This window comes from Pseudophryne corroboree, chromosome 1, assembly GCF_028390025.1.
Source record: "Pseudophryne corroboree isolate aPseCor3 chromosome 1, aPseCor3.hap2, whole genome shotgun sequence".
NCBI classification, from domain to species: Eukaryota; Metazoa; Chordata; class Amphibia; order Anura; family Myobatrachidae; genus Pseudophryne; species Pseudophryne corroboree.
In genome coordinates, this window is record NC_086444.1 from 968869408 (window position 1) to 969157765 (window position 288358).

Consider the following 288358-nt stretch of genomic DNA (forward strand, 5'->3'; position numbering starts at 1 on the left):
ACGGGTGACTTGGAGGATTCCAAGTCCCTTGATGTAGTCAGGGCCTTAAAAATGTATGTAGCCAGGACGGCTCGAGTCAGGAAAACAGAGGCACTGTTTGTCCTGTATGTGGCCAACAAGGTTGGCGCTCCTGCTTCTAAGCAGACTATTGCTCGCTGGATCTGTAACACGATTCAGCAGGCTCATTCTACGGCTGGATTGCCGTTACCTAATTCGGTAAAGGCCCATTCCACTAGGAAGGTGGGCTCTTCTTGGGCGGCTGCCTGAGGCGTCTCGGCATTGCAGCTTTGCCGGGCAGCTACTTGGTCGGGTTCAAACACTTTTGCAAAATTCTACAAGTTTGATACCCTGGCTGATGAGGACCTCATGTTTGCTCAATCGGTGCTGCAGAGTCATCCGCACTCTCCCGCCCGGTCTGGAGCTTTGGTATAATCCCCATGGTCCTTACGGAGTCCCCAGCATCCTCTAGGACGTAAGAGAAAATAAGATTTTAAACCTACCGGTAAATCTTTTTCTCCTAGTCCGTAGAGGATGCTGGGCGCCCGTCCCAGTGCGGACTATTTCTGCAAGGCTTGTATATAGTTGTTGCTTACATAAGGGTTATGTTACAGTTTTGATCAGTCTCTGGCTGATGCTGTTTTGTTCATGCTGTTAACTGGTTTGGTATCTACCATGTTGTACGGTGTGTATGGCGTGGGCTGGTATGTATCTCGCCCTTAGATGAACAAAATTCCTTTCCTCGTACTGTCCGTCTCCTATGGGCACAGTTCTTTAACTGAGGTCTGGAGGAGGGGCATAGAGGGAGGAGCCAGTTCACACCCATCTAAGGTCTTGGAGTGCCCATGTCTCCTGCGGAGCCCGTCTATACCCCATGGTCCTTACGGAGTCCCCAGCATCCTCTACGGACTAGGAGAAAAAGATTTACCAGTAGGTTTAAAATCTTATTTTTGTGTTCACAGACATTTTATTACTGGCACTGGGTTGTGAACTGGCAAATCCTATCTGTGTCCTCTGACAGATTTTATGGTGGGTCTGTCCCCTATAAGTCCCGGAGTGTCTGTGGTGTGGTTGTGCACGTGTGTGACATGTCTGAGGCAGGGAGCTCTTCCCCTGAGGGAGCCATTTTAGGGACACAGAGTTGCAATGTGGTGGCGCTGCTGGTACACCACGAGCCTGAATGGGTGAAAGAATTACGTGATAGTGTGAATCATATCAGTAAGAGATTAGATAAATCTGAGTCTCATGCAGAAAGCTGGAGAAAATAAGTAGAGGATGTGATTTTTCATAGTTCTGCCTTGTCATCCACAGGCGACCCTCTGGGTCACACAAGAGACCTTTTGCTCAAATTGTACAAACTGATACCGACACGGGCTCGGATCCCTGTGTCGACGATAGTGATTCCAGGGGAATAGATCCTAAATTGGCGAAAAGCATTCAATACATGATTGTTGCTATAAAGGCGGTCATGGAAGTTACGGAAGCCCCTCCTGTACCTCAGGTGAAGGCTTATTTTTATAAAGAAAAGAAAATTTATGTAACTTTCCCCCCTTCTCACGAGCTAAATACTATATTTGAGGGAGTTTGGGTAAACCCTGAAAAGAAATTTCAGATTCCCAAAAGGATTAAGGTTGCTTATCCTTTCCCGGCAGAGGACAGGAAAAGATGAGAGTCACCCCCCGTTCTGGACAGTGCCTTGTCACGGTTAACTAAAAAGGTGATTTTTCCTGCACCTGGGACGGCTTCACTAAAAGAGCCGGCGGACCGCAAGATGGAGACTACGTTAAAATCTATGTGGCCAATGGTACGCTGCTCAGGCCCACCATTGCTTGCACGTGGGTGAGTAGTGCTATCGAAAAATGGTCAGATAACTTGTCATCTGAAATTGACACGTTAGATAGAGACGAGGTACTCCTAACGTTAGGTCATATAAAAGACGCTGCTACATACATGCTAGAAGCCATGAAAGATATTGGACTCTTGGGTTCAAAAGCCGCTACCATGGCAGTCTCGGCTAGAAGGGCATTGTGGATTCGCCAGTGGAATGCTGACGCAGATTCCAAAAGAAATATGGAGGCTCTCCCGTACAAAGGTGAGGCCTTGTTTGGAGATGGGCTGGATGCGTTGGTCTCTGCGGCTACCGCAGGTAAGTCGACATTCTTGCCTTATGCTCCTGCGCCGGCAAAAAAGACACATCACTCTCAGATGCAGTCCTCTCGGCCCAACAAATATAAAAAGGCCAAAGGCTCACCTTTCTTTGCAGGAAGAGGAAGGGGAAGAGGAAATAAATCCGCAGGGTCTCCAGGATCACAGGAGCAGAAATCAACCTCTGCTTCTGCAAAATCTGCAGCATGATGCTGGGGCTCCCTCGCAGGAGTCCCCTCGGGTGGGAGCACATCTGAAACTTTTCAGTCAGATCTGGGTTCAATCTGGTCTGGACCCATGGGTCTTACAAATAGTGTCCCTGGGATACAAACTGGAGTTTCAAGATGTTCCCCCATGCCGATTTTTCAAATCACCCTTGCTAGCTTCTCTTCCAGAGAACTAGTAACAGCTGCAATTCCAAAATTATGACAGGATCAAGTCATTGTCCTGGTACCCTTGTCACAGCAAGGAGAAGGGTTTTATTCAAGCCTCTTCGTAGTTCCGAAGCCGGACGGCTCGTTCAGACCAAACCTGAAGAATCTAAATCTCTACATGAAAAGGTTCAAGTTCAAGATGGAATCTCTGAGAGCAGTGATTTCCTGTCTGGAGGAAGGGGACGTCATGGTGTCGGTAGACATAAAATATGCTTACTTGCATATTCCCATTTATCCTCCTCACCAAGCTTATCTGAGATTCGCAGTACAGGATTGCCATTACCAATTCCAGACGTTGCCGTTTGGACTCTCCACGGCACCCCAGGGTATTCACCAAGGTGATGGCAGAAAGGATGGTCCTCCTTCGACAGCAAGGAGTCAATATAATTCCTTACCTGGACGATCTCCTGATAAAAGCGAGATCCAGGGAAAAGTTGGTGCAGAACATTGCACTCTCCCTGTCAGTACTCCAACAACACGGTTGGATCGTAAATTTTCCAAAGTCGCAGTTGGAACCGACGACAAGATTGTCTTTTCTGGGGATGATACTGGATATAGAAGTACAGAGGTTATTTCTTCCAGTGGAAAAAGCTCTGGAAATCCAGAGAATGGTCAAACAAATTTTGAACCAACAAGAGTGTCGATACATCAATGTATTCGGTTGTTGGGAAAGATGGTAGCGGCCAACGAGGCCATACAGTTTGGCCGATTCCATGCCAGAGTATTCCAGTGGGACCTGTTGGACAAATGGTCCGGATCCCACCTACACATGCACCAGACGATAATTCTGTCCTCCAAAGCCAGAATTTCGCTCCTGTGGTGGCTACACAGTTCTCACCTCCTAGTGCACAGGTTCTCAAACTCGGTCCTCAGGACCCCACACAGTGCATGTTGTGCAGGTAACCCAGCAAGTGCACAGGTGTATTAATTACTAACTGACACATTTTAAAAGGTCCACAGGTGGAGCTTATTATTTCACTTGTGATTCTGTGAGGAGACCTGCAAAACATGCACCGTGTGGGGTCCTGAGGACCGAGTTTGAGAACCTGTGTCCTAGAGGGACGCAGGTTCGGGATTCAGGACTGGGTCCTAGTAACCACGGATGCGAGTCTCCGAGGCTGGGGAGCAGTCATGCAGGGAAAAAGCTTCCAAGGAAAATGGTCAAGTCAGGAAACCTGTCTTCACATAAATGTTCTGGAATTGAGAGCAATTCACAACGGCCTTCTACAAGCGGGACATCTTCTTCAAGATCAACCCGTACAGATCCAGTCAGACAATGTAACAGCAGTCACGTACATAAACCGTCAGGGCGGAACGAAAAGCAGAGCGGCAATAGCAAAGGTGACGAAGATCCTCCTCTGGGCAGAAAGATAGGCAAGAGCTCTGTCAGCAATTTTCATTCCGGGAGTGGACAACTGGGAAGTAGACTTCCTCAGCAGACACGATCTCCATCCAGGAGAGTGGGGCCTCCATCAAGAAGTCTTCGCAGAGGTGAAAAGACTTTGGGGAGTTCCTCAAGTAGACATGATGGCATCTCGTCTCAACAGGAAGCTTCACAGATATTGTTCCAGGTCGAGCGACCCTCAAGCAATAGCAGTGGATGCTCTAGTGACCCAGTGGGTGTTTCAGTCGGTGTATGTCTTCCCTCCACTTCCACTAACACCAAAAGTTCTCAAGATCATCAGAAGAACAAGGGTTCGAGCGATCCTAATTGTCCCAGACTGGCCAAGGAGGGCTTGGTATCCATATCTTCAGGAGTTACTAATAGAAGATCCTCGGCCTCTTCCTCTTCGCGAGGACCTGCTGCAGCAGGGACCGGGCGTGTATCAAGACTCACCGCGGCTACGTTTGACGGCATGGCTGTTGAGCGCCGGATCCTAGCCTGAAAGGTTATTCCCAAAGAAGTCATCCCCACTCTTATTCAGGCCAGGAAAGGAGTAACATCTAAACATTACCACCGTATTTGGAGGAAATATGTGTCTTGGTGTGAATCCAAGAAGGCTCCTACGGAAGAGTTTCAGTTGGGACGTTTTCTCCATTTTCTACAGGCAGGTGTGGATGCGGGCCTAAGATTGGGTTCAATCAAGGTCCAGATTTCTGCCTTATCAGTCTTCTTTCAAAAACAATTGGCCTCCCTTCCAGAAGTTCAGACGTTCGTGAAAGGGGTGCTGCACGTCCAACCTCCATTTGTGCCCCCAGTGGCACCATGGGACCTGTGGTGTTGCAGTTCCTTTAATCGAATTGGTTTGAACCTCTGCAGGAGATAGAATTGAAGTTTCTCACTTGGAAAATGGTGATGCTTTTAGCCTTGGCATCCGCACGGCGGGTGTCTGAGTTGGGGACCTTGTCTCACAAGAGCCCTTACCTGATCTTCCATGAAGATAGGGCAGAGTTGAGAACTCAGCAACAATTTTTTCCAAAGGTGGTTTCGTCTTTCTATATAAACCAACCTATTGTGGTGCCAGTGGCTACTGACACCTTCCCTGAGTCAAAGTCTCTTGATGTCGTTAGAGCTTTGAAAATTTATGTCGCAAGAACAGCTCGGATAAGGAAAACAGAAGCTCTGTTTGTCCTGTATGCTCCCAACAAGATTGGGTGTCCTGCTTCTAAGCAGACTATTGCGCGCTGGATCAGAGGGACGATTCAGCACGCTCATTCCACAGCAGGATTGCCGATACCGAAGTCGGTAAATGGCCATTCTACTAGAAAGGTGGGCTCATCCTGGGTGGCTGCCCGGGGGGTCTCTGCTATACAACTTTGCCGAGCAGCTACTTGATCAGGGGCAAACACGTTTGCAAAGTTTTACAAGTTTGACACCTTGGCCGATGAGGACCTCAAGTTTGGTCAGTCGGTGCTGCAGGGTCATCCGCACTCTCCCGCCCATATTGGAGCTTTGGTATAACCCCATGGTACTGAAGTGGACCGCAGCATCCTCTAGGACGTATGAGAAAACAGGATTTTAATACCTGCCGGTAAATCCTTTTCTCCTAGTCCGTAGAGGATGCTGGGCACCCGACCCAGTGCGTATTTACCTGCAGTTGTTAGTTTGTGTTACACAAGTATTGTGTTATGATTATTTTCAGCATGTTGCTGCAATTGTTCATGCCCGTTGACATGTGTTAAGTTGAATGCCATGTTGTGCCGCATGGTTGAGGTGTGAGCTGGTATGAATCTCACCTTTACTTTAAAAGTAAATCCTTTCCTCAAAATGTCCGTCTCCCTGGGCACAGTTCCTATACTGAAGTCTGGAGGAGGGGCATAGAGGGAGGAGCCAGTTCACACCCTTTAAAAGTCTTAAAGTGCCCATGGCTCCTGCGGAACCGTCTATACCCCATGGTACTGAAGTGGACCCCAGCATCCTCTACGGACTAGGAGAAAAGGATTTACCAGTAGGTATTAAAATCCTGTTATATACAGTATTAAAAGGGCGCTCAATGTGAATATTTACCAAACTTTTGACCAACAAAAGGCAAATCTTAAGAGCAAATTATTTAATAAATTTGTCATAAAACAGAATTCATTAAAACAGTTCCACAACAACCATCATACAGTTTAATCAATTTTTGGATGGTGACTTTCATATATATATTCATAATAAACAAGTAAAGGCAAAAAGAGCGGCACTCAGCGTCTTAAACAGCTATGAAAAAGTGTATTTACAACACCATTTACAAACCAACGTTTTGGGACACACAGGTCCCTTTGTCAAGGTGTACATAATACCTTTTTTTATCTATGGTCTTTTCTGACCCTCTGCTAGTGGGATGGTTTTTTTTCAGGTGCAGCCACAGTATAGAGCGGGATAAAGGTAAAACGTATTGTAGAGAGATATCTATCTATCTGTCTGTCTGTCTGTCTGTCTGTCTGTCTGTCTGTCTGTCTGTCTATCTATCTATCTATTTATCTAATGTGCTGTTGCTATCAGGAAAGCCGGTATCAGAAATGTTGCAGAATAGTAATGGGTGTTCCTGGGAGGTGGCTATAAATGCATGGAAAGAAGGTCCGTTCAGTGGCCGTATTATGGAAGTATTGCAGACATGTCGATGCAAGCGGCTGTGTTCCCAGATGCACAGGCATAAGAGGCTGTGGTCTGATGGAGTAACTGCAGCTGCAATAGGGCTGGTGCAAATTTCAATTGTGCAACCGATGGTGGCGTATAAGTGCACAGAGATGGTACTACAGTGTGCATGGATGCTAAACGTGGGCATCTCAGTCCTTGCACATTCAGATGAACGTTTCTGCACAAGGGAAGGACTTTGTAGCGACTTTTGTCTGTACCCGCAGGTGGGTTACTGCTGACAGAAGATGCGATGTGCGCGTTTTTAAATCAGACCCCATGAATCATCAGAGCCCTCCACGTGTCCATTATGTGTCATCAGCCCCCTCCATATGCCCCTTATGTGTTATTTTCTATAATTAATATTTTGACCCTAAAGCATATAGAGGACAAGTGGGGTAATTCAGACCTGATCGCTGCTGTGCGTTTTCGCACAGCGTGCAATCAGGTCCAAACTGCGTATGCACTGCGGGTACAAAGCGGATCGCCGCTCAGCGATGGGCTTGTGCAACGGATCCGTTCGCACGGGCGATCGCAAGGAGATTGACAGGAAGAAGGCGTTTGTCGGTGTCAACTGACCGTTTTCAGGGAGTGTCTGGAAAAATGCAGACATGTCCATGCGTTTGCAGGGAGGGTTCCTGATGTCAATTCTGGTCCCGGACAGGCCGATGTGATCGCAGTGGCTGAGTAAGTCCTGGGCTGCGCAGAGACTGCGCATGCGATCGCACACTTGCACAGCTAAAATACACTCCCCCTGTAGGCGGTGACTATCTGATTGCAGCAGTGCAAAAATTGCTTTCTAGCGATCAGGTCTGAATTAGGCCCAAGGAGTCATGAATTGTGGTGTAGAAGAAAGACAGTTTCACTGTGCGCATAGGAAGGGATTCTTGATTATATACAATAGATGGTTAAACTGCTATATCTGACCACAAGAGGTAACAATGGGAAATTTGAATAATATATTTTTAGAATGAATTTGAAGCATTCTAAACCTTGTGTTTATTACCAACCTTATTATGTAATGAACATAAATTTTTTGAAAAGATCTGCTATGAAGCTCTGCCTTTCCTCTTTATGGAAGTTCTTGCTATAATGCTGTACGCATTATTTAACTTAGTTGTTGATGTGGATGTCCAGTTCTTTGGCCCTAATCTTGTCATCAAAGACGGTCAGTAACAGTCTGTATTGTGGAAGTTGGTCGACAACTCCTACTAACAAGGTTTCTCAGGCGCTATGGGGTTGATTCTGCATTTTGCATGTAGTCTGCACGTACTGGACTGTGTGGGGCAGATGTATTAAGCCTGGTGAAGTGATAAAGTGGAAGGTGATAACACACCAGCCATTCAGCTCCTAACTTCCATGTTACAGGCTGGGTTTGAAAAATGACAGTTAGGAGCTGACTGGCTGGTGCGTTATCACTTTCCACTTTATCACTTCACCTGGCTTAATACATCTGCCCCGTGTTAATTTTAAGTTGGGCATACACTATACAATTATCTGCCAGATCTGGCTAGTTGGAATGAAAATCTGGTAATGGATGAGTGCAAATGACAACCAATCGTTTGCTTCCAAACACTGGAAAGTGATCAAAACCTGTTGTTAAGACAATTTGGTTAAATCACGGATTTATCCAGTTTGTATGAACAACAGTACTCTCTGTTTTCCAGTGTTTGGGAGCAATTGGGCGATTGTCATTTGCTCTCATCCATTACCAGATTTTCATTCCAACCAACCAGATCTGGCAGATGATCTGCTAGATAATTCTATACTTTATGCCCAGCTCATAATTGCCTACCCTCCCTCATTCTGCAGGAGACTCCCTGAAATAGCAGCTAACTCCCTGAACTATCCAGAAATCTCCCTGATTGCACTTTACCCCCATTATATAGCTATTACATTCTTGGGGAAGAAAAAGAATCGGCAATATATACAGTACATTCAAATTGGGTCACCAGTGTCATTTCCCTGTATTGGTTATAAGGCACAATGATCATTATGGCTACATGCATTTTAAATAAGGTTCCTCGTGACCACTTACAGTATATGGAACCTCTTGTAAAACACAATACACAAACAAATCCTGCAAAATATCAGTGTCTATTCTTCAACAAGTAGATCTTACTAACTTTGGGCTCATTTACATATGTCATTTTTATAACACGCCTCTCAGTTGTAGCAGTACGTGTCTGCGCTGATAGGTGTTACTTTCACAATCTCCCTGAAATGATTTTTTAAAAGTAGGCAAGTATGGCCCAGCTTCACATTGCAATTTAGATCCCCATTTGGACACATACCTCTCACATTTAAATCTCTCTGCACATTTTACTTCTCCCCCACCCGTGCTTGGTTTTACCAAGATGCACAGTTACTTGCTGTTTTTTGCTTTGCTCCTGAATCAGAATCTGCCTCTATATGGGATGTTCACTCTCACAATACTCAAGAATACTGTATGTGAATATTTGACGAAAATATAATCATGTAGCAAGATGCACTCGGAAGAAACAACAGTATATGTTTTTCAGAAGGCTAGCAAGCTACAGTAGCAGCAGCAGGTAGTATAGATAGGAAGCCTTCCAATGCTCCGTTGCCGACAGGAGATGTGACCGTTTTAAACAACTTCCATGCTGACACAAATAGGCTTGGTTGTGCACATGTCATGTGCACACTAGCAGGTGGGCATGGCTGCTATTCACTGGGGGAGATGTATCAAACATTGGCTGGTACTTTATCTGTCTCTAATCAACTTCTGACATTTTTGTGTTTGAAAATTGACAGGAGCTGATTGGTTGGTACTTTCTCTCTGCCCAATGTTTGATACCTCTCACCCTGAATGAGATATCTCTTCAGTGCAGGAGATGGAGGGTGCTAGTTGCTGTGACTGACTCCCTGCGTCTCTCTCTGGTTAAGATGACAGTGGACATTAAAAACACTCTAAAAAGGTGAGTGAAAGTATCCTTGTCTTCCTCCTCCACTAAGAAATTCATAATTAAAAGGAAAAAAAAAAATTTCTGTAGCTCAAAGGCAAATTTTAACCCCTGGTTATGAGAAGGAATTTAACTCAGATAATTTTGGTAGGGAGATTAAGTTTTGGGATTTCTTCTCGTGAAATCAAACCTAAAAGTAAAAATTCCCTTCATACGCATGCTGTCTCTCACAGTGAAGCGGGTTTCAGACAAACTACCACATTTCTCTGGTAATGCATGAAGCAGGCAGGCTTTTAAGGCCAGTAGAGGCCGGTTCACTGTATAAAGGGACCTCCAAGCAGATATTACAGGGTCCATCCCATGTGAGGTTGACTTCTCCTGACAGACATATGCAAGTAGTTGACTGGGAGTCTTAGGAGGAGATAGTCTGTTGAGCTTCCTCCTCCAAAAGGGGAGAATGGAGCGATATTCAGATGGCAAAAACAGGTGAAATGCTACCTGATCTGTACATCCCACGCTGGGACTTGTCAGTAAGTATAAGGTGTTTTAATACACTTTGCCTTTCGTTATGCTCTAATAAAAGAAGGACAAGTGGGTTCTCTGCTGTCACACAGCGTTACCTGATATTCCTTTATTTGCTTTATTCCTTCCCCGAATGACTTACTGGGAGATAAGGTCACTCCTGACATGAATGATAAGACATTACAAAAAATCCACTAAAGAATTGCAGATGCCTCTGGTCCTTTATTATACTGGACAAGGCTGGAAGAGAAGGTGAGTTCATCTCACCCATTGAGTCACTAGTAGCTTCTAAATTTGCTTTGCTTTGCTATAGAAGATCAATTCTCATTATACTTTATAGCAAATCTTTAATTACATTACTAATTTCTACAGGGGTTGCTGGACTTACTTGTCCCTGAGTTTATAAGGTCCATTCTCAGTATAAAGCTAAAAAGCCTTTTGCTGACTTCACGCCAAAAATGTATGAAGTCGGAAAGAAGCGTTTTCTCCATGTAGGTCACCCAGCCCCAACCCAAAACTTCTGCGGTTACAGCAGATCACAGGAGCCCTGTACACAAAAGAATTGCAGTTTGCAATCGATGCCGCATTGCATGCGACCTTGCTGCAAGTAAAGAACTCGCCGACCATGCTAAAAACAGCTGGACAAAAGTCTTGTTTTCCCGATCTTAAAACAGGATGGCTCAGTTTGTCCAGTGTTAAATGTAAAGTCTCTGAACAGTTTTGTCAAACACAAAGTCCCATATGAAAGTGTTGCAGGATCTTCCTTTTTCTCTTTCCAGAGATTGTTACTGCATAGAAAGCTCAAGCATGCTTTCCAGTCTTTTCCCAATCACAGACTCCTGTTACAGTTCATGTGCAGAGACCAGCTGTACTAGTGGACGGTGATGGTGTTTGGCTAAACGAACGCCCCATTTTCCTTATCCAGAGTAATGAAGGTGGCCGTTTGCCATTTTGTTAGTAAGGCATATTTTGCATAGACTATTTAGATGATATTCTTTTAGTAAGCTCTGACATAGATAGTCAAAAAGCACACAAGAACATTGCTGTGTCTCTTCTGGAAGAATTAAGGGTTACTATCAACTACCCAAAGTCTACAGTATTCTTACCCCATCCGTAACCATCGGAACCATGAGAAATCCATGATAAGAAACAAGTTAGACTAGAGGTAGAGTGAGTCTATGGCCAGAGATCCATAAGATACATAAGCCATGATCCGAGCAGGGCATAAGACAAATGATTCTACCAATCTAACGACAGTGTCTGTACATCACTAACTTGTGTCTTGAAATGTTCACTGTATTTTTTTTCACTGTTGTATTTTATCAGAAACTACAAATCTGATATACGTTGTTACCCACCATCAGGCTTGATTCTGAACATCAATATTTACTAGTAAAACCCTCTTATGTTACGTTGTGTGATTATAAACACAAACTGCAAATTCAGTGGTTTTACCCAATAAAGTTTAGGATTTTTACTGAGAAGCTTTAAAACCGGTCTACAAAGTTCATGTTTTCTTTCTGTCAAATATTTATTCCATGTCATGGGATTGCATCATGCAATAAGTGTCATTGACCTCATTCCTCCCACCAGTATTGATCAGTGATTGGTGGGCTGAGTACCCATTACATCCAGACTTTTTCCCTAGAGATGGTCTCACTAAACTGTTTCTTCACCACATGTTTAAAACACAAATATTTAAGTAAACTATAGTTCTCTATAGCTCTCTATATATGGTTGTATAATGTGTGCAAACAGAAGGGTTGACTTTGGTTTCATGTACGAGAATACTGTATACATTTACAAAGTAAATAGATACTGATGTTAGCTAAAGTTACAGAGTGAGAGATACTTGCAGAAAAATAGATATTAGATGTAGATACTATCATCTAGTCACTTATATAATATAGATTCTTTAGAAAAGTGGTTTTCAACCTTAATCCTCAAGTATTATCAACAGATCATGCTTTGAGGATTTCTTTAATCATGCACAGGTGAGTTAATCTGTTTTGCTGGGTCACTAATTGTCCCACCGGCTTCCATAAACAGAAACCCACAACACATCTGTTAAGGCCCATACACACTTGACGATGCACACATCGTTAACGACCGTCGTTAACGACTTCCCTTGAACAGCTGAGCAAACGACATGAGCATACACACTACCAACGACCAAAGACGAAAGACCAAAGACCAAAGACCATAGACCATTCATCGTTGAAGCATCCAAGCTGAACAGTTTATTAAAATAATGAGCTGGGAACAGGGCTGATGAACAGTGGCTTGGTCGTTGGTCGTTGGTCTTTCACACCATACACATTCAACGACGTCTCTGGTCGGTAACGACCATAGTGGAAATTGAGCATACATGCTCCACAGATAAGCGAGGGTCGTTAACGTCCCGCGGGGCCGCGCATCGGTGGTCGTCGGATGCATACACACTTGACGATATAATAAGCGACGTCGTTGATGAGGGCTGAAATGAACGACGTCGTTCATTTTATCGTCAAGTGTGTATGGGCCTTTAGAGGTGCCTGAGTGACTGAGAACCCTACTTTAGAGCAGTGGTTCTCAACTTTGGTCCTCAAGTACCCCCAACAGTTCATGTTTTCCAGGTCTCCTCACAGGATTGCAAGTGAAATAATTGGCTCCACCTGTGGGTCTTTTATAATGTGTCAGTGAGTAATGAATGCACCTGTTCAACTGCTAGGTGACCTGGAAAACATGAACTGTTGGGGGTACTTGAGGACCAAAGTTGAGAACCACTGCTTTAGAGGATCATGACATCCGGCATAGGACTTGCTTTATATCTGAAGTCTGTATACTATGGTACATAGGGCCTAATTCAGACCTGATCGTAGCAGCAAATTTGTTAGCAGATGGGCAAAACCATGTGCACTGCAGGTGTGGCAGATATAACATGTGCAGAGAGAGTTAGATTTGGGTGGGTTATATTGTTTCTGTGCAGGGTAAATACTGGCTGCTTTATTTTTACACTGCAATTTAAATTTCAGTTTGAACACACCCCACCCAAATCTAAATTTCTCTGCACATGTTATATCTGCCCCACCTGCAGTGCACATGATTTTGCCCATCTGCTAACAAAATTGCTGCTACGATCAGGTCTGAATTACCCCCATAGACTATTAAATAGCCATGGTGTAGAATCTTGGTGCTTTGGTGCAATTGTTTCCAAACCTTGCTCCCAAGGCACCCTAACAGTGCAGGGCTTGAGGAAACCTGGATTGTTAGGGCAGGGCCGTCACGCAGTGTGGGTTCCCTGGGGGCGGAACTTGCCATGTACACCCACCGCCACTAAGAATGAAATCAATAGAGCGCAATTGAAGAACCAAATAAGAGATGTTCCAATAAAATAATTTAATAACTATAATAATGAAGGACTACTGTATGTGTTATTGGGCATGGGGCTCTGTTAATAACATACTATAAATTAATTCTACAAGAGAATTAATTTAGGTTTCATCAACAGAGAAGGATACTTATTATCTCATCTGCTTAAATGTATATGTCCAATTATTTTCTGGATTAATGACAGAGAATTTAAAGAAGATCTAGTATCTACTAATTCTTTCTGTTTATATTTGAACTAATCTTTATATCTCTCACTCACATTCTAGATTAGGATCTCTGCCCAGTCTTATAATTTAACATTGTCCGATTAAACACAGGCTAAACACGGACAAAATGTTATAACCATCTTTGTGGTGCATAATGATATTTGATCTCAAGGTTGAGTGAGACTACTATACTGTACCTGCATAACCAGTACACTAAAATTCACTCCATTTTTTTCTGATTTTTTTCTGTGATTCATGTTTGTAAGTAAAGAAAAAAAAAAAAAGCCTGTAACTCTGCGTCTGGAACAAACCATGTTGCCATGTGCAGGGTAAATACTAGAGATGAGCGGGTTCGGTTCCTCGGGATCCGAACCCCCCTGAACTTCACCCATTTTACACGGTTCCGAGGCAGCCTCGGATCTTCCCGCCTTGCTCGGTTAACCAGAACCCGCCCGAACGTCATCATCCCGCTGTCCGATTCGCGCGAGATTTGTAATTTATATAAGGAGCCGCGCGTCGCCGCCATTTTCACTCGTGCATTGGAGATTGAACGGAGAGGACGTGGCAGCGTTCTCTCCCTAAAAAGCTCCGTAATCTGTGCTCAGTGTGCTGCAAATATCTGTGCTCAGTGTGCTGCAAATAATCTGTGCTCAGTGTGCTGAAAATATCTACGTTCTCTGCCTGAAAACGCTCCATATCTGTGCTCAGTGTGCTGCAAATATCTGATCAGTGTGCTGCATTGTGGGGACTGGGGACCACCAATATAAGTATATACATGATGTGGCCATTCACTGGTACCTGGTGACAGAACGTATACTGGATTCCCCCACAATGTAACTTTATATCTGTCATCTATATACATGATGTGGTCATTCACTGGTACCTGGTGACAGAACGTATTCTGGATTCCCTCACAATGTAACTTTATATCTGTCACCTATATACATGATGTGGCCTTTCACTGGTGACAAAACGTATACTGGATTCCCCCACAATGTAACTTTATATCTGTCACCTATATACATGATGTGGTCATTCACTGGTACCTGGTGACAGAACGTATACTGGATTCACTCACAATGTAACTTTATCTGTCACCTATATACATGATGTGGTCATTCACTGGTACCTGGTGACAGAACGTATACTGGATTCCCTCACAATGTAACTTTATATCTGTCACCTATATACATGATGTGGTCATTCACTGGTACCTGGTGACAGAACGTATTCTGGATTCCCTCACAATGTAACTTTATATCTGTCACCTATATACATGATGTGGTCATTCACTGGTACCTGGTGACAGAACGTATACTGGATTCCCTCACAATGTAACTTTATATCTGTCACCTATATACATGATGTGGTCATTCACTGGTACCTGGTGACAGAACGTATTCTGGATTCCCTCACAATGTAACTTTATATCTGTCACCTATATACATGATGTGGCCATTCACTGGTACCTGGTGACAGAACGTATACTGGATTCCCCCACAATGTAACTTTATATCTGTCATCTATATACATGATGTGGTCATTCACTGGTACCTGGTGACAGAACGTATTCTGGATTCCCTCACAATGTAACTTTATATCTGTCACCTATATACATGATGTGGCCATTCACTGGTACCTGGTGACAGAACGTATACTGGATTCCCCCACAATGTAACTTTTTATATCTGTCATCTACATAATAATTATAGTAGTACAGTAGGCCATTGCTGTATCTTGCAGCTCTGTGTCACTGCAAGTATCCATTCCATATCTGTGCGGCATTTTTGTGAGCAGTATATATAGTATTACAGTGCAGCATATGGGTGACTAACAGTATATAGTTGTACAGTAGGCCATTGCTGTATCTTGCAGCTCTGTGTCACTGCAAGTATCCATTCCATATCTGTGCAGCATTTTTGTGAGCAGTATATATAGTATTACAGTGCAGCATTTTGGTGACCCAACAGTATATAGTTGTGTATAGTAGGCGATTGCTGTATCTTGCAGCTCTGTGTCACTGCAAGTATCCATCCATTCAATTTTCTTCCAGTGATTTGGAGCAATAATACCATTGATTAGAACGAATAATCCCAGTGATTTTGTCATTTTCTTCCAGTGATTTGGACCAATAATACCATTGATTAGAGCGAATAATTCCAGTGATTTTGTCATTTTCTTCCAGTGATTTGGACCAATAATACCATTGATTAGAACGAATAATTCCAGTGATTTTGTCATTTTCTTCCAGTGATTTGGACCAATAATACCATTGATTAGAACGAATAATTCCAGTGATTTTGTAATTTTCTTCCAGTGATTTGGACCAATAATACCATTGATTAGAACGAATAATTCCTGTGATATTGAGGTGTTTGTGTCGCTTAGCTTAGCCGTCCAGCGACCACAGTGCAACTCTTTTTCTCTTTTCTTTGCATCATGTGCTATTTGGGGCCAATTTTTTTTAAGTGCCATCCTGTCTGACACTGCAGTGCCACTCCTAGATGGGCCAGGTGTTTGTGCCGCCCTCTTGGGTCGCTTTGCTTAGTCATCCAGCGACCTCGGTGCAAACTTTAGGACTAAAAATAGTGGTGTGAGGTGTTCAGAATAGACTGGAAATGAGTGGAAATTGTGGTTATTGAGGTTAATAATACTATAGGATCAAAATGACCCCCAAATTCTATGATTTAAGCTGTTTTTGAGGGGGTTTTGAAAAAAAACACCGGAATCCAAAACACACCCGAATCCGACAAAAAATTTTCAGGGAGGTTTTGCCAAAACGCGTCCAAATCCAAAACACGGCCGTGGAACCGAATCCAAAACCAAAACACAAAACCCGAAAAATTTCCGGTGCACATCTCTAGTAAATACTGGCTGCTTTTGCATGTGGCCCACAACTGTTAGACAGCTTTGTTTTACACTGCAATTTAGATTTCAGTTTGGACACATCCAACTCAAATCTGAATCTCTGCACTTGTTATATCTGCCCCACCTGCAGTGCAGCATAGTTTTGCACAGTTGCTTGCGTTTTTGCTTTACGTACAAACATGAATTAGGCCCCTTGTCCACAGATTAATACAGATATAATTTTGATAACTATTTATAATGTGCATAATACAAGTCCAATAACAAGTTTCTGCCAGTGCTCACACCTCTTGCCTCCAAAGCTGTATTGTGTATTGGGAACTGTAGTGTTTCCTGTTATCTGTTTGTACGGTCTACTGCACTGTACTGTTTTACCCTGTGCTGTATGATTCTTTGCCCTATGCACGGCGCTGCAGAGCATTTGTGGCACGCTACACACGGGTGCACGCATCGCGACAGTGCTATGTTGTGCTAAGCTGCTTACGCTCGCACCTGCGGTGTACAATGCAAAGCATATGGATTGTGGGTGCGAGCGTACGCACACACCTGATTTGCCGTGATACGCATGGCACAATGGGGGTCATTCCGACCTGATCGCTTGCTGCAGTTTGTCGCAGCGATCGGGTCGGAACTGCGCATATGCTGACGCCACAGTGCACCGGCGCATGGCAGCCTTCGTTACTTAGCGATCGCCTCTGAGACAGAGGCGGACGCTGGGCCGGAGGGGGCTGGACGGCGTCGTCAAGCCGCCGTTTAGGAGGAGCAGGCCGCGGCGGCTGTGTGACGTCTCACGTAACCGCTGCGGCCAGCGAAGACCAACTCCCGGCCAGCCCCAGGAGCTGCGCTGGGCCGGGAGTAACTCCTGAAACACAAAAGCATCGACGCTGTGCGATGCTTTTGTATTTGTGCAGTGGGGGGGGGGTCGGCACTGACATGCGGAGTGGACTAGCCCTGTGCTGGGTGTCCGCCCGCATGTCAGCTACGATCAACTCGGAATGACCCCCAATGTGTATATATTTTAAAAGGACAGATCTGTAATAATTGACCTGTAATAAATATCCTAAAATAGAAACAGAATATCATATTTCCTCTTGATATGTCACATGATATGTCAGGATGACTATCATAAGAACACTAATTGGTTTAACTTCATGATTAAATATTTGTGATATTCGTACATCACATACATACTGTACATTCGTATAAAACTCGATGAATATAAAGTAATAATACTAAAATTATATATTTCTGACCTATAAACAAACATACAGCGGGACTTATTTTTGTTTTAAAGCACATTTCACTTTTGGATGCATCTGTTTTGGTTTTTAATATTTTGCTGGCTTTATGCTGTTATGTGATATTATACATGTATACAATAAAAGTTCTGTTTATATATAGTGCACCATTCCAAAGACAACCCCTGTCTGTTCTTTGGTTTTCTACTAGTCCTGTTTGGTTGTCATCAGGCTGCATAACCAAACAAAAAAATAAGAAACATAATAAAAATTCATACTGGGTTCAAAATAAAAATATAATTAAATTTTTTTCAAAATTTACACTTGTGCAGAAGTTACTTACCATCCTTTTTATACATGAAGGTAAGCAGCCGTTGAGCTCCCTATTCATTATGATGCCACTTGTTTGTGGTACCCACAGGCCAGGCAGAAAGACGCCTCCCGCAATGTGTGTTTGTGTCAGCTTGCGTCCTTTCCCTCATCAGCTATTGCTACTTACATATCCAGTTCAATAAGAGCCTGTATTTCATTCTGTACAGGTACACTATATACAGTAGGTGTCTACTAACAGTCCTGCACACCAGCAGTAAGTGTACACCCACTGTATGTAGTATGTGCTGATGGCTAGCTGACACACTTTTATGCCATGTCACTTTGTTTTTCTCAGCTATAAAATATTCTTATTGGCTTATTTTGGTATACATTAAGGTGGTGTGTGCAGTGAGGCCACACCCCTCCTCCATGAGACCATGCACCTTTTTCATTACATCCCAGTTTAAAAAATGGGGGTGGGGGCATAATCTTTCTGGCACAGGACACCACATTGTCTACTTGTGGCTCTAGAGGACAGAGTTTGGGAAACCATGCTTTAGCAGAAGAGTCAAGCAGCCTTCATGGATTCACTGAATCTAGTCCTTCAGTGGGCCTCAGAGATATTCTTGTGTGGGTGCCAGGTCCAACTAAGCTCAAATTTAGAGGTGGTCTAAAACAAGGCCAAGGTATAACAAGTGAATTACAAAAGCATGTAACAGAACATTTTAAAAGCTGTTCTCAAAACATACAGTATAACAGTTTGCAAAACATATTGCTTTGAACTTTGTGGGAAACAAGATGTTAAATCATCCCAAATGATTCACGGGGAGTGAACTTATACGTGGATTGTTGCAATGTTTGGTTTAGAAATTCAAACTTGGATGAAAGTACAAGTACTGAAGGAAGTATTCAGTTATATTCAGTTAAGAGTGAACCATGTAATACAAGCTCTCTTCATTGAAGTCACTGTGCAAACATAACCATGTTATGTGTTTTTATGTCACACAGCCACTAATACGCAATAAAATTTTTGGCACATCTCATGCTTGCATTTGGTAGAATAAATGTGATTGTACCACTATATAAATGGAAATAATGCGCTTTCCAGTCTTAAGTTACAGTATAAACCAGGGGTGGGGAACCTTTTTTCTACTAAGGGCCATTTGGATATTTATAAAATCCTTCGGGGGCCAGACAAAAATTATCAACTGAAAAATTACCCTGTCCTCCAGTAGTTATGCCTCTTAGAGGTACTAAGTGTGAGCGCCAAAGGAGCACACGTGCCAAAAAATGGGTGTGGCCAATTATAATGGGACGTGATACACATATGCACCCAATAGTGCAGTGCCAGATACGCATATGCCAGTGCAGTGCCAGATACACAAATGCCCCCACAGGGCCAGATATACAAATGCCCCCCCCCCCACCCCACTGTGTTGCTTACCGCTGCTGCTCCTCCATTCGGCGGTGGCGTGTCTCAGCTGTCAGGGGGTCAGTGCAGGGAGGAGAGCGCAGCTATGTCGGGCGGTGACAGCGTGGTGGATCTCAAACCAGCCGCCGGTTCGTGAGCCAATCAGAGCTCGCGGACCGGCAGCGTCGGCTCCTGAGGGGCTGCCAGTCCATGAGCTCCGATTGGCTCATGAACCAGAGGCTGGTTTAAGATCCTACCCACCGCTGCCACCGGACATAGCTGCGCTCTCCTCCCTGCCCTTACAGCTGAGACACTCTGCCGCCGGACTGAGCTGCGGTGTGTCTCGCTGACACACAAGCGGGTGGGCCGGAACAAACATCTTTGTGGGCCTTATTCGGCTTGCTGGCCGGAGGTTATCCCCCCTGGTATAAACCAAATAGTTTATTTTGTTGAAAATGTTAAGGGGATAATGGAGTACTTTGTCAGTACTATGCCAGTTGGTGTAGCATATTGTGTGCAGAGGGGTAGCATGAGGCAATAGCGAATGAAACATACCTATGTTACAGCACCTCCTCCCATAGTGTCATAGATACATACAGTTCACAAGTTCCACAAGCAAGATAGGAACTGTCTGAGAGAGATATGGTTTACAGTAGAGATGTGCACCGGACATTTTTTGAGTTTTGGTTTTGGATCTCCTTTTGTGTTTTGGATCTAGTTTGATTTTGCCAAAACCACCCTTTCAGGTTTTGGTTTTGGATCTGGATTTTATTTATTTTTTTAGAAAAAAAAAAAAACACATAAAAACAGCTATAATCACAAAATTGTTTTTTTATTTGTTCCTACAGTATCAGTAACCTCAATAACATTCATTTCCACTAATTTTGAGTCTATTCTGAATACCTCACACTATTGTTTTTAGGCTAAAAGGTTGCACCGAGGTATCTAAGTGACACAAGTGGGTGGCACAAACACGTGGCCCATCTAGGAGTGGCACTGCAGGGGCAGACAGGATGGCAGTTTTAAAAATTAGGCCCCAAAGAGCACATAATGCAAAGAAGAAAAAAAAAAGAGGTGCAAGATGGAATTGTCTTGCGACCTCCCACTCACCCTTATGTTGTTTCAACAGGACATGCACAGTTTAATAAACCCATCATTTCAGCGACAGGTGGTCCCCCTGTAAAAAGCTTGCAAAGTTCTCTGAGTCATAGCTAGCTACAAACATACCACCTCCATATTTGATGACTTTTCACATTATGAGAAGAGGCAAGAGGAAGAGGACAGTGTCAAGAAGGTGATAAAAAATTAGAGAGGCACGGGGGGCATGGCTTGACGACAGTTCCAGGCAGACGTACTGCACTTAGGCTCCTGCTTTGGGCCATTACATCGGGTCTTTCCGTTGCCCCTTGGAGTTCGTGGGGTCTCACACCTGCCTGCCAAGGTCCCCCTGCACCTGGTGAAGAGGTCCGCGGAGCCGGTGGATGCCCTCTGTGTCCGTGCGGGTTGCGGCCTACCACCTTAGAAGAAGCCGGGACCTCGATTTCACAGCGGAGCCCGAGGAAGCGCCCCCCCCCCCCCCCCCCCTGTGGCGGAGATTCAGTGCTAGCGGCGGCCCTCCCTCCCGTCCCTTGGATACCCTCACATGCTTCTCTACCCTGCTGTGGATGCCTGGAGGTGAGTGCCACCCACAGGACTAGCCCAGCGCGGACTCCCGCCGGTCACCGCGGGTCCCGCTGTAGGGAACCGAAGACGGGCGGCCTCCGCCGCAGCCCCTCTCTGCCGCTGCTTCACTCACTGATCGGAGCCAGGACCGGAGACCACGGGCCGCGCTCGCCGCCCGCTGCTGTGCTCACCCTTGCTGGCCCTGCATACGATCTCCAGGAGTCTGAGCTACTAGACCACATCCTGGCGGCGCCATCTTGGATACTGGCGGCGTGCCCACAACCAGTTGCTGCAGTGCTGTGGTAGTAGTTGAACCCCCGCAGCCACTTTACTGCAAATCCTCAGGTGCCCACACCTTATTTTTTTTTATTATTATTTTTTCTATTCCTTTTTTTTATTTTTAGTCATTTATTTTATTATTAATTTTTTTAATTTTTTTTATTATTATTATTTTATTTATTTATTTTTTCCCCCTCAACTCTACCCCCAAAGTTACCTCAGCTTCTGTTGCAGACAGCAACACTTTTGTAAGGGGCCCCGCACCCACTCTTATCACAAATACTCAGTTCAGACGTCAGCGAGGCAACTTATCCGGTGACCAGGGTACCTCCTCATATAACAACGCTGAAAGCCCTCATGTTTCAATGATCACGCCTCACCCCTGCCCTCCAGTGTTTCTTTCTCTGGTCATTTTACCTGATCACTAATATATATTATCTCTCTAACCTGTGTATCCCATTATATTTTGATCTACTTACTGAGGCGCTACCATGTCCAAATCCTCTGCAACCGCCACGAAGCGTGGTGGTACTGACATCTCTCATCATTTCACCAGAGCTGGTAAAAACGACAAACCACCCTCCGTCTCGGGTCCCCCCTCGCCTAGTCTCTCATCATCAGACAGGGAAGACCCATCTTCCTCACCAGCACTATCAACCAAGGAGGATATTCTGGCCTTGAAATCGCTCATTATGGATTTTAAAGAATCGCTTGAATCCAAACTGGATAAAGCGGTCACCTCAATTAGGTCCGAAGTATCGTCCTTGTCCTCTAGAAACTCCAAATTGGAGTCCAGACAAGACACTCTACAACAAAAAACACCATGAGACAAACTGAAAAACTAGGGGCCAAAACCTCTAAATTTGTACCCCCTTCTCCATTTTCAGAGATCACGATAATCTCGGATTTAATGCTAGGATGCAAATAAACTGGTTTATACCACAGGATCAAGATCGGATATTTTCCCCTCCACGGAGTCTGGAGACTTATTTTGTGAAAATCTCGTGGGTTTCTTTTTTTCCATTTTTTAATTGCATTTTTATTTACATATTTTGTGGCAGATGCCTTATTTTTGTTTTTCACAGCTCCCAGTTACATGCATGTGAGCATACCTGTGTGTCCCAGTTACATGCATGTGAGCATACCTGTGTCTTGTTTATTTTATTCATATTTTATTTTTAAATAAAGCAGCACCTTAGATATGTTAGCAGCCCCTCGTGAGCACCCACAGCAGCCCTGGATTGGGCAAGTTGAGTTCGGGTGGGTTCAATACAGGACTATGCAGTGAATTATTTGTTATTGAGCCCCTATTGAGCTTACCATTCTACAGTTCAAACTCATTTCATACTACAAGTAGGACTGTGGGAGGAAGCAATGCTAACCTCTGTGCCACCAGCATGCCTCATCTTGGCAAGCCAGACAGCTTCCTTGCTGTAAGCCACCATGAGACTCCATACTGGGCCCTTATTCATTAACTGTGCCTCACAGGAGCTCCTAGCCCATCTAGTGCTGCAGTGCAATGGAAAGCTGATATTTCATTTTGCAATGCAAGATCACTGAAACTCTGTTCTTCTAACACTTGAGATAACCCTACGCAGCCCTTACATTGCTTACATTGTACAATTATTAAGAAGAAAACATTTTAAAAATAAAGGAAAAGAACCCTGTACAACACAAGCGCATCTTGTAAATAATCCCAAAATGTGGAACATTAATAAATCAAAATTAAGGTGGACTAATTGGAGCCATTCATTTGAGTCCCTAACATGAAATAATTGAGAAGAACCTATCTCTAGTGCTGGGTACACAGTGCACACTAGAAGATACAGTATATCTACTAGAGATGAGCGGGTTCAGACAGGCACCCCTGGAATTATATGGCAGACATGTAGACATAGGTGTGTTTGGAAAATCTAGTTTTCTCCGGCAGTTGCCAGAGAAAATGAAGTAGGAGATGTTGCCATGTCACGTTCCACTGGATTATGATTCTGTCTCTTCTGAGTCTGACTGACTTTGGCCACAAATGTGGTCTCTCCCCACTTTATTGAAAAACACAGTCAAAATTGCAATTTCCATTTCCACCTTTGCGGCTATATGTTTTCATAAATCTGGTTGTGATGTTGAAGCTTGTTTCATAGTCTGCTCTAGGCTTTAATTTAAATCTAGGACCAAGTACAGCAGCACCCCTGGAAGTATATTGCAGTGCCTCTGGACTTATACAGCAGATAGGCAGCACCCCTGGACTTATACAGCAGATAGGCAACACCCCTGGACTTATACAGCAGATAGGGCAACACCCCTGGAGAATTACACAGCACAGTAGATAGGCAACACTGAGAGGGCAGACGGGCAGCACTCCATATCGGGCAGCACCCCTGAAATTATATGGCAGACAAAGAAAAGACGTGCAAGATGGAATTGTCCTTGGGGCCTCCCCCCACCCTTATGTTGTATAAACAGGACATGCACACTTTAACAAACCAATCATTTCAGCGACAGGGTCTGCTACATGACTGTTGCTGAAATTATTGGTTTGTTTGGGCCCCTGACAAAAAAAGAAGCAATTAATCTCTCCTAGCATAAACTGGCTCTACAGAGGCAAGATGTCATCCTCAACCTCCGATTCCTCACCCCCTTCAGTGTTTACATCCTCATCCTCCCAGAGAAATAGTTCCACACCGAAGAGGTGGATTTTGGGGTATTTTGCCTAGGCATGACAATGGGCTTTTTTTTATCCCATGGCCAACAACTGTCTCCACTGGTGCCTTATTCAAACAAACCACATCACTATCAGAATCCTCATCGTCAACTTCCTCCTCAGCGCCAGCTACACCAATATCCTCCTCATCCTGGTGTACCTCTACAGTGACATCCTCAATATCAGTAACTGGACTGGCGGTGCACCTCCCAGCACTTGCAGAGGGTGTACAAATGGTGGTAGGAATCTCCTCTTCCTATACAGTGTTGTGAAGGTCAGGCCTAGACATCGCAACCGTGAACACACTTGGACTCCCCTTGGGGATCTGTGATATCTCTGAATGCACAGCTGTTTTTTCCTGTTCCTTAACAAACTTTATTTTTTTAATTTCTTGAGAGAGGAGGGCTTCCATCTTCATGAGAAGCTGAACCACCAGTCATGAACATAGGCCAAGGCCTTATCCTTTCCTTGCCACTTTGTGTTGTGAATGGCATATTGCCAATTTTACGTTTCTCATCAGATAATTTCTTTTCTTTTTTTTGGTTATTAATTTTCGATTCTCGGATTTTATATGCCCTCTATGACATTGGGCATCGGCCTTAGCAGACGACGTTGATGGAATTGCTTTGTCAATGTCATGACTGGTGGCAGCAGCCAAGCCCAGCGCTTACCGCTCAGCGAAGGGATGTAGTGAAGGTAGGCGCAAGGCTGGAGAGGTGCTCTAACTGCTCTGCATCCCCGCTGTTTTGTCCCTGCTGCTGCCGGCTACCGCTGCGCATGTTGAACTGTCTGACAGGCAGCAGCCTGCTTGCTGCAGGTCACAGTGTCTTCCCAGTGGCCCTCACTCATCCCTCTTACCAGGCTGGCTGGGCTGCCGCGATCGGATGTCAGCTCTGATCCGCAGTGTCCAGGGAGCCACACAGCAGGGAGAGGAGCACAACAGCAGGAAGCGTGAACTAGAAAGAGTGCTGAGTGACTTCAACTGCCAGCCAGGCTACATCATGGTTGGATGCATGCTGTGGGTGAGGGGGATGTCAGAAGGTGGCTTCTGTACGTGTAGTAGATCTAGGGAGAGGAGTGGCAGATGATGGCTGCTGTTGGGGGGGGTGGATGCTGGATCAGTATGGGGGGTCTCTCTGGCCACAGATATACTGGTTCTCTGGCTACTGTTATTCACCAGAGGGAGGACAGACTGGGAAGCCGGCCACTGCCTGTTGTGCACTGGGGATGGGAGGGTGTCTTGTGTTTGTCAGCTGCGGGCCACTGCTAAGGGGAGGGAAGGTCGGCCACTGCTGTGTGCTTGGGGGGAGGATAGAGTGTAGGACGGCTGCTGTGTTTGGTGGAGGAGGTGCTCACTGCTAGTGTGGGGTATGCAGATATGTGCTCCCTATATTGTCCTCTTAATAAATATAAATTATGTGTGTGTGTGTATATGTATATATATATATATATATATATGTGTGTGTGTGTGTGTGTATATATATATATATATATATATATATATTTATTATAAAGTATGTCGAGGGAGGGGGTGGTGCAGGGTTCCAGGGTGAGGTTGTGGGTCGAGGGTGTAGGGTTGAGGTGGGCAAACAGAGATATCAGTGTATAAGGCCCAAAGATTTCTGTTGCTGGCCCTGGGAGCAGGAACACCATTCGTGCAACAGGGTTCCCACATATCCCATCCAGAGAGCAGCAGCAGGTTCCACCAGTGAGTCCGTACTTGGAGGAGCTGAATGCAGGTGAGCTGTGGTGCGGGGCTTTGTCTTCGCATGGTCCTGTGTGCACATGTGCCCAGTCCCACCCCTTTATTACACAGTAACCCTCCCACTCATCTTCCCTGTGAGCATTATGCGTATAAGCGGCACTAATAACTGGACATTATGTGTATAAGGGGCACTACTACCTCTGGGCATTATATGTTTAAAGGGCGCTACTACCTGTGGGCATTATGTGTATAAAGGGCACTACTACCTGTGGGCATCATGTGTACAAGCGGCACTACTAACTGTGGATATTATGTGTATGAAGAGCACTACTACCTTTGGGCATTATGTGTTTAATGGGCACTACTACCTGTGGGCATTATGTGTATAAAGGAAACTACTACCTGTGGGCATGTGTATAAAGGGCACTACTACATGTGGGCATTATGCGTATAAGTGGCACTACTACCTGTGGACATTGTGTATAAGCGGCACTACTACTTGTGGGCAGTATGTGTATAAGCGGCACTACTACCTGTGGGCATTATTTGTATAATCAGCACTACCTGTGGGCAAGTATAATTGGCACTGCTGTGTGGCATAACATGTACAAGGGGCACTATTATGTGGTGTAATGTCAGTAAGATTGTACCACTGTGTGGCGTAATTTGAAAAAGTTGGTACCACTTTGTGGCCACACCCCTTTTTTGCGAAACAAGCTTTCGGTGCACAATATCCCTTTGTAACGTATAGGAGGGAAGGCGCAAATTTATAGTTTGCAGGGGGGCTTCGAACACCCTCGCACCGGCCCTGGCCGCAGCTTCAGCACTAGTACTAGGAAGTGGTTTCTGATCTTTCACTATATTTTCCTCCAAATTTTTGTTCTCCATTACACAGGACAGTGCCCATTTATTTTTACAGCACACAGAACAGTGCCCCTTTATTTTTACTGCACCCCTTTATTTTTACAGCACATAGAGCAGTGCCCCTTTATTTTTACAGCTCTCCTTTATTTATTCCAGCGCACAGGACAGAGACCCTTTTATTTTTAAAGCACACAGGACAGGGTCACAGCACCCATTTATTTTTACAGCACACAGAACAGTGCCCCTTTATTTTTACAGCACACAGAACAGTGCCCCTTTATTTTTACAGCACACAGAACAGTGCCCCTTTATTTTTACAGCATACAGGAAAGGGCTACTTTATTTTTACAGCACACAGAACAGTGCCCCTTTATTTTTACAGCATACAGAACAGTGCACCTTTATTTTTACAGACAAAGAACAGGGCCACAGCACCTTTTTTTACAGCACACAGAACAGTGCCCCTTTATTTTTACAGCACACAGAACAGTGTCCCTTTATTTTTACAACACACAGGACAGGGCCACAGCACTGCTTTATTTTTACAGCACACAGAACAGTGCCCATTTATTTTTACAGCACACAGGACAGTGCCACACCATCCCTTTTTTTACAGCACACAGAACAGTGCCCCTTTATTTTTACGGTGCCCCTTTATTTTTACGGTGCCCCTTTATTTTTACAGCACACAGAACATGGCCACAGCACCACTTTATTTTTACAGCACACAGAACAGTGCCCCTTTATTTTTGCAGCACACAGAACTGTGCCCCTTTATTTTTACAGTGCCCCTTTATTTTTACAGCACACAGAACAGTGTCCCTTTATTTTTACAGCACACAGAACAGTGTCCCTTTATTTTTACAGCACACAGAACAGTGCCCCTTTATTTTTGCAGCACACAGAACAGTGCCCCTTTATTTTTACAGTGCCCCTTTATTTTTACAGCACACAGAACAGTGTCCCTATATTTTTACAGCACACAGAACAGTGCCCCTTTATTTTTACAGTGCCCCTTTATTTTTACAGTACACAGAACAGTGCCCCTTTATTTTTGCAGTGCCCCTTTATTTTTACAGCACACAGAACAGTGCCCCTTTATTTTTACAGCACACAGAACAGTGCCCCTTTATTTTGCAGCATACAGGACAGGGCCCCTATACAGCACAGGACTGCAGCACCCCTGTACAGCACCACAAACAGCACAGGACACCACCCCAGAACAGCACCCCTGTACAGGACAGCATCACCCCTAACAGCACAGGACACCGCACAACAGCACCCCAGAAGAGCAGCCCTGTACAGCACAGGACTGCAGCACCCCTAACAACACAGGACACCACCCCAGAACAGCACATGACAGCAGCACCCCTGTATGCCACCACCCACAGAGATACAGAGGTCTGTCTCCCTCACTCTCCAAGTCCAGAGTGAAAATAGCGGTGACACATGGCTCCTTATATAGAATCCAAAACCCGCAAGATCTGACAGCGGGATGATGACGTTTTGCATCGATTATTATTATTATTATCCTTTATTTATATGGCGCCACAAGGGTTCCGCAGCGCCCAATTACAGAGTACATAAATAATCAAACAGGAAAACAGCAACTTACAGTTGATGACAGTATAGGACAAGTACAGGGTAAATAAACATAGTTACATCAGCAGATGACACTGGAATAAGTATCAGGTGGCAGAAGACTGCTGGATGTGTTACAGTTGAAGATTATTAAAGTAAGACAAAGGATAAGCACATGAGGGAAGAGGGCCCTGCTCGTGAGAGCTTACAATCTAAAGGGATCTGAGTCTGGCGGGAAGTCCCGAGCTGGACTTGGATCCTGAAGTCTGGGGGGTCCGGATCTCTGAGATCCGAACCTGCTCATCCCTAGTTTACAGATTATTATTATTATTATTATTATTATTATCATTTATGTTATTATACAGATAACATAAATGTGCGTTAAAATGTTGCTACACATTCTTTAACAATTTTAACAATGTATGCCAATCATTTGGAGGGTGAGGAGAGTGCATCCCTACAGCATCCTACCTTCCTCTGCATAGACTGGTAGCAGTAGTGGTACCTGTAGGAAGCTGCTCCCCAGCTGCATGGAAATCACAGTGACGGGTGGCTAGGATGCAGTTTTGTGCCAGAGAGGGAAGCAGCAGCAGCACCAGCGTCATGACTCGGTTATTAGTCCGTATATAAGTACCTGTTGCCGGATTTTCCTGCTGCTGCTGTCTAGGTGCTGCTCTGTCACAATAATAGTCCTTCCCTGTATGCATAATTTCTGCCTGTGACTGTGCATAAGGAAGGGGCGGGAGCTGCAGAGCACTGACTGACAGGGCTGCCATCTGAAATTGACACCCCTGCCCACTGTTGAGTGGCAGTAGGAACCCCCACTCCCCCCATTGATGGCTGTCCTGTGCATGCCTTCCTGCTTATCCTGATGGTTGTATAGGGTGTAATGGGGTGTTCTAGACGTGGCATTTCTATAATGGGCACAAGGTGTGCGGTGCAGTGGGGACCACACCACACACCCTGCACCCATTTCTTGATACTTACCAATTCGGATTCCGTCATCAGCGGCAGCAGCACTGCGCAAGTCACTCATTTCTGGCACAGCACTAGGGTCTCCTAGTGCCGCTAGTGCTCAGAAATGACTGCGCTGCCAGCTAGAGAGGAGGGGGTCCAGATGGAGATTGCACACAGGCCCCCTACTCTCTTAATATGGCCCTTTGTTCTAGCATAGGTCTAGTATAGTAAGGGCATGTTACAGACTACAGACTGGGACACAAATGCATATATGCTTGAATAAGCTTATTATTTGCAGCTGATATAGGACAAGTGCAAATACAGGATGATGATCTCTGTCAGCCCAAGACCTTGTGACTGGCTGTCTGTGAATACATAACTGATGCTGTTAGTGCTCTCTTTGTTGCTCAGGCATATATTATACCTTTGTGTGTTTTTAGTAACTTTTTTTTCACGAGACTAGAGAGTTATTTCTGCTGTACTAGAGAAGGTTTTCGAAGTCTTATTGATGTCTAATAGTGAACAGTGGCGTAACTGTAGAGGGTGCCACTGCTATAGGGCCCGGACAAACCCACTGCACCGTTTTGTTTTTTCATTTTTATTTTTTTGGCTGTGTGCCCCTGGGTTCCGGGCCCGGCTGTTTACCTTCTGGTAGGAAAAAGGGAGGGGTCTCACCGGGACTGTGCAGAGCCCCCGTGTACCCAAAGCCGCCTATTGTAGAGAGACTTGCAAGATGTGGAGGTAGCTCTGCAGCGGCAGGGCTAATGGATGGATTGGGGTCTTCGGAGCAGTGCCACTCAGCAGTCCTCTGATGGTTGTGTCTATTTCCTAGTGGGCTAAGGGACATTTGACCCTCGTGACACGGAAGAGAAGGGGAGGAGCAAGTTCGGCAAAGGGTCCAGAAATGGACCCTCACAGGCTCGCTTCACTCGCCACACTTCGGGCACGGTGGCTCGCAATTACTAAAGGTAATAGTTGGTGGTGTGGATACTGAAAGTAGCATCCTGCCATCCTTGCTCTGCCCCCTGACGTCACAGGTACCTTAGCCCACTAGGATTTAGCATCTACCGTCCTCTGACGGTGACCTCCCTCAAACCTCTGAGTGGGGTTGGCAGCAGCAGATCGAAAGTTCCGGTGAGTCAGCCACACAGTTTCTACACCTCTGCAGCTGTGGGGATGCAGAAGTCCATGTTCCCACCTCCATCTCCCCCTCCCCGAGTCATATCCACATAGCACGTTATCGCATTTATTAACACTTTGCGTGGGTTCCGGGGGGCTTTACAACTCCATATGCATAAGCGGCAACAGGCACGGACCAGGGATGCCTGTCTCTGTCCCTGCTGTCTCTCTATGCCCCTGCTGCCACTATTTCTGTATACGTCACTGCTGTCTCTCTGTCCCTGATGTCCCTGCTGTCTCTCTCTCTGTCCCTGTCTATGCCCCTGCTTTCTCTCTCTGTCCCTGCTGTCACTATCTCTGTCTACGTATCTGCTGTCTCTCTGTCCCTGCTGTCCTTTCATATATGTCCCTGCTGTCTCTCTGTCCCTCTGTCTATGCCCCTGCTGTCTCTCTCTGTCCCTGCTGCTACTATCTCTGTCTACGTATATGCTGTCTCTCTGTCCCTGCTATCTCTCTATATATGTCTGCTGTCTCTGTCTGTCCCTGCTGTCCCTCTATGTCCCTGTGGTCTCTCTGTCCTTCCATGTCCCTACTGTCCCTCTGTCTATGTCCCCTCTCTTTATGACCCTTCTGTCTCTCTCTCTGTACCTGCTGTCCTTCTATCTACTGTGTATGTCTCTGCTGTTTCTGTCCCTGCAGCCACTATCTCTGTCTACGTTCCTGCTGTCTCTCTCTGTCCCTCTATCTAGGTCCCTGCTGTCTCTCTGTTCCTACTGTACCTCTATCTATGTCCTTGCTGTGTCTCCCTGCCCCTGCTACCACTCTATGCCCCTGCTGTCTCTCTCTGTCCCTGCTGTCATTCTCTCTATGTCCCTGCTGCCACTCTCTGTCTCTATGTCCCTGCTGCCACTCTCGCTGTCTCTATGTCCCTGCTGCCCATGTCTCTATGTCCCTGCTGTATTTCTCTGTATGTCCCTGCTGCCTCTCTCTCTAACAACATTTATCATGCCTCTTGTGTGACACTAGCTATACCAGTGATGGGCATTGAGGTGAGGCAGGGAAGGCACGGTCTCTCCTGTCATACTCCAGAGTTATAACTATAAAAATTATAAGAAAAATACTAAGAATATTTTATAAATATCTTCTTTGTATTATTTTGATCATTTTTATGGTCTAAACTGTGGAGTATACTGATGTATGACAGGTGGGGCAGTGCCTCCCCTACCTTGCTTTTCTGCACATCACTGATCAAAACTTATCAAATTTCCAGCAGTATATAATGCTGCACCTGCGTATAATGCCCACATGAACCCTCGAGTTCATATATATATTTGTGTAAATCTGGCCCTGATACTAGCCAGGGCCTCCCCAGCCGTTTACCTCACCGCACGTCACTGCGCCATAGCCTAGTAGAGACATGAGTTGTGGGGCCCACAAAGTTCTAGTTACGCCCCTGATAGTGAATGTGTATTTTGGGGGTTACTCAGGTTTATTAGCAAACCCAAAAAGCACCCTAATGGGCAAAACCATGTTGCACTGTAGGTGGGGCAGATATAACATGCAGAGAGATTTAGATTTGGGTGGGTTATATTGTTTCTGTGCAGGGCAAATACTGGCTGCTTTATAGTTACACTGCAATTTAGATTTCAGTTTGAACACACCCCACCCAAATCTAACTCTCTCTGCACATGTTACATCTGCCCCACCTGCAGTGCACATGGTTTTGCCCATTAGTGTGCTTTTTTGGTTTGCTAACAAACCTAAATAAGGCCCTACAGTATGTCACTTTAAAGACTTGCCAAACCATACTTGTGTACTTGGTAATATTGTACTGCTACAAATGGTAAAGATGCTCCCTCTTGTGTTGCTCATAGGCATCACTTGCACTATAACAAAGTGGCAAAATAGTAAAAATCCCTCAAAACCAGAGTGCAAATACATCTCCACTGATCGTTATCAATTACTGAAAAAAGTAGTTATGATAAATTTAGCTGGGAATTTCTTATACAGTATAAATATAGGATAGGCCAATTGCTACTTTATTTATACATTACAGGTATATGCCACAAGATTGGTTTGTGTATATGCATGTGTGTGCACTTACTATATTTCTGAAGACATTGGCCTGTTAACACACCAGTACTGATGGTACCTCTGTCAAAGTGCGGACCTGAAATATGGTTGGGTACCCATGAATTGGACTGTCTATTTAGAAGGCATGCATCAGAGTACTGCGTATAAATGAAAGTCAGTTTTTCCGGATCCAAATGCTGATGATAGTGAGTGTGTATGTGTGTGCCACCACAAGCTTTAACACACTCCAGGCTTCCTGGAGCGCTCCACAGATATTATCGACTGTGCAGACAGAGCGTGATGTGACCTTCTAGTGACAGAGAGCACCTCTGTAAGTCCCGATAAGAGATCTGTGGAAAAAAGTCATCTGCCAACCTGAACCCCATAAGCTTCAGGCCGGACATGTCCAAAGTAAGCCCACTGGGGTGTGCTGTATGTGGTGTAACCTCTGGAGACTGAGGCTACTGAACCCCAGTTACTGTTTAGGATTTAGGATAGCTTTTTTATGGTAATCTTGTCCCTCATGGGTGTCATGATCCGGGCTTGGTTCCTCTTGTGTTAGTAGCTTATCATGACGCACCTCTGCCAATAGTCTGCAGTCCAGTCTTCCTGCTTACTGGGGTTAGCCCAGTTTACCAGTTCTAACATATTCTGTATGTCTGTATTCTTTGTCTGGGAGGTTTGCTTAGCATACAAGCTGCAGTCTGTGTTGCTAGCTGCTGATTAGCCACCTGTGTGAGTTTTTCTGTTAAATAATCTGCAGATTTCTAAATCAGCAGTGAAGAGTGCTTATACCTTTCTCGCACAGTGATCCCAGCATGACATGCTGTTTCTGGTTCCAGCTCTCTAGTGTTCTGCTCATTCTCCTTTCCCTATATTCAGGCCTTCTTCCTCCACACAAGAGTTCCCTCCAAAACCCAGGCATGAGCACCGCCATGTTATTTACACTCATGTCATCAGTTCTCAGCCAGTCTGAGCCTGCCAGCTGTTCAGCTGATCGCAGCAACCAATCTCTAACCTCCTTGGGGTATAAAAGGGGTTGAAGTAGAGTCACAAGCTGCCAGTACAATGATGTCCACAGCCTAGCTGCATGTCTCTTGTGAAGCTACTGTGGAATCTCCTCCTTCTCAGTGACTCCAGTGCAGATCTCTATCCTGCTGCACCACCTGGCTCCAATTGGTTCCAGTTCGATACTCTCTGCCATCAGTCCCAGGTTGAAATTCTATGCCATCGGTTCCAGTCCGATACTCTCAAAGTCCTCTAGTGCTAGTACTGGGTGACTCAGGCATGGGGCTGCGACCTGCATTTTGGGAGCAGCAAATGCCAAACCAATGGCGTCTTTAGAGTCCGCGCCCCTGCTCTGGGTCTCTGCCAATTGCCCAGTACTAGTTAAAGTTTACCCATAGCTTATGAGCAGGAGTTATATTAAACCAGCTATCTTAAAGATTTAGGGCCTAATTCAGACCTGTTCACTGTTGTGCGACTTCGCAAGGCGGCCAATTATCGAATGACTTGTGCATGTGTACGGATCATAATGCACACACACGAGGCCAAACTGCGAAAGAAATACAAAAAAATTTGCTCACTAGGCAAATGCAGGTTGATTGACAGGAAGTGGACGTTTTGGGGGTGGTAACTGGCCATTTTCTGGGAGTGTCAGGAAAAATGCAGATGTTCCCACACGTTTTCAGGGAGGGTATGTGACATCAGCTCCGGTCCTGATCAGCCTGTTTCTTTTACACTGTAGTAGTAGGTCCTGAGCTATGCACGGACTGGAAAAAACATTCGATGGTGAGTTAGTGGCGAACGGATTTGCAGCTGACCAGCATTTGCAAAGATTTTTGCACGGCGTACGCAGACTTGCATGTTGCGGATTTTCACTTTGTCTTGGCGATGACTATCCAATCGCAAACCTCTGCAAATTCGCAGAGGAGCAATCAGGTCTGAATTAGGCCCTTGGGGTCTAATTCAACTTTGTTTGCAAAACAACATTTTCCTCTAATGGGCAAAACCATGTGCACTGCAGGTAGGGCAGATATAACATGTGTAAAGATTTAGATTTGCGTGGGATGTGCTCAAACTGAAATCTAAATTGCAGTGTAAAAATAAAGCAGCTGGGGTGTGTGGCTTGGACGCACACTGGAGCAGACGTGTCTGCATAGAGCTCCTCAGCTGGTCATCTATTAGAGGGGCTCTCTCCCTACCTCCCGGCTCCCTACAGTGCTGTACTATGGTCCGCTGCTCCCTACACCTGCCACCGTGCATCAGACGGCGCGGGCAGGCCCCCAGTAAACTATTCGCCGGTAAGGCCTACCTGCGCCTCCGGAGCAGCGGCCTCAATTAGGTGGCTGAAGCTGTGCCGGAAGCTCCGTCACTTGCGGCACCCGTGAAATGGCTCCCGCGGTGGCTACATAACACGGAGAGTCTCCCACTCTCTTACAGACCACCTACTGTTGGCGCTGAACCTCCCTGCTGGGGGACCACACAGGAATACCCTTCAGGACTGGCTGGCTGTAACTCTGCTGCAGCCCCAGTCTCACTGCTTCAGCTGAGATGGTCATTTTATGTGATATCCTGCCTGCATCAGCACACTGCTTTGTGCCCAACAGCCCACTTGTATTCTTTGTGCCCAATAGCACACTTGTATTCTTTTATACTGCTTTACATGTACCCTATATGGACAGGTGAATGGGGAACTTTACGTTTTATATGACTTTCCCTCCAGTTATACTCTAGTGTATCAGGCTGCCTATGCTCCATTGTACTCCTGTTGAACAACTGTGCTACATGTTTTACCATCACCTGCCCCCGGCCCGAGGATAAAGTCTATATTACATCACTGCTAGCACTGTATAATAACCCACTGGGGCCATCTACTCTGTTGTTAATACCTGATGGGTGTCTGCGGGTCAGGTCCTGCCTTGTACTGCAGCTCCTGAATGGAATAATCCTAATTCAGGTTCTGTATATTGCTATTGGTGATGATCAGAAATATACCTCCTCTATAGGACCTACACCATCTTCGTTGTCCTATGAGGAAATTGTGCGAACTATTAGGAAAAATGTTAAGCCCCTCCTACAAAATCAAGCGGACAAATTTATGGGAGCTTTTGCTGATCTCAACTCACGTTTGTCCTCGGTCTCACGCCAAGTCTCTGAAAATGAAAATAAAATTGGCTCTAATTTTCACGAAATCTCCAACTTAAAGCAACAAGTGGCCAACCTCTCATCTACTCAAGCAGCCTTAGTAACTAAAGATGATGACCTTGAAAACGGGTCCAGGTAGAATAACTTGCGCATCATCAGTCTCAAAGAATCTATTATGGGCCTGGATCTTACTAAATTCCTTGATTCCGATCTCCCGGAATTATTGGGTATAATCTCGGAATTGTCTGCTTTAGAGATTGGGAGAGCCCATCGCTTGGGGCCTTATCTGGACTCTCACAACTCTAGACCTAGGGCTGTTATATTCAAATGTTTGAACTTCCGTCATAAAGAACTTATCTGGTCTACTGTGAAGAAAAAGGGTCCTTTACACTGGGATGGTCAACGCCTTCATATCTTCCAAGACTATTCAGTGGAAGTTTCCAAAGCACGCAGGAATATGTCTCCTATCTGTACACAGCAGGTGAAGAGGAGCATTAAGTTCATGCTCCTCTATCAGGCGAGGCTACGCGTCTTCACTCGGCAGGGAGTCTTCACAAATGTGTCAGGCGCTCAATCGTTTCTACAGGATTCCTAACAAGACATGAACTCTTCTGAATCGGTCTGACCGACCCCACTGTCCATGTTCCGGATCTCTCTGATTGCACTCTCAGGTCGTTTTGCAATACTTTCATGATAACTATCTCCTCAGACTGTTGATATTTCCATTTTATTTGTTATATATGGTATTTTGTTATTTTACTTCTTGAGTATTACTTCGACTACAAGGCTTTGGGTTAGTTTGATTTTCGCTGATACTGGGGGTTGATTTATCAAGGTATTATAATAGCTGAGGTTTGTTCTCATTTATGCATTTCCTTCAGTCCAGTTGACTACAATTTTCTTTTTTTTCCTATATTTGGCGGTGACTGCCATACGGCATTTCTGCTTACTTGTAATTAAATATCACTCACATGTTTTCGTATTTTATATTTTATGTATTCTACTGCTATTGACTTTACTTTCAGAGTTTTATTATTTTTATTGCGGTGTTTATTCTGTATTTTTAATTGCCTGACACCACATGCCGCATCTGGATCTATAGTTCTCACATACCCTCCTTTCTTGATGTTACTAAGGTCAAGACAGCGAATGTCTGTAGCTTATTGTGCTCTGTAACTTATGGCCTCCCAACTTCGATTTTGTACTTGGAACAGTAGGGGTATACACTCCCCGATTAAAAGATGGCGAATCTTGACATACAGTATTTAAACAAAATAAAAGCTGATATCACTTTCTTCAGGAAACCCACTTATCTCCTCTTGAACATGATAAATTAAATATGTTGCACCAGCGAGTACTGGCCTCCTGCTCCTATTCCTCTAAAGCCAGGAGCATAGCTATATTAATTTGCAAAGGTATTTCATACACTGTTCATTCATTGGTTACTGATCCACACCGCCGCTATATTATTGCAGATCTCACCTTAGATGGGATGAGGTATACCTTATGTAATGTTTATAGTCCTAATCACTACAATAAAATGTTCCTTTTAAGATTGATTACCAAATTGTTCCCTTTTATCGACACTCAACTAGTGCTAGGGAGAGATTTTAACTTGGTAGCCTCTAACACTCTAGACAGAAAATCCCTTTCTCATAATACCCCTAAGCAACCTACAATTGGGCTGGATTATCTGGCAGCTCAACTGAATTTAATGGATGTTTGGGGGGTGCGGCATCCGGTTTAGATTATTCTTAATACTCCGCTACTCATGACGCATTTTCTAGATTACACTATTTTTATTAATCTAATTCATTATCTCCCATGGTTTTAGACACAAGTATTGAGCCCATTTCTATTTCAAATCATGCCCCGGTATGGTGTTTCCCAGCCAAATTAGCCTCGTCTATCAAATTTAAATCTATGCTGGAGGCTGCCTGGGTTGAATTTGAACATAATAATCTATCTCATAAGGATAATCCATGCCTTTTCTGGAAAACTGCTAAGGCTGTAATTAGAGGTAACATTATCTCTTTTATGAAGAAATTTAGATTGGAGCAGGATGCACTGTATAGACGGCTCAAACCTCATTGACTAATGCTTTTCAAGCTCTAAAAACCACTCCCTCTTCTGCTGATAAGGCTGCTTATCGAGAAAGTAAAATCACTTTTGATCAAGTTCTTACACAATTAGACGGGTGTAATCTCAGGTTAGGCCAAGCTGACTTTCTCCGTTATGGTAACAAATCCAGTCAACTCCTTTCTAATATGTTATGGGGGGCCAGGAGTCACTCAAATACAGCGGCTCTTAAAGATCACAGGTCTGTTGTTCGTTTTAAGGGTGATGAAATAGCAGACATTTTTTATCGTTATTACAAAGATTTGTATTCCCAGGAATTGATCTCAGTTGAACAGAAACATTATTTTTAGGAGGGATCTCCTTGCCTCAGATTTTCTCACTGCACGCTGCTAGTTTGGTTGGGAAATTCACTGTGACTGAAGTTAGCCAGATTATCAAATCTCTTAAACCGCTGAAAGCCCCAGGTCCCGATGGTTATAGAGGCAAGTGTTATAAACTTAACCGACCTCATATTGAGGAATCTCTTACAAGCCTCTTTAACTCCATTATAGATGGCCATACATCCCCACTGCACTATAACTCAGCCATAGTCAAGGTTTTACTAAAGCCCGGTAGGGACCCTTTATCGCCATCATCCTATAGGCCTATTTCCTTACTTAATACTGACTATGAGATATTTACTTAATTACTTGCAGAGAGAGTTAAAGTTATTCTCCCATCTATTGTCCACACCGACCAAACAGGATTTATCTGGGGCTGGAGTTCGGTTACTAACATCAGAAAATATATTTTGGTTATTCAATCCACTGCTGACTCTCATTCAGATGATCCCAGGTTCCTTTTATCTTTAGATGCTGAGAAAGCCTTTGATTTGGTGACCTGGGATCATCAATTCGAGATACTACACCGCTTTGGCCTTCCTTCCCATTTTATTAATCTTTTATCCTCTTTGTATACCGCTCCCTCTACTCAAATCCTGACTAATAGATATTTGTACCCATCCTTTAATATTCAAAGGGGAACGAGACAGGGATGTCCTCTTTCCCCACTCCTATTTGCGGCTGCACTTGAACCTCTGGCAATAGCCCTAAGACAAGATTCTTTATTCTTTGACACGGTGATACAGATCGCAACTGAAAGATATCACTTTTCGCAGATGATATGCTATTATAAATATATTGGACCCCCTTCGTTCTATTCCTAGAATTCTAAAAGTTATTCAATCTTTTGGCTCTTTTGCAGGGTATCGTATTAATCTAGAAAAATCTGAATTGCTCACTATTAATTCCTCTTCTTTTCTCTCGTCTCATCCTGTTATAGATGGAGCCTCCCTCATCGCTGCTGTTTCTCTGCCTAAATAGAGGATTAGTCACGCCTAAGCAATAGTTCAGTTTATTCAGTTGTTGCACAGAAAGGCACGCTGTGGTATGACTACATACACAGCATGCACTACACATCTTCACCACTAGGTGGCTAATGCTCCACTAATCCAGTACTGTAGAACGAATAGCGGCGGATTGATATACAAGCTCTGGCAAATGGTCAGTGACAACTGTAATGTTACTGTAAACTGTACACACAGACCAATGGTCAGACGGAGAAAGTCAATTTAAAAAAAGAAACCAATAAATCAATCAATAAAATAAGTATATACAGATGCAAGCGAATGTGTTAACGCAATGGTCCATTGACGGGCTATGTGAGCGTCCAAGTCCCATAGATTAATCAATAAATACAAATAGTATTTACAGATGCAAATGACCGTGTTAAAGCAATGGTCCATTGACGTTAGGCATACAGTACTGTATGTGAGCATCTAAGTCTCGTAGCTAATACAGCAAAACCCATGGGAAGGGATCACTGCTTACATTTACACATGAGCTTGTGTCTCTATCACCAGGCGTCGTGGACAAGCGGTGAAGTGTTCCGCACCCCATGCTCAGAGTCCCGGGTTCAATTCCCAAAGTGCAAATGCTTTTGTTTTGTTTGTTTTTTCTTGACACTTTATTAATTATTTTTTTATAAGATTCATATATTTAAGAACCTTACATTCAATAGAATTATGCACACAGGAAAAGACCTGTTTCCATAACTAACTGTTGGGGCATCTGATACGCAAATCCATAGCACAGTACTGTACTGTTTAATGTACATTCACTCTGGCCCTCTCTAGTCCTTTTCACCAACCAAAACAACTGTAGTATCAGCCCTTCATTTACATACTGTGATGGCCTCTTTGTCTGAAGAAGATCAGTCTCTGAGGGAAGGGTGAGGGGGAGGTGGTGAGTTCAGAGACGCTGTTGAAAATATTAATTCTCTGTCGGGACTCAAAAGAAAAAAAGAAACCAATAAATCAATAAATAAAAAGAGTGTATACAGACACAAATGAATATGTTAAAGCAATGGTCCATTGACGTTCGGTTTATATGAGCTATTAAATTAAATAAAAATGGGCTTAAAGCTTAATATCTCAAGTTTTGGGGGGTCAAATTGGCTCAGAACCAGGTTGGTATGGAAGGGAAGATGATTAGCTACCAGAGGATACTGACCCCAAGAAAGCCAAGTTTATCCTCTTTCGTATGGTACCAGTCTCGAGTCTCTGGGACACTTATAACCAGAGATATTGGGGCGCAAAGTGGACCCATTTTTCCCAAAGACTATAACGGGCCCGTTAATTCAGACCCACCATGGGTTCTGACACTTGCCATTAGCCTTGTGGGGGCCACAGAAACTTGGGGTTGGTACTTTCTAGCAGCTAATCATCTCCACTTTCATACCAACCCGGTGCTGAGCCGATTTGACCCCCTGAACCAGAGATATTAAGCTTTAAGCCCATTTTACATTAATTTCATTTAATTGCTCACATAAACCTAACGTCAATGGACCATTGCTTTAACACGTTCGTTTGCATCTGTATACACTATTTTTATTTATTGATTTATTGGTTTCTTTTTTTCTTTTGAGTCCCGACAGAGAATGAATATTTTCAACAGCATCTCTGAACTCACCACCTCCCCCTCACCCTTCCCTGAGAGACTGATCTTTTCAGACAAAGAGGCCATCACAGTATGTAAATGAAGGGCTGATACTACAGTTGTTTTCGTTGGTGAAAAGGACTAGAGAGGGCAAGAGTGAATGTACATTAAACAGTACAGTACTGTGCTATTGGTTTGTCTACGGGACCTCATTGCTGCAGTGTATTTTAAAAAGCGTAATGATTCGTGCATACAGCATTGCCCATACAGTGTACAGTAAAGTAGTTCTTGCGCTATAGTGTACTGTATTTCAATGGAGACCACACACATGCGCAATGGTGATTTTAACAAGTGACATCTGGTGGATGATTGCAGGTATTACAATCACTGGTGATGCAAAACGCCATGATAAACTCTGTGAGCCTCCCTACAACTAGCCACGCCGCCTTGCACCCAGGCACGATGTAACTCCGTGATCGGGACTAACGCCATAGACAGCATAGATGAGTGAGGCTCCATCTGCATATCTTCTTTATTTAAGGTCACACCCGTCAAAATCAAATATCTGGGCATATATGTTACCTCTACACTTACTCAACTATATGGCACCAACTTCACACCAATCATTACTAAATTGAAAACGCAACTTCTCTGTTTGAAAGATCTTAAACTATCTCTACTTGGTCGAGTTGTAGTAATTAAAAATATAATATTCCCCAAGCTAGCGTATCTCCTGCAAGTGTTACCAATGACACTATCCAAGGCAGATGTGCTCCATTGCACCCAAATTTTCTCACAATTTATCTGGCACTATGGTAAACCTAGAATGAATCGAGCTCGTAGTTTCCTTCCAAAAATTAAAGGTGGCCTAGGCATCCCTCACTTATCAGCCTTTACAAAATCAGCCCTGTTCAGATATGCGGCAGACTGGTTATTTCATACTGACCATTACACTGACCCCGCGCCAGAAGAAGCCCTCTTCCACCCATTCTCCCCAGTGGCCTTATTGCATGCCTCTAACTCACATTTTCCACCCACATTCGTTCTAACATTCTTTTTTGGGGCACTTACAAAGAATGGATTAATATTCATTCCCATTTTAGCCGTAATCCTCACTCTTCCCCTTATATATCATTATGGGGTAGTCCAACCTTTGCTCCATTACTAGACAACTCCAATTACAAAATTTGGTATTAGAAAGGTATTTTATCTATCAAAAATGTTTTTGAGCCTGGTGGCCATCTTTTATCTTTCCAGGATTGTCTGATAAGTATGACCTTCCCTGATCACATTTCTATATGTTTCTACAGGTACGTCATCACGTCCAGTTTTTAGATGGCCCTCTCTCACCTAGGCAGCCTCTGGATGCTTTAAATGGCATCTTTTTTCCATGTGTCAGTCATTGAAATTTAGGATATTTATACCCTCATTTAATTGAGTCAACCCCTCATACCTGGTCCTCTGTATCATGAGCTTGGAGTTTAGAACTCCCAGACTTACCTGATTTCCAATCAAACTCCTTAGTCAAGATTTTTCCATGCCTCAAATCGGCTAGTTTACTAGAAGTCCATTTGAGAATATTGACTCGTACTTACATGTCCCCTGCTCAAAGGAAACATTTTGTGCCTACTGATGAGGGTAATTGCATTAAGTGTGGTCAGAGGGATGCATCCCTTACTCATAATCTCTGGCAGTGCGGCAAGATCAGTAAATTTTGGTAAAGAGATTCTGAATTATATGAAGTATACACTCCACCTTGACGTATATCTAAAACTGCTGCACCTTTCCTTTTTGCAGATTTTACAACATGGGGATTGAATATGTCTATCACTCCTTGGAAATCGGCACTAACTGTTAGGGTTACAGTTGCCAAACATCTCATATTCAAACATTGGATCTCACGTTCAATGGAAAGCGGTGGTTTTGGATATAATTTACCATGAACGGCGCATGGCCATATATGATATAGATCAGGGGTGGGGAACCTCCGGCCCTCCAGCTGTTGTTGAACTACACATACCAGCATGCCTTGCTACAGTTTTGCTATTTGGTCATGCTAAAACTGTTGCAGGGCATGCTGGGATGTGTAGTTCAACAACAGCTGGAGGGCCGAAGGTTCCCCATGCCTGATATAGATAAAGGGATCTTGTTTTTCTCGAAGAAATGGGAGGCTTATATTAGCTGCCTACCTGTTCGCACGCAAACTAATATATGGAGGGTGTTTGAACATAGTCAACATACAGAGTGGTTTTTACTCTTACTTACTGCATTCACCCTCGTCAGAAGGCACAAAATGTTTTCTTTGAGCAGGGGACATGTAAGTACAAGTCAGTATTCTCAAATGGACTTCCTGTAAACGAGCCAATTTGAGACAGGATAAAATCTTGGCTAAAGAATTTATAAATGATTGGAAATCAGGTAATTCTGGAAGTTCTGAACTGCAAGCTTGTGATACAGAGAGCCAGGTTTGAGGGGTTGACTCAATTAAATGAGGATATAAATACCGGATCCTAAATTTGAATGACTGACACACAGAGAAGATTCTAGTCAAAGTATCCGGAGGTTGCTTAGGTAAAAGAGGGCCATCTAAAGACTGGACATAATGGTGTACCTGTAGAAACATATAGAAACGTGATCAGGGAAGGTCATACTTATCAGTCAAATCCTGGAAAGATAAAAGATGGCCACCAGGATCAGAAAAAATTTGATAGATAAAATACCTTTCTGATACCAAATATCGTAATTGAAATTGTCCAGTGACGGAGCAAAGGTTGGATTACCCCATAATGGTATATAAGGGGAAGAGTAAGGATTACGGCTGAAATGGGAATGTACATTAATCCATGATTTGTAAGTGTCCCAAAAAAGAATGTTAGAGCGAATGTGGGGTGGAAGATGGGAGTTAGGGGTATGCAAGAGGGCCGCTGGGGAGAAGAGGGCTTCCTCTGTTGCGGGGTTAGCATAATAGTCAGTATGAAACAACAAAGCTGCCGCATATCTAAACAGGGCTGATTTTGCAAAAGCTGCAATGTGAGGGACACCTAGGCCACCTTTAATTTTTGGAAGAAAAGTGCGAGCTCGATTCATTCTAGGATTTCCGTAGTGCCAGATAAATTGCGAGAAAATTTAGATACAATAAAGCATATATGCCTTAGATAGTGTCCTTGGTAACATTATCAAGAGGTACGCTAGCTTGGGGAATACTATATTTTTAATTACTACAACTCGACCAAGTAGAGATAATTTAAGATCCTTCCAACAGAAGAGTTGCGTTTTCAATCTAGTAATGATTGGTGTGAAGTTGGAGCTATAAAATTGAGTAAGTTTAGAGGTAATATGTACGCCCAAAAATTTGATTTTGACGGGTGTGACCTTAAATAAAGAAGATATAGCAGGATGAGATGAGAGAAAGGGAAAGGAAGTAATAGGGAGCAATTCAGATTTTTCTAAATTAATACAATACCCTGCGAAAGAGCCAAAATATTGAATAACTTTTAGAATTTCAGGGATAGAACTAAGGGGGTCTGATATAAACAATAGCATATCATCCGCGAAAAGTGATATCTTGCATTTGCGATCTCTGATATGTATCCCCCATTTTATTTCTTTTTACACTTTTTAATCTGTTATATAGAGAGCAAATAGAACATACTGAGGTAAATGTTGTTGGAAATATGTGTGTACAATGGTGGCTTAACTGAGTAATGTACACACCAGCAGAATTTGTAGTTATCCCAATCACAAGTCCAGTAGCTTAACCAGGGCTAGCAACATAAATAAAAGGTCTGGTACACCCATTTTTTAGGGGCCCCCACCCTCGGTTCTCTGGCTGGTACAGGCCATTTGGATTAGGAGTCTGCCTTACCTGTATGTGGTCTCTCTGCAATAGAGAACCTCTGAAGAAATTGTTCCTCCCTGGGCAGTGTCAGAACTTTTGTTTTTTAGTGAATTCAAGCTAGACTGGTGCTGTTTCAGTAAAGGGCGCTCTGTGCAGGAAGTTAAGTGAGCGGAGGTAACTCTTGAACATGAGGTATTCAATGCTTGGATTAGTTAAATTAACTCAGGGAGAGTCTCTGTACAATATAGGTATGATAGGATTGAGACTGGAACTGGATTTCTCAACCCGGACTTGAACCGGTTGACACTGGAACAGGAGTCAGTGTGGGAACTGACTTGTACTGGATTACTAGAACCAGACTGGAACCGGTGGGCTGGAGTCAGTCTGGAAACTGACCAGGAAGCAAGTTGTCGGCAGAATACACAATTAGCACACTGGATGGAGAAAGCTGGATGCTGAAAATACTGTCGGAATGCTTGTAGAGATCTTTGGAGTATAACTGGAGAGAGAGCAGAACTATTGGAACTGATATAGAACACAAGAGTCTAGACACAGCTAAGATAGCAACATTGTTCTGGTCCGCTTGCTGGAGCTCCCAGCAGTCCTTTTATCCCCCTTGCCACTTAGTAATTGGTGAATGGAGTCAGCTGACCCAACTGATGCTTATGGTTGGTAGAGCAGTGGTCAGCTGACCAGTGGCAATATGGCGATGCCCAGTACCCGGAGAAGGTGGGAAAGATAGCAGGGTATCTGAGTAGCTTCTTGGGGTGCTTGAGTAACCACAGTGGAGAGCAGAATGATTGCTGAAATGCTGCCCATGGGAGACTTGGAGCTGGACTAGGTTGCACACTGGTAAGAAGCAGGATGCAGATTTCTGGTACCTGTCATGCAGATGGTATTCTCTATTCACGTAGGAAATCATGGTTTGGAAGACATCTGTTTGCTAAGGAATATAACCAATGTAATAATCATACAGCCGAGGTTCTGCCCGATAATACACAATATCCCTGCAGCAATCCCCCACAATGACCCTGCAGCCAACCCTCTGTCTCCCTGTAGCCAGCTCTCAGTATCCCTGCAGCCCCTAATGAGTCCTGGCAGCCAGCTCCTAGTGTCACTCCATCCCCAGAGTATCCCAGCAGCCAACTCCCAGTGTTCCTCCATCCCATACAGTGTCCCAGCAGCCATCTTTCAGTGTCCCTCCATCCCCTATAGTGTCCCAGCAGCCAGCTCCCAGTGTCCCTTTATCCCATACAGTGTCCTGGCAGTCAGCTCCCAGTGTCCTTCCATGCCATGCAGTGTCCCTTCATGCCCCCACACTTACCTTGTCTTCGGGCTGCCCGCCACAGCTTCCAGTGTCCCTCCATCCCATACAGTGCCCCAGCAGAGATTTTTCAGTGTACCTCCATCCTCTACAGTATCTTGGCAGCCAGCTCCCAGTGTCCCTCTATCTCCTACTGAGTCTCGGCAGCCAGCTCCCTGTGTCCTTCCATCCCCTGCACTGTCCCTTCATGCCCCCACACTTACATTCTTGTCTTCCAGCTGCCTGCCACAGCTTCTCTGCAGTCCTTCAACTGTGGGGTGCGGTGGTTTGTGGCGCTGTGTGACGTCATGATGTCACGTGCTGCAATAAAGAAGAAAAACGTTAGTGCATTGGTCACTGCTGCCACTAGTGCAATACAGCTACCATACAGCAGCTCCCCGGACAGATCCTGTAGTTGCCTGCACCACTAATCATACTGCAGCGCATACAGCAGTCACAGCTAATGTTGTGGGCTATGCCGAGGCCCATTAAAATCTTGTGGCCTGGTTCAACAATACCTTTAGTCCTCCCCTGTCACTGGGCCTGGGCTTAAACAGGAGGTGTGATTTATTAATAAGTGATGGTAAAGTCGCACTCAGTGTTACATAGGTTGATATCATGAAGCGGAGTAGGGTTCAGGTAGTTCACCAGCTAGTGACTATCTCCTGTTTGTGGGCATCGGTGCAGGGTGCTGGAACAGAGGTATTGTGGGGTAATAGTCATAGTTCTCTTGGAGCTAAGTGGGAGACATCCATCTCCCACTATGTCACTCATACACAGTAACAAGATGGTCCAAGCATGTGCAATAAAAACACTAGTGGGCATCCTGGTAAGGGAATGAAGCATCATTCCCCGTGGAGCCATGTGGGAGACTTCACGGTAGACTCTCCTAACTCATCCCCTCGCTACAAGCTTCTCCATGTTACATAAGCTCATAAAGCTTTCTCATAGCATCCTGTAAGTAAGGTGAGGTTAGACACCTAAAAAAAACATCCAAATATCTGACAGCTTTGGTTTGGCCTTCTTCACAGCTGCATCAGCAAGACTCCTTTCACCACCAGCATAGACCTTGGCAACAGTCTCTTGACTCACAAACTTTGGGTTGCTGTCAATGTCACAATTATTGATGTCTTTTGTACTTTTGACTTCTAAATCTTACAAAGTCTATTTTCCTACGTTGGACTTCCACTCAAACCAAACAGTCTTTGACTTTGTCTCACAAATATCCTGAGGTACACTAAATGCAATGTTTGTAAATTCCTCATCATATCTCCTAAGTGTCTTGCCATGTTTGATCTAGCAAACAATCGTTTCTGTGGTTGAACTTCTACACTGGTAGTCTCTGGTTCAGATATATTTCCAGCTACTGGCAAGTCCAGTGAAGTCAAACTCTGGTGTTGGATTTTGAAGCATGGCTGTTGCTATTTCTTTGTCATCCACTTGTACAGAAACAGATGTAAACTGCTGTGAGAGAAAAACATATAGGGGGTCATTTTGAGTTGTTCGCTCGCTAGCAGTTTTTAACAGTCGTGCAAGCGCTATGCCGCCTCCCACTGGGAGTGTATTTTAGCTTAGCAGAAGTGCGAACAAAAGGATCGCAGAGCGGCGGCATAATTTTTTTGTGCAGTTTTAGAGTAGCCCAATACCTACTCAACGCTTGCGAGGACTTCAGACTGTTCAGTTCCTGTTTTGACGTCATGAACACGCCCTGCGTTCGCCCAGCCACGCCTGCATTTTTCCTGGCACACCTGCGTTTTTTGGACACTCCCTGAAAACGGTCAGTTGACACCCAGAAACGCCCACTTCATGTCAATCACTCTGCGTCCAGCAGTGCGACTGAAAAGCTTCGCTAGACCTTGTGTGAAACTACATCGGTCATTGTAAAATTACTTTGCACGTGCGCATTGCGCCGCATACGCATGCGCAGAAATGCCATTTTTTGCCTCAGCGCTGCACAGCGAACGAAAGCAGCTAGCGTTCAACTCGGAATAACCACCACAGTCAATCATACTACTGTATTCATGTAACTTTGTATTATACAATGCAAGTCTTAAATTTATCCTTATGAGACCTCCATCTTGATATGCTTCCTCCACTGCATTCCACATGCCTCTTAATTTTCCCATGAATTATAGAATATACATGTTGCTCCACACTCAAGCCTACAATATGGTACCTATGGCTCTTTATACATCAATTGGACTTGGACTGTCACCAGAATCTACTGTTACTTTCCATAATCTTTCCCACTTTAGTTGCATTACCATAGCAAACTTCTATCTAGTATAATTTTCTGCATATTTTAATTTAATGAACCCCATTATATGTGTGCTCCTTACAGACATTGTCTTGCAGCTTTTGTACTTTAAAATGTGTTTATTGAGACACTCTAGTTTAAACACACTCCCGCTGGAGCTGTCTGTATCTTTCGATGCATCCAAGATGGCGCTTAATCGCAACTCCAATGTCTGTAACAAACTCCACAAGTGTCTTGGGCACTTCGGTATATACTCTGTCCTTTGGGTGCTTTTTTCCCATTATTGCCCTGGGTAACTTACTGTTACACTTGTTGATGATATTAAGTGGAGTTTGTTGCCAAATGCCACATGGTGCGTGGCCAAGGAAAATGGAGGCGTGATACACATATGGGGGGCCAGATACACATATGACCCCAATAGTGCCAGATACACATATGCCCCCACCGTGCCAGATACAGTATGCTCCTACAGTGCGTGATATGCCCCCACAGTGCCAGATACACAAATGCCCCTCAGTGGCAGATACACAAATGCCCCAGCAGTGCCATATATGCCCCCACAGTGCCAGATACACATACTCCTCCACTGTGCCAGATATGCCCCCACAGTGCCAGATATGCTCCACAGTGCCAGATACACTGTGCCCCACAGTGCCAGATACACTGTGTCCCACAGTGCCAGGTACACTGTGCCCCACAGTGCCAGATACACAAATGCCCCCAGCAGTGCCATATATGCCCCCACAGTGCCAGATACACCCCCACAGTGCCAGATACACAAATGCCCCACAGTGGCAGATAAACAAATGCCCCCAGCAGTCCCATATATGCCCCCAGAGTGTCAGATACACGAATGCCCCACAGTGCCAGATACACAAATGCCCCCAGCAGTGCCAGATATGCCCCACGGTGCCAGATACACAGTACCCTACAGTGCCAGATACACATTGCCCCACAGTGCCAGATACACTGCCTTACACAGACACACACACACACACACACACACACACACACACACATATTGTAGATACACACACACAGATACACACACACTTTCTCACTCACACTCCTACAACATACCATCTAACTGGCTGGATTTGTAGCAGTTTCAGTTCTCTTCAGCCTGGTCCCGTGTAGCTCAGCCCCATGGTACCATGTAGCTCCGCCCCCTTTTCGGCCAGAGCCCAGGACACTGACGGACACTGCAGGGGGCTAGGGGGAAGCTTCAAGCTGCCGGTGCCGCTGCCTGTCAAATGGTGTGACAGGCACAGCAGCCAGCAGCATGGGGCCCAGGCGCAGCAGCTGGGATACAGATCAGGGATAGCGCCTCTCCACCCTGGCGCCTACCTGCACTGCATCCCTTTGTTGAGCGGGTAGCGTCAGGCCTGAGTAACACTGTCCTATTCTAACAAATATAATACAAGTTTCTGTTTTGTGGCATTTAATATATTTCTTACAAGTCCATTACATTAGCTAAATGTACAATCGCCTCAGGCACTCAAGTATAGTGATATCAAATGTTTGGTTTTTTTTTAACTGGTCAATTTGATTATTCTCTGCTTCTAGCTGCAAACCAGAGACTGGCATATCTATAATGGGTGCAAGGTGTATGGTGCACACGGGCCCCTGGATCCAGGATGCCCACCCCCTGCACCCATTTAATTATACTTACAGCTCCATCAGCCCAGCACTGTCTGCAGAGCTGCAGAAATCACTGGGAGAAAGGTCACCATGGCCATTTTCCAGTGATTCACGCATTCGCAATTGAGATGTCTATGAGCATGCGGTGCGGGTACCTTGTTCCTGGAAACCTGCGCATGCACAGTAGACTCTGGCCAGAGTCTTTTGCATCCCCAGGGAGAAGGAGCCCAATCAGAGCCTGCACACAAGTCCCCTCCTTGCTTAACCTCTTCAGTGGTTTCCCCCGAATCTTCCGGGCTAGCCAGCGCTGACAGCGCCATCCCCGAAAGATTTCCAGGCATACTACCTGATGATTCCCCAGGGACAGCTGTGCAGCGTGCACGGCGGCCGGGAATCAGTATACTTCATTATGGACTTTTAGCCCGCCCCCGGACTCCTATTGCCCGGGGGCCGGGTTTAGTTGTAAAACCCCAGAGTGTGTTTTTAAATTAAAAACCTGCCACTAAAGGGGTTAAAGCACCTTTGAAACTACATTTACTATCATTAGATGAAATAGGCTAATTGAAATGGTTTCTGGTCCCTCTGTATTCTTGGGTACCTGGAGAGTAGTGCCACCATTTACTCCCCATGGGGGGAGATTTAGCAAAACTTGAAGAGAGCTGAAGTAGAGAGAGATAAATTATCAACCAATTAACTGTGTGTTATTTTCTTATACTATGGGCTGTATTCAATTAAAGTCAGAAGTTCCGACAGGATAGAAAGCTGGCACTCTCCGTCGATGATCGGAACTTTCACTGAAGTGCCGGTTTTCCGCCCTGTCAGAAATTCATACAAGTTAAAAAACGTGGAAGAGGGAGGGGGAAACTTTACTTAAGTTGTAACCCAGAAGACTTTATTGTTCCATCCAACATTTAGATTCAATCCATGAGTCACCTGTGCATAACCCCAGTACAAGGGTGGATAAATTCTGGGGACAATTGATTTTAAACTATGTTTATCAACGATTGAACAAGTAGACATTTCTTACCTACTGACATTATGGAAAGTTGAATAAATAAAAATGTCTCCTCTGTACACAAAATACTATTATGGTGTTTATCTAATCCATGTTTTTAAACGAGCATGTTTTATGGACTTTACATTATTGTAGTGTCATTATTGGCTTGGAAGTGCATTTTAGCAACAAAGGCAGGCTAACAACTGAGTTATGCATTGGGAGTAATTATTCCTCCCACACCAGGCTTTCCATAAAATGTACATGTGAGGATACAAAGTGCAGTGATTTCTTTTACCTTTCCAGCACAATGGACCAACTTGAGAAGACCCCTGCATCTGGGAATAGTGGTATGTATATTTTCTCAATTAGAGATGTACTCTGATAAATGGGGAAAAAAGCATTTAATAGTACCACAAGTGATAAATGACACAGTGTATACACTTGGTACATAAATGACATACAACAGAAAAAAATGCAATAAATTCTTTAAAAACATCATCAAAAAACATATCAGTGCTGAATGCTGTACACCCGGGCTCCTGTGGACTCAGACACCGACTTTTCTGCAAAAATCTTGTGGTGTGTTGCACCACCCACATACAGTATGAGCCAGGAGTACCCTCAATAATCATAGAACATCCACAGTGATACAAATTCACACAGCATTTATGTCTTTATGGTCTTGTTCTTTCAATGTGTGTATATATATAATTTTTTTAAAACATTTTTTAATGATATTTTTAAGGAATTTATTGCATTTTTTCTGTTGTATGTCATTTATGTACCAAGTGTGTCATTTATCACTTGTGGTACTATTAAATGCTTTTTTCCCATTTATCAGAGTACATCTCTAATTGGGTTTAAATTAATCAATAGAGTTCAGCACACTGACAACCAATCACCCCTCTTTCTTCACCAATAGTTATTTTAAGTAATTAGTGCTTTTTACTTTCTGATTGATTAACTGTGCTGCAAGTTCTTCTTTGTGCAAAAACCCACAACCAATGTATATTTTCTCAGCCACACACTTGTTTTACAATTGTACTAGTATACTCTTAATTCATACTGTTACGTGGTTTTAGTGTTTCAGTAGTCTCAGGCATTCACAGATCCAAGCAACTGTATACAAAGATGCAGCATTGGTCACAGATCATTTGAATTTAGAAGTCCTGATCAACTCTATGAACGCATAGCATTGCTGCGGGACCCTGGCGACATGTTTTCTGCATAGGGTGTTACTGTCGCAGGCTGAGGCACACCCTTCGTTTTTTTGCTGCCTCTCTCCGTTACCTCCCACAAATGGTCCCAGACTGTCAATCACTTTGCAAATAATTCCTCTCTGTCACTGACGTAGCTAGTGAATAACCACTTGTGCGCAATGCAACCCTGATGCATGAGCAGTCAGGCGATAATTGCTCAAATCTATAAATATCAGTATTGTGAGCAATTAATCTGAATCAGGCCAATAGCTCATACAATTTGGGTTGGATGTAATGACGCCTGAGCTTCGGTGGCCGTATGGAATGTGGACCAAACTCTGGAATTTTTTTAAACAGGCAATCACTTACAAGGCATGATTTTGCCTTGTATGTGATTGCCCCTTTAAAAAAAAAAAAGTCTGAGTTTGGCCGGCATCCTGCACAGCCGCCGAAGCTCCGGCATCAGTACATCCAGCCCAAATTGTCTTGTTGCACTAAAATAAATGGGTGATCTGTCACATATTTTCTTAACAATAACTTTGTTATTACAATTAAACTATTAATGCTTCTATGAAAAGTCAGTGAGAATGTAAAGTCAGTGAGAATGTAAAGTCTGTGAGCTGTGAGAAAGTAAAGTCAGTGAGAATGTAAAGTCTGTGAGCTGTGAGAATGTAAAGTCAGTGAGAATGTAAAGTCTGTGAGCTGTGAGAATGTAAAGTCTGAGCCGTGAGAATGTAAAGTCAGTGAGAATGTAAAGTCTGTGAGCTGTGAGAATGTAAAGTCTGAGCTGTGAGAATGTATAGTCTGTGAGCTGTGAGAATGTAAAGTCAGTGAGAATGTAAAGTCAGTGAGAATGTAAAGTCTGTGAGCTGTGAGAATGTAAAGTCAGTGAGAATGTAAAGTCAGTGAGAATGTAAAGTCTGTGAGCTGTGAGAATGTAAAGTCAGTGAGAATGTAAAGTCTGTGAGCTGTGAGAATGTAAAGTCAGTGAGAATGTAAAGTCTGTGAGCTGTGAGAATGTAAAGTCAGTGAGAATGTAAAGTCTGTGAGCTGTGAGAATGTAGTCAGTGAGAATGTAGTCAGTGAGAATGTAAAGTCTGTGAGCTGTGAGAATGTAAAGTCTGAGCTGTGAGAATGTAAAGTCAGTGAGAATGTAAAGTCAGTGAGAATGTAAAGTCAGTGAGAATGTAAAGTCTGTGAGCTGTGAGAATGTAAAGTCAGTGAGAATGTAAAGTCTGTGAGCTGTGAGAATGTAAAGTCAGTGAGAATGTAAAGTCTGTGAGCTGTGAGAATGTAAAGTCAGTGAGAATGTAAAGTCTGTGAGCTGTGAGAATGTAGTCAGTGAGAATGTAGTCAGTGAGAATGTAAAGTCTGTGAGCTGTGAGAATGTAAAGTCTGAGCTGTGAGAATGTAAAGTCAGTGAGAATGTAAAGTCTGTGAGCTGTGAGAATGTAAAGTCAGTGAGAATGTAAAGTCAGTGAGAATGTAAAGTCAGTGAGAATGTAAAGTCAGTGAGAATGTAAAGTCAGTGAGAATGTAAAGTCTGTGAGCTGTGAGAATGTAAAGTCAGTGAGAATGTAAAGTCAGTGAGAATGTAAAGTCTGTGAGCTATGAGAATGTAAAGTCTGTGAGAATGTAAAGTCAGTGAGAATGTAAAGTCTGTGAGCTGTGAGAATGTAAAGTCTGTGAGAATGTAGGTATTTTCGCTCTTTTATACATCAGCATAGAGAAAAGTAATTGTAAAGCTCTCTCTCATTCCAGAATTTTGGTTTAAAATCCGTTCCTTTGCTAAAAAGCATTGTGCTCCATCTGTAGAAGAACGGAAGAAGTATAACCAAGAGTTTGTAGTTTCCACCTCATTCCATGGATTACATAACCTCATAGACCGCAGAAACACCGGGATACGAGGACAGATCCGTAGAGTTTTGTGGATGACTGTTGTATTGGTGTCTGTCATTGCAGCCTCTTCGCAGGTTTTCACCCGTTGTGCTAATTATTTCAACTGGCCGACCACTACTTCAGTCACTATCCAATATGTTGATAACATTGAATTCCCTTCTGTGACATTCTGTAACTTAAACAGGTAAATGTATTTATCCTTTTTTTTTTTTTTGTCATCAAACATTTCTTATGAAAAATAATTTCAAGCATTAATCATTTAAATTTGGTCACATTTCTTTTATTATCCTTTTGCCATGTTCCAAGAACATAACCAGGAAAACTTTTTAAGTTTAATATGCATTTGAATAGAATTTTTTTATCATTGCTCATCAGCTGTTTTCAAGTGAAGGTAACAGCCAATCAGATACTTGGAATCGTTCCAGCAGCACAGTGCATTTCAGGAGAGAAGTATACAGTGCCCTGTATTATATCTGACCATGATTGAGGGAAATTTGGTTACATGATTCCTATAATTGGACTTTTTTTGCATTTAAACCGCCATGTTTTACACATAAAATTAGTTTCACTTTAAATATGAATAAACCCCTGATAGTCATTGGCTTGCAAACGCTGCTGCTTAAAGCTAGCTTAATGTGATATAATGTGCAATTGTCATCCAGCTGGATTTAGCGGAGCTCCACGTAATCCAGTCACTTTGCCTTACCACAGAGCTGTCCATTTTGGTCACTCACTGACATTCTGTTGGTATCAAAGGATCTGCCTGTTAGTGGACAGTTTTAGATCGTAAATTAATTTCTCATACGTCCTAGAGGATGCTGGGGTCACCATTAGAACCATGGGGGTATAGACGGGATCTGCAGGAGACATGGGCACTTTAAGACTTTGAAAGGGTGTGAACTGGCTCCTCCCTCTATGCCCCTCCTCCAGACTCCAGTTTTAGAATTGTGCCCAGGCAGACTGGATGCACTCTGAGGAGCTCTACTGAGTTTCTCTGAAAAAGACTTATGTTAGGTTTTTTATTTTCAGGGAGGCTGCTGGCAACAGTCTCCCTGCTTCGTGGGACTAAGGGGAGAGAAGTTATGACCTACTTCCAGTGAGTTCAAAGGCTCTACTTCTGACTACAGGACACCATTAGCTCCTGAGGGTTTGATCGCTAGGTACGCATAGATGCTCGTACCCAGAGCCGGCCATCACCCCCCTTACAGAGCCAGAAGTCAGAAGACTGGTGAGTATAAGAAGATCAAGAAGACTTCAGTGACGGCATTATGAGGTACCGCACAGTGATCGCACGCTGCGCGCCATGCTCCCACACAACACAGCAGCACTACAGGGTGCAGGGCGCGGGGGGGGGGGCGACCTGGGCAGCAAATAAAGCCTCAAAATGACTGGCAAGAGGGGACGTTAGTGCCTAGGCACTGTCCTAACCAACCTCAGTATAAATATATATGTAAAAAAAGCGGGACTGAAGCGCGCCATTAAGGGGGCAGAGCTTCGTCCTCACAGCTCACACAGCTCAGCGCCATTTTCCTCTACACAAGCTGCAGAGACGCTGGTCCTTCCTCACACTTCTGCATAAGTATTAGGGTGCAAAACGGAGGGGGGCACAGAAATATTGGTGCAATATATGTATATATATATTTAATATAAAGCGCTACAGGTCTGGGGCATTCTTTAGTGTTCCAGAATCGGTGATTAGGCGCTGGGTTGTGAGCTGGCAAACTCCCTCTGTGTCTCTCTGACAGACTTTACTCTGGGTCTGTACCCTATATGCCCGGTGTGTCTGTGGCAGAGGCGTAACTAGGGTTTTTGGAGCCCAGGGCAAGATCAATAATGGCGCCCCCCCCCCCCCCCCCCCCCGCGCCCCTCCCCCCCAAAAAAATAAAATAAAAATTTTTTAATAAAAATAATAAATGAATAAAATGATAATAAAAAAAAAAATACAAAAGGAAAGTATGTGCAGACGCCACTGGTGTCACTGCATATAAAGATGTCAGGGTGTGTATGTATGTGTATGTAGGTGCAGTGGTCGAAGTTGAATTTTTGAAGGTGGAATGAAAGAGTGCAGATAGCAATTCTGCGCGCGCCGAAGGTGCGCGCGCTCCGGAAAAGGGGCGTGGTCACTCAAAAGGGGCGTGTCCTTCAGTGTAGTAGGACCCCTTATACTATCTAGTACTGGTGCCCCTTTGACATTATAGCACACGGTATGAGCCGAAATTCACATTATAGCACACAGTATGAGCCGAAATTCACATTGCCCCACACGGCATGAGCCGAAATTCACATTATAGCACACAGTATAAGCGGAAATTCACATTACCCCACATGGTATGAGCCGAAATTCACATTATAGCACACGGTATGAGCCGAAATTCACATTAGAGCACACGGTATGAGCCAAAATTCACATTACCCCACATGGTATGAGCCGAAATTCACATTACCCCACACGGTATGAGCCGAAATTCACATTACAGCACACGGTATGAGCCGAAATTCACATTACAGCACACGGAATGAGCCGAAATTCACATTACAGCACACGGAATGAGCCAAAATTCACATTACCCCACATAGTATGAGCCGAAATTCACATTATAGTACACGGTATGAGCCAAAATTCACGTTACAGCACATGATATGAGCCAAAATTCCCATTATAGAGTTAGGGGATCCTACCCCCAGAATTAACATGGCCTGTGGGGCACTATGATGAGGGGAGCCCACCCCCTTAATAGACTAATTGCAGAGTTTAGCATCAGGAGGGCTGCAGCGGTTTCTCACCCCAAGCTGCGGCGCTTCTGCCACCTCCGACACTCCACATCTTCGGCACCACCCGTGATGCAGAGCACCGCACCGGGTATGCACCCTTTTCAGTGTGGTCTGCTGCGCTCCGAAGGGGTTCTTGTTTCATGCTGCAGGATCCCGATGTGCGCCTTCCTCCCCGCTGTTACTGTCATGGTAAGCATTAGTATCGTTTACCGCAGAGGCCATTTTCTGAGGCATATGTGTTAAACCTCAGGAACTGAGATGCCCTTCTCACCATATAGCTGTGTGGCCGAGCCGGGCGGGGGGACAGCCAGCAGCAGCATGCCGGATATCAGCAGCAGAGGGTGCGGGCTGTACATACTTGAGGCAGCTGGATATTCAACAGTGCTGAAAGCCTCCGGAGCCCGCACCCCCGGAGCTGCAGTACACCGGCAGAGGACACCCATCCACCGAACCCTGCGTAGCCCAAAGCCGGAGATCAGCAGCATGTTGAACGCGGAAGCAGAAGCTGCTTATTGCCGGTCAGCATGCTGCTGATCTCCGGCTTTGGGCTCCGCACGTGCATTACAGCCCCCACCCTCGGCTGCTGATATCCGGCATGCTGCCCCTGCTGCTGGCTTTCCACCCGCCTGGCTCGCCCACCCAGCTGGATGGTGAGTGAGAAGGGCATCTCAGTGCCCGTGGTTTAATACATATCTGTCTTCGGTAAATGGCCATTAGTACATCCCACACACACTGATTACACACACACAGACTTGCCACCCCCAAATCCTACACACACCCACTCAGACTACACACACACATTCTCATACTTTCCTCTCCCCACACACACACTGGACTGCAAAAATTTACACACACTGACACTGTTCCACACACAATTAACACACACTCACACTGTCCCACACACACAATTAACACACACGCACACTGTCCCACACACCAGTGGCATGCGGTGAGGTCAGTGGCGTGCAGTGAGGCACTACAGCCATAATGTCTGCCGAATCCTGCCGATGACCCCTACCGCCACCGAGCCAATGCCCGCCACTGCCTCTGAGCCGATGCCCGCTGCCACCACCAATGGCTTACAAACTCGCCCACCATCAACTGACCCAGCCCTCCGCCACTAATTTGCAACTCAGTCCAAAGCCGCCAATGCCCGCTGCATGCCTGCTCATCATACTTGTGATATATTGTACATTTTTATAGAAAAAATTAATAATTAGTGTTTGGGACTGGGAAGGGAGTGGGAGGAGGACATGAATGCAATTTTGTTGTCCAGGGTTTCCATTAACTTAATGGAGAAGGGTCTGAATGGGTTAAAAATGTAAAAAAAAAAACTGCGTGAGGTCCCCCTCCTAAGTATAACCAGCCTCGGGCTCTTTGAGCCGGTCCTGGTTGTTTAAATACTGGGAAAAAATTGGACAGGGGTTCCCCGTATTTAGACAACCAGCATCGGGCTCTTAGTCCGGTCCTGGTTCCAAAAATAAGGGGGACAAAAGATGTAGGGGTCCCCCCGTATTTTTAAAACCAGCACCGGGCTCCACTAGCCAGGGACATAATGCCACAGCCGGGGGACACATTTATGTAGGTCCCTGCGGCCGTGGCATTACCCCCCCAACTAGTCACCACTGGCCGGGGTTCCCTGGAGGAGTGGGGACCCCTTAAATCAAGGGGTCACCCCCCCTCCAGGCACCCAAGGGCCAGGAGTGAAGCCCGAGGCTGTCCCCCCCCATCCGTGGGCTGTGGATGGGAGGCTGATAACCATGTAAGTAAAAAAATAATATTGTTTTTTGTTGTGGAACTACAAGGCCCAGAAAGCCTCCCCCGCTTGCTGGTACTTGGAGAACCTCAAGTACCAACATGCAGGGAAATAACGGGCCTGCCGGTACCTGTAGTTCTACAACAGAAAAAATACCCAAATAAAAACACAACTCACACACCGTGACAGTAAAAATTTATTAAAGCACACTGACACACTCACACATACTTACCTATATCCCACGCCGGTCACGTCCACTTGTCCAGTAGAATCCAATAGGGGTAGCTGTAAAAATGAGAGACAGATTACTTACCTACATCCCACGCTAGTCACGTCCACTTGTCCAGTAGAATCCAGTAGGGGAATCTGTAAAAATGAGAGACAGATTACTTACCTACATCCCACGCCGGTCACGTCCACTTGTCCAGTAGAATCCAGTAGGGGAATGTGTAAAAATGAGAGACAGATTACTTACCTACATCCCACGCCGGTCACGTCCACTTGTCCAGTAGAATCCAATAGGGGTACCTGTAAAAATGAGAGACAGATTACTTACCTACATCCCACACCGATCACGTCCACTTGTCAGTAGAATTCAGTAGGGGAATCTGTAAAAATGAGAGACAGATTACTTACCTACATCCCACGCCGGTCACGTCCACTTGTCAGTAGAATTCAGTAGGGGAATCTGTAAAAATGAGAGACAGATTACTTACCTACATCCCACGCCGGTCACGTCCACTTGTCAGTACAATTCAGTAGGGTAATCTGTAAAAATGAGAGACAGATTACTTACCTACATCCCACGCCGATCACGTCCACTTGTCCAGTAGAATCCTGTAGGGGAATGTGTAAAAATGAGAGACAGATTACTTACCTACATCCCACGCCGGTCACGTCCACTTGTCCAGTAGAATCCAATAGGGGTACCTGTAAAAATGAGAGACAGATTACTTACCTACATCCCACGCCGATCACGTCCACTTGTCAGTAGAATTCAGTAGGGGAATCTGTAAAAATGAGAGACAGATTACTTACCTACATCCCACGCCGGTCACGTCCACTTGTCAGTAGAATTCAGTAGGGGAATCTGTAAAAATGAGAGACAGATTACTTACCTACATCCCACGCCGGTCACGTCCACTTGTCAGTAGAATTCAGTAGGGGAATCTGTAAAAATGAGAGACAGATTACTTACCTACATCCCACGCTAGTCACGTCCACTTGTCCAGTAGAATCCAGTAGGGGAATGTGTAAAAATGAGAGACAGATTACTTACCTACATCCCACGCCGGTCACGTCCACTTGTCCAGTAGAATCCAGTAGGGGAATCTGTAAAAATGAGAGACAAATTACTTACCTATATCCCACGCCGGTCACGTCCACTTGTCCAGTAGAATCCAGTAGGGGAATCTGTAAAAATGAGAGACAGATTACTTACCTACATCCCACGCTAGTCACGTCCACTTGTCCAGTAGAATCCAGTAGGGGAATCTGTAAAAATGAGAGACAGATTACTTACCTACATCCCATGCCGGTCACGTCCACTTGTCCAGTAGAATCCAATAGGGGTACCTGTAAAATAGAGAGACAGATTACTTACCTACATCCCACGCTGGTCACGTCCACTTGTCCAGTAGAATTCAATAGGGGTACCTGTAAAAATGAGAGACAGATTACTTACCTACATCCCACGCCGGTCACGTCCACTTGTCCAGTAGAATCCAATAGGGGTACCTGTAAAAATGAGAGATTACTTACCAACATCCCACGCCAATCACGTCCACTTGTCAGTAGAATCCAGTAGGGGAATCTGTAAAAATGAGAGACAGATTACTTACCTACATCCCACGCTGGTCACGTCCACTTGTCCAGTAGAATTCAATAGGGGTACCTGTAAAAATGAGAGACAGATTACTTACCAACATCCCACGCCGATCACGTCCACTTGTCAGTAGAATCCAGTAGGGGAATCTGTAAAAATGAGAGACAGATTACTTACCTACATCCCACGCTGGTCACGTCCACTTGTCCAGTAGAATCCAATAGGGGTACCTGTAAAAATGAGAGACAGATTACTTACCTACATCCCACGCCGGTCACGTCCACTTGTCCAGTAGAATCCAATAGGGGTACCTGTAAAAATTAAAATGATACTTACAAACTTCAATCCACAGGAGGAGAGAGAGAGAGAGAAAGAGAGGGGGGGGGGGAGAGAGACTAACCTGCTGCTGGGGAGACCGGCACACACTGCAGGGCCACGACGGGAGGACGGAGCCGGCGGAGGAGGGGGAGAGCCGCACACCGCCGCTCCTGTCAGCGGCAGCGGAGGAGGACGGGGCGCACACTATAGACGCCAATAACCGCCGGGACAATTAACACACACACACACACACACAATTAACACACGCACACTGTCCCACACACGCACGCACACTGTCCCACACACACAAATACCACACACGCACACTGTCCCACACACACAATTAACAAACACGCACTGTCCCACACACACAATTAACACACTCACACTGTCCCACACACACACACACAATTAACACACGCACACTGTCCCACACACACACAATTAACACACACGCACACTGTCCCACACACACACAATTAATACACACGCACACTGTCCCACACACACACAATTAACACACACTCAAACTGTCCCACACACACACAATTAACACACACTCAAACTGTCCCACACACACACACACACACACACACACACAATTAACACACTCACACTGTCCCACACACACACAATTAACACACACGCACAATTAACACGCACTCAAAACTGTCCCACACACACAATTAACACACTCACACTGTCCCACACACACACACACACAATTGACAAACACGCAAAACTGTCCCACACACACAATTAACACACTCACACTGTCCCACACACACACTGTCCCACACACACACAATTAACACACGCACACTGTCCCACACACACACACACACACACACACACACACACACACAATTAATACACACTCACACTGTCCCACACACACACACACAATTTACACACACTCAAACTGTCACACACACACAATTAACACACTCACACTGTCCCACACACACACACACACACAATTAACACACACGCACTGTCCCACACACAACACACACGCACACTGTCCGACACACACACAGTTAACACACACACACTGTCCCACAAGAACACTGTCCCACACACACACAACACACACACACAAAATGTCCCGCACCCCCTGTCCCGACTGGGAAGTATAAAGAAGATTACCCCGCTCACCCACCTGCACTCACTGCTGTTCAGGGGCCGCGCGCCCCCCGAGGTCGCGCACGCGCATGCGCGCACCTCCGCGGTCGCGATCGCGCACGCGATCGCGTACACTTTGCAGGGGGGAGTAGGGGGAGGCTCCTGGCTGCCGCTGCCTGTCTATTGTGACAGGCACAGCAGCCGGGGAGACAGGGAAACCGCCGCGGGTAGCGCCGGCGGAATCCCTGACGCATGGGGCGAGTGGGCCATGCCGGTGGCGCCCCCCTCTGTTGGGGCTGCCATGGCGCCCAGGGCACGTGCCCTGCTCGCCCCGTGCTAGATACGCCTCTGGTCTGTGGGTGTTTGGTGCACGAGTGTCGACATGTCTGAGGCTGAAGGCTCTTCCCAGGAGGAGACTGTATTAGGGACGCAGATGGCTGCGGGGTGACCCTGTCGGCACCGCCGACACCTGATTGGCTAAATGTGTTGCACGCCTTGAATGCTAATGTGGCTCTTATTAGTAAGAGGTTAGATAAGTCTGAGTCACAGACCCAGGCATGGAAAAAATCTGTGTAAGATATGTTATTCCAAAGTCAGGTCCCCTCAGGGTCACAAAAACGTACGTTGGCCCAATTGGCAGACACTGACACCGACATATCACTGAGGACCCAGCCGTCCCGGACAAAAGGGTCTGTATGTATAAAGAAAGGAAACCTGAGATAACGTTTCCTCCCTCTCATGAACTGAACAAGCTATTTGAAAAAGTTTGGGAAGGTCCTGACAGAAAGTTTCAGATTCCCAAAAGAGTTATGGCAGCTTATCCGTTTCCCTCGACGGATAGGGAAAAATGGGAGTCACTCCCCACTGTGGACAAGGCCTTGTCTCGTTTGTCTAAGAAGGTGGCTCTCCCGTCACCTGACACGGCGGCCCTGAAGGATCCTGCGAATCGTAAACAAGAAACTACATTGAAGTCCATTTATGTGACCACAGATACACTACTCCAACCTGTCATTGCGTCTGTGTGGGTAAGTACTAGTAGTGCTATCGAAAAGTGGGCAGATAACTTGTCATCTGATATAGATACCCTAGACAGGGATAGCGTCCTATTGACATTGGGTTATATCAAGGACGCTGCAGCATACCTTAAGGAAGCTGCGAGAGATATTGGTATTTCTCTGACGTCCTAGTGGATGCTGGGAACTCCGTAAGGACCATGGGGAATAGCGGGCTCCGAAGGAGGCTGGGCACTCTAGAAAGATTTATGACTACCTGGTGTGCACTGGCTCCTCCCACTATGACCCTCCTCCAAGCCTCAGTTAGATTTTGTGCCCGGCCGAGGTTGGATGCACACTAGGGGCTCTCCTGAGCCTTTAGAAAGAAAGTATAGAAATTAGGTTTTTTTATTTTCAGTGAGACCTGCTGGCAACAGGCTCACTGCAGCGAGGGACTAAGGGGAGAAGAAGCGAACCTGCCTGCTTGCAGCCAGCTTGGGCTTCTTAGGCTACTGGACACCATTAGCTCCAGAGGGATCGACCGCAGGCCCAGCCTTGGTGTTCGGTCCCGGAGCCGCGCCGCCGTCCCCCTTACAGAGCCAGAAGCAAGAAGAGGTCCGGAAAATCGGCGGCAGAAGACATCAGTCTTCACCAAGGTAGCGCACAGCACTGCAGCTGTGCGCCATTGCTCCTCACACACACTTCACACTCCGGTCACTGAGGGTGCAGGGCGCTGGGGGAGGCGCCCTGAGAAGCAATAATAACACCTTGGCTGGCAAAAATACCACAATATATAGCCCCAGAGGCTATATATGTGGAAAATACCCCTGCCAGAATATAGGAAAAAGCGGGAGAATAGTCCGCGGAAAAGGGGCGGAGCTATCTCCTGCAGCACACTGGCGCCATTTTTCCCTCACAGCTCCGCTGGAAGGAAGCTCCCTGGCTCTCCCCTGCAGTCTACACTACAGAAAAGGGTAAAAAAGAGAGGGGGGGGCACTAAATTTAGGCGCAGTATACATTTATATAGAAAAAGCAGCTATAGGGGACATAACTCAGTTAGTCCCTGCATTATATAGCGCTCTGGTGTGTGCTGGCATACTCTCACTCTGTCCCCCCAAAGGGCTTTTGTGGGTCCTGTCCTCTGTTGTAGCATTCCCTGTGTGTGTGCGGTGTGTCGGTACGGCTGTGTCGACATGTTTGATGAGGATAATGATGTGGAGACGGAGCAGATGCCTTTAGAAGGGATGTCACCCCCTGCGGGGCAGACACCTGAGTGGATGAGCTTATGGAAAGAAATGAGTGCACGTATAGACTCCTTACATAAGAAATTTGACGACATGCCAAATGTGGGACAGCCGACTTCTCAGCTCGTGCCTGTCCAGGTGTCTCAAAGGTCATCAGGGGCTCTGAAACGCCCGCTACCTCAGACCGCAGACCCAGATGTCGACACTGATACTGACACCAGTGTCGACGACGATGAGTCTAACCTGATGCCCACTAAGGCCATTCACTGCATGATTGAGGCAATGAAAGAGGTGTTACACATTTCTGATATAACTACAGGTACCACTAAAAAGGGTATTATGTTTGGGGAGAAAAAACTACCCGTAGTTTTTCCCCCATCAGATGAATTAAATGAAGTGTGTGAAGAAGCGTGGGCTTTCCCTGATAAAAAATTGGTAATTCCTAAGTAGGTACTAATGGCGTTCCCTTTCCCGCCAGAGGATAGGTCACGTTGGGAAACACCTCCTAGGGTGGATAAAGCGCTCACACGTTTGTCTAAAAAGGTGGCACTACCGTCTCCGGATACGGCCGCCCTCAAGGAACCTGCTGATAGAAAGCAGGAGGCGATCCTGAAGTCTGTATATACACACTCAGGCATTATACTTAGGCCAGCTATTGCGTCAGCATGGATGTGCAGTGCTGCCGCCGCGTGGTCAGATAAACTGTCAGAAAATATTGACACACTAGACAGAGACACGATCCTGCTAACCATAGACCATATCAAAGACTCAGTCTTATATATGAGAGATGCACAGAGGGAAATCTGCCGGCTGGCATCTAAAGTAAGTGCATTGTCCATTTCTGCTAGGAGAGGCTTATGGACTCGCCAGTGGACAGGAGATGCAGATTCTAAAAGGCACATGGAAGTTTTGCCTTATAAGGGTGAGGAATTATTTGGGGATGGTCTCTCGGACCTAGTTTCCACAGCAACGTCTGAGAAGTCAACATTTTTACCCCATGTCCCCTCACAGCCTAAGAAGGCGCCGTTTTATCAGGTTCAGTCCTTTCGGACCCAGAAAAACAAGCGTGGAAAAGGCGGGTCTTTTCTGTCCAGAGGCAGAGGTAGGGGAAAAAGGCTGCAACAAACAGCAGGTTCCCAGGAGCAAAAGTCCTCCCCCGCTTCTTCTTCCAAGTCCGCCGCATGACGGTGGGGCTCCACAGGCGGAGCCAGGTACGGTGGGGGGCCGCCTCAAGAATTTCAGCGATCAGTGGGCTCGCTCAAAGGTGGATCCCTGGATCCTTCAAATAGTATCTCAGGGGTACAAACTGGAATTCGAGGCGTCTCCACCCCACCGGTTCCTAAAATCTGCCTTGCCGATTGCTACCTCAGACAGGGAGGCGGTGCTAGCGGCAATTCACAAGCTGTATTCCCAGCAGGTGATAATCAAGGTACCCCTACTTCAACAAGGCCGGGGTTACTATTCCACACTATTTGTGGTGCCGAAACCGGACGGTTCGGTGAGACCCATTTTAAATTTGAAATCCTTGAACACATACATAAAAAAATTCAAGTTCAAGATGGAATCGCTCAGGGCGGTTATTGCAAGCCTGGACGAGGGGGATTACATGGTATCCCTGGACATCAAGGATGCTTACTTGCATGTCCCCATTTACCATCCTCACCAGGAGTACCTCAGATTTGTGGTACAGGATTGCCATTACCAATTCCAGACGCTGCCGTTTGGACTGTCCACGGCACCGAGGGTATTTACCAAGGTTATGGCGGAAATGATGATACTCCTTCGAAAAAAGGGAGTTTTAATTATCCCGTACTTGGACGATCTCCTAATAAAGGCGAGATCCAAGGAACAGTTGTTGGTGGGAGTAGCACTATCTCAGGAAGTGCTGCACCAGCACGGCTGGATTCTGAATATCCCAAAGTCACAGCTGGTTCCGACGACACGGCTACTGTTCCTGGGTATGATTCTGGATACAGTCCAGAAAAAAGTGTTTCTCCCGGAGGAGAAAGCCAGGGAGTTGTCATCTCTAGTCAGAGACCTCCTGAAACCAAAACAGGTATCGGTGCATCACTGCACGCAAGTCCTGGGAAAGATGGTAGCTTCTTACGAAGCAATTCCCTTCGGCAGGTTCCATGCCAGAATCTTTCAGTGGGACCTATTGGACAAATGGTCCGGATCGCATCTTCAGATGCATCGCTTAATAACCCTGTCTCCAAGAACCAGGGTGTCTCTACTGTGGTGGCTGCAGAGTGCCCATCTTCTAGAGGGCCGCAGGTTCGGCATACAGGACTGGGTCCTGGTGACCACGGATGCCAGCCTTCGAGGCTGGGGGGCAGTCACACGGGGAAGAAACTTCCAAGGACTATGGTCGAGTCAGGAGACTTCCCTTCACATACATATTCTGGAACTAAGGGCCATTTACAATGCCCTAAGTCAAGCAAAATCCCTGCTCCTACACCAGCCGGTGCTGATCCAGTCAGACAACATCACGGCAGTCGCCCATGTAAATCGACAGGGAGGCACAAGAAGCAGGATGGCAATGGCAGAAGCCACAAGAATTCTCAGATGGGCGGAGAATCATGTACTAGCACTGTCAGCAGTGTTCATTCCGGGAGTGGACAACTGGGAAGCAGACTTCCTCAGCAGACACGACCTCCACCCGGGAGAGTGGGGACTTCATCCAGAAGTCTTCCAGATGCTGGTAAACCGTTGGGAAAAACCACAGGTGGACATGATGGCGTCCCGCCTCAACAAAAAGTTAAAAAGATATTGCGCAAGGTCAAGGGACCCTCAGGCGATAGCTGTGGACGCTCTAGTGACACCGTGGGTGTACCAGTCGGTTTATGTGTTCCCTCCTCTGCCTCTCATACCAAAGGTATTGAGAATAATAAGAAAGCGAGGAGTAAACACAATTCTCGTGGTTCCGGATTGGCCAAGACGAGCGTGGTACCCGGAACTTCAAGAGATGATCTCAGAGGACCCGTGGCCTCTGCCGCTCAGACAGGACCTGCTACAGCAGGGGCCCTGTCTGTTCCAAGACTTACCGCGGCTGCGTTTGACGGCATGGCGGTTGAACGCCGGATCCTGAAGGAAAAGGGTATTCCGGAAGAAGTCATTCCTACGCTTATTAAAGCCAGGAAAGATGTTACGGCAAATCATTATCACCGCATATGGCGAAAATATGTTGCATGGTGCGAGGCCACAAAGGCCCCAACAGAGGAATTTCAACTAGGTCGATTTCTGCATTTCCTGCAAGCAGGAGTGAATATGGGCCTAAAACTAGGCTCCATTAAAGTACAGATCTCGGCTCTGTCGATTTTCTTTCAAAAAGAACTAGCTTCAGTACCTGAAGTTCAGACATTTGTGAAAGGAGTGCTGCATATTCAGCCCCCGTTTGTGCCTCCTGTGGCACCTTGGGATCTCAACGTGGTGTTGAGTTTCTTAAAATCACATTGGTTTGAGCCACTAAAAACCGTGGATCTAAAATATCTCACGTGGAAAGTGGTCATGTTATTGGCCTTGGCTTCAGCCAGGCGAGTGTCAGAATTGGCGGCTTTATCATGTAAAAGCCCTTATTTGATTTTCCATATGGATAGGGCAGAATTGAGGACTCGTCCCCAGTTTCTCCCTAAGGTGGTGTCAGCGTTTCACCTGAACCAGCCTATTGTGGTGCCTGCGGCTACTAGGGATTTGGAGGACTCCAAGTTGCTAGACGTTGTCAGGGCCCTGAAAATATATGTTTCCAGGACGGCTGGAGTCAGAAAATCTGACTCGCTGTTTATCCTGTATGCACCCAACAAGCTGGGTGCTCCTGCTTCTAAGCAGACTATTGCTCGCTGGATTTGTAGTACAATTCAGCTTGCACATTCTGTGGCAGGCCTGCCACAGCCAAAATCTGTAAATGCCCATTCCACAAGGAAGGTGGGCTCATCTTGGGCGGCTGCCCGAGGGGTCTCGGCTTTACAACTTTGCCGAGCAGCTACTTGGTCAGGGGCAAACACGTTTGCAAAATTCTACAAATTTGATACCCTGGCTGAGGAGGACCTGGAGTTCTCTCATTCGGTGCTGCAGAGTCATCCGCACTCTCCCGCCCGTTTGGGAGCTTTGGTATAATCCCCATGGTCCTTACGGAGTTCCCAGCATCCACTAGGACGTCAGAGAAAATAAGAATTTACTCACCGGTAATTCTATTTCTCGTAGTCCGTAGTGGATGCTGGGCGCCCATCCCAAGTGCGGATTGTCTGCAATACTTGTAAATAGTTATTGCTAACTAAAGGGTTATTGTTGAGCCATCTGTTGAGAGGCTCAGTTGTTTTCATACTGTCAAACTGGATATAGTATCACGAGTTGTACGGTGTGATTGTGTGGCTGGTATGAGTCTTACCCGGGATTCAAAATCCTTCCTTATTATGTCAGCTCGTCCGGGCACAGTGTCCTAACTGAGGCTTGGAGGAGGGTCATAGTGGGAGGAGCCAGTGCACACCAGGTAGTCATAAATCTTTCTAGAGTGCCCAGCCTCCTTCGGAGCCTGCTATTCCCCATGGTCCTTACGGAGTTCCCAGCATCCACTACGGACTACGAGAAATAGAATTACCGGTGAGTAAATTCTTATTTTTGGGATCAAAGGCCAATGCCATGGCTGTCTCAGCTAGGCGTGCATTGTGGATTCACCAATGGAATGCTGATGCTGACTTCAAGAAAAGTATGGAAGCTCTACCATATAAAGGTAAGGCCTTATTTGGAGATGGCCTTGATGATTTGGTGTCTACAGCTACCGCAGGTAAGTCATCCTTTCTACCCTATGTTCCTCCACAACAAAAGAAAATGCACCATTATCAGATGCAGTCCTTTCGGTTCAATAAATACAGAAAGGGCCGGGGTTCTTCCTTCCTTGCTACTAGAGGAAGGGGAAGAGGTAAACGATCTCCAGCCTTGTCAGGCTCCCAGGAGCAGAAGTCCTCCCAGGCTTCTGCCACCTCCACCGCATGACATTGGGACTCCTATGCGGGAGACCGCACTGGTGGGGGCCCGTCTGAAACTCTTCAGTCAGTTTTGGGTTCGTTCGAACCTAGATCCTTGGATCTTACAAATAGTATCCCAAGGGTACAAGCTGGAGTTTCAAGACGTCCCCCCTCGCCGTTTTTTCAAATCGGCCTTACCAGCTTCTCTTCCTGACAGGGAGGAAGTTTGCGACGCAATACAAAAATTGTGTTTAAATCAGGTTATCGTCAAGGTTCCCCAGTCACAACAGGGAGAAGGTTTTTATTCGAGCCTGTTTGTCCCGAAGCCGGACGGCTCGGTTAGACCAATCCTACACCTGAAATCCCTGAACTTTTACCTAAAGAGATTCAAATTCAATATGGAGTCTCTCCGAGCAGTGATCTCCAGTCTGGAGGAAAGGGATTATATGGTGTCGGTGGACATAAAAGATGCCTACGTACATGTTCCCATTTACCCATCGCATCAGGCTTACCTGAGATTTGCAATTCAGGATTGTCATTACGAATTTCAAACGTTGCCGTTTGGTCTTTCCACGGCTCCGAGGATTTTCACCAAAGTCATGGTGGAGATGATGGTTCTCCTTCGCAAACAAGGAGTCACAATTATCCCATACTTGGACGATCTCCTGATAAAAGCGAGATCCAGAGACCAGTTGGTCCAAAACGTTGCACTCTCCATGACATGGTTGGCTCCTAAACTTGCCAAAATCACAGTTGATTCCGACGACGCGGTTGTCATTTTTGGGAATGATATTGGACACAGAACTACAGAGAGTCTTTCTTCCTGTGGAAAAGGTGCTGGAACTTCAGAGTCTGGTCAAACAAATTCTGAAACCAGCCAGAGTGTCAATCCATCAATGCATTCGGTTGCTGGGGAAGATGGTTGCGGCCTACAAGGCCATTCAGTTTGGCAGGTTCCATGCCAGCGTGTTCCAGTGGGACCTGTTGGACAAATGGTCCGGGTCCCATCTACACATGCACCAGAGGATAATCCTGTCGTCCAAGGCCAGGATATCGCTCCTGGGGTGGCTGCACAGCTCTCACCTCCTAGAGGGGCGCAGGTTCGGGATACAGGATTGGATACTGGTGACCACGGATGCAAGCCTACGAGGCTGGGGGCAGTAACAATGGGAAAAAGCTTCCAAGGAAGATGGTCAAGTCAGGAAACTTGTCTCCACATAAATGTTCTGGAGTTAAGGGCCATTTACAATGGCCTCCTACAAGCGGAACATCTTCTTCGAGATCTGCTGGTACTGATCCAGTCGGACAATGTAACAGCAGTAGCGTACATAAACCGTCAGGGCGGAACGAAGAGCAGAGTGGCAATGGCAGAAACCACAAGGATTTTCCGCTGGGCGGAAAAACATACAAGCGCTCTGTCAGCAATATTCATTCCAGGAGTGGACAACTGGGAAGCAGACTTCCTCAGCAGACACGATCTCCATCCAGGTGAGTGGGGCCTCCACCAAGAAGTCTTCACAGAGATAACAAGTCGTTGGGGAGTTCCTCAAATAGACATGATGGCATCTCGTCTCAACAAGAAGCTTCAGAGATATTGTTCCACGTCAAGGGACCCTCAAGCAATAGCAGTGGATGCACTGGTGACACCGTGGGTGTTTCAGTCGGTGTATGTCTTCCCTCCACTTCCTCTAATTCCGAAAGTTCTAAAGATCATAAGAAGAACAAAGATCCGGGCAATCGTCATTGTCCCAGACTGGCCAAGGAGGGCCTGGTATCCAGTTCAGGAATTACTCATAGGAGATCCCTGGCCTCTTCCTCTGCGCGAGGACCTGTTACAACAGGGGCCGTGCGTGTATCAGGACTTACCGCGGCTACGTTTGATGGCGTGGCTGTTGAACGCAAAATCCTAGCTCATAAGGGTATTCCCAGTGAAGTCATTCCCACACTTTTTCAGGCCAGAAAAGGGGTAACGTCTATACATTACCATCGTATTTGGAGAAAATATGTTTCTTGGTGTGACTCCAAGAAGGCTTCTACGGAAGAGTTTCAGCTAGGACAGTTTCTCCATTTTCTACAAGCAGGTGTGGATGCGGGCCTAAAATTGGGCTCAATTAAGGTTCAGATTTCAGCCTTACCGGTTTTCTTTCAGAAACAATTGGCCTCCCTTCCAGAAGTTCAAACTTTCGTGAAAGGTGTGTTGCACCTCCAACCTCCATTTGTGCCTCCGGTGGCACCATGGGACCTTAATGTGGTGTTGCAGTTCCTTCAATCACATTGGTTTGAACCATTGCGGAAGGTGGAGTTGAAACTCCTCACTTGGAAAGTGGTCATCCTGTTGGCCTTGGCATCTGCAAGGCGGGTGTCCGAGTTAGCGGCCTTGTCTCACAAGAGCCCTTATTTGATCTTCCATGAAGATAGAGCTGAATTGAGGACACGTCAGCAATTTTTACCGAAGGTGGTTTCCTCTTTCCACATAAACCAACCTATTGTGGTTCCTGTGGCTACTGACGCCTTCATTAAATCAAAATCTCTGGATGTGGTCAGAGCTTTGAAGATTTATGTCGCCAGAATGGCTCAGATTAGGAAAACAGAGGCTCTGCTTGTCCTGTATGCTCCCAACAAGGTTGGGTGTCCTGCTTCCAAGCAGACCATTGTGCGCTGGATCTGTAACACGATTCAGCAGGCCCATTCCACGGCTGAATTGCTGTTACCGGAATCAGTGAAGGCCCATTCCACTAGGAAGGTGTGTTCATCCTGGGCAGCTGCCCGGGGTGTCTCGGCATTGCAACTTTGCCGAGCAGCTACTTGGTCCGGGTCAAACACTTTTGCAAAGTTCTACAAGTTTGACACCTTGGCCGATGAAGACCTTAAGTTCGGTCAATCGGTGCTGCAGAGTCGTCCTTAACTCTCCCGCCCGTTCTAGAGCTTTGGTATAACCCCATGGTTCTAATGGTGACCCCAGCATCCTCTAGGACGTATGAGAAAATAGGATTTTAATACCTACCGGTAAATCCTTTTCTCTTAGTCTGTAGAGGATGCTTGGCGCCCGTCCCAGTGTGTACTGTATCTGCAGTTAATAGTTCTGGTTACACACATGTTGTGTTACGTTTATTGTCAGCCTGTTGCTGCAATTGTTCATGCCGTTGGCCTGCGTTCTGTTGAATGCCAAGTTGTGCGGCATGGTTGAGGTGTGAGCTGGTATGAATCTCACCTTAGTTTAACAATAAATCCTTTCCTCGAAATGTCCGTCTCCCTGGGCACAGTTCCTATAACTGGAGTCTGGAGGAGGGGCATAGAGGGAGGAGCCAGTTCACAAACTTTCAAAGTCTTAAAGTGTCAGAAAAGGTTTGTACATCAATAGTAGCGCTCCCCCAGAACCATGTTTACACTAAAAACACCTCTGTGGAGAAAAGACAAATAATTGATTCACCAGAGAAAAATCAGAATATCCTCTGTTCGCCTTTATATAGAGTCTGATCATGAGATCACATGGGCATTCTTCCTTCTTTATTACACCAGACGGTAGCTATAGACAATGTTACCAATGATGGACCTGAAAGAAATGTGTCTCCTATTACTTTTTGCATAGGAATTAATAGGATACACTTGAAGAAATGACAATCATAGTGTAGTAGTCCCTGAAAATAGGCACATGTGTTTTCTCACAGATTGCACTTACACGAACATAGTCAGAGACCAGCGTATCAAAATCTCCATGGGGTATGACACCATCATAGAAGTTTTCCTTAAGGAAGACAGTCGGCACCGAATGTTTAGATGAGAGACCTATGATATAATCAGAATCAGAATCAGCTTTATTGGCCAGGTGTACTCACGTACACTAGGAATTCTTTGTGGTACAATGCATCGCCAAGCAGCAACATGGAGGAAAAAACGTAGCATACATTACAAACATTACACATATGAGTTCATACTGCACATATGCAACTGTACAGTAGACATATTATACATTTAAGACTAAAAACTAAGGCTGCTTGGCAGAGCAGCACCGAGGCAGCCATCCGCGGCGCCAACTAGAACTCACACAATGCACATAATACTGAAGATTTAAGTATTACATCAAAAGATAAACCACACAGACAAAGACACAGAAAGAATAATGCATGATTGGTGTAGGCATTTTGAGTAATAACCTCCAGGGGTTGTGTATTCCACCATCACAAGGCACCAGGTGCGGCAGCCATCTTAGGCGCACTGCGTAGGATTACCCAGGGTGGAATAGTCCACCCCTAGAAGAGAACACAAAATGGGGAGATTGCAGAGTCCTTAAGTTCAGAGTAGTGTTCCAATAAAAACATCAGGTCCACGCATTTTTCATCCCATCCACAAGCGCACCAGATAAGGCAGCCATGTTGGGCGCACTACAAGGTTACACAGTGGGAGATGAGCCATACAGGGGCCAAATGCATGTATGGGAGAACTGACACGTGTGTAGGAGTATGCTATACCCTGCATGGAAAGATCCAAATGAAGCACACCCCGCCCACAGGGGAACCATCCGAGGCAGCCATGTTGGGCGCACTGCATAGGTTACTGCTGGCAGGGTGTGCAACCAATGGAGGTACACATTACGGGAATAGCACACAGTGGGGTGGAAGTACCGTGTAAGAAGAAAGAGAAGAGAAAGACACATTTTCAGGAAAACTGTACTAACATTATTTTGTGAAAAAGATAAATGTCCTGGTCTCATGAGAGCAGTGCGGGTGGGTGTGAGAATGTGGGGTGCACACTAATGTCCAATGGAACTGACCCAGCAAAGTCTGGTCTCCTATTCCTCTTGGCATAGGAATTAATGGGAGACACTTAAAGAGAAACCAATCATAGTGTAGCAGTACTTAAAATCAAGCACATTTATTTTAAACAGATTTGCACTAACAACAACACAGATAGAAACAGCATAAAACAATCTCCATGGGGCATATCACCATCACTGGGATTTTCTTAAGGGGAATATGGCACCACCAGATGTTAGGTGAAACGATAAATGAGCTCCGGATGCTCACAATCAATACCAGCACCCCTTCCAGCAGTCAGATACGTCCCGGAGTCCAAACAAGAATTGCCACGCTTAACGCGTTTCGGACGGGATCCGTCCTTCGTCAGAAGCATGGCTATCACATCCTGAGGTAGGGTATTTAAACCCTCTTAACAAGCGGTATCAGCTGGATTCAATCAGCGCTCGGTGGCGTTGCCATGGGACTGGGCCTGCGTACAGACTCTCCCCGCCGGAAGCGGAAGTTGCAAGTGCGGTTCACGTGCAGCAGGAAGTTCATGTGTTTTGCGTTCCACAGGCGATTTCCGAGCAGCCCAAAGTTCCTATGTGTGCATTCCACCAGCATTCTTAGTCTTCGTTTTTAAAAGGATAGTGTTCATAAAACATTTGTAAATCCATATGAAAAGATAATAATGACATAGTTCCAATTCATTCAGTCCATGTAATATCCATGGTAAAACATAAAAGGAAAAAATAGAAAAAACACAATCAGCAGAATTACCATAATACAATACCATATTAAAAATACTGATTCTTTAAAAATAATCTCATCAGTAATCCAGTGGATACAATACAGATAGCAGCAAAAAGAGAAAGAAAATGGAGAACAGACACAAAGAAAAGGAATTACGTCAGGAAACATTTAAGTTCAAATTCACCGTTTAGCCCCCTTGGTGTAAGGGTACCCAAACGGTGAATCCAGCGCATCTCTGTCTGTGACAGCCTTTTCTCAACGTCTCTTGTTCTCCATTTAGGAAGAATTACCTGAATTCCACAGAAAGATTTTAAAAAACATTCTTTTGAATCGTGCAGTTTCTTAAAATGGGCTGAGGCCATATGCGTATCAAGACGCTTACGGATGTTATAAATATGCTCAGCCCATCTCACTTTGACACATCTGCTCGTCTTCCCAACAGAGAAGAGTCCACATGCACACTCCAAAATGTATATAACATTTTTGGAGTGACATGTGATGAACTCTCTTATTGGGTAGGAGTGACCATTGACCGTGAATTCTATCAATTTGCGTTAAGGCGACTTCACAGTCTGACACATCAGGCAATCACCACAACGGTGAAAGCCCTTAGTTCTGATGCTTTGTCTAGGATTATTTTTAAAAGATCTATTATATTGGCTGGATGGGATTCCTTTCAGCCAGTTTGCAAGGGTAAAAAGAAACTGTACGGACACACAGATATGTGATCAACAGTTGAATGAAATGTCTGATTTGTTTTTAAAGAAGGGTTATTCCGCCAATCTTTTGGACAAGGCACGATTGAAAGTGTCTACTATAGAAAGGGAAACTTTATTACAGACCAATAAAAATTCAAAATCTTCAGAGGAGCGATTCAAATGGGCCTTTATAAGCCAATATAATAGATCTTTTAAAAGCATAGAGAGAGTCTTCAAAGATAATTGGAATATTCTGAAGCAAGATCCAGTGTTGGGATCCATGCTACCTGAGAAACCTATTTTTATCTACAGGAGAGCACCGTCATTAAAAAATCAATTGGTTAGAAGTAGTATGGAAAATAATCCTAGACAAAGCATCAGAACTAAGGGCTTTCACCGTTGTGGTGATTGCCTGATGTGTCGGACTGTAAAGTCGCCTTCACGCATATTGATAGAATTCACGGTCAATGGTCGCTCCTACCCAATAAGAGAGTTCATCACATGTCACTCCAAAAATGTTATATACATTTTGGAGTGTGCATGTGGACTCTTCTATGTTGGGAAGACGAGCAGATGTGTCAAAGTGAGATGGGCTGAGCATATTTATAACATCCGTAAGCGTCTTGATACGCATATGGTCTCAGCCCATTTTAAGAAACTGCACGATTCAAAAGAATGTTTTTTAAAATCTTTCTGTGGAATTCAGGTAATTCTTCCTAAATGGAGAACGAGAGACGTTGAGAAAAGGCTGTCACAGACAGAGATGCGCTGGATTCACCGTTTGGGTACCCTTACACCAAGGGGGCTAAACGGTGAATTTGAACTTAAATGTTTCCTGGCGTAATTCCTTTTCTTTGTGTCTGTTCTCCATTTTCTTTCTCTTTTTGCTGCTATCTGTATTGTATCCACTGGATTACTGATGAGATTATTTTTAAAGAATCAGTATTTTTAATATGGTATTGTATTATGGTAATTCTGCTGATTGTGTTTTTTCTATTTTTTCCTTTTATGTTTTACCATGGATATTACATGGACTGAATGAATTGGAACTATGTCATTATTATCTTTTCATATGGATTTACAAATGTTTTATGAACACTATCCTTTTAAAAACGAAGACTAAGAATGCTGGTGGAACGCACACATAGGAACTTTGGGCTGCTCGGAAATCGCCTGTGGAACGCAAAACACATGAACTTCCTGCTGCACGTGAACCGCACTTGCAACTTCCGCTTCCGGCGGGGAGAGTCTGTACGCAGGCCCAGTCCCATGGCAACGCCACCGAGCGCTGATTGAATCCAGCTGATACCGCTTGTTAAGAGGGTTTAAATACCCTACCTCAGGATGTGATAGCCATGCTTCTGACGAAGGACGGATCCCGTCCAAAACGCGTTAAGCGTGGCAATTCTTGTTTGGACTCCGGGACGTATCTGATTGCTGTAAGGGGTGCTGGTATCGATTGTGAGCATCCGGAGCTCATTTATCGTTTCACCTAACATCTGGTGGTGCCATATTCCCCTTAAGAAAATCCCAGTGATGGTGATATGCCCCATGGAGATTGTTTTATGCTGTTTCTATCTGTGTTGTTGTAAGTGCAAATCTATTTAAAATAAATGTGCTTGATTTTAAGTACTGCTACACTATGATTGGTTTCTCTTTAAGTGTCTCCCATTAATTCATATGCCAAGAGGAATAGGAGACACTTATATCATAGGTCTCTCATCTAAACATTCGGAGCCGACTGTCTTCCTTAAGGAAAACTTCTATGATGGTGTCATACCCCATGGAGATTTTGATACGCTGGTCTCTGACTATGTTCACGTAAGTGCAATCTGTGAGAAAACACATGTGCCTATTTTCAGGGACTACTACACTATGATTGTCATTTCTTCAAGTGTATCCTATTAATTCCTATGCAAAAAGGAATAGGAGACACATTTCTTTCAGGTCCATCATTGGTAACATTGTCTATAACTACCGTCTGGTGTAATAAAGAAGGAAGAATGCCCATGTGATCTCATGATCAGTCTCTATATAAAGGCGAACAGAGGATATTCTGATTTTTCTCTGGTGAATCAATTATTTGTCTTTTCTCCACAGAGGTGTTTTTAGTGTAAACATGGTTCTGGGGGAGCGCTACTATTGATGTACAAACCTTTTCTCACATATTGTCTTTGAAGTGTGTTGTTGGATGCACACTGTTGTACATTGTGTAGCTGCACTCTTGGATTAATTGCGCACTGTATTCTGAAATATCTTTGCTCCAAAGTCTTAAAGTGTCCTTGTCTCCTGCGGATCCCATCTATAACCCCATGGTTCTAATGGTGACCCCAGCATCCTCTACTGACTAAGAGAAAAGGATTTACCGGTAGGTATTAAAATCCTATTTTCTGATCATATATTGCTGCTAAGACATGATATTATTTTTGTTAAGAAGATGGGAGGCTTGGTATCCTGGGTTAAGAAGAGAGGGAGATACACAATGTGTATTCTATGGGGGGAATACAATTAGCTGTGGGGTGTTGCCTGCTGCACAGGGTATAGCTCTGGATTTCATGGCCAGAGCAATTCAATAAAACAGCCTCTTACTTGTGCATCAAACCCCAGATGGTGCATTTTATTGTAGACTTTTCCTCACAGCTCCTGAAGCTAAGAAAAGAGTTCACCTTTGTGGCTTAATACACACGGTAATCCCCGCTAATTGAATTTGTAGGCTTGGGTAGTTAGCTGTGGAGTAACTCTGCGGCTATTTGCATTAAACCCGATGTGTGATTCATAAGGGACATGTAATTCTGCTTTGAAATATGGCAGTTACAAAGTGTATAATTTCCATTTGCTCAGCAGTGTGTGGAGATACATCACACACTGATTTCTGTTTGATACATTTTAATCAATAAACTGGTTTATTTCTTCAAATCAGATAAAAAAACAACAACATATAAATACAGTATATAAAATAAAGGTCCATTTTCATCAATTTTAAATAGATGAAACCCAAACTAAATTGATATTGAGTTTCAGGGGCTAAAACACATTTACTAACAGACATTTTTTGATTTGTGAATTGTGAATAAAAGTTAGAGGCCCTAAGATTGTATTTTGTTGAACACTCACATATTCACAGTTTTCAATATTTCACTCTATATTACATTGTTAGATTGTTATAATAAAAAAATGATAAGGATTGTGTGAATGTACATTACATACTCGAGCAGTAATTCTTTGATAATAAATATACAATTATAAGAATGGGCCATGTAATTATACAGTATACAGGTTGGGAATCCCATATCCAAATATTCAGAAATACGGAATCTTTTGAGTGAGAGTGAGATAGTGAAACCTTTGTTTTTTGATGGCTCAATGTACACACAAACTTTGTTTAATACACAAAGTTATTAAAGATATTGTATTACATGACCTTCAGGCTGTGTGTGTGAGGTGTATATGAAACATAAATGAATTGTGTGAATGTACACAACTTTATTTAATGCACAAAGTTATTAAATATATAGGCTAAAATGACCTTCAAGCTGTGTGTATAAGGTGTATATGTAACATAAATGCATTCTGTGCTTAGACTTAGGTCCCATCACCATGATATCTCATTATGGGATGCAATTATTCCAAAATACGGTCCGAAATACTTCTGGTCCCAAGCATTTTGGACAAGGGATACTCAACGTGTGTGTGTGTGTGTGGTGTGTGACTGTGTGTATATGTACATATATATATATATATATATATATATATATAATGTGTGTATGTAATATTGGCACTATAACAAATTTATTTTTTTTCTCATAAACACTATTCTAGGTTCCAGACAAGGGCAGTGAACAATCTGAGTGTTGCATTCTTTATGTGGAACATTGTATCTACAGTTCTCCATTTCTCCAACATGGAGAAAGACATACAACAGGAAGTGTTAGATTTCCTGCAGCTCCACCACAATTTCAGCATTAAAGACTTCACCAGAAACTATGGATTTTATCTCAATAACCGGACGCTATTAAAGTGTGATTTCTACGGTTACACATGTTACCCAGAAGTAAGAGTTTGTTTTCTTGATTGTTTAAGTAATAGAAGGTTTTTCTGTGCCAATTATAGGGACATAAGAAAAGTATCAGGCTGGATTTTGAAGTGCATACATGGGCACCTAATTACTGTACCTAATTATTCTGCTGCTGAGGCAAAATGAATATATCATGTGATTGCTGCTGTTCGTAGTGATAATAGATGAATGAACGGGTCCATTTTCCACAATTTTCGATGAGATGACATTGCACCAATAAAGCCTTCTTCATACTGCAGCTTGCTCATCAAAGGTGTGACTTACAGTAGGTGATTATAATGTGTACCCACGGCAACTGAGACAGGTGCACATGATGTCAGCGAGAGATTCCTCTCCTAGAATGCTGGAGCCTGTAGTCTACAGTGACTAACACCATGAAGATGGCGTTAGCTACTGGGGGTAAAGTTCTCAAAAACAAACTTTGGCGCTTGATAAGCTGATACAGACTACAGTCATTATTGTGGCATCTCTCCTGCATTCAGCCTTTAATACATTCCCCTTACACTAAAACAGTGCCTTTGGGCATGAGATGTACTCAAACCCAGTGATGTACAGTATATACATCTCTGATGTGTGGTGAACTGTGCATGCGCAGGCCAGGTCCTGCATTGTTAGATGCAGCGCAGCTGTTGACGTCAGGTGAGTGGCAGTCTGCAGCCATTTGGTGGCAGAAAGGTTGTTGTGATGGGAACCTTTACAAAACAGAGGCGTATCAGTCCTGTTTTGTAGCTTACTGAGGTCAGGGTCTACTCCTTCCTCAGCTTCACCGGCCCTGGTAGTGTGAAAACAGTGACCATCCTGTGTAACCTTAGGCTTACTCATATGTCCAATGGTCACACAGATGATCCGATGCTGCATCCGAAGACGCAGCAGCAGATCACAGAAGGCAGCAACTAGAGACCTCCTGCGTCATTAGCATACTTTTACACAAAGACTTACAGTAGTTGCTGTGTCCTGCGTCAATCTCTAAATCAGACCTTTAAACATGTGGAAATATTGGCTTAATAAACATACAACATTACACAACTACATATTTCACTCTCACTTTTGGGAATTTACTGTAAAATAACATACAGTAGTAACTTTCAAAATGTTTTTTTTGTCACGCGCACTGTATAATTATCATTATTATACATTATCGTTGTTACTAACTTTGTCCTCCACGGCATTTGTAACCTATTCACTATAGTTTGTTATGAGAGCCTTTATTTCTTGCTTGGTTTGGGTCAGTACATAAAAAAGATCCACTTTGTTTGGCGATTGTTGCTGTATTAGCAATGCCTGGAAAGATGCCCATACAGTATGTAATACAGATAGAAAAAAAAGTTGATTAGTGTAACATAGCACCTAGAATTGCCAAATTTGGTAGAACATTCCCAAGTCTCAGACCAACAAGAGAGGTGTGGCTTTGTGAGAATGCGATTAGGTAAGAGTTGGGTTTGTTTTTGTTATTGTTTTTATTACCCCATTTGTGTTTTTTAAATGATAGTCAAAATGCAGAAAGACAAAATAATCCAGTGAATACTCATTAAAGAATATACAAACCGAAGGGCATTTTATAGTAGGATCCCACTTTTGGACCACCTGATAACTTCATTAAACAAATATAAGCTAAATGCTAAAAAGATTATATCAATTTCATTCCTTAGGAAGACTATAAAAAGATCATGGGGTAAATTTACTAAGGTGGGAGATTTTTAGAACTGGTGATGTTGCCCATAGCAACCAATCAGATTATATCTATTATCTGCTAGAAGCAGCTAGATAAATGGTAAGTAGAATCTGATTGGTTGCCATGGGCAACATCACCAGTTCTAAAAATCTCCCACCTTAGTAAATTTACCCCACGTCTTTCCTCAGGTTGTCTTCATTATAATTCTGCAATACTTTATTTTGTTAAGAGTCATAAACTATAGTAATGAAAAAGATGAAAACAAAAGCAGTTTGTTAGTACAAAGCAGTATTTGTTTTTTTATTCCATGTAAGAAGGCATGAAATAATGTAGCTATTATTAAATGTATCATTTCTTTTAAAAAAAATAAGATTATATCCAAATGATACTTAATTTGTGAAACATTTGACTGTGGTTTTTTTTTCCCTTAAACATTTTTTTTGTTTTGTTCTGCTTTTATACCTTTAGGACTTTGTGCATGTTTTCACGGAATATGGGAACTGTTATACTTTTAATCATAACAATTCCTTGTTAAATAAAAGGATCAGCAGTTCTGGAAGAGGACTAAGTGTAATGTTTGATATAAAACAGGTACTTATTTGACATTAAACATTAAAGATAAAAAAAAGTGTCTAAATGTAAAAATATGAATGCTTCCATTATGAATGTATTTTCAGGGGGGGACGTGAGAACTTCTATACCACAACAGGCATAATACTGTATGAACTTTGATAATTCACAGCATTGTAACAGTTCTGTATGTTATTACATTGAAATAAAAGTCCTAAAATACAGCTACTATTAAATTCAGCTGGAAAGTGGTACATTCCAATTTCCATCTGGGTTTAATCTTAGCTGTAATCATTCTAGCTGGATTGCATCTTAATTGTAACTGTACTTTTAATTGCCCCATTCCACTGCACTGAAGTGAAGGGCAAATTTAGAATGTGTGGACAGATTTAGAATTGGGTGTGGGATACATTCCTGCTCAACTCTATATTTCAGGGTAAAACTGCTGAATATAAGAGGGTGATTCAGACATGATCGCTGGGCTGCTAAATTTGATGTCCTGCGTTCAGATAGTCGCCATCCAAGGGGAGTGTATATTCGCCGTGCAAGTGTGCGATTGCATGTGTACACCGAGCTGCAAAAAATCCCTCAGTCAGCGGACAGCTGCAAATCTGTTCACACTACACTCACCATCGAATGATTTTTCCACTGTGTGCAGTCTGTGCGCAGCCCAGGACTTAATCCTACAGTGCAATGACAACTGGCTGATTGGGTCCGGAGCTGACGTCACACCCCCTCCCTTAAAACTGCGTTTTCCCTGACACTCCCAGAAAATGCGTATGAACAAAAATAGTGCACACTAAAAAAAGCGCTCACCAATGACCATATTATCCCATGTGTACCATGACAAACAAAATAGAAGTACAAATACATTCACCCTTTTTAGGATGATGGTCCTCAAAGGTGGACCGAGGATTTTTCGGAACAGTCCTTTCCTTCACATATAGGACCCAGGTTCGGCTAATTAATCCTTTAATTGACCTGAAACAATAAGTACCTCTATTCCCGATGTATTGAGAATAATGCAAGGTACTAAAAATGGCAAACCATAGTGTGATATTGTTTAAAAACACGCATAGGTTTATTTCCACAGATTGCACTTACAAAAAGATTAAAATATAACAGCATGTAAATATGACTCCATATATCAGCACACGGATATATCACCAAGAGGGATCCAACGCCACAGATGTAAGCAGTGTGGAATGCTGACAGGCTCTCCGGATGGCTTACAGCATGCAGGATCAATCTTAAGGCAGATGGTTAATTCCGTAGATACCAGGGTCAAAATCCAGAATAAAAACACGGGTCACGCTTGACGCGTATCGGACATTAAGTCCTTCCTCAGAAGCGTGACCCAATAGCTCCAGGAGGCAGTTTATATAGGCCATTTATTAGGGGTCTCAGCTGGTGTCCCTTCTAATTACCGTCCCACTCCCAGACGTGCGCTCGTGCTACCGCCGGCTCCCGCCGGAACCGGAAGTGACTCCCAGAAAATGGTCAGTTACCATCCACAAACGGCCTCTTCCTGTCAATCAGCATGCGAAATGCTGTCCGATTGAAATTTTCGCACCAGCCTGTCGCTGACCGGCGATGCCTGTTGTTGTTTGCCGATGCGTGTGCGCATTGCGGTGCATATACATGCCCAATCTATCGATAAATGCCCTCTGTGCGAAAACGCACAGCAGCGATCAGATCTGAATCGGGCCCTTTATGAGCTATATGCAAAGGCATAGAGTATTTTTGCTGCATCCAAACTAAAATGGATTTACATTACCTTTTATTCAGTTTGGTATTGCAGACTACAAGTTACATAGTTACATAGTTGTTGAGGTTGAAAAAAGACAAATGTCCATCGAATTCAACCTATATTACATTTTTTATATATATATACTTTTTATTTTAAGTTTTTTTTTTTTTTTTTTTATATTAAGTAAATGCTGTATCCCTGGATATTTTTTTCCACTTGGAATTTATCTAATCCATTTTTAAACTTATTGATTGAGTCCACCATTACTACCTTCTCTGGAAGAGAATTACAAATCCTTACTGCTCTTACTGTGAAGAACCCTTTTCTCCGTTGAGTATGGAATTTTTTCTCTTCTAACCTCAGGCGGTCTCCTCGTGCCCTATGTAGTGTTTTTTTTTATACAAATCATTTGATAAATCCTTGTATTGTCCCTTAATGTATTTATAAATATTAATAATGTCCCCTCTCAGTCGCCTCTTTTCCAGTGTGAACATATCAAGCCTTTTAAGTCTTTCCTCATAATCCAGTGCCTCTAACCCCTTAACCAGTTTAGTGGCTCGCTTCTGAACTCTATCTTTTTTATAGTATGGTGCCCAAAACTGTACACCATATTCCAGGTGTGGCCGCACCAATGATTTATAAAGAGGCAGGATTACACTGTCATCCTTTGTCTCCATACCCCGTTTTATGCATGATAACACCTTATTAGCCTTTGCTGCTGCATTTTGACATTGCGTACTGCTAGCAAGTTTACTATCGATGAGCACTCCCAAATCTTTTTCAACTACCGTTATCCCTACATTTTCCCCATTTAGTTTATAGGCTGCCTGATTGTTCTTAGTCCCAAAGTGCATAACTTTACATTTGTCTATATTGAACCTCATTCTCCATTTATCCGCCCAGTCCTCATGTCTAGATAAGTCATTCTGTAGAGACTCAACATCCTTATCTGAATTAATTATTCTACATACTGTAGTTTAGTATCATCTGCGAAAATTGACACTGTGCTTTCCAGTCCCTCTCCTAGGTCATTAATGAATATGTTAAACAGCAATGGCCCAAGTACTGAGCCCTGCGGTATTCCACTGAGTACTGAAGCCCATTCAGAGTACATCCCATTAATCCCCACTCACTGTTCCCTATTAAACAGCCAATTACTCACCCAAGTACAAATAGTGTTTCCTACCCCAAGCTCTCTTAGTTTGAGAATTAGTCTCCTGTGTGGAACTTTGTCAAAGGCCGTAGTGAAGTCTAAAAAGATCACATCCACTGCTTGACCCTGATCAATATTATCGCTCACTTTCTCGTAGAAGCTTATTAAGTTAGTTTGACATGACATATCCTTCACAAATCCATGCTGATTCCTAGTAATAACCTTGGAGGTATCCAAGTACTCTAGTATGCTATCCCTTAATATACCTTCTAGTATTTTCCCCACTATAGATGTCAAGCTTACCGGTCTATAGTTCCCGGGGAGCGTTTTAATACCCTTTTTAAATATTGGGACTACCTCTGCTGTACGCCAGTCCTTTGGTATCATTCCTGATCTAATTGACTCGCTGAAAGATCAAATATAGAGGTTTTTCGATATCTCTACGTTGAGTTCCATAAAAACCCTGGGGTGGAGTCCATCCAGCCCAGGAGATTTATTTATATTAATTTTACTTAGTCTCTCCCGGACTACTCCCTCATTTAACCAAGTACCAAGCAATGGGTCATTATTATTTTTTATGTTATGCTCTACTCTCGTCAACCTGTCCTCTTTCGTGAATACTGATGAAAAGAATTTATTAAATAAATCCGCTTTTTCCCTATCATCATTAATCAAGACATCCAACTTGACCTTTAAGGGCCCAATATTCTCCCTTTTCAACCTTTTACCATTTATATACTTAAAGAACTTTTTGGGGTTTGTTTTGCTCTTTTGCGATTTGTTTTTCGTTTTCTATTTTATCTGCTCTGATTGCTTTTTTGCATTTTTTGTTACATTCCTTGTAGAACTGGAATGATTCCACCATTCCATCAGACTTAAATGCTTTGAAAGCACGCCTCTTTTTATCCATTTGTTCCTTGACCTTCTTATTAAGCCACATCGGTTTGAATTTCCTACTGTACTTCTGTTTTTGTTGACTTTGGAAATATATAAATTAGTGTACTTATTGAGCGCAGTTGTAAAAACGTCCCACATTTCAGCAGTATTCTTACCATGAAATACAATTTCCCAATTGATCTCCTTCATTGCTTGTTTTAGCAATGTGAAATTAGCTTTCCTAAAGTTTAAAAATCTTGGTTAAACCCTTATATTGTTGTTTTTGAAAGCTGATACCGAATGTGATCATATTGTGATCGCTATTTCCTAGGGTCTCCCCTACTTTAGTATTTTTTATTATTTCCTCATTATTAGATAGTACTAGGTCCAGTATAGCCCCTTGCCTAGTTGGTTCCTCAATTACCTGGGACAAGTAATGATCTTTTAGCATGTTTAAGAACCTGTTACCCCTAGCTGTATTTACTGTTTTGGTGTTCCAGTTTATGTCAGGGTAATTAAAGTCCCCAAGAATAATGATGTCCCCCATTGATTTTCGATTTGCTACAAGAGTTGTAATTTGTCAACCACACGGATATCTGGCGGTTTATAGCATGTCCCTATTAAAAGTTTTTTTGTATCTTTACCCCCACTCGAAATCTCAACCCATAATGACTCTACATTATCTCCAGTCCCCTCGTAAATGACCTCCTTTAAATATGGTTTTAAGAATGGTTTAACATAGAGACAAATACCCCTTCCCTTTTTATTAGTCCTATTTTTCGAAGAGAGTGCATCCCTCAATGTTTGCCGCCCAGTTGTGAGAATCATCCCACCATGTCTCAGTAATGTCTATTATGTCATAATGGTCATTAAGTGCAATTGCCTCTAATTCCCCCATTTTACATGTTAGGCTTCTCGCATTTGCAATCATACACTTAAGTAATGTAGTGTGGAACCTTATTATACTGACTAAATCACCTGTGGATGGATGAGAAACAGCGCTAAACAGATGGTGATATGTTCAACCTAATTCAATTGTTATCCCCCCAATCTCCCATCTAAAGTGATGGGAGATCGCAGGAGGTGATATGTAATTGATGTCTCCTATCGCACTGATTGGGAAAAGTGCCGTTTGGGTTCCCAAACAAATCACTTTTCACATTTCAGCTTGCCACCCCTGGCAGGTGCAAGCTGAAATGTAGACACCGGCAGACGATCGCGCCTGAGCCAAGCTACTGTACATTTAAATAGCTCCGTTGGGTGGCATCTAGTGGCTGCTGGCCCAAATACATTTGAATCTCACCCTATAAGTGCAGGTTTTGCACTGCTGTGATTGACTATAAACAATACAATCAGGTGCACAGAAACAGAGGGCCTGATTCATTAAGGATTGCCAATGCAAAGCTGCTCGTAGCAGCTTTGTGTTTGCAGTCCTTAGCAATGCCAATGCAGAAGGAGGTGCATACCACATCCTCCCTGCATCTGCGATGCAATTTCATCTGTGATGAACATCGCTTACTCGGCCTTGCCATTGCAGTGCGTCGTGCAGGGCCAGGGAAACTACATCTAGTTATTAAATAAGGGGACTTGAGAAACATTGTTCTATAGGACGAATGTATACATTTGACTTTGATTAAAAACAAGTAGTGAGAAATGGGCCTATGGCTTTTTTCTCAAACTCCATTATTCTAGTTTGTAGTGTAGAATCAGGACAATGAGGGAGATGTACTAAGTCTTTGAGAGTGATAAAGTGGGGAGAGATAAAGTACCAGCCAATCAGCCCCTAATGGCCATGCTACAGGCAGTGTTTGAAAAAAATGACAGTTATGAGCTGATTGGGTGGTACTTTTTCTCTCTCCATTTTACCACTCTCCAAGGCTTGATACATCTGCCACTGTGTGTCCCCATCAGCTCAGGTAATGACCATCAGGTATTGGGATGCCAAATATCTTACATGTGTTGATCGCCTGGAATAAAGTCATAAAATTCATATCATTGGATTCATTAATTAAAACAAGAAAATAATCTCAAAAACTATTGCTAAGGTACTAGGTACCAGGAAGTCTGGTACTTATCTTGTTCCAATGGTATTTGGTTTCCATGCAATAGTGTCCACCAACCCACAGCTAAAGTGAAAGCACTGACTGAGCTTTATTTCCACCCTTTCAATTGTCCTGACCGACCATCTTGTGGCTTTCATTTGCTAAAAGAGAATAAGGTAAGAAATACAGGTTCAATGACAAAAGTGCAGTGGAAGAGTCAGGACATTGGCAACAGGTATGCTGGTCAGCAGAGCTATAACTAGACTTATTGGTGCCCTGTACCAGAAAGAGAATTGGCGCCCCCCCCCCCCACACCCCCCCTATTTTTATAATAGGGACAAAAGGCGCATGCTTTGCAGGGAAGGGGCATGACAAAACTAATCCCAGAGAAAGCCCATGCTATGATGCCCCTTCCCACATTTTGTTTATATATATATATATATATATATATATATCCTCTTTATACTACATTCATGCACTTAGTCTGAGAGCTCACTGCCATTTAGCCACAATATCCCTCATTAAATAACACATTTCAATATATTGCGCCACCCAGGACTCAAACGCACAACCTGCTGCATCCCAGCCAAACACCCCACCTACTTGATCGTGCATAAAAACAATGAGATTTCTAACTATATGACGCTACCTGTACCCCATAAAAAAAATAACCAGCACCATAATCGAGCAGATCCATGCAGTATGCAGCCTCACATCCAATCCCTTGCAGCCAAACACTACATAGATCTGCCCAATCATAACACTGATCACCCCTTCACAAAGTACAAAGTAAGTTTCAAATAGTTAACACTCTCCAGCTTGGAATTCTCTAGCTTTCTATGTAAGGGCATATAGCTCAATGAATAGAATGTCCGACTGCAATGCCATAGGCAAGAGGTTCGAATCCCGGACACACCAGCATCCCAAAATGTAATAAGAGACAGTGTGACTGAACAACAAAGAGCTATCAAGTCACGTCCACGAATGCTGTATAGGTATTAGCAACAGAAGGGGTGGGGGAAGGAGACAGGGACGGTCAGGAGATGCTGGGCTTCAAAAAGGGGAGAAACTGCAAGTGAAAAGTAATTAAAACAGACAATTGACAAGTGCTGAAAACAGCACCCCCTTACCCTGCTGCGCTATGTGCGGTGCCCCCTCCGCACACACCTAGTTACAGCCCTGCTGTCAGGGTCAGCAGTGGTCAACCAACACTACTATTGTCAATGTACATAATAATCTGATGATGAAACTTTGCATGTTTATACTGTATTAGTACAGTATTCCACTTCTTGTACACCTGTATGACTTTTTTGTGTTAGTTTATTGGTTGTACAATTTGCATGCTGTAGTAATATTTATGGTTATTTTAAACCAGGATGAATTCACGGATGAACCAATGCTGGGGTTTGTGGATGCTGGAATAATATTTGTGATACACTCACCAAAGGTTCCTCCCAGCTTTGATGGCCTGGGGTTACGCAGTCCTGTGGGGATGCATGCTCATGCTTCCATCACACTATTCAAGGTAATTACATATTGAATAGAAGAGGAACTAATGGCATAGAGGGAATATTTCCAATACAAATACATTATCCGGGCAGGTCATTTCAAAAGCAAGAGTGTTTCCTAACTACAGACGCAGATGACAACCTAGTTAAATATTCATACTTAATGCACTGTGTTTTTAAACACAAAATAGAGGACTTCATTGGAACTCAGCAGGTAATAAAGCCCATAAATGTCAACATCTACATATTAGCGTAGCTTTGAAGAGTGCCATAATGATGTCTGGGCATTCAGATACTTAAAGACAGTTCTTGCTTGGACGGTATATTGTACATTTTACTGAACAGTGCCAGTGCTCTCTGTTTTCACTAAAGTAACATTAAATGCAAATTATATACTGTAGATTATGTTTTGTGTCTATAGTTCTGTATGTGTTTGTGTTCTTGTGAAATGTGTTTACCTACTGTAGATACCAAAGATTGTTTTTGGTTATTTAATATACATTATTTATGTAGCACCTACAGTATATATTGCAAAGCTCTTTACAGTGAATACTGAATCGTTCACATCAGTTATGTATACAGTCGGGTGTAGTATGGTATGCCGGCGGCCGGGCTCCCGGCGATCAGCATACCGGCGCCGGGAGCCCGACCGCTGGCATACCGACAGCGTGGCGACAGCAAATGAGCCCCTTGCGAGCTCGCTGCGCTCGCCACGCTGCGGGCACGGTGGCGCGCTATGCGCGCCACACTATTTATTCTCCCTCCAGCGAGGTTGTGGACCCCCACGATGGAGAAAATCTGTTGGTATGCCAGAGCCGGGATCCCGACAGTCAGCAACCTGAAGACCACCCATACAGTCTATATAGTCCCTACTACACTGACACACACTTGGGTTCACTTTGTCAGAAGCCCAGAAGCCTATTTATTTAGCCTTCTCTCTATTTCACACATGACTGATGTTGACCTCACTGGTCTCTAGAGAGGTTGTCCAGTTGTGGTTAGCATCCCCTCATTTTTACCTGCCCACGCCCATGTAGCACACGGGGGATTCCCTCCCACCTGAGGACTTTTTTCCTTTCTGCATTAAGTTAACAATGTGGGCGTTCCCGATCGAACTGAACTACCAATAGTTTACATCATTCTGTGTGTATGCAAGAGAATGATGCGGATCGCTAGCGATCTTTTGAACTTTGAAGAGGATCTGAGGCTGTCACTAGCTATGCCATGCTGCCGAATTCAGCATGGCCCCCTTCTCTCCCCCCTCCCCCGCGCCATTGTTTGTTGCCACCGGCATCGGCAAGTGTGTATACACTTGCCTATGCTGACCCCGCACGCAGGGTCCCGTCACGGACGATGTTCAATCGTCACATGTGCACCCACCTTTAGTGTATTTTTGTATGTATTTTATTTATATTTGTGTTTTGACTTATTACCATCATTGGCCGATCTTTGTCTCTGAGCTTGATGATTTCAACCTGAATGTATTGTACATGTTCATGAAATAACTGTCTGTTGTCTGTTCCACTCTTTGCAGACAATTATCCAGGAACATCCTTGGGGTGATTGCAATCCTGATCTAATGTTGGCATACCATGATGTCTACAGCACGTATGGATGCTTACAAGAATGCAAGTCATCCTATGTACAACATAAATGTGGGTGTTTACCATTCCTCCTACCAGGTAATAAGGCCAAGTAAATAACTACAATGTTTTCTAGTACCAGTCCCTAATGATATCAAGTTAAAAGCCATTGATTTCTAATGTTATACAGTATTTAAGATAATATCAATAATACGAGATGCAATCATTAGGTCGACAATAATAATGTTGACATTCAAAATGTTGACACCGCAGTGTTGTCACCTGTGATGTTGACATTGTTAAAAAGTCCACAGACAATATGGGGACATTCATGTGAAAAGCTGATTATGTCAGAATGTGGACATTAGGGTTAGGCTGCGGGATGGGAGGGTTGGTGTTAGGCTGCTGGGGAGATGGGTGAGGGCTAGGCAGTAGAGGGAGGCTTAGGATAAGGAGAGAATACTCACCCGAACACCGCTCCATCAGATGACTACTCCAGAAGTGACACTCACATGACCACCATGAATGATGAATATGGACAGTCATCGACATAATGAATATCATACCACATCCACCACTACTACTATGACACGAAGTAATCAGATATGCAAATTGCAGCTACAACTTTAGTATTACAATATGTACTGTATATACTGCACATTGTCATTTTTATGTATTCATTTAATCACAGGTATTGGGAAAGAATGTGACATTCAAGAGTTTTACAACTGTGTATTACCTGCTCTCAGTAAGTATAGAAAACATACCTATTGTATCATCATCATCTTCATCTTCATAATAATAATAATAATAATAATAATAGTGTTGTCAAATTTATAATGGAGAGGTACTTAGGTTAAGTAGTCTACTAGTGAAATCTGTTATATTTGTGTGTGTGTGTGTGTTTGTACAGTGGCGTGGCGCTGAGAGGCAGGGGGATCAGGTACAAATTACCCGGGCCCAGGCACCTGGAGGGGCCCGGATCCACTAACCACGCCATAAGGATACCTGTATTTTGTATTTGAACCCAAAATTCCTGCTGCGATCAACTTGGAATTACCCCCAATGGGCCTAATTCAGAGTTGATTGCAGCAGCAAATTTGTTAGCAGTTGGGCAAAACCATGTGCAATGCAGGAGGAGCAGATATAACATGTGCAATGAGAGTTAGATTGGGTGGGGTGTGTTCAAACTGAAATCTAAATTGCAGTGTAAAAATAAAGCAGCCAGTATTTACCCTGCACAGAAACAAAATAACCCACCCAAATCTAACTCTCTCTGCAAATGTTATATCTTCTCCCCCTGCAGTACACATGGTTTTGCCCAACTGCTAACAAACTTGCTGCTGCGTTCAACTCAGAATTACCCCCAATGTACGCATCGCAGCACAACTCCCGGCATAGTGAGATATATGCTACGCCAGCTTTTGAATGGGAGCAGGCAGTTACGTACATATATACATTTCTGTGGGTTGGGTATGTGTAACCGCCGGTCACCATACCAACGCCAGGATCTCGGGATCTCGGGGGGGAGCGCAACAAAGTCCCTTGTCGGCTCGCTGCGCTCACCATGCTGCGGGCTCGTGGCGAGCTGCGCTTGCCACAGGTTCTATACCCACTTCATGAGTGGGAGTAGTCCCTGTTAGTCGGCATGCCGACTATTGGAATTGTTAGGGGGCGGGATCCCGGCGTTGGTATTGTGATCGGCTGTCTCCTGACTGCCATTCACACAACTACATCCTGTTTCCGTGAACCATTCATTCTGATGGGAGCTGGCTAGTGATGCACACAGCACTGTTTCTTTATGTCAAATGTCTTGTTTACTTATGTGCACTACTATATATCATGCATTTATCCAGTTTCATGTATTTCACATTGTAAGTTACCTCTGCCCTCTCCCCAAGTGTGTCTCTGCCCCCTCCCCAGGATTGCCTATTCCGCAGTCATCCACTAGTGTGGCTCTGCCTCTACCCCCCTAAAGTGTGCCTGACCCCATGTGTTACTATGTGCGCCTGACCATGTGCCTCCTCAAGTGTGCCTCTGCCTCCCTCCCCAAGTGTACCTCTGCCCCATCCCTCCCCAAGTGTGCCTCTGCCCCATCCCTCCATGTGTGACTGCCCCAGCCCTCCTCAAGTGTGCCTCTGCCTCACTCCCCAAGTGTGCGTCTGCTCCAGCCTTCACCAAGTACACCTCTAACCCTTCCCCAAGTGTACCTTTCCCCCAGCCTTCCCCAAGTATGGCTCTGCACCCATCCCTCCCCAAGTCTTTATCTCCCCTCAGCCTTCCCCAAGTGTGCCTCTGCCCCATCCATCCCCAAGTGGGACTCTGCCTAATCCCTCCCCAAATGTGCTTCTTTCCCAGCACTCATGTGTTCCTTCGCCATCTTGGCCAGGATGGCACTCGCCATGGCCAACAGCTGAGGAAGGTTTCGGCCTGCGGTTGTTACCTGTGGCCATAGTGTAGAATCACTCATATAGCAAAGGAAGTACCTGTGCTCCCCCTGTCCATTACCTGGCACCGGAGACATGCATCTGACAGCTCCTCTGCCCCCCACAGCCAGGGATAACCCCGCAGCACTCTGGATTAGGCATCAATGATGGTCTCCATGGTGCGGACGCTAGCACATCCCCCAATTACTGTACAGCATGGGGCCCTGGGCTCACTACGCCCTTATATGCGGAGAAAAAGGAGGAGATATGGTAGGATTGTAGGGGTAAGAGTGAGGGCGGAAGCTGGGTGCCAACTTGGGCTCGTGCCAGCTGCTGTCACCGCATGTCCATTCACACTTACTGATGGGGCCGACCTGCAGACTGTACTGTATAGTGTATTGTGCCCACCTGAAGACCATACTGTAAAGTGCCCACCTACAGACTGCAATAATGGTAGGGGGAAAAATTGGGAAGGGAGAATAAGGAAGGGGGGCACCAGTCCCTTACTTTACCAGAGGCGCTTGGTCCCCTAGATTCACCCCTGCTTCCCTTCTCTTACCCTGCCGTCATCCCCATTTTTAAATCTGCCTTTCCCCCTCCCCGTGGCTAGTGGCTTCGATCAGAAGTAGCGCCGATGAATGGAGGTAAGGCTGTGTACATTGCCAAATAAACCTTAAAACAGGCAAGCAGATTTTTTTCTTTTAGAAATTATGTGGACTTTCTCTTCCTTTAAAATGGTGTCTATAACCCTACTATGAGGTGCATGTCAGTACTGAGGTGCATGTACTCGCTCTGGGTGCCAGTGCTCCATTATACACCTCACAAGGTGAATGTGCTTACTCTGGATGCCAGCGCTCCATCATACACCTCACAAGGTGAATGTGCTTACTCTGGGTGTCAGCGCTCCATCATACACCTCACAAGGTGCATGTGCTTACTCTGGGTGCCAGCGCTCCATTATACACCTCACAAGGTGCATGTGCTTACTCTGGGTGCCAGCGCTCCATTATACACCTCACAAGGTGCATGTGCTTACTCTGGGTGTCAGCGTACATTATACACCTCACAAGGTGCATGTGCTTACTCTGGGTGCCAGCGCTCCATTATACACCTCACAAGGTGCATGTGCTTACTCTGGGTGTCAGCGCTCCATTATACACCTCACAAGGTGCATGTGCTTACTCTGGGTGTCAGCGCTCCATTATACACCTCACAAGCTGCATGTGCTTACTCTGGGTGTCAGCGCTCCATTATACACCTCACAAGGTGCATGTGCTTACTCTGGGTGTCAGCGCTCCATCATACACCTCACAAGGTGAATGTGCTTACTCTGGGAGTCAGCGCTCCATTATATACCTCACAAGGTGAATGTGCTTACTCTGGATGCCAGCGCTCCATTACATACCTCACAAGGTGCATGTGCTTACTCTGGGTGTCAGCGCTCCATTATACACCTCACAAGGTGCATGTACTTACTCTGGGTGTCAGCGCTCCATTATACACCTCACAAGGTGCATGTGCTTACTCTGGGTGTCAGCGCTCCATTATACACCTCACAAGGTGCATATACTTACTCTGGGTGTCAGCGCTCCATTATACACCTCACAAGGTGCATATACTTACTCTTGGTGTCAGCGCTCCATTATACACCTCACAAGGTGCATGTGCTTACTCTGGGTGCCAGCGCTCCATTATACACCTCACAAGGTGCATGTACTTACTCTTGGTGCCAGCGCTCCATTATACACCTCACAAGGTGCATGTGCTTACTCTGGGTGCCAGCGCTCCATTATACACCTCACAAGGTGCATGTGCTTACTCTGGGTGCCAGCGCTCCATTATACACCTCACAAGGTGCATGTGCTTACTCTGGGTGTCAGCGTTCCATTATACACCTCACAAGGTGCATGTGCTTACTCTGGGTGTCAGCGCTCCATTATACACCTCACAAGGTGCATGTACTTACTCTGGGTGTCAGCGCTCCATTATACACCTCACAAGGTGCATATACTTACTCTGGGTGTCAGCGCTCCATTATACACCTCACAAGGTGCATGTCCTTACTCTGGGTGCCAGCGCTCCATTATACACCTCACAAGGTGCATGTGCTTACTCTGGGTGCCAGCGCTCCATTATACACCTCACAAGGTGCATGTGCTTACTCTGGGTGTCAGCGCTCCATTATACACCTCACAAGGTGCATGTACTTACTCTGGGTGTCAGCGCTCCATTATACACCTCACAAGGTGCATATACTTACTCTGGGTGTCAGCGCTCCATTATACACCTCACAAGGTGAATGTGCTTACTCTGGATGCCAGCGCTCCATTATACACCTCACAAGGTGCATGTGCTTACTCTGGATGTCAGCGCTCCATTATACACCTCACAAGGTGCATGTGCTTACTCTGGGTGCCAGCGCTCCATTATACACCTCACAAGGTGCATGTGCTTACTCTGGGTGTCAGCGCTCCATTATACACCTTACAAAGTGCATGTGCTTACTCTGGGTGCCAGCGCTCCATTATACACCTCACAAGGTGCATGTGCTTACTAGAGATGAGCGGGTTCGGTTTCTCGGAAACCGAACCCCCCCGAACTTCAGCCTTTTTACACGGGTCCGAGGCAGACTCGGATCTTCCCGCCTTGCTCGGCTAACCCGAGCGCGCCCGAACGTCATCATCCCGCTGTCAGATTCTCGCGAGGCTCGTATTCTATCGCGAGACTCGGATTCTATATAAGGAGCCGCGCGTCGCCGCCATTTTCACACGTGCATTGAGATTGATAGGGAGAGGACGTGGCTGGCGTCCTCTCCGTTTAGAGTAGACTAGTGAGTAGAGAGTAGAGACACTTGATTTACTAATTTTGGGGAGCATATTAGGACGGAGTACTACTTGCTGATAGTGTGACCAGTGACCACCAGTTTAATTAATCCGTTCTCTGCCTGAAAAAAAACGATACACAGTGTGACACAGTCACATACCATATCTGTGCTCAGCCTCAGTGTGCCCTCAGTGTGCTGCATCATCTATGTAATACTGTATATCTGACTGTGCTGAGTGCTCACTGCTCACACAGCTTAATTGTGGGGGAGACTGGGGAGCAGTTATAGCAGGAGTACATATTTTAACAGTGCACACTTTTGCTGCCAGAGTGCCACTGTCAGTGCCAGTGTGACTGACCAGTGACCACTACTTGCTGATAGTGTGACCAGTGACCACCAGTTTAATTAATCCGTTCTCTGCCTGAAAAAAAACGATACACAGTGTGACACAGTCACATACCATATCTGTGCTCAGCCTCAGTGTGCCCTCAGTGTGCTGCATCATCTATGTAATACTGTATATCTGACTGTGCTGAGTGCTCACTGCTCACACAGCTTAATTGTGGTGGAGACTGGGGAGCAGTTATAGCAGGAGTACATATTTTAACAGTGCACACTTTTGCTGCCAGAGTGCCACTGCCAGTGCCAGTGTGACTGACCAGTGACCACTGACCACCAGTATATTGTGATTGTCTGCCTGAAAAAGTTAAACACTCGTAGTGTGGTGTTTTTATTCTATAAACGCATTCTGCTGACAGTGTCCAGCAGGTCCGTCATTATATAATATATACCTGTCCGGGAGCAGTAGTGATATATATATATTTTTTATATCATTATCATCCAGTCTATATTAGCAGCAGACGCAGTACGGTAGTCCACGGCTGTAGCTACCTCTGTGTCGGCAGTCGCTCGTCCATCCATAATTGTATACCACCTACCCGTGGTGTTTTTTTTTTCTATCTTCTTGATACTAGTAGCTTACTTTAGGAGTCTGCAGTGCTGAGCTGACAGTGTCCAGCAGGTCCGTCATTATATAATATATACCTGTCCGGCTGCAGTAGTGATATATATATATATTTTTAATATCATTATCATCCTATCTATATTAGCAGCAGACGCAGTACGGTAGTCCACGGCTGTAGCTACCTCTGTGTCGGCAGTCGCTAGTCCATCCATAATTGTATACCACCTACCTGTGGTGTTTTTTTTTTTTTTCTATCTTCTTGATACTACTAGTAGCTTACTTTAGGAGTCTGCAGTGCTAAATTGACAGTGTTCAGCAGGTCCGTCATTATATAATATATACCTGTCCTGCTGCAGTAGTGATATATATATATATTTTTTATATCATTATCATCCAGTCTATATTAGCAGCAGACGCAGTACGGTAGTCCACGGCTGTAGCTACCTCTGTGTCGGCAGTCGCTCGTCCATCCATAATTGTATACCACCTACCTGTGGTGTTTTTTTTCTTTTCTATCTTCTTGATACTAGTAGCTTACTTTAGGAGTCTGCAGTGCTGAGCTGACAGTGTCCAGCAGGTCCGTCATTATATAATATATACCTGTCCGGCTGCAGTAGTGATATATATATATATTTTTTATATCATTATCATCCAGTCTATATTAGCAGCAGACGCAGTACGGTAGTCCACGGCTGTAGCTACCTCTGTGTCGGCAGTCGCTCGTCCATCCATAATTGTATACCACCTACCCGTGGTGTTTTTTTTTTTTTCTATCTTCTTGATACTACTAGTAGCTTACTTTAGGAGTCTGCAGTGCTGAGCTGACAGTGTCCAGCAGGTCCGTCATTATATAATATATACCTGTCCGGCTGCAGTAGTGATATATATATATATTTTTTTTATATCATTATCATCCAGTCTATATTAGCAGCAGACGCAGTACGGTAGTCCACGGCTGTAGCTACCTCTGTGTCGGCAGTCGCTAGTCCATCCATAATTGTATACCACCTACCTGTGGTGTTTTTTTTTTTCTATCTTCTTGATACTACTAGTAGCTTACTTTAGGAGTCTGCAGTGCTGAGCTGACAGTGTCCAGCAGGTCCGTCATTATATAATATATACCTGTCCGGCTGCAGTAGTGATATATATATATATTTTTTATATCATTATCATCCAGTCTATATTAGCAGCAGACGCAGTACGGTAGTCCACGGCTGTAGCTACCTCTGTGTCGGCAGTCGCTCGTCAATCCATAAGTATACTAGTATCCATCCATCTCCATTGTTTACCTGAGGTGCCTTTTAGTTGTGCCTATTAAAATATGGAGAACAAAAATGTTGAGGTTCCAAAAATAGGGAAAGATCAAGATCCACTTCCACCTCGTGCTGAAGCTGCTGCCACTAGTCATGGCCGAGACGATGAAATGCCAGCAACGTCGTCTGCCAAGGCCGATGCCCAATGTCATAGTACAGAGCATGTAAAATCCAAAACACCAAATATCAGTAAAAAAAGAACTCAAAAATCTAAAATAAAATTGTCGGAGGAGAAGCGTAAACTTGCCAATATGCCATTTACCACACGGAGTGGCAAGGAACGGCTGAGGCCCTGGCCTATGTTCATGGCTAGTGGTTCAGCTTCACATGAGGATGGAAGCACTCAGCCTCTCGCTAGAAAAATGAAAAGACTCAAGCTGGCAAAAGCACAGCAAAGAACTGTGCGTTCTTCGAAATCACAAATCCACAAGGAGAGTCCAATTGTGTCGTTTGCGATGCCTGACCTTCCCAACACTGGACGTGAAGAGCATGTGCCTTCCACCATTTGCACGCCCCCTGCAAGTGCTGGAAGGAGCACCCGCAGTCCAGTTCCTGATAGTCAGATTGAAGATGTCAGTGTTGAAGTACACCAGGATGAGGAGGATATGGGTGTTGCTGGCGCTGGGGAGGAAATTGACCTGGAGGATTCTGATGGTGAGGTGGTTTGTTTAAGTCAGGCACCCGGGGAGACACCTGTTGTCCGTGCGAGGAATAGGGCCATTGACATGCCTGGTGAAAATACCAAAAAAATCAGCTCTTCGGTGTGGAAGTATTTCAACAGAAATGCGGACAACATTTGTCAAGCCGTGTGTTGCCTTTGTCAAGCTGTAATAAGTAGGGGTAAGGACGTTAACCACCTCGGAACATCCTCCCTTATACGTCACCTGCAGCGCATTCATCATAAGTCAGTGACAAGTTCAAAAACTTTGGGCGACAGCGGAAGCAGTCCACTGACCAGTAAATCCCTTCCTCTTGTAACCAAGCTCACGCAAATTACCCCACCAACTCCCTCAGTGTCAATTTCCTCCTTCCCCAGGAATGCCAATAGTCCTGCAGGCCATGTCACTGGCAATTATGACGAGTCCTCTCCTGCCTGGGATTCCTCCGATGCATCCTTGCGTATAACGCCTACTGCTGCTGGCGCTGCTGTTGTTGCTGCTGGGAGTCGATGGTCATCCCAGAGGGGAAGTCGTACTCGTAAGACCACTTTTACTACTTCCACCAAGCAATTGACTGTCCAACAGTCCTTTGCGAGGAAGATGAAATATCACAGCAGTCATCCTGCTGCAAAGCGGATAACTGAGGCCTTGGCATCCTGGGCGGTGAGAAACGTGGTTCCGGTATCCATCATTACTGCAGAGGCAACTAGAGACTTGTTGGAGGTACTGTGTCCCCGGTACCAAATACCATCTAGGTTCCATTTCTCTAGGCAGGCGATACCGAAAATGTACACAGACCTCAGAAAAAGACTCACCAGTGTCCTAAAAAATGCAGTTGTACCCAATGTCCACTTAACCACGGACATGTGGACAAGTGGAGCAGGGAAGGCTCAGGACTATATGACTGTGACAGCCCACTGGGTAGATGTATGGACTCCCGCCGCAAGAACAGCAGCGGCGGCACCAGTAGCAGCATCTCGCAAACGCCAACTCTTTCCTAGGCAGGCTACGCTTTGTATCACCGCTTTCCAGAATACGCACACAGCTAAAAACCTCTTACGGCAACTGAGGAAGATCATCCCAATTGGACTCTCCTGTGGATTTGTGGCATCGGACAACGCCAGCAATATTGTGTGTGCATTAAATATGGGCAAATTCCAGCACGTCCCATGTTTTGCACATACCTTGAATTTGGTGGTGCAGAATTATTTAAAAAACGAGAGGGGCGTGCAAGAGATGCTGTCGGTGGCCAGAAGAATTGCGGGACACTTTCGGCGTACAGGCACCACGTACAGAAGACTGGAGCACCACCAAAAACTACTGAACCTGCCCTGCCATCATCTGAAGCAAGAAGTGGTAACGAGGTGGAATTCAACCCTCTATATGCTTCAGAGGTTGGAGGAGCAGCAAAAGGCCATTCAAGCCTATACAACTGAGCACGATATAGGAGGTGGAATGCACCTGTCTCAAGCGCAGTGGAGAATGATTTCAACGTTGTGCAAGGTTCTGCAACCTTTTGAACTTGCCACACGTGAAGTCAGTTCAGACACTGCCAGCCTGAGTCAGGTCATTCCCCTCATCAGGCTTTTGCAGAAGAAGCTGGAGACATTGAAGGAGGAGCTAACACAGAGCGATTCCGCTAGGCATGTGGGACTTGTGGATGGAGCCCTTAATTCGCTTAACAAGGATTCACGGGTGGTCAATCTGTTGAAATCAGAGCACTACATTTTGGCCACCGTGCTCGATCCTAGATTTAAAACCTACCTTGGATCTCTCTTTCCGGCAGACACAAGTCTGCTGGGGTTCAAAGAACTGCTGGTGACAAAATTGTCAAGTCAAGCGGAACGCGACCTGTCAACATCTCCTCCTTCACATTCTCCCGCAACTGGGGGTGCGAGGAAAAGGCTCAGAATTCCGAGCCCACCCGCTGGCGGTGATGCAGGGCAGTCTGGAGCGACTGCTGATGCTGACATCTGGTCCGGACTGAAGGACCTGACAACGATTACGGACATGTCGTCTACTGTCACTGCATATGATTCTCTCCCCATTGAAAGAATGGTGGAGGATTATATGAGTGACCGCATCCAAGTAGGCACGTCACACAGTCCGTACTTATACTGGCAGGAAAAAGAGGCAATTTGGAGGCCCTTGCACAAACTGGCTTTATTCTACCTAAGTTGCCCTCCCACAAGTGTGTACTCCGAAAGAGTGTTTAGTGCCGCCGCTCACCTTGTCAGCAATCGGCGTACGAGGTTACATCCAGAAAATGTGGAGAAGATGATGTTCATTAAAATGAATTATAATCAATTCCTCCGTGGAGACATTGACCAGCAGCAATTGCCTCCACAAAGTACAAAGGGAGCTGAGATGGTGGATTCCAGTGGGGACGAATTGATAATCTGTGAGGAGGGGGATGTACACGGTGATATATCGGAGGATGATGATGAGGTGGACATCTTGCCTCTGTAGAGCCAGTTTGTGCAAGGAGAGATTAATTGCTTCTTTTTTGGTGGGGGTCCAAACCAACCCGTCATTTCAGTCACAGTCGTGTGGCAGACCCTGTCACTGAAATGATGGGTTGGTTAAAGTGTGCATGTCCTGTTTATACAACATAAGGGTGGGTGGGAGGGCCCAAGGACAATTCCATCTTGCACCTCTTTTTTCTTTCATTTTTCTTTGCGTCATGTGCTGTTTGGGGGGTGTTTTTTGGAAGGGCCATCCTGCGTGACACTGCAGTGACACTCCTAGATGGGCCAGGTGTTTGTGTCGGCCACTAGGGTCGCTTAGCTTACTCACACAGCTACCTCATTGCGCCTCTTTTTTTCTTTGCGTCATGTGCTGTTTGGGGAGTGTTTTTTGGAAGGGCCATCCTGCGTGACACTGCAGTGCCACTCCTAGATGGGCCAGGTGTTTGTGTCGGCCACTAGGGTCGCTTAGCTTACTCACACAGCTACCTCATTGCGCCTCTTTTTTTCTTTGCGTCATGTGCTGTTTGGGGAGTGTTTTTTGGAAGGGCCATCCTGCGTGACACTGCAGTGCCACTCCTAGATGGGCCAGGTGTTTGTGTCGGCCACTAGGGTCGCTTAGCTTACTCACACAGCTACCTCATTGCGCCTCTTTTTTTCTTTGCGTCATGTGCTGTTTGGGGAGTGTTTTTTGGAAGGGCCATCCTGCGTGACACTGCAGTGCCACTCCTAGATGGGCCAGGTGTTTGTGTCGGCCACTAGGGTCGCTTAGCTTACTCACACAGCTACCTCATTGCGCCTCTTTTTTTCTTTGCGTCATGTGCTGTTTGGGGAGTGTTTTTTGGAAGGGCCATCCTGCGTGACACTGCAGTGCCACTCCTAGATGGGCCAGGTGTTTGTGTCGGCCACTTGGGTCGCTTAGCTTAGCCATCCAGCGACCTCGGTGCAAATTTTAGGACTAAAAATAATATTGTGAGGTGTGAGGTGTTCAGAATAGACTGAAAATGAGTGGAAATTATGGTTATTGAGGTTAATAATACTTTGGGATCAAAATGACCCCCAAATTCTATGATTTAAGCTGTTTTTTAGGGCTTTTTGAAAAAAACACCCGAATCCAAAACACACCCGAATCCGACAAAAAAAATTCGGTGAGGTTTTGCCAAAACGCGTTCGAACCCAAAACACGGCCGCGGAACCAAACCCAAAACCAAAACACAAAACCCGAAAAATTTCCGGTGCTCATCACTAGTGCTTACTCTGGATGTCAGCGCTCCATTATACACCTCACAAGGTGCATGTGCTTACTCTGGGTGCCAGCGCTCCATTATACACCTCACAAGGTGAATGTGCTTACTCTGGGTGTCAGCGCTCCATTATACACCTCACAAGGTGCATGTGCTTACTCTGGGTGTCAGCGCTCCATTATACACCTCACAAGGTGCATGTGCTTACTCTGGGTGCCAGCGCTCCATTATACACCTCACAAGGTGCATGTGCTTACTCTGGGTGCCAGCGCTCCATTATATACCTCACAAGGTGCATGTGCTTACTCTGGGTGCCAGCGCTCCATTATACACCTCACAAGGTGCATGTGCTTACTCTGGGTGCCAGCGCTCCATTATACACCTCACAAGGTGCATGTACTTACTCTGGGTGTCAGCGCTCCATTATACACCTCACAAGGTGCATGTACTTACTCTGGGTGCCAGCGCTCCATTATACACCTCACAAGGTGCATGTGCTTACTCTGGGTGCCAGCGCTCCATTATACACCTCACAAGGTGCATGTACTTACTCTGGGTGTCAGCGCTCCATTATACACCTCACAAGGTGCATGTACTTACTCTGGGTGTCAGCGCTCCATTATACACCTCACAAGGTGCATGTACTTACTCTGGGTGCCAGCGCTCCATTATACACCTCACAAGGTGCATGTGCTTACTCTTTGTGCCAGCGCTCCATTATACACCTCACAAGGTGCATGTACTTACTCTGGGTGTCAGCGCTCCATTATACACCTCACAAGGTGCATGTACTTACTCTGGGTGTCAGCGCTCCATTATACACCTCACAAGGTGCATGTACTTACTCTGGGTGCCAGCGCTCCATTATACACCTCACAAGGTGCATGTGCTTACTCTTTGTGCCAGCGCTCCATTATACACCTCACAAGGTGCATGTGCTTACTCTGGGTGCCAGCGCTCCATAATACACTTCTGCATCCACCAGGTGGGAGTATGAGGGCCTGCCTGTTTAGTCTGTTCTTGGCCCTACAATTTCTGATGGCAGCCCTGAATGTACAGTAGGTACTGTATGCCCTTAACCACTTAACTGACGATTTATTTAGCAAAAAAACGCTCCGAAATTGTCTGTTTTTTTTTATGAGTGAATTAGGTGAAGAACATGAATTTAACTGCCATTGTCTGCAGCCGCTGGAGGGGACAGATCCTGCCGTGCTGACCGATCAGCAGTGATCGGCAGCACGGCAGGCACGGGGAGAGTGCAGGGAGGCAGAGGGACCTTCCGGTCCCTCTGACAGCAGCAGCGGAGGGAAGTTTCTCTTCCCTGCCGCAGCTAACACTCTCTATCTGACTGGTCGCATCCTGTGCAGCCAGGTCAGATAGAGCACTTGCAGGCATGGTCGCATCTGATGCGACCATGCCAGGCAAGTGGTTAAGCAACTCTTTTCGATTGAAATGGACATTCGGCCATTCTTGCCAACTTTTTTTCTGGAAGCAGGAGAGCTGTCTGCTCTTCCGGGGCTGTAAGGGACTACCCGAAAAATCGCGAGTCTCCCACTTCTTCCATGATGGTAAGCAAGTAAGCATTGGTCTCTTACCTATGCTGTACATTTTTAATAAATGTATAATTTTTTTCACCTTTATCTGCAAATGCTAATCCTTGCTGTCTGTTGTCAGTATCTTGCACCGAGTTGTCATACTCTTTTTTTTTTTTTTTCTCTCTACCGGTATCGATTGCTATCTCTTTTCTTACCCATATACTTATATACTTACAGTAGTTGCAATAGGGGGTGCACAGGTCCAGATAGGATTAACGTAAACACACTCACATCTTATCCAAGGTTAAAGTGAAAAACCAGCACTCGCCTTCATTTTCCAAAAGGCTTTATTTTAAAAGCTTGGCAAACATACAGACTGGCATGTTGGTAGGCAGCTGTTTCAACTGAGCCATTTCAGACCTGAGCCACTTACTAGTAGACTGGTAGCCTAACAGAAGTGACATCACCAAATACCCTAAATCATACTGTTCGATGCTTATATCAAATCAATATTCAAAAACATGCATCTCCACAATAATACAACATTTATAATATAAACAAACATATATATATATATATATATATATATATATATATATATATAACTAATATATATACAACTAATACAGGTTGAGTATCCCATATCCAAATATTCCGAAATACGGAATATTCCGAAATACGGACTTTTTTGAGTGAGAGTGAGATAGTGAAACCTTTGTTTTTTGATGACTCAATGTACACAAACTTTGTTAATACACAAAGTTATTAAAAATATTGTATTAAATGACCTTCAAGCTGTGTGTATAAGGTGTATATGAAACATAAATGAATTATGTGAATGTACACACACTTTGTTTAATGTACAAAGTTATAAAAAATATTGGCTAAAATGACCTTCAGGCTGTCTGTATAAGGTGTATATGAAACATAAGTGCATTCTGTGCTTAGATTTAGGTCCCATCACCATGATATCTCATTATGGCATGCTATTATTCCAAAATGCGGAAAAATCCGATATCCAAAATACCTCTGGTCCCAAGCATTTTGGATAAGGGATACTCAACCTGTATATATATATATATATATATATATATATATATATATGTGTGTGTGTAGCGTAGTGGCGGCACTCCCAGCCTTACTTTCAAACAAGGTGCTTTATTTCAACGTTTCGGGAACCCATCCCGTCGTCAGGAAAAACTGTTTTTCCTGACGATTGGACGGGTTCCCGAAACGTTGAAATAAAGCACCTTGTTTGAAAGAAAGTCTGGGAGTGCCGCCACTACGCTACACATATTAGAGAAACACTCTCATGAAGGGCACCCTGAGCAAGTAAAGAAGGCTTACACCAGCGAGTGCGGGGTGATTTGGATCATATATATATATATATATATATATATTTCTCTGGCTGGGTCCACAGGATTATCCACAGGATAACATTGGGATATGGTTGAGCGACAGCGGAAATGGCACCAACACGGTCACAAGCTTTCTGGCCTCCCAGGATGCATCGGGGCCTCACCATATAGTCCCGCCCACTGACTCAGTCAGATCAGTTTTTTGCTTGCTGCGGCAGGAAGCCGCATGGTCACAGGGCTGCTGTGAATAAAGCAGCCTCAAGCTTTTTGTTATTTTATTTTTATAGACTTACTTTTTTTGAGCAACTTTTCTTAATAGCATCTTAAATGCATACTGGAATAAATCGCTCCAACAACTCCCCACCGGGTCGCAACAACGCTTACCTTCGCGGTAATAGTGCTGTCTCGACGGGCGTCTGTGTCGGATGTTCTAGCAGGTCCAGCGAACGTAACCAGGCTGTGGCCGGAGCATGGGGGGACGGTAAGTCTATGGATTTCCTCTTACCAGGGGGGTCCGGACACAGTTACACTGATTTGGTGGAGACTACAAACAGTGTGTTGATGCGCCGAACATCTCGAGTGCGACAGCGCTACGCTCTAGGGATCATAGGCGACAGGACTAGGTAGAGGCCGCGATCGTCAGGGGGATTAAGACGCTCTCCTGGCCGCCCATCCTCCGAGTTCATGGCCAGTTTCCGCGCGTCTCTCATTTCATGAACGGAATGACCTCACTTCCGGCTCAGATGCTACCACGAGGGTACTCGGTCGCAGCTTAGACGCTGCGGTTGTGTACACTAGAGATACCGCCTAGACCGAGTCGCAGGCCTTAGCGTCTGCATACACGTGGAAGTCGCTGAGCGTCCGTGTCCGTCAGTGAGCGACTGTGTCCGTTATCAGTTATCAGGAGCGGTAGTGTACATCAGTTGCGTCTAAATCCACTCAGCGTCTTACGAGCGCATTTGCTTGGATATGGAAGTGTGGTGAGTCTCCCTGTATCCCGCTCTCCAGAAGAAGGGTATACAGTACTAAAAATTCTCTCTACTTGTTAGTATGAATAGTTAATTTTTAGTACATATTGCATATGAGATCTGTATATTACTGTGTTTTCTGCATGTAATGTTGAAAAAGAACCAGTTAAAAACAGAAGTACAATTTTCCTACTTATTTATAAGTTGTAATGGGGGTTGTTTTCTCATATGACAATGTCTAATGCTTTAACATGGGACTGACTGCTAGTATGAGTGCTGACTTTTTTGTGTAATGTCAGTCCTGTTCTGACCCTCAATTCAGGTGCACTGTGGTCAGATTGAATTCACTTCTATATACTCATATATAGGTGATTTTCAGTCACAAATTGTGTAGTCATTAACAGATTATTACCATGTCTGTGAGCGGCAAAAGTGACAAGGAGAATTTATCAAGCACTCCTACATCCCTAACATGCTTATCTTGTAAGACAGGGTTAATTGATGTGGATCAATTAGTCACTTATGAGGGCTTGTGTGCGAACTGTTTTGCTTTTCAGCAAAGTAAAAAACAGGAGTTGGTTCAGCCACCAACAGAGCCACCATGGAATATGTTCGCAAAGACTCTATCTTCAGTAGTGGACAGGTTAGCTCCGGTCGCACCACCTCAAGGGTTAGGTTACACTATTAACCCATACATGCAGCTCCCTACCTACGGCTTGGTTCCAGTAGCCTCTACAAGCAACCAAGGGACAGGTAAGACTAAGACAGATGATGATACAGTATATTCAGATACTCCGTATGATGATCAGTCGCAGAGTTTAGTTCAGAGGATGTAGCTGAACTTATTAATGCTGTGAAGGCTGTTCTCTCTTTGGAAGAGCCAGCTAAAACAGTGTTAAAATCTAAAGCACCTGTGTTTAAACGAACAAAATCAGTGAAAACTGAATTCCCAGCGTCAGATGAACTGACGGAAATGATGGATGAGTCTTGGGCGACGCCCAGTAAGAAATATAAGATTCCGAAAAGATGGAATTCTTATTATCCATTTCCTGCTGCGGATTGTTCGAAAAGAGAAGTTCCTCCAAAAGTAGATGCACATGTTCTGCGACTTGTGCATAAATCTGCTTTACCAGTGTCATCTACCTCACTGAATGATGTCACAGACAGATGGGTAGATAGCTTTTTGAAAAACTTATTTTCTCTAGTAGGAGCAGTGGTAAGACCTGCTATGGCTTCGGCCTGGATAGCAAAGGCAATGGGAGAATGGATAGAGGAACTAGAAAATGATATCTCTTCTCCTACTTCGTAGCAAGAGTACCTTTTAAGCCGTTTATGACAATCTGCCCAATACTTAGAAGAAGCAGCAATTGATATGGGTATAGTTGCTTCTAAAGCTTCAGCCTTGACAGTAGCCGCTCGCAGAGCAGTTTGGCTACATACCTGGAAAGCAGATGCGGAATCCAAAAAAGAATTGGAAGCATTGCCTAGGGGTAGGAAGCAGTGGGCTAGCAAAAAGTCAGCTTCCAAGCCTGAACAGAAACCATCAGCCTGAACAGATGGGCCTCCGCCTGGAGGATTCCAGGGTTGGGGGCCGACTCCTTCATTTTGCACACATATGGCAACAGTCAACAACAGATGCTTGGGTGCAGAAGGTGGTATCTCAGGGGTATGGGTTCCCATTCAGGAGGCAGCCTCCTCAAAGATTTTTTTGCACCAGCCCGTCTCGTATAGAGTCGAAGGCCAATGCCCTGCAAGAAGCAGTCCGAAAATTACTGCAGTCAGGTGTGATTGTCCCAGTACCTCCATCACAAAGGGGACAGGGGTTTTACTCCAATCTGTTTCTGATCCAGAAACCAAATGGGTCAAATCGACCAATTCTCAATCTAAAAATGTTGAACAAATACATTTGGATCCCGAAGTTCCACATGGAGACGTTACGCTCCATAATGTTGGCCATGGAACTGGGAGATTACATGGTATCTCTGGATGTACGGGATGCTTACCTACATGTGCCTATAGCACTGTCTCATCAGTGTTACCTCAGGTTTGCCATCCTTCAGGAACATTTTCAGTTCCAAGCTTTGCCCTTCGGGCTAGCAACAGCACCCAGGATGTTTACCAAGATCATGGTGGTTATGGCAGTTTGTCTGCGCAAATAGGGGATAATATTCCCATACCTCGACAACCTGTTAATCTTAGCACAATCGCAAGATTTACTCCTGAGCCATCTTCAACAGACAATAGTTTGTTTACAGAGACACAGGTGGCTCATAAATTGGGAAAAGTCGTCTCTGAATCCGTCACAGCGGATGGCTCATTTGGCGGCCATATTGGATTCAGACCTACAGAAAGTTCTCTTACCAGAGAAAAAGATAGCCAAGGTGCAGGTCATGGCTCAGGAAGCATTGTACACCCAGACAATGTCAGTCCATGCAGCAATGCGACTGTTTGGTCTGATGGTATCAACCTTCGACATAGTGGAATTTGCGCAATTCCACTCCAGACCATTGCAGCACCTTATTCTGACCAAATGGATAAAAAAATGATAAAAAAGCAGGTGATAAAGTTTCCAGTAAACGTAAAACGGTCTCTAGCGTGGTGGCTACAAACAGACCATTTAAGCAAGGGGAGACCCTTTTGGATAAAAGAATGGCAAGTCCTGACAACAGATGCCAGCCTGCAAGGCTGGGGTGCGGTACTCGGAAGCCTTTGGTTCCAGGGAAAATGGACCGCAAGGGAAAGTCACCTGCCGATAAATCTGTTGGAAATAAGGGCCATTTACTTGGCTCTAGTTCAGGCAAAGGACAGTCTGCAAGCAAGACCGGTCCAGATTCGCTCAGACAATGCGACAGCAGTAGCGTACCTCAATCATCAAGGAGGAACTCACAGCAGGAGACTAATGGAGGAGGTAACTCCCATTCTAAGATGGGCAGAACTCCATCTCCCAGCATTGGGGGTCATTCCGAGTTGTTCGCTCTGTAAATTTCTTCGCATCACAGCGATTTTCCGCTTAGTGCGCATGCGCAATGTCCGCACTGCGACTGCGCCAAGTAAATTTGCTATGCAGTTAGGAATTTTACTCACGGTTTTTTCTTCGTACTGGTGATCGTAATGTGATTGACAGGAAGTGGGTGTTTCTGGACGGAAACTGGCCGTTTTATGGGTGTGTGCGAAAAAACGCTACCGTTTCTGGAAAAAACGCGGGAGTGGCTGGAGAAACGGAGGAGTGTCTGGGCGAACGCTGGGTGTGTTTGTGACGTCAAAGCAGGAACGACAAGCACTGAACTGATCGCAGATGCCGAGTAAGTCTCGAGTTACTCAGAAACTGCACAGAGATGTCTTATCGCAATATTGCGAATCTTTCGTTCGCAATTTTGATAAGCTAAGATTCACTCCCAGTAGGCGGCGGCTTAGCGTGTGCAAAGCTGCTAAAAGCAGCTTGCGAGCGAACAACTCGGAATGACCCCCATTGTCAGCAGTATTTGTCCCAGGTGTTCTGAACTGGGAAGCGTATTTTCTCAGTCGACACACCATTCAGGAAACCGAATGGGCATTACACCCAGATGTGTTTCAGACACTAGTGAACAGATGGGGTCTACCAGAGATAGACCTCATGGCGTCTCGTCTAAACAACAAAGTTCCAAGGTACGGATCGAGAACAAGGGACCCGGGAGCGGTCCTGACAGATGCACTGTCAGTAGAATGGAAATTTCATCTGGCGTATCTGTTCCGTCCAATATCTCTGTTACCCAGAGTAGTGAGAAAAATAAAGCAAGCAAAGGGAGCAATAATTCTAATAGCTCCAGCTTGGCCAAGAAGGCATTGGTACACAGATCTGCTAAGAATGTCAGTGGAAGCACCGATACTGCTCCCTCAACGTCCAGATCTGCTAATGCAGGGTCCTTGTTGTCACAGCCATCTGGATTGGCTCTCTTTGATGGCGTGGCTGTTGAAACCTCTATCTTAGAAGCAAGAGGATTTTCGAAACAAGTAATCCAAACTATGCTTAGAGCAAGAAAGCCTTTTCCAGCGCGTGTGTATCATAGAATATGGAAAGCCTATATTCATTGGTGTACTGGAAAAAATTTGAATCCAAGATCTTTTAAAGTATCCAGGATTTTGGATTTCCTTCAAGCAGGATTGGATAAAGGTTTGCAAGTTGCTTCCTTGAGAGTTCAAGTATCAGCATTAACTGTATGGTTTCAGCGAAAGATTGCTGATTTACAGGATGTACGTACTTTCTTTCAGGGAGTTGTACACATTCAACCTCCATTTGTTCCTCCTGCAGCTCCCTGGGATTTGAATTTAGTTCTTAAATTTCTCCAGGGTCCTCCGTTTGAGCCCCTTAAGAGAGCAGATCTTAAATGGTTAACGGCTAAAGTGCTTTTTCTACTGGCAATGGCATCAGCCAGAAGAGTGTCAGATTTAGGAGCATTATCGTGTAAGTCTCCTTTCCTAAGTTTTTTTCCAGACAGAGCAGTTCTCAGAACGAGATCTGGTTATCTTCCAAAGGTGGTTTCAAAGTTTCACCTGAATGAAGAGATTATAGTCCCAGTTTTTCAGGTACTGGGACTATCAGCAGGAGAAGCGTCGCTGGACGTAGTCCGAGCCTTAAGAATCTACGTAGATCGTACTTGTGCCATCAGAAAAACAGATTCTCTCTTCATCCTCTACGGATTCCATAGAATAGGATGGCCTGCTAGTAAACAGACGCTGGCGAGATGGCTCCGAATGGTAATATAAGAAGCTTATTCTCATGCAGATCTCCCTACTCCGGCTAATGTCTCTGCACACTCTACACGTAGGGTAGGTCCTTCATGGGCAGCACAACAGGGTGCTTCAGCAGAACAGATATGTAAGGCATCCACATGGTTTTCCATAAACACATACATCAGACATTATGCCTTGGATACTTTTGCCTCTCATGACGCAGACTTCGGGCGAAAGGTCCTCCTGTGAAATCAGGAGCGTCCCCACCACTAAAATTGGCTTTGGGAATCCCAATGTTATCCTGTGGATAATCCTGTGGACCCAGCCAGAGAAATAGACGTTATGGTAAGAACTTACCGTTGATAACGTGATTTCTCTTATGTCCACAGGTATCCACAGGGATCCCACCCTGACGCACCTGATTTGAGGATTTAGACAATCACTAAACCTCTTCCTTCTTGTATGGAAGGGTGTGCATGTGTGTTCTTATCGCCTAAACAGGTCTCTACCTGATGCTCCTGCCTAAATCGCTGTGGAAAGAACTGATCTGACTGAGTCAGTGGGCGGGACTATATGGTGAGGCCCCAATGCATCCTGGGAGGCCAGAAAGCTCTTGACCGTGTTGGTGCCATTTCCGCTGTCGCTCAACCATATCCCAATGTTATCCTGTGGATACCTGTGGACATAAGAGAAATCACGTTATCAACGGTAAGTTCTTACCATAACGTCTATATATATATATATATATTTATACACACACTGTATATATACATATATATATATATATATATATATATACAGTGGTGGGATTCAGCCGGTTCGCACCGGTTCTTCAGAACCGATACCTAAAGTTAGGTATGGTTCTTAGAACCGGTTGCTAATTGCGTGGATGCTCCCGGGCCTGAGCACCCATGGACCGCGAGGAGCACCCATGGAATCCGCCGCTGCCCCAGTAGCACTAGCCGCCGCTGCCTGCGCAGTAGATTGAGACACTGGGGGCTGCGGAAGTGCTTCTGTACCATAGCAATGTAAAAAAAAAACAACCAAAAATGGCCGCCGCCAAGGAGGAGACAGTTGCTAGAGGTCACATTTGACCTCTAGCACCTGTCTCCTCGGCGGCGGGCATTTTAAGAGGGTGTTTTTTTTACACTGCTGTGACTGCTATGGTACAGAAGCGCTTCCGCAGCCCCCAGCGCGTCTCAATCTACTGCGGGGGCTGCGGGGGCTAGCAGTAACCACTGAAGTCCGCACCCACCCTTCTCAACTTTACTGGGGCAGCGGCCAGGAGATACCTGGAAACACGCAGGAAACCCCTGACAACGCACAGGAGACCCCTAGCAACGCACATGAAACCCCTGGCAACGCACCTGAGACCCCTAGCAACATGCATGAAACCCCTGGCAACGCACAGGAGAACCCTAGCAACGCGCATGAAAACCCTGGCAACGCACAGGAGACCCCTAGCAACGCGCATGAAACCCCTGGCAACGCACCTGAGACCCCTAGCAACGCGCATGAAACCCCTGGCAACGCACAGGAGACCCCTAGCAACGCGCATGAAACCCCTGGCAACGCACCTGAGACCCCTAGCAACATGCATGAAACCCCTGGCAACGCACAGGAGAACCCTAGCAACGCGCATGAAACCCCTGGCAACGCACAGGAGACCCCTAGCAACATGCATGAAACCCCTGGCAATGCACAGGAGACCCCTAGCAACGCGCATGAAACCCCTGGCAACGCACAGGAGACCCCAGGCAATGTAAGTGGCATTATTGTGTGTGGGCATAAAATGGTGTCAGGACCATAACTGTGTGTATCATAAATAATATGTAATTGGCATTACAGTGTGTGGCATAACGCATAATGGGTGTTATTTGAGTATTAAATGCATGAATTATTAAACTACCTTTCGGTATACTTAAAATGGTCATTAGAACATAGAACCGGTTGTTAATTTATTTGAATCCCACCACTGTATATATATGTACGTATATGTTCAATACCAAATGATGCTGGGAACTAGTGTACACTAATAATTTCTCTGAAGACAACACAAAGTGCACTAAGCATACAGTTTAAAGACGCTAAATATTTCAATTAAATATAACAGTCAATAAATGAGTCTTGATGAAGCATAATCCAAATCTCACTTACATAATGGCCCTCATTCCGAGTCGTTCGCTCGGTATATTTCATCGCATCGCAGTGAAATTCCGCTTAGTACGCATGCACAATATTCGCACTGCGACTGTGCCAAGTAATTTAACAATGAAGATAGTATTTTTACTCACGGCTTTTTCTTCGCTCCGGCGATCGTAATGTGATTGACAGGAAATGGGTGTTACTGGGCGGAAACACGGCGTTTCAGGGGCGTGTGGTTAAAAACGCTACCGTTTCCGGAAAAAACGCAGGAGTGGCCGGAGAAACGGAGGAGTGTCTGGGCGAACGCTGGGTGTGTTTATGACGTCAAACCAGGAACGACAAGCACTGAACTGATCGCAGATGCCGAGTAAGTCTGAAGCTACTCTGAAACTGCTAAGTAGTTTGTAATCGCAATATTGCGAATACATCGGTCGCAATTTTAAGAAGCTAAGATTCACTCCCAGTAGGCGGCGGCTTAGCGTGTGTAACTCTGCTAAAATCGCCTTGCGAGCGATCAACTCGGAATGAGGGCCTATACACGGAAGCAATTGTGGTAGGCAACATCTTGAGGTGACACTAGTTTAACCATGTCAGTAGCACCAAGTTCGCAGGCGGAAATCAAATGCGTTCCAGTGCAGTGCCGCCTCAGAGCCAAATCCGCAATTGGAAGTGGCACACGCATCAGTGCTGGGAGTACCTGATGCAGAACTATTCCCAGAATTGCTAAATCTATGCTAACTGCATAGTATTCATGAGACAACATGGGTCCTAATTAGCCACATCTAAGTGATACTTAGCGTGATAAAGCCACTGTTGGCCTGATTCAGAGATGTATCGCATAGGCGTGCGCAGCACATTTTATTAGGAGGTGCACTGTCAGAGGGGTGTGTCTAGCACCGCCTTTTGGGCGTGTCTAGCACCATCTATTGAGGTCAACGCATATAAAATATCCACCCTTGTACCAATCCTAATAATGCAGATGCATTGTCAGATGTTGTGGTGTGCACCAAACAAACACCCCTGATGGCACTCACTGCAATTACACTCCTCCTCCTCAGCCTGGCATTTTTTCCTTGGGCGGTGAGCACAAGAACAAACCTCCAAAATCCATTTGTCTTGGAACTGTAGCACCTAATTATAAGGTGAAAAACCACAGTATAAAGTTGAAATACTAAGGGCACCAATCTACCGAGAGCAATTTAGGAACGGGCATATAGGATTGACTAAATCTGTGTATTATCACATTTCAGTGGGTGAGATACTTGTTTTTAAAGTCATTTTATTTAACAAATGATGTGCAATATGTAATGGTTTTTAATAATATTAAATTGTGTTAATAATTCATACCAGAATTGTGTATTCACATAAGCGCTGGTTTAGGTTATTGTATTTGTTGTATTACGAAGACTGACTATCTCCACTCAGCAGCCGCTAGGTAGAAGCAAACCACATCAGCGCCTTAACTACCATTTGGTATAACTTCTCTTGCTCCTCAGTGGCTGGCATTGGCATAGCATAAAAGGAGTGAGGTGGGCGTGCGAGCAGCATGACGTAATCACTTCACAGCACGCTGTTTTTGTACATGGAAGTAGAGCAGGAAATCTGAAAGCCGGTGGCAGTGGCACCCTTGATTAACCCAGGCGTCCGGTCAGTAATGCAGTCCTGACAGGGTGCAGCGCAGAGGGGACAGTAATCAGCCTGCTCGGCGATCGCTGCATCAGGCATGTGAGATCGGGGTGCCAGACATTAGGGGGTGCCTGTGCGCACCAGGCACCCCACCTGCGCACACCTAAGGATGTATGCTAATGCAGCTGCAAGTGCGGCGTTCTCCAACTGTGATATCAGCAAGTAAGGCTGACGCCCAGAAATTAAAAGAGATCCCAACTAGAGCGACCGCAACTCATTCTCAATTGCATACACATACGAAGCTTATACGCAAGAACGGGAAATATCGACTGCTCGAGTAGGTCTATGGCACCGGAGACTGATGCAGCAGTAGTCACAGAGGCACCATGTTTTTGTACGCTAGAGTCTGCGACTAACATCAGACACACAGAAAATGACTATGACACGCCTTCATTTTTACAACCAGCCCCTGCTAACACCATGTTACACCCCAAAACAGTCACTTCCTGTCAGTTACAATTGCGATGGAATGATAATTGCAAGTGGGATCGCAGAAGCAACATCAGCACATGCACAGTCTGACGATAATTGCTCAGTTACGTGGAACATCTTTGCATTTATCTCTGAATCAGGCCCTGTGTCATAAATGAAAAAATACTCCAAAGCATAAAAGGCTACAACCAGAAGGGTTACAATTAGTTGTGGCCAAATTAGTCACCCATAAGTAAAGTATTATGGGGATCATTCTGACCCGTTCGCTCGCTGCTTTTTATCGCAGCCGAGCAAACGGGTACCCACTGCGCATGCACCGGCGCCGTAGTGCGCCGGCGCATGCAATCCGGCCAAAGGCCGTAGCTGGGCTGCGATCGCCTCTGCCTGATTGACAGGCAGAGGAGGTCACTGGGCGGGAGGGGGCGGAACGGCAGCGTTTGGCCGCCGTTTTGTGGGTGCGGTTCGGCCAACGCAGGCGTGGCCGTACTGTGCGGGGAGCGTCCTGCAACGGCTGTGTGATGTCATGCGCAGTTGCTGCGGGCCGGGGAGCGACGAGTAGCTCCCGGCCAGCACGCTAAAGTTGCGCTGGTCGGGAGCTACTCTTGAAGAGCAAAGGCATCGCCGCTGTGCGATGCCTTTGCACTTCTGCGGGGAAAGGGGGGGCGGCATTGACATGCGGTGCGGACTAGCCCTGTGCTGGGCGTCCCCCCGCATATCAGTGTGGATGATCGTAGCTGTGCTAAATTTAGCACAGCTATGATCAACTCGGAATGACCCCCTATATTACAACAAGGGGACGCTCAAATTACACATATACAGACGATACTGTATCTATAAATACAAGAATGCCAGCCCACAAAGATCCTATCTAGTGCGTGATCAAAGTATATATGAGGCCAGGGGCTATATATACAGACATATACTGCTGCGCCACATCATTGAATAGGTCAGAACAGCATACAATAGGAAATATATATATAAAAATTATATATGTATACACATACATATTATATATATCATGCCTCCCAACATCTTCAGAAGGCAAAGAGGGACTGATAAGGGGGAGGGGCCTATGGAAAACGGGGCGTGCCTTCATGGGGGTGCCATGATCGTGAGCCACACCCCTGTTTATGTCACTGAGGGGCATTTCCAGTGCTCTGTGAGCTACTGGCATGCACCCAGTCCTTCTGTCTCCGGTGACTAGACTGTGCACATGCACACAGTGTCTTTTCACCGCTGCTCCGCTAAGCAGAGCAGCAAGTGACAGGAGCCTCCCAAATGCCCCCCCTCCCCCACCGCGGGGCACTGCAACCTGCGGGTGGGACAGCGATGCAGTCCCCAAAAAACGGGAATGTCCCATGAAAAGATTTGGTTTCGTATAACCTGCTTTTAGGGAGTCTGGCATCAGGAACCAGGTTAATAATAGAGATGAGCGCCTGAAATTTTTCGGGTTTTGTGTTTTGGTTTTGGGTTCGGTTCCGCGGCCGTGTTTTGGGTTCGAACGCGTTTTGGCAAAACCTCACCGAATTTTTTTTGTCGGATTCGGGTGTGTTTTGGATTCGGGTGTTTTTTTCAAAAAACACTAAAAAACAGCTTAAATCATAGAATTTGGGGGTCATTTTGATCCCAAAGTATTATTAACCTCAAAAACCATAATTTACACTCATTTTCAGTCTATTCTGAATACCTCACACCTCACAATATTATTTTTAGTCCTAAAATTTGCACCGAGGTCGCTGTGTGAGTAAGATAAGCGACCCTAGTGGCCGACACAAACACCGGGCCCATCTAGGAGTGGCACTGCAGTGTCACGCAGGATGTCCCTTCCAAAAAACCCTCCCCAAACAGCACATGACGCAAAGAAAAAAAGAGGCGCAATGAGGTAGCTGTGTGAGTAAGATTAGCGACCCTAGTGGCCGACACAAACACCGGGCCCATCTAGGAGTGGCACTGCAGTGTCACGCAGGATGGCCCTTCCAAAAAACCCTCCCCAAACAGCACATGACGCAAAGAAAAAAAGAGGCGCAATGAGGTAGCTGTGTGAGTAAGATTAGCGACCCTAGTGGCCGACACAAACACCGGGCCCATCTAGGAGTGGCACTGCAGTGTCACGCAGGATGTCCCTTCCAAAAAACCCTCCCCAATCAGCACATGATGCAAAGAAAAAGAAAAGAAAAAAGAGGTGCAAGATGGAATTGTCCTTGGGCCCTCCCACCCACCCTTATGTTGTATAAACAAAACAGGACATGCACACTTTAACCAACCCATCATTTCAGTGACAGGGTCTGCCACACGACTGTGACTGATATGACGGGTTGGTTTGGACCCCCCCCAAAAAAGAAGCAATTAATCTCTCCTTGCACAAACTGGCTCTACAGAGGCAAGATGTCCACCTCATCTTCACCCTCCGATATATCACCGTGTACATCCCCCTCCTCACAGATTATCAATTCGTCCCCACTGGAATCCACCATCTCAGCTCCCTGTGTACTTTGTGGAGGCAATTGCTGCTGGTCAATGTCTCCGCGGAGGAATTGATTATAATTCATTTTAATGAACATCATCTTCTCCACATTTTCTGGATGTAACCTCGTACGCCGATTGCTGACAAGGTGAGCGGCGGCACTAAACACTCTTTCGGAGTACACACTTGTGGGAGGGCAACTTAGGTAGAATAAAGCCAGTTTGTGCAAGGGCCTCCAAATTGCCTCTTTTTCCTGCCAGTATAAGTACGGACTGTGTGACGTGCCTACTTGGATGCGGTCACTCATATAATCCTCCACCATTCTATCAATGTTGAGAGAATCATATGCAGTGACAGTAGACGACATGTCCGTAATCGTTGTCAGGTCCTTCAGTCCGGACCAGATGTCAGCATCAGCAGTCGCTCCAGACTGCCCTGCATCACCGCCAGCGGGTGGGCTCGGAATTCTGAGCCTTTTCCTCGCACCCCCAGTTGCGGGAGAATGTGAAGGAGGAGATGTTGACAGGTCGCGTTCCGCTTGACTTGACAATTTTGTCACCAGCAGGTCTTTCAACCCCAGCAGACCTGTGTCTGCCGGAAAGAGAGATCCAAGGTAGGCTTTAAATCTAGGATCGAGCACGGTGGCCAAAATGTAGTGCTCTGATTTCAACAGATTGACCACCCGTGAATCCTTGTTAAGCGAATTAAGGGCTGCATCCACAAGTCCCACATGCCTAGCGGAATCGCTCCCTTTTAGCTCCTTCTTCAATGCCTCCAGCTTCTTCTGCAAAAGCCTGATGAGGGGAATGACCTGACTCAGGCTGGCAGTGTCTGAACTGACTTCACGTGTGGCAAGTTCAAAGGGCATCAGAACCTTGCACAACGTTGAAATCATTCTCCACTGCACTTGAGACAGGTGCATTCCACCTACTATATCGTGCTCAATTGTATAGGCTTGAATGGCCTTTTGCTGCTCCTCCAACCTCTGAAGCATATAGAGGGTTGAATTCCACCTCGTTACCACTTCTTGCTTCAGATGATGGCAGGGCAGGTTCAGTAGTTTTTGGTGGTGCTCCAGTCTTCTGTATGTGGTGCCTGTACGCCGAAAGTGTCCCGCAATTTTTCTGGCCACCGACAGCATCTCTTGCACGCCCCTGTCGTTTTTTAAAAAATTCTGCACCACCAAATTCAAGGTATGTGCAAAACATCGGACGTGCTGGAATTTGCCCATATTTAATGCACACACAATATTGCTGGCGTTGTCCGATGCCACAAATCCACAGGAGAGTCCAATTGGGGTAAGCCATTCCGCGATGATCTTCCTCAGTTGCCGTAAGAGGTTTTCAGCTGTGTGCGTATTCTGGAAAGCGGTGATACAAAGCGTAGCCTGCCTAGGAAAGAGTTGGCGTTTGCGAGATGCTGCTACTGGTGCCGCCGCTGCTGTTCTTGCGGCGGGAGTCCATACATCTACCCAGTGGGCTGTCACAGTCATATAGTCCTGACCCTGCCCTGCTTCACTTGTCCACATGTCCGTGGTTAAGTGGACATTGGGTACAACTGCATTTTTTAGGACACTGGTGAGTCTTTTTCTGACGTCCGTGTACATTCTCGGTATCGCCTGCCTAGAGAAGTGGAACCTAGATGGTATTTGGTAACGGGGGCACACTGCCTCAATAAATTGTCTAGTTCCCTGTGAACTAACGGCGGATACCGGACGCACGTCTAACACCAACATAGTTGTCAAGGACTCAGTTATCCGCTTTGCAGTAGGATGACTGCTGTGATATTTCATCTTCCTCGCAAAGGACTGTTGAACAGTCAATTGCTTACTGGAAGTAGTACAAGTGGGCTTACGACTTCCCCTCTGGGATGACCATCGACTCCCAGCGGCAACAACAGCAGCGCCAGCAGCAGTAGGCGTTACACGCAAGGATGCATCGGAGGAATCCCAGGCAGGAGAGGACTCGTCAGAATTGCCAGTGACATGGCCTGCAGGACTATTGGCATTCCTGGGGAAGGAGGAAATTGACACTGAGGGAGTTGGTGGGGTGGTTTGCGTGAGCTTGGTTACAAGAGGAAGGGATTTACTGGTCAGTGGACTGCTTCCGCTGTCACCCAAAGTTTTTGAACTTGTCACTGACTTATTATGAATGCGCTGCAGGTGACGTATAAGGGAGGATGTTCCGAGGTGGTTAACGTCCTTACCCCTACTTATTACAGCTTGACAAAGGGAACACACGGCTTGACACCTGTTGTCCGCATTTCTGGTGAAATACCTCCACACCGAAGAGCTGATTTTTTTGGTATTTTCACCTGGCATGTCAACGGCCATATTCCTCCCACGGACAACAGGTGTCTCCCCGGGTGCCTGACTTAAACAAACCACCTCACCATCAGAATCCTCCTGGTCAATTTCCTCCCCAGCGCCAGCAACACCCATATCCTCCTCATCCTGGTGTACTTCAACACTGACATCTTCAATCTGACTATCAGGAACTGGACTGCGGGTGCTCCTTCCAGCACTTGCAGGGGGCGTGCAAATGGTGGAAGGCGCATGCTCTTCACGTCCAGTGTTGGGAAGGTCAGGCATCGCAACCGACACAATTGGACTCTCCTTGTGGATTTGGGATTTCGAAGAATGCACAGTTCTTTGCTGTGCTGCTTTTGCCAGCTTGAGTCTTTTCATTTTTCTAGCGAGAGGCTGAGTGCTTCCATCCTCATGTGAAGCTGAACCACTAGCCATGAACATAGGCCAGGGCCTCAGCCGTTCCTTGCCACTCCGTGTGGTAAATGGCATATTGGCAAGTTTACGCTTCTCCTCCGACAATTTTATTTTAGGTTTTGGAGTCCTTTTTTTACTGATATTTGGTGTTTTGGATTTGACATGCTCTGTACTATGACATTGGGCATCGGCCTTGGCAGACGACGTTGCTGGCATTTCATCGTCTCGGCCATGACTAGTGGCAGCAGCTTCAGCACGAGGTGGAAGTGGATCTTGATCTTTCCCTAATTTTGGAACCTCAACATTTTTGTTCTCCATATTTTAATAGGCACAACTAAAAGGCACCTCAGGTAAACAATGGAGATGGATGGATTGGATACTAGTATACAATTATGGACGGGCTGCCGAGTGCCGACACAGAGGTAGCCACAGCCGTGAACTACCGCACTGTACTGTGTCTGCTGCTAATATATAGACTGGTTGATAAAGAGATAGTATACTCGTAACTAGTATGTATGTATAAAGAAAGAAAAAAAAACCACGGTTAGGTGGTATATACAATTATGGACGGGCTGCCGAGTGCCGACACAGAGGTAGCCACAGCCGTGAACTACCGCACTGTACTGTGTCTGCTGCTAATATATAGACTGGTTGATAAAGAGATAGTATACTCGTAACTAGTATGTATGTATAATGAAAGAAAAAAAAACCACGGTTAGGTGGTATATACAATTATGGACGGGCTGCCGAGTGCCGACACAGAGGTAGCCACAGCCGTGAACTACCGCACTGTACTGTGTCTGCTGCTAATATATAGACTGGTTGATAAAGAGATAGTATACTCGTAACTAGTATGTATGTATAAAGAAAGAAAAAAAAACCACGGTTAGGTGGTATATACAATTATGGACGGGCTGCCGAGTGCCGACACAGAGGTAGCCACAGCCGTGAACTACCGCACTGTACTGTGTCTGCTGCTAATATATAGACTGGTTGATAAAGAGATAGTATACTCGTAACTAGTATGTATGTATAAAGAAAGAAAAAAAAACCACGGTTAGGTGGTATATACAATTATGGACGGGCTGCCGAGTGCCGACACAGAGGTAGCCACAGCCGTGAACTACCGCACTGTACTGTGTCTGCTGCTAATATATAGACTGGTTGATAAAGAGATAGTATACTCGTAACTAGTATGTATGTATAAAGAAAGAAAAAAAAACCACGGTTAGGTGGTATATACAATTATGGACGGGCTGCCGAGTGCCGACACAGAGGTAGCCACAGCCGTGAACTACCGCACTGTACTGTGTCTGCTGCTAATATATAGACTGGTTGATAAAGAGATAGTATACTCGTAACTAGTATGTATGTATAAAGAAAGAAAAAAAAACCACGGTTAGGTGGTATATACAATTATGGACGGGCTGCCGAGTGCCGACACAGAGGTAGCCACAGCCGTGAACTACCGCACTGTACTGTGTCTGCTGCTAATATAGACTGGTTGATAAAGAGATAGTATACTCGTAACTAGTATGTATGTATAAAGAAAGAAAAAAAACCCACGGTTAGGTGGTATATACAATTATGGACGGGCTGCCGAGTGCCGACACAGAGGTAGCCACAGCCGTGAACTACCGCACTGTACTGTGTCTGCTGCTAATATATAGACTGGTTGATAAAGAGATAGTATACTCGTAACTAGTATGTATGTATAAAGAAAGAAAAAAAAACCACGGTTAGGTGGTATATACAATTATGGACGGGCTGCCGAGTGCCGACACAGAGGTAGCCACAGCCGTGAACTACCGCACTGTACTGTGTCTGCTGCTAATATATAGACTGGTTGATAAAGAGATAGTATACTCGTAACTAGTATGTATGTATAAAGAAAGAAAAAAAAACCACGGTTAGGTGGTATATACAATTATGGACGGGCTGCCGAGTGCCGACACAGAGGTAGCCACAGCCGTGAACTACCGCACTGTACTGTGTCTGCTGCTAATATATAGACTGGTTGATAAAGAGATAGTATACTCGTAACTAGTATGTATGTATAAAGAAAGAAAAAAAAACCACGGTTAGGTGGTATATACAATTATGGACGGGCTGCCGAGTGCCGACACAGAGGTAGCCACAGCCGTGAACTACCGCACTGTACTGTGTCTGCTGCTAATATAGACTGGTTGATAAAGAGATAGTATACTCGTAACTAGTATGTATGTATAAAGAAAGAAAAAAAAACCACGGTTAGGTGGTATATACAATTATGGACGGGCTGCCGAGTGCCGACACAGAGGTAGCCACAGCCGTGAACTACCGCACTGTACTGTGTCTGCTGCTAATATAGACTGGTTGATAAAGAGATAGTATACTACTAATATTATATATACTGGTGGTCAGGTCACTGGTCACTAGTCACACTGGCAGTGGCACTCCTGCAGCAAAAGTGTGCACTGTTTAATTTTAATATAATATTATGTACTCCTGGCTCCTGCTATAACCTATAACTGGCACTGCAGTAGTGCTCCCCAGTCTCCCCCACAATTATAAGCTGTGTGAGCTGAGCAGTCAGACAGATATATAATATATATAGATGATGCAGCACACTGGCCTGAGCCTGAGCAGTGCACACAGATATGGTATGCGACTGACTGAGTCACTGTGTGTATCGCTTTTTTCAGGCAGAGAACGGATATATTAAATAAACTGCACTGTGTGTCTGGTGGTCACTCACTATATAATATATTATGTACTCCTGGCTCCTGCTATAACCTATAACTGGCACTGCAGTAGTGCTCCCCAGTCTCCCCCACAATTATAAGCTGTGTGAGCTGAGCAGTCAGACAGATATATATAATATTATATATAGATAATAGATGATGCAGCACACTGGCCTGAGCCTGAGCAGTGCACACAGATATGGTATGTGACTGAGTCACTGTGTGCTGTGTATCGCTTTTTTCAGGCAGAGAACGGATTATAAATAAAACTGGTGGTCACTATCAGCAAAACTCTGCACTGTACTGAGTACTCCTAATGCTCCCCAAAATTAGTAAATCAAGTGTCTCTCTAATCTATTCTAAACGGAGAGGACGCCAGCCACGTCCTCTCCCTATCAATCTCAATGCACGTGTGAAAATGGCGGCGACGCGCGGCTCCTTATATAGAATCCGAGTCTCGCGATAGAATCCGAGCCTCGCGAGAATCCGACAGCGTCATGATGACGTTCGGGCGCGCTCGGGTTAACCGAGCAAGGCGGGAAGATCCGAGTCGCTCGGACCCGTGAAAAAAAACATGAAGTTCTGGCGGGTTCGGATTCAGAGAAACCGAACCCGCTCATCTCTAGTTAATAACACAGTCATATGGACGATGGGGAGGAAGAGAGTCCATCTTCTTCTTAGAAAAAAATAGGATTTTGGTTACCTACTGGTAAATCCTTTTCTCGTTGTCCGTAGAGGATGCCGGGGTCCACATTAGTACCATGGGGTATAGACGGGTCCACCAGGAGCCATTGGCACTTTAAGAGTTTGAGAGTGTGGGCTGGCTCCTCCCTCTATGCCCCTCCTACCAGACTCAATCTAGAAACTGTGCTCGAGGAGAGGGACATCTTCGAGAGAAGGATTAAACACAGATAGTGGCGAGATTCATACCAGCTCACACATACAAGGTACATCAAGCTAACATAGCTTGAAAACTCAGTAACCATTGAAACATTACTTACCACGTAACAAGGCAGTACTCAACTAAAATGAAGTTGTACTGAACCAAATAACAATAGCAGTAAAACGAAGCGCTGGGCGAGCGCCCAGCATCCTCTACGGACTACGAGAAAAGGATTTACCAGTAGGTAACCAAAATCCTATTTTCTCTTACGTCCTAGGATGCTGGGGTCCACATTAGTAACATGGGGATGTACCAAAGCTCCCAGAATGGGAGGGAGAGCGTGAAGGCTCCTGCAGAACTGATTGACTGAACTTCAGATCATCAAAGGCCAAAGTATCGAACTTGTAGAACTTTGCAAACGTGTTCAACCCAGACCAAGTTGCAGCTCGGCAAAGTTGTAAAGCTGAGACACCCCGGGCAGCCGCCCAGGAAGACCCCACTTTACGAGTAGATTGGGCCTTGACAGACGTGGACACGGCAATCCTGCAGTAGAATACGCATGCTGGATAGTGCACCTAATCCAGCGAGAGATCGTCTGCTTAGAAGCAGAACACCCAATTTTCTTGGGATCATACAGGACAAACAAAGGGGGTCATTCCGAGTTGTTCGCTCGTTGCCGATTTTCGCTATACTGCGATTAGTCGCTTACTGCGCATGCGCAAGGTTCACAGAGCGCATGTGCTTAGTTATTTTCCACAAAAGTTAGGTATTTTACTCACGGCATAACAAGGATTTTTCATCGTTCTGGTGATCGTAGTGTGATTGACAGGAAGTGGGTGTTTCTGGGCGGAAACTGGCTTTGACTTTGATGAAATTGAGGCGTCAGTAGCCAATGGCACCACAATAGGTTGGTTGATATGAAATGCCGACACAACCTTCGGAAGAAACTGCTGACGTGTCCGGAGCTGAGCTCTATCTTCGTGGAAGATCAAGTATGGGCTTTTACAGGACAAAGCCCCTAACTCCGACATACGTCTAGAAGAAGCTAAAGCCAACAAAGTGAAAGCCTTCCACGTAAGAAATTTGACCTCGACCTCCTGTAGAGGCTCAAACCAGTCAGATTGGAGAAACTGCAACAGCACGTTAAGATCCCATGGCGCCGTAGGCGGTACAAAAGGAGGATGGATGTGCAGAACTCCCTTCAAAAAGGTCTGAACCTCAGGGAGGGCAGCCAATTGTTTCTGGAAGAAAATGGACAGGGCCGAAATCTGGACCTTCACAGATCCCAACTTCAAGCCCATATCCACACCAGCGTGTAGGAAGAGGAGAAACCATCCCAGTTGAGACTCCACCACAGGAAATTTCTTGGACTCACACCAAGATACTGTACATATTTTTTCCAAATTCGATGGTAATGTTTAGACGTTACTCCTTTCTTAGCCTGTATCAGGGTAGGAATACCTTTGTTCGGAATGCCCTTCCGAGCTAGTATCCCAGTTGTCTACTCCCGGAACGAAGATTGCTGACAGCGCCAACGCGTGCTTTTCTGCCCAGAGGATGATTCTTGTTACCTCTGCCATTGCAGCTCTGCTCTTCGATCCGCCCTGTCGGTTTATGTAAGCCACTGTTGTCACATTGTCCGACTGCACTTGAATGGCCCGATTTCTCAGAAGATGGGCCACTTGGAGAATACCGTTGTAGACGGCTCTTAGTTCCAGAATGTTTATCGGCAGGCCGGCTTCCAGACTTGACCACCTTTCTTGGAAGGTTACCCCTTGAGTGACTGCTCCTCAGCCCCGAAGACTTGCATCCATGGTTAGAAGGATCCAGTCCTGAATCCTGATCCTCCAGAAGGTGAGGTAATTGCAGCCACCAGAGGAGTGAAATCCTGGCCTTTGGCGACAGACGTATTCTCTGGTGCATGTGTTGATGGGATCCCGACCACTTGTCCAGGAGATCCAGTTGGAAGGACCGAGCGTGAAACCTCCCGTATTGTAGAGCCTCGTAAGAGGCCACCATCTTCCCCAGAAGGCGAATGCACTGATGAACTAACACCCGGGCTGGCTTCAGGACATCCCGGACCATCGTTTGAATCACCAATGCCTTTTCCTCTGGGAGAAACACCCTCTGCACCTCCGTGTTGAGTACCATTCCCAGAAAGGACAACCTCCTGGTTGGTTTCAAATGTGATTTTGGAAGATTCAGGATCCAGCCATGTTCCCTGAGAAGCTGGGTCGTGAGTTCTATGGACCGCAACAGCTTCTCCTTGGACCATGCCTATATCAGCAGATCGTCCAGTTACGGAATTATGTTCACCCCCTGTCTGCGAAGGAGAATCATCATTTCCGCCATCACCTTGGTGAATACCCTCGGCGCTGTGGAGAGGCTGAATGGGAGTGCCTGGAACTGAAAGTGACAGTCCAGCAGTGCGAATCAAAGATACGCTTGATGCGGAAGCCAAATCGGAATTTGGAGGTATGCATCCTTGATATCCAGGGAAACTAGGATATCCTCCTCCTCCAGACCTGATATCACTGCCCTTAGAGACTCCATTTTGAACTTGAACTCCCTCAGAAAGGGGTTCAGTGATTTTAAGTTCAGAATGGGCCTGAACGAACCATCCGGCTTCGGTACCACGAAAAGGTTCGAGTAGTAACCTTTGCTTTGCATATGAGGTGGTACTGGCACAATGACCTGTGCCTCCACCAACTTCTGGACGGCCTCTTGCAGGACAGTCCTGTCTGCCAGCAGAGCTGGCAAGCCTGATCTGAAAAATCGGTGAGGGGGCGGATTTTGAATTTCCAGCCTGTACCCCTGGGACACAATATTTTGCACCCAGGGGTCCAGGCCGGAGGACACCCAGACATGACTGAAATGTCTGAGTCTCGCTCCCACCAGCCCCACCTCCGGGGTGTGCAGTGTACTGACATGGAGGAAATTCCCGCAGCCATGGAACCCAGGTCTTTCATGGATTCTACCAGAAATCCTGCCGAATCCTGAATGTTACGTAAAAACAAATTCAACATCACATTTCTCCATAGTATCCATGTCCTCAAGTAACGTTCCTGACCACTTTACTATAGCTTTGGCAATCCAAGAACTGGCAATAGTGGGATGTAGTATTGCCCCAGAAGCCGTGTACATGGATTTGAGCGTATTATCAATTTTACGATCAGCCGGCTCTTTCAAGGCGGTAGATCCTGGAACAGGTAAAACCACCTTTTTTGAGAGTCTAGATACTGACGCGTCAACAATAGGCGGGTTTTACCATTTTTTCCTATCCTCTACCGGGAAAGGAAATGCTACCAGAACACTCTTGGGTATCTGGAATTTTTTATCCGGGTTTTCCCAAGCCTTTTCAAATATAGCATTTGACGCAGGAAAGGTTAGCGAGGCTTTCTTATTTTCAGTGAAGTAAGCCTCCTCAACCTGCTCGGGTGTTGTATCAGCAATATTCAACACATCTCTAATAGCCTCTATCATCAACTGCACCCCTTTTGCAAGAGATGCTGCCCCCCGCAACACATCCTCGTCACCGTCTGCAGTATCAGAATCGGTATCGGTATCATCCTGCATGATCTGTGCAAGAGCACGTTTTTGTGAATATACAGCAGGGAGCCCTGATGTACCAGAACTGGGCCAGAATGCCATTCTGTAAAAGCCTGAGTTGCAGATTAATTTTGTGCAACCCTGTTAGAAATCTGAGAAATCATAGATTTGATAGAGGATAACCACTCAGGCTCCCTTGCTGGTATATGTGCTAATCCAGTGCATTCCTGATTACATGGAATAGGATCATCCTGAGAGGACATATCCTCTGCAGCATATGACACAGAGTCCCTGGACATTGCTTAATGGAGACCACAGACACTCCACACACACACACAGGGGAGTACAGACAGAGTTTTCCCCCCCAAGAATGGCAAGAGAGACACAGAGATTGGAGCCGAGCCCCTATCAGCGCTGACTGTGCACCTTAATAGGTTACACAGTCGTTTTGCAGCCTCTCCAGCATCCTCTAGGACGCAAGAGAAACACTGGCAAAGACATGGTAAGGATGTGGCAGTCCTTCAGGAATGGCCTCCAGGGTTCTCACAGGCAAGGTGAGGCAACTGGCAAAACAATCTGGACTCCACCGAATTAGGTCATCCGTCCTTCAATTCACCACAGGATTATTGCTTCTGAGCCAGGGCATACCCAGAACAATCTGAGCCATGAGGCAATATACCAAGTAGAAGGATAGAGTCTCAGAGTGGAAGGCGCTAATACTCAACTGGAGAGGCAGTGTCTGGGAACTTACTCGTCTACCACAGATAGTGATGTACTTGTCCAATGCCTGAGCAGAGACTCCAATAGGTTGAGCGAAAGTAAGGCCCATGAAATGTCCAGCGGTCCCACTGTCCAAGAATTTCAGGACCTCTCGTCGTTAATTAACGTGCTGGAGTCAAGAGATAATTAGAAGGAGAATTTGAGGATAGGCCCAAATGAATCTCCGTCACTTCACTTTTGCCGTCTTCAGAGGACAGGTGAAGGAGAGATGTCCTTTGCCGCTACAATAAAGACAATGGACCTGATTCAGGTCACATCGCAAACGAGATGCGACTGCAATTTTTGCGATTGGGCCGCAGTAACTGTGAACGCCTCTGCCTGATTGGCAGGCAGAGGCATTCGCGGCGGGAGGTAGGGGGCGTTGTTGGAGAAAAGGGCGGGGGGCAACATTTTCTGGGTTACTGCGTGTCATCACACACAGCAGCTTAAAAAAATTGACAGGCAGAGGCATTCCTAGGGCAGGCAGGGGGCGGTGTCGGGGAAACAGGGTGGGGCGGCAGCATTTTCGGGGTGGATGCATGTCATCACACGCAGCAGCTCCATCTAAAAAATGGCATCAAGTCTCCTGCCGTCGTAGGCAGGCTGCATCAGCAAGAGGCTTTCATAGTTTCTGCGACCACGCTCTAATTGCAGCTCGATCGCAATTAGAGTGTGATCGCAGATGGTGGGCAGTGGGTAGCATGCTTGGCGGCTTTGCCCTGCGAAGGACGGCCCCCAGCATGCGATTGCAAGAGTAGCAGATTCTGCTAAAAAGCAGAAATTGCTTGTCCACAGACCACTACTTTGTCTCCTGGTCTTCCACTCTGGTGTTAAACGAAATGCCCCAATCGGCATTGGTTCCACAGGATCCTCCGCGGGTTCAGGAGCAACTGTCTGAGAGGGCAAAGACAGCAGTTCCCTTTTATTATCCGCTCCCGGATTCGTCTGTCAATCCTAATTGCCAGCTGCATGAGCTCGTCTAAGGATTCCGAGGCTGGATATTGGACAATATAGTCCTTGATCCGTTCTCTGAGGCCCAGATGGAACTGACTCCATAGTACAGGGTCATTCTACCCACTGTCGTTTGCCCATCGTTGGGATTGGGTACAATATGCTTCAGTGGAATTCTGTCCCTGCTTCAGGGTGTGCAAATGGGCTAATGCAGAAGCTGCTCTATCAGGATCATTGTATAAGATGTCGAGGAATGCAAAGGTATCAACTGACTGCAAGGCTGGATGGTCAGTTTTTAAGCCAAATGCCTAGGTCTGAGGATCCCCTGGAAGCAGAGAGAAGACAATCCCAACCCGCTGGGACTTGGACCCAGATGACTGCGGTCTCAACTTAAAATAGATCTTGCTCTCTTGGAAGTTGAAGAACTGTTCCCAGTCTCCTGAGAAATGGTCTGGTAAGTGAAGTTTGAGATCCTTCACAGAGTCCTGAGAAGGGACTGCGGACCTTCATTTCTCATCTTGGGAAGACACGCGGATAGACAGGTCCTGCAGCTGGTGTGTCAGATTCTGGATCTGGTCGGTCAAAACTTGGGCAGGATTTTGCTGCGCTGGATTCATACTGGCAAGGAGCTTCCAGCACCAGTATAGTTTGGCCAGTTATAATGTTAGGAACTCTAGTGCTATTTGTGTGAGACCCTTAGAGCTGGTGAGAAGGTTTTCTGCCAATAGCAGCCCCCCGCTGTTCCCTTAGTACACAACACATACACTGGTACTTAGGTTGCCGTCTGGACTTAAATCTCTAGCAGTAGAGGCTAACATTATAGACTAGAGACTACAAGAAACAGACTGGTGTTAACTCACAGGAGCACAGAGGGTAAGGCTGAACGCAGCGCAGTTGGTATATCCCTGCAAGCTGAGAGCAGGTACACTGGAGTGGCAGGCAAAGGGTTAAACTCACTAGGACTGGAGGTGGACACAGGCAGGGCAAGAACTTGGACACGAACAGGTAATAAATCCAACAGAGTATTCCCAGCACATGCAAGGTCTGCAGACAGAGTCCAACAGCCTATACAGGCAGAGACAAACTATAACCGGCACTAGAGAACTGGGTATAGTACCGTATAACAGTTAAGAAAGCCAATGGGAAGTGTCAAAGTAATTACAAATACCATGCAGCTGCAGCGCTGCACGTAGACAGCCGCATTGACAAGAGCGGCTGTGTTGCTAGGCAACCAGAAACGCACTAGCTGAGCGGCGCTCTGGGTTGCCTAGTGATAGGCTTGGACCGGCAGCCCTTGCGGCCAGAAGACGCGACATCCCAGATGACAGTCAACATCAGGGACTTGCGAGGGGAACAAGCCGCTCGATGGCTTGTGACATCTGGCACCCTAAACTGATGTATATACTCAGTATACCATGTGACCAAAGCCATACCACTTAAAACTAATAAGGGATTGAGTTATGACATTTCACTATAATTTCCTTTTAATTAGCAATGTGTGCCGGACCATTTTTGCTGGATTTGGATTTGGCTCTGATTCGCAGTCCGGCTTTGGATTTGTATTTCTTTACCCAAAAATTTACAAAAAAAAGCTAAAATCACATAATTTGGGCTTTTTTTTGTTCCTAGCGTATTATTAACTTCAACAACAGTAATTTCCAGTCAATTTTGACCACCTCACAGGTCACAATATTTTTTCATCAATATTGGCCAAAGGCTGCAGTGAGCTGGTTGGTTACTAAGTGACAGAGCAGCGGCACAAACACACGGCAGTTTATAGCACACCTATGAAACATTGCCACACACTGCAGTGGATCACAGGGCTTATAGATGCATGTGAACAAAGCGCACCAACCAGTACAAACAATTGATATACTGTATATATATATTTTCTATTTTTAAACTTGCAGCTAGGTTCAAACTGCATGGATCACAGGGCTTATAGATGCACGTGAACAAAGTACACTAGGGTAAAGCGCACCAACCAGTACAAACAATATAAATATTATATGCTTTTTATTTTTCTATTTTAAAAATTTTGGCTCGGTTCAAACTGGGCGGATGAGAGGGCCTATAGATGCACGTGAACAAATTGCACTTGAGTAAAGCACAGCCAATACAGCAAAGTACAGCGCAACAAACAGCAGCGCGCCCATATATATACAGTCACGATACTGCACAGCCACAATTAGTCTGGGGTCTCTGATGGACACAGTCAGCCAAAACAGCAGACTATAGCGCAATGTGCCCCTATATACAGTCACTATACTACACAGCCACAATTAGTCTGGAGTCCCTGGATGGACACAGCAGAGTATAGCGCAGCGTGCCCCTCTATACAGTCACTATTCTGCACAACCACAATTAGTCTGGAGTCTCTGGATGGACATAGTACAGCCTTAACAGCAGAGTACAGTGCAGTGTGCTCCTATATACAGTGTGCTCCTATATACAGTCATTACAGTGCACAGGCACAATTAGTCTGGAGTCTCTGGATGAACACAGCACAGCCTAAACAGCAGAGTATAGCACAGTATTCGTCAGCGTGCATTGAGTGAAATGGCATTGAGTCCTGGCTACGGCGGCTTATATGGAATCCAAGTCACGCGAGAATCTGACCCGGGAAGATGACGTTCGGCCTCGGCATGGAATCTGAGTCTGAGCTCAGATCCTAATGTTCGGAGAGGATCAGATTCTGTGGAATCCGAACCGCTCATCTCTACTTTTAATATTTAGTGACTGAATTGCAGCAGAGAATCTATATCATAATCTGTAAATACTGTATGTGATATGTTCTTTATTTGCAGATCAAATTGATAAGAATGAGCTGTGTAGTGCAGGAACCTACAATTCTACTTGTCCTGTTCCTTGTGAGGAGACAGACTACCCTGCTACACTCTCATATTCTACGTTTCCAAGTGAGAAAGCTGCAGATTATCTCTCTATCAAACTGGGTAAAAGTCCCACATACGTGAGGTAAATCCATAGAAAACCAGACCAAAATACAGTTCTTGTGTTGTTGCTTCAATCCTGGTAATTATACATGTTCCCTTATTGATTACAGAAAGAAATCTCTAACCTGTCCATTTTATTGTCTTTAAACAGAGGACACCTAAGTTGCCACACATTCAACCACGTTAATGCATAAAACATTGTTCTATCACTAGGTGCTTAAGTAATATAAATTATGTACACCGAGTGACAAATATTAGCTATGGTTTTCTAAATGAGCCATTTATTGATTTTTATTGTGTAACTTGGGGGGAAAAGCCTTGTACAACTATTTACTAGATAAGAAAATGGTTGGTCTACAAAGGAAGTACCATTAATGTGTCATAAGAACAGTAATTAATATATGCGAGATTATGTTATTTATTATTTTATTTTATTAAAATTATGATTATTTCAATCTAAAATTACAGCATTTGTGAAAATAAAATGGAATTGTTCAGTTAGCAAAGAATACAACTTGTTCAGCTGACCCAACAGTAAATCAGAGGTCAAAATAAAACCAAAGACTTACGGATGTATTTATTAAGTAGCAAACGGCTTAGGAGTCTGTGTAGTAAGCTTTGGAGAGATAAAGTGGACGGATATAAAGTACCAGCCAATCAGCTCCTAACTGCCATGTTACAGGCTGGGATTGAAAAATGACAGGAGCTGGTTGGTTTGTACTTTATCTCTGGCTACTTTATCTCTCTTCAAAGTTTAATAAATAGACCCCTTAGCCTCCAGTGAAAACTGGGGTCTTTGCAGAGATGAGGCTTCCTCTTAGGTATGAATGGCTACTGTGCTGTAACACCCATTGATTAAAAAACTAAATAGCTATCTCCAAGAATGAAATTTCCCATGCTACAGTATGTACGTATATAATGACAGTAGTGTGTTACAGGAAACACCTAAATGCTTTATTTACCATTTTGATCTCATTGATAGCAGGGAATAAGTAATGATACTGTATACTTTAGTTCTTTATGTAAGCTTATTTATGTTTTAATCAGCTTTTATCCAAATATGTATTATTGTTTTTAAAATATATATATTTTTTTATATTTGTAAACTTTTTTCCTTAGACCAGGTACGCTCACACACCAGAGCGGCGGGTAATCTTGCTGATGGACAGGATGAATTTCCTTCTCCCCGGACCATGCATGATTGCCCGAACACACTATGCGATGTAATGAACGACAAAATTATATCTAGTTCCGTCATTCATTACACTGCACAGCGCTACATATGATATCATCTGTTTGGCTGTGCAGCACCTGCGTACACACGGAACGATCTTCACAATTTGTTGTTACAATATGACAAATCGGAAAGATATCGTTCTAGTGTGTACCCGGTTTTAGCAAACTGGAAGCCCAAGCCATAGCTGCCAATTCCACTGCGAATGTATGAACCAGCAAAGTTCAGTCACTCATGTGTAGTTGCATCCATAGTGGCCAACGAGTAGTAAGAGAACTTTTACCGAAACTAGGAATTCTGTCACCCGGGGCAAGGCACAAATTTGGCTAAAATCCCCCCCCCCCCTCATGAAAAAAAAAAAAAAGTTTTCTGCCTGTCCTATATTGTCTTGTAAGTACTGCTTTCTTGTTTGCTCACTTGATTATGTACTGTATAATGGGCACTGTGGCTCCCTTGTGGCGCCATATAAATAAAAGATAATGAATAAATATATATATATATATATATATATATAATCCAAACAAATGACCGGCACTCTCTTAATAATACCAACTGAGCCGGGTGCCATACAGACACTGTGACGTGTAATGTAAAAGCAGGCAGATTGTCGGCACTCCAGGCATTCACAAAAAGAACAAGCTGACACGTAGTATATTGCCAACGTTTCAGAGGCTGTGACCTCTTTTATCAAGACATGTATATATATATATATATATATTTATTCCTAAACAAAAGTAACAATGGCCCGAGACTTCCGGTTCCGGGTGCATGGAGTGAGCAGCACAGGCTCACAGCTCCGCTCCGTGCCCGGCTTCTCTGACCCTTTTCACGGCTACTAAAGCCTCCAAACCTCCCCCACACCCACAGCTGGTCCTCCACGATGGACAAGTATGTCACATCCTCGCAGCCGCCGCGCTCCCAGCAGCAGGCGCTGTGCCAGATCAAACGAGGCACGGACCCTGTAATGGCGCCGGAGGAAGAGTCACACGCCACCACGCCGGCTTCAAAGAAAACAGTCACTGAGACACTGGACACTGCTGGTTTGCCCTCCCAGCGTCCCCGGGACAGCCCGCTGCTTTATGGGGACCTCGTGGACACCATTACCTCCGCGATGGGGCCGCTACTGACTAAAGCAGCAAGTGACATTACCACTCAGATGCACCACTTGTCTACCAGGGTTACCACTGCTGAAAACAGAATAGGCTCGGTGGCACATAATCTAGCTGATTTGCAATGTGAAGTTAGAAGGTTGGAGAAGGAGAATTATTCCATTATCAATAAAATGGAGGAAATCGAAAATCGCTCACGGCGTAACAATATAAGAGTGGTGGGGCTCCCTGAAACGATTAAGGGCCACTTACTGGAGCAATTTGTTGCACACACCTTGCCACAACTGCTGGGCATACCTGACCTATCCAAAGATATGGTGATTGAACGGGTCCATAGGATAGGCCTTCCTCCACCTCCTAATGACTCGCGCCCCAGAGTCACTATTTTTAAATGCCTCAGTTACACACACAAGCTAGAAATATGGAAAGCTTCCAGAAAACAGCCCGTCCTTAAATGGGAAGGCGCACAACTCCGACTATTTCAAGATTACTCCGTGGAACTCACGAAAGCTCGCAGAGCTTTCTCCCCTGTTTGTACACGCCTGATTGCAGATAGGAAAAAATGTGCCCTTATTTACCCTGCCAAGCGGCGTCTGTTTGAAAAGGACAGGCACTTTGATTTTATGTCTCCTGCCGATGCTGAAGATTTTCTCTGTGCTAGAGTCCCGACTTCAGATCAAGATATAACTGACCCCGCCTGACTGCCTTGATCCCCCCTGCCACCTGCATCTATGGTGGACGGATGGTGTTACTTATTACTCAACTTCACCTCATTTCCCCCCCAGCTACTCTGGTTTCTCTTACGATGTGTCCTCTCTGCAGCCCTACACCCCTCCTGTTCCTCTAAGACTCTTTGAGGTTTCACATGACAACTAGCTGGGCATGACAGGAGTTATGCTCTGGGTTCCTACAAAAGTATTTTACTGTACCTGATGTTTTTGTTTTTTATTTCTTCCCAGAAGTTATGTGAAAGTGCAGTATGGTTGTTGGATGCGCAATGCGTATCGTTGTTTGTTGTTTTTTCTGTGTTTCTATGTGTCTTTGCGTCCCCACCCACCCCACCACTTATATTCCACCATGGCCCGATTTGGTCTTCCCCCGACTTTTATTTCCTATGTCAAATTGCTGTATTCCACCCCACTTTCCCAAATTATTTGCAATGGCCAAATATCAGACTATTTCCCCTTGTACAAAGGCACTAGGCAAGGGTGCCCTCTGTCACCCTTGCTCTTTGCCATTGCCATTGAGCCTCTGGCTATTCTACTATGTAACTCAACTGGGTTTCATGGGATCAGGATTGCATCGAATGAATTGAAGGTATCACTGTTAGCAGATGATATGCTGCTATTTATTACTGACCCCCTGACCTCCATTCCCCACATTATGGCATTGATTGATGAATTTGGTAAATCCTCATGGTATAAAATCAATGTCAATAAATCTGAACTATTACCAATAGGCAAGTACTCGCTAGATCTTGCTTCTTCCCCGATTTTTTCACGCTTTAAAATTAGTACCTCAATGATTAAATATTTGGGTATATCTATCACTAACAAAATTGAGACATTATATAAGGCCAATTTCACCTCAGTGATACAAAAGATAACCACATTAATGTTATCCTGGGACGCGCTTCCACTCTCCTTACTGGGTAGGGCCGCAGTAGTTAAATCAATTATCTTCCCTAAACTGTTCTACACTATCCAATCGTTACCACTTGCTTTGACTAACAGTGATATTTTGCGAATTAACCCCTCTATTTCTCCTTTCTATGGAAGGGCCAGAGGGCTAGAATTGCGCTCCCCAAGCTAATGCTTCCTCGGTCATTAGGTGGGCTGGGTATACCAGACTTTAAATCTTATACCGTGTCGGTATTCTTTCGCTATGCCGGGGATTGGTTGTTGGAAAGATCCACCTACACTGATATAAGTTTGGATCAAGCAGTCCTTTCACCTTATTCACCCTCAGCACTGCTGCATCTCCCATCCTCAGTTATACCGAAACATATCTATTCTAATATACTTTTCCATGATACTTACCTCCTATGGATTAGTTTGAATAAGAAATTGAAGAGACTTTCGTTTCTCTCCTTTCCTTACCCTTTGGGGCAACCCCGCTTTCCCGCCTTCAATTTGCAGTCCGCTGCTCCAAGTCTGGAAAAGTAAAGGTATCGCCCTTGTGAGCAAAGTCTTTGACCCAGGGGGCACGGTTTGCACGTTTGCTGACTTACAACGCAGACATCACCTCTCCAACAGTCACTTCTACTTATACCTGCAGGTGAGACATTATGTTCAGTCACTCCCCTATACTCAACTCACTGACTCTATTACACATGGTTCCCATGTTATCCTGAAAGTTCTACTTCGTAGAACTACTGCACAGTACAAACTCTGTCACTTATACCCTCACTTAGTAGAGGCCAGGATTGATATACCCTTATACTCGTGTAAATTACTCACTCAATGGACATTGGATTTGCCCACCATTTCCAGTGTGTCAAATGATCTTCTAGTGTAATACAATAAATACACTAAAGGTTTACACTCCGCCTATCTACAGGAAACGCACCTTAGATTTTTCCATAGGGCATATATCTCCCCTGCCCAGCGGACGTATATGGGGGGTGGGGACACTGGGTCCTGTACTAAATGTACTATGCAAAATGCCAAACTATTTCACTGTTTCTGGGAATGTTCTAAAATACGTAGGTTCTGGTGTAAATTAGTCTCTTTTCTGAGCTCTATCCTTCATGTGCCCCTTACTCCCAACCCCGAGGCTTGCCTTTTGCTCCACTTTCGCGAATGGCAGTTTGGAAAGCACTCTCCTCGCTGCATACCTCTTATTGTCCTCATACTGACTCTCGCCAAGAAATTGATACTAATACACTGGACCAAGAAATCTGCACCCACGCTTCAGGAATTGAAGGTTTGACTTCTAATGTTCTTGTACTTTGATATGCGCTCTCTTTTGCTGAACAAAGTCTTCTTTTTGATGACTTTCCACAACAAATGGGACTTATATATTCTTACCCTGGATGCTCATTCCGTAAATACAATTTCATCTTATTTTGGTACTCGTGACTGGTCGAAAGTAAAAACCTGCCTTACTCCTTATATTACCCCCTTCAGCTCCAGTTACCTGAATGTGGTTTATTTGTCTTAGAAAATGTTATCATGTTATTTGACCTTCCTGCTGTAGGAACCCCATACATGTTTGCAGATATGTGAAATGGTACCCATGAGCTTTCTTTCTTTTATCTTTCTTCTATCTCCCTTTCCCCTCTACCTACCCTTGTCTTATTCCTCTTTGTGTGTGTCTTGTTTGTGTTTATGCTTATTATATCTTATTACCAAAATGGTCAGAAATGTAATGTTTATTCTGATTTATTGAATTTTGTCGTCAGTTGTACTCCTGACCGTGAGTGTACCTGCCCCTTGATAAAAACTTCAATAAAATGTTATAATAAAAAAAAAAAGTAACAATGGCCCAGGTGCCCTTTGTACTGAATAGATGCCCACTGAAAAAAGACAATGGCGCTCAGTTTTTTTAAAAAAAGTGTTACAAGTATATTGGGGGTCATTCCGAGTTGATCGCTAGCTGCATTCGCTCGCTGTGCAGCGATGAGACAAAAAAACTGCACTACTGCGCATGCTTATGCGGCGCAATATGCACGCGCGACGTATTTTTACAACGAACAATGTAGTTTCACACAGGGTCTAGCGAAGCTTTTCAATCGCACTGCTGGCCGCAGAGTGATTGACATGAAGTGGGCGTTTCTGGGTGTCAACTGACCGTTTTCAGGGAGTGTTCAGAAAAATGCAGGCGTGCAAGAAATAATGCAGGCGTGGCTGGGCGAACGCAGGGCGTGTTTGTGACGTAAAAACAGGAACTGAACAGTCTGAAGTGATCGCAAGCGCTGAGTAGGTTTTGAGCTACTCTGAAACTGCACAAAAAAAAATTGTAGCCGCTCTGCGATCCTTTTATTCTCACTTCTGCTAAGCTAAAATACACTCCCAGTGGGTGGCGGCATAGCATTTGCACGGCTGCTAAAAACTGCTAGCGAGCGATCAACTCGGAATGACCCCCATTGTCAGGTGTCACATCAAATAAGCCAATGTTACGAGGTCCGTAGGAGGGGATACGGGCCCCGGAATATTGGCTTATTTAATGTGACACTTTACAATATACTTGTAACACTTCAAAAGACCCTGACTGAGTGCCAATATATTTATATATCTATATTTATGTGTATAACATATATATACACACATATCCAGCAGACAGTGCACTGAAGCCAAGCTTAGCCTGTTGCCCCAGTGCCAGCACGCACCTTCTTTTGGGTGCGCATCATGGGCTCACTCCGGAACAGGAATAAACTGTGACTATCTATACAAGTAACCATTGCTAACTGCATCGCTAATTTGTTTCATATATATAATTTGTTACAAAATAGTGTCATATTGAATATGCACATTTTGTCATAATAAACAGATATGTTTATACACATATTATATTCTTGATGAGCGCGAGAACCCACAACCCTATCTATAATACTGCTGCACACAGGGGACGGGTACCCCTGTAACGGTTCCAGCCGCACTCAGGTATACATGATCTAAAGAGCACATACTCGCTCAATCTCTGTACTTACACATGCTCACTACTAACTGTCCGCGGCCGCCAGACTCCCGCCTCCGTCCTCTCTCATCGCGCGTGTGACATCATGATGCGCCGCGTCCCATGTGCCCCGTCCGCATCCCGGAAGCGTCGGGAGCCTCTAGTGCTGCTGGCACCTGACAGCAGGTAACTTGCTGTCGGGGGAGCCAGCGGGGCCAGTGCTACACCAGAAGTGGTCTTATTAGCGCCCCCTACTGCCCAACACCCGGGCACATGACCCCCTAGCCCCCCCTAGTTGCGGCTGTGCCAATGTCACCTAGTAATGCTGGGCAGCTGAGATTTTTGTTTAATAAGTGAAACCAGGTTTACCTGTGCCCTTGTATCTACTGTTAGGCCAAACAGAAAGACATATGGTTATAGCAGCACGGTACCCAAGCAACTTAATAGCTTTATGTATCACATGGGAACGTACAACAGCAAGGATACAACAATGCTATCTTTATTACATGGCACACAATAGTGTAAACAGGACTGGGTAAACTAGAATATATACAAATATTTACAATCAGTCTCACCCAAAGTGCCCTCCACCTCCTAGCTGATCTTACATAGAAACATAGAATTTAACGGCAGATAAGAACCACTTGGCCCATCTAGACTGCCCCTTTTTTTTATCCATTAGGTAATATCACCCCTTTTTGAACCTTAATTCTTTGTAAGGATATTCATATGCCTATCCCAAGCATGTTTAAATTGCTCTACCATCTTATCCTCTACCACCTCTGATGGGAGGCTATTCCACTTATCCACTACCCTTTCTGTGAAGTAATTTTTCCTTAAATTTCCCCTGAACCTGCCTCCCTCCAGTTTCAGTGTATTTCTTCGAGTTCTAATACTTATTTTCCTTTGAAGAATGTTTCCTTCCTGAACTTTGTTAAGACGCTTGGTATATTTGAAAGGTTCTATCATGTCCCCCCTTTCCCTTCTCTCCTCCAAACTATACATGCTAAGATCTTTCAGCCTTTCTGGGTAAGTTTTGTGATGTAGGCCATGCACCATTTTAGTTGCCGTTCTTTGTACACTCTCGAATGTATTATATCCTTCTGGTCTCCAGAACTGGACACAGTATTCCAGATTGGGCAGTAACAATGACCTGTACAGTGGCATTATTACTTCTTTTTTCCAGCTACTGATTCCTCTTCCTATGCAACCAAGCATCTGACTTGCCTTTCTCATTGCTTTGTTGCATTGCTTTCCTGCCTTTAAGTCACCTGAAATAGTGACTCCTAAATCCCTTTCCTCCTCAGTAGTTTCCATTATTGTACCCTTAATACTATATTTAGCCTTTGGGTTTTGGAGACCCAAGTGCATGATTTAGCATTTTTAGCATTAAACTGTAGGTACCACATTCTTATGCCTCATCCACACTATAGTGTGTGTATTCTCAGTTCTTACCAGTGGCAACTGAGTGCGAATGTCACTAATACCGCTTTCACATCGCAAATGCTGGGTCGCACCCGGGAATTGGAAACGAGTCCTTCCCAGGTGTGACCCGGTATTGAACCCTTTTCAACTGGCTTCCCAAACCGGCTATATGCCGGGACGGGTTGCCATCGGGGGCGGAGACCACAGCAGCATCGGGAGCAGGTGTGGCGCTAGGAGATGAGATCATCTCCATGACGCCTCTGCCTATACTGTGAATGGGTCCCGGGTTGCATCGATCCGGCAATCCGTTCACACTACACCTGACCCCAGGTTTGTTGCACTCGCCCCCCTGCCGGTATCCTGGCGGCTGGGATTCCGGTGTCTGTATGCTGACTGCTGGGATCCTGACCGCCGGTTACCCGACCCCAACCCAAACCATCCACCACTGTTTTAAGGAACAGCTGCTACTCAGTCCACTCCGGAGGTTACACTGTGGTCACCAAAATGTGAGTGTCTCTCGATGGAGCGAGCAGTATTTGGGAGGTCTACCAATCTCTGCAGCTGGCCAGCGAGTAATTGCCTATTGCCACTGCTGGTATGAAACTCACCCCGATGTGAAAGGTTGGCTCTCTCATTCCTTTCCCAGTTGACATATTTATTTATTTATTTTATTGTTTGAAAATGATAGGGGTTCAAATGGTCTTTTCACCCTGATTTAGTGCTACAGTGCTGTGTACATATTTTCCCTTTTCACACCAGTGTGTATAGAGTAAGATGTTATGCATTGTTTGTTAATTTATGTTTCAATGTTCTCTTCCAGGGATAATTTGGTGTATATTGACATTAAATACCATGAGCTGAATTACAAAATAAACAAGCAACAAAAGGCTTTGACATCAGATGAACTTCTCTGTGAGTTCTGATTTATAATCATGAGATAAGAAATAATTGTTCAAAATAAACACCAGGTCTCAGGGAAGAATGCAGCAACTTGTTTGGACACAACCAGGCTGTTCACAGTTGCATGCAGATGCAGCCGCATTGTGTGCTGAGAAATAAATGCGGACCTCTGCTTGTATATAGATTTGGCTGCATCTATGGCAGACCACTGCTTGTATTTGCTTGTGCACCGCAGTGACCGCATTGCCTCTGTCACCATTATCACATTTACTGTTTACCCAGGCCTGATAGAGGGTGCCCAAGTGTCCCCCCACACACACTCACACTTACCTGGCAGCAGCACTTGCAGCTCTTCCCCTCAGCCCAGTACACACTGCTGTGGCCAGGGAGGCACTTAAGTACTATTTTTTCTGATTTTTTTCTATGTGTGCAGGGCCACGCCTCCTATGATTAGGTCAGTGGTGGTTTAAGCATACCTCCCAACCGTCCCGATTTTCGTGGGACACTCCCATTTTTTGTGGTCTGTCCAGCTGTCCCTCCCGCGGGCTGCAGTGTTCTGCAGCGGGGAAGGGGGGGGCGTGCCCCCACTGTGACGGAAATGGGAGGCATGACTCGCAATTGCGTCGTTCACATGAAGCCACACCCCCTTTTCATTATGTCATGCTCCCTTTCGGCACCACACCCTTTTTTGAGCCTCCAGATGTTGGGAGGTATGGATAAGAGAGGAGGGAGTCTATATGCAGCCTCCATCGCTGTGTGCAGCCCCCCTCTCTCGCCGACACAGTTGCACAGTAGACTGTGCATGTCTCTGGCACACCAGACTACTGCTTTCTAGGCTGCAGGGAGCTGTTCCAAGCACCCTGCAAGCCAAATAAAAGTGCCATAGGGCTGCGATGGTGGCCCCCCAGATCCTACACCCTGAGCAGTACAGCTGACCCACCCCTAATTACAGCCCTGTTTTAATTGCATTGGTGTACAAAAGCTGCTCATTGTATACAACTATATTTAATGTACTAAATCTGTGTTGTATTCCGGGGAAACACAGACAGTTTGATTATAAAAATAAATTGATGAAAAACACAGAAGGAAGCTAGATTAAAGTTACAAGAAGATATGTAGAATCTAATAAATGTCAGCTATGTCGGATGATGGGGGTAATTCAGATCTGATCGCTAGGCAGCTATTTTTTCTGTCCTACGTTCAGATAGTCGCCGCCTACAGGGGGAGTGTATTTTCACTGTGCAAGTGTGCGAATGCATGTGTAGCAGAGCTGCACAAACTGATTTTGTGCAGTCTCTGCGCAGCCCAGGACTTACTCAGCCGCTGCGACCACATCTGGACTGGATTTGACGTCAGACACCCTCCCTTCAAACGCTTGGTCCCACCAGTGTTTTTCCTGACACTCCCTGAAAACAGTCAGTGCCACCCACAAATGCCCTTTTCCTGTCAATCTCCTTGTGAACGCCCGTGCGAATGGATCCTTCGCACAAACCCGTTGCTGACTGGTGATCCACTTTGCAGCCATCCATCGTGCCTGTGCATTGCGGTGCATACGCATGCCCAGTTCAGATCTGATCGCCCGCTGTGCAAAAATGCACAGCAGCGATCCGATCTGAATTACCCCCATGTCTCTAAACTGCATAGAAGTGAATGTAGCCTGTATTTTTTTTGTAATGTGACATTGTGTAAAATATAATGTATTTACCAACTACAGTACAAAGTATAACAAATGTTCTTTTTCCTTGATTTCTTGCAGCTAATGTGGGTGGACAGCTAGGCTTGTTTTGTGGTGCAAGCATGATTACAGTAATAGAAGTCCTGGAGTATCTGCTAACAAATTTCTTCTGGATTTGTGCCTTCCTCATTCTGAAAGTACCCAATCTATCTCAGTGGAGATATACACGGGAGCAACAGTGATGCTATGGGCTAGTATGTGTAATTAAGCCTTTGAAGTTATGTTCCGTGTTCCATTCAGCTCCTCAGTATTGATAGATATATATATATATATATATATTACACTCACTTTTCCAGCAAGAGGAAAAAAAACTGCACTCAAGTTTAAGGGGGAATTCAAATGTTTGAAAAGTCGGTTGGGTGTCTGTTTTTTCCTGTCTATTAGATAGGAAAAAACAGTCACCAAACTGACTTTTAAAACAATTGAATATCCCCCTATGTGTTTCATTTTAAACGTTAGAGGTATTTTTTTCTTGTTTTTTTCTCTTGCTACTAAAGTGAGTGTGTGTGTTTAACCTCCATTTCAGTTTAGTACAGTGTGCTGTCTTGTTTTTTCTCTCTCTGTGTGTGTGTTTGTGTGTCTATATGTGTGTGTATATGTGTGTGATATATATATATATATATATATATATACATACACAAAGTGGTAGAACACAGCGCCTTCTGTGTTAAACACACTCCAAGTGAGAATAATACAATATTATGCGTACCGCATCCTGTGTATATTTCAGGCATGTAGTGTGAACCGTGTTTCTCCTGATGCAGGTCTTCTAGCTTTCCTACTGACTCCGTAGGTGGACCATAAGAAAATTAAATGGAGAAATATATAGTGTAGTATTGCCAACATATATAAAGGTGTGCATATATCAAAATTTCCGATGTGAATGGTGATTGCCTTAAATTAAATGGTGCACCCAGTGTCACAAATGGAAGACCATGTGATGTGCCCACCGCCTACGGTAGTATAAACATAAGTACCCTCAAGACTTGCAGTATTTGCATGTAGAGGTATCTTTAGAGAGTTCTTCTCCTGAGATTCGTGCTGGGGACCTTTAGAAATGAAATAAAGTCTGCATGAGCCACTGCTGAGCTGAGGAACCAGAAGTGTCACTTGCCTCAAGTATATATAATAAAACCAGGGGTGCACTCACCAGTCTTCATAATGCAGCTTTTATTTAAGCCATGAATAAGACAATGAGTAGTATAAATGTTTTGGTCCTAAATCTGGACCTTTGTCAAGATACAGACACATGAAGATTCTTGGGGGGGTATTTAATTGTTTGAAAAAGATAATAATAGACAGGAAAAAACAGACACCCAACCGACTTTTCAAACAATTGAATATTCCCCATGGTCTTTGATCTTACAATTAGTATCACCATTTAGATTTGAGTGGGAGGGACTTCCTCTCTATCTGGGGTATCAATATGTGTGATTGTTCATGTGTCTGTATCTTGACAAAGGTCCAGATGTAGGACCAAAACGTTGATACTTCTCATTGTATTATTCATGGATTAAATAAAAGATACATTATGAAGACTGGTGAGTGTACCCCTGGTTTTGCTTTTTTACATTAGGAAGGATGTTTTTGTACTTTATTTGGTGACTATCCTAAATGGAAACTTAAGCGTGGATCCCATACTTGGATTATATATATATTAGAGATGAGCGCCTGAAATTTTTCGGGTTTTGTGTTTTGGTTTTGGGTTCGGTTCCGCGGCCGTGTTTTGGGTTCGAACGCGTTTTGGCAAAACCTCACCGAATTTTTTTTGTCGGATTCGGGTGTGTTTTGGATTCGGGTGTTTTTTTCAAAAAACACTAAAAAACAGCTTAAATCATAGAATTTGGGGGTCATTTTGATCCCAAAGTATTATTAACCTCAAAAACCATAATTTACACTCATTTTCAGTCTATTCTGAATACCTCACACCTCACAATATTATTTTTAGTCCTAAAATTTGCACCGAGGTCGCTGTTTGAGTAAGATAAGCGACCCTAGTGGCCGACACAAACACCGGGCCCATCTAGGAGTGGCACTGCAGTGTCACGCAGGATGTCCCTTCCAAAAAACCCTCCCCAAACAGCACATGACGCAAAGAAAAAAAAAGAGGCGCAATGAGGTAGCTGTGTGAGTAAGATTAGCGACCCTAGTGGCCGACACAAACACCGCGCCCATCTAGGAGTGGCACTGCAGTGTCACGCAGGATGGCCCTTCCAAAAAACCCTCCCCAAACAGCACATGACGCAAAGAAAAAAAGAGGCGCAATGAGGTAGCTGTGTGAGTAAGATTAGCGACCCTAGTGGCCGACACAAACACCGGGCCCATCTAGGAGTGGCACTGCAGTGTCACGCAGGATGTCCCTTCCAAAAAACCCTCCCCAAACAGCACATGACGCAAAGAAAAAAAGAGGCGCAATGAGGTAGCTGACTGTGTGAGTAAGATTAGCGACCCTAGTGGCCGACACAAACACCGGGCCCATTTAGGAGTGGCACTGCAGTGTCACGCAGGATGTCCCTTCCAAAAAACCCTCCCCAATCAGCACATGATGCAAAGAAAAAGAAAAGAAAAAAGAGGTGCAAGATGGAATTGTCCTTGGGCCCTCCCACCCACCCTTATGTTGTATAAACAAAACAGGACATGCACACTTTAACCAACCCATCATTTCAGTGACAGGGTCTGCCACACGACTGTGACTGATATGACGGGTTGGTTTGGACCCCCCCAAAAAAGAAGCAATTAATCTCTCCTTGCACAAACTGGCTCTACAGAGGCAAGATGTCCACCTCATCATCACCCTCCGATATATCACCGTGTACATCCCCCTCCTCACAGATTATCAATTCGTCCCCACTGGAATCCACCATCTCAGCTCCCTGTGTACTTTGTGGAGGCAATTGCTGCTGGTCAATGTCTCCGCGGAGGAATTGATTATAATTCATTTTAATGAACATCATCTTCTCCACATTTTCTGGATGTAACCTCGTACGCCGATTGCTGACAAGGTGAGCGGCGGCACTAAACACTCTTTCGGAGTACACACTTGTGGGAGGGCAACTTAGGTAGAATAAAGCCAGTTTGTGCAAGGGCCTCCAAATTGCCTCTTTTTCCTGCCAGTATAAGTACGGACTGTGTGACGTGCCTACTTGGATGCGGTCACTCATATAATCCTCCACCATTCTATCAATGTTGAGAGAATCATATGCAGTGACAGTAGACGACATGTCCGTAATCGTTGTCAGGTCCTTCAGTCCGGACCAGATGTCAGCATCAGCAGTCGCTCCAGACTGCCCTGCATCACCGCCAGCGGGTGGGCTCGGAATTCTGAGCCTTTTCCTCGCACCCCCAGTTGCGGGAGAATGTGAAGGAGGAGATGTTGACAGGTCGCGTTCCGCTTGACTTGACAATTTTGTCACCAGCAGGTCTTTCAACCCCAGCAGACTTGTGTCTGCCGGAAAGAGAGATCCAAGGTAGGCTTTAAATCTAGGATCGAGCACGGTGGCCAAAATGTAGTGCTCTGATTTCAACAGATTGACCACCCGTGAATCCTTGTTAAGCGAATTAAGGGCTCCATCCACAAGTCCCACATGCCTAGCGGAATCGCTCCGTGTTAGCTCCTCCTTCAATGTCTCCAGCTTCTTCTGCAAAAGCCTGATGAGGGGAATGACCTGACTCAGGCTGGCAGTGTCTGAACTGACTTCACGTGTGGCAAGTTCAAAGGGCATCAGAACCTTGCACAACGTTGAAATCATTCTCCACTGCGCTTGAGACAGGTGCATTCCACCTACTATATCGTGCTCAATTGTATAGGCTTGAATGGCCTTTTGCTGCTCCTCCAACCTCTGAAGCATATAGAGGGTTGAATTCCACCTCGTTACCACTTCTTGCTTCAGATGATGGCAGGGCAGGTTCAGTAGTTTTTGGTGGTGCTCCAGTCTTCTGTACGTGGTGCCTGTACGCCGAAAGTGTCCCGCAATTCTTCTGGCCACCGACAGCATCTCTTGCACGCCCCTGTCGTTTTTTAAAAAATTCTGCACCACCAAATTCAAGGTATGTGCAAAACATGGGACGTGCTGGAATTTGCCCATATTTAATGCACACACAATATTGCTGGCGTTGTCCGATGCCACAAATCCACAGGAGAGTCCAATTGGGGTAAGCCATTCCGCGATGATCTTCCTCAGTTGCCGTAAGAGGTTTTCAGCTGTGTGCGTATTCTGGAAAGCGGTGATACAAAGCGTAGCCTGCCTAGGAAAGAGTTGGCGTTTGCGAGATGCTGCTACTGGTGCCGCCGCTGCTGTTCTTGCGGCGGGAGTCCATACATCTACCCAGTGGGCTGTCACAGTCATATAGTCCTGACCCTGCCCTGCTCCACTTGTCCACATGTCCGTGGTTAAGTGGACATAGGGTACAACTGCATTTTTTAGGACACTGGTGAGTCTTTTTCTGACGTCCGTGTACATTCTCGGTATCGCCTGCCTAGAGAAGTGGAACCTAGATGGTATTTGGTAACGGGGGCACACTGCCTCAATAAATTGTCTAGTTCCCTGTGAACTAACGGCGGATACCGGACGCACGTCTAACACCAACATAGTTGTCAAGGCCTCAGTTATCCGCTTTGCAGTAGGATGACTGCTGTGATATTTCATCTTCCTCGCAAAGGACTGTTGAACAGTCAATTGCTTACTGGAAGTAGTACAAGTGGGCTTACGACTTCCCCTCTGGGATGACCATCGACTCCCAGTGGCAACAACAGCAGCGCCAGCAGCAGTAGGCGTTACACGCAAGGATGCATCAGAGGAATCCCAGGCAGGAGAGGACTCGTCAGAATTGCCAGTAACATGGCCTGCAGGACTATTGGCATTCCTGGGGAAGGAGGAAATTGACACTGAGGGAGTTGGTGGGGTGGTTTGCGTGAGCTTGGTTACAAGAGGAAGGGATTTACTGGTCAGTGGACTGCTTCCGCTGTCACCCAAAGTTTTTGAACTTGTCACTGACTTATTATGAATGCGCTGCAGGTGACGTATAAGGGAGGATGTTCCGAGGTGGTTAACGTCCTTACCCCTACTTATTACAGCTTGACAAAGGGAACACACGGCTTGACACCTGTTGTCCGCATTTCTGGTGAAATACCTCCACACCGAAGAGCTGATTTTTTTGGTATTTTCACCTGGCATGTCAACGGCCATATTCCTCCCACGGACAACAGGTGTCTCCCCGGGTGCCTGACTTAAACAAACCACCTCACCATCAGAATCCTCCTGGTCAATTTCCTCCCCAGCGCCAGCAACACCCATATCCTCCTCATCCTGGTGTACTTCAACACTGACATCTTCAATCTGACTATCAGGAACTGGACTGCGGGTGCTCCTTCCAGCACTTGCAGGGGGCGTGCAAATGGTGGAAGGCGCATGCTCTTCACGTCCAGTGTTGGGAAGGTCAGGCATCGCAACCGACACAATTGGACTCTCCTTGTGGATTTGGGATTTCGAAGAATGCACAGTTCTTTGCTGTGCTGCTTTTGCCAGCTTGAGTCTTTTCATTTTTCTAGCGAGAGGCTGAGTGCTTCCATCCTCATGTGAAGCTGAACCACTAGCCATGAACATAGGCCAGGGCCTCAGCCGTTCCTTGCCACTCCGTGTGGTAAATGGCATATTGGCAAGTTTACGCTTCTCCTCCGACAATTTTATTTAAGGTTTTGGAGTCCTTTTTTTTCTGATATTTGGTGTTTTGGATTTGACATGCTCTGTACTATGACATTGGGCATCGGCCTTGGCAGACGACGTTGCTGGCATTTCATCGTCTCGGCCATGACTAGTGGCAGCAGCTTCAGCACGAGGTGGAAGTGGATCTTGATCTTTCCCTAATTTTGGAACCTCAACATTTTTGTTCTCCATATTTTAATAGGCACAACTAAAAGGCACCTCAGGTAAACAATGGAGATGGATACTAGTATACAATTATGGACTGCCTGCCGAGTGCAGACACAGAGGTAGCCACAGCCGTGAACTACCGTACTGTACTGTGTCTGCAGCTAATATAGACTGGTTGATAAAGAGAAGATGTCTATGTAACTATGTATGTATAAAGAAGAATGAAAAAAATCCACGGTTAGGTGGTATACAATTATGGACGGACTGCCTGCCGAGTGCAGACACAGAGGTAGCCACAGCCGTGAACTACCGTACTGTACTGTGTCTGCAGCTAATATAGACTGGTTGATAAAGAGAAGATGTCTATGTAACTATGTATGTATAAAGAAGAATGAAAAAAATCCACGGTTAGGTGGTATACAATTATGGACGGACTGCCTGCCGAGTGCAGACACAGAGGTAGCCACAGCCGTGAACTACCGTACTGTACTGTGTCTGCAGCTAATATAGACTGGTTGATAAAGAGAAGATGTCTATGTAACTATGTATGTATAAAGAAGAATGAAAAAAAACCACGGTTAGGTGGTATACAATTATGGACGGACTGCCTGCCGAGTGCAGACACAGAGGTAGCCACAGCCGTGAACTACCGTACTGTACTGTGTCTGCAGCTAATATAGACTGGTTGATAAAGAGAAGATGTCTATGTAACTATGTATGTATAAAGAAGAATGAAAAAAATCCACGGTTAGGTGGTATTACAATTATGGACGGACTGCCTGCCGAGTGCAGAGACACAGAGGTAGCCACAGCCGTGAACTACCGTACTGTGTCTGCTGCGACTGGATGATAAATGATATAAAAAATATATATATATCACTACTGCAGCCGGACAGGTATATATTATATATTATATAATGACGGACCTGCTGGACACTGTCTGTCAGCAGAATGAGTTTTATTTTTATAGAATAAAAAAAAAAAAAACACACAAGTGAAGTCACACGACGAGTGTTTAACTTTTTCAGGCAATCACAATATAAGTATACTACTAACTATACTGGTGGTCAGTGTGGTCAGGTCACTGGTCAGTCACACTGGCAGTGGCACTCCTGCAGCAAAAGTGTGCACTGTTTAATTTTAATATAATATGTACTCCTGGCTCCTGCTATAACCTATAACTGGCACTGCAGTAGTGCTCCCCAGTCTCCCCCACAATTATAAGCTGTGTGAGCTGAGCAGTCAGACAGATATATAATATATATAGATGATGCAGCACACTGGCCTGAGCCTGAGCAGTGCACACAGATATGGTATGTGACTGACTGAGTCACTGTGTGTATCGCTTTTTTCAGGCAGAGAACGGATATATTAAATAAACTGCACTGTGTGTCTGGTGGTCACTCACTATATAATATATTATGTACTCCTGGCTCCTGCTATAACCTATAACTGGCACTGCAGTAGTGCTCCCCAGTCTCCCCCACAATTATAAGCTGTGTGAGCTGAGCAGTCAGACAGATATATATAATATTATATATAGATAATAGATGATGCAGCACACTGGCCTGAGCCTGAGCAGTGCACACAGATATGGTATGTGACTGACTGAGTCACTGTGTGTATCGCTTTTTTCAGGCAGAGAACGGATATATTAAATAAACTGCACTGTGTGTCTGGTGGTCACTCACTATATAATATATTATGTACTCCTGGCTCCTGCTATAACCTATAACTGGCACTGCAGTAGTGCTCCCCAGTCTCCCCCACAATTATAAGCTGTGTGAGCTGAGCAGTCAGACAGATATATATAATATTATATATAGATAATAGATGATGCAGCACACTGGCCTGAGCCTGAGCAGTGCACACAGATATGGTATGTGACTGACTGAGTCACTGTGTGTATCGCTTTTTTCAGGCAGAGAACGGATATATTAAATAAACTGCACTGTGTGTCTGGTGGTCACTCACTATATAATATATTATGTACTCCTGGCTCCTGCTATAACCTATAACTGGCACTGCAGTAGTGCTCCCCAGTCTCCCCCACAATTATAAGCTGTGTGAGCTGAGCAGTCAGACAGATATATATAATATTATATATAGATAATAGATGATGCAGCACACTGGCCTGAGCCTGAGCAGTGCACACAGATATGGTATGTGACTGAGTCACTGTGTGCTGTGTATCGCTTTTTTCAGGCAGAGAACGGATTATAAAGTAAACTGCACTGTCCTCACTAGTAAACTCTCTCCACTCAGTCTCTACACTTCTACAGTAACAGTACTCCTCCTAGTCAGCTCCAGTAAATCTCTCTCAGTCTCTTATAATCTAAATGGAGAGGACGCCAGCCACGTCCTCTCCCTATCAATCTCAATGCACGTGTGAAAATGGCGGCGACGCGCGGCTCCTTATATAGAATCCGAGTCTCGCGAGAATCCGACAGCGTCATGATGACATTCGGGCGCGCTCGGGTTAACCGAGCAAGGCGGGAAGATCCGAGTCTGCTCGGACCCGTGAAAAAAACCATGAAGTTCTGGCGGGTTCGGATTCAGAGAAACCGAACCCGCTCATCTCTAATATATATATATATATATATATATATACAAAGTCTACTAGGACCGGCACTCCCCCGTCCAGCTCTCAATGCTCAGGTGCCCTCTTAGATGAAGATGGATAGATTGAATGGATGAAGCGGCACTCCGAGTTTGTCAAATTCAAATATATTTCACTCAAAGTGATTCAACGTTTCGGGGTCTATGCTCCCCTTTGTCAAAGGGGCGCATAGACCACGAAACGTTGGATCACTTTGTGTGAAATATATTTGAATTTGACAGACTCGGAGTGCTGCTTCATCCATTCAATCTATATATATATATATATATATATATATACATATCTCTGTGTGTGTGATAGAAGATCCCGGCGGTCGGGATGCCGGTGTCAGTCACTTGACCGACACTGGCATCCCGACAATGAACATGCCGACAGGGGACGTGGTAATTATTTTACCCCTCCTTTGTCCCATACCCCATCCCTAACCTTCCATGGGTGGTGGCTAGGGCTAAGATAGTGGGGTGTCGGTTATGGCTAAGTCACTGGGGGTGGCGGCTAGTGCTAACCCCCCTAACCCGTCCAGTGCCTAGCCCTAACCCCCTGCCCCCACCCCTAATGGTCACCCCAACACTTATCTTTGGGATGTTGGGGTTCCAGCATCGCATGACTGCTGGCATCCCAAGGGGCAGGATGCTAACCGCATCATATATATATATATATATATATATATATATAAAAACAGTTGTGCTCATAAGTTTACATACCCTAGCAGAATTTGTGATTTTCTGGCCATTTGTCAGAGAATATGAATGGTAACGCACATACTTTTCTTTCACTCATGGTTAGTGGTTGGGTGAAGCCATTTATTGTCAAACAACTGTGTTTACTCTTTTTAAATCATAATGACAACAGAAACTACCCAAATGAGCCTGATCAAAAGTTTACATACCCTGGAGATTTTGGCCTGATAACATGCACACAAGTTGACACAAATGGGTTTGAATGGCTACTAAAGGTAACCATCCTCACCTGTCATCTGTTTGCTTGTAATCAGTGTGTGTTTATAAAATGTCAGTGAGTTTCTGGACTCCTGAAAGACCCTTGCATCTTTCATCCAGTGCTGCACTGACGTGTCTGGATTCTGAGTCATGGGGAAAGCAAAAGAATTGTCAAAGGATCTGCGGGAAAAGGTAATTGAACTGTATAAAACAGGAAAGGGATATGAAAAGATATCCAAGCCATTGAGAATGCCAATAAGCAGTGTTCAAACTCTAAGAAATGGAAAATGAGGGAATCTGTGGAAACCAAAACACGGTCAGGTAGACCAACAAAAATTTCAGCCACAACTGCCAGGAAAATTGTTCGTGATGCAAAGAAAAATCCACTAATAACTTCAGCTGAAATACAGGACTCTCTGAAAAAAAGTGGTGTGGTTGTTTCAAGATTCACAATATGGAGGCATTTGAAGAAAAATGGGCTGCATGGTCGAGTAGCCAGAAGAAAGCCATTACTACGCAAATGCCACAAAGCATCCGCTTACAATACTCCAAACAGCACAGAGACAAGCCTCAAAACTTCTGGAACAAAGTTATTTGGAGTGATGAGACCAAAATTGAACTTTTTGGCCACAACCATAAACATTACATTTAAAGAGGAGTCAACAAGGCCTATGATGAAAGGTACACCATTCCTACTGTGAAACACGGAGGTGGATCGCTGATGTTTTGGGGATGTGTGAGCTACAAAGGCACTGGAAACTTGGCCAAAATTGATGGCAAGATGAATGCAGCATGCTATCAGAAAATACTGGAGGAAAATTTGCACTCATCAGCCCGGAAGCTGCGCATAGGACGTACTTGGACGTTCCAACATGACAATGATCCAAAACACAAGGCCAAGTCAACCTGTCATTGGCTACAGCAGAATAACGTGAAGGTTCTGGAGTGGCCATCTCAGTCTCCTGACCTCATTATCATTGAGCCACTCTGGGGAGATCTCAAACGTGCAGTTCATGCATGGGGTGGTCTTCAGTATGCCGGCTGTCGGGATCCCGGTGCACAGTATACCGGCGCCGGAATCCCGACAGCCGGCATACCGACACTTATTCTCCCTTGTGGGGGTCCACGACCCCCCTGGAGGGAGAATAAAATAGCGTGGCGTACGTAGCGCGCCACCGTGCCCGCAAGGGGCTCATTTGAGCTCGCCACACTGTCTGTAAGCCGGCGGTCGGGCTCCCGGCGCCGGTATGCTGGTCACCGGGAGCCCGACCGCCGGCATACCATACCACACCCCATGCATGACAGCCCAAGAATTTACAGGAACTGGAGGCTTTTTGCCAAAAAGAATGGGCAGCTTTACCATCTGAGAAAATAAAGAGCCTCATCCACAACTACCACAAAAGACTTCAAGCTGTCATTGATGTTAAATGGGGCAATACACGCTATTAAGAACTGGGGTTTGTAAACTTTTGATCAGGGTCATTTGGGTAGTTTCTGTTGTCATTATGATTTAAAAAGAGTAAACACAGGTGTTTGACAATAAATGGCTTCACCCAACCACTAACCATGAGTGAAAGAAAAGTTTGTGAATTATCATTCATATTCTCTGACAAATGGCCAGAAAATCACAAATTCTGCTAGGGTATGTAAACTTATGAGCACAACTGTGTATATATATATATATATATATATATATATATATATATATATGAGTATAATCCGACTGGATGGCACTTCCATTCATCGTCTAGTGCCGTGGTGATTAATGTATATTAGTGTAATATGATATAGAGAATCAGAACTCTGTATATAAGAAATAATCAAACATACAGCATAATTCTGGCTTGCAAAATTTCGGGCCTTTATTGACCCGTCTTCAGTCAAAACATAAACACAAATACATACATAATATATAACCTTATATCCCCTCTGGGTCCTGCCAACAGACGCCGGGCTGCCACGCGCCCCCATCTCCCCAAGCGGAAGTGAGTAACCCGACACCTGCAGCAGAACGGTACACATACATTAAACATCACATCAGGGAAATAGTAGAAATAGTAGACATTAGAAAGACAATATTGCACATTGTAAGTAACTAAAATGCCCTGTGTACAGACAGTATGGATCTACTTCTGCAGTTGGAAGAACTGGGAGAGTTACCTGATAATACATGGCTCTGCACACTGGTCATTACGAGCTTATACACCAATATCCCTCATGAGGGTGGTATCATGGCTACAAGGAAGCTCTTAATGATTAATTTCCTATATAAAGGACCAGAATTGGAGTTTTTTCTGTCACTTTTAGAATTGGTACTTAGAGAAATTTTATTTTAACAATCAGTTTTTCTTGCAGTGTTCAAGATGCGCCATGAGATTGCATGTGGCGCCGACATATGCAAATACGTGCTTCTCCTCTGGAGAGGTAGCTGCAGGTTTCCATAAAATGATGGAGTCCATTAATAATGATGAGAGTCCCATCAAGTTTACATTGAATTTGAGCCTAGAGGAGATATCTTATCTGGATGTTAATATCCGTATCAGAGACAATAAGATCCTAACAAAAATATTCACAAAACCAACAGACAATTGTTAAGGCTTGATAGTTTTCAACCTCAGGTCACGAGGTCCCCTTCAAGTGATGAGAATTTAGCAATGAGCCTGAATATGCTATCTGAAAAGTTTAAACAACGTGGCTACACTGAGGAGATCCTTTGCATGGCAAGGAGAAAGGTTGATACAATTCCTAGAGCACCAGGAAAAGATACATTGGGTGCAAAGATATAATACAGCACATAATAACATTAGAAATACTTCCAGAACCCTATGGCCAATTGTAAAAAAAATGACAAAGAGCTGAGGAGTTTGAAGCATTTATGATTATTGTCATGTTACAAATGAGGCAAGAACATAAGGGGCTGGACAGTACCTTCAGATGTAACGGATCATATGAAATTTGTTAAAGGTGAAATTAAAAGAAAAAATGGCTGCTTCAAGTGCTTAGGATGTATGACATGTAATCATATGACAGTAGGAAAGTTCTTTTACCATCTACACTCAGGACACAAATATGAGATTAGATATCCACTTACCTGGACAAGCTCTTATATGATGTATCTGGTGAAATGCCTGTGCGGTATGTGTTATGTGGGTAAGACCATGCACTCTGTTAAAGAGCGGATGGCCCTACACAGATCCGCAATCAGAGCAGCACTGGGTGGAAAGGTATCAGAACAACCTATGGCAAGACACTATGCAGAATTCCATCATAGCATTTCTAACTTTACACATCAGATAATTGATCATGTACCTGACGATCGCAGCAGGGGTGATAGGCACAGGAGACTTTTGCGTTTGGAGTCTGAGTGGATCTTTATATTGGACACCGTGAGACCGGGAGGATCAAATGGGCAACTTAATCTTAGCATGTTCTTATGCTTAGAGTAAATTGTTTTATGATCCATCCTATTATTCTTTATTTACATGTAGACCCTTTAGAGGTCTGGCAGGACTATAGCAAGTTTTTTCATTGCCTTTTACAATATTGACTTTATTGTTTAGTGGTTAGTATGTGCATTTTATTTTATATATATATATATATATATATATATATATATTTCTATATCAACACAGTTTTACTACATTGCTCTAATTAGTAATGTGAGGCACTATAGTTGCTTACAATGTGCAATATTGTCTTTCTAATGTCTACTTTTTCCCTGATGTGGTGTTTAATGTATGTGTACCGTTCTGCTGCAGGTGTCGGGTTGCCATGGCGACCAGCTCACAGTGCAGAGGCAGGGAGACTTCCTGGTTACTCACTTCCACTCGGAGAGATGGGACGTGTGACGGCCCGATGTTAGTTGGCAGCATACTCTCCAACATGACCCATTCCATTAGGTACAAAATGCTCTGTTCCTGGACTTTCTTCTAGTGGTGGCTCCAGAGGTGAGGCTGGAGCATAGTCCAAATTCAAATAGGGGAGCCACACCAACTGCTGCCCCAAACACTGCCAAATGTCGCTGGCCGGGACTCACTGGCAGTTGGTGTTGCTCCCCTGTTTGAAGTTTGGACTGTGCTGCAGCCCCACCTCTGTAACTGCCACTGGCAAGAAAAACCAGGAACACAGCATTATGTACCTAATGGAATGGGTCATGTTGGAGGGTATGTCGCAGGAGGGTATATAACGTAATATTTTATGTATGTATTTGTGTGGATATTTTGCCTGAAGATGGGCGAATAAAGGCCCGAAATGTTGCAAGCCAGAATTATGCTGTACATTTGTTTTTTTCATATAAGTCTGCAAAGTGCCAATTTTCGCTATATATATATATATATATATATATATATATATATATATAATGTCCAGAATGATCCGGCACTCCCTCCGTCCCCACAGATATCCAAAATTGCTCCTGTGCCCTCCTCCTTGAGTGACACGCAGCCACTCACAAATATACTCCAGAAAGCGGCGGCACTCGGAGTCTTAATATAACGTGCATAAAACATTTATTGAAATTTTCTACGTTTCGGGGTACGCAGCCCCTTCGTCAGGATAACCAATATGTACAACATACAGTGTTTAAATACCTTAACCCACGAGGACGCTCCGCTCAGCCTCCACGCGACGCGTACAGATGGAGCCCTCATCATCTCTCCCTTTAGTAGGATTAATTCAGCCGGGGCAGTCGGACTAAAGGGGTCATTCCGAGTTGATCGCTCGCTAGCTAGTTTTAGCAGCCGTGCAAACGCTATGCCGCCGCCCACTGGGGAGTGTATTTTAGCTTAGCAGAAGTGTGAACGATTGTGCAGCCGAGCTCTGCAAAAACAGTTTGTGCAGTTTCAGAGTAGCTCTGAACCTGCTCAGCGCTTGCGATCACTTCAGCCTATTCGTGTCCGGATTTGACGTCATACACCCACCTGCGTTTTTTCAGACACACCTGCGTTTTTGCAAACACTCCCTGAAAACGGTCACCCAGAAACGCCCCTTTTCTGTCAATCTTCTTGCGGCCGTCAGTGCGAAGAAAAACTTCGCTAGAACCTGAGCACAACCACAAAGGGCTTTGTACCCGTATGTCGCGCGTGCGCATTGCGGGGCATACGCATGCGCATAAATGCCGTTTTTTAACCTGATCGCTTCGCTGCGAAAATTGGCAGCGAGCGATCAACTTGGAATGACCCCCTTAATCCCCTGCTGTAATGACTTAATCCCCTGCTGTATTGTTCTCTCTGTATTGTATTGCAGCTCAGAACAATAGATGAAAGGCTTATGCTAATAAACCTTGGTGCACCTAGGCGCAGCAGAGAAGGCTAGATGAGCGAGGCTCCATCTGTACTATATAAGTGACATTTAGAATTAGGTATATTTGTTTCTATGCAATATTATCATGGAGGCATTTGATTTGCCCCAAATTTATTCTGTAGCAGGACAATAACACCAAACATACATCTAATGTCATTAAGAACTTCAGCGTAAAGAAGAACAAGGAGTCCTGGAAGTGATGATATGGCCACCACAGGGCCCTGATCTCAACATCATCGAGTCTGTCTGGGATTACATGAAGAGACAGAAGGATTTGAGCAAGCCTACATTAACTGAAGATCTGTAGTTAGTTCTCCAACATATTTGGAACAACCTCCCTGCCGAGGTCCTTTAAAAACTGTGCAAGTGTACCTAGAAGAATTTATGCTGTTTTGAAGGCAAAGGGTGGTAACACCAAATATTGATTTGATTTAGATTTCTCTACTGTTCCATTAACTTTGCATTTTGTTAATTGATAAAAATAAACTACTAACACTTCTATTTTTGAAAGCATTCTTACTTTGCAGCATTTTGTTCCACACCTGCCTAATACTTTTGCAGAGTGCTGTGGGGGTTATTCAGGTTTGTTAGCAAACCCCAAAATCCCACTAAAGGGCAAAACCATGTTGCATTGCAGGTGGGGCAGTTGTAACATGTGCAGAGAGATTTAGATATGAATGAGTTATATTGTTTCTTTGCAGGATAAATACTGTCTGCTTTATTTTTACACTGCGAATGAAATTTCAGTTTGAACACACCCCACCCAAATATAATGTCTCTACACATGTTACATCTGCCCCACCTGCAGTGCAACATGGTTTTGCCCATTAGTCCTAGAGTTGAAGACCTTCAAAAAGGTAAAATGTTTTGGATATATCAATTAAGTGTTTTTACCCCATGGACTTCATGATAATTGTGATATTACTCCTTTCCTTTACTCCCTTTATGTAATTATTTAATTTTTGTTTACTCTTTTGTACTGCCATACTATTTATTGACACTATTGATTATTGTTTTTTAAGCATTTTTATGATACTTGTTACCAGCCCGTCAAAATGACAGAACAACATAAAATTTATGTCAGCGCCGGTGGCTGTCTGCGCCCAAACGGAGCAACGCTTCAATTGCTGTCGGGCGCCATCTAGTAGCCGCCGGAGCTCAAAACCAGTGCTGTAACTAGGTATTTTAGCGCTGTGTGCAAGAAACGGCATTGGCGCCCCCCCCCCTACGCAAGATAGGAGCAGTGCACGCCGCAGGCGCGCAAAAAATATATAGGGGCGTGGCTTCATGGGGAAGGTGCGTGGCCACAAAATAATGCCAATTCATACTACGGTGCATAGTAGTCTCCATTATTCAAATTACGCTGCACAGTAGCGCCACTACACCAGATAGAGCCCCTTTTTACACATTACGGCAGACAGCATCCCCCTTTTTACACATTACGGCAGACAGCGTCCCCCTTTTTACACATTCCGGCAGACTGCGTGCCTTTTTACACATTACGGCAGACAGCGTCCCCCTTTTTACACATTACGGCAGACAGCGTCCCCTTTTTACACAATACGACAGACAGCGTCCCCCTTATTACACATAACAGCAGACAGCGTCCCCTTTTTGTACACATTATGGCAGACAGCGTCCCCTTTTTACACATTAGGCAGACAGCGTCCCCCTTATTACACATTACAGCAGACAGCGTTCCCCCGTTTTACACATTACGGCAGACAGCGTCCCCCTTATTACACATTACGGCAGACAGCGTCCCCTTTTTGTACACATTATGGCAGACAGCGTCCCCCTTTTTACACATTGCGGCAGACACGAGAGAAAGAGAGACAGAGAGAGAGAGATACCATCTCTCACGCTGGCAGTCAGGCTCCTCGTGCTGGCAGAGATCCCGGGCAGCTGCAGGGGTGAAGGAAGAAGAGGGAGGGGGACTTGAGCCGCAGCAGCGCTATGTCATTGGTAGCGGTGCCGCTGCAGTACTCCCCTCTCCTTCCTTATTTGCTGGCCGCTGCTGCGAATGCTGGGAACCGCATCCCAGCATTCACAGCAGCGCCGGGCAGCCAATACAGAAGGAGAGGGGAGTGCTGCAGCGGCGCTGCTATCAATGACATAGCGCTGCTGCGGCTCAAGTCCCCCTCCCTCCTCCTCCTTCTCTGCCTCCGGCGCTGCTATCCCTCCAGTGTGGCGCACGGCACCCAGCAGAGGCAGCATGTAATGAGTCAATTTGACTCATTACATGCCACTGGCCGTGCGCCCTCAGTGTAACTGCGCTGTGTGCCAGGCACACCTGGCACACAGGTAGTTACGGCGCTGCTCAAAACACTTGAATTTCCCCCTGTAGAGGTGAGGAGAAGCATTAGCCTTTTATTATATAGGATTATATAACACCAGTATATAAAATTACTATAAGGCATTTGCCTTATATGTGAGTTCCACTATTTTGTTTCTTTTTATATACATAGTATATACATACATATAGTACGCACCCGTGACTATTCACGAGCAGGTGAGAATAGTAGCTGCCTTGTTCGCATGTGCGGACGGATCGAGGGTGGGGATGTGGGAGGACACATCTATACCTACCACATTCCAGGGTTTTTTCTTTATTATTATCAATGACATACTTCGGGACAGTCTTGATAAATTTGTCATCATTTATCTTGATAATTTTTTTAATCTATTCTCCTGTAGAATTGCAAAGTTACGTAAAAGCCGTCTTAGAAAGGTTGAGACATCATAACCGTAACCAAATGCTAGTTTCTGCCTTCCACATTTGAATATGCAAGCACTGAGACACCCACTTTCAGCATCTGTGTACATTGTAACACCGCCAGTGGTTCTTGACTTGTTGTCATTGATGCACCATCAGGAGCACCATCAAGACATGCATCAGCCCTTTGTCTGGTGCAGTTTTTCCATTTGACCATTGCCTCCTATGCTTGCGGCTGTGAATGCTCCCCTTGCATAGACACACCCATGACACTCCCATAGCACACCTATGATCTCCCACTCACCATCTAGGAACGTCTATCACTTTGCTGCTCCATTTTTAATGCTGTCCTTTGTGTTATTCTCTGGCGATTTCAGAATTTTGCCTGCATACACAGTTGCAAATAACCGCTCTACTATGTGAACATCGCCATTGTGTGTGGTTTATGTGCGCCTATGAATCACGTCCTTTGTGTCATCCAGTGTGTGGTTACTACAAAGACTCAAGTTATCCAAAACTACCCATATTATACATGGTACTAGCTGTGTGGCGGTATTAATGCTGTATGGATACAACAGAAAGATAATTGTTATTGATGCTTCTCACCACCACTGCAAATATATGTGTCTAACAAATGAAATTAAGAATTTGGATCATAATGTGAACACATTTCTCACTTTCATTTGTTATACAGCAGTGATGGTGATTAGCACCGACAACAATTTATCCTACAAAAATATAGAACAATTTATAGGACCATTTATTATGTCATCCATTCAAACGCCTTGTACAGTTCAGCTCCATTTAACAAGTAATATGCAACTAATACATCCAGTGCAGTGGCTTATTTGGGGCGGGGGGGAGCAGGACACACAATATACCCTGGGTGCTGTGGCGGGCCGCTGGCCAGGGCATCGATACCAGTATTACATCACGCTCCCTTTGGCCCCTGCTGTGATGTCTTCCGGCACCTGCTGCCTGGCCTCACCATCCCAGCCGGCTCCCGGAAGGTAAGGCCGGGAGGAGGGGGAGGGACATAGGGGGAGAGAGAGAGACACACACACACTGCTTTTGGTCTTGTGCGATTAATATATATTTATAATACAAAAAATGCCAAGAGGGTCACTCTGTTTAAGCATTGTGAAAAGCGAAAATAAAGCTGGGTACATATTAAACAATCGTTGGCCCGATCACTTAATATGGGCAAACGATTGTATGGGTGTGTATGCAGGAGCGATGCAGGAGCGTTATCGGATAAAAGGCTTATAACGCTCCTGCAACAGTTGGGATTGGGAGATTGCATCTTATGTGCAGTTTAATATCTTAGATGCCGGCCTCCTAATACCAAACAAGCCTATGCATACTGAGCTATTTCTATCAGTGTGTAGGAGGCTCACAGAGGGTAAAGCTGGATGCACACGTTGATACACACAGCATTTACCCCATCAGCCGAGTGATCGCCAAGGTGTGTACCCAGCCTAAGCCCTAAAGCTGGTGGGGTTGTGTTAACAAAAGGCTGTTACTGACAGTTTATCATGTACTGAGGAGGAACATACAAGAACATCTACAACAATGCACACAGCACCAAAAGAAATAAAGTAACTACCACACATTGGACATGAAACTGTACCCTTATTTTATTCAGCAAGAACAACAAAGCAAACAATTACATTATTCTTTTGTAAATATTGCTTTACACTGGACAGCCCATATTAATTACACACAGCAATATTGGGGTCCTTCAAGCATCGTTTGGCACATCTGTGCAACAAAATTACCAATGCACCAATTTCTGTTGATCAAATATTAATAGTTTACATGCTTGTCTTGTTCAATCTCAGAGCCGTATCTTACACACTGCCATATAAGGAGCTCACATGGAATTTCATGTTCTTGAGCAGCATAATAACCAGACAGAAAGACCCACAATGAAACTGGATGCAAAGGTTTATGAGCTCCTGTACCATCCCTCACATAAGCCTACAATGATATTAGGTGACTAAGGGGGACATCTACTAAGCAGTGATAAGAGCGGAGAAGTGAGCCAGTAGAGACGTTGCCCATGACAACCAATCAGCACTGAAGTAACATCTATAATTTGCATACTATAAAATTATACAGAGCTGCTGATTGGTTGATGGGGCAACTTTTCCACTGGCTCACTTCTCCGCTCTTATCACTGGTTAGTAAATGTTCCCCTTAAAGTAAGTTTCTGCCAGCACAATCAAGCCTGTGTTCATATAAGGATGCTTACTCCATACTAGGATTATTGTTGCACCAGTTGCTGTGTTCTGAGGTTTCTATGAGTTTCATGTATGACATACATTTTTCAAAACATTATTGCATGCTATTCCTAAGTAACAATGGAAGCTGGTTTATAGTATGGTCACAGGGGGTCATTCCGAGTTGTTCGCTCGCTAGCAGATTTTAGCAGCATTGCACACGCTAGGCCGCCGCCCTCTGGGAGTGTATCTTAGCTTAGCAGAATTGCGAACGAAAGATTAGCAGAATTGCGAATAGAAATTTCTTAGCAGTTTCTGAGTAGCTCGAGACTTACTCCTACACTGCGATCAGCTCAGCCCGTTTCGTTTCTGGTTTGACGTCACAAACACGCCCTGCGTTCGGCCAGCCACTCCCCCGTTTCTCCAGACACTCCCGCGTTTTATCCTGACACGCCTGCGTTTTTCTGCACACTCCCAGAAAACGGTCAGTTTCCGCCCAGAAACACCCACTTCCTGTCAATCACACTCCGATCACTTCAACGATGAAAATTCTTCGTTCGGACGTGAGTAAATCTACTAAGTTTTGTGTTAAAATACTTAGCGCATGCGCACTGCGTACCATGCGCATTTTTGCCTTAATCGCTCCGTTGCGAAAATCGGCAACGAGCGATCAACTCGGAATGACCCCCACTGTGTGGTTATTCGTCCAAACCAAAGAGTTTGAAGGAAGACATATGCTACAATTTGTTTTGGAAGAAAAGCTTTCTCCTCCTTTAAACAGTACAATCACAGGGTTCCATGTCTGAGGCCCCTGTGATACCAGAGATATTTCCTCCATTGATTTATTTACCACACTGGCAAATGTGGACTCTGGCTGAGATAGAGAAGTGGTTATGATTGAGGATCATTCAACAACGTAGGAATCCTGGTAGGTTCAACATTTCCCTTGTTATAAGGAATACAATGAGGACTGACGCCAAGGAGTAATAGCTAGAACCGGGCGGTTATGAGCATGTGACGGGGAATTGTGGGTTTCAGTAGATGAGATTTGAGTCTGAAGAGTTGGATTAAGAATGATTACGTAATTGTGGAATCCTTAAACAATATCACTTCAAAAGTGCACACTTTAGAGGAATCAGTCTATGTGACATTCTTCTTTTGTTTACAGGTCACAGTATGGTATCTCCCATATATATTAAATGTTGTACCTTAGTGATGCTTTCCTATGCGTTCTGTACACCATGCGGTTTACTAAAGGCCAAACCACACATCAAAGTGCATCAATTAGAACTGCCCAATATGAAACAGCAATTACATTTTTTTGCATGAGATGCATTCTGCAATGTATTATGCAGAGTATTATCAAACCACATAGCAACTCTCATCTCATTAGGAACAAATACAATAATACTGTATATGTGACTAAGACAAGCTGCGTGCTGCATCAGCTACAGCATCTTGTCTGTCACAATGTGAAATATATACAGTAAAAAAGTCTCTTCCTTCCATTTTCTATAAGGACAGCCTACCGAGCATTTCATTGGTTATATTATATTGGTCCAATGTAATTCAATATGTATGATAGTTCATATTGGAAATAAAAAAAAAAACCAGCGCACTGAACAGGACAGCTCTCGATGAGCACTCTAAGCTTTGGTGAGCCTGACTACTCAACAGTGGGGCTGAAAAAAAGGAGCAGTCTCTTAAGACTGCTCAGCCATTCACAGATAAGAGATCAGGTTGCTATTGACAACGTCTCTACTTGTCCTCTTTAGAATTTTTTATATACAGTATCTCCCTATTAACATAATTTCATTTGTGTCAGGAGATCCTCCTTTTGTCCATAATTATTTTTATCTCCCATATTATGCTGTACTTTTAAGGTACAGGGTCTAATACTTGTTTTCAGGCTCCCCCCAGAGAACTGCTGTTCAGCAGCACTGGGCTTGTAGAAAATGCAGGTGGTAAGATCTGATGTTTTATATTCAGTTTTGATATTCAGAATGACCTCAACTGCATGTTGTTCGCAACTGTCACACATTGGATGTGGTGTTAGTTTTCAAACCCCAAACCGCATGATACAGATGAAGCCTCATACATCTATCCCATAGCACAACCGTATGGGCCCACAAGCTGTAAATTTACTGGTCTGTGACTGTTCACAGCCCCTATGTATTCCAATGAGAGTGCACATGTATACACACATGCGCGTCATAGTCGCAGGCACACCTGCTGCACCAGCTTTGGCGCGAATAGGATGCATTGCGGCAAAGCTGAGCATGGATACATCTGTAGTTAACAAGCATACATATACCTTGGGTCTACTACGTTATGCCGGCTGTCGGGATCCCAACTGCCGGTATGTCAGCAGCTGGGCGAGCGCAAAAGAGCCCCATGCGGGGTCGCTGAGTTCGCCACGCTGCGGGCACAGTGGTGCGCCACGCTATTTATTCTACCTCCAGGGCTGTCAGGTGATAAAGCTAAATATTTATCTTATATATTGCCCTTTAAGAGGTCTAAGAACACTATACGCTATCTACGTAAGAAGTATCGTAAGGGTACGCAAGTTGCGTAACGATCGCTCAACCGTAGTCGAGACGCTCAAGCGTCACGTTCGCTTACGGCCCAGAGATCACAGGCAGGCACGCTATTGGCTGCCGACTAACGTAATGATTCGCTATAGCGTAGCGGACGCTTGGGACCACGAGGAGATCTCCAGCGGTGCAGACGCTTACAACGTTGTACCTTTATATCTATACCTTTAACAATGAAATACACAGTAAACCTTAGTGTGGTGATAGAGTGTAAGTGCAACCTGGTGTAACCTGATTAACTACAAAGCTGCTTGGGCATCACCGACGCTCAGGGAATACTTAACACTATAAGAAATACACCGATACCTGGGCTTAGGGTCCAAAACCTATTATATGTATTATGACTATTATACTTGCAAAAGAATCACAGTACAAAGCATACACTACAATATAACATAGACTAACTAACCAGATAACTACACAGGAAATACCATACAATACAATACAATACAATCAAGGGAAAATAAGGGAAAAAGAGAGGAGAGAGAGATGGCTTACAATAACATCAAGACAATATGATTGCGGAGAAAACTTACGCACAAGGGGAAACGATCGCATGCGCCTCGATATCCAGCTCCCGATTATCAGCAATGAGAACCGTTGAAGAGAGTGACCTGGATATGGTCGGCCTGCCTATTTATGCCCCACACACAATGCAATTCAATGGTCCCTACAATCTTATTGTTCATTGGACACAGGAATTCGGCTTCGCATTTTAACAAAAGGTCATAGGTTGATTCATACAGGTGGGCTGTGACTATTTCCAACAGCTCAGGTGGGAGGGAAACTGGGTTTCCCGCCGCATGGGTAATAAAGTGCAAATAAAGTAAATGTTCATAAACTTCTTATGTCCATAACTATTCGCACGAGCGATTGATCTGCTTCAAACCAACACCGGAATATTTCTAATTAAATATTCTTCCGATGGATACTAAACACCACTGTATTACTCCTGTCTGACCCTTCGTATCAAACAAAGAGGGATTTCTCTGTTCATGAACATTCTATATTAACCAAACTTGCAGAATCTATCAAAGGGACCATGATCTACAAAATACATTATATAGTGAAAATATGTAATGATTGAGTCGCACGCTACGATCGCATAAACTCTACCGTAAATACGCATACCATGCGCCTGCGGGTGCCCGCGACTGTGAGTATGCGCACGTACGGGAGAGCGTACGCATGCGCAGCACGGACCAGTATGAGGTGCAAATATGGCAGTGTGTGTAGAGATATTTTTCTGACTTTGACAGTCCACCCTTTGGCAGTCAATAATAACTGCCACCTTCTAAAACATTTCAAAAGGAGAAAAATATATGTCAGGGGTTAATTCATTTCCATGGTTGGGTAAGGGAGGAGAGAGGAGTAGGTGGGAAGAGGGTATGACCTAGTGAGATAGCAGAAGCATGTGTGTATGAATCCGTGCTTGGGGGTCATGTATCATCGTGCCGTACGTGTTGTAAATCAAGCTTCGAGGTATTGCGAAGTATACATTTGAATTCCTTCTTATCCCGTGGTACGGGTCTGTGGATGGGCTGTCAAACTTTACCGAGCTCTTTTCGGATTTTGAACAAAATGGGGAGCACATTTTAGTTGATGATACATGAATGGGGGAATATGTGATTGCTGATATCTGTGCCTGTATTCCCTATACTATGTGTGTCATTACCTGAGGGTTGTAGAAATGAAGAAAAGACATAATTACGGTAAATGCGGTGGTATTCTATGTCAGGTTAATGTACATCTGTCGGTTGAAGTTTTGTTCGGTATCAGTTGAAAGTCGTCTTCTTTGCGCTGTGTTGCCCATTAGGTGTGAGCAAAAAGCTTTGTCAATGCCATTAGATTTACAAAAAATGTTGGGCTAGCGTAAGTTTAAGAATTCTAGGGAAACTGGGGATCCATGGCAAAGTTCATCAAATGTCCATATCTCAAGTGGTCAAAACTTCTTCTTTGGTCTATCCGTTGTCTGTATAGCGTCTCGTCAACTTCCTCGTCCAAGTGGGTCTTTTTATCTTGGAGAAAAACCAGAAAAACAGGTGAAAGAAACGGACCGTAGAAATCGCATTTTCATCACATCATTGTTTCTATCATTGGGTCATAAATCAAATCCAGGTTAATTACAGTTTCCTCACTCCTCAAACTCATTACCTTAGTACGACGATTGCACCTCATTAAAGCCTGACCGCATCTAAATATCAAACCGATCGTTATGATAACACCTAAGATACATAGGAGAAACTTCCCAACATCCATTATGACTCCTTGAGCCCAGTCTCCCAAACCGGAGAACCAATTTCGCGGGTTCAACCATGACACCCAACCAGTCAGCTCATTACCTACAGCAGCAAGAGTGAGATTGTGTTTTCGGCGAAATTCCCACTTCAATTGGAGAATATCGTCCATCTTTTGGTCTATGACCTCGACCGGATCCTCGGTGCTATTCGTGATATACGTGCAACACTTCACGCCGTACTGTGTTGCCAATGTAACACAATATCCGCCTGTCACTGCTGTGAGGTAATTAAGAACCATTCTATGCTGCACCAGTTCTGTTTTATAAGCTTGAAGTTCCCTTCCAGTATATCTAAACGTGTCATCATACATTTCAGTGATATTATCTAACAAATTTGCGAGCGCTGATATGTATTTATAATTTAGCACTCCTCTAGCGGTGCGGGTGAAATCTAACGCGATTAAGAATTGAATCCCGGTGGATTCACTTATCAGATCAGAGGCCGGATGCTCTGTCTTCTCTATCAGGTGCCTTTTAACAACGTGCTCGTAGTGGGTGTGAGTATAAGGAGCTTGGGCACCACGGTGTATGTCTTTCATTTTATCATGTGTTACAGTCATTACTTCAGGCAATACTTTTCCAATATAACACAATCCTTCAGAGTTTGGGGCAAGCCACTTGTACGCCTTTCTCCCGCATATGAAATATGCATCATCGGGGAGAACATATGGGACGGAGAAGGACATAACCATATTACACACCTTCCAGGTGAAATCTCCTAACCCTAATTCTTCCATCTGCTTAATACACGTATCAGGTTGTACGATATGTGCACAGTATCCTGGTGATACTTCTCCAACTCTCGTAATCCTATTTCCTAAGGTGTACCTATACCGGAAAGATTTTCCTCTACTGGCTATGTGGCGTACAAGCTCTGTATCTGTAGGCATTCTATCTGCTCTATGCGAAAAGGTCATGGTGTGGTTACTCCATGACACTTCCCAATTTCCCGGCTTTCGGGGATTGGATATGTTAAAACATAATAGGGACCTATCCACATGGTATTGGTGGAGCTTTAAACTAGGAGGACTGGAGATATTAAACCTCCGGTCCACCGGTCTCCCACCATTTAACTCAAGTACCTCCTCTATCGTTAAAGGAAATGGTACTAGCCCTGATTTGCTATGACCCTGAGGTACTTGAGAGCATACCCAACAATCTGTTTTGTTTAACACATTACCCACTAAGGAGTGATAGTCACTCAATGGATGCCGGTCCATATGGATATTAAAACTGGATTGGCATTTCTTAATGCACCCATCCTCAATGACATTGTTACAGAGCCTACAGATACAGTTTTCTTCAGCTAACAATCCGTCACAATTTCTTCTATGGTCAATGCTATCGGATCGTTTTCTGATACTCGCCTTTGCTTGTTGATTAGGTTGATCTTGGAAAACTACGCCTCCATCTTTATCGTCAGAACCCATTCCAGAACCTCTCTCGACCTCCATGGTACTCTCGCCGGAACAGACTGCTCTGGTCAACATCATGGTCAACAGGAAAATCCATATCACAGTCTCTTGGGGCAAGTCCATCTTACAGGAGGAGAAAAGAAGAAATTTGTAATGGGGGTATAAGAAAACAGTTTGAGGGGGAGAGAACTTGTTACGATAATAAGTTCTCTCGTCTTGTTGTTCTTTTTGTTCTGCTGTCCTCTCAAAGGTGCTGTCTCTCAGTCTTCCAAACGAACATTCTGGTGATGCAATATTCCTTCCTAACCGACGATATTTCTGTAAGGAGCGAAAATCTGGCATTACCATTGGTCCACCTGAGGGGTGACATACCATCTTTACACCATGAAAACATGAGTGAGAAGAGAGAGAGAGAGTAAAAAAAAACAAAAGAGAGGGAGAACGCTTCATGTGCATAACTCAACAACAAACAACAATAGGAAACGGGAAACAAAGCATTTTTATCAAACATTTTTCAACATTAAGAAAACATTGTTAGCATTATCAGGCTGTCATATCTACGTGTCTAATGGTCTCCTTGAACAGTCCCTCCCCACCAGCACCTGCATTACTCCACTGTTTGTATCTGGCCAGAAATACATTGTGGCGGATAGGTCATGCTGGGGTTTGGTAGACTTCTGCAAGGACCAAGTGGATATGCAATGTGTGAATTCTTACCAATAATCGTCAGAGATGGGGATAGAGAGAGAGAGAAAAACATTTTTCTTCACAAATACATTTACAACGTTTCACCTGGTCATTCCTGTGTCTTTAGTGAATGACCTCCCAATTTATTAACCGTTACCTCAGGCTTACCATCAGTCCTAATAATCACCTTTCCTGACTATATCTCATGGGTGTGGGCCAAAATTCTTCCTGTCTGATCTCTGATTATAATGGTGTGTGTTATAATTTTGCTCATTTCTTGGTCTAGGGGGTCTGACTTTATGTGGGTTATTACAGTTGCTGGCATAATGCCCTTCTCTTCTACAATGATAACAAATCCTTGGCTTTCTCCATGTGCTAGGGGCCTGGGATTCCGGTCGACTTGATGCATCCTCTAGTGCTTGGATGTTCAGTGCCATCAACCGCTCTCCCTGCGCTTCCCTGGTTCTTTGGATATTTCGGTCATGCTCGATAGCGGACTCTCTTAATGCCGCCACCGAGATACCTCTCCAATGTGGTATGGAAGTTTGTACCCTAATTTTTAGTGTGTCTTTTAAGTTGTTCATTAATACGGACACAGCTACCTCTCTGTGGTGTACATTAGTTTCAATGTCATCTATACCAGTGTACCTAGCCATATCCTGCAGAGCCCGGTGAAAATACTCTGATGCGGATTCACCTTCTTTTTGTTTTATTGTAAAGATTTTATTCCACTTTACTACTGTAGGAAAATATTCTTTCAACTGTAGATTGATTCTTTTTACATTATCTTGGTTATACTCGTTTGTTAGTGGCACTTCCTCATCTAGCTTACAATCAGCGATAAATTTCAATGAATCAACATCGGGGGGTAAACATGCCCTCAAAACTGTCCTCCAATCTTTGTTATTTGGCTCTGCAGTGTGTCCTAGCACTCTAATGTATCTTTGACAAGCAACTAAGTCTTTCCTGGGATCAGGAAATTCAGACAGAATTGTTCTTAATTCTGTTCGGGAAAAGGGGCAGTACATGGCGATGTTCCTGACGGGGGTGACTCCTGAAGAGTCAGTTTTCCCATTTGGTACTGCAATTACCCTGACAGGATTAAGTCCAGTAACGTCATTCTGAATTGATTCTACAATATGAGGTACATTTGTTTGTGCGTAATGTATAATACCATACGTACCTGTGGACACGACCTCACCTGACCCTCCGTTAGGGGGTTTGATTACAGTCTTTACCGATTTGGTCGTGTCCACCTGGATGTCTTGTGTGATGGCTGCTGGAAAAGGTGCCGACATCGTTCTGGGCTCGCTTTCTTGTTGGTGTTCCTGAGGAAAGTTTAACATGGGGTGCGACTTGCATGGGTTAATAGTTGTACATTCAACAGTATTACAATTAGCATTGTTACATTTATTACACTTATTCTTATCATCTATACTACAGTTGCTAAGAGCGTTTTTATTGTTCACCCTTGTGCTTTTCTCCGCAACCACAATCCCCTCCATTGCCATGTCTCTCCTCTCAAGATGAAAGTTAGGTATGTAAGTTACATTTCTTTGCATTTCACCTTCCTGTTGCCATATCTGCAAACAATCATAATGCTTGATTCGTCTCTTTGCTGATTTAATGAGACATATCCTTCTCCTTAAATTATGCAACACCTCTGAGTCAAAACTACCTATCCCGGGAAATGGTGCCTTATCCCCCGCAGTCATTCGTGTCCATTCATCACAAAAGGTCTCAGTGTGGGGACCATATTTCCCCCACATTACTAACCGAGCAGACCCTCGGGGTCTGCAAGCCTCTGGAGTCTGAATCCTGACTGCCGACCGTCTCTGTGTTGTGCACTTGGCTGCCATTGTGGACCTCTTTAACACAGAAAAACTTCCTAAAATGCACCAAACACAGAACTTCGTTGGAAATCCTTAAAGCTCTTCCACTGAACTTCTTCTGCTCCGGGTATCTCCGATCCGCCTTCTAGCAGACACGTGTAGCCGTTGCAGGCCCTATCTCTAGAGATTTTCCTGAGAAAATTCCCTTCCTTTTTCTTTACACAAATCACGCTTGCATGTGCTCCCTACAACACGTATGAGGGCAAGATTTACGCATGGATATACGACCTCATATCACGTTGCGTTATTGGTCACACATACAACCGTGCGGTCCAATCGTACCACTTATAGACACTTGTTGCCCATAAATGGTAGGATCATTGGAGTCTCCCTACTGTGCTCCAAAACAGCCAGAGCGTAACACAACGAAAACTTTATCACACTCTGTTGCACGTTTTCACTTCAGGCCGTGCTCATAGATCACACAGATCACAAAGTCCACAAAGCGGGATTTAATACCGTTTTATCACATAGACCACAAAGTCCACAAAGCGGGATTCAATACACTCATACCGTTTTCAACCCACTATCATTCTTATAGTTTTCTGATCAGAAAAATCATTTCCCGTAGTCTGATAGCTCTCCCCAGAGGCGTTACAGTAAAGTAAGGTATTTAAACTAAGTTTTGGAAAACTGAAATCAATTTGTGCTATTTATCGCCTTGCGCTATTTACCGCGTTGCGCTATTTATCGCGTTGCGCTATTTATCGCCTGTTAAAATCAACTTGTGGTTTGAGTTACGTGGGCGTACACAGACGCTCCGTTGCGTAATATACGCTGCGTGCGTCGGCCTTTGGATTGTGTACGCAAGTCTTTGTTAGAGACACGTGTACGCAAAGCAAAGATCCACCGTAACACAATTTATACTTTTATCAATGTAGATTGATCCTTGATCATCTACCACACAACACACTGACTTCGCCTTATCTCCCAGGCAAAAACTGTGTGTTTGTCTACACTTTAACTATATTACCTTTACTCAAACTATTGAAATAGCGGCAAATCTCTCTCAGCACGTTTATCAACTATAAACTGGCAAACAGGAGAGTGACATACGAAAATACACAAATGAAAAGGAAATGCAGATATATATGTGTGCGTGCGTGTGTACGCAAGACAGAAAAATAAACAGTTTTAAAAGACACTAGCGTTTTGCTCTTACCTCCGGTTCCCGGATTCCTTCAGCACCCTTTACCTAAGCGAAGCAGACGCTTATCCCGTCAGCACTACGAGGGATACAACCTCCCGCCCTTTGCTGATGGATAATGTCTGCTGATCTACCTAGTGCAGATATGTGAAGGACTGGACGGCCCCCAATTGATAAAGCTAAATATTTATCTTATATATTGCCCTTTAAGAGGTCTAAGAACACTATACGCTATCTACGTAAGAAGTATCGTAAGGGTACGCAAGTTGCGTAACGATCGCTCAACCGTAGTCGAGACGCTCAAGCGTCACGTTCGCTTACGGCCCAGAGATCACAGGCAGGCACGCTATTGGCTGCCGACTAACGTAATGATTCGCTATAGCGTAGCGGACGCTTGGGACCACGAGGAGATCTCCAGCGGTGCAGACGCTTACAACGTTGTACCTTTATATCTATACCTTTAACAATGAAATACACAGTAAACCTTAGTGTGGTGATAGAGTGTAAGTGCAACCTGGTGTAACCTGATTAACTACAAAGCTGCTTGGGCGTCACCGACGCTCAGGGAATACTTAACACTATAAGAAATACACCGATACCTGGGCTTAGGGTCCAAAACCTATTATATGTATTATGACTATTATACTTGCAAAAGAATCACAGTACAAAGCATACACTACAATATAACATAGACTAACTAACCAGATAACTACACAGGAAATACCATACAATACAATACAATACAATCAAGGGAAAATAAGGGAAAAAGAGAGGAGAGAGAGATGGCTTACAATAACATCAAGACAATATGATTGCGGAGAAAACTTACGCACAAGGGGAAACGATCGCATGCGCCTCGATATCCAGCTCCCGATTATCAGCAATGAGAACCGTTGAAGAGAGTGACCTGGATATGGTCGGCCTGCCTATTTATGCCCCACACACAATGCAATTCAATGGTCCCTACAATCTTATTGTTCATTGGACACAGGAATTCGGCTTCGCATTTTAACAAAAGGTCATAGGTTGATTCATACAGGTGGGCTGTGACTATTTCCAACAGCTCAGGTGGGAGGGAAACTGGGTTTCCCGCCGCATGGGTAATAAAGTGCAAATAAAGTAAATGTTCATAAACTTCTTATGTCCATAACTATTCGCACGAGCGATTGATCTGCTTCAAACCAACATCGGAATATTTCTAATTAAATATTCTTCTGATGGATACTAAACACCACTGTATTACTCCTGTCTGACCCTTCGTATCAAACAAAGAGGGATTTCTCTGTTCATGAACATTCTATATTAACCAAACTTGCAGAATCTATCAAAGGGACCATGATCTACAAAATACATTATATAGTGAAAATATGTAATGATTGAGTCGCACGCTACGATCGCATAAACTCTACCGTAAATACGCATACCATGCGCCTGCGGGTGCCCGCGACTGTGAGTATGCGCACGTACGGGAGAGCGTACGCATGCGCAGCACGGACCAGTATGAGGTGCAAATATGGCAGTGTGTGTAGAGATATTTTTCTGACTTTGACACAGGGACCCCCCAAGAGGGAGAATAGTTGTCGGTATGCTGGCTGTCGGGATCCCGACAGCCGGCATATCAAATGCCTCCCTTATACCTTATATGGAGAACAAAAAACTTTACACATTCACACACTACTGAAATATATACAATATACTGTACTGTGATGAAAAAAATAATTTATTTTGGATGTTTTTACAACTGGACATTTGTACTATACATACGGGTAATGTAAAGAAACAGTTAAACATTAAGAAATGCTTTATAGTCTACAACAAAATTAACTATATAATGGAACAAGCTAATACAGAATATACTGTGTGTCCAATATAAAGGTTGTATTTGATATATAGATATCCTGAAATTCTCTAAAATATGGCACATATTTAAAATATAATACTTTTATATTGAGAAATATTTACAAGCATTTATTCATTGTGTCAGGAGTATGTATCTCACTATAATACACTAGGATACTCTGTTAATTAGCACTATTAACTAAAATACATACTATATATTTCTAGTATATACATTATTGATAGCAAGGACTATCACTCAGAATAAAGGATTCAAAACACTATTAAACACTTAAAAAAAAGTAATATAGCTGGTTTATATGTTTTGTGAATATGTAAGTTACAGACAGTATAAGAGCCACGCTTGGCTGTAATTTGTCTACATCACTTACAGTATGTGCATGAATACAGGGCTATGCAGATACACATAAAATGTTACTGGATGTCAGGTCATCCGGAGTTAATTAGCAAATGAATGTCTACAGTAACTGATGTCAACAATATAAATTTCTGACTTGATCCATGGGGCTATGGACCTAATTCAGAGTTGGTCGCAGCAGCAAATTTGTTAGCAGTTGGGCAAAACCATGGGGGTCATTCTGAGTTGATCGTAGCTGTGCTAAATTTAGCACAGCGACGATCATCTTCCCAGACATGCGGGGGGACGCCCAGCACAGGGCTAGTCCGCCCAGCATGTCAGTCCGACCCCCCCCTGCACAGGTACGAAAGCATCGCACAGCGGTGATGCTATTGTACTTGAAGAGTAACTCCCAGCCAACGCAGCTCCTTCGGCTGGCTGGGAGTTACTCGTCGCTGCCCCGGGTCGCAGCGGCTGCGTGTGACGTCACGCAGCTGCTGCGACCCGCCCCCCCATGGTCCGGCCACGCCTGCGTTGGCCGGACTACGCCCCGAAAACGGCCGCGCCGCCCCCTCCAGCCCAGCGACCGCCTCTGCCTGTCAATCATGCAGAGACGATTGCTAGGTAATGAGCCTTCGGCCATCTGGCATGCGCAGTACCGACCCGATCGCTGCGCTGCGAACTGCAGCATGCGATCAGGTCAGAATGACCCCCCATGTGCACTGCAGGAAGGGGGCAGATATAACATGTGCAGAGAGAGTTAGATTTGGGTGGGGTGTGTTCAAACTGAAATCTAAATTGCAGTGTAAAAATAAAGCAGCCAGTATTTACCCTGCACAGAAACAAAATAACCAACCCAAATCTAACTTTCTCTGCACATGTTATATCTGCCCCACCTGTAGTGCACATGGTTTTGCCCAGCTGCTAACAAATTTGCTGCTGCGATCAGATCTGAATTACCCCCAATATATGTGAAGCAGCGGCTTTTGCAAGCTGAAATGTAAATCTGCATTACAATCATCGTAAAGCCTGTCCCAACGTACATATAGCCCCTAGTGTAATGTGTACAGCCTTTATACCACTTTTCACTGATCGGTATGCAATTGTGTCTATTCACCAGTGCTGGCCAAGTGCAGGAGACCAGAGTGTGGAGTATGGTGGCCAATCCCGGGATCGGCGGGATCCCGGGATTTAGGCCCAAAAATGGCCGGGATTCAATCCCGGGATTGGAAGCTCCAATCCCGGGGATTGAGGGATCAGCGTTGAGCGTCCACAGGACGCTCAAACGCTGCCCAGCTTCCTGCTTCCGGGTCCCCAGCGCAGCGTGAGAGGTCATGCTGCGCTGTTAGCTGCTGCTGGCAGACGCCAGCAGCGTTCACACAGTGTTTCCCGCCCGCCCGACCCCGGTATATGGTGAGTTATATGTGCGAGGCGGGGCGGGGCGGGGTGGGGCGAGGGATACCCGGGATTGAAAAAAATGGCCCGGGATTGGCTTCCCTAGTGTGGAGTGACTGGTAATTATAATTTCTTATCGTCATTAGATATAAGAAATTAGGGTTTGCCTGAATACTTTAAAAAACACAAATGCAGGGACATGGGCTCTGAACGGATCCCGTTTCTGTGATGTATTAGAAGTGAAGTGATCCCTAATGTGATCACTTCACTTCTTATTCGGGACCCTGGTGTACTACTGTGCATGTGCAGAATGATGACACGCATGAGCCTATTGCTGAGGAGAGATCCTATGGATCGCTCTACTAGCAAATGGTGTGGAAAGTAGCCCAGTGGCTACAATGACTAATGCCATCTAAAGATGGTGTTAGCTACCGGGGCCAAGCAATATTAATTGATAAGAGGCCCCTAAAACTCAAGACTATAGTATTAAAGAGTGGACTGGGAGGCTGACAGACACTACTAAACTCATTTAAAGACAACTTTGGAAGCCCAGAGCAGCCCACTAATACACTCATCTGGCAAGATTGCCAGTCAAGACCTGATATCAAATATGCCTATAAAGTGTAGTCATTCATTGACAAGAACAATGCTAAACATCAGTTATAGAACTCTACCTTGTAGTATAACACATACTGAATGCACATTTATATAGACTTTATAATTATTTGGCAGACAGATTACAAATTGCCACCAGGGCAACATCTGAATATATTACAGTGAGCAGGACCCTTACTACTATTTGTCTGCATATATTGTCACTACCATGTATGTTGCTGTTTTCCCCACTGTCTGGTGCTGTGGGACAGTGTGGTGCCTTACCAAACCACAACAATAATCATATTATTAATAATAATAATAATAATAATAATAATAATATATCACTGGAATATTCACAGTAAACAACACAACTACATTTTACAGATTTAAATATAACATGGGAAGGAAGAAAACAAATAAATGTTATTTCTCAGAGGAGGTTATAGCAGAAAAACCCCACAAGGTCAGCCAGAAAAGTTCTAAGTTGGTGATTTTCCCTGGATTCTTGTCTCTTCAATTCTTTTACATTGCACTTACTCCTTAAAAACACAGAGATACACAAATTACAATAAGTATAATGTATTAATTACCACAATAAAAACGAGTTTTATGGTAAGAACTTAACTTTGTTAAAACTCTTTCTGCGAGGTACACTGGGCCCCACAAGGAATGGGCAATGGGGTGTAGAGTAGGATCTTGATCCGAGGCACCAACAGGCTCAAAGCTTTGACTGTTCCCAGAATGCATAGCGCCGCCTCCTATATCACCCCGCCTCCCTGCACAGGATCTCAGTTTTTAGTTAACCAGTCCAATGCAGTAGCAGGAAAAGAGACGACGACAGTTAGTAGCCACAACACCGCATTCTCACAACAGGAGACGTGTCAGCGGCTAATGCCATACCAACCCAGAGAAGCTAAGTGAGTCAGGGTGGGCGCCTTGTGAGCCCAGTGTACCTCGCAGAAAGAGTTTTAACAAAGGTAAGTTCTTACCATAAAACTCGTTTTCTGCTGCGGGGTCCACTGGGCTCCACAAGGAATGGACAATGGGGATGTCCTAAAGCAGTTCCTTATGGGAGGGGACGCACTGTAGCGGGCACAAGAACCCGGCGTCCAAAGGAAGCATCCTGGAAAGCGGCAGTATTGAAGGCATAGAACCTTATGAACGTGTTCACAGAGGACCACGTAGCCGCCTTGCACAACTGTTCAAGGGTCGCACCACGTTGGGCCGTCCAAGAAGGTCCAACAGACCGAGTAGAATGGGCCTTAATGTGATCAGGAGCAGAGAGACCAGCCTTCACATAAGCATGTGCAATCACCATTGTAATCCATCTGGCCAGAGTTTGCTTGTGAGCAGGCCAGCCACGTTTGTGAAACCCAAACACAACAAAAAGAGAATCAGATTTCCTAATAGGAGCAGTTCTCTTCACATAGATACGGAGAACCCGTACCACATCCAAAGACCTCTCTTTGGGAGACAGATCAGGAGAAACAAGTGCCGGAACTACAATCTCCTAATTAAGGTGGAACGAAGAAACCACCTTAGGTAGATATCCGGGACGAGTCCTAAGAACCGCCCGGTCACGGTGAAATATCAGATATGGGGAACTACAGGACAAGGCACCCAAATCCGACACTCTTCTAGCTGAAGCAATAGCCAGCAGAAACACCACCTTAAGGGAAAGCCACTTAAGGTCAGCTGAACCAAGAGGTTCAAACGGAGACTCTTGTAACGCCTCCAAAACAACCGACAAGTCCCAAGGAGCCACAGGCGGGACATAGGGAGGTTGGATATGCAACACACCCTGAGTAAAGGTATGCACATCAGGTAAGGTCGCAATCATTCTCTGAAACCACACCGACAAGGCAGATATTTGAACCTTGAGGGAGGCCAGACGCAGGCCTATGTCCAGGCCCTGCTGAAGAAAAGAAAACAACTTGGCTATACTAAACTTGGAAGCGTCATAATCGTTAGATGCGCACCAAACAGTAAGAATGCAAGACCCTATAGTAAATCCGAGCCGAAGCCGGTTTCCGGGCCCGCAGCATAGTTTGAATGACCGCCTCAGAAAACCCTTTAGCCCTCAAGATGGAAGCTTCAAGAGCCACGCCGTCAAAGACAGCCGTGCTAGGTCCTGGTAGACACAGGGGCCCTAAACAAGGAGGTCTGGGCGTTGTGGAAGTAGAATTGGACGCTCTGACGATAGGCCTTGCAGGTCTGAGAACCAGTGCCGTCTGGGCCACGCTGGAGCTATGAGAAGCAGAATTCCTTTTTCTTGCTTGAACTTCCAAATTACCCATAGCAGGAGTGACACCGGAGGGAACACGTACAGCAGCCGAAACCTCCACGGTACCGCCAGCACATCCACGAATGCTGCTTGAGGATCCCTTGTCCTTGCTCCGAATACCGTAACCTTGTGATTGTGTCGAGATGCCATCAGATCTACGTCTGGAAGGCCCCACCTTTCCACTAGGAGTTGAAACACGTCTGGATGGAGGCCCCACTCGCCAGCATGCACGTCCTGACGACTGAGAAAATCCGCTTCCCAATTCAGGACTCACGGAATGAATATTGCCGATATGGCCGGTAGATGGCGTTCTGCCCATTGTAGAATCCGTGAGACTTCCTTCATAGCTAGGCAGCTTCGAGTACCGCCTTGATGATTTATGTAAGCCACTGTGGTGGCGTTGTCCGACTGTACTTGAACAGGACGGTTCTGAATGAAATGCTGGGCTAGGTTCAAGGCATTGAAGACCGCCCGCAACTCCAGAATATTGATCGAGAGGAGGGACTCCTCCTTGGTCCACCGCCCCTGAAGGGAGTGTTGCTCCAGCACCGCGCCCCAACCTCTTAGACTGGCATCTGTCGTCAACAGGACCCAGTCGGATATCCAGAACGGACGGCCCCTGCACAGTTGTTGGTCCCGGAGCCACCAGAGCAGCGACAGTGTACTCCACCATGTCGAATGCTGACACCATGAGGCCCAGCACCTGCATCGCCGAATGTATCGACACTTGCGGATGAGATAGGAAGCAACAAATCCTGTCCTGAAGTTTCAGGACTTTCTCCTGAGACAGGAACAACCGCTGGTTGTGAGTGTCCAATAGTGCTCCAAGATGCACCATGCTCTGAGCAGGGATCAGGGATCAGGGATGACTTCTTCCAGTTGATGAGCCACCCGTGGGCTTGCAGAAACCGGACCGTCACATCTAGATGACGCAGGAGAAGTTCTGGGGAAATTGCCATGATTAACAAGTCGTCCAAATACGGCAGTATCCTGACCCCTTGACGGCGGAGTACCACCGTCACCACCGCCATGACTTTTGTAAAGACTCGCGGAGCCGTTGTTAAACCAAAAGGTAACGCCCGAAACTGGTAATGGCAGTTGCCAATCGCAAATCTCATGGATTGCTGATGAGACACTGCTATAGGAATATGCAGGTAAGCATCAGGTATATCCAGGGAGACCATGAAGTCCCCAAGTTCCAAGGCCAGAACTATAGAGCAAAGGGTTTCCATCTGGAACTTGGAAACCTTCACAAACCTGTTCAATGCCTTGAGGTTGACAATGGGCCAGGAGGACCCATTCGGTTTCGGGACTAGAAACAGCGGAGAATAGTACCCCCGGCCCCTCTGCGCAAGAGGCACCTGTACTACGACTCCTGTGTCCAGGAGGGTCTGTATCACCGAATGTAGAGTGTTTGCCTTTGTCTTGTCCAACGGGACATCTGTCTGGCAAAATCGATGAGTGGGTCGGTTTTTGAAGGCTATGGCGTAAGCTCGAGTGACGACTTCCCGTACCCAGGCATCTGAAGTGGTCTTCAACCATTCCTGGGTATACCCTAGAAGCCGGCCCCCCACCCTGGGATCCCCCAGAGGGAGGCCCGCCCCATCATGCAGCAGGCTTATCTGTCTTGGAAGCTGGCTGACGGGCCGCTCAGGCTCTTTTGAGCTTAGGTTTACCAGGTTTGGAAGTGCGGGCCTGCTTGTTGTAAGCCTGACCTTTTGCTTTACCTGAAGGACGAAAGGGGCGAAAGGAAGTACCTTTAGCCTTCGACACAGAAGGAGCAGTACTTGGCAGACAGGCAGTTTTGGCAGTAGCCAAGTCAGCCACAATCTTATTTAAATCCTCCCCAAACAGAATATCTCCCTTAAAAGGGAGTACCTCCAGGGTTTTTCTAGAGTCCAGATCCACAGACCAGGATCTCAGCCATAATATCCGGCGAGCCAGGACTGATGTAGTAGAGGCCTTGGCTGCCAGGATACCGGCATCAGAAGCTGCCTCTTTAATATAACGAAAAGCTGTGACAATATAAGACAAGCATTGTCTAGCATGGTCAGAGGAGATTTCAGCATCTAACTCCAAGGCCCATGCTTCAATGGCCTCTGCAGCCCAAGTAGCTGCAATAGTGGGCTTTTGTGCAGCACCCGTGAGGGTGTAAATCGCTTTCAGACAACCCTCCACACGTTTATCTGTAGGCTCTTTTAGAGACGTGACGGTGGTGACCGGTAGAGCTGAGGAAACCACCATCCTAGCCACATGTGAGTCCACTGGAGGAGGCGTTTCCCAATTCTTAGACAGCTCCGGCGCAAGGGGATAGCGAGCCAGCATCTTCTTTTGAGGCACAAACTTCGTACCCAGGTTTTCCCAGGGTTCCTGACGTATATCAATTAGGTGGTTAGCGTGAGGTAAAACTTGTTTAATCACCTTCTGACGCTTGAACCTATCTGGTTTCTTAGGAGGAACGGATGGCTCGGGATCATCCGTAATCTGTAAAATTAACTTAATAGCCTCCAAAAGATCAGGAACATCCACATGTGAACCACCCTCCCCATCAGCCATATCTGAGTCAGAACCTGTGGGGTCAGTGTAAGTGCCGTCTTCATGCGACGAGGTGTCAGTGACAGCAGTGGATTGTGAGGAGATAAGAGCTCGCTTAGAGGACCCCTTGGACATAGGCGAGCGACGGTCAGACTTTTTAGTAGTCAGGGACTGGTTTAACTTCTTTATTTGAGCAGATAAATTGTCCGCCAATGGCAGGTTAGCTGCAGGGACCACAAACGGTTGTACCGGCATTGGGGGTCCCATAGGGGGTGTTTGTTTATGAACTAGCGTATGCAGAAGCGTGGAAAAGCGGCCCACGGCGGGTCATTATTTGCTCCCGTTGCCACCATCCCACTGGGGGGCAAGGAGCCCCCAGAACCAGAGCCCAAAGCTGCTATATTCTCCTCATAGGTATCTGCGGCTTCAGCAACATCGTCAGTGTGTTCAGCCCCAGAACCGTTACCCTCAGAAGCAGACATGATATAACTAGCAGTATCAGGTAACACAGTACAATTTGTCAGCAGCACAATACCTCTGCGCAGTGTAGTCAGCACCAGCAGAGATAAAGGAGAGATATGGTGACTAAATCACAGAGAAAAATACGTAATACAGTATATCTTTGTGAAAATCCTATATTAGATAAAACCTGAAGCACCAAGCCCCCTCAGGTTATAGAATATAGGGATAGCAGGTTGAGTGAAAGACACGAAATGGACACCACTCAGCTATCAAATGCACACACAAAAAGTCACAGTCTGTACAATGCAGAGGTTACTACTAACAATAATACTGTACTGGACTAGCTTACACAGCTATATAACAATAGATATAACAGTACACAGTAAGAACTGGATGTATATCACAGGGTAATTGTACTAGGAAACCCTGACCAAATGCACTCTTTCTTAACTAACACTGACTCAAGAAGGCAGGTAGAATACTTAAGTGTCTTGTAAAGTCACAGCACTGACAACCAGGCGGCTTTACATAGGAGGATTTGCCCAAGCATTCCCAGGAACAGTGAGCTGAGGGATAATGGCGCCACAGACACTGCCAGGGAGTGAAGGAGAGACAGATATGCAGCTCCAGGGCGGGAACAGTTGCAGAAAATGGCGCCCTGGGGCTGGGGGAGGGGCTTCAGGTCCAAGCTCTGTCCCCCTGCTGGCAAAATGACCGGGTACTGCGGGTTCTAATAAAACGGTTTATAAAGAAAACCTGACCTGTCCCATGCCCTCGTGATCTAGTGGGATCGCCTGTACTGCCACAGTGTCCACCGCCAGTGCGCGCGGCCCGCCTCCCACTAACAGCGCCGGATCGCAATAAAGACCGGGTCCCGCAAGCGGGACCCACTTACCACCTCCCGAAGTGCGGCCACGCGATCCCGGAGAGACCCCGTCGTGTGTGCCTGACAAGAAGAAAACCGGAGCCTCCTGCTGTAGTTACTCGGCAACTAGGGCTCGGGAGTGTACAGCGCCGCTGGGGAGAGCCGGAGCTGCAGCTGTGAATGTCCACTGACATGTAACACTGCTGCTGCCCTTGAAGTCTTCCCTTTTTACCTCATAAAAAGCTTTTCTCTGTTAAGTGCCTGCTACTGCAGCATCAACTACAAAACTGAGATCCTGTGCAGGGAGACGGGGTGATATAGGAGGCGGCGCTATGCATTCTGGGAACAGTCAAAGCTTTGAGCCTGTTGGTGCCTCGGATCAAGATCCTACTCTACACCCCATTGTCCATTCCTTGTGGAGCCCAGTGTACCCCGCAGCAGAAATAAGTATCCCTCATACTCATTCTCAGACTATGGGACTTATTCAGGATTGTGAGCAAACCAAAAAAGCGCACAACTGGGCAAAACCATGGGGCTATCCGATTAGCCTCGATAAACTGGTACGAGCAATGGCTTATCGGGGATTTGGTTTCACCTGCCTCAGACAGGCGAAACAAAAGCCCGCTTTTCGGGTTTGTGGTGGCAAACCCTCACAGGTTTCACTGAACCTGTGTGCTTGCGCACTAAAAAGTATTTTTTTACAATAAACTCCGTAAATAAAAAGTTGTGAAAAAAAATCCTGATTTTCACTCCAGATGTTTCATCACACTTACGGTACTTGGATGTCCACCTAAAGTTGGGTACACACTAAACAATATATTGTCCTATCTGCCATATCACGTATACTTCTAGTGTGTACCCGCTATGTCTTTGTCGATGTGCACTCCTGTGCATCGTCAGCGACAACACCCATCGACCCTGCATGGCCCCGAATGGAGCATGGCCCCCTGATGTTGCTGCCAGCATTGCCAAGTGTGTATACATTTGCTGATGCGCCCCCCCACCCCCTTTCCCAGTCCCGTTGCCTGCGATGGCGTGGAAATGCAACGGTATCTCTTCTCGGTCTCATCACTGACTGATCTCACCCGGACTCTCTGGTCTTTGTACGCATTCCTAAGAGGCTGCAAACGAAATTCAGCGAGTCCGGAGATACGAACTCACAGGGGGGGGGGGGGGGGGGGGCACAAATTGAATCGATCCCCTTATTATTATTTACAGTTTCTTATATAGTGCAGCATATTCCATTTACAACTGGAAACAACATTGATAAGACAAACAGACATAGAGGTACACAGAATGGGGTCCATCCAATTACGGGAGAAGGGTATGAGTTGCCGTTGCATAGCATACAAACGCCAGCAACCACACCACATCTCATACCCCTCTCATACCCCTTGTGGCCCAATCTCACCCTGAATTTGCACAATTTTGTCTATAGCCAAGTTGTTGCACTAACTCACAGGTTAAGGATTTTGCACGCAATTGGATTGACCCTAATTAACTTATTATCCTTATCCTTTCTTAAGGAATGACTGGTGTATTTTTTAACAGGCTGGTATTTCAATCTGCCACAAAATGTATAATCTCATCCCTAAAAACTTTTTAAGTTATTATCTTTGCAGAATGTAAATATTTAATATAATTGAAAATTCCCTTTAGAAACAGTCCTTTGAAAATTAATTACCCAGACATATATGCCTCTGATCTGGGGAGAACCATAGCAATATTTTACCGCCACACAAGGTTGTGGGCTGATTCTAAGTTGGGCAAGTAACCGTGCAATTTGATAAAAGCATCCTGCACTGCAGGTGGGACAGATGTAACATGTGCAGAGAGAGTTAGATATGAGAGGTGCGCGTCCAAACTCAGATCTAATTTGCAGTGTTTACGTACAGCTGCTCCTGCATTTGTGGGCTACTGTATGTGCTTTTTAGCTTTGCTCCCTACCCAGAATCAGCCTTTGTGCATGGAAGCTATCTCAGCTGACAGCAATGCAGGGCTCCTACACAAACCACCCACCACATTATGCTATTACTCTGGTCACAAGAGTAGACCCCCACTATTCAGGTTGTGGGTAATTTTCCTAAATCTGAATTGTTCTTAAAACATAAAGGTGTAATAAAATGTTTCTTGCAGGGAACATAAGTGTTAATCACACAAATGATGCTGACAAATATTTGGGCATAAGCACATTGTAATATCAGAAACATGAATCATTCCCATGACAATGATTAATAACTTCACATTTAATACAAACTGTAAAATGTTAAATGTTTGGATAACAGCAGTCTTGCATCCAGATTAGTCATACCTCTGGTTCTGTGTTCTTTCTGGACAAAAACCACACTTGCATTGGGTCTGTTTTCCCCTTCATGCTAATAGGTCCCCTGTACTGTAAGTGGAATTGAGGGTCAGCATTTTCTGGACTCATAAGACATCTGTAAAATCACAAATACACTGTCATTAAGCCAAAGTGTAATGAAGCATAGTTCCATAACAGCTACATAATACATTGGCTTATGAATAAAGCAAATGTGCAGTGTTCCTTCTAGGCTGTTTCAGCAGGGTGCCGCACCCTGCCCATTTTTGAAATGTGAAATGTGAAAAAGCACCCTGCCCTTTTTCAGTGCACCCTGCAGGATCATAAATCGCCCCTTGTATACAGAATGCAACAGTCAGAGTGCTTGTTACAATGTAGTTGTCTACTCCTTGCCCTCTATCTAGTGAAATGGATGGCAGAGAAGGGACTGTAAATGGCATCACTGCTGTGGTCAGAGGCAAACTAGGCAATTGCCTAGGGCATTTGATATGCCTAGGGGCATCAGTAGCTTCTGCTGATTAAAATGATATGCTGCATGCCTATATTCTGTGTGTAGCATTTCATATGCAGATACAGCTACAGTCTCACACAGTATATAGGCATGCTACATATCATTTTAATCAGCAGAAGCTGCTTGTGCATCCTAGCCACATAGCAATGGAAATAAGCTGCATTTTCATAAAAAAGGTGCCCAACGTTAGCATTGAGGCAAGATTTATGAGGAGACATCTGTATCCAAGCCGAGGCAGAGGTCACAGTGTTAGTGGCAGTGTGAGTGCTGTGTGCATGTGAGTGGGTTGGTTGTGCAGTAGTCTTCGGAATATGTGTAAGGAGCATTATGTGTGTCATGTAAAAATGCATTAATAATGTGCAACATATGTGTAAGGAGCACTATGTGTGTCATTATGTGTATAAGGGCATTAATAATGTGCGGCATATGTGTAAAAGGCTACTACAGTATGTGTGTCATTATGTGTATAGGGGCACTAATAATGTGCAGCAAATGTGTAGGGGGCACTATGTGTGTCATTATGTGTATAAGGGCATTACTAATGTATGGCATATGTCTATGGGACATTATGTGTAAAAGGGCATTAATAAAGGTTGTCATAATGTGTAAGGCGCATTATGTATATAAGGACATTAATAATGTGTCTCATATGTGTAAGGGGCATTACTCTGTGGCATTATGTGTATAAGGTGCTCTACTATGTGGCGTTGCGTATAGAAAGGGCACTACTGAGTCGTCTAATGTGAATAAAGAGCAATAGGGTGTGGTGTAATGTGAATAAGGAGCTCTACTGTGAGGAGTAATGTTTATAAGGTAAAGTGATACTACTGTGGGATGTAATATGAATTATGGACACTATTGCATGATCAAATGTGAATAAAGTTGCAGTACTGTGTGGCGTAATTGGAATTGGGTTACTATTGTGTGGCCATGCCCCTTGCCAGCAAAAACACACCCCTTTTTGTGCTGAGCCCTAAATGTGCGAACTGTTCCTATTTAAAATATAGGGGGTACAAACACCAAAATAAGGACTGCTATGGGTGAGGGGTGATGGTGCTGGGAAAGAGGTGCAAGGTCAGAGGCGGAACCAGCGGTGGTGTTAGGGGGTACCAGCCAAAATCTTGCCTAGGGCATCATATTGGTTAGGGCCGGCTCTGGCTGTGGTTGCCTGCATAACAACACTCTCTGATAAAGAGGGAAAGAACAGGGAAAGCCGTGAGCATGTGCTGCTTATAGTATTTCCCTAGTAGAAGAACAGACTTTTATTTTGTACGTATATATTTTAACCCACGGCTCAACTTTTCTGTTCTATAACACATAAGGATTATAACTACTTCAGCACTGGAGGATACATTATTATCTACTTATTATGTGTATGCTACAGCTGATCTTTCAAGAAGACTGGACGGTATCCGGTCTATAGATCTACACTAAAAAGGTCTACAGTCAATAATAGGTCGACCACTAGTGGTCCACATACATTAGGTCAACAGGATTAAAAAGTCGACATGACAATGGTCGACACACATCTTTAAAAAAAAAATTCAACTTGTTTCTTACTTTACGACCCACGTGGACTATGACTGGGAATAGTAACCTTACCCAAAGAATGGCGAGTGAAGCGGTACACTAATGGGGCTTGTTTGTGGCAGAAAAGTGACAAACCCCCCCCCCCCCTCCCCCAAAATAGGATTTTAATACCTACCGGTAAATCCTTTTCTCCTAGTCCGTAGAGGATGCTGGGGACTCCAAAAGGACCATGGGGTATAGACGGGATCCGCAGGAGACATGGGCACACTATAAGACTTTGAATAGGTGCGAACTGGCTCCTCCCTCTATGCCCCTCCTCCAGACCTCAGTTATAGGAACTGTGCCCAGGGAGACGGACATTTCGAGGAAAAGGATTTTTGTTAACCAAGGGTGAGAAATACACCAGCTCACACCACAACACACCGTACAACATAGCTTTTAAGCAATACCAGTTAACAGCATGAACTAAAAACAGCAACAAGCTGAACATAACCGATACACAACCTTCGTGTAACAGAAGCAATAACTATCAATACAACTGCAAAAAACAGTCCGCACTGGGACGGGCGCCCAGCATCCTCTACGGACTAGGAGAAAAGGATTTACCGGTAGGTATTAAAATCCTATTTTCTCTTACGTCCTAGAGGATGCTGGGGACTCCAAAAGGACCATGGGGTCTATACCAAAGCTCCAGACCGGGCGGGAGAGTGCGGACGACTCTGCAGCACCGATTGAGCAAACATGAGGTCCTCATCAGCCAAGGTATCAAACTTGTAGAACTTAGCAAAAGTGTTTGAACCCGACCACGTAGCTGCTCGGCAAAGTTGAAGCGCCGAGACTCCTCGGGCAGCCGCCCAAGGTGAGCCCACCTTCCTGGTAGAATGGGCTTTCACTGACTTCGGCAACGGCAATCCAGCCGTAGAATGAGCATGCCGAATCGTATTACAGATCCAGTGTGCAATAGTCTGCTTGGAAGCAGGAGCCCCAATTTTGTTGGGAGCATATAGGACAAACAGAGCCTCTGATTTCCTAATTTGAACCGTTCTGGCAACATAAATTTTCAAAGCTCTAGTGAGACAAAGCCGCCAATTCCGAGACCCGTCTTGCGGACGCCAAGGCCAAAAGCATGACCACTTTCCAAGTGAGAAATTTCAACTCAACCTTTTGCAAAGGTTCAAACCAGTGAGACATAAGAAATTGCAACACCACGTCAAGATCCCACGGTGCCACGGGTGGCACAAACGGAGGATGGATGTGCAGCACTCCTTCACGAAAGTCTGAACCTCTGGAAGGGTGGCCAATTCTTTTTGAAAGAAAATAGATAAAGCCGAAATCTGCACTTTAATGGAACCTAATTTCAGCCTGCATCCACGCCTGCCTGCAAAAAATGGAGGAAACGACCCAGCTGAAACTCCTCCGTAGGAGCCTTCTTGGCTTCACACCAAGACACATACTTTCTCCAAATCGATGATAATGCTTCGCCGTGACCTCCTTTCTAGCCTTAAGGAGAGTGGGGATGACTTCCCCGGGAATACCCTTTCGAGCTAGGATTTGGCGTTCAACCTCCACGCCGTCAAACGCAACCGCGGTAAGTTCTGGAAGACGCACGGCCCCTGCAGTAACAGATCCTCTCTGAGAGGAAGAGGCCAGGGATCTTCTATGAGCAATTCCTGAAGATCCGGATACCAGGACTCCGTGGCCAATCTGGAACAATGAGTACCGCCTGAACCCTTGTTCTTCTTATGATCCTCAACACTTTTGGAATGAGTGAAAGTGGAGGGAACACATATACCGACTGAAACACCCACGGAGTGACCAGGGCGTCCATTGCACTGGCTTGAGGGTCCCTCGACCTGGAACAATATCTCTGAAGCTTCTTGTTGAGGCGAGACGCCATCATGTCTATTAGAGGAATTCCCCAACGACTTGTCACTTCTGCAAAAACCTCTTGATGAAGACCCCACTCTCCTGGATGGAGATCGTGTCTGCTGAGGAAGTCTGCTTCCCAGTTGTCCACGCCCGGAAGGAAGACCGCTGACAGAGCGCTTACATGCTTTTCCGCCCAGCGGAGAACTTTTGTGGCCTCCGCCATCGCCGCTCTGCTCTTTGTTCCGCCCTGGCGGTTTATGTACGCCACCGCTGTTACGTTGTCCGACTGAATCAGGACAGGTAGACCTCAAAGAAAGGGTACCGCTTGCAGAAGGCCGTTGTAGATGGCTCTTAATTCCAGAACGTTTATGTGCTGACAAGCTTCCTGGCTTGACCATTCTCCCTGGAAATTTTTTCCTTGTGTGACTGCTCCCCAGCCTCGGAGACTTGCATCCGTGGTCACCAGGACCCAATCCTGGATCCCGAACCTGCATCCCTCTAGGAGGTGAGAACTTTGAAGCCACCACAGGAGAGATATTCTGGTCCTGGAAGATAGACTTATTTTCCGGTGCATGTGCAGGTGAGACCCGGACCACTTGTCCAACAGGTCCCACTGAAATACCTGGGCATGAAACCTGACAAACGGAATGGCTTTGTAAGCTGCAACCATCTTCCCCAGCACCCGAGTGCATTGATGAATCAATACTCTTGCCGGTTTCAGGATTGGTCTGGATTTCCAGAGCTTTTTTCGCTGGGAGAAACACTCTCTGCAGCTCCATGTCCAGGATCATGCCCAAGAAAGACAGCCGAGTTGTCGGAATCAACTGTGACTTTGGCAAATTTAGAATCCAACCATGTTGTTGCAGAACTGTCAGGGAGAGTGCCACGTTTCTTAGCAACTGCTCCTTTGATCTCGCCTTTATCAGGAGATCGTCCAAGTACGGGATAATTGTGACACCCTGCTTGCGTAGGAGTACCATAATTTCCGCCATTACTTTGGTGAAGACCCTCTGAACCGCAAACCTCAGGAAAGCTTGATGTGGAGGATATATTGGGACATGTAAGTAGACATCTTTTATGTCGACTGATGCCATAAAATCCCCCCCCCCTTCCAGACTGGAGATCACTGCTCGAAGAGATTCCATCTTGAACTTGAAAGTTTTCAAATACAGATTGAGGGGTTTTAGGTTCAGGATCGGTCTGACCGAGCCATCCGGCTTTGGTACAACAAAGAGGCTCGAATAAAACCCTTCTCCCTGTTGAGACAGGGGTACCGTGACAATGACACGCTGTTGACACAGCTTTTGTATCGCAGCACTCACTACTTACCTTTCTGGGAAACTGTCAAGGCTGACTTGAAAAATCGGTGGGGGGGGGGGCACCTCCTGAAACTCCAGTTTGTACCCTTGGGACACTATGTCTAACACCCAAGGATCCAGGCCAGAGTGAAACTAGACCTGACTGAAGAGTCGGAGACGCGCCCTCACCGGTACGGACTCCCGTAGAGGAGCCCCAGCATCATGCGGTGGACTTGGCAGAAGCCAGGGAGGACTTCTGGTCCTGGGAGCATGCCACAGCAGGCGACCTTTTCCCCCTTCCTCAACCTTTAGAGGCAAGGAAGGACGACCCTCTTCCTTTTTTGTATTTATTAGGCCGAAAGGACTGCATCTGATAATGGTGCGTCTTTTTCTGTTGTGCAGGAACATAAGGAAGAAAAGATGACTTACCCGCTGTAGCCGTAGACACCAGGTCAGCGAGGCCGTCACCAAACAAGACACTACCTTTATATGGGAGAGCTTCCATAGCTTTCTTAGAGTCGGCATCAGCATTCCATTGATGAATCCACAGTGCTCTCCTGGCCGAGACTGCCATGGCATTGGCCCTTGATCCCAAGGAGCCAATATCCCTAGCCACATCCTTTAGCTGCAGCGTCCCTGATATAACCGCGAGTCAAAAGAATGTTATCCCTATCCAGGGTATCCATGTCAGATGCCAAACTATCTGCCCACTTACCAATAGCACTACTCACCCATGCCGACGCCACGGCAGGTCTGAGCAGTGCACCCGTTGTGACATAAATGGATTTTAAGGTCGTTTCCTGCTTACGATCCGCACGGTCCTTAAGGGCAGCAGTGTCAGGAGACGGAAGCGCCACCTTCTTGGACAGTCGTGATAGAGCCTTGTCCACATTGGGAGATGACGCCCACTTTTCCCTGTCGTCAGAGGGGAAAGGATATGCCATTAGAATTCTCTTGGGAATCTGCCACCTTTTGTCAGGAGATTCCCAAGCTTTTTCACAAAGAGCGTTCAGCTCATGAGAGGGGGGAAACATCACAGGCTTTTTTCCCTTATACAAACAAACCCTTGTATCTGGAACAGTAGGTACTTCAGAAATATGTAAAACATCTTTAATTGCCACAAACATGTACTGAATACTCTTAACCAATTTTGGATGTAAACTGGCCTCACTATAGTCGACACTGGAATCAGAGTCCGTGTCGGTATCAGTATCCGCCATCTGGGTAAATGAATGCTTTTGTGACCCTGAGGGGGCCTGTACCTGAGACAAGGCGTCCTCCATGGATTTTCTCCACGTTTGTGTCTGAGAATCAGATTTATCTAGTCTTTTAGTCAATAACGCCACATTTGCATTCAATGTACTCAACATATCCACCCAATCAGCAGTCGGCGGTGCCGACAGAGTCACTCCCAGCTCCTTATCTGTGCCCACTGCAATTTCCTCCGGGGAGGAGCACTCAGCCTCAGACATGTCGACACACACGTACTGACACGCACAAACACACTGGCTATAGGGGACAGACCCACAGGAAAGCCTGTTAGAGAAACAGAGGGAGTTTACCAGCTCACACCCCAGCGCCTATTCCAGTACTGAGAGCAAATACACACTGCCTCAGATGTCTGCGCTGTTATTATTAAAGGGTTAATAGCACTAAATTACTGTGCCCCCCCCCTGTTTTGCTCCCTGTTACTTGTGCAGGAGAGTGGAGGTCCGGGCCAGCGTCTCTGCAGCCTGTGAAGAGAAAATGGCGCTGGTAAGCTGTGAGGGCTAAGCCACGCCCCTTCACCGGCGCACTGTAGTCCCGCTCAAAATGTAAATATTTATACTGGCGGGGGCTATATTTAGTGCCTAGGCACTTATAATATATATATTTTGGCCAGTGTTGTACTCCAGTAATCATGCTGCCTAGGGCGCCCCCCCTGCGCCCTGTAAGTGCCGTCTGAAGTGTGTGTGGGAGCATGGCGCGCAGCGCGACCACTGCGCGGTACCTCATTACTGAAGTCTTCTGCCGTCACTGAAGTCTTCTGATCTTCTTTATACTCACCAGGTTTCTTTCTTTTGGCTTCTGTGAGGGGGTTGACGGTGCGGCTCCGGGAATAAGCAGCTAGGCGCACCAAGTGATCGAACCCTCTGGAGCTAATGGTGTCCAGTAGCCTAAGAAGCAGAGCCTTTGAACTCAGAAGAAGTAGGTCTGCTTCTCTCCCCTCACTCCCACGAAGCAGGGAGCCTGTAGCCAGCAGGTCTCCCTGAAAATAAAAAACCTAACATAAAGTCTTTTCAGAGAAACTCAGGAGAGCTCCCCTAGTGTGTGTCCAGTCTCTCTGGGCACAGAATCTAACTGAGGTCTGGAGGAGGGGCATAGAGGGAGGAGCCAGTTCACACCCATTCAAAGTCTTATAGTGTGCCCTTGTCTCCTGCGGATCCCATCTATACCCCATGGTCCTTTTGGAGTCCCCAGCATCCTCTAGGACGTAAGAGAAATTGTGTTTACCTTTGTGTCGACCTTTTGACCCTGTCGACCTAATGCATGTTGACTATTAGTGGTCGACCTTTTAATTATAGACCTTTTTAGTGTAGATCTAATAATTGACACCCGACTGGACATATACAGTATTTTTCTCAGTACAGATGTTGGGTGTTACATGGGTGTCCTATATGTATGTAGAGGTATAAGATACACTAAGGGGAAAATATATGTATAAAAACATATGCGCTATGCTTTGTGCGCAAAACATCACATCAAAAATGTCCTCTTCAAAATTAAAACGTGCCCTCCTCAATGATCAGCACCCTGCCCTAAACACTAAATGTGTATATATTTAAATAGTTTGATGGATACTTAGGTTCATCTAGTAACATGGAAAGATTCAGAAATCTTGTATCCTGTTTGCGCATCAAACGTGGTTTAAACAAATCTAACGTGGGTTAAACGGGTTGGGTATGCCTTACTAGAGCTGGGGATCCTGGCAGCAGAATGCCGGAGGGGAGGACGAGCGCAACAAAGACCCGTGCGTGCTCGGTGCTGCGCTTGTCACAGGTTCTATTCCCACTCTATGGGTGTCGTGGAGGCCCACGAGTGTGAATAGTTCCTGCTAGGTGGCATGCCGACTGTCAGGATTTGGAGCGTGCGGGATGCAGGGTTCGGTATTGTGATCGGCAGTCTCCTTACCGCCGGTCACATAACTACATCCCGGTTAAACAAATGTTATTTTCAGATGGGAAAATCATGATGGATCTGGACATTTCTAATGACAAGCTGACTGGTAGCAGTCGTCCTGAATTACGTCCACGTTCAAAAGTGAAATGTCACCCTGACATCTGAGTTATTTATATGGAAATTGGAGTTATTTGGAAGGTTTCCCTAGTTAGAAGGAACATTATGCATAAATGAAAACAGTGGTATCATATCAGCAGAGATTACTTACACTGCAGAAAGGAGACATGCAGAGAGGAGTTTCTTGTATGCCATTTATAGCGGCATAAACTTGGCATAAAGTGAGCAATTTTGCCTTACATTGTACATGCCATTACATATCTGAAAATAGAAACCCTCAGCCCTTTACCTCTCTGTGACCGGACAATTAGGCTGCTCACAGGTCCACTTACCACACAAATACTTATTTGGATAAAGAATGTTGCACTCCCCCAGGTTGCATCCATGTTATAAGTGTCCGTAAATCAAACTGGATAGGCCTGATATTTATTTACAGTATATTTTGCAGCCATAGTGGAGATTTCTTCACGCAAGATACAACTCTTATTCTAGGTTTTTTTATTACCCTAAGCATAGGGACCAGGGACAGTGTCAGAAAGGATTTGATGGCAGATAAGAACCACTTGGACCGTGTAGTCTGCCCCTTTTTTATCCTTAGGCAATCTCAACCATTTTTGATCCTTAGTTCTTTGAAAGGATGTTCATATGCCTATCCCAAGCATGTTTAAATTGCTCTACTGTATTAGCCTTTACTACCTCTGATGGGAGGTATTCCACTTATCCACTACCCTTTATGTGAAGTAATGTTTACTCAAATTTCCCCTGAACCTACCTCCTTCCAGTTTCAGTGTTATGTCCTTGAGTTCTAATACTGTTCTTCCATTGAAGAATGTTTCCTTCCTGTACATTGTTAAAACCCTTGGTATATTTGAAAGTTTCTATCATTCCCCCCCTTTCTCTTCTCTGATCCAAACTATACATGTTTCTGGGTGAGTTTTGTGATGTAGGCCATGCACCATTTTAGTTGTGTCAAAGTCAGAAAAATACCACGATGCACACTGCCATATTTGCACCTCATACAGGTCTGCGCTGCGCATGCGTGCGCTCTCCCGTGCGTGCGCATACTCGCTGTTGCGGGCACCCGCGGGCGCGCGGTATGTGCATTTACGGTAGAGTTCATGTGTTCGTAGCGTGCGACTCAATCGTTACATATTTCCACTATATAATGTATTTTGTAGATCATGGTCCCTTTGATAGAATCTGAAAGTTTGGTTAATGTAGCATGTTCATGGACAGAGAAATCCCTCTTTGTTTGATACGAAGGGTCAGACAGGAGTAATACTGTGGTGTTTAGTATCCATCGGAAGAGTATTTAATTAGCAATATTCCGGTGTTGGTTTGAAGCGGATTAATCGCTCGTGCGAATAGTTATGGACATAAGAAGTTTATGTCCATTTACTATTATTTGCACTTACTTATCCATGCGGCGGGAAACCTAGTTGCCCACCCACCTGAGCAGTTGGAAATCGTCACAGCCCACCTGTATGAATCAACCTATGACCTTTTGTTATAATGCGAGGAGGAATTCCTGTGTCCAATGAACAATGAGATTGTAGGGACCATTGAATTGCATTGTGTGTGGGGCATAAATAGACACGCCGATCACATCCAGCTCACTCTTCAACGGTTATCATTGCTGAAAATCGGGAGCTGGATGTCCAGAGGCGCATGCGATCGTTTCCTTTGTGCGTAAGTTTTCTCCGCAATCATATTGTCTTTCTTGTTGTTATGGGCCATATCTCTCTCTCTTCTCTTCTTTCTCTCGTACTCTCTTAAACATAATAGTATTGTATTGTATTTCCTGTGTAGTTATCTGGTTAGGTAGTCTATGTTATATTGTAGTGTATGACTTGTATTGTATTAATTCTTTTGCAAGTATAACATTCATAATATATATATTAGGCGTTGGACCCTAAGCACGGTATCTGTGTATTTATTATAGTGTTAAGTATTCACAGAGCGTCGGTGACGCTCAAACAGCTTTTAAGTTAATAAGGTTACACTGCGTTGCATCTACACCCTATCTCTACACTAAGGTTTTACAGCATATTACATTGTTTATGGTTTAGATATAAAGGTTTAACATTGTGAGCGTCAGCGCCGCTGGTGATCTCCTCGTGGTCCCGAGCGTCCGCTACGCTATAGCGAATCATTACGTTAGTCGGCAGCCAATAGCGTGCCTGCCTGTGATCTCTCGGCCGTGAGCGAACGTGACGCTTGAGCGTCTCGACCACGGCTAAGCGATCGTTACGCAACGAGCGTACCCTTACGGTACTCCATACGTAAATAGCGTACAGTGTTCTTAGACCTCATAAAGGGTTTTATATAAGATAAATATTTAGCTTTATCAATTGGCGGCTCGTCCTGTCCTTCACATATCTCTGCTAGGTAATTTCAGCAGACATTATCCAGCAGCAAAGGGCGGGAGGTCATATTCCTCGTAGTGCTGTTTGGATAAGCGTCTGCTTCGCTTAGTAAAGGGTGCTGAAGGAATCCGGAACCGGAGGTAAGAACAACACGCTAGTGTCTTTTAAAACTGTTTATTTCTGTCTTGCGTACACACGCACATATCTGCATTTCTTTTTCATTCGTGTATTTTCATATATCACTCTCCTGTTTGCCATTTTATAATTGATAAAACGTGCTAAGAGAGATTTGTCTCTATTTCATAGTTAAAGTGTAAAACCCACATGCAACTCTACCTAAGGTAAAAGGAGAGATTGGTGTGTTGCGCGGTAGACGATCGAGGATCATCTACATTGATAAAAGTGTTAGTTGTGTTGCGGTGGACATTGGTTTTGTGTACACGTGTCTCTAACAAAGGGCTGAGACTCGCGTACGCCAAGGCCGACGCACGCAGCGTAAATTACGCAACGGAGCGTCTGGGTACGCCCACGTAACTCAAGTCACACGACAGTTGATTTTTAAGTAGCGCAACAGACGATAAGTAGCACAACAGGCGATAAGTAGCGCAACAGGCGATAAGTAGCGCAAAATCTATTTTTAGTGTCCGAAATTTAGATTAACAGATCCTTCTCCAAATTCACAACACATCTGGTCTAAAGAAAATTTCTGCGCAGAAATAGAAATCGAAGCAAAAGTGTACGTGTGGTGAGTGAGTGTTTTGTATATATAAGTTTATACAATTTTACAGGTTGAACCACAAGAAGTCGAGTTCTCGCAGAGGTACATACATGTAAGTGACGTGCATGGTGGCTAGGGAGGCATCTCTGGTTAAACATAAAATTTGAGCAGTAGAGAATAGTAGACCAGGAGGTCATACTACAGACCGGGAGGTCCAGGTACAGCAGACTAAGAAGTCTGCCATAAAAGAGAAAAGGGCACAACCCAGGGGGTTGGTGCAAAACCCATATAGGCCAATAAAGCTCTGGCTGAAGGAATTCGCAGCCGAAATTTTCGATTCCACTGGTCGCTCAGCACATAAGATTAGTTGCTTATGTGCTGAACGATTGTACCGCACGTAATTGTGTACATTAGTTAATCTGACCAGTACCATTTGTGTACGATCCCGGTCATAAAACTATTTGTACACTCTGATGTGATTTGTGTAATTTTTTATTTTCTGAAGGGAAGTTCGCTGGTCACTCAGGAATTGTCCAACAACCAATAGTTACTGGAAAGAGTAAGTGTTCTGCGGATATCCCTCGCATGTTCCAGTAAATAGAGGTTCATAGGGGCCCTGGGTCGAGTACGCCAGCACTAAGGCAGTGTGTGGGTCGTATTGGTCGGCGTGGGCGAGTGAGTGGGGTACTCGGTAAACCGCCACCGTCAGCCTATCGTGAACATTTTGGTTTTTGTAAGGGTTCGCTGAAGACCCTGAAATAAGGTCAGAGGTGGTGAAAGCAACGCCTGCAAGTTATGGGGGCCAATTGTTCAGGAAGGGGGCGATCAACCTCGGTTCGGGTTGATTCAGTAAACCGACCAGTCGGGTCGGCAAGGTACGTAATGTGTGAAAAATATGGTTCACATACAGAGGTTTTATGTGATGAATGGGAGAGAATGACAGTGCATGACGGGGAGAAAATCCCAAGAGTAGGTAGCTTTAGCCCAGAAGTGTTGCAAAATTTAAGGAGGAGGATATGTCTCATTAAATCAACAAAGAGACGAATCCAACATTATGATTATTTGCAGTTATGGCAACAGGAGGGTGAAATACAGAGAGGATTGGCTCTGGCGGCGGGATCTAATCCTATCAAGAAATTGATAGCGACAGCCCCGCCGCCACCATACATATCAGGAGAGAAATTGGTTGCGGAGAATGACGCATTAGGGTGTAACAAACAAACACTTAGCAACTGTGTAAATGTTAATAAGTTAACTAATGCAAGTATTAACCCGTGCAAGTTGTACCCTGTTTTGAACTTTCCCCAGGAGTGTGATCAAGAGGACGAATCGGCAACAATATCGGCGCTCTCTCTAGCAGCCACCATAGCAGAGACAACAGTAGGCACGGCTCCACCCACGAGATTAGTAACAAAAGCCCCTAGCGGAGGGATAGGTGAGGTCGTATCTACAGGTAAGTACGGCACCATACACTACGCTGAAACCATTTCACCACAGGCTGTAGAACCTACACAGAGTGATGTTAGTAAACTTAATCCTGTTAGGGTAATAGCAGTGCCAAATGGGAAAACTGACACAACAGGAATCACTCCTGTTAGGAACATTGCCATGTACAGCCCATTTTCCCGAATGGAATTAAGAACCATAGTGTCTGAGTTCCCTGACCCTAGGAAAGACTTAGTTGCCAGCCAGAAATACATCAGAGACCTAGGGAACACTTTAGAGCCCAATAACAAAGACTGGCAGGTATTGCTGAGGGCATGTTTACCCTCAAATGTCGACGCAACTCAATTTTTGGCTGACTGTGGATTAGATCAGGATGTACCTCTTACAGATGTGTACAACAAAGATAACGTAAAAAGAATAAGTTTACAGTTAAAGGAGTATTTCCCAGCAGTAGTTAAGTGGAACAAGATTTTCTCCATTAGACAGAAAGAGTCAGAAACTGCTGCAGAATATTTTCACAGGGCATTACTAGAAATGGCAAAGTACACAGGTATAGAGGACATCAAAACAAACATAAACCATCGAGAAGTAGCAGTATCTGTACTAATGGATGGGTTAAAAGAGACATTAAAGACAAGAGTACAGACCACGCAACCATGTTGGCGAGGTCTGTCGGTGGCTACTTTGAGAGAGGCTGCTATTGATCACGACCGGAATATCACCCGACACAGGGAGTTCCAAGGTGATAAGTTAATGGCCGTAAGTATACAGGCCCTGACCACAAGGCAGCCTTTGTATAAATCACCAAACCCTGTGGGTAAGTCAAATGTGGTAACTTGTTTTTCTTGTCATAGACAGGGACACATGGCACGAGACTGTAGAGTGAAAAATTCACAAAACTCATATCAACCCCCTAGACAACGACACGACACACGACATTGGGAGCAAGGTCCGCAGAGACGGAGTTATGAGCCACATACAGGGGAAACAAAAAGATACCCCCCGAACAGAGACTGGCAAGCCACTGGTAGTTCCCATTTCACCCCTTCACAAGTAGTTGCTGCCAGCGGGATTCAGGGAGGTCACCATACCCAATAGGGGTGTGGCCATACCTGTAATCTGCAGCCAGTAAAATTGATTGCAAGTCTTGGGAGTGAACCTGAAATTGCAATCAATGTAGCTGGTAGATCATTAAACTTTCTTGTAGACACAGGGGCGGCCAAATCAGTGATAAATTCGACAGTGGGCATGAGAACCACTGGTAAGACAATTCCAGCCATAGGAGTAACAGGAGTAGTCCAGCACTACCCTGTTAGCAAACCAGCCGAGATTACAGTAGGGCCGTTACATACCAAGCATTCCTTTTTGCTGGCTGCATCGGCACCGACTAATCTCCTGGGAAGAGACTTATTGTGCAAAATGGGGTGCGTCATTTATTGTACTCCTGAAGGTGTATTCTAGGACATACCTGAGAATCACGCTCAGGAAGTGCGAGACATGTTAGACTCCCCGTCAAAATTAATGTCACATACCATTATGACAAATAGGACTCCATCCCAAGTAGAGGAAATGACATCCCAGATACCAGAGTCACTTTGGACTAAAGATGGACAGGACACTGGATTAATGGCAAACGTAGCTCCGGTAGTTGTACAAGTAAAAGATGGTAGGATAGCTCCAAAAATCCCACAGTACCCTCTGAAGCCAGAGGTGGAGTTAGGAGTGTATCCCGTAATAGAGCGCTTGCTACAACAGGGCATTCTGGTAAGAACGTCCAGCACTGCCAATAGTCCCATCTTCCCTGTTAAAAAGAGTGGGGGGAGGGGTTACCGGCTAGTGCAGGATCTAAGGGGGATTAACAAAATAGTTGAGAGTCAGTTCCCCGTAGTGCCAAATCCAGCTGTCATCCTTATGCAAATCCCTCCCACTGCGAAATTTTTCACTGTTATTGACCTCTGCTCCGCTTTCTTTTCGGTACCTCTGCACCCTGACAGCCAATATTTGTTTGCATTCACATACAGAGGAGTCCAATACACATGGACTCGATTACCACAAGGTTTCATAGACAGTCCAAGTATCTTTTCCCAGGCTTTGCATGATTGTTTACAGTCTTTCCAACCAGAGAGTGGATCAGTATTAATACAGTACGTGGACGATCTACTACTGTGTTCTGATTCATTGGAAGCATCCCTGAAGGATACGAAACAGCTCCTGTTTCATCTTTCAGACACAGGACACAAGGTTTCCAAAGACAAGTTGCAATTGTGCCAAACTAAGGTAAAATATTTGGGACACTGTCTAACACAAGGACTGAGACACCTGACCGCTGATAGAATTCAAGCAATTAGAGACATGACTCTGCCACAAACCCAGCAACAGATCAGAACATTTTTAGGAATGTGTGGGTATTGCCGTAACTGGATCCCAGGGTTTTCCATTCTAGCGTTACCTTTGCAGGAGATGGTCTCCTCAAACAAACCTGAGCGGATTTCGCATACAGACGAGTCCGAGATGGCATTTGAGAGACTTAAACAGTGCCTAACGCAGGCACCAGCATTAGGTATGCCAGACTATGGGAAACCCTTTGAGCTGTACGGAACAGAAAGTGCTGGTTGCGCGGCAGGCGTCTTAACCCAAAAGCACGGTGATGCCAGCAGGCCGGTAGCATACTACAGCGCTCAGCTAGACACGGTAGCGCGATCCCTCCCCACATGCTTGCGAAGCGTTGCTACGATAGCATTGCTAGTAACGAAAAGCGAAGATGTAGTGCTAGGTCACAACCTCACAATTCATACACCACATGCAGTGTCTGCCTTGCTAAATTCTGCCCAAACCAGGCACGTCTCATCAGCGCGGTTTACAAGATGGGAATTGGCACTAATGGCCCCCGTAAACATCACCATAAGGAGATGCAGTGCATTAAACCCTGCAACATATCTCCCAGGTGTGCCTGGACAGGCACAAAGGGTGGAGGATGAGAGTGGTGGGGAAGGAGAATTTAACACAAAGGAAGACACACATGATTGTATGGAATATTTGACCCAAAATTTTACCGCAAGGCCTGACATCAGTGACAATCCACTGGAAGATGTAGATCTAACTTTCTACACGGATGGTAGTTGTCACAGACAGTCAGACTCGGGAGACTTGTGTACTGGATACGCAGTCGTAGATGACCAAGGCACCATAGAAGCGGAACCACTAGGCCCACCTCACTCAGCCCAGGTTGCTGAACTGGTCGCCCTAACCAGAGCATGTGAATTGGCTAAGGGCAAATCAGCCAATATCTACACCGACTCTAGATACGTATTCGGGGTAGTCCATGATTTCGGAGCCCTATGGCGCCTCAGAAATTTCATGACGGCATCTGGTACACCGGTAGCGCATGCAGCTCACATCAAAAGGCTTCTAACAGCGATACAGGAACCCGACAGAGTGGCTATTATCAAGTGTAAAGCACACACATATAGCCAAGACCCAGTATCACTTGGTAACAGCCGAGCAGACGAAGCAGCTAAGTTAGCAGCTGGGACCCCCAGACAGACAGACACCACACAACTGATGGTATTTAATACCATCAACACACAGAAGTTGTGTGAGATGCAAAATTTGTGTTCCACACAGGAAAAGGCAGTCTGGAAGGCAAAGGGATATGGCCAGGAGTCCTCAGGACTCTGGACGGATGGACAAGGTAAACCGGTGGCCCCCAGAGCATATCTTCCATGTTTAGCTGAGGCAGCACACGGGCTGACTCATCTGGGCAAGGAGGGAATGTGCAAGTTGGTAAGAGCATATTGGTGTGCCCCAGGATTTTCATCTCATGCAGGTAAGAGAGCAATGTCATGCCTTACCTGTTTGAGAAAGAACATCGGAAAGGCAATACCAACAGAACCATCTCATATCCCACCTGCAGGCGGCCCTTTCCAGGTAATACAGATTGACTTCATTCAATTACCCCCTTGTCGAAATTTGAAATATGTACTTGTTTGTATAGATGTTTTCTCAAATTGGGTCGAAGCATTTCCTGCGGCCACAAATACCGCTATGTTTACTGCTAAGAAAATTGTGCAGGAATTTGTATGTAGATATGGTATCCCTAGAATAATTGAAAGTGATAGGGGTACCCATTTTACAGGTGATGTCTTTCAAGGAATGTGTAAGTTGATGGGAATTGATAGCAAGCTGCACACTCCATACCGTCCACAGGCGAGTGCGAAGGTAGAAAGAGTGAACAGCACTATTAAAAATAAACTGAGCAAAGTTATGGCAGAGACAGGATTGACATGGCCAGAAGCTCTACCCATTGTACTATACAGCATCAGAACCACACCCAGGTCCCCTCTTAATCTGTCTCCCTTTGAAATCTTGTTTGGTCGACAACCGCATGTTATGATTAACCCTCAGGATGATTTGAAGTGTAACAATGAAGTGACTGTAAAGTACCTGGTTAATATGAGTAAACAGCTAAGGAATCAAAATGATAATTTGAAGTTAGTGATTCCTGATTTACCAGATAGTAATTGTCATGACATTGAACCTGGGGATTATGTAATGATACGGAATTTTCTACGCTCAGGTTGCCTTATTGACAGATGGGAAGGACCATACCAAGTCTTATTGACTAGCACTACAGCATTGAAAGTTGCCGAGAGAGAGACTTGGGTTCATTCGTCCCATTGTAAGAAGGTTGCTGATCCAGAGAGGTCCCGTGATAAGGAACAGACGGTAGAGGAAGTTGTATCACTGGAGTGTCTGTTCCAGGAGGACTGAGGCGGCACCTGAGCATCGAGAATCACAAGATCAAAAGCAGTTGTCGATTCCCTGTTCCCATTTATTGTTTTTCTCCACTTCCCATCCCCTCTCCCTCAAATTATTTTTCCCCCTTCTCATTCTTCTTCGTTTCCTCCTAAGATGGACTTGCCTCAAGAGACTGTGATCCGGATTTTCCTGTTGACCATGATGTTGACCAGAGCAGTCTGTTCCGGCGAGAGCACCATGGAGGTCGAGAGAGGTTCTGGAATGGGTTCTGATGACAGAGATGGAGGCGTAGTTTCCCAAGAACAACATAATCAACAAGCAAAGGCGAGTATCAGAAAACGATCCGATAGCATTGACCATAGAAGGAATTGTGAAGGATTGTTAGCTGAAGAAAACTGTATCTGTAGGCTCTGTGACAATGTAGTTGAGGATGGGTGCATCAAGAAATGCCAATCCAGTTTTAATATCCACATGGACCGGCATCCCTTGAGTGACTATCACTCCTTAGTGGGTAGTGTGCTAAATCAAACAGATTGTTGGGTATGCTCTCAAGTACCTCAAGGTCATAGCAAATCAGGACTAGTACCATTTCCTTTAACGATAGGGGAGGTACTTGAGCTAAGTGGTGGGAGGCCGGTGGACAGGAGGTTTAATATCTCCAGTCCTCCTAGTTTGAAGCTCCACCAATATCATGTGGATAGATCCCTCATATGTTTTAACATTTCCAATCCCCGAAAGCCGGGAAATTGGGAAGTGTCATGGAGTAACCAAACCATGACCTTTTCATATAGAGCAGATAGAATGCCGACAGATACAGAGCTTGTACGCCACATAGCCAGTAGAGGAAAATCTTTCCGATATAGGTATACCCTAGGAAATAGGATTACGAGAGTTGGAGAGGTATCACCAGGATACTGTGCACATATCGTACAAGCTGATACGTGTACTAGACAGATGGGAGAATTAGGGTTAGGAGATTTCACATGGAAGATGTGTAATATGGTTATGTCCTACTCCGTCCCATATGTTCTCCCCGATGATGCATATTTCATATGCGGGAGGAAGGCGTATAAGTGGCTTGCCCCAAACTCTGAAGGATTGTGTTATATTGGAAAAGTACTGCCTGAAGTAATGACTGTATCACATGCCAAAATGAAGGATATACACCGTGTTGCCCAAGCTCCTTATACTCACACCCATTACGAGCACGTAGTTAAACGGCACCTGATAGAAAGAACAGAGCATCCGGCCTCTGACATGATCCATGAATCCACCGGGATTCAGTTTCTAATCGCGTTAGACATCACTCGCACCGCCAGAGGAGTGTTGAATTATAAATACATATCTGCGCTCGCAAATTTGTTAGACAATATCACAGAAATGTATGATGACACGTTTAGGTATACTGGAAGAGAACTTCAAGCTTATAAAACAGAACTAGTTCAGCATAGAATGATTCTCAATTATCTCACGGCAGTAACAGGCGGATATTGTGTCACACTGGCAACGCAGTACGGCGTGAAATGTTGCACATATATTACAAATAGTACCGAGGACCCCGTCGAGGTCATAGACCAAAAGATGGACGACATTCTCCAATTGAAGTGGGCATTTTGCAGGAGACACAATCTCACCCTTGCTGCTGTGAGTAATGAGCTGACTGGTTGGGTGTCATGGTTGAACCCGCGAAATTGGTTCTCCGGTTTAGGAGAATGGGCTCAAGGAGTCATAATGGATGTAGGGAAGTTTCTCCTATGTATCTTAGGTGTTATCATAACGATTGGCTTGATATTTAGATGCGGTCAGGCTTTAACGAAGTGCAAACGAAGTACCAGGGTGATGAGTTTAAGGAGTGAGGAAATTGTAATTCCAATGGATTTGATTTATGACCCAAATGTAGAAACAATGATGTGATGAAAATGCGATTTCTACGGTCCGTTTCTTTCACCTGTTTTTCCGTTTTCCTCCAAGGTAAAAAGACCCACTTGGACGAGGAATTTGATGAGCCGATATACAGACAACAGATGGATTAAAGAAGAAGTTTTGACAACCTGATACGCAGATTTTTGATGAACTTTGCCATAGATCCCCAGTTTCCCTAGAAATTTTAAAATTACGCTAGCCCAACACTTTTGTAAATCTATGGACATTGACAAAGCTTTTGCTCGCACCTTATGGGCAAAAGCACAAAGAAGACTGCATTCAACAGACACCGAACAAGACTTCAACCGACAAATGTTCATTTACCTGACATAGAATACCACTGCATTTACCGTAATTATGTCTTTTCTTCATCTCTACAACCTTCAGGTAATTACACACATAGTCGATAGGGAATACAGGCACAGATATCAGCAATCACATATTCCCCCATTCATGTATCATCAACTAAAATGTGCTCCCCATTTTGTTCAAAATCCGAAAAGAGCTCGGTAAAGTTTGACAGCCCATCCACAGACCCGTACCACGGGATAAGAAGGAATTCAAATGTATACTTCGCAATGCCTCGAAGCTTGATTTAAAACACGTACGGCACGATGATACATGACCCCCAAACACGGATTCATACACACATGCTTCTGCTATCTCACTAGGTCATACCCTTTTCCTACCTTCTCCTCTCCTCCCCTACCCAACCATGTAAATGTATTAACCCCTGACATATATTTTTCTCTTTTTGAAATGTTTTAGGAAGTGGCAGTTATTGTTGACTGCCAAAGGGTGGACTGTCAAAGTCAGAAAAATACCACGATGCACACTGCCATATTTGCACCTCATACAGGTCTGCGCTGCGCATGCGTGCGCTCTCCCGTGCGTGCGCATACTCGCTGTTGCGGGCATCCGCGGGTGCGCGGTATGTGCATTTACGGTAGAGTTCATGTGTTCGTAGCGTGCGACTCAATCGTTACATATTTCCACTATATAATGTATTTTGTAGATCATGGTCCCTTTGATAGAATCTGAAAGTTTGGTTAATGTAGCATGTTCATGGACAGAGAAATCCCTCTTTGTTTGATACGAAGGGTCAGACAGGAGTAATACTGTGGTGTTTAGTATCCATCGGAAGAGTATTTAATTAGCAATATTCCGGTGTTGGTTTGAAGCGGATTAATCGCTCGTGCGAATAGTTATGGACATAAGAAGTTTATGTCCATTTACTATTATTTGCACTTACTTATCCATGCGGCGGGAAACCTAGTTGCCCACCCACCTGAGCAGTTGGAAATCGTCACAGCCCACCTGTATGAATCAACCTATGACCTTTTGTTATAATGCGAGGAGGAATTCCTGTGTCCAATGAACAATGAGATTGTAGGGACCATTGAATTGCATTGTGTGTGGGGCATAAATAGACACGCCGATCACATCCAGCTCACTCTTCAACGGTTATCATTGCTGAAAATCGGGAGCTGGATGTCCAGAGGCGCATGCGATCGTTTCCTTTGTGCGTAAGTTTTCTCCGCAATCATATTGTCTTTCTTGTTGTTATGGGCCATATCTCTCTCTCTCTCTCTTCTCTTCTTTCTCTCTCTCGTACTCTCTTAAACATAATAGTATTGTATTGTATTTCCTGTGTAGTTATCTGGTTAGGTAGTCTATGTTATATTGTAGTGTATGACTTGTATTGTATTAATTCTTTTGCAAGTATAACATTCATAATATATATATTAGGCGTTGGACCCTAAGCACGGTATCTGTGTATTTCTTATAGTGTTAAGTATTCACAGAGCGTCGGTGACGCTCAAACAGCTTTTAAGTTAATAAGGTTACACTGCGTTGCATCTACACCCTATCTCTACACTAAGGTTTTACAGCATATTACATTGTTTATGGTTTAGATATAAAGGTTTAACATTGTGAGCGTCAGCGCCGCTGGTGATCTCCTCGTGGTCCCGAGCGTCCGCTACGCTATAGCGAATCATTACGTTAGTCGGCAGCCAATAGCGTGCCTGCCTGTGATCTCTCGGCCGTGAGCGAACGTGACGCTTGAGCGTCTCGACCACGGCTAAGCGATCGTTACGCAACGAGCGTACCCTTACGGTACTCCATACGTAAATAGCGTACAGTGTTCTTAGACCTCATAAAGGGTTTTATATAAGATAAATATTTAGCTTTATCAGTTGCCTTTCTTTGTACGCTCTTTTATTTATTTACATACTTCTGGAGATATGGCCTCCAGAACTGGACACAGTATTCTAGATGATGTTGTACTGAAGAACTATACAGTGGCATTATCATTTCTATCTTTCTGCTACTGATTTCTCGCACTATGCAACCAAGTATCTGACTTGCCTTCCTCATTGCTCTGTTACATTGCTTACCTGTCTTTAAGTCACCTGAAATAGTGACTCCTAGATCCCTTTCCTCCTCAGTAGTTCCCAGTATAGTGTCCTTAATACTATATTTAGCTTGTGGATTTTTGGGACCCAAGTGCATGACTTGCATTTATTAGCATTAAACTGTAATTGCCACGCTATTGACCATTCCTCAAGACGGCCATGGGTACTAGGTTCGCGCCGAGTTTTGCCAACATATATATGGGCATGTTTGAAGATCAGTACATTTGGGGTGACCCATATGGCGCGAACCTAGAATTCTGTGGCCGTTACATTGACGATTTATTTTTTGTTTGGGATGGGAATTCTGCACTTAATTTTGTCACTTACCTTAATAATAATGATTATAATTTGAAATTCACACATTTATATAGTAGAGATACAGTTGATTATTTGGATCTTACTATTTCCTCTGAAGGTGGACAGATTACCACTAAAAATTACAAAAAAACTGTTGATACAAATAATTTTTTACACTATTCTAGCAACCATTACAAACCTTGGTTACGAAATGTGGCGTTTAGCCAATTTAGTAGACTACGTAGGAATTGTTCTACTTTAAGGGATTATAGAAACCAAGCAGATATTATGGCCAAAGATTTTATTGATAGAGGATATCCCAAAGCTTTAGTGAAGATAGCTCATAAAAAGGTAGAAACTATAGATAGGAAACAATTAATGAAAATAAAAAAGAAACCACAGACGTTTAACATTGATAAAAATGAGGATTTGACTAAAATGTGCTATATATCCAAGTACAATAGTCAATCACATGAAATTAAGAAAGTTATAAAAAATAATTTTAAAATTTTACAAAAGGATGCTATATTACAATCAGCGATTACATTGACCCCCAGAATTATTTTTAAGAAAAATAAAAATGTGAAAAATATATTAGCACCAAGTATTTTGAAGAAAGAGAAAGTAATTAATTCAATAGCCCCCATTTGTAACTCATGGTTGGTAGCTCCCACACTAGGATGTTATAAATGTGGTAAAAATCGTTGCATTACATGTGGGTTCTTAGTTAACAGGGCTTTGAAAATTGAATCTCACACTACAAAAGAGAAATTTGAGATTCGTGAATTTATTAATTGTGATATCACCCACTGTGTCTACGTGCTGCAGTGCCCGTGTGGCCTGCAGTACGTGGGTCGAACTACTCGCTCACTTAAGACCAGATTTAGGGAGCATAGATTAAATATTCTCAAACAGTTTCCTCATCATAGTGTGTCCCACCATTTTTCCATCGTCCATCAAGGTAAGACTGATGAATTACGAGTGATAGGGGTTCATCACATTAAAACCACCAGTCGTGGGGGGAGACAGATATCGCAATCTGTGCGAGAAAGAAGCATTGTGGATCTTTCAATTGAGAACGTTATACCCTTTAGGGTTGAACGATTGTATAGATTTTGAATCGTTCACCAAATAATATTTTATAGATGGTCCAGCAGTCACCGGCCATTCCCAGGTCTCACGCCTATTGGGGATTTCAATAAATAAATGTATTTGTAGAAATGGGGATGTAGTTTCACTAACACTTTTTGGGGGTATTGAGGGGGAGTTGATATGGTTATACTATTAGATATACGGGATGATGGTCCTTTAGTAGTGTAGAACACAAAGATTTGAGTCATGGTTAGATAGAGTAAAGGTAGAACGTTGGCTTTCAAGATTTGAAGTCATGGGATCAGATCCCGTTGTGATAAATCAGTAAGAATAATAATAAAATAAATAAAAAGGTTATATATACATTATTTATTTATTCATTTTTTATATATATATTCTCTGTATCCATAAATATGATAACCAACATAGATCATTTATAATTATAAAAATATATATGTTATTAATATGATGGTGACTTTTATATTAGGTTTTGAATAAAATAAAATAATTATATAAGATGAATACTTTTCCATTGAAAGTGTAGTATTAGACTAAGATTGAGGATAGCTTTGAGGTAGTGCTTTGGTTTACCATAGCGTAGGCCAGTGCCGTAACTAGGCATTTTAGCGCTGTGTGCAAGAAACGACAGTGGCGCCCCCCCCCCCCATGTAAGACAGGGGCAGTGCGCGCCTCAGGCGCGTGCAAAATTTAGAGGGGCGTGGCTTCATGGGGAAGGGGCGTGGCCACCAAATAATAGCAATTCATACTACGGTGCACAGTAGTCTACATTATTCAAATTACGCTGCACAGTAGCGCCACTACACCAGGTAGAGCCCCTTTTATACATTACAGCAGACAGCGTCCCCCTTTTGACACATTACAGCAGACAGTCCCCCTTTTTACACATTACAGCAGACAGCGTCCCCGTTTATACACATTACGGCAGACGGTGTCCCCCTTTATACACATTGCGGCAGCCAGGTCCCCTTTTTACACATTACGGGAGCCAGTCCCCCTTTTTACACATTGCGGCAGCCAGGCCCCCTTTTTACACATTACGGCAGACAGTCCCCCTTTTTACACATTGCGGCAGCCAGTCCCCCTTTTTACACATTGCAGCAGCCAGTCCCCCTTTTTACACATTGCGGCAGACAGTCCCCCTTTTTACACAATGCGGCAGCCAGGACCCCTTTTTACACAATGCGGCAGCCAGGACCCCTTTTTACACATTATGGCAGACGGTGTCCCCCTAAAAGAGAGAGAAAGAGAGAGAGAGAGAGATACTTACCTGACAGGCTCCTCGTGCTGGCAGCTCCCTCGGTGCAGGCAGTGAGATGAGGAGGGAGGGGGAACAGGGAGCCGCAGCAGCGCTATTTGATTGGTAGTAAGCGCCGCTGCAGCATCCCCCTCTTCTTCTGTACTGGCTGCCTGGCGCTGCTGTGGATGCTGGGATGAAGGAACCGCATCCCAGCATCCATAGCAGCGCCGGGCAGCCAATACAGAAGGAGAGGGGGATGCTGCAGCGGCGCTTACTACCAATCAAATAGCGCTGCTGCGGCTCCCTGCTCCCCCTCCCTCCTCCTCCTTCTCTCCGCTGCTCGGCGCTTCTGTCTTCCCCTCCACAGCGCGGCGGCGGCGCACACAGCAGAGGCGGCATGTAATGAGTCAATTTGACTCATTACATGCCGCTGGCCGTTGCGCCCTCAGGGCAACTGCGCTGTGTGCCAAGCCCCCTTGGCACACACGTAGTTACGGCCCTGGCGTAGGCTATGAGTTCGATTCCTGGATGGTATATATCCCCTAATGTGATATGAGAAGATTATTATTTTATAATTTTCTTTATTCTTATTTTTATTTTTGTTTTGATTTGATTGCATTTGTATACACACATGGAAATTTCTGTATTGCTCTTGTCAATTATGATTGTGGATTAATCATTGGTTACAAGGATTAGTTCTCTTGTATATAGGAGTAGATTTATTTATGTGTGTGTGAATATATACTTTTAACATCTATAAATGTGTGTGTACCTGTAGACAGGCGGGCATATGATGATTTAATGATGAAGGTTTAATTAAGAAAAAGGTGAGCAAAGAGGTGGATTAGGAGGTGGATCTAAGACAGGTGTTTTATATCTAGGTGGATGATTGCACCAATTGGCTATGAGGCTGTTATTTAAAAAGGGCTACATTTCTCTAACGTCCTAAGTGGATGCTGGGAACTCCGTAAGGACCATGGGGAATAGCGGCTCCGCAGGAGACTAAAGAAAGTTTTAGGACTACCTGGTGTGCATTGGCTCCTCCCTCTATGACCCTCCTCAAGACCTCAGTTAGAATTTTGTGCCCGGCCGAGCTGGATGCACACTAGGGGCTCTCCTGAGCTCTTAGAAAGAAAGTAATATTTAGGTTTTTTATTTTCAGTGAGATCTGCTGGCAACAGACTCACTGCTACGAGGGACCTAGGGGAGAGAAGCGAACCTACCTGCTTGCAGCTAGCTTGGGCTTCTAGGCTACTGGACACCATTAGCTCCAGAGGGATCGAACACAGGCCCAGCCTCGGTCGTCCGATCCCGCAGCCGCGCCGCCGTCCCCCTAGCAGAGCCAGAAGCAAGAAGACGTTCCTGGAAATCGGCGGCAGAAGACTTCGGTCTTCATTAAGGTAGCGCACAGCACTGCAGCTGTGCGCCATTGCTCCCCAGGCACACCACATACTCCGGTCACTGATGGGTGCAGGGCGCTGGGGGGGGAGGCGCCCTGGGCTGCAATATAAGTACCTTACTTGGCAAATTAACACATAATATAGCCTTTAAGACTATATATGTGTAAAATCCCCTGCCATAACAGTATAAAAAAAGCGGGAGAAGCCCGCCGGAAAAGGGGCGGGGCTATCTCCCTCAGCACACTGGCGCCATTTTCCCTCACAGCTCCGCTGGAAGGATCGCTCCCCAGGCTCTCCCCTGCAGTTCCAGACTACATAGGGTAAAAAAGAGAGGGGGGGCACTAAATTTAGGCGCAATCTGTGATATATAAGCAGCTATAAGGGGTAAAATCCCTGTTTTATATAGCGCTCTGGTGTGTGCTGGCATACTCTCTCTCTGTCTCCCCAAAGGGCTTTGTGGGGTCCTGTCCTCAGTCAGAGCATTCCCTGTGTGTGTGCGGTGTGTCGGTACGGCTGAGTCAACATGTTTGATGAGGAGGCTTATGTGGAGGCGGAGCAGGTGCCGATAAATGTGATGTCACCCCCTGCGGGGTCGACACCTGAGTGGATGGATATGTGGAAGGAATTACGCGTCAGTGTCAACTCCTTACATAAAAGGTGTGACGACATATCAGATGTGGGACAGCCGGCTTCTCAGCCCGTGCCTGCCCAGACGTCTCAAAAGCCATCAGGGGCTCTAAAACGCCCGCTACCTCAGATGGCAGACACAGATACTGACTCCAGTGTCGACGATGATGAGACTAGTATACATTCCAATAGAGCCACATGTTACATGATTACGGCAATGAAAAATGTGTTGCACATTTCTGATATTACCCCAGGTACCACAAAAAAGGGTATTATGTTTGGGGAGAAAAAACTACCAGTGGTTTTTCCCCCTTCTGATGAATTAAATGAAGTGTGTGAAGAGGCGTGGGCTTCCCCCGATAAGAAACTAGTAATTTCTAAAAAGTTACTAATGGCGTACCCTTTCCCGCCAGAGGATAGGTCACGTTGGGAGACATCCCCTAGGGTAGATAAAGCGCTCACACGCCTGTCAAAGAAGGTGGCACTACCGTCTCCGGACACGGCCGCCCTAAAGGAGCCTGCTGATAGGAAGCAGGAGGCTATCCTGAAGTCTGTTTATACACACTCAGGTATTATACTGAGACCAGCTATTGCTTCAGCATGGATGTGCAGTGCTGCAGCTGCGTGGTCAGATTCCCTGTCAGAAAATATTGATACCTTAGACAGGGACACTATATTGCTAACCATAGAGCATATTAAAGACGCAGTCTTATACATGAGGGATGCCGGCTGGCATCTAAAATAAGTGCAATGTCCATTTCTGCCAGGAGGGGTTTATGGACTCGGCAGTGGACAGGGGATGCAGATTCTAAAAGGCACATGGAAGTTTTGCCTTACAAGGGTGAGGAGTTGTTTGGGGATGGTCTCTCGGACCTCGTTTCCACAGCGACAGCTGGGAAGTCAGCATTTTTACCCCATGCTCCCTCACAGCCAAAGAAAGCACCGTATTATCAGGTACAGTCCTTTCGGCCCCAGAAAGGCAAGCGGGTTAAAGGCGCGTCCTTTCTGCCCAGAGGCAGAGGTAGAGGAAAAAAGCTGCAGCATACGGCCAGTTCCCAGGAACAAAAGCCCTCCCCCGCTTCCTCTAAGTCCACCGCATGACGCTGGGGCTCCACAGGCGGAGCCAGGTATGGTGGGGGCCCGTCTCAAGAACTTCAGCGACCAGTGGGCTCGCTCACGGGTGGATCCCTGGATTCTACAAGTAGTATCTCAGGGGTACAAGCTGGAATTCGAGACGTCTCCCCCTCGCCATTTCCTCAAATCTGCCTTGCCAACAGCTCCCCTGGACAGGGAGGCAGTGCTGGAGGCAATTCACAAGCTGTATTCGCAGCAGGTGATAGTCAAGGTACCCCTCCTTCAACAAGGAAGGGGTTACTATTCCACAATGTTTGTGGTACCGAAACCGGACGGTTCGGTGAGACCCATTTTAAATTTGAAATCCTTGAACACCTATATAAAAAGGTTCAAGTTCAAGATGGAATCGCTCAGGGCGGTTATTTCAAGCCTGGAGGAAGGGGATTACATGGTATCACTGGACATCAAGGATGCTTACCTACATGTCCCCATTTACCTTCCTCACCAGGAGTACCTCAGATTTGTGGTACAGGACTGTCATTACCAATTCCAGACGTTGCCGTTTGGTCTGTCGACGGCACCGAGGGTATTTACCAAGGTAATGGCCAAAATGATGATACTCCTTCGAAAAAAGGGAGTTTTAATTATCCCATACTTGGACGATCTCCTTATAAAGGCGAGGTCCAGGGAGCAGTTGTTGGTCGGGGTAGCACTATCTCGGGAGGTGCTAAAACAGCACGGTTGGATTCTGAATATTCCAAAGTCACAGCTGGTTCCTACGACACGTCTACTGTTTCTGGGGATGGTTCTGGACACAGACCAGAAAAGGGTGTTTCTCCCGGAGGAGAAAGCCAAGGAGTTGTCGTCTCTAGTCAGAGATCTCCTGAAACCAAAACATGTCTCAGTGCATCACTGCACGCGAGTCCTGGGAAAAATGGTAGCTTCCTACGAAGCAATTCCATTCGGCAGGTTCCATGCAAGGACTTTTCAGTGGGACCTGTTGGACAAGTGGTCCGGATCCCATCTTCAGATGCATCGGCTGATAACCCTGTCTCCAAGGACCAGGGTGTCTCTGCTGTGGTGGCTGCAAAGTGCTCATCTTCAAGAGGGCCGCAGATTCGGCATACAGGACTGGGTCCTGGTGACCACGGATGCCAGCCTTCGAGGCTGGGGGGCAGTCACACAGGGAAGAAACTTCCAAGGACTATGGTCAAGTCAGGAGACTTCCCTACACATAAATATTCTGGAACTGAGGGCCATTTACAATGCCCTAAGTCAGGCAAAACCCCTGCTTCAAAACCAGCCAGTACTGATCCAGTCAGACAACATCACGGCAGTCGCCCATGTAAACCGACAGGGCGGCACAAGAAGCAGGACGGCGATGGCAGAAGCCACAAGGATTCTCCGATGGGCGGAAAATCACGTGTTAGCACTGTCAGCAGTGTTCATTCCGGGAGTGGACAACTGGGAAGCAGACTTCCTCAGCAGGCACGACCTCCACCCGGGAGAGTGGGGACTTCATCCAGAAGTCTTCCAACTGATTGTAAACCGTTGGGAAAGGCCACAGGTGGACATGATGGCATCCCGCCTAAACAAAAAGCTAGAAAGATATTGCGCCAGGTGAAGAGACCCTCAGGCGATAGCTGTGGACGCTCTAGTGACACCGTGGGTGTACCGGTTGGTTTATGTGTTCCCTCCTCTTCCTCTCATACCCAAGGTACTGAGGATAATAAGGAGAAGAGGAGTAAGAACTATACTCATTGTTCCGTATTGGCCAAGAAGAGCTTGGTACCCGGAACTTCAAGAAATGATCTCAGAGGACCCATGGCCTCTGCCGCTCAGACAGGACCTGCTGCAGCAGGGGCCCTGTCTGTTCCAAGACTTACCGCGGCTGCGTTTGACGGCATGGCGGTTGAACACCGGATCCTGAAGGAAAAGGGCATTCCGGAGGAAGTCATTCCTACGCTGATTAAAGCTAGGAAAGAAGTGACCGCAAACCATTATCACCGCATTTGGCGAAAATATGTTGCATGGTGTGAGGCCAGGAAGGCCCCAACGGAGGAATTTCAGCTGGGCCGTTTTCTGCACTTCCTACAGTCAGGGGTGACTATGGGCCTAAAATTGGGTTCCATTAAGGTCCAGATTTCGGCTCTATCGATTTTCTTCCAGAGAGAACTGGCTTCACTACCTGAAGTTCAGACTTTTGTAAAGGGAGTGCTGCATATTCAGCCCCCTTTTGTGCCTCCAGTGGCACCTTGGGATCTCAACGTGGTGTTGGATTTCCTAAAGTCACATTGGTTTGAGCCACTTAAAACCGTGGAATTAAAATATCTCACGTGGAAAGTGGTCATGCTGTTGGCCTTGGCTTCGGCCAGGCGTGTGTCAGAATTGGCGGCTTTGTCATGTAAAAGCCCTTATCTGATTTTCCATATGGATAGGGCAGAATTGAGGACTCGTCCCCAGTTTCTCCCTAAGGTAGTATCAGCCTTTCATTTGAACCAACCTATCGTGGTGCCTGCGGCTACTAAAGACTTGGAGGCTTCCAAGTTGTTGGACGTAGTCAGGGCCCTGAAAATTTATGTTTCCAGGACAGCTAGTGTCAGGAAAACTGACTCGTTGTTTATCCTGTATGCACCCAACAAGCTGGGTGCTCCTGCTTCAAAGCAGACTATTGCTCGCTGGATCTGTAGTACGATTCAGCTTGCACATTCTGCGGCTGGACTGCCGCATCCTAAATCAGTGAAAGCCCATTCCACGAGGAAGGTGGGCTCTTCTTGGGCGGCTGCCCGAGGGGTCTAGGCTCTACAACTTTGCCGAGCAGCTACTTGGTCGGGGTCAAACACATTTGCTAAATTCTACAAGTTTGACACCCTGGCTGAGGAGGACCTAGAGTTTGCCCATTCAGTGCTGCAGAGTCATCCGCGCTCTCCCGCCCGTTTGGGAGCTTTGGTATAATCCCCATGGTCCTTACGGAGTCCCAGCATCCACTTAGGACGTCAGAGAAAATAAGATTTTACTCACCGGTAAATCTATTTCTCGTAGTCCGTAGTGGATGCTGGGCGCCCATCCCAAGTGCGGATTGTCTGCAATACTTGTATATAGTTATTGTTTAACTAAAGGGTTATTGTTGAGCCATCTGTTGAGAGGCTCAGTTATTGTTCATACTGTTAACTGGGTATAGTATCACGAGTTATACAGTGTGATTGGTGTGGCTGGTATGAGTCTTACCCGGGATTCAAAATCCTTCCTTATTGCGTCAGCTCTTCCGGGCACAGTATCCTAACTGAGGTCTGGAGGAGGGTCATAAAGGGAGGAGCCAGTGCACACCAGGTAGTCCTAAAGCTTTCTTTAGTTCTGCCCAGTCTCCTGCGGAGCCGCTATTCCCCATGGTCCTTACGGAGTCCCAGCATCCACTTAGGACGTCAGAGAAAAGGGCATTCCGGAGGAAGTCATCCCTACGCTGATTAAAGCTAGGAAAGAAGTGACTGCAAACCATTATCACCGCATATGGCGAAAATATGTTGCGTGGTGTGAGGCCAGGAAGGCCCCAACGGAGGAATTTCAGCTGGGCCGTTTTCTGCACTTCCTACAGTCAGGGGTGACTATGGGCCTAAAATTGGGTTCCATTAAGGTCCAGATTTCGGCTCTATCGATTTTCTTCCAGAAAGAACTGGCTTCACTACCTGAAGTTCAGACATTTGTTAAGGGAGTGCTGCATATTCAGCCCCCTTTTGTGCCCCCAGTGGCACCTTGGGATCTCAACGTGGTGTTGAATTTCCTAAAGTCACATTGGTTTGAACCACTTAAAACCATGGATTTAAAATATCTCACGTGGAAAGTGGTAATGCTGTTGGCCTTGGCTTCGGCCAGGCGTGTGTCAGAATTGGCGGCTTTATCATGTAAAAGCCCTTATCTGATTTTCCATATGGATAGGGCGGAATTGAGGACTCGTCCCCAATTTCTCCCAAAGGTGGTTTCAGCTTTTCATTTGAACCAGCCTATTGTGGTGCCTGCGGCTACTCGTGACTTGGAGGATTCCAAGTTGCTGGACGTAGTCCGGGCCCTAAAAATCTATGTTTCCAAGACAGCTGGAGTCAGAAAGACTGACTCGCTATTTATCCTGCATACACCCAACAAGTTGGGTGCGCCTGCTTCAAAGCAGACTATTGCTCGCTGGATCTGTAGCACGATTCAACTTGCACATTCTGCGGCTGGACTGCCGCATCCTAAATCTGTAAAAGCCCATTCCACGAGGAAGGTAGGCTCTTCTTGGGCGGCTGCCCGAGGAGTCTCGGCTTTACAACTTTGCTGAGCAGCTACTTGGTCGAGGTCAAACACATTTGCTAAATTCTACAAGTTTGATACCCTGGCTGAGGAGGAACTAGAGTTCGCTCATTCGGTGTTGCAGAGTCATCCGCACTCTCCCGCCCGTTTGGGAGCTTTGGTATAATCCCCATGGTCCTTACGGAGTTCCCAGCATCCACTTAGGACGTTAGAGAAAATAAGATTTTACTCACCGGTAAATCTATTTCTCGTAGTCCGTAGTGGATGCTGGGCGCCCGTCCCAAGTGCGGATTGTCTGCAATACTTGTATATAGTTATTGGTTAACTAAAGGGTTATTGTTTAGCCATCTGTTGAGAGGCTCAGTTATATTTCATACTGTTAACTGGGTATAGTATCACGAGTTATACGGTGTGATTGGTATGGCTGGTATGAGTCTTACCCGGGACTCCAAATCCTTTCCTTATTGTGTCAGCTCTTCTGGGCACAGTATCCTAACTGAGGTCTGGAGGAGGGTCATAGAGGGAGGAGCCAGTGCACACCAGGTAGTCCTAAAGCTTTCTTTAGTTGTGCCCAGTCTCCTGCGGAGCCGCTATTCCCCATGGTCCTTACGGAGTTCCCAGCATCCACTACGGACTACGAGAAATAGATTTACCGGTGAGTAAAATCTTATTTTTTATAGTTTTTTACTCCATGAGGAAGCTTCAATTGGAAGCGAAACGCTTCAGAGAAAGTGCCCTATTTGTGACCCAGTTGACAATATTTGTTGGTCCCTGTTGATGTGCATCGCTGTCGTTTGAGGCTGACAGGCGGGAGAAGGGAGGACGCTATATGCGGCGGCTCGAGGACGGGAGCACACTCAGCTGACAGGCGCCTGCGGTGCGCTGAGCTCCAGGAGCCGGACTGTTTTATCCCCCAGAGCCAGAAAGGTGTGTGCATTGCTTACGGGAATCACTCTAGTGGGAGATGGAGGACACCACTTGCGGTGGTTGGAGAACGGGAGCCTCAGTATTCAACAGGTGCTTGCGGTGCACCGAGCCCCGGGTGTTCGACTCTATCCTCCAGGATCCAGGACACATCTCCCATAAGTGAAGAATTCATCTTTCTGTGAGCATATGGATAATGACATCAACTGGTAAAAAAACTCTATCCATACTACACTATATGATATCCAATTCAAGAGATATTTATAAGCATACCTAATGGGACTGTCCTATTTAGGAATAAAATAAGGACATCAACACCTCTACAAATATTGGATTAGTCTACTGTGGTCAATTATAGCAATATAGATATATGATCCACCTCTTATGCTCAATTAATATTATTATTATTTTATTTTTATTGTTTTTTTTTATATATGCGCATATTAATTAAATCAATTTTGTGATTTTTTTTTTTTTTTTTTTTTATATGATTGATTTTATAGATGTTAAAAAATATCATAAAGGAACTAATGTATTGAGTATATTCATGTCCTGTTGCCTCAAATTAATTATATTAGCGCGAGGAGTTATATAGTTTTTGTACATTCCTCAAGTCTACCTAGATCATCAATTGCTTGTTTTACCCCTCCTGGCATGTCTACCCTGTTGCACATCTTTGTGTCATCTGCTAAAAGGCATACTTTCCTTTTAATACCATTTGCAATGTCATCAACAATGATATTAAAGAGCACTGGTCCAAGGACAGATCCCTGTAGTACTCCACTGGTAACATTTCTCTCCATAGAATGCACTCCATTTACTACAACTGTCTGTTTCCTATCCAGCAACAATGTTCTTATCCATTTAACTGTTTTATAATCCAATCCCATACTTTTGAGTTTATTTAACGGTATGCGATGTGGGACAGTGTCAAATGCCGTATTAAAGTCTAGATATGCTACAGCTACGGCCCCCCACTGATCTATTATTTTAGTCACAAAGTCAAAAAAGACAATAACATTTGTGCCCCCCCCCAGTAAATCTATGCTATTTGGGATCCTGTAATTTTAGAGTTTTTTACCTACAATTATTTGTCCCTACTTTTCAATACTGACCAACTGCATAATAAGATTTCTCTCTTTCTCAAATTAAATTGTTATCAAATACTGTATACCTCCTAACATTGGAGAATACCTCGTCAGCAATGTATTCCTGGAAAATTATGTAAGAGCTCACTATCCCTATATAAATCTCGAGGCTAATTGAATGTGGCTGTTACAATTGAAATATAGGGAAGAACACAGGCCTAAACTTCCTAAACGTGAGTGACTGTCTTACAGTCTTCATAATAGTATAATGCTCTATCAGTGATGTATCTATGGGGTATGCAGGAGGATTAGGGGTTGGATTCCTGGAGAAAGGTTATCAGCACTTATACTGTAGTATATAAAGAAAGATGATATTTCTTCATCCCCTCCCCAATCCATCTTCTCTGGAAGATATATAGATCGTGTAGCTCATATAATTTATGTTTTGGCTGAAAGTAATCTTCATATGGAATGTTAGACTATTACAAAAAAAATTGGATTTTGGTACTTACCGATAAATCCTTTTCTCCTAGTCCGTAGAGGATGCTGGAGACTCCAAAAGGACCATGGGGTATAGACGGGATCCGCAGGAGCTTGGGCACACTGAAAAGACTTAATCTGGGTGTGAACTGGCTCCTCCCTCTATGCCCCTCCTCCAGACCTCAGTTATAGGAACTGTGCCCAGGAGAGATGGACATTTCGAGGAAAGATTTTTGTTTAAACTAAGGGCTACCAACATACCAGCCCACACCACAAACATACCGTACAACCAGAGTAACATTAAACCAGATAACAGTATGAATTAACCACAGCAACAAGCTGAAACAAGAAATACACAACCCATGTATAAACTAATTTAACTAGCAAGAAAACACTGCAAGTAACAGTCCGCACTGGGATGGGCGCCCAGCATCCTCTACGGACTAGGAGAAAAGGATTTATCGGTAAGTACCAAAATCCTACTTTCTCTTACGTCCTAGAGGATACTAGGGACTCCAAAAGGACCATGGGGTTTATACCAAAGCTCCAGAACGGGCGGGAGAGTGCGGACGACTCTGCAGCACCGACTGAGCAAACGCAAGGTCCTCATCAGCCAGGGTATCAAACTTATAGAACTCAGCAAAAGTGTTTGAACCCGACCAAGTAGCTGCTCGGCAAAGCTGTAACGCCGAGACGCCTCGGGCAGCCGACCAAGATGAGCCCACTTTTCTGGTAGAATGGGCTTTTACTGACTTCGGCACCGGTAGTCCGGCCGAAGAATGAGCCTGCTGAATCGTACCACAAATCCAGCGTGCAATAGTCTGTTTTGAAGCAGGATGACCAATTTTGTTGGAAGCATACAAGACAAAAAGTGCCTCAGTTTTTCTGGCAACAGCTGTCCTAGTGACGTAGATCTTCAACGCTCTTACAACATCCAGAGATTTTGGAATCGCCACGGCCTCCGTAGCCACCGGGACCACAATAGGTTGGTTAATGTGAAATGAAGAAACCACCTTCGGCAGAAATTGTTGACGAGACCTCAATTCCGCCCTATCCGAATGAAAAATCAAGTACGGGCTCTTATGAGATAAGGCCGCCAACTCTGACACCCGCCTGGCAGACGCCAGCGCCAACAGCATAACTACCTTCTAAGTGAGAAATTTAAATTCAACCTTACGCAAAGGTTCAAACCAGGAAGACATGAGAAACCGTAAGACCACATCCAGCTCCCATGGAGCTACAGGAGGCACAAACGGAGGATTGATATGCATTACTCCTTTCACAAAAGTCTGAACCTCTGGGAGGACAGCTAATTCTTTTTGAAAGAAAATAGACAAAGCCAAAATCTGCACTTTGATGGAACCTAATTTCAGGCCTGCGTCTACTCCCGCCTGTAAAAAGTGGAGAAAGCGCCCCAAGTGAAAGACCACACCAGGAAACATACTTTCTCCAAATACAGTGATAATGTTTCGCCGTAACCTCCTTCCTAGCCTTAATGAGAGTTGGAATGACCTCCCTGGGGATACCCTTACGAGCCGTCAAACGCAGCCGCGGTAAGTCTGGAAACACGCATGGACCCTGCAACAACAGGTCCTCTCTTAGAGGAAGCGGCCAAGGATCTTCCACCAGTAATTCCTGAAGATCCGGGTACCAGGCCCTTCTTGGCCAATCTGGAACGACGAGAATCGCCTGAACCCTTGCTCGTCGAATGATCCCCAGTACCTTTGGAATGAGAGGAAGTGGAGGGAACACATACACCGACTGAAACACCCACGGAGACACCAGGGCGTCCCTTGACCTGGAACAATACCTCGGGAGCTTCTTGTTGAGACGAGACGCCATCATGTCGATCAACGGAATTCCCCAACGTTTTGTCACCTCTGCAAATACCTCTTGGTGAAGAGCCCACTCTCCCGGATGGAGATCATGTCTGCTGAGGAAATCTGCTTCCCAGTTGTCCACTCTCGGTAGGAAGACTGCTGACAGGGCGCTCTGGTGTTGTTCCGCCCAACGAAGGATTCTTGTGGCCTCCGCCATTGCCGCTCTGCTCCTTGTTCCGCCTTGACGGTTTATATGTGGCACCGCTGTGATGTTGTCTGACTGTACCAGGACAGGTCGACCCTGTAGAAGGCTACTTGCTTGCAGCAGGCCATTGTAGATGGCTCTTGACTCGAGAACATTTATGTGGAGACAAGCTTCCTGGAGCGACCATTTCCCCTGGAAGTTCCTTCCTTGGGTGACTGCGCCCCAGCCCCGGAGACTTGCATCTGTTGTCAGAAGTACCCAATCCTGGATACCGAACCGGTATCCCTCTAGGAGGTGAGAACTTTGTAGCCACCACAGGAGAGAAATTCTGGCTCTGGGAGATAGACTTATCTTCCGGTGCATGTGCAGGTGAGACCCGGACCATTTGCTCAGCAAGTCCCACTGAAACACCCGGGCATGAAACCTGCCAAATGGAATGGCTTCGTACGCCGCAACCATTTTCCCCAGAACCTGAGTACAGTGATGGATCGACACACTCGTCGGCCTCAGAAGTTCCCTGACCATAGTCTGCAGTTCCAGAGCTTTTTCTTCTGGAAGAAATACTTTCTGTAAATCCGTGTCCAGAATCATGCTCAGAAAAGGCAGCCGAGTGGTCGGAATCAACTGAGATTTTGGCAAATTGAGTACCCAACCGTGCTGTCGCAGAACCGACAGTGACAAAATTACACTTCTCAGCAACCGTTCCTTGGACCTCACCTTTATCAGAAGATCGTCCAAGTACGGGATAATTGTAACCCCTTGTTTGCGAAGGAGAACCATCATTTGCGCCATGACTTTGGTGAAAATCCTCGGAGCCGTGGAAAGCCCAAACGGCAACGTCTGAAATTGGTAATGAGAATCCTGTATCGCAAACCTGAGGAAGGCCTGATGTGAAGGACATATCGGGACATGTAAGTAGGCATCCTTTATGTCGACTGATGCCATAAAATCCCCCCCTTCCAGGCTGGCAATTACCGCTCGAAGAGATTCCATCTTGAACCTGAAAACTTTCAAGTATGGATTGAGGGATTTTAGATTTAGAATTGGTCTGACCGAACCGTCCGGTTTCGGCACAACAAAGAGGCTCGAGTAGCACCCCTCCCCCCGTTGGGACGAGGGAACGGGAACAATGACCCTCTGTAGACACAATTTTTGTATCGCTGCCAGCACCACCTCCCTGTCCGGAAGAGCTACTGGTAACGCCGAAATGAAGAACCGGTGAGGGGGTATCTCCCGAAACTCCAGCTTGTATCCCTGAGACACAATCTCTAGGACCCAAGGATCCAGGTCTGATTGAATCCAGACCTGACTGAATATTTGCAGACGGCCCCCCACCGGTCCGGACTCCCCCAGGGAAGCCCCAGCGTCATGCGGTGGACTTGGTAGAAGCAGGGGAGGACTTTTGGTCCTGGGCGCCTGACACTGCAGGTGGTTTCCTTCCCCTTCCTCTACCTTTTGAAGCGAGGAAGGACGAACCTTTTCCATGCCTGTATTTATTGTGACGAAAGGACTGCATCTGCTGATGTGGTGCCTTTTCTGTTGTGTGGGAACATAAGGAAGAAAAGAGGACTTACCCGCAGTCGCGGTCGAGACCAGGTCAGCCAAGCCGTCCCCAAACAAGACAGTACCTTTGAAGGGTAACGCTTCCATAGCCCTCTTGGAGTCGGCATCAGCATTCCATTGATAGATCCACAACGCCCTCCTGGCTGATATCGACATGGCATTGGCTCTTGATCCCAAGAGACAGACATCCCTCGCCGCATCCTTCAGGTAATCTGCAGCATCCTTGATATAACCAAGAGTCAAAAGAACATTATCTTTATCAAGGGTATCCATATCATTAGCTAAATTCTCAGCCCAGTTAGCAATAGCACTACTCACCCATACCGACACCACAGCAGGTCTGAGCAATGCACCCGAATTAGCGAAAATGGACTTCAGAGACGTTTCCAGCTTGCGATCCGCCGGATCTTTGAGAGCTGCCGTGTCAGGAGACGGAAGCGCCACTTTCTTAGACAAGCGAGATAGAGCTTTGTCAACATTTGGAACGCCTCCCATTTTTCCCTGTCATCAGAGGGGAACGGATATGCCATGTAAATCCTGTTGGGAATCTGCCACCTCTTATCCGGCGACTCCCAAGCCTTTTCACAAAGAGTATTCATTTCATGGTTTTTTTCCCTTAAACAAGCAAATCCTTGTTTCCTGTACCGCAGGTTCATCAGAAATGTGTAAAACATCTTTTATAGCCACAATGATGTACTGAATACTCTTAACTAATCGTGGATGTAAAGCAGCCTCAGTGAAATCAACCTCGGAATCAGAGTCCGTGTCAGTATCCGTATCTACCACTTGAGTAAATGGCCGCTTTTGCGACCCAGATGGGGTCTGTACCTGAGACAAAGCCTCTTCCATGGACTTTTTCCACACCTATGTCTATGACTCAGACTTATACAACCTCTTTGACAAAGAAGCAACATTCGAATTAATCGTACTGAGCAATGCGAGTAAATCAGGTGTCGGCTGCGTCGACAGTCCCAAATCTAGCCCGGTATCCGCTCCCCCAATAACTTCCTCTGGTGAATAACATTCAGCCTCAGACATGCCGACACGTAGTACCGACACACAGATACACACAGAACGTCCCAGCTAGGTGACAGGCCCACAATGAAGCCCAGATAGAGGACACAGAGGGAGTATGCCAGCTCACACCCCAGCGCCCATATATCCCGACAAAAGATATATGTACCCAGCGCTGCTTAATTTATAATGATAAGAAGCACCACACTGCGGCCCCCCCCTTCTGAACATCTCCCCGTTACTTGTGAGAAAAATGTGGAGGTCCCGGCAGCGTCTCCTTCAGCCGCGCGTTGAAGGAGAAGATGGCGCCTGTGAGCCGTGGGATGAAGCTCCGCCCCCTTCCCGGCGCGCTTCGGCCCGCCAAATTTGAAAATGAAAAAGATGCCGGCGGGGGTTTAAGAAACGGTGCCGAGGCACCGAAAGCCTTCTGCCGGTCCCCGACCTCAGTAACATGCTGCCCAGGGCGCCCCCCCCCCAGCGCCCTGCACCCTGTGACTACCGTTGGTGATGTGTGTCGGAGCATGGAGCACAGCATTACCGCTGTGCTGTACCTTCTGTTACTGAAGTCTTCTGCCGTCCTGAAGTCTTCTGATCTTCTCATACTCACCCGACTTCTTTCTTCTGGCTTCTGTGAGGGGGTGACGGCGTGGCTCCGGGAACAAGCAGCTAGGCGCACCAAGTGATCGAACCCTCTGGAGCTAATGGTGTCCAGTAGCCGAGCAGCAGAGCCCTTAACTAAGAAGAAGTAGGTCTGCTTCTCTCCCCTCACTCCCACGCTGCAGGGAGCCTGTAGCCAGCAGGTCTCCCTGAAAATAAAAAACCTAACAAAAAGTATTTTCCAGAGAAACTCAGGAGAGCTCCCCTGTGAGTGTCCAGTCAGTCCTGGGCACAAAGTCTAACTGAGGTCTGGAGGAGGGGCATAGAGGGAGGAGCCAGTTCACACCCAGATTAAGTCTTTTCAGTGTGCCCAAGCTCCTGCGGATCCCGTCTATACACCATGGTCCTTTTGAAGTCCCCAGCATCCTCTAGGACGTAAGAGAAAACAGATTTAATTGAACTTTGCAAATTACTCAGGTGAAATGTAAGTCACTGGTGCCACTGGTTTTAGGGGGGTATGCAGTTTGTTCCAGTTATCTCAGAGCTGTTGATGTCGCCCCCCTGCCTATTCAATTACGGGCCGTTATTGCCTGTTTTTAAGGCATTTTCGCCAATGTCTTTTCACTTTTTTTTGTGAAATGCCATTGGCGAATAAATGCCTCCAGAAAGGTGAAAACAGCCAGGTGCAGGTGACAAAACATGTGGATTCACCGATCCACATGTTTTTCACTCCTGCTGAATTTTTCGCCTACGCAAAAAAAAAAGACCCTGCTATTGAATAGGGTGAATCCCCATTAGCTCTAAAAATAGCAAAAAGTCGCCTAGTCAAAAAAACGGACGTAATTGCATACCCCCCTTTGTATTATATGTCTTATGAAGATGTTTTGTTTTCACAACACAGTAAACAATATTTGAAAATGGAGAAGAATCACAGAAAATACAATTGTGGTCAACATATTCTATATATTGAGATGATTCAGGGTTTGATTATCAAAATTGTACATTATATTAACATATCTTCATTGTGATATTCCTGTAATATAGTTGATATATATTTCTCATTTCGTCCTTATTATGCCTTACCTGTATGTATATTCAGATACATTGATCTTTCCCTTCTCACCAGTCGTCTCTGTTCTGCTGGTTAGATTGACAGTATTTCCAAATAGGCAGTAACGTGGCATTCTCTGGCCAATAACCCCTGTCACCACCTCTCCTGTATGTATACCAATTGTGATCTAGGAAGGAGGTAACAAATATAATAAACACTGGGAAAACAGATCTTTATCTTGAGTATTGACAGAATAAAGGCCCTCATTCCGAGTTGATCGTTCGTTATTCTTCATCGCATCGCAGTGAAATTTCGCTTAGTGCGCATGCGCAATAGTCGCACTGCGACTGCGCCAAGTAACTTTGCTATGAAGATAGGATTTTTACTCACGGCTTTTTCTTCGCTCCGGCGATCGTAGTGTGATTGACAGGAAATGGGTGTTACTGGGCGGAAACACGGCGTTTTAGGGGCGTGTGGATGAAAACGCTACCGTTTCCGGAAAAAACGCAGGAGTGGCCGGAGAAACGGGGGAGTGTCTGAGCGAACACTGGGTGTGTTTCTGACGTCAATCCAGGAACGACAAGCACTGAACTGATCGCACAGGCAGAGTAAGTGTGGAGCTACTCTAAAACTGCTAAGTAGTTTGTAATCGCAATATTGCGAATACATCGGTCGCAATTTTAAGAAGCTAAGATACACTCCCAGTAGGCGTAGGCTTAGCGTGAGCAACTCTGCTAAAATCGCCTTGCGAACGATCAACTCGGAATGAGGGCCAAAGTACAGTAGGCGTCACACGTCGGTCTCCGGGACAATGTCATCAGGCTGGGCGCAGTGCCTTCATATATAACAGCTAATTCGAAAATTATTCATTAGCTCCACTATATACAATGTTTTATTTTAGCTAGATATGCTCATTAACAGGGAAAAGTGAAGTATACTGTAGGTCATAAATGTATTGTTTGCTAAAAGTGAAATTGTGATGCTGGAAGGAGGGAAAGTGATGCAGGAGGGAGAGAGAGGCGATATAAGGGGGGTCTCATCCCAGGCATCATACATCATTGCCACAACACTGCACAACCCTGTTTGCTTTCTATATGAGCATGATTACATTTTACTGTATGTATATGCTATTCTTTATATGCAAGGCATGGTTTGGTAAAAAGCAATCTTGAAATCTGATGATAAATAAATAAATAAACATAGTCAGTCAAGAGTATTTCTGGAAGTGCAGGTCTTAAGGTTGCAATGAAGGTCTTAAAATAAAGTATAACTGAGTAAGATAAAACATTTTTGTAAACTGCCTTTTATAGGATTTGCATGATCATTTTTTTTTCCTTTTCATGACAGAAAGTATTCCTAATGGAATAGCACCTGGAATATTTACCTGCACAGATTCCCCATCGACTTGAACCTGTCCAGCAATTTCCATCATGTCTAAGGCCAGGTGACAAATGGAGTGAGCGTGGTGCACACATGGCTCTGGAAGACCGCTCACCGTCATGTATTTGTCTCCAACTGTTTCAACCTAAAAACATAAATGATATAATAATGTATTTCTGGGAGAATGAGACATTAGAATATAGTCACATGACTACTGTGTACAGGAACTGCGCCAGTAGATGTGAGTATTGATCAAAGACGTTCATGGGAAACTGATGGTATTTCTTTGGACTGGAAAAAATCTGAATAGATGGGATCTGTCTCATTTCTCTCATTCTTCCTAAAGCGCAAAAATAAACATATTGCCTTGTTTAGTGATTCTACAACACAAAAAAAATCTAGGTAATTGGCTTTTTCATTACCCTTGACTTACTTTCAGTGTCAATAATGGAAAACCAACTATTGCCCTAGTAATATATTGGTCAGAAGTGTATTTGTTTAATATTTCACCTGAGTTTGTTATAAAATAATTCTGATGCACAGTAGTTACTAATTCATAGGTCAATATCCATGGGTTATTTTGTATGCTCAACCCTGGGCTTCTTTTACCTTATAGACAAAAGGATTCTTCCTGGAGTCAGTCAAAATATCAAATCTTGTATATACATCATTTAGAAGGTTTACAATCTTCATGGCTCCTTCCCCAGATGCATGCTTGCTGCAAAAAGCATTAAATCCCACAATGCCACTAAACAGAATGGTGACATTGTCGTATCTTTTGGCCGCAACGGGACGCTTATGTCTCAGTTCATTAGCAACAGTTGGAGGGAGAACGGAGTACAGCAGGCTACAAATGGAGAGAAAGGAAGACTCAGCAATGTAGCATAAAATAAAAGTAAGAACAATTGCTGTAGATTCATTACATGTCTTCATTTCTGAATATCAGTGTTAAAGATACACATGCTGCATATGCAATCAGGTGTGGTTGTATAGAGAAGCCACATAGGCCCAGGACTAGATAAGCAGAAGTATAGGCATGGCAGGTTACACCGTTAGATTGACACAATTCTTTTTTTTAGGTGTTAAATTGGTACAGTTTTAATAGAATCCTAATAGCACAGTATATACAATGAGCATGTAAGGGTTTATGAGCGTGTTTGTGGGTGTGTGTGATAGAAATCACGAATGGAAGTGATGACATCAGGGGGTAGATTTAATAACGATTCTAAAATTGAAAATTGGCGGTGTTGCCCATAGCAACCAATCATATTCTAGGTGTCATTTCTCTATTGCATCCTAGAAAATGATAGACAAAATCTGCTTGGTTGCTATGGGCAACACCACCTCTTGTATGTTTCAAAAGCTGTAGTAAACGTACCCCCAGATCTCACTGTTTATGTCCAAAATATGTCCCCATTGTATGGCGATACACCTGGGATGTCATTCACCATCATCAATTTAATATGCATTACTGTCGCACATGTGCCATACGAACACGCGTATTTTACAATGAAAAACATGGACTTGTGTCCAAGTGTAAATGAGGCCCACTATATGCATACCGTGTACACACATGTGCATACACACACTTGTTAATTATAAACAGACATGTCAAATGCTTCCCTGTAACATACAACTGTGTTTTCCACATCAGGTCCCCTTGCAGAGACTTTATGTCACCTGTGCATGACTAAATAAGTCCTAAAGCCATGAGCAGTTTACAGTAGGTGTGGGGACCGGATTAGGGAAACACTGGTGTACACTGTCCTAGTACACATACAGTACACAGCATATATAACTCCTGACCAAAGTCACACAGATTTACAATCACACTGGCCAGTGTTACACAAAGCCCCTAGTTAGGTAGAAGCTCAGGTGACACACTGAAAAAGACACACACCTGGGGTAATGGTGGTAGGGGTTCATAGAGGATTCAATTTGCATGGAGGGATTACATTTCAGCAAGTGAGAGCAGAGGGTGAGCTACTGTCAGGGATGCAGTATATAAATGGTTAAGGGAAGGGAATGTGTAGGGGGGAGATTAATGATCTGGAGAAACTAAGTATGTGCTATTCTCACAGTACATTATATTGTGACCAAAGTTATCTCTCTTCACAGTGTGTGAAGAGACATGTAGGGGAGTTCTGCTGTATGTGTAGTAACAGTGTTGTGACAGAGGTGGTGTAACCTGCAGCAAGGCCGGGGCATAAGTAGATGGTATGTATTTGGAGGGCTGCCTGGATGTGAAGTGCATGTTGTGATTAATAGTGTCAGGAGGTGTTAAATGTGTATGGACATGCTAGTGTGTCCATGACAAGAGATCTCCTGTCTCTTCATTTAGCGACTTTGGATTAGTACAATGTTTTCTCAACCCCTGTCCCCAGGCCCTGCAACAGATCCTATTTTCCAGGCCACCCAGCAGGGGCACGGGTGTTTGACCAACTGTTCCATCTTATAGATCCACAGGTGACCTGGAAACATGAACTGTGTTGGGGACCTGAGGACAGAGACTGAGAAACACTGCATTAGTATAGAGGGGCTGATTTATTGGGTAACGTTGTTATGTCGACACAACTTAGGTCGACACTCATTAGGTCAACCACTGAAGGTCGACAATGCCATTAGGTCGAAATGCATTAGGTCGACATGGCCGTTAGGTCAACATGTACTAAGTCGTCAGGTCAAAAGGTCGACATGAGTTTTTATAATTTATTTTTTATTTTTTGGATCATACTTAACGATCCACGTGGACTACGATTGGAACGGTAATCTGTACCGAGCGAAGCGAGGCACCTTGCCCGAAGCATGGCGAGCGAAGCAGTGCACTAATTTGGGTTCCCCGTCACTTTACAGAGAAAACGACACCAAAACCAGTCAAAAACCTCATGTCGACCTTTTGACCTGTCGACCTAACGCCCATGTCGACCAAATGCATGTCGACCTAATGGCAATGTCGACCTTCTGTGGTTGACCTAATGAGTGTCGACCTAAGTTGGGTCGCCCCAACGAACCATACCCGATTTATCGATGAGTTTTATCATATGCAATGAGCATTTAAACCTGTTGCGTATGATAAATGATGCTCCAGCCAATCAGCTCCTAACTGACATGTGATTGAAGAATGACAGTTGGGAGCTAATTGGCTGGAACACCTTTTATCATACGCAAGTTTTAATACTCATTGCGTATGATAAAACTCATTGATAAATCAGCCCCATAGTTTGTTACTTTTAGCATCTTGCTTATGTTTTTATATATAGTATGTCCTAGTACATTTATTTATTTTATGGGACATGATAGATATATCGGCCCGGCAACATGCAATGAGGAAAAGGGAGACACATGAAAAGTTGCCGACAGGGAGAAACACAGTTAACTCAGGACTATGGCCCTCATTCCGAGTTGTTCGCTCGCTAGCTGCTTTTAGCAGCATTGCACACGCTAAGCCGCCGCCCTCTGGGAGTGTATCTTAGCTTAGCAGAATTGCGAACGAAAGATTAGCAGAATTGCGAATAGAAATTTCTTAGCAGTTTCTGAGTAGCTCCAGACTTACTCCTACACTGCGATTAGTTCAGTCAGTTTCGTTCCTGGCTTGACGTCACAAACACACCCAGCGTTCGCCCAGACACTCCCCCGTTTCTCCAGCCACTCCCGCGTTTTTCCCGGAAACGTCAGCGTTTTTCCGCACACTCCCATAAAACGGCCAGTTTCCGCCCAGAAACACCCACTTCCTGTCAATCACACTCCGATCACCAGAACGATGAAAAATCTTCGTTAGGCCGTGAGTAAAATACCAAACTTTTGTGCTACTTTACTTGGCGCAGGCGCACTGCAAACATTGCGCATGCGCAGTTTGCGACTAATCGCTCCATAGCGAAAAAAACTAACGAGCGAACAACTCGGAATGACCCCCAGTATACACTAATTACACTGAATGTTATGTACGTACAAGTTTATGAAATGGTTAAAATAAGCGCTAGGACAAGCAACTCCTGACTGCTACATCTGGACATTGGTTTGATAACCAAATATTATTCTCATATCAATGTATCCATGTCTCACATTCAACTCCTATCTCTGTAGGGCTATTTATGATGGCACACAATAAGCAGGTCATTGTTGAAAGGAGATCAGAGTGAGGTATGTGGGGTGTGGAAGGCCCTGCAATTTCTACTTGGAAAGGGCCCAAACATTTCCAGCACCAGCTTTGCTATCATTAATGCTGTCACTATAAAATGCTGAAACACTGCTCACGTATCGGTCTTTTTCTTCTCATCTTCCAGGGCTCTTAGGGTGTGCTGCAGCCGGTCAGTCAGGATTTCCAGTTCTTGGGTCAATTTATATTCTTCTCTAAACTGTTCTCCCAGAAGTACCAGGTCACGGGTAGCATCATGGAGGGGGATGTCACTGAGATACAATCCTCTTCTTGTCAGATCATCCAGGTTCATAACACTGTAAATAAGTTATTATTCAAAACTTGATTATTGATACAAGCAGTTTTGTAATTTTAAACTCTGCTAAACGAAGAGATCCATTACAGACTCACAAACAGAGGCGTCGGAATGCGGGGGGGGGGGGGGGGGGCAAGGGGGCAGCTCGCTCCCCCCAAACATGAGAGAGGCGCCTGCCGCCACAGTACGCGGCTGAGATAGGCGCCTCACATAAAGGGCGCTTCAGCCGCGGACCGCGATTCACTGACTGTCACTGTCTGGCAGTGACAGTCAGTGCTGCGGCTACTCCTCCCGTATTGCTCTGATCACACATATGTAATGAGCGGCGGAGCGTCATGACGTCAAGCCGCTCATTACATATGCGCAAGCTTTGCTGGGGTCGGACACGGATGTCGCAGGGGAGAGACTGTCACTGAAAATGCGGAGGCCGCCCGCTCCTGATTGCCCGCCCGCCTGCCTGGCCAGCCAGCCAGCTAGTCAACGTTCTGTGGGGGTATGTGTTCCTGGCACTGTGGGGACATATGTATATCTGGCACTGGGGACCTATGTATAACTGGCTCATGGGGCATATATGTATCTGGCACTGGGAACATGTGTATAACTGGCTCTAGGAGTGTATGTGTGTATATATATGTATGTATATATATATATATATATATACAGTGGGGATCGAAAGTTTGGGCACCCCAGGCAAAAATTCATTTTAATGTGCAAAAAGAAGCCAAGGAAAGATGGAAAAATCTCCAAAAGGCATCAAATTACAGATTAGACATTCTTATAACATGTCAAAAAAAGTTTGATTTTATTTCCATCATTTACACTTTCAAGAGAACAGAAAACAAAAAATGGCGTCTGCAACAGTTTGGGCACCCTGCAGAGTTAATGCCTTGTACTGCCCCCTTTGGCAAGTATCACAGCTTGTACACGCTTTTTGTAGCCAGCCAAGAGTCTTTCAATTCTTGTTTGAGGTATCTTCGCCCATTCTTCCTTACAAAAGTCTTCCAGTTCTTTGAGATTCCTGGGCTGTCTGTGACGCACTGCTCTTTTATGGTCTATCCATAGATTTTCAATTATATTAAGGTCAGGAGATTGTGAAGGCCATGGCAAAACCTTCAGTTTACGCCTCTTAATGTAATCCACCGTGGATTTTGAGGTGTGTTTAGGATCATTATCCATTTGTAGAAGCCAGCCTCTCTTTAACTTCAGCTTTTTCACAGATGGCATCAAGTTAGCGTCCAAAATTTGCTGGAATCTTATTGAATCCATTTTTCCTTCTACTCGTGAAATATTTCCTGTGCCACTGGCTGCAATACAACCCCAAAGCATGATTGATCCACCCCCATGCTTAACAGTTGGACAGAGGTTCTTTTCATTAAATTCTGTGCCCTTCCTTCTCCAAACGTACCTTTGCTCATTCCGGCCAAAAAGTTCTATTTTAACCTCATCGGTCCACAGAACTTTATTCCAAAATGCATCAGGCTTGTCTATATGTTCATTTGCAAACTTCAAACGCTGATTTTTGTGGTGAGGATGTAGAAGAGGTTTTCTTCTGATGACTCTTCCATGAAGACCTTATTTGTACAAGTATCTCTTTATAGTGGAATAGTGTACCACAACTCCAGTGTCTGCCAGATCTTCCTGGAGGGATCGTACAGTCAAACGTGGATTTTGACTTGCTTTTCTCACAATCCTGCGAGCTGTTCTGTCTGATATTTTTCTTGGTCTTCCAGATCTTGCTTTAACTTCCACTGTTCCTGATGACTGACATTTCTTAATTACATTCTGAACAGAGGATATGGGCATCTGATAACGCTTTGCTAGCTTCTTATAGCCTTCTCCTGCTTTGTGAGCGTCAACTATTCTCAGTTTCAGTGTTCTACACAACTGCTTAGTGGAACCCATGGTGCTGATTGTTGGAGCAAGGTCAGATGAGTCTGGTCTTTTAAAACCTTTAAGATTGACATCACCTGGTCTTTCCAGACGATGATTGAGAACAATCCATGACACTGCCAGGTCTCAGCTGTCCAAAGGGGGCAGTACAAGGCATTAACTCTGCAGGGTGCCCAAACTTTTGCAGATGCCATTTTTTGTTTTCTGTTCTTTTGATAGTGTAAATGATGGAAATAAAATCAAACTTTTTTTGACATGTTATAAGAATGTCTAATCTGTAATTTGATGCCTTTTGGAGATTTTTCCATCTTTCCTTGGCTTCTTTTTGCACATTAAAATGAAGTTTTGCCTGGGGTGCCCAAACTTTCGATCCCCACTGTATATATATATGTATTCATTCCTAGAGCCAGTTATACACATGTTCCCAGTGCCAGATATACATATATGCCCACCGCACATCACTGATATATGCTCCCAGAGAGAGAGCTATATATATATATATATATATATATATATATAAATAATATATATCTATCTACCTCTCTGGGGGCATATATCAGTGATGTGCGGTGGGCATATATGTATATCTGGCTCTGGGGCATGTATGTATAACTGGCTCTGAGGGCATATACTTATGTATATCTGGCTCAGGGGTATATATGTATATCTGGCACTGGGGAAATATGTATATCTGGCACTGGGGAAATATGTATATCTGGCACTGGGGGCATATATGTATATCTGGCACTGGGGACATATATGTATATCTGGCACTGGGGACATATGTATATCTGGCACTGGGGACATATGTATATCTGGCTCTGGGGACATATGTATATCTAGCTCTGGAGGCATTTATGTATGTATATCTGGCACTGGGGGCATATATGTATATCTGGCACTGGGGGCATATATGTATATCTGGCACTGGGGGCATATATGTATAACTGGCACTGGGGACGCTCTACAGTGTATATAATGGGCTCTGTCAGGCATAATGTGTGTAAGAGGCTCTACCAGACATAATGTATATAAGGGGCTTTGGGGGTAATTCAGACTGGATTGCTGCAGCGACAGTGATCACAGTCTGAATCCCTTTGTAGAGTGCGCACGCACCCCGGTAGCCTAGTGAGATGCTGACAGCATCTCTGGGCTGCGATCACCTCTGCCTGATTGAGAGAAAGAGGTGGTTGCGGGGCGGGAGAGGGCGTGCCAACGGCGTAAGTACACCGTTGGCTGTGTCTGGTCCATTGCGGGGGCGGGCCGCGGCGGCTGCGTTGGAAGGGAGATACTAGCCAGGTGCAAAATCATCACCGCTATGCGATGCTTTCACACCCGTGCGGGGGGGTGTGGGAAGGGGGAGAGCCAGACATGCTGGGTGGACTAGCCCTGTGCTGGACGTCCCCCCGCATGTCTGAGAAACTGATAGTAGATGTGCTAAATTTAGCACATCTACGATCACTTCTGAATTAGGCCCTCTACCGGGCATATTGTGTGTAAGGGAGCTCTACCAGACATAATGTATATACGGGGTCACTCACTCACTGCTACTCCATAGAGTTTCGTACAGGTACAAGTGACCTGTCTAAGGTGGCCATAAATTAGGGGCGCCAAATTGAGATTTTATCTTGCCCCCCCAACTGAAAAACGTTCTGATGCCCCTGCTCACAAATATACCCTTTGTAAAATAAATTAATTACTGATATGTTAAATTGTGTTTTAAAATAATCACTTTCCTTGTACACCCATTATTATTATTATTATGTTTTGTTTATATGATGACACAAGGGTTCCGTAGCGCTGTACATAAGAAACACAAAAATCTGTAGGTGCAGTAGGCATATACAGACTAGTGTACCACATACTTGTCAGCTCTTCCAGAAGGTCTGGGAGAGGCTAAAATTTAGATGGGCTCTCCCGACTTCCTGACAGAGTTGGACTATCTACCCGGTGCCGCCCACTTGTCTATTTTACTGGGTGGCCTGCCGGTTGAATGACACCGTTCGCATTGAATCAAGTCATCCTCTTCCCTCTGTAAAATGCTGTCAATAGCGGCTTTTCACAGTCGGGGCCATGATGATGTTTAGCTCCACACCCTGCTGTTAAATGCCACAAATTGCAGCTGTAACCAGCAGGGGTCGGGATATCATTAAAAAACTGCAGCGACATGCAACCTGCCACAATTTAACTATATCTATTACACTGATGCTTGTTAGTTACTGTCACCACTGCCAGGGACTTATGGTTGCTAACAAAACATATCAGTCTGCCACCACCAAAGGGATTTGGGGAAAAAACACTTCCCACAACGGCCCTTACGGTTCCGCTCACAGTATACAGTATCCATTGAATGGGATTTGTGAGGAGCAAAGTGGAATTTACACATAGCCTCCTGCTGTGAAGAGCACATATACATTTCCTAATACCAAATGGCTGGTGGCTTGTTATCCTGGTTAATTACAGGCTTGTCAACCAGGATGAAAGAACAATTTTCATATAGAATATACACTGATACAACATACAATTTGAATAATACCATATTTTGGGATCAGATCCATTATGGATCATGACAGTTACTATAATAGTCTATAAGACTACATGTTTCAAGTCCAGCAGTAATATGTTAAATATCACATATTCTGTAATGGTGTTGTGTCTGATTTTACACATCTAAAATGTATGTTTATGCCAAACACACAATCAGGGCCGGTCCTACCATTAGGCAAGGTAAGCGGCCACGTAGAGTGCCACACTGTGGATGGCGCTGCAGCTGCTTTCTCCGTTTGACTGCCTGGATTCCGGAAGCAGTGCCCGGTAACTGTAACAGGCACAGAGAAAGGAATCCCGTTCCCAGCTGCAGCCCGCAACTTGGACCTAGCACTCCCGCTAAATACATTAGCCGCATTGAACCTTGGCCAGGTTCTCTGACAGAAGAATAATCTGGCCAAAGTTCAATGCTGCTAATGAAGGCTGGCGATGGGGAGGTCTAAGGGCACAACTGTACTGGGCCCAATATTTCCCCTGCCCAGCATCACTCTCTCAAGCTGCGAGTCTTCATGCCGGACCCGGCGCTCCATCTGCTGCTCCACCTGCACTGCCTGCTGCCTGCACCACCGCCCTCTTCCGTATGGATCTCTTCCCCTATGAGAAGCACTCAGAGGACCGGCTACTGCAGGTCTAGGTTGATGAGACCTCAGAGCTGGTGAGGCACCAGCCACTGCTTTTCAGGACTCTATGTAAGTACCAGATCTCTGTGTGTATAATGTATGTAACGTATACAGCCTATCACTATGTGCCTATATATAATGTACCCCATCCCCCTCATTACTGTATGCATAAAAAGCTCATCACTATGTGCCTATATGGTATGTACTGTGCCCAGCCCCTCATCTCTGTGTGTATAATGTACAGTATGTAATGTATACAGCCCATCACTATGTGCGTATACTGTATATAATTTATTCAGCCCATCATCACTGTGTGCCTATATATGGTGTATAAAATGTATACTGCCCATCACTATGTGCCTCCTCATTCATCATCATTCCTCCTACTCCTCATCATTCCTCCATTTCCTGATCTTTATTCCTCCTCCTCATCGCACACAGATAAAAGCAGTTGTGTGGATACAGCCGGTTCTGCCCAATGGGCAAATGTGCTACGTGCAGTACACTGTCTGCACCACCCTAGTTACCGCCCTAATTGTGCTGAAAGCATCGATCTGTGCAGCACTCAACAGGAATATACAATGAAATGCATAATTTCTAGAACCTAAGGGAGGATGAGGGCAGGAGAGGACAGAGGGAAGAAAGGGAGTATCTGGGATTATAAACATTGTTAAGGAGTATAAAGGTTAGGCTATTAATGTCTGCCAATTGAAAGTTTCCCATTTGGGCATAGATTACCCACACACCCCTTCTTCATAAGCGGTTGCATATCACATAAAACAGTATGTAATTTCATTCACTGACAAATTCATGACTGACTATGAGCCAGATTCAGAGATGTATGCAAACCCAATGGTTTATGTAGATCTCCGATGGTATGAGATCTGCTTATGTGCAGATGCAGCACTGCGCAAGATTTGAGATCTCACGCAGTGCCCCTAAGATGTAGCAAGATGCTTCAACATTTGGAGGAGTGGACAGAGTGGCAACGGGCAGCGCTCTTGAAAATGGGGTGGGTGTCATTTTTGAGACATGGTAAGGCCAGTGCCTGTGTCTTCTGATGCAGCTTCACTGGCCCTGGCAGCGTGAAGAAACCAGCCATCCGGAATAACCTGATGGTTACTCCGAAGACCAATGTTCAAACAGAGGGAACCGATGCTATAATTTCGGATGCAGCAGCAGATGACAAAGTTGAGTGTGTTCCTACTCAAGAAGCCTGCTGCTTTTACATTATTTAGCACAGCTACTGCATCCTTCTGTGAATCAGCCCCTATAATCCAAAAAGTACTTCCTGCACATTCTAGAGTACTTAAAAACTTTTTACAGTATATGACATAAATAAAGTATGAGGGATTACCTTGGTGAGCAGAGGAAAAGAATGTTGTCAGCTTCTGGCAAGTAGATCATTTGTCCCTTCAGGCGAATACAACTGAGTTCAGTGACAGTCAGTTCATCTTCATTCTCTGACTTTTCCACATCAAGCAATCCTTCCTAATATCAAACAACATTATATTCATTCAAACTGTGAAAATATAAAGTGAGGTACAGTATGTTACAGTGCTAGGTGTTTTCCAGCTTCCAACTCACTTTTACCAATACTCCCAAACTTACACCATAGGAAAGTACTCTGGAAATATGTATATCAGTTTGTAAAGTCAAAGCAGAACTAGCTTTGAAAATTATGTCACATCTTTAACTTGTTTAAGATCATGGGGATGATTCAGGTCCCGTTGCAGTAGCACTGCATGCTGCAATGTACCAATATTTCATACTGCGCAAGCGCCGGACCCATACCGTGCATGTGCTGTACAGGTCAGCTATGTTGGTCGCACTATGGCATTGATAAAGCTAAATATTTATCTTATATAATACCCTTTATGAGGTCTAAGAACACTGTACGCTATCTACGTATGAAGTACCGTAAGGGTACGCACGTTGCGTAACAATCGCTTAGCCGTAGTCGAGACGCTCAAGCGTCACGTTCGCTCACGGCCAAGAGATCACTGGCAGGCACGCTATTGGCTGCTGACTAACGTAATGATTCGCTATAGCGTAGCGGACGCTCGGGACCACGAGGAGATCACCAGCGGCGCTGACGCTCACAATGTTAAACCTTTGTATCTAAACCATAAACAATGTAGTATGCTGTAAAACCTTAGTGTAGAGATAGGGTGTAGATGCAACCTAGTGTAACCTTATTAACTTACAAGCTGTTTGAGCGTCACCGACGCTCTGAGAATACTAGATACTATAAGAAATACACAGATACCTGGGCTTAGGGTCCAACGCCTAATATATATATATTTTGAATGATATACTTGCAAAAGAATTAATACAAATACAAATCATACACTACAATATAACATAGACTACCTAACCAGATAACTACACAGGAAATATAATACAATTACTATTTAAGAGAAAATAAGAGAGAAAGAGGAGGAGAGAGAGAGAGAGAGAAATTGGCCCACAATAACAAGAAGATCAATATAGTTGCGGAGAAACACTTACGCACAAGGGGAAACGATCGCATGCGCCTCGATATCCAGCTCCCGATTATCAGCAATGAGAACCGTTGAAGAGAGTGAACTGGATATGGTCGGCCTGCCTATTTATGCCCCACACACAATGCAATTCAATGGTCCCTACAATCTCATTGTTCATTGGACACAGGAATTCGGCTTCGCATTATAACAAAAGGTCATAGGTTGATTCATACAGGTGGGCTGTGACTGCTTCCAACTGTTCAGGTGGGTGGGATACTGGGTTTCCCGCCGCATGACTAAATAAGAACAAATAATAGTAAATGGACATAAACTTCTTATGTCCATAACTATTCGCACGAGCGATTAATCCGCTCCAAACCAACACCGGAATATTGCTATTTAAATACTCTTCCGATGGGTACCAAACACCACTGTATGACCCCTGTTAGACCCTTCGTACAATACAAAGAGGGATCTCTCTGTTCAGGAACATGCTATGTTAACTAAACTTTCAGAATCTATCAAAGGGACCATGATCTACAAAATACATTATATAGTGAAAATATGTAACGATTGAGTCGCACGCTACGATCACATAAACTCTACCGTAAATACGCATACCGTGCGCCTGCGGGTGCCCGCGACTGTGAGTATGCGCACGTACGGGAGAGCGCACGCATGCGCAGCACGGACCTGTGTGAGGTGCAAATATGGTAGTGTGCATAGAGATATTTTTCTGACTTTGACAGTCCACCCTTTGGCAGTCAAAAATAACTGCCACCTTCTAAAACATTTCAAAAGAGAAAAATATATGTCAGGGGTTAATACATTTACATGGTTGGGTAGGGGAGGAGAGGAGAAGGTAGGAAAAGGGTATGACCTAGTGAGATAGCAGAAGCATGTGTGTATGAGTCCATGTTTGGGGGTCATGTATCATCGTGCCGTACGTGTTTTAAATCAAGCTTCGAGGTATTGCGAAGTATACATTTGAATTCCTTCTTATCCCGTGGTACGGGTCTGTGGATGGGCTGTCAAACTTTACCGAGCTCTTTTCGGCTTTGGTTGTAACAAAATGGGGGAGCACATTTTAGTTGATGATACATGAATGGGGGGGATATGTGATTGCTGATATCTGTGCCTGTATTCCCTATCGACTATGTGTGTCATTACCTGAGGGTTGTAGAAATGAAGAAAAGACATAATTACGGTAAATGCGGTGGTATTCTATGTCAGGTAAATGTACATTCGTCGATTGAGGTCTTGTTTGGTGTCTGTTGAATGCAGTCTTCTTTGTGCTTTTGCCCATAAGGTGCGAGCAAAAGCTGTCAATGTCCATAGATTTACAAAAGTGTTGGGCTAGCGTAATTTTAAAATTTCTAGGGAAACTGGGGATCCATGGCATAGTTCATCAAAAATCTGTGTATCAGGTTGTCAAAACTTCTTCTTTAATCCCTCTGTTGTCTGTATAACGGCTCATCAAATTCCTCGTCCAAGTGGGTCTTTTTACCTTGGAGGAAACGGAAAAACAGGTGAAAGAAACGGACCGTAGAAATCGCATTTTCATCACATCATTGTTTCTACATTTGGGTCATAAATCAAGTCCATTGGAATTACAGTTTCCTCACTCCTTAAACTCATTACCTTAGTACGACGATTGCACCTCATTAAAGCCTGACCGCATCTAAATATCAAACCAATCGTTATGATGACACCTAAGATACATAGGAGAAACTTCCCAACATCCATTATGACTCCTTGAGCCCAGTCTCCTAAACCAGAGAACCAATTTCGCGGGTTCAACCATGACACCCAACCAGTCAGCTCATTACCTACAGTAGCAAGAGTGAGATTGTGTCTCCTGCGAAATTCCCACTTCAGTGGGAGAATATCGTCCATCTTTTGGTCTATGACCTCGACCGGGTCCTCGGTGCTATTCGTAATATATGTGCAACATTTCACGCCGTATTGTGTTGCCAGTGTGACACAATATCCGCCTGTCACTGCTGTGAGGTAATTAAGAACCATTCTATGCTGTACCAGTTCTGTTTTATAAGCTTGAAGTTCTCTTCCAGTATACCTAAACGTGTCATCATACATTTCAGAGATATTATCTAACAAATTGGCGAGCGCAGATATGTATTTATAATTCAACACTCCTCTGGCGGTGCGAGTGATGTCTAACGCGATTAGAAACTGAATCCCGGTGGATTCATGGATCATGTCAGAGGCCGGATGCTCTGTTCTTTCTATCAGGTGCCGTTTAACTACGTGCTCGTAATGGGTGTGAGTATAAGGAGTTTGGGCAACACGGTGTATATCTTTCATTTTGTCATGTGATACAGTCATTACTTCAGGCAGTACTTTTCCAATATAACACAATCCTTCAGAGTTTGGGGCAAGCCACTTATACGCCTTTCTCCCGCATATGAAATATGCATCATCGGGGAGAACATATGGGACGGAGTAGGACATAACCATATTACACACCTTCCATGTGAAATCTCCTAACCCTAATTCTTCCATCTGCTTAGTACACGTATCAGGTTGTACGATATGTGCACAGTATCCTGGTGATACCTCTCCAACTCTCGTAATCCTATTTCCTAAGGTATACCTATACCGGAAAGATTTTCCTCTACTGGCTATGTGGCGTATAAGCTCTGTATCTGTAGGCATTCTATCTGCTCTATGTGAAAAGGTCATGGTTTGATTACTCCATGACACTTCCCAATTTCCCGGCTTTCGGGGATTGGAGATGTTAAAACATAATAGGGACCTATCCACATGGTATTGGTGGAGCTTCAAACTAGGAGGGCTGGAGATATTAAACCTCCAGTCCACCGGTCTCCCACCACTTAACTCAAGTACCTCCCCTAACGTTAAAGGAAATGGTACTAGCCCTGATTTGCTATGACCTTGAGGTACTTGAGAGCATACCCAACAATCTGTTTTATTTAACACACTACCCACTAAGGAGTGATAGTCACTCAATGGATGCCGGTCCATATGGATATTAAAACTGGATTGGCATTTCTTTATGCACCCATCCTCAATGACATTGTTACAGAGCCGACAGATACAGTTTTCTTCAGCTAACAATCCTTCACAATTCCTTCTATGGTCAATGCTATCGGATCGTTTTCTGATACTCGCCTTTGCTTGTTGATTATGTTGTTCTTGGAAAACTACGCCTCCATCTCTGTCATCAGAACCCATTCCAGAACCTCTCTCGACCTCCATGGTACTCTCGCCGGAACAGACTGCTCTGGTCAACATTATGGTCAACAGGAAAATCCGGATCACAGTCTCTTGGGGCAAGTCCATCTTGTAGGAGGAAACGGAGAAGAATGAGAAGGGGGAAAAAAAAAATAATAATTTGAGGGAGAGGGGATGGGAAGTTGGAGAAAAACAATAAAAGGGAACAGTGGATCGACAACTGCTTTTGGTCTTGTGATTTTCAATGCTCAGGTGCCGCCTCAATCTTCCTGGAACAGACACTCCAGTGATACAACCTCTACCGTCTGTTCCTTATCACGGGACCTCTCTGGATCAGCAACCTTCTTGCAGTGGGACGAATGAACCCAAGTCTCTCTCTCAGCAACCTTCAATGCTGTAGTGCTAGTCAATAAGACCTGGTATGGTCCTTCCCATCTGTCAATAAGGCAACCTGAGCGTAGAAAATTCCGTATCATTACATAATCCCCAGGTTCAATGTCATGACAATTACTATCTGGTAAATCAGGAATCACTAACTTCAGATTATCATTTTGATTCCTCAACTGTTTACTCATGTTAATCAAGTATTTTACAGTCACTTCATTGTTACACTTCAAATCATCCTGAGGGTAATCATAACATGCGGTTGTCGACCAAACAAGATTTCAAAGGGAGACAGATTAAGAGGGGACCTGGGAGTGGTTCTGATGCTGTACAGTACAATGGGTAAAGCTTCTGGCCATGTCAATCCTGTCTCTGCCATCACTTTACTCAGTTTATTTTTAATAGTGCTGTTCACTCTTTCCACTTTCGCACTCGCCTGTGGACGGTATGGAGTGTGCAGCTTGCTATCAATTCCCATCAATTTACACATTCCTTGAAAGACATCACCTGTAAAATGGGTACCCCTATCACTTTCGATAATTCTAGGGATACCATATCTACATACAAATTCCTGCACAATTTTCTTAGCAGTAAACATAGCGGTATTTGTGGCCGCCGGAAATGCTTCGACCCAATTTGAGAAAACATCTATACAAACAAGTACATATTTCAAATTTCGACACGGGGGTAATTGAATAAAGTCAATCTGTATTACCTGGAAAGGGCCGCCGGCAGGTGGGATATGAGATGGTTCTGTAGGTATTGCCTTTCCGATGTTCTTTCTCAGACAGGTAAGGCATGACATTGCCCTTTTACTCGCATGAGAAGAAAATCCTGGGGCACACCAATATGCTCTTACCAACTTGCACATCCCTTCCTTGCCCAGATGAGTCAGCCCGTGAGCTGCCTCAGCTAAGCATGGAAGGTATGCTTTGGGGGCCACTGGTTTACCGTGTCCATCCGTCCAGAGTGCTGAGGACTCCTGACCATATCCCTTTGCCTTCCAGACTGCCTTTTCCTGTGTGGAACACAAATTTTGCATCTCACACAACTTCTGTGTGTTGATGGTATTAAATACCATCAGTTGTGTGGTGTCTGTCTGTCTGGGGGTAGCAGCTGCTAATTTAGCAGCTTCGTCTGCTCGGCTGTTACCAAGTGATACTGGGTCTTGGCTATATGTGTGTGCTTTACATTTGATAACAGCCACTCTGTCGGGTTCCTGTATCGCTGTTAGAAGCCTTTTTATGTGAGCTGCATGCGCTACCGGTGTACCAGCTGCCGTCATGAAATTTCTGAGGCGCCATAGGGCTCCGAAATCATGGACTACCCCGAATGCGTATCTGGAATCGGTGTAGATATTGGCTGATTTGCCCTTAGCCAATTCACATGCTCTGGTTAGGGCGACCAGTTCAGCAACCTGGGCTGAGTGAGGTGGGCCTAGCGGTTCCGCTTCTATGGTGCCTTGGTCATCTACGACTGCGTATCCAGTACACAAGTCTCCCGAGTCTGACTGTCTATGACAACTACCGTCCGTGTAGAACGTAAGTTCTACATCTTCCAGTGGGTTGTCACTGATGTCAGGCCTTGCGGTAAAATTTTGGGTCAAATATTCCATACAATCATGAGTGTCTTCCTTTGTATTAAATCCTCCTTCCCCACCACTCTTATCCTCCACCCTTTGTGCCTGTCCAGGCACACCTGGGAGATATGTTGCAGGATTTAATGCACTGCATCTCCTTATGGTGATGTTTACGGGGGCCATTAGTGCCAATTCCCATCTTGTAAACCGCGCTGATGAGACGTGTCTGGTTTGGGCAGAATTCAACAAGGCTGACACTGCATGTGGTGTATGAATTGTGAGGTTGTGACCTAGCACGACGTCTTCGCTTTTCGTTACTAGCAATGCTATCGCAGCAACGCTTCGCAAGCATGTGGGGAGGGATCGCGCTACCGTATCTAGCTGAGCGCTGTAATATGCTACCGGCCTGCTGGCATCACCGTGCTTTTGGGTTAGTACGCCTGCCGCGCAACCAGCACTTTCTGTTCCGTATAGTTCAAAGGGTTTCCCATAGTCAGGCATACCTAATGCTGGTGCCTGCGTTAGGCACTGTTTAAGTCTCTCAAATGCTGTCTCAGACTCGTCTGTATGCGAAATCCGATCAGGTTTGTTTGAGGAGACCATCTCCTGCAAGGGTAACGCTAGGATGGAAAACCCTGGGATCCAGTTACGGCAATACCCACACATTCCTAAAAATGTTCTGATCTGTTGCTGGGTTTGTGGCAGAGTCATGTCTCTAATTGCTTGAATTCTATCAGCGGTCAGGTGTCTCAGTCCTTGTGTTAAACAGTGTCCCAAATATTTTACCTTAGTTTGGCATAATTGCAACTTGTCTTTGGAAACCTTGTGTCCTGTGTCTGAAAGATGAAACAGGAGCTGTTTCGTATCCTTCAGGGATGCTTCCAATGAATCAGAACACAGTAGTAGATCATCCACGTACTGTATTAATACTGATCCACTCACTGGTTGGAAAGACTGTAAACAATCATGCAAAGCCTGGGAAAATATACTTGGGCTATCTATGAATCCTTGTGGTAATCGAGTCCATGTGTATTGGACTCCTCTGTATGTAAATGCAAACAAATATTGACTGTCAGGGTGCAGAGGTACCGAAAAGAAAGCGGAGCAGAGGTCAATAACAGTGAAAAATTTCGCAGTGGGAGGGATTTGCATTAGGATGACAGCTGGATTTGGCACTACGGGGAACTGACTCTCAACTATTTTGTTAATCCCCCTTAGATCCTGCACTAGCCGGTAACCCCTCCCCCCACTCTTTTTAACAGGGAAGATGGGACTATTGGCAGTGCTGGACGTTCTTACCAGAATGCCCTGTTGTAGCAAGCGCTCTATTACGGGGTACACTCCTAACTCCACCTCTGGCTTCAGAGGGTACTGTGGGATTTTTGGAGCTATCCTACCATCTTTTACTTGTACAACTACCGGAGCTACGTTTGCCATTAATCCAGTGTCCTGTCCATCTTTAGTCCAAAGTGACTCTGGTATCTGAGATGTCATTTCTTCTACTTGGGAGGGAGTCCTATTTGTCATAATGGTATGTGACATTAATTTTGACGGGGAGTCTAACATGTCTCGCACTTCCTGAGCGTGATTCTCAGGTATGTCCAAGAATACACCTTCAGGAGTACAATAAATGACGCACCCCATTTTACACAGTAAGTCTCTTCCCAGGAGATTAGTCGGTGCCGATGCAGCCAGCAAAAAGGAATGCTTGGTATGTAAAGGCCCTACTGTAATCTCGGCTGGTTTGCTAACAGGGTAGTGCTGGACTACTCCCGTTACCCCTATGGCTGGAATTGTCTTACCAGTGGTTCTCATGCCCACTGTCGAATTTATCACTGATTTGGCCGCCCCTGTGTCTACAAGAAAGTTTAATGATTTACCAGCTACATTGATTGCAATTTCTGGTTCACTTCCAAGACTTGCAATCAATTTTACTGGCTGCAGATTACAGGTATGGCCACACCCCTATTGGGTATGGTGACCTCCCTGAATCCCGCTGGCAGCAACTACTTGTGATGGAGTTAATTGGGAGCTACCAGAGGCTTGCCAGTCTCTGTTCGGGGGGTATCTTTTTGTTTCCCCTGTATGTGGCTCATAACTCCGTTTCTGCGGACCTTGCTCCCAATGTCGTGTGTCGTGTCGTTGTCTAGGGGGTTGGTATGAGTTTCGTGAATTCTTCATTCTACAATCTCGTGCCATGTGTCCCTGTTTATGACAAGAATAACAAGTAACCACATTTGACTTACCCACAGGGTTTGGTGGTATAAACAAAGGCTGCCTTGTGGTCAGGGCCTGTATACTTACTGCCATTAACTTATCACCTTGTTGTTCCCTGTGTCTGGTGATGTTCCTATCGTGATCAATAGCAGCCTCTCTCAAAGTAGCCACAGACAGACCTCGCCAACATGGTTGTGTGGTCTGTACCCTAGTCTTCAATGACTCTTTTAAACCATCCATCAGTACCGATACTGCTACTTCTCGATGGTTTATGTTTGTTTTAATGTCCTCTATGCCTGTGTATTTTGCCATTTCTGATAATGCTCTGTGAAAATACTCTGCAGCTGTTTCTGACTCCTTCTGTTTAATGGAGAATATTTTGTTCCATTTAACTACGGCTGGGAAATACTCTTTTAACTGTAAGCTTATTCTTTTTACATTGTCTTTGTTGTACACATCTGTAAGAGGTACATCCTGATCTAATCCACAGTCAGCTAAAAATTGAGCTGCATCGACATTGGAGGGTAAACATGCTCTCAGCAATATCTGCCAGTCTTTATTGTTGGGCTCTAACGTGTTACCTAGGTCTCTGATGTATTTTTGGCTGGCAACTAAGTCTTTTCTAGGGTCAGGGAATTCCGACACTATGGTCCTTAATTCCATTCGGGAAAATGGGCTGTACATGGCAATGTTCCTAACAGGAGTGACTCCTGAAGTGTCTGTTTTCCCATTTGGAACTACTATTACCTTAACAGGATTAACTCTAACAACCTCATCCTGTGTAGATTCTACAGGCTGTGGTGAAATAGTTTCAGCATAGTGTATGGTGCCGTACTTACCCGTTGATACGACCTCACCTATCCCTCCGCTAGGGGCCTTTGTTACTAATCTCGGGGGTTGAGCTGTGCCTACTGTGGTCTCTGCTATGGTGGCTGCTAGAGAGAGCGCTGAAATTGTTGCCGATTCGTCCTCTTGATCACACTCCTGAGGAAAGTTCAAAACAGGGTACAACTTGCACGGGTTAATACTTGCATTGGTTAATTGGTTAACATTATCTTTAACATTTACACAGTTGCTAAGTGTTTGTTTGTTACACCTTAATGCGTCATTCTCCGCAACCAATTTTTCTCCCGATATATATGGTGGCTGTGGGGCCGTGGCTATCAGTTTTCTGATCGAGCCAGATCCCGCCGCCTGAGCCAATCCTCTCTGTATGTCACCCTCCTGTTGCCACAACTGTAAATAATCATAATGCTTGATTCGTCTCTTGGCTGATTTAATGAGACATATCCTTCTCCTTAAATTCGTTAACACTTCTGTGCTGAAGCTACCTACTCTTGGGAATTTCTCCCCGTCATGTACCGTCATTCTCTCCCATTCATCACATAAAGCTTCTGTGTGACTTCCGTATTTCTCACACATTACGTATCTTGCCGACCCGACTGGTCGGTTCACTGAATCAACCCGAACCGAGGTTGATCGCCCCCTACCTGAACAAGTGGCCCCCATAGTTCGAAGGTGTTGCTTTATTCAACCAACCCTTACGCAAACCAAAATGTTCAAAATAGGCTGACGGTGGCGGTTTACCGAGTACCCCACTCACTCGCCCACGCCGACCAATACGACCTGATCACACCGATATGGTGCTGGCGTACTCGACCCAGGGCCCCTGCGACCTGAACCTCTATTTACTGGAACCTGTGAGGGTGATCCGAAGAACACTTACTCTTTCCAGTAACTATTGGTTGTTGGATAGTTCCTGAGTGAGCAGCGAACCTCCCTTAAAATAAAAAAAATTACACAAATCACGTTAGAATGTACAAATAGCGTTTATGACCTTCGTACACAAATAGTATCGGTCAGGTTTACTAATGCACACAATTACGTGCGGTACAATCGTTCAGCACATAAGCAACTAATCTTATGTACGGAGCGACCAGTGGAATCGAAAATTGCGGCTGCGAATTCCTTCAGCCAGAGCTTGTATGGCCTATATGGGTGTTGCACCAACCCTTTCTTGGTGTTGTGCCTGTGGACTGTATAGCGGACTTCCTTGTCTGCTGTACCTGAACCTGCTGGTCTGCTATGACCTCCTGGTCTGTTACAGTATGACCTCCTGGTCTGCTACACTCTAATGCTCAAATTGTATGTTTTAACCAGGGATGCCTCCCTAGCCACCATGTACGTCACTTACACGCATGTACCTCACGAGAACTCGACTTTTCTTGTGGTTCAACCTCAAAAATTGTAAAAACAAACACTCACTCACCACATATACACTTTTGTTTCTATTTCTATTTCTGCGCAGAAATTTTCTTTAGACCAGATGTGTTACAAATTAGGAGAAGGATCTATTAATTTAAAATTTGAATGTTAAAATAGATTTGCGCGATTTATCGCCTTGCGTTATTTACCGCGTTGCGCTATTTATCGCGTTGAAATTTTTTTTAACACTTGTGATTTGAGTTACGTGGGCGTACCTGTACGCTCCGTTGCGTAATATACGCTGCGTGCGTCGGCCCTTGGGTTGCGTACACAAGTCTCAGTCCTTTGTTAGAGACACGTGTACGCAAAGCAAAGATCCACCGTAACACAATTTATACGTTTATCAATGTAGATGATCCTTTATCATCTACCGCGCACCACACTGACTTCGCCTTGTCTCTCAGGCACAGCTGTGTGTTTGTCTATACTTTAACTATATTACCTTTACTCTTAAACTATGAAATAGCGGCAAATCTCTCTTAGCACGTTTATCAACTATAAAACTGGCAAGCAGGAGAGTGATATACGAAGATACACAAATGAAAAAAAAAGAGAAATGCAGATATATATGTGTGCGTGCGTGTGTACGCAAGACAGAAAAATAAACAGTTTTAAAAGAGACTAGCGTGTTGTTCTTACCTCCGGTTCCCGGATTCCTTCAGCACCCTTTACTAAGAGAAGCAGACGCTTATCCAAACAGCACTACGAGGAATATGATCTCCCGCCCTTTGCTGCTGGATAATGTCTGCTGAAATTACCTAGTGCAGATGTGTGAAGGACAGGACGAGCCCGCAATTGATAAAGCTAAATATTTATCTTATATAATACCCTTTATGAGGTCTAAGAACACTGTACGCTATCTACGTATGAAGTACCGTAAGGGTACGCACGTTGCGTAACAATCGCTTAGCCGTAGTCGAGACGCTCAAGCGTCACGTTCGCTCACGGCCAAGAGATCACTGGCAGGCACGCTATTGGCTGCTGACTAACGTAATGATTCGCTATAGCGTAGCGGACGCTCGGGACCACGAGGAGATCACCAGCGGCGCTGACGCTCACAATGTTAAACCTTTGTATCTAAACCATAAACAATGTAGTATGCTGTAAAACCTTAGTGTAGAGATAGGGTGTAGATGCAACCTAGTGTAACCTTATTAACTTACAAGCTGTTTGAGCGTCACCGACGCTCTGAGAATACTAGATACTATAAGAAATACACAGATACCTGGGCTTAGGGTCCAACACCTAATATATATATATTTTGAATGATATACTTGCAAAAGAATTAATACAAATACAAATCATACACTACAATATAACATAGACTACCTAACCAGATAACTACACAGGAAATATAATACAATTACGATTTAAGAGAAAATAAGAGAGAAAGAGGAGGAGAGAGAGAGAGAGAGAGAGAAATTGGCCCACAATAACAAGAAGATCAATATAGTTGCGGAGAAACACTTACGCACAAGGGGAAACGATCGCATGCGCCTCGATATCCAGCTCCCGATTATCAGCAATGAGAACCGTTGAAGAGAGTGAACTGGATATGGTCGGCCTGCCTATTTATGCCCCACACACAATGCAATTCAATGGTCCCTACAATCTCATTGTTCATTGGACACAGGAATTCGGCTTCGCATTATAACAAAAGGTCATAGGTTGATTCATACAGGTGGGCTGTGACTGCTTCCAACTGTTCAGGTGGGTGGGATACTGGGTTTCCCGCCGCATGACTAAATAAGAACAAATAATAGTAAATGGACATAAACTTCTTATGTCCATAACTATTCGCACGAGCGATTAATCCGCTCCAAACCAACACCGGAATATTGCTATTTAAATACTCTTCCGATGGGTACCAAACACCACTGTATGACCCCTGTTAGACCCTTCGTACAATACAAAGAGGGATCTCTCTGTTCAGGAACATGCTATGTTAACTAAACTTTCAGAATCTATCAAAGGGACCATGATCTACAAAATACATTATATAGTGAAAATATGTAACGATTGAGTCGCACGCTACGATCACATAAACTCTACCGTAAATACGCATACCGTGCGCCTGCGGGTGCCCGCGACTGTGAGTATGCGCACGTACGGGAGAGCGCACGCATGCGCAGCACGGACCTGTGTGAGGTGCAAATATGGTAGTGTGCATAGAGATATTTTTCTGACTTTGACAGCATCGGACTGTCAGTGATTATTATTATTATTAGCCTTTATTTATATGGCACCACAAGGGTTCCGCAGCGCCCAATTACAGAGTACATAAACAAATAATCAAAACAGGAAAACAGCAACTTAAAGTTGAAGACAATATAGGACAGCTACAGGGTAAATAAGCATACAGTAGCTACATCAGCAGATGACAGTGACATAAGTATCAGGTGGCAGAAAACTGCTGGATTTGGGGCCTAATTCAGAACTGATCGCTCGCTAGCTATTTTTTGCAGCACTGTGATCAGATAGTCGCCGCCTATAGGGGAGTGTACTTTTGCTTTGCAAGTGTTCGATCGAATGTGCAGTCGAGCACTACAAAAAAGTTTTGTGCAGTTTCTGAGTTGCCCAGAACTTACTCAGCCGCTGCGATCACTTCAGCCTGTCAGGTCCCAGAATTGATGTCAGACACCCGCCCTGCAAACACATGGACACTCCTGCGTTTTTCCAACCACTCCCAGAAAACGGTCAGTTGCCACCCACAAACACCTTCTTCCTGTCAATCTCCTTGCGATCGGCTGTGCGAATGGATTCTTTGTTAAATCCATTGCACAGCAATGATTCACTTTGTACCAGTACGACGCGGTTCATACGCATGCACAGTTCTGACCTGATCGCAGCTAAAAAATCTAGTGTGCGATTAGGTCTGAATGACCCCCTTGGTGCAGTTGAAGATTATTAAAGAAAAAGGATAAGCACATGAGGGAGGAGGGCCCTACTCGTGAGAGCTTACATTTTAAAGGGGAGGGGTAGACAGGCAGGGGTGACACAGATGGGGTACATAGAGAGCGCGGAACAGAGGGTTAGGATGAGATTTGGCTGGGTTTGGTGAAGAAGTGGGTCTTGAGAGTCCGTTTGTAGAGAAGTTTTGGTTTGACAGTCTGATGACATTTGGGGGCGAGTGGGGGAGGTGTCAACCTCAGTGTATCGCTGCCATTGCAGGGGAGGGACAATGCCATGATCTGAGGACGTAGATTTCCTGACTTCCTTGTTGTTGCTGTGGTGGTCGGCTTGTGCGACCCTGTGAGTCACGCAGCTAGCTGATGGTGTTGCAGATGATCCGATACTGCGTCCTAGGATGTCCTCTACGTATGCAGCCGCTATAGCAGCTCCAACTACATCTGATTCAGCCCCATGACGGGTCTCAGAGTCTGCAGATGGCGCTACTACAGTGTAACTATCACTAAGCTTAGTTTACCCTTCTGAATGACATCCGTCCTTTACGTTGCTGTCTTCAGTTTGTGCTGTATTTATAGGTATTACATGCCTTACAGATTCTAGTAATCAGACTACTTCATTTTAACATTTGATGTAGTTTGAAAACTTTAAACTGTGTTTCAAATTTCACAAAGACAATAGTAAAAGAACGGAAAGTTCATTTGCACTGACATCGGAAGGGGAGCGTTTTATCTGACATAAGCCGCGCTAACTAGACTGTCACCACTTTGCCTGATAAACTGTTATTCTATGGAGAAAGAGACAATGAAAGGCAATTATAATAGCAGGCATGAGCCAAGCTATATCAGTGATTTAAACTATTTTACATCTATTTCCTCAATATTAAAGGAAAGTCAGACATTGGCCATCACAATGAAAGGGAAGGACACTTCATTAAGCTGGCTTGGCACTCTGCGATATATAAACATTCCACAGCAGTCTTTATTTGGCCTCATGGGTTGCTATAATCCTAAGTAGTCCAAATAAAATCTTACTGTATATTTTAAAAACATTAAAAACATTTTCCAATTTTTTATTTTTTTTCTGAGACATCTGAAGTATGGGTAAACATAACCTTATAAGGAAATATTCATACTTGAAGTATAGTGTAACTGAATTAAGACTGGTTATGTGTTGGAAAAAATATGTAGAGCCTATTAAAGGCTCTATTTTTTTATTGACAAACAATTGGAAACTAATTTAATGAATGTTTGAATGTTTTAATAAGATAATTTTTTTAGAAACAGGGTTACAAAGATTGGATGATATTGCTGCAGTTACTGCTGCGGAACTGACAACATGGGGTATATGTACTAATATTCGTGTTTGTGCCGATTTTTAGGGAGTTTGATCTCGAATTTTATCGGTCGTATTTTACTGCAACTTTTTGAATCCATCTACGGTCATTTGCTAAGCTGCCGAGTTATCTATTTTCGTTTTTTCCGATGTGATTTGTATTGTCGGGCAGTGTTTTATGGGAGTGATTAGTGAAACACTGCCGGACATAACACAATGAAGTCCGGCCGGATCAGTGAGATCCGTGCAAGGCTTCATTGTGTACAGTATGAGTAGTGTGTAAATAGTTAAAAATGGTTTTTTTTTTTTAAATTGCGTGGAGTCCCCCCTCCTAAGCATAACCAGCCTCGGGCTCTTTGAGCCGGTCCTGGTTGTAAAAATACAGGGTAAAAATTGTGAAGGGTAACCTCATATTTATACAACCAGCACCAGGTTCTGCATCCGGTCCTGGTTCAAAAAATACAGGGGACAAGAGATGTAGAGGTCCCCTCGTATTTTTAAAACCAGCACCGGGCTCCACTAGCCAGAGAGATAATGCCACAGCCGGGGAACACTTTTATATTGGTCCCTGCAGCCGTGGCATTACCCCCCAACTAGTCACCCCTGGCCGGGGTACCTTGGTGGAGTGGAGACCGCGAAAATCAAGGGGTCCCCTCCTCTAGCTACCCAAGGGCCAGGGATGAAGCCAGAGGCTGTCCCCCCCATCCTTGGGCGGTGGATGGGGGGCTAATAGCCTTTGTGTAAAAATAAGAATGTTGTTTTTTTGTTGTTGAAGAACTACAAGTCCCAGCAAGCCTCCCCCGCAAGCTGGTACTTGGAGAACCACAAGTACCAGCATGCGGGGAAATAACGGGCCCGCTGGTACCTGTAGTTCTACAACAACAAAAAATACCCAAAAAACAACACAACACATAAACCGTGACAGTAAAGCTTTATTTTACATACATGCACACTTACACACTCACATACTTACCTATTGTCCCACGAAGCCCCTCGGTCCCCTTGTCCAGTAGAATCCACGGGGTACCTGTCAAATAAAAATTATACTTACAACCAATCCTGTGTAGATCTGTCCTCTTCTTATCCAACGTAATCCACGGACTTGATTAAAAAAAAAAAAACTAAAAACCCGATCCACGCACTTAAAGGGGTTCCATGTTTACACCCCGTGACTTCTGTCACTGAAGGTCGCGTCAGCCAATCAGGAAGCGCCACAAGAGTGACACCAATTAACTTTGCGGTTAACCGCAGACCGCAAAGTTCCCATCATTGAGTAGAATGGAGGAGCGCTCTCCTCATTCTAGCCAGTGCGCTCCTGCTGACTGGCTGTGCGCTCCTAGCCTGTCAATCAGGGGTCCCCACTCCTCCAGGGTACTCCGTCCAGAGGTGACTAGTTGGGGGGGGGGGTAATGCCACAGCCGCAGGGACCAATATAAAGGTGTCCCCCGGCTGTGGCATTATCTCTCTGGCTAGTGGAGCCCGGTGCTGGTTGTATAAATATGGGGGGACCCTACGCAATTTTTTCCCTGTATTTTTACAACCAGGACCGGCTCAAAGAGCCCGAGGCTGGTTATGCTTAGGAGGGGGGACCCCACGCAATTTTTTTTTCTTTGAATTTTAACACTTTCACACTCCTTTACACAGATAAGCATGCACAGATCTCACTGATCTGTGCATGACTATCTGAACACGCCAGGAAAAAGCAGGTCTATTTTAAAACTGCTTTTTTTTTAATGAAGTCTATGCTTTACCGGCAGTGTTTGGCTATTGTCGGTGGTTAGTGTGAATACGAATTCTTAGTAAATTACCGAGTTGTATCAAATAACAGCCATGTTTGACCGATGGTGTATTCATTCGTATTTGTGAACTTCGCCGGGGAAAACAATACGAATAGCCCCAACACTGCCGAGATTTGCGTTTAGTAAATTCCTCAGATGACACTTAGAGAAAAAAAACAAACTCGGACAAAATCGGGACCTTAGTAAATATACCCCCATGTTTCTAAATCTCTCTTAAATTGTGCAACACCCAGAAAATCACCCAGAAAATCAATCAAGGAAAATCTAAGTGGAACACCAACAGTTTAATTCACTAATTACAGAAACTGAGACAGCCGCGTCCATCCTACACACACACATATACTGTATATACATATATATATATATATATATATATATACTGTATGTAGATATCTCTGCAATCACATAATTTGCAGTGAAGATAGCAGCGTATCATGATCTAAGCAACTTTGAACATGGCTTGATAGTAAAGATCTGTCCTCGTTCATTTTTGCTGCAGTTGTGCCAACCAGTCCCAGGTCTCGCAAGACTCTGCTAGAGTCGGACATCTTTTTTGCTGAAAATGTGTCTTAGTCACAACATGATGCGGCTAGGTGGCACAAGGTGACTGTGCTGATTAATTTCTCAATTTATCAAAGATACAAAAAAGACACTTGACGCTAGAAGATTCTCATGTGACCTGATGTGCCAAGAGGGGCTGTTTTGCGCAACTGTAAGAGGACATCTGCCTGTGACACTTGTATATCTGTGTATCTGTATCTGCACACAAAGTGCTACAATGTAGCAGCGGCAGTTTTTTCCAATACAAGTTCCGTTGTGCTCAATATACAGACTCAGTCACACACAATATACAAGTGCCATATATCAAATCACTCAGCACAGTCAACTGGTGTGTCCGAGTTGCATCATGTTGCGACTAAGAGAATATTTTTGGCAAAATAAGACACCCAATGCAAGCAGAGTTGCACCAGGAACCTCAGGATTTTAATTACCTACCGGTAAATCCTTTTCTCGTAGTCCGTAGAGGATGCTGGGGTCCACATTAGTACCATAGGAGTATAGATGGGTCCACTAGGAGCCACTGGCACGTTAAGAGTTTGAGAGTGTGGGCTGGCTCCTCCCTCTATGCCCCTCCTACCAGTCTAGAAACTGTGCCCGAGGAGACAGACAACTTCGAGAGAAGGATTTTACACAGAGAGTGGGGAGATTCACACCAGCTCACACATACAAGGCAAACCAAGCCAACTAGCTTGAAACATCAGCAACGGCTGAACAATATTACTTAACCAAGTAACAAAACAGTACTAAACCAAGAGCCAAGCATTACTGAACAAAGTAACCACTGCGGGCGCTCTACGGCCTCGAGAAAAGGATTTACCGGTAGGTAACCAAAATCCTATTTTCTCTTACGTCCTAAAGCAGGGCTGGCCAAACCAGTCCTCGAGATCTACCAACAGTTCATGTTTTCCAGGCCTCCTGGACATCTGTAGAATTGTCAGTTAGGAATGAATGCAGCACACCTTAATTAGTAATGACTACACCTGTGGACTAGCTAGGTGGTCTGGAAAATGTGAGCTGTTGGTAGATCTCGAGGACTGGTTTGGCCAGCCCTGTCCTAGAGGATGCTGGAGTCCACATTAGTACCATGGGGATGTAACAAAGCTCCCAGAACGGGAGGGAGAGCGCGGAGGCTCCTGCAGAACTGATTGACCAAACTTCAGGTCCTCAGTGGCCAAGATATCGAACTTGTAGAACTTTGCAAACGTGTTCGACCCCAACCAAGTAGCCGCTCGGCAAATCTGTAAAGCCGAGACACCCCGGGCAGCCGCCCAGGAAAAACCCACCTTACGAGTAGAGTGGGCCTTAACAGACGTAGGACACGGCAATCCTGCTGTAGAATACGCATGCTGGATAGTGAACCTGATCCAGCGAGAGATCGTCTGCTTAGAAGCAGGACACCCAAGTTTCTTGGGATCATACAGAACAGAGAGTCCGATTTTCTGTGACAAGCAGTCCTCTTCACATAAATCTTCAGAGCCCTTACAACATACAAGGACGTTGATGAAATTGAGGAGTCAGTAGCAACTGGCACCACAATAGGTTGGTTGATATGAAATGCCGACACAACCTTCGGAAGGAACTGCTGACGTGTCCGGAGCTCAGCTCTATCTTCATGGAAGATCAAGTAGTGGCTCTTACAAGACAAAGCTCCCAACTCCGACACACGTCTAGCAGAAGCTAAGGCCAACAAAGTGACAGCCTTCCACGTGATAAACTTGACCTCAACCTCCTGTAAAGGCTTGAACCAATATGATTGGAGGAACTGCAACACCACGTTAAGATCCCAGGACGCCATAGGTGGCACAAAGGGAGGCTGGATGTGCAGAACTCCTTTCAAGAAAGTCTGAACCTCAGGGAGAGAAGCCAATTGTTTCTGGAAGAAAATGGATAGGGTCGAAATCTAGACCTTTACGGATCCCAACCTCAGGCCCATATCCACACCTGCTTGCAGGAAGAGGAGAAACCGTCCCAGTTGAAACTCCACCGTAGGAAGCTTCTTGGACTCACACCAAGAGACATATTTTTTCCAAATACGATGGTAATGTTTAGACATTACTCCTTTCCTAGCCTGTATCAGGGTAGGAATAACCTTGTTCGGAATGCACTTCCGAGCTAATATATAGCGTTCAACCTCCATGACGTCAAACGTAGCCGAGGTAAGTCTTGATAAGCAAATGACACCAGCTGCAGCAGGTCCTCCCGAAGAGGAAGAGGCCTCGGCTCTTCTAGCAGTAGATCCAGAAGATCCGCGTACCAAGCCCTTCTTGGCCAGTCCGGAGCAATGAGGATTGCATGAACTCTTGTTCTCCTTATGAGTTTTAGAACTCTTGGAATGAGTGGAAGTGGAGGAAACACGTACACCGACTGGAACACCCATGGAGTCACTAGGGCGTCCACCGCCACAGCTTGTGGGTCCCTCGACCTGTAACAATACCGCCGAAGCTTCCTGTTGAGACGAGAGGCCATCATGTCTATTTGAGGTACACCCCAAAGATCTGTTACCTCCGTGAACACCTCTGGATGGAGTCCCCACTCTCCTGGATGGAGATCTTGTCTGCTGAGGAAGTCTGTATCCCAGTTGTCTACTCCTGGAATGAAGATTGCTGACAACGTCAACGCAAGTTTTTCTGTCCAGAGGATTTTTTTATCTCTGACATTGCAGTTCTGCTCTTCGTTCCGCCCTGTCGGTTTATGTAAGCCACCGACTTTACATTGTCTGACTGCACCTGAATGGCTCGATCTCGCAGAAGATGGGCCGCTTGGAGAAGACCGTAGTCCTTGGAAGGTTACCCCCTGAGTGACTGCGCCCCAGCCCCGGAGACTCGCATCCGTGGTTAGAAGGATCCAGTCCTGAATCCAGAACCTGCGGCCCTCCAGAAGGTGAGGTAGTTGTAGCCAACAGAGGAGTGAAATCCTGGCTTTCGGCAACAGACGTATTCTCTGACGCATGTGTAGATGAGATTCCGACCACTTGTCCAGGCTTCCGTACTGTAGAGCCTCGTAGCCTCGTAAGAGGCCACCATCTTCCCCAGAAGGCGAATGCACTGATGAACCGAAACCCGGGCTGGCTTCGAGGATCATTCCCAGAAAAGACAACCTCCTGGTCGGCTCCAAATTTGATTTTGGAAGGTTCAGGATACAACCGTGTTCCCTGAGATGAGTCGTGAGAACAATGGACTGCAACAACTTCTGAAATAGATAGTGACTGTCTAACAGTGCAAATCTGAGATAAGCCTGGTGCGGCAGCCAAATCAGAATGTGGAGGTACGCATCCTTGATGTCCAGGGATAATAGAAACTCTCCCTCCTCCAGACCTGAAATCACTGCTCTGAGAGACTCCATTCTGAATTTGAACACCCTCACGTAAGGGTTCAATGATTTCAAGTTCAAAATTGGTCTGACCGAACCATCCGGTTTCGGTACCACGAAAAGGTTTGAATAATAACCCTTGTTTTACATATGAGGTGGAACTGGGACAATGATCTGTGACTTTTCCAATTTTAGGATAGCTTCCTGTAGGATAGCCCTGTCTGTCAGCAAAGCTGGCAAGCCTGATTTGAAGAGTGAGGCGGGAGTTCTTGAAACTCCAGTCTGTACCCATGGGACACAATATCCTGTACCCAGGGATCCAGGCCGGACGACATCCAGGCGAGGCTGAAACGTCTGAGTCTCGCACCCACCAGCCCGTCCTCCAGGCTTTGAGGTCCACCGTCATGCTGAGGATTTCGAGGAACCAGAAGCAGGTCTCTGGTCCTGGGAGCCTGCGGGTGCAGGCTTTTTGGATTTTGCCCGACCACCTCTAAAGAAAGTGGTAGAAGGCTTGGGCTTTTTTTGTCTTAGCGGTCTGAAAGGACTGCTGCACAGCTGAAGAAAACGGTTTCTTCGTAGAAGGAGTAGCAGAGGGAAGGAAAGGTGACTTACCCGCGGTTGCCGTGGAAATCCACGCATCCAACGCTTCTCCAAATAGAGCCTGACTTGTGTAGGGTAGGTTCTCCATACTTCTCCTGGATTCCGTGTCTGCAGATCATTGGCATAGCCAGAGTCCCCTTCGAGCTGATACCGACATGGAGGATATCCGTGCAGTCAGCGTACCCAGGGCTTTCATGGATTCCACCATGAACCCCGCAGAATCCTGTATGTTACGTAAAAACAATTCAATATCACTACTATCCATTGCATCCAAATCCTCTAGTAATGTGCCACCACTTTACTATGGCTTTAGAAATCCGTGCACAGGCAATAGTGGGCATTAAGGCCACTCCTGAAGCAGTGTATATGGATTTGAGCGTAGTGTCAATCTTACGACCAGCCGGTTCTTTCAACGTGGAAGAACCAGGGACAGGTAAAACCTCCTTTTTAGACAGATGTGTCGCCAATTGGTGGGTTTTCCCATTTTTTCCTATCTTCCTCAGGGAAGGGAAAAGCAAAGCAACCAGAACTCTTTTTGGGATCTGGAATTTTTTCTCCTGGTTTCTCCAGGATTTTTAAAATATAGCGCTTAATTCTTTAGATGCGGGAAAGGTTAGCGGGCTTTCTTATTATCAGTAAAGTAAACCTCCTCAATCTGCTCAGGTGTAGTGTCATTAATGTTTAACACATCTCTAATGCCCTTATCATGAGCTGCACCCCCCTCTGCAAAGGATGCCGCCCCCCTCAGCAAGTCCCCATCACCGTCTGAAGTATCAGAATCGGTATCCGTGTCATCTTGCATAATTAGGGCAAGTGCACGGTTCTGTGGAAACAAGCTAGGGGATTTTGCAGGAATAGGGACAGAGCCTGACCAAACTGCCCTAGACTTCTTCAACACCTCAGTATTAGCTTCAACAATAGGGATCTGAGACAAAGCTTTACAATCCTGTGTACATGGAATGGATTCCTCCTGAGAGGAAACATCGTCTGCAGCATATGACACAGAGTCCCTAGACATGGCTATGTGAGATAGTAAACACCCACACACATAGGGAAATGTCAGACACAGTTTCCCCCCAAGCATGCTACAGAGAGACATAGAGATTGGAGTCAACCCACACACAGCGCTTTTTAAGGTAGAACTAATGACACTACCAGCGCTGTCTGTGTACCTTAATAGACTACACAGACTTTACACAGCCTTCCCCTCCCTTCTACAACCCCCTGGTACCGTACAAGATAGCTGGAGTTGACTTGGAGGGACAGCTTTCCTTGTCAGCGCTTCTGCAGGCAGGAAGATGGTGCTGAATGCTGCTGGGTCCGCTCTGAGGAGAAGCTCTGCCCCCTTTCATGCCGCTGCTTCCCGCTCTCCTGTAGTTTATACTGGCCTGAGGAATTGTGCTGGCAGCGATCCTGGGACCCTGACAGGCTTGTTGGACAGTGTAGGGTGTAGGCGCTGGCTCAGGGCGCCCCTCACAGCGCTGCACCATGTACCGCTGAGCCCCGGAGCACAGTTAGTACTGCGCTCCCTACCTTGTTGTCTCCACCTTCACACCGGCTCCCCGCTTGCCTAAACTCGAAAAAAAAAAAACCTAATAGAAATCCTATGGAGCTCCACTAGCTGTGACCGGCTCCTACGGGCACATTTTCTAAACTGAGTCTGGTAGGAGGGGCATAGAGGGAGGAGCCAGCCCACACTCTCAAACTCTTAAAGTGCAAGTGGCTCCTAGTGGACCCGTCTATACCCCATGGTACTAATGTGGACCCCAGCATCCTCTAGGACGTAAGAGAAAATTCGGTATTAGAACAGTGCAATTTTCCCTTTCTTCTATTGGGTACAGGAGCCAACAGTCAACTCGAGTCCCATTGCTGACCCAAAGGCACAAGGCTCTGTGCATCGCCTGCTCTTGTAAACAATGCCACTGGATGCAAGGTCACTGGAAAGACACATTATCACAGTGACTGAAGTGTGTCCCACCTAATAGCCGCTGTGTATAGATTGTATACAAGTAAGGGCACGCTGCTAAACACACCAAAACTCAGTATTGTTTATGTCCAAGAGAGCGCCATATACAACAGCGAGACTTTATTTCACTGACAGGAGTGATTTAAGCCTAATAGCTGCAACTGAGAAACATCAGCACAGCAGTGTTTATTTAAAGGCAGAGACGCATTAAAGTGAAACCTGCAGACTTTATCGCAATAATAGTTGTGCCAGAAATATGCAGACACTGCGTTACATGTTAATATTGTACTGCATCTGAATTGCTATCTAGGTGCATTAAGAAATAAACTTTCTTTTCGGCAGTTATCACAGTTAAAGGAAAAACAAGTTCAGGATTAAAGCAAAACAAGTATCTTACCAGGGTGATGTAGGACGGGTGTTAGGGGTGTAGTATGACTGGCCAGCTGTCGGGGTCCGGCAACCTTGTCAAACGCAAAAGAGCCCCTTGTGGGCAAGGTGGCGCGCTACGCTATTTATTCTCCCTCCAGGGGTGTCGTGGACACCCCAAGAGGGAGAATAGTTGTCGGTATCCCGACGAGCAGAGTCCCGGTGCCGGCATGCTGAGCGCCAGGATCCCAACAGCCGGTATATCGAGTGCCACCCGTTAGGACAGCTGAAAAGAAAACAAAGACCCGGGTTCAACTGTCCCAGCCAGTGCACCAATGAAGGAGTGCCCATAAATAGTTTTTGTGGATTTTATGATATTTATCATATTAAGAGAATAAATTAAGTTCTCTTCAGTAATTCCTGTTAGTGGGTGAGTAACTGGGTTAATGTAATTGTGTGACTGGAACTGTGCTTTCTGGTAAAAAGATTACGACTTGTTCAGGAGATAGGTAAGGGAATTAAGGGTTGGGAAAATAAAGTAGTACTTGACAATAGTGTAAGAGTTCATTACTAATTTAGAGATTATAAAAGTGAGGTCTGGTATTGTTAATCAGGATTAATGGTAGTAACTGATATGTGTTGTTATAGTGTGTCAGTGACATTGTTTGGGGAGTGTTGAGGTGATTCATAATTGTACTCCGCATTGACACTGTATTTGTGTTATATAAATAGTGAATGTCTAGGTGGAAAGCTAGGAATGTCAGGCTAAAGCTTTTCAGAGCAGCAACTGTAAACTTTAACCAATGCTATAAACACACAACATCAACTGGCTTTGAACACTCCCCCCCCCATAGAAGATAGTTTATAATGTCTCTATGTCACAAAATGTTACTTCATTCAGTGCTATAATCACATTGTAGTACTGTGTACATAACAACTCTTCAGGCAATTACATTTGATCTGTCTGCAACTTTAGTAGTTATTAATTACCTTGCTCCTTAGGACAAATACTGTGTTGATATGAGACAGGATCCCATGGAAGCTAATGTCAATATGTGGTCGTACCAAAGAGAACACTGACAGCAGGTTACAATTTCCAGGCTGGAGCTGTAAAATTGTTGAGAAAAAAATATTGATAATGATTACATATGTTTTAGCTAACAATTGGGATATGGTATTGTAATGTCACTAAATCAGGTAATTGCGACTGGATGTAGTATGAAAATTATTACAATATGATGCTGTTAACTATCATTGCAATTGATTATCTATAAAAGAGATCATTCAGAAATAGTGAGACTTACATTGGGGAGCACATTAACTTATGGGTAGCTGTGTATATTTTATGGGTCCGAGAGAACAGAGATGTACAACTGTGCAAAATAAAGTAAAAAATGGAGAGGACTGCTCACCTCCAAAAATGACATGCTTGTTTTACCCTCATTTACCTTACATATACTGTAGCTCCTTGTGCAGATTCTTGTAGTGCCATATTGGAGGATACTGGGGAGCATCAAGGTGAGTTGTCTCTCAATTTAGAAACACATGGATATATGACCCCAAGTTGGGCTATTATTATGTAGTGTAGGACCACCTGAGCGGTGCCTTATCGCAGCAGATGGCTTAGCATATATTTGCAAATGTGTATAACTGAGTCCCATGCATTTTATTATTTGGTAAGGTGTATGTCTCTTATGCAGGCATATTGCAGAGTGTTGGGGAAATGGAATACGTATGTTTTCCCAGCGGATGGGATGCCGGCGGTCATATGCCAGCATCCTGAAACAGAGAATCCCTTCCTCCTCTACCCCCCCCCCCCCCCCGAGTGCTTTACGCAGCCTAACCCTAACTCCACCCACCCAGAGCCGGCCATAGGCATATGCAAACTAGGCAACTGCCTAGGGCATTTGATATGCCTAGGGGCATCAGCAGCTTCTGCTGATTAAAATGATATGCGGCATGCCTATATTCTGTATATTCTGTGTGTAGCATTTCATACGCAGATGCAGCGACAGTCTTACACATTATATAGGCATGCTGCATATCATTTTAATCAGCAGAAGCTGCTTGTGCATCCTAGCCACATAGCAATGCAAATAAGATGCATTTTCATAAAAAAGGTGCCGACGTTAGCATTGAGGCAAGATTTATGAGGACACATCTGTATCCAAGCAGAGGCAGAGGTCACAGTGTTAGTGGCAGTGTGAGTGCTGTGTGCATGTTAGTGGGTTGGTTGTGCAGTAGTGTTCGGAATATGTGTAAGGAGCATTATGTGTGTCATGTAAAAATGCATTAATAATGTGCAACATATGTGTAAGGGGCACTATGTGTGTCATTATGTGTATAAGGGCATTAATAATGTGCGGCATATGTGTAACAGGGTACTACTGTATGTGTGTCATTATGTGTAAAGGGGCACTAATAATGTGCAGCAAATGTGTAGGTGGCACTTTGTGTGTCATTATGTGTATAAGGGCATTAATAATGTGCTGCATATGTGTAAGAGACATTATGTGTAAAAGGGCATTAATAAAGGTTGTCATAATGTGTAAGGTGCATTATGTTTATAAGGACATTAATAAGGTGTCTCATATGTGTAAGGGGCTTTACTGTGTGGAATTATGTGTATAAATGTATTACTAATGTGTGGCATTATGTGTATAAGGTGCTCTACTATGTGGCGTTGCGTATAGAGAGGGCACTACTGTGTCATCTAATGTGAATAAAGAGCAATAGGGTGTGGTGTAATGTGAATAAGGAGCAATTCAGTGTGATGTAATGTGAATAAGGGGCTCTACTGTGAGGAGTAACGTTTATAAGGTAAAGTGATACTACTGTGGGATGTAATATGAATTATGTACACTATTGCATGATCAAATGTGAATAAAGTTGCAGTACTGTGTGGTGTAATTGGAATTGGGGTTACTATTGTGTGGCCATGCCCCTTGCCAGCAAAAACACACCCCTTTTTGGGCTGTGCGCCAAATCTGCGAGCTGTTCCTATTTAAAGTATAGGGGGTACAAACACCAAAATAAGGACTGCTATGGGTGAGGGGTGGTGGTGCTGGGAAAGAGGTGCAAGGTCAGAGGCGGAACCAGCAGTGGTGCTAGGGGGCACCAGCCAAAATCTTGCCTAGGGCATCATATTGGTTAGGGCCGGCTCTGCACCCACCCTCCCCGGCAGTCTAACTCTAACCCTCCCCAGTGATGCCTAAAGCTAACCCCCCTTCTCACAGTCTAAACCTAGCCCTCCCTCTCCTGCAGTTCCCACAGCCTAACCCTTACCCTCCCCGGAGTGCCTAACCCCCCCCCCCCCCCCCCTTCCTGCAGTCTAACCCTATCCCTTCCTTCCCTGCAGCCTAACGCTAACACTCCCCACGCAGCCTAAACCTAACAACTCCTCCCTCCCCCAGCTCACCAATGCGGACTTCAGGCAGAGATAATTCGGGATAACAACTCCTCCCTCCCCCAGCTCACCAATGCAGACTTCAGGCGGAGATAATTCGGGATTCCAGCATTCAGAATCCAGGCGCCGGCATTTAGATCCATTTTGGGATGCCGGCGTCGCCATTGCGAGCAGTGTCGGGGTACCAACATTGGTATCCCGACTGACGGGATGCCAAACGCCTGTATCCTGAACGGATCCCGGGGAAATGTGTCTTGTTTTTCTTGTCTAGAGTAAGTCCTCCCTTACACACACCTGTGATGGGCCAATAAATTCTTTATGAACAACTTCCATTCTGTGTATCATAACACTCCAAATAATAAGGAGACACTGGGGCTGTGACAAAGAGTTTAACAGTGGTTAAAATGCACAGATGTGGCAAGGAACAAGCCATCTTTTAATGTTGGCCATTTCTTTGCCCATCGCTTTTCCCATGCGTAATATCAGTGTCACACACCAAACAATTAGTACCATGCAATACCATGGCTAACTGAATATATGTAAATACAGTAATAAAGTTGTGTTAGAACCAGTTTACGTTAAATAATAGATGCTGGCAACAATAAATAAAATTCATTTTGAACTAATGAATCGGCAGCATCTGTGATCTATGTAGAGCTAGCTGTCAGTCATTTCCAGAAAAAAACACTGAATTGCGAGTGACTGACAGCTGCCATTGCTCAAGCCATAGATGCTGCAAGGTGTAATAAGAACTAGAATAATGTATCCTGACCCATGAGACTAAGAATACTGAAGACGGCCCCGAGCTATAGAGCTAGCACTGGTTTTCTATTTAAGACCAGAGATATTGGGGAGACCAGGCCCAGGCCATTAGTGCATAGCTGGTGCCTCTATAGAGGTGCATACAAATAACATAATGCCCCCTCACCCTCCCAGAGTCTGACAGCCTCAGCATCTGTGCTATTATTTACTACTGTGGTGTAATGGGCAGGATTTAAGAATGAAGCAGTTAAGATTATTGAATATATACCGAGTGCCTACAGTATTAAATGCATACGAATCTAGAAGTACAGATGGAACGTTAAGGATTTTTCTTGATATTTTTACCCATGATATGGTGTTACCCCAATTGATTGTCTTTTTTAGTAAAGCATATGGCAGAGAAAAAAGAAGTGTTATAGTAGAATTACCATTGTACACACTCTTTCTGTACACAGGGTTCCACAGGGAAACATCATGGCTTTTCTGCAAAGAGCCTTGGACTTAGATCTTCGTCTGGTCTCCCTCAAGGTGCACATATCTGCCTTGTCGGTATGGTTTCAGTGCAAGATTGCCTTTATTCCTGACGTACACAGGTTTACTCATGCTGTTTAACGTATTCAGACTCCCTATGTCCCCCCAGTGGCTCCATTTGACATGTCTATTGTACTGAAAGCCCTTCAAGAGCATCCATTCGAACCTCTTGAATCGGTGGACCTCAAGTGGCTCACGGCCAAGGCTCTGTTCTGGATCCAGAGGCACCAACAGGTAAAGCTTTAGCTGTCCCAGGATGCATAGGGACCTCCTCTATAACCCAGTCTCCAGGCACTGAGAGCTCAGTTTTGATAACCAGTCCAATGCAGGAGCAGGCAAGATAGAAGGCAGATGTTAGTCACATAAGAACACATTCTCACGACAGGAGAAGGTACCAGTTGCTAATGCCATACAAACCCAAAGAAGCTAGGTGTGTCAGGGTGGGCGCCCTGTGGAACCCTGTGTACTTCGAAGAAACAGTGTAACAATGGTAAGTCTACCATAACACTTCTTTTCTGCAGCAGGGTACACAGGTTTCCACAGGGAAACATTGGGGATGTCCTAAAGCAGTTCCCTTAAGGGAGGGGACGCGCCTGAGCGTATGTGAGAATCCGGCGTCCAAAGCATCCTGGAAGGCGAAGGTATCAAAGGCATTGAACCTAAGAAGCGTGTTCATAGAGGACCACGTAGCTGCCTTGCACAATTGTTCTTCGAAGCTGGAAGACCAGCTTGCTCACAAGTATGTGCAATCACCATTCTAATCCATCTGGCCAAGGTTTGCTTGTTCGCAGGCCAGCCATGTTTGTGGAAACCAAACTGGACAAAGAAGGTATCCGAATGCCTAATGGAAGCAGTACTGTCCACATAGACATGGAGACCCCTTACCACATCCAAAGAACGTTCATTGGTTGACAAGTCCAAAGAGCTAAAGTCCAGGACCACAATATCTTGGTTAAGGTGAAAGGATGACACCATCTTACGTAAATAACTGGGCCGATTTTGTAGAACCGCCCTGTCACGATGAAAAATCAGAAAGGGTGGACGACAGAAAAGAGCACCTAAGTCCGACACCTGTCTTGCAGAAGCAATAGCCAGCAAGAACAGGACCTTGTCCGTGAGCCATTTGAGGTCCACCGATTCAAGAGGTTCAAATGGATGCTCTTGAAGGGCTTTCAATAGACATGTCCCATGGAGCCACTGGAGGGGACATAGGGAGACTGAATACGTAAAACACCCTGAGTAAATGTGTGTACACTGGGAATAGAGGCAATCTTGTTCTGAAACCATACCGACAAGGTAGATATGTGCACCTTGAGGGAGGCCAGACGAAGACCTAAGTCCAAGACTCTTTGCAGGAAAGCCCCAATGTTTCCCTGTGGAAACCAGTGTACCCTGCTGCAGAAAGTATATTGTTTCTTGTTCTCTAAGCTATGACAGGTATCACATTTAACTCATAGAGAAACAAATAAAATATGGAATGTTTATATTGCATTATCACTGTTACCTGTGGCAGGACCCTGTAGATAGCATTTCCACACTGTGTAACAACAAGGTCTCTATCAAACATTATATGGAAAGGGAAGGCTTTGCAGAAAGTATAGGGACTTATGCGGGACTCTTGTGTCCCATTTTCCTCAAATCTGTCCAGATCCTCATAGAAATCTTCCTCCTTGGAGTCCTTTTCTTCTATCAAGAACTGTGTATGGTCACATTCCTCGTTTCTTTGTTGAATGACCTAAACAAACAAAACAGGGCGCTAAGAATGAGCAAAGAAATATTTTATTTTCTGTTGTGTGAAATCTACGATATGGCTTCCACTGGTAATTGGCGTGCGGTGGGGTGAGGCCCCGATCACCAGCTACCAATAAGGGTTATGATGGTCTATTAAGATCCTTTGGATAAGTCTGGAACTATTGTAAATTAATAGGTGGCAAGCTATTCTCAATAATTGCAGGAGGTTGTGCAATCATCAAAGAGGCAAACACTGTGGATACTTGCAGGTTACTTAAAATACATTGGGGTAAATTTACTAAGCTCCCGATTTTGACCGAGATGCCGTTTTTTCATCAAAGTGTCATCTCGGTAATTTACTAAACACTAATCACGGCAGAGATGAGGGCATTCGTAATTTTTTGCAAGTCCAAGTAAAAAATTACGAATGAATACACCATCGGTCAAAACGCGGCTGTTTAAGTATGAATCTCGGTCATTTACTAAGAAGTGCAAAGCAAAAAAAAAACAAACACTGCCGTGAAAAATTACAACTCGTAAAAAAGTGCTAAAAAAAAACAGACCTTATTTTTTTTCCCGTGATTAGATAGGCATGCACGGATCCATGAGATCCGTGCATGTATATCAGTGGGAAGGGGTGGGAAAGTGCTTATTTTTTCAAAAAAAATTGCGTGGGGTCCCCCCTCCTAAGCATAACCAGCCTCGGGCTCTTTGAGCCGATCCTGGTTGCAAAAATATGGGGTAAAAAATGACAGGGGTTCCCCCATATTTAAGCAACCAGCATCGGGCTCTGCGCCTGGTCCTGGTCCCAAAAATACGGGGGACAAAAAGAGTAGGGGTCCCCCGTATTTTTAAAACCAGCACCGGGCTCCACTAGCTGGACAGATAATGCCACAGCCGGGGGTCACTTTTATATAGTGCCCTGCGGCCGTGGCATCAAAAATCCAACTAGTCACTCCTGGCCGGGGTACCCTGGGGGAGTGGGGACCCCTTCAATCAAGGGGTCCCAGCCACCCAAGGGCCAGGGGTGAAGCCCGAGGCTGTCCCCCCCCATCCAATGGGCTGCGGATGGGGGGGCTGATAGCCTTTGTTGTAAAAGAAAAGATATTGTTTTTAGTAGCAGTACTACAAGTCCCAGCAAGCCTCCCCCGCATGCTGGTACTTGGAGAACCACAAGTACCAGCATGCGGCGGAAAAACTGGCCCGCTGGTACCTGTAGTACTACTACTAAAAAAATACCCAAAAAAAGACAAGACACACACACCGTGAAAGTATAATTTTATTACATACATACACACATACATACATACTTACCTTAAGTTCCCACGCAGGTCGGTCCTCTTCTCCAGTAGAATCCAAGGGGTACCTGTTGAAGAAATTATACTCACGAGAACTTTCTGCCCTGCGGTTGACCTAAAGTGACGTCACCGCTGAGCAGAAAGTTCCCAGCATTGGTTACAATGTAGCGCATAGGCGCTACATTGTAACACTGCCGTGTGCTGCCTGTCAGTGAGGACAGGAGCACACAGCTGATCAGGAGAGTGCTACAACGTGGCGCTCCCTGATTGGCTGAAGAAACCCACTTAGACAGAAGTCAAAGTGGGTTTCTGGCATTCGTGGAAAGGTGACCCATGTGCAAACATGGGTCCCCTTTCAGTTCGTGGTCGGGACACCGTTTTGTTATTTTTTTCAAGTACGTGGATTACCCCTGGATTTCCCGAGGAGCCTGGACCCCTGGATCTCGTGAGTATAATTTCTTCAACAGGTACCCCTTGGATTCTACTGGAGAAGAGGACCGACCTGCGTGGGAACTTAAGGTAAGTATGTATGTATGTGTGTATGTATGTAATAAAATTATACTTTCACGGTGTGTGTGTCTTGTCTTTTTTTGGGTATTTTTTTAGTAATAGTACTACAGGTACCAGCGGGCCAGTTTTTCCGCCGCATGCTGGTACTTGTGGTTCTTCAAGTACCAGCATGCGGGGGAGGCTTGCTGGGACTTGTAGTACTGCTACTAAAAACAATATCTTTTCTTTTACAACAAAGGCTATCAGCCCCCCCATCCGCAGCCCATTGGATGGGGGGGGACAGCCTCGGGCTTCACCCCTGGCCCTTGGGTGGCTGGGGGAGGGACCCCTTGATTGAAGGGGTCCCCACTCCCCCAGGGTACCCCGGCCAGGGGTGACTAGTTGGATTTTTGATGCCACGGCCACAGGGCACTATATAAAAGTGACCCCCGGCTGTGGCATTATCTGTCCAGCTAGTGGAGCCCGGTGCTGGTTTTAAAAATACGGGGGACCCCTACTCTTTTTGTCCCCCGTATTTTTGGGACCAGGACCAGGCGCAGAGCCCGATGCTGGTTGCTTAAATATGGGGGAACCCCTGTCATTTTTTCCCCCATATTTTTGCAACCAGGATCGGCTCAAAGAGCCCGAGGCTGGTTATGCTTAGGAGGGGGGACCCCACGCATTTTTTTTTATTATTTTACAGTGTTTAATTAAAAAAAAAAAAAAAAACCCCAGCACGGATCACACAGATCCGGCCGAGATTGATTGTAAAAAAAGTCGGCAGTGTTTTGCTAATCACTGCCGTAAAAATATAAAAAAAAACACGAATGACATCGACATCGGAAGAAAAGAAAAACCCGAATACGACAGCTTAGTAAATTAGTCGTAATAAATTCAAAAAGTTGCAGTTTTACACTTTCGATGTCATTCGTGATTGAACTTTGACCTTTTTCGGAAAATTACGAATGTTAGTAAATTTACCCCATTGTATCCATTTTTAGTAAGTGGGACTGTATCCATTACCTACTACTGTGTCAAATTTAGTTATCATCAAAGGAACTATTTTGCTTTTTATGGTGTTTTTATGTCCATGTGTTATAGATGTGACTCCTAAAGGAGAGTTTATATAAATTGGTATTATTGAATTTATGTGATTTTATATTACTGTGCTTTTTGTGCTTAATATTAATTGTTTGAATAAAAACCCTCTGATATTGGGACAGCGCTTTCAATTTTGTTTATTTTTATTGTACCTGCCCTCCTCATTAAAGCTACATAGGAAAATATAGACTCAGAAAGGGACCCTTAGAAACATGGAAAATATAAGTCCTTCAAGGCAATAGCTGTTTTATGATGTCATGTGTTTTAATTGTGAAAATTGCTGTGTTTACAGGCACGGCATGCACTAGCACAACAATAGTCTGATAGGTGGGACTAGGTGAATACTGTAAGATATTGGGGGTGATTCAGACCTGATCGCTGCTGTGCGTTTTCGTGGTAACTGACCGTTTATTGGGAGTGTCAGGGAAAATGCAGGCGTGTCCAAGCGTTTTCAGGGAGGGTGTGTGACGTCAGCCCCGATCAGCCTGTTCTCATCGCACTGTAGGAGTAGGTCCTGGGCAGCGCAGAGACTGCACAAAGTGGATTTTTGCAGCTCGGGGGACACATGGAATCGCACACTTGCACAGCGAATTTACACTCCCCCTGGGGGTGGCGACTATCTGAACGCAGGACAGCAAAGGTCTGAATCACCCCCCTCATGCACCTTGTACTGCAACATTTATATTTTGTGTTGCGAGATGAGATATATAATAAGTTTCAAGAGTGTTCTATGTTATCAAGTAGCTGCAGATCCTCTTTTCTCATGCAAGATTGACTACATTTTAAGAATACAAATTTGTTATGTGCACAAAGCCCAGTGTAATAAACACAATTAAGTAGAAAAATGATGAAAATGAAATAAAGACTTGGGGCTGGATGTAATGCAGTGCAAGACGACCGGAGCTCAGAGATTCCGGCCAAAATCGTACGTTTTTTTTTAAATCGGCAATCATTTACAACAACACCAGGTTGAGCTCCGGCCATCTCACACTACATCACATCCGGCCCCTGATGTCTCCTTTTTCCTGCATTACGTAGACATGAATGGGGATACATCTGAATATGGACCCTGGTATACAGGCAACATTAGGTCGACAAGTGTGTAACTCTTTAGCATTTTACACGTCCCGGCAGTATAACTGTAATCATGATGGTAAATCATTTTGCTTCCTCCTATGTAAACTATATAAAGAGTGATGGCATTTAGGAGTGCAGGTACTGGTAGGGAAGGGAATACAGTATGTTTGTAGGCTGGGTTGGTGTGGGACAGATCTCCGGTGGCAAATGTGGCAGAAATCCCACTAGCTGACCTATTGGGGCTAGTGCAGACTGAACACTACAGGCCAGAAATAAGTACACGTTGCTGATGATGATGAGTTGTCATGAACTAGGCGCATATGTATCTGGAGATGTGTATGGCTAAGCTTATGGGGTAGGAGTAGTATCAAGGTGGGTGCAAATGTCTAAACAAATTGTGTTTAGACATTTGCACCCACCTTGATACTACTCCTACCCCATTTTAATAAAATCTTATGGCATGTTATGAAGAAATTCTGTAGAGTAGAAACGAGCAGGCACTCACCTTCATATCTATTTCTGTTCCATGAATCTGCTGTGCCACGGTTTTAATAATTCCAATAACAATATCTTGCAGTCCTTCTCTCTCTGAGTAGTAGTGTAAGATAAGGCCTTTCCCCTTCTCGGCATCAGTGCACCTAAATGACGGAGCACGCATACCGGGATATATAGTACCCAGGTGGTCATGCAGGGCATCCAGGTTCTTAAAATATTAAGCAAATCATAAACATTTATTTAATCAACACATACTCATTAGTGATATAAGGCATAACATAAACAATGGGCAGCATGTAAAAATCATTTAGCATAATGACTCAAACAGTATTTGCATGTGCATTGTAGGCAAATGAAATGTCTTCTTAGTTATAGTCTAACAGACACAATAACAATGGCACAAAATTTAAGAAGGTGCATATTTTAAAAGATATTGGGCCTGATTCAGAGAGTGATGCTGTTGCGCTTTCTGTGGCACCTTTTATTGGAGTTGCAATAATATGCAGATGCTCGTTTCAGCATTCTGATTGGGTGCTAGCGTGTGCCTGAGTGTGCAAGCCCTTAGGTGCCCATTTTCTGAACCCCTGCAAGCTGTTGCACCACTAGTGATTCTACACAGTCCATCCTCAGGGCACTATTGCATCCACCATCGATGCATCATCGTGTCCCCCCAGCGAGGCACCATCGCATCCACCATTAATTGTGTCTTAGAATGCAGCCCACTTGCAGTGACACGTCAGTGGCACTCCCATTACATACATGGAGGATTCTTTGCCCAATCTTCAGGTCACATCCCAGACACCGCCCAGTAACGCACATCACTTTGCCTCTCTGGTTATGTTACCAGCTCTCCTGTACATTAGTAGCACATTTGTGCGTATACTCAGAGTAATGCATGTGCCATAGGGTTTCAAGAATACTTAGCGCCAGCGCAATAATAAATAATGGCTCAACTGCGCAAGCATCGCCATTGTCTGTGTTTTGTGTCCACCTCTGAATCAGGCCCACAGCTACAAAAAGGTGAGCAGGACATAAGGATCATGTTGCGACACGTATTGCTATATAAAGGCGCGGGGTCAGAATGGGCTGGAGACAGGCGCTCAACTGCACCATTGTTAAAGTACATTTTGTTCCATTTTGTAAACTCAAGAAAATCATCTAACATTGTGAAAATGGCATTGTTAGCAGTCAACACCTCAGACACATTTTTGGTATTGCACAGCCTGTTCTGCTTTATCAGCATAGTTTTCCAGCTATATTGTCTGCAACATCAACTGCTATTGCTACAATAAAATGGCACATTTTTCATCTCCATAGTGTGGCATTTATCTATATTAATCTAATTATAAACATATAAATGTAAACAATATTCATATAAATGACACTGTAGTTCCGAACAAAAATGCAAATGTACACTAGTGATTGCTATGCCTTGCTATACTTGTGTGCTTTATTAGTGTATAACCCTCACTGTCTTAAAAATGGTTCTCCAAGATTAATCACCTTACTATACAGTATCTCCCACTTTATTAATATGGGACAAACTAAAGGTCTTATCTCCCATTTTCTCAGGTACCTCCCCTCTGACACTAAAGATCTTCGGGAATCCTGAGACTGGATCAATTGGTCTTCCCAGGTGGGGTTCAAGCTGGACCTTCCCCATTCAGAGTATTGGTCCTACTCCAACATGTGTCCTAGGTAGGAAAGGATAATGTACTGTACATAATGCCCTGCTTAGAATTCTGACCTCTTTTGGGGGAATTCTTATTCAGAAGTAACCCCTTTGTTACTCTATCTTGATTATCTATGATATCCTGTTAGATAATGTTTTAATCTCCCTGCCCATGGTTACTACTGCTTAGAACAGGGATATAGGTATGCAAACAATAGTTGAATATTTTGAAATATTTACATATCGCCCCACCGAGTGTTTCTGTTATCGAAACACAATATAATCACTAGGTAAAGGTGTTCCCAGTGTCTGGAGCAGCACGTTCCCAGGTCTCCCACACATATGCTTGTGATGTAATGGGAGCAGCGGACCCCTCTGACACTTGGTGGCTTTGTCCTTCACTGACTACCTTTTGGAACCAGCTTACACAAATGTCCAAAATATTGGGGGCACGGTGTCCCTGATGGGCCTGAGTTTTGGGTCTTGAATGTGATCACATAGCCTATTTTCAAATATAAGAAGTTGTGTTTGCAAAACGAAAAAAGGCTGGCTAGTTAGAATGGTCGTGTACAAGGTCATGGAAGAGAGCTCTGTCAGCTATAGGCCACCTCTCCATATTTACATCCACCTGGTGTTTTCTGGTTTAAATTCAAAGAGTCTGGCAAATACAAGGCTTTAATGGTATTGGCCCTAATTCAGACTTGAATGTTAAACAAATCTGTAGCTGTGTTTTTTTTAAGTTTTTAGAATAGGTTGACAAGTAAACTATAGCTCTTTCTCTTGGGTTTTCATACAAAATTAACACATTGTCGGTCTTAATTTGGAGTTTAGGGGAATTTTTAAATAGAAATTTCCTTGCAAAATGGTGGTGGACTTGGCTTGCCTAGTACTTGACATTTTTGTGATATTGTGTTGGGTATAACAGAGAACAAAAATGTTTTGCTACCTATAAAGTAAGCCTAGTTAGGCACTTTGATATTACATCCATCTTTTTTTTTCTTTTTTACTTCCTTGTGTTATTTTAACAAAAATTGATATGTTAAAATTTATACAAATGTCCCACACGTGACAGTGGAATGACCTTAATCCAGAGTGGATAAGTGTTGGGGACATCCTAATAACAGTCTCTACACAGATCAAAAATGGTGTCTGCGCTACAGCATTCAGAAAGCTTTCCTTCAACAGTAGCAATAAGCATCAGAAGGCAGCTTCACGGTGCAACTGTGAGAGCCCCAATGAACTTGTTCTCAGCCAAACACAGTTGATATGTGGAAATAGGTTGGTGGCAGTGATATTATGAGAACATTGGGATTCATACCAAGTTGATCGCTAGCTGCCGTTGTTCGCATCGCAGCAATCAGGCTAAAGATTGGCATTTCTGCGCAAGCGTACGGGCCGCAGTGCGCACTCGCGACGTACTTTCACAAAAACTATGCAGTTTTGCACAAGGTTGAGCGTCTCTTTTCCGTCACTTGGTTGATCGTTGAGTGATTGACAGGAAGTGGGTGTTTCTGGGTGGTAACTGAGCATTTTCCGGGAGTGTGCTAAAAAACGCAGGCATGTCAGGTAAAAACGCAGGCGTGCCTGGGGAAACGGGGGAGTGGCTGGCCGAACGCAGGGCGTGTTTGTGACGTCAAAGCAGGAACTAAACAGACTGAAGTGATCACAAGGAAGGAGTAGGTCTGCAGCTACTCTGAAACTACTTGAAAACATTTGAGCATTATTCTGCTAACCTTTCGTTCGCACTTCTGCTAAGCTTAGATACACTCCCAGAGGGTGGCAGCTTAGCGTTTTCACTGCTGCTGAAAGCAGCAAGCGAGCGATCAATTCGGAATGAGGGCCATTGTTAGGTAGATAAAGTGTGATTCGGTGACTCCTTACTGTTGCCTGGTTTAATCAGGTTTTGGACTTAAGAGTCCCTATTTTTAGGGTTGGCATTGGCCATTGATAGTTAACCATCAATGGTTTTCTCATCGATGGTGGATATACAATTGTTCACCACCATTAATGGCAGTTAAGCAGCAATGGGTTTTACTCCACCTCTCGTGGAAGGGAACAGAGCCTGGTCCCGCCCTCTTACCTGACTGGCCCACCACCTGACATTCTCCTTGAAAGGGATGGCCATCGATGGGTGCAAACCTTGAATGATTTCATGCCTCAATGTTAACCAGTGTTGGAACTGTCTATAGCGACCATTAATGTTTAACCCACGAAGGCCATCCCAACAAATATTTTTTTCTTTGAAATGTAAGGAGGCGTGCAGTCTGGGGAAAGGTGTGAGGAGCTCATGGAAACACTTTCAGACATGGAAACCACCATTAAATTTGTAACTTAACCCATACACTTTGATGATAGATTATAGTTAAAGTACAGACTGTTAGTGCATATCCCACAAACTATTCTAACCACAGTCCCACTTAAATGAGTAACAGATATCCCACAATTCATTTCAGCTCACATTTCAGCATAATTGATTTGTTTTTTTAAAAGCACACAAGAGACATTTTAACAGCACTGAGATTCATTGACTGTCAGATTGTTTTTCATAGCCGCTATTGATTTTTTTTTTTATGTTTAAGAAAAGTAAAAGCTTCACTATTTATTATTCGTGGTCAACAAAAACATAAAATACAGATGCCGACATAAGTGTCGGCAATTAGTGTTTGCTGTTTCCTGATAGCTTTGTGTGTTAACAACAAAACAGCGACTGGTCCCTGACCTGCAAAAATTCTCTGACATTAGATCCAAGTACACGAAGGATTGTGTCATAACCGGATTCTTGGCAAAAAACAAAAAACATATTTCCAAACATTTGGAGAATATCCCCAGCATTGAGATCTGTATAAATGGAAGAGAAAAACAAACATGTTAGTTTCATTTACATTTTATACAGGAAAAATTCTTGTGCGGTAAGCTTGTAGGAGAAAATAGGATTTTGGTACTTACCGGTAAATCCTTTTCTCCTAGTCCGTAGAGGATGCTGGGGACTCCAAAAGGACCATGGGGTATAGACGGGATCCGCAGGAGCTTGGGCACACTGAAAAGACTTAAGACTGGGTGTGAACTGGCTCCTCCCTCTATGCCCCTCCTCCAGACCTCAGTTATAGGAACTGTGCCCAGGAGAGACGGACATTTCGAGGAAAGGATTTTTGTGTAAACTAAGGGCTACAAACATACCAGCCCACACCACAACCATACCGTACAACCGGAGTAACAGTAAACCAGATAACAGTATGAAAAAACAACAGCAACAAGCTGAAACAAGAAATACACACCCGGGGAAAAACTAAGTGAACCGACAAGAGAACACTACAAGAAACAGTCCGCACTGGGATGGGTGCCCAGCATCCTCTACGGACTAGGAGAAAAGGATTTACCGGTAAGTACCAAAATCCTATTTTCTCTTACGTCCTAGAGGATGCTGGGGACTCCAAAAAGACCATGGGGTTTATACCAAAGCTCCAGACCGGGCGGGAGAGTGCGGACGACTCTGCAGCACCGACTGAGCAAACGCAAGGTCCTCATCAGCCCGGGTATCAAACTTATAGAACTTGGCAAAAGTGTTTGAACCCGACCAAGTAGCCGCTCGGCAGAGCTGTAAAGCCGAGACGCCCCGGGCAGCTGCCCAGGACGAGACCACCTTCCTGGTAGAATGGGCTTTCACCGACTTCGGCACCGGTAATCCGGCCGAAGAATGAGCCTGCTGAATCGTACTACAAATCCAGCGTGCAATAGTCTGTTTTGAAGCAGGATGACCAATCTTGTTGGAAGCGTACAGGACAAACAGTGCCTCAGTTTTCCTGGAAACCGCCGTACGGGCGACGTAGATCTTCAACGCCCTCACTACATCCAGAGACCTTGGAACTGTCCCAGCATCCCTGGCCACCGGTACCACAATAGGTTGATTAATGTGAAACGAGGAGACCACCTTTGGTAAAAATTGTTGACGAGTCCTCAATTCTGCCCTATCCGAATGAAAGACCAAGTACGGGCTTTTATGAGATAAGGCCGCCAACTCAGACACCCGCCTGGCAGAAGCCAGTGCCAACAACATGACTACCTTCCAGGTGAGAAACTTCAACTCAACCTTACGCAAAGGCTCAAACCAGGAAGACATGAGAAACTGTAAGACCACGTCCAGATCCCATGGGGCCACAGGAGGCACAAACGGAGGATTGATATGCAAAACTCCTTTCACGAACGTCTGAACCTCTGGGAGGGCAGCCAGTTCTCTTTGAAAGAAAATAGACAATGCCGAAATCTGCACCTTGATGGAGCCCAACTTCAGGCCTGCATCCACACCAGCCTGCAAAAAGTGGAGAAAACGCCCCAAATTAAATTCTTCCGCAGGAGCCTTCTTAAACTCACACCAGGAAACATACTTCTTCCAAATACGGTGATAATGCTTCGCCGTAACCTCCTTTCTAGCCCTGAGGAGAGTAGGTATGACCTCTCCTGGAATACCTTTACGAGCTAAGATCTGGCGCTCAACTTCCATGCCGTCAAACGCAGCCGCGGTAAGTCTGGAAACACGCATGGACCCTGCAACAACAGGTCCTCTCTTAGAGGAAGCGGCCAAGGATCTTCCACTAGTAATTCCTGAAGATCCGGATACCAAGCCCTTCTTGGCCAATGTGGAACTACGAGAATCGCCTGAACCCTTGCTCGCCGAATGATCCCCAGTACCTTTGGAATGAGAGGAAGTGCAGGGAACATATACACCGACTTGAACACCCACGGAGACACCAGGGCATCCACCGCACTGGCTTGGGGGTCCCTTGACCTGGAACAATACTGCGGAAGCTTCTTGTTGAGACGAGACGCCATCATGTCTATCAGAGGGAGTCCCCAACGCTTTGTCACTTCTGCAAACACCTCTTGATGAAGAGCCCACTCTCCCGGATGGAGATCATGTCTACTGAGGAAGTCTGCTTCCCAGTTGTCTACTCCCGGAAGGAAGACTGCTGACAGGGCGCTCAGGTGTTGTTCCGCCCAGCGAAGGATTCTTGTGGCCTCCGCCATTGCCGCTCTGCTCCTTGTGCCGCCTTGACGGTTGATATGTGCCACCGCTGTGATGTTGTCTAACTGTACCAGGACAGGCTTCTTGCCTGTAGCAGGCCGTTGTAAATGGCTTTTAGCTCGAGAACATTTATGTGGAGACCCGCTTCCTGGAACGACCATCTCCCCTGGAAGTTCCTGCCTTGGGTGACTGCACCCCAGCCCCGGAGACTCGCATCTGTCGTCAGAAGTACCCAATCCAGGATACCGAACCGGCGTCCCTCTAGGAGGTGAGACCCTTGTAGCCACCACAGGAGGGAAATTCTGGCTCTGGGAGATAGACTTATCTTCCGGTGCATGTGCAGGTGATACCCGGACCATTTGCTCAGCAAGTCCCACTGACACACCCGGGCATGAAACCTGCCGAACGGAATGGCTTCGTACATCGCCATCATCTTCCCCAGAACGCGCGTACATTGATGGATGGACACAGTCTTCGGCTTCAGAAGTTCCCTGACCAACAACTGCAGTTCTAGAGCCTTTTCATGTGGAAGAAAAACTATCTGTAACTCCGTGTCGAGAATCATGTCCAGAAAAGACAGCCGGGTGGTCGGAATCAACTGAGATTTTGGTAAATTTAGCACCCAACCGTGCTGTCGAAGCACCGACAGCACCAAATCCACACTCCTTAGCAACCTTTCCTTGGACCTCGCCTTTATCAGGAGATCGTCCAAGTACGGGATAATTGAATACCCCTGCTTGCGAAGGAGTACCATCATTTCTGCCATGACCTTGGTGAACACTCTCGGGGCCGTGGAAAGGCCAAACGGCAACGTTTGAAATTGGTTGATGCGAAGGAAATATCGGGACGTGTAAGTAGGCATCCTTTATGTCGACTGACGCCATACAATCCCCCCCTTCTAGGCTGGAAATCACAGCTCGAAGAGATTCCATCTTGAACTTGAAAACTCTCAAGTATGGATTGAGGGATTTTAGATTCAGAATCTGTCTGACCGAACCGTCCGGTTTCGGCACCACAAATAGGCTCGAGTAGAACCCCTCCCCCCGTTGTGACGGGGGAACTGGAACAATGACCTTCTGTTGACACAAATTTTGTATCGCTGCCAACACTAGCTCCCTGTCTGGAAGAGACGCTGGTAAGGGCGAAACGAAAAACCGGTGAGGGGGCACCTCCCGAAACTCCAGCTTGTATCCCTGAGATACAATCTCTAGGACCCAAGGATCGAGGCCCGAATGAACCCAGACATGACTGAAGACTCGGAGACGGCCCCCCCACCGGTCCGGACTACCCCAGGGAAGCCCCAACGTCATGCGGTGGACTTGGTAGAGGCAGGGGAGGACTTTTGGTCCTGGGCGCCTGACACGGCAGGCGACTTCCTACCCCTTCCTTTACCTTTTGAAGCGAGGAAGGACGAACCCTTTCCACGCCTGTATTTATTAGGATGAAAGGACTGCATCCGCTGATGTGATGCCTTTTTGTGTTGTGTGGGAACATAGGGAAGAAAAGAGGACTTACCCGCCGTCGCGGTAGAGACCAGGTCCGCCAAGCCGTCCCCAAACAAGACATTACCTTTGAAGGGTAAAGCTTCCATAGCTCTCTTGGAGTAGGCATCCACATTCCATTGATGGATCCACAACGCCCTCCTTGCCGATATTGACATGGCATTGGCTCTTGATCCCAAGAGACAAACATCCCTCGCCGCATCCTTCAGGTAATCTGCAGCGTCCTTGATATAACCAAGAGTCAGAAGAACATTATCTTTATCAAGGGTATCCATGTCAGTAGCTAAATTCTCGGCCCATTTAGCAATAGCACTACTCACCCACACCGACGCCACTGCAGGTCTGAGCAATGCGCCTGTATTAGCGAAAATGGACTTCAGAGACGTCTCCAGCTTGCGATCCGCCGGATCCTTGAGAGCTGCCGTGTCCGGAGACGGAAGCGCCACCTTCTTAGACAAACGAGATAGAGCTTTGTCAACATTTGGAGACAACTCCCATTTTTCCCTGTCATCAGAGGGGAAAGGATACGCCATGTAAATCCTCTTGGGAATCTGCCACCTCTTATCCGGGGACTCCCAAGCCTTTTCACAAAGAGTATTCATTTCATGAGAGGGGGGAAATTTCACTTCATGTTTTTTCCCTTTGAACAAACAAATACTTGTTTCCTGCACCGCAGGTTCATCAGAAATGTGTAAAACATCCTTTATAGCCACAATCATGTACTGAATACTCTTCACTAAACGTGGATGCAAAGCCGCCTCAGAAAAATCGACCTCAGAGTCAGAGTCGGTATCAGTATCTGCCACTTGAGTAAACGGCCGCTTCTGCGAGCCCGATGGGGTCTGTACCTGAGATAAAGCCTCCTCTATGGACTTCTTCCACACCTGCGTCTGTGACTCAGACTTATCTAACCTCTTTGATAACGAAGCTACATTCGTATTGATTGTAGTTAATAACGTGAGTAAATCAGGAGTCGGCTGCGCCGACAGACCCAAATCCAGACCCACAACTGCACCCCCCACAACCTCCTCCGGTGAATCACATTCAGCCTCAGACATGTCGACACGTTCGATCGACACAGCGACACACACTCAGAATGTCTCAGCTAGGGGACAGGCCTACAGTGAAGCCCAGAGAGAGACCCAGAGGGAGTATGCCAGCTCACACCCCAGCGCCTATATATCCCTATAGGGGATATATATGACCAGCGCTGCTTAGAAACTAAATAATGCACCACACTGTGCCCCCCCTGAGAAATCTCATCGTTACTTGCGGGGAGTGATCGGAGGTCCGGCCCAGCGTCTTCTTCAGCAGCGTGGAGGAGAGAAAGATGGCGCCGTGAGCCGGGCGCTAAGCTCCGCCCCTTCCCGGCGGGCTTCAGCGCGCCCAATTTGAAAATGCCGGCGGCGGCCGAGGAACGGTGCCGAGGCACCGACAGTGCTTCTGCCGGCTACCCGGACCCCAGTGACCTGCTGCCCAGGGCGCCCCCCCAGCGCCCTGCACCCTGTGAGTGCCATCAGTGATGTGTGTGGGAGCATGGAGCGCAGCGTCCCCGCTGCGCTGTACCTGGTCACCGAAGTCTTCTGCCGTTCTGAAGTCTTCTGATCTTCTCATACTCACCCGACTTCTTTCTTCTGGCTTCTGTGAGGGGGTGACGGCGTGGCTCCGGGAACAAGCAGCTAGGCGCACCAAGTGATCGAACCCTCTGGAGCTAATGGTGTCCAGTAGCCGAGAAGCAGAGCCCTTAAAACTAAGAAGTAGGTCTGCTTCTCTCCCCTCACTCCCACGATGCAGGGAGCCTGTAGCCAGCAGGTCTCCCTGAAAATAAAAAACCTAACAAAAGTCTTTTCCGGAGAAACTCAGTAGAGCTCCCCTGTGAGTGTCCAGTCAGTCCTGGGCACAAAGTCTAACTGAGGTCTGGAGGAGGGGCATAGAGGGAGGAGCCAGTTCACACCCAGTCTTAAGTCTTTTCAGTGTGCCCAAGCTCCTGCGGATCCCGTCTATGCCCCATGGTCCTTTTGGAGTCCCCAGCATCCTCTAGGACTAAGAGAAAAGGGTAAAACATTTAAAGCAGGGCGTTTATCCTTTTACAGTAAAGGCATAATATAAAGTGTATAACACTGTAAGACAATGCCTAGAACTCGTACATAGGGGGTCATTCCGAGTTGTTCGCTCGCAAGCTGCTTTTAGCAGCTTTGCACACGCTAAGCCGCCGCCTACTGGGAGTGAATCTTAGCTTATCAAAATTGCGAACGAAAGATTCGCAATATTGCGAAAAGACTTCTCTGTGTAGTTTCTGAGTAGCTCGAGACTTACTCTGCCAGTGCGATCAGTTCAGTGCTTGTCGTTCCTGGTTTGACGTCACAAACACACCCAGCGTTCGCCCAGACACTCCTCCGTTTCTCCAGCCACTCCCGCGTTTTTCCCAGAAACGGTAGCGTTTTTTCACACACTCCCATAGAACGGCCAGTTTCCGCCCAGAAACACCCACTTCCTGTCAATCACATTACGAACACCAGAACGAAGAAAAAACCTCGTAATGCCGTGAGTAAAATACCTAACTGCATAGCAAATTTACTTGGCACAGTCGCACTGCGGACATTGCGCATTCGCATTAGCGACTAATCGCTCCGTTGCGAGAAAAAAATAACGAGCGAACAACTCGAAATGACCCCCATAGTATAGTATAAAGTCAAGCAACAAAGTGACATTAGAGCAGGGATAACTGTTTCAGAAGATGGAACATTCCAGCAGTTACCATAACAAAGGATACATCTGTCGTCAGGCACAAAGTAAGATTGTTAGTACAGTGGCGTAGCCAATGTTTTTTAAACTATAAGCACAAGATTTTCATCTCTTATGTTACATTTGCACAACTTTTCATAATTTCATTATACACTCTTGTACAGCTGACCACAGATGTACGCCTGAAAACAATTTATTTTGCTGGAAATAATGATCTGCTGTAGCATACTCTATGTACTTGGAAATTAAATAAAATGTTAGCTTTGTTTAACAGTTTATAACCCATCAAATAGTTTCCATGCAGGCTGAGAGAAGAGTGAGTGGCTGAGTGGGGTGCAGAATTGCCTGGGCATAATTAACCCTTTCCCACCAATATTTGAAGGTGGTAGTGGACAAGCTTTAATTCAGATTACTGTTAGCGAGTTATGGCTGATACTGGAAACACAGTTGCCAATGACATCCTCAGGTTCCAGTGCGACCAAGAATGGATAGTTATAAGTGTCCGCCCCAATCACTGAACGCTTGTAATGTTGCCTCATTAAGAGCGACACAAAAGTAAAGTTTCAATTATATTCTAAAAACAATTATATTCTAAAAACAAGCATCAGATAGACATGGATAAAAATAGACGTAAAATGTCATGTGCATGACTTGCCTTCCTTTTAAACTTCCTGAAACAGTTATCGCAGTGTTGCAGAAGTGTACAAGCTACTTACTGAGCACTTTGCTTGCTGCTGATACCAGGTCGTAGGTTTTGGAGTCATCGTAGATTATTCTCACCAGGAACTGTCCCTCTTCATCAAGCTGTGCCTCTTTTCTAGAAACGGGATTGAAGCATATTGAGCCACGTGTAGAATAATGCCTCTTATTTAAAAAGAGTACATTAAATGACAGTTATAGTGGCACATGTGGGGACATTTGGTGATGTTTGGACACTAAAGTCCCACACTAAAGATCATAATAGAATAATACTGAGCTGATCGCTGATTTGAGCAAAGTGAGAAAAAAACAGCGTCATTTGTAATTATTTGTATTAATGAATAATTACCCAAATGAAAGAAACAAATCAGGAAAAAAGTACATTTTTAATTGTGGATTTCAACCCCAGGATTCGAATTGTTTTGAATAAAAAGGGTATGCTCCTGTGACATGCCCATATATGGCCTGTCTTCCATGAGACCATTGAAATCTGCTTACTTTCATATGCTAATGACAGAATACGCTGCGTGTGCAGAAAATCCATGCGATTAAAAGTGGAAGCCTATCCCACACATTGGGTTTCCATTTGCAGATGCAACTGTCAGCATTGATATCTGTACTTGACCAGCACCATGATAGGTGCGTAAGCTCCATCAAACATAGATGTCCTATCTTCATCCAAACTATAAGACAACGCATGGAATTTGAATTAATCAGTAAATAGGGCTGTACCTTGCGAATGCATGGTCGTCACTCAATTACCACCAAGTAACTGCCCATTTCACAGATAGTGTTGTCTGTCAACGGACAAATGAGGTGAGATCTCCGTCAGTTAGTTTAAAGCCAGCTACACATCAGATGGCCGACATATCATATCCGCGGTACACATCAGAACGATATACTGAAGGACTAAACAATCACTGTACCGTCCTTCATTAACATGCATTAATATGCAGCACGGATGACCAAAAGATCTCGCATGTGACTGTGGGCCAGAAACAACAAATTGCACCACCATCGTTCAACCTGCTTTTCACTTGTGTCCTACTCAAAATCCAGCCGAAATCGTGCTGGCCAGGTTGTCACAAAGGTCTATTAGACTGAGCTGTCCAATCATATCAGAAGTAAAACACCAGGACATACTGTATCTGCACAAGTAATAACCTTACTGTGTAGTAGTACCTGCTATAACTTTTGTTCCACCCTTTTCATTATCTTCATAAAGTTTTATTTTTTTCTTTTAAACTACTGCTTATCTGCCACTTGTTTTATGTATGTAGAGATCAGAGCTGTATTTTTGTTAATGTCATAATCCCACTTTTTCTGTTTATTTCTGTTTCAGTAGCAGCGATTTATGCTCTTCCACTATAAAATCTCTTTAGAAAGAGCAGAAGAATGCTGGAAGTTATTGCTGTGTAACAGTTGCATCCAATTCTGAGGTTGTGGTAAAACTGGTGGGGTAAAGAGGATCTATGGACACTCATAAAATGAACAGGGCAAATACCGATGTACCTGTGTGCACCAGGTCTTTTTCGCTTCATCGCGATGCTGAAAAGTGAGACTGAATCTGTATATAAAATGCTACGATGCAGCGACTGCAGCTTTTTTCACACCAACTTCTGTTGAGCTTCATCTGCAACTTTCTACATATTTAAAACTAATTCCTGTGGGATTAAAGTCAAAGGGGTCGATCCTATTAGCTGCGATGATATCGTGGATGCAAATCATCACGGCAGCGGTCGCACTTTACGAAGTCCCGAATTCGCACAAAAGTGCTCACTGCCTCATAAGGCTCTGAGCACTTTTGTGCAAGTTAGGACGGAAACCAGACCACAAAGGGTGCGAGATCGGGTGTCGTTGCTGGTGTTTAAATGCTGCAGCAACGGCACAACGCACCCTTTCGGATGATAGGATCGACCCCAAAGCCTAGTGTCGCTGGTATAGATTGAGGCGTGTGTTTGAGGTGCACATTAGACACTAATTTAAAGAAAATGTCACAACGCTACACCGTGGCTTACTCTCACCAGGCGTCTCACGTTGCATGGAGTATTTAGGCTAGGTGTATGGGAAGACATCTGTATGCCTAATCTGAGCCCCTTCCAGATCATTAGAGAACAGGATGCTGCAAAACACAAAATCTCATGTTTTCTGTCTGTACATAAAAACATTGGGGTATATTTACTAAGGTCCCGATTTTGACCGAGATGCCGTTTTTTCTTCAAAGTGTCATTTCGGTAATTTACTAAGCAAAAATCTCGGCAGTGATGAGGGCATTCGTAATATTTTGGAAGTCCTAGGAAAAAATCACGAATCAATACACCATCGGTCAAATACACCTGCAATTTGCTAGAAATCGGTCATTTACTAAAAAGTGCAAAACACAAACACTGCCGACAATAGCCAAACACTGCCGTGCTAAAATACAAATCGTGAAAAAGTGCTAAAAAAAACAGACCTGCTTTTTTATCCCGTGTTTGTATAGGCATGCACGGATCCATGAGATCCGTGCATGTTTATCAGCGGGAAGGGGTGGGAAATGTTATAATTTTTCAAAAAAAAATTGCGTGGGGTCCCCCCTCCTTAACCAAACCAGCCCCGGGCTCTTTGAGCCGGCCCTGGTTGCAAAAATATGGGCGAAAAATTGACAGGGGTTCCCCCATATTTAAGCAACCAGCACCGGGCTCTGCGCCTGGTCCTGGTTCCAAAAATACGGGGGACAAAAAGCGTAGGGGTCCCCCGTATTTTTGAAACCAGCACCGGGCTCCACTAGCTGGACAGATAATGCCACAGCCGGGGGTCACTTTTATACAGTGCCTTGCGGCCGTGGCATCAAATATCCAACTAGTCACCCCTGGCCGGGGTACCCTGGGGGAGTGGGGACCCCTTCAATCAAGGGGTCCCCCCCCCCCAGCCACCCAAGGGCCGGGGGTGAAGCCCGAGGCTGTCCCCCCATCCAATGGGCTGCGGATGGGAGGCTGATAGCCTTTGTTGAAAGTGAATGATATTGTTTTTAGTAGCAGTACTACAAGTCCCAGCAAGCCTCCCCCGCAAGCTGGTACTTGGAGAACCACAAGTACCAGCATGCGGCGGAAAACCGGGCCCGCTGGTACCTGTAGTACTACTACTAAAAAAATACCCCAATAAAGACATTACACACACACCTTGAAAGTATAACTTTAATGCATACATACACACCACCATATACACATACTTACCTTATGTTCACACGAGGGTCGGTCCTCTTCTCCAGTAGAATCCATGGTGTACCTGTTGAAAAAATCCTACTCACCAAATCCAGTGTAGAGGGCTCCTCGGATAATCCATTTGTAATCCACGTACTTGTAAAAATAAAAAAACGGGACACCCGACCACGAACTGAAAGGGGCCCCATGTTTTCACATTGGACCCCTTTCCCCGAATGCCAGAAACCCCCTCTGACTGATGTCTAAGTGGGTTTCTTCAGCCAATCAGGGAGCGCCACGTTGTGGCACCCTCCTGATCGGCTGTGTGCTCCTGTACTGTCTGACAGGCGGCACACGGCAGTGTTAACAATGTAGCGCCTATGCGCTCCATTGTAACCAATGGTGGGAACTTTCAGGTCAGCGGTTGACCGAAAGTGACCTCACCGCTGACCACAAAGTTCCCACCATTGGTTACAATGGAGCGCATAGGCGCTACATTGTAACACTGCCGTGTGCCGCCTGTCATACAGTACAGGAGCACACAGCCGATCAGGAGGGTGCCAAACGTGGCGCTCCCTGATTGGCTGATGGAACCTTCTTGGACTTAAGTCA

At 45.1% G+C, this 288358-nt stretch overlaps 2 protein-coding genes across 2 annotated transcripts in view; one reads left to right on the forward strand and one right to left on the reverse strand.

Moving 5' to 3' along the window:
* Positions 1-9540: 9540 nt before the first annotated feature.
* ASIC5 (acid sensing ion channel subunit family member 5) lies at positions 9541-158129 on the forward strand. Its single transcript, XM_063956542.1, has 14 exons — positions 9541-9572; positions 18604-18784; positions 35381-35703; positions 50812-51005; positions 53619-53940; positions 78756-78987; positions 81152-81274; positions 88450-88599; positions 90117-90264; positions 90857-90913; positions 131753-131921; positions 141105-141196; positions 142941-143113; positions 157810-158129. The coding sequence occupies exons 1-13, from the start codon at positions 9541-9543 to the stop codon at positions 143099-143101; spliced, it is 2184 nt and encodes a 727-aa protein (XP_063812612.1). The 3' UTR covers positions 143102-143113; positions 157810-158129.
* Positions 158130-174322: 16193 nt separating this feature from the next.
* GUCY1B1 (guanylate cyclase 1 soluble subunit beta 1) overlaps positions 174323-288358 on the reverse strand; it is a 148968-nt gene continuing 34932 nt past the window's right edge. The window contains exons 3-14 of the mRNA XM_063920493.1: positions 284582-284682; positions 277318-277436; positions 272937-273134; positions 268240-268470; positions 263027-263143; positions 238404-238537; positions 231793-231990; positions 228148-228385; positions 227543-227683; positions 226191-226345; positions 185264-185390; positions 174323-177345 (exon numbers count right to left, since the gene is read on the reverse strand). Coding sequence (XP_063776563.1) covers positions 177340-177345; positions 185264-185390; positions 226191-226345; positions 227543-227683; positions 228148-228385; positions 231793-231990; positions 238404-238537; positions 263027-263143; positions 268240-268470; positions 272937-273134; positions 277318-277436; positions 284582-284682 — 1765 coding nt within the window. The 3' untranslated portion in view covers positions 174323-177339. The remainder of the gene's footprint in view (positions 177346-185263; positions 185391-226190; positions 226346-227542; positions 227684-228147; positions 228386-231792; positions 231991-238403; positions 238538-263026; positions 263144-268239; positions 268471-272936; positions 273135-277317; positions 277437-284581; positions 284683-288358) is intronic.

Excerpts from the sequence above, each read along its gene's own strand:
- ASIC5 (XM_063956542.1), top strand. The coding sequence starts at position 9,541 with ATGACAGTGGACATTAAAAACACTCTAAAAAG. Across the intron at positions 90,265-90,856 it reads TTTACCATTCCTCCTACCAG|GTATTGGGAAAGAATGTGAC; the intron begins GTAATAAGGCCA and ends ATTTAATCACAG. Across the intron at positions 131,922-141,104 it reads AAAAGTCCCACATACGTGAG|GGATAATTTGGTGTATATTG; the intron begins GTAAATCCATAG and ends GTTCTCTTCCAG.